The sequence below is a fragment of the Telopea speciosissima genome, chromosome 2 (genome assembly GCF_018873765.1).
Source record: "Telopea speciosissima isolate NSW1024214 ecotype Mountain lineage chromosome 2, Tspe_v1, whole genome shotgun sequence".
NCBI lineage: Eukaryota > Viridiplantae > Streptophyta > Magnoliopsida > Proteales > Proteaceae > Telopea > Telopea speciosissima.
The window spans coordinates 70,771,109-70,998,969 of record NC_057917.1 but is presented as its reverse complement, the minus strand read 5'-3'; the positions used below and the strand labels follow the sequence as shown (position 1 = coordinate 70,998,969).

Sequence of the window (227,861 nt, the reverse complement as noted above, 5' to 3'; positions counted from 1 at the left end):
AGGATAGTACCAATCCGATATTGGAAGTAGCGAAAGGCTATGCGCTGGGTCTAAATTTAACGAATCAACGGATGGGCAACGATTGCATCAACTCTTCCTATGACTGTCAGTTCAGGGATTGGGACGGGGCAGCTGGCCGGTGGTGTTGACGGAGTAATTTAGGGTTTTAAAGTACAAGTAAGGGTGTTAATCCGTGGATTCCGGCGGTTTTGGTTTGGGTTGAGTTCTCTGTGGGAAGGGAGAATCCGAAACAAAACCAATAAAGAAAGTTTGATTTTGATTCAATTTAACACCATGGAGGATTGGATTAATTGCTTGAACAATATGACACAGCTGGATCGTAAAGATAAAAATTGGGCATCAAATCTATGTAATTCTGTGGCCTGGAGTTTATGAAAAGCAAGAAACGACTTGACTTTTGGGAAACACAATTGGTCTGTTAAAGACATCATTCTCTCGGCAACAAAGGCTTAAGTAGAATTTTTGCAGGCTCAACACTCTCGCCCCCGGGAATTTGTGGCTAAAGTTCACTGCATACAAAGATCAGTTAATAATGCTTGGAGACCCCCTGTGACCCCCTACCTCAAGCTCAATTGCGACGCGTCAAAAGCCATTGGAGACTCTTTCGTCGGGATGGATATCTGCATTCGAGGCCACAAAGGAATGCCGCTTCTTGCAAAATCAGACTTTGCTCAGGCCTTGGACATTAGTGAAGGGGAGGCTTTGGCGATTAGAAATGGCCTCTTGGAAGCTCTTGCAATAGGAATTGATTTTATTGAGGTGGAGTCAGACAGTATGGAGAATATTGAGTTCATACTAGAATCAGTGTGTATGGGGCCTCTACAATCCCAATCTCAATCAGTGATATCGAACATCTGCTATATTGCTGAGTTTTTTCTTAGGCTCTCTCTGGTATCATGATTTTTGCCTATTTAACATAAATCATTAACGAAAATCATTGTTGATCAAAACATAAAAAAGGTTTGGTAATCAATAGACATAAAATGGTTTTTTTTTTTAAAGAAATAGATTTGATATCCCTATTTACAAAATGGCTTTTTGAAAAAAGGGGTTAAGAGATGTTCCCTTCACCTGCCTTCTTTATAACTCTCTCAGCATCCCATGCCCTTTGAGTTAAATTGCAAAGCATAAAAATCGTATCAATGGATGAATGGATCAGAGATGGATTTGTACAGTGGAACATTGATAATGGTAATAAAGGAATTGGGGGGGGGGGGGGAAGTAATAGATCTGAAATGGCCGCAAGCACAAGGGGAAGCGAAATGGAATGGAAGAGGAAAAGTGAAAGGGGGTCACAAAGAAGGAGAAGAAGAAGATCCACTGCTCATCTTCTTCTCCTTAAAGAACCCGGCGTTCAGTTAACATGTCCAAATCCGGCGAGGGACGACACTTTGGACGACGATGCGGCTGCTGGCCTCCGTTTTCTCTGCAACCCAGGAACGAAGGAGGAGAATTGAAAGGGGACAGGAAGAAGAAGATGGGAGATTTGGGGGGGGGGGGGGGTGATACGATGCTGCCTAGTGCCACGACAGTTGAGGAGGTGGCTTCCATTATTCCAAAGTCTCCATCACCAACAACCATGCCTCCACGTCGCTCCACCAGAAAAGTGAAAAGGCCTGCAGCCCTTGAGGATTTTGTATAGTGGCATATCCATTATGTTAGGTTTTGATTCCTTTGGTTCCCTCTCTAATTAGTTAATGGTGATTGTGTGATTGTGACAGAGAATTCCATTATGCTATATATATTGTACTCGGAGGATGAATGAATTTGAAAGAATTAATCTCTTTTCCTTATCTTTGTTCTAGGAGGAGCTACTCTCGAAGATAGCATTCCACTAACCCCCTTATCATTGGTGCTTTCATTGAGAGATTATTATCACCACTACCATGGCTAAAGGAACTCGCCTCCGACAACTAGACGAGTCTGTGAAACACTTGGAAGAAACCATTGCTGCCCATGAAGAGATTTTAGAATCGTTATGCATGAATACCACGGAACAACAACAGCTGACTACTGAGTTAGCTTTGCGTTTCACCGCCATTGAAGGCCGATTGGAACAACTTCTGTGTGTCGCAGCTCCACCGATGGGACTGAATCCCGGTATCATATTACCTGCTCCAACGTTACAACCTGGTTCGTCGAATATTTTTGCAACATCCGGTACTGCCAATCACGTAACTCATTCCGTCCAGGGGGTTTGCAGGGGTTGAGGCAGGAGAGGAAGATAGGAGATTTGTGGGGGGAGGGAGCATGAAAGGGGGCGGGGTTGTAGGGGAAGGGGTGGGGAGCCGATGAGTAGGGAATAGATGCACGGAAGAGAGTGAGAAGAAGAGGAGAAGGGGAGTGAGGCTTGCCTTTCTAATAATAAAATCAAATGACATTTTTACCCTCATTTTTGTCAAGTATATGTTCATTAACATTGAACACACAAATAGAACAAAAATAGCTTTTGGCCAAAACACACAAATTGGACCAGAGTTGTTTTTGGTTTTTGGTTTTTTTTTTCAATATTTTTTAAATGAAAACGAGCTCTATAAACGATACCAAATACAACCAAAAACGTTTTTTAAGGTAAAAATAAAAAATAAAAACTATACCAAACACGCCCTTAATTGTAAGTTTTCTTTTATTTCTAGAGAGTCAAACTTTGTTGCTAAATAATTAGCTCGGAAAAAATAAAAAACAAACAAGACCTGCCCTTGGATTCCTTTTCCACTCATTTAGTCTAAGATGTGAGCTGAGCTAGCAAGACGCAATCGTTTTTTCGTTGGGTTACTAAGGCTACGTTTGGTAAATGTCTGAACAAAGAACGGGCGTTCTTGACTAAGAACGTTCTTTTGCGTTCTTTGTTTAGAACGGCGTTCTGAGACCAAAAATGACTGTTTGGTAACGGTCTCAAGAACGCTGTTCAGAACGAAAATGGTGTTTGGTAAAACCTGTTCTTCCCTATTTGATGTTAATTACAAAATTGCCATTTCCTTCTAAATTACACCAATAAATACTTGTAAAATTCTTTTCTCTCTTACCTACCTTGGCATAAAATTAAAATATCTCATTAACATAACCAAAGTAATTATAAAAATATACCAAATTTAGAAAATGCCATTAAAATTGGGTTCTTATGTGGATTAGTGTCATAACTGACAATGCTATGAACAGTTGAATAAAAATTGGGCCTTGGTGGATTCGAACCACCATCCCCTTGGAACATGGTCATGTTCCAAGTGCTCTACCAATTTGAGCTAAAGACCCATCAAGTACTCATTGATTAGGGGACACAGGATAAAGTATTGTTAATTAATTTACTGTGTTCTTCCCAGAGTACTTCCCAGCTATTTTTTTTGTGGTAAGGTGGTACTTCCTACCTAGGACCACCACTATACATGCAAAAACATACAATCTGGTCGGCTTGTAAACAATGGATCCATCACAACCCTATAATTCAGAAATCACTAATGATGGTGGCACCGCTGTCTAATGTAATGGATCCATCACAGCCCTATAATTCAAAAATCATCTATTAGGCAAGGAAGGAAAGATAATAAGGATTTCATACTAGTATAGTAATGAGATGAGCTTATAGCATTTTATTATACTGAATTTTATGAAGCAGACCAACATAAACCCATGCACAGTAAGTTTACTTTTCATATCCAACAGAGTTCAGTCAAAACAAGCAAGGAAAGATAATACAATGTAATATCCAACTGAAACTCCATGAATTCCACTGAACAACAGAGACCCACAATCTCAACTTACAACATAATCAAGAGATCATCTGCTCAAAAAAATTTAAATGTTCTTTTTTTTTTTTTTTGAAGAAATAAAAAAGCAAATAGAGAAGAACACTGACTCTGCATTACCATAGAAGGATAAAATCATAAGGAAGAAAATCAGATACAAAATTTATTCAAAATTTATTCAAAATCAAGAATACAAAGCAATTTCTATTCAGGTAAATAGAGAAAACAAAAAAAAAAACCCAACTAAATCGAGTAAACAGCCATTACAAAGAGAGAGCAGAGAGCTACAGATCTGCTACCTTACAGAGAGAGTGGGAGAGAGAGAGTCACCTTCACACTGCAGTTGCAGACAGGGTCGTGGTAGAGAGGATCACGCAGAATCCTTCAAGTTGTTGCTCCAAATCCTGAGACAAAAAAACTGAAGTGAGGGAAAGAACGAGACAGAGAGATAATAAAATCATCACAGAGAAGGAAAGAAGAAAGGCGCAAAAGCAAGAATCGGAATGACTCAAAGATAATAAAATCCCCAAAATCCATTATACCCATAACATCCATACCTAAAAACAAACCAGAAAATTCACATTATGTATGAATAAAATCCCCAAAATCCCTAACATCCATTCCTAAAAATCCAGACCTAAAAATCAATTTTCTCAACAAATCCATAATCATACCTTTCGGCTGAATCCTTCAAATTTTAGGGAATTCAGACCTGGTCAGATCATCACAAAATAACGATCGAGAGAGAGAGGGGCAGAGAGAGACAGAGAGATAGCGAGATAGAGAGTGAGAGAGGGAGAGAGAGCGAGACACAGAGAGAGTGAGAGAGAGAGCGAGATAAAGGGTGAGAGAGGAAGCGATAGAGAGAATGGAAGAGAGAGCGTGAGGGAGAGAGCGAGAGAGAGATAGAGGGCATGGTACCTGCAGGTTCTCTTATGGGGTGGTCTCCTTCGTTTCCCCTTCTCTTCCCCTCCTCTTCGCAAGTTTCTTTCTCAAGCATCTGACGATTCACGGGTTTTGCTCGATATTTGCTCAAGCTTTCGTTCTTTGTTCTTTGCAGACCGTCTCCAAGACGGTCTGTAAAGAACGTTCTTTTGGCAAAAAATCCACCGGTTCGTTCTACAAAGAACAAAAAAACGACCCGGCAAGCCAAACATAAAATGGCGTTTTTTTGTTCTTTTTGAACAAAAGAACTGTTCAGAACACTGTTCTGAACGTTACCAAATGCACTCTAAGTACTTGATTGTGAACACCCCTTTCTTGTCGAGGATGTGGGGGGTGGAAAGGAAATGCATTAATAACCAAACAAATTACAAAGCATGAGAATGTCAATAAACGAATTGAAGATGACTAAAACCATCAAAAAATATAGGAATGGATTACTGCATATAACGGGTGAAGTTCCTATTAGATCCAAATATACCCAGTTCCAGATCCAAAATAACACTATTAAAACAGATCTGATTTAGATGGTGGATCCATATCTAACATCAGCCAAAAATCAGATCGACGAAGAACCATAACCATGTAACCAAACCTTTCTAACCATGGTTTTAGTGCATGGTGTTAGAATGAGTATCTGTCTACTCCAAAATCGATATGGTATTAGATCGGTATCAGCAGGATTGGTCGTATCAGACAAATTTGCCCCTGATGCACCTTTCAATTTGATCGATTTACCCCTTGTCTGTACCGTGTCACTGAAACGGTATCAAAAAAAACCTACTCTCATTGGAAAGGACAAAAAATTATTTAATATATATTTATTTTATCTTTTTGAATTTTGAATGATTATTTTTTGAAAAAACATAAATAATTTCATCAATGTGGGAATGAGAATATGAGTCTGGCTCTCTTTGGTATAGTTTAAAATTATGTTTATCTGACACATAAACATAAATAGATGTGTTTGGTATGATTTATGACTCCTATTTTTCATTGAAATAAATTAATATACATAAATTCATAAGAGTTGTTTATGATTTATCCTAATAAACTATTAAAATTTGTTTTTGCGGGTACCATTAATGAACATGTGCAGAATTGTTATTTAAGTGCAGGTAAATTGATAAATTATCAAAAATTTGAACAAAACATCTTTTTTGCCTCTCTCCCTTTCTCCCGTCCCCACCCGCCCCTACTATTATATATAATATATTCTTTACTTAAGCATACCAAACATATTTTGCATTATATAATCTATTATGTGTAATAGTAACCAAACATTTTTTTTGGTTAAAGTAGTAATCAAACATTATTGCTTATAGCCCATAACCTATCATAATTGATTATCCATAAATATGTCAGAAAATATAAATATAAACTATGCCAAAGAGAACCGATTCTGAAAATTATCATTTATATAATATATAAATCAAAATGTAATTAGTTTAAATAGCTTAAAATTTTAATCAGTTTAAACTTTAAATAGCTTCATTTTTAAACTAAAACTGAACTATTAACTAAACAGTCTCATTTTTTAAGCCAAAATCGAACCATCAATTAAACAATTTTATAATTTCAACGTAAACATTCACGGTTCGATTTTGACCAAAGATTTCGATTTGATTTTGACACCATTAATTTCATTTTGTTGTTTTGGTTTCTACAAATAAACACATGGGGACTTGCCTTTTTTATTTCTCCTTCGTCTGGCCATACCCACTCTTCAATCAATCATGAGAAATGTCTTCTTTTCTTTTTTGTCTTATATTTCCCTTTCTTCCTCTTCCCCCGGATCAGGATCGTCTCCAAGGAGGCGTGTGCCCAGGGTGCTGTCAGGGGGCATCCAGTGGCTAAGTTGTATTGCACACATTTCGGCGCACACCAAGGGATGTGTGCGGCACAGCTCAACGGCTGGCAGCACCCTGGGCGTGCTGGACTCCCTGGAGACGAGTTAAATTCTCCTCCCCCACCTAGTGAAACCCACCTAATGAAGCTTGCAATGTTGGTTGTTTGTCTTGTTATGGAATATTATCCACCCATCACCCAATTTCAAATAAATATGAACGCAAACTCACTTGTCAGGAACAAAATAAATAAAAAATATTCAGGGTAATAAAGAAACAATATAATTCATTGATAAATCATGAAGGGGGAGCGCAGGGGCCATGCACGGGCAGCAGCCAATAAGAGCGCATGTGCTACCATCTTTGGGGAATTTTTGCCTTTCGTCAGGGGCCAGGCGGTCATTTCGCCCCCCCCCACTATGTCTGGGCATAGCCCCGGCTTGTGTCCCAAATGGAGAACTTTTCTCCTTAAAGGGTGAGCGCAGGGGCCACACATGCACGACAGCTAATGAGAGTGCACGCACTGACATCTCAGTGGGATTTCTAACTTTCATGAGGGTCAAGACAGTCATTTCACCCCTAACTGTGTCTGAATGTGGCCCTTGTGTCCCCCATAGAAAACTTTTCTCCTTAAATGGGGGAGCACAGTACATTCTCTCTCTTTTAATAAAGAAAAATAATTACTTGTTGCACTATATTTAGCCAATCCCTCTCCTCCTCTTCCATGCCTGTTTTAACTTATCATTAAAATTCAAAAGCAGAACATATAAATAAGGGAATGGAGAGCTGTTTCGCTGGATAAGATTGAAAAAGTTCCAAAGAAAAGAAAACAATAAAGGATAATAGTTAATTAATAGTAAGTGGAAAATGGTAATTCTTATTTACTAATAAATAAATGGAGACACATTGCCGATGTTTGATTCAAAGACCACATCCCAAACATAGTTTCATTGTTTGACATGCTATCACCCAATTGTTTATCAAAAAAAATCACCCAATTCATCTCCACCAGTGACCTTATTCAAAAGAGCATTCTAGTCCTCCCCCACTCCCAACCCCCAACCCCCAACCCCCACGGGAATTCCTCTATAAATATTTTCCACCACTTTTCTGAATGTCGCCTCCTCATGTGGATTCGGTCTCATGTTTGTAATTGGAATTAGTCTTCTCTTAGAGCATTGGATCCTTTAACAATGAATGGAAGTTGATCCAATCACTTCAACGGAAAGTCTTGCATTGACTCTGTTAGGAAGCTTGTTTTTGGTGCATCAATGTATCATATATTGAAGAAAAATTTATGTCTACCATTCCTGAGATTTTAAACAATTACGTCTATCATCTTTAGAATTTTCAAAATTACTTTTGTATACTAAATCCGTTAATTTTGAAATTGCCCTTGTCCTCCTCTTCTTCTTATTCCCTTATTTCTACTCACCACCATCACCATCACCATCACCGTAGCCACCCCCTCCCCTACGACCACCGCCTTTTCCTTTATTTGTTCTTGTTCCTCTCTCTCTCTCTCTCTCTCTCTCTCTCTCTCTCTCTCCATCATGAAGGAGCATGATTAGATTGCTTGGATGTCTAGAGACAGGTAAGAAATAAAAAAAACAATGAACAAAAACTTATCACTGATTCTCTCGGCATAGGCATTAAAATCCTAATCCTAATTTTCACTCAGTGGGAAACTTATTCTCAAAGTGCCTTAAAAATAATATTGTACAGATTGAGTAAAAACGGCAATCTAAAAAAAAGCGTCTTTTCTATTTACTATTCGTCCTCTATGATTACGGTGCCCGCAACCCGTCTCTGTCAGTGACTCCGACGATGCAAATTCTCCTGTCCCACTTATTATATACCTGCAAATATACGGATAACGCATCCCTACATTAGAAGAAGATCATTTTCACCATTATTGACTTGAAATTCCTTCATTTTTACACAATACACAGACAGAGAATGTCTGAAAAAAAAAAAAAAAAAAAAAAACATCAAACTCTGTTTTTATATTTGTGGGGTCTCTCACAAATAAATGGCAACGACCCAGCAAAATCACACCTATGCAAACACAACATCAGATAGTCAAGACTCTCTCGACACAAACGAAATGGTGGCAATACAAGAGAAGCCACATGCTGGCGCTCACATCGAACCGTATGAAAACATGAAGTTCCATCTCAACCCAGACGGCATATAACAGTGAATGCATTAGAAAAAAAAGATTCTAATTACACATGATGTGATTTGTCTAGCATTTGATCAAATTTGTCATAAAATGGAGGTAAATAGGGAAAAGTACCTTCATTAAGGGTATTACGGGTATTTAATTAATATTTGGGTGATGATGTCATTACTTAACTGTTCTCATCTAACAGTAAGGATATGTTTGTAAGAATCTTTCAGGGATAGTAGACATAATTGTTTGAAACCCCAGGGGTAATAAACGTAAATTTTCCTATATTGAAAGAACATAACATCAGACTTTGTATAAGGAACTCCAGAACACATGTTGTATCATAGTCTCTATCGGGCCATGCCTCACCTCTGAGTGAAATTATCATGTTGTATCATTTTGTATCAATTTCAGACTTATCTTTAGATCTTTGCAAGCAAGATCAATCTTCTCTTTGATTTGGGTATGTTCGTGCATGCGCTTCATTATATAAGCTATATCTACAACGAGTTTTCTTAGGATGTAGTTGTTACCCATTCTCTCTTTCGATCGGTCCCACCTATGACATGTATATTAGGACCATATATGTCTCTCACTGATTTCTGAACCCTATCACTTTTAAAACCTTATGTATCACATGTCAACTATCTACGTTATGTTTCTTATTTTCTTTTTTCTGACGTTAGGCACGGATAAATGAAAAACTCTACTTTCTAACAATAAAAAATTGGGGCTAAATGTTGTTTGCACTTGTTAAATATATATCAACTCATCCAAAAATAAATAAATAGTAGGAAACGAAACCCGAAAAATAAAAGAAAAATGGATTTGGGGCTTGAGCGCAATTTGTACTGGTGCACATAGCCCAAATGATGGGTTTAGGTAGATGGTACAATCGGTCACGTGATGTATGTGATAGTTGGTCAGGCCGCATATATTCAATACACGTATCATTACTCATAAAAATAAAAAAAATAAAATTACTGTAATCACATTGACATTAATGATTAAATTGCACACGGTTGGTACAATATTAGTTGAGATTGAGTGGGAAGGCATTTTTATTATTTAATTGTGTTGTCCAATCCATAATTAGCAAAAACGGAGAAGGTAAATAACGGAGTCCTATGGCATAGATTTTAAACGTTAAAAAATTACGAATGGACAGTCAAATAAAACGATCAAAATATAAATAATGGTAAAAAATGAAAAACGGATGATAAATTTTTATATTAAAAAAAAAAATGATACTATTCTCATATAAATTGAAGAATGTCTGTGCATTGACCTTGAATTGAAGGTGATATCATGAAAAATGTAGCCCTTCGAGTCATCTTTATGTCGGTAAAAAAATCAAGCTAATCAGAGTTTGGAAGAGAGAGATATGGTCGATTAAGTAAATCACTGTTTAACAAGTCTAAGGTCTTAAAAAGGCCAAAAAACTAGAAACGTGTTTAAAATGGAAATGTTTGTCGTTTGTCTTTTTTTTCCGTATGTTTTTCATCATACGACTAAAAGTGTTTAAAATGATAAAAATCAAGAACACATTTAAAACAGAGTTTTAAACACGTTTTTGCTAACAGAGGTCCAACCTCCAACCCAATAAAAGAGGAACGTGTGGATTATTCTTCTTCTACTACATGCTCTCTAAGCCAACACTTGGAAAGGGATCTTCAAATGGACACTTGAATTATATGAGGTTGTTCAAATTTTATAAGTTGGTTAACACTAAAGTTTCCTACTCACATGTGATTTCAGCCCAATCACAAATAGTCTAGGAAGCTAAACACTGATTTTAAAAAAATGTAAAACTATTAGAGGAAACTAATAATGTAAGTGTGTTTGGAAAAGTATGGAGATATATACCAATACATAGGAGGGTATTTGGTTAAAAGGTTTTCAAAATTTGACACTTTTATCAAGTTTTAAAATTTGACATGTGACCAATTGATACCACTCGCTTGATACCCAACTTCCAAAATTTTCATATTACTCATTCACATGGCAGATATTCAAGTGCCCACTTGGGAGTAGAACTTTTCCCATTATACTTCTATAATTTTGAGAATCGTATTGGCCTATTGGGTGGGGTTGGGGCTGGGTTATAAGGGAGACGATACGAAGTGGACAGGTACAACAAGGTCAGGTTGGCCTGGGTTTTTGAAAATTCAAGCCCAACCCAAGCCTGGTCCTACCGGTCTCAAGGTGCCTGCGTTTGTTTATGTTCTAAGTGGTTAGCCCAATAATAATTGGCTTTGAAATCTCCATCATCTCTCATTTTTCTCATTTATGGATTCACTCACACTCTTTTCTTCTCTATCTTAAATTTCCAACATGGGACTGAAAATAAGGGAAATTTATCCTCTCAAATGCATGCACTGTCCAATGCACAACACTTAAGAATGCAAATGTAAAAACATGGGCATTGACGTCTTTTTATTCTTTCAAATGTTTTATCCTTGTAAGTATTGAATGGATGGTTGGATTCTTTAGTGTGATGCACTGCCCAGAGCACTGCACTTGAGAAAATGAAAATTCAAAAATAAGTGTATTCTCCCAATCATTTATCTTGTTGGTAAAGCTCTCAGTCCTTTCTCATCCCTTAGAGCAAATAGTTATTTATTTATTTTTTCCCACATTAATAACTAAAGAGAGGGAATAGATAATTTGCTTATAAATAAAACTAGACATACCAAATGACTTGTGCTTTCTTATTTTTGATCTCTTTGTGTTGTTCCTTCTTCTTCTTCCACCTCATTCTTCAACATCAACATAGTTGCAACTACAATGTTTTTGGATGTGCTATGTCGAAAGGAATCAGAAAGTGGAGATGCTTTGATCGGCAGAGGAGTCATTGTTGTTTTGTAAGGAGGAGGAGCGGAGGGATGCAATATGGGGCAAGCAGAGGCGATGGTGCAGAAGAGGAGAGAGGCAAAGGAGGTGGAGGAAAGGGTTGTCATTGGCTAGATAACGGTGATGTTTCTTGTCACTTATTGAGTTATATATATTTGGCCGAATGTTACCTGTGCCGAGGGCGAAGGCTACGCCCAGACACATGGGGCTGGGTGAAATGACCACCCTACCCCTTGAATGGTAGGTCCATGTATCTGGGAGCAACCTGCGCTGCAGCACAGAGAACAACAACGCTATATATTTTTTGGGCAAGAGATCTTTATTTGGTCACAGTCTCTACACAAGTGTTTGAGCCAATGGGTGAGCACGCTTGGGTATCTACCCAAGGGGCAGAGGCATCATCTCACGGTGCCCTGTGAGAGGACATAGAAAACACCACCAAGTAGAGATCTTTTTCCCATATTTTTTTTAATAACTTGAGTGCATTTTTTTGACTATTAATCTTGTTTTTCATGCTCAAACTAAGCATTTTGAACTTGATTTCTTTTTTGCCCTTGAGAAGATGTCTGTGAACAACAAGAATTTCTTCGTTTGCCCCCCCAATAGAGGAAACAATGGGTGGTATAGATTGAGATTCGCTACCTAGAATAGGGTTTAGGTCCCATGAATATGACCCCAATAAGGATTGATCAAATTATGAGAAATGATAAGTGTTACAATCCAGGAAAGGTATTAGGTATCCTAGTTAATTTACCCAATTGAAAATCGGGTTCTTGTTTAATTGGTACTTTGTCTTAAATAATGGATACTATCAAATAAAGAAAGACCATAACCTATAAATATTAATGAAATGGAAAGAAAGATTAAAGGAACTTATCTCCACGCTAAGCGTTGCAAAACAAACTTTAGAAAATAAAAACTATGAGGATTGACATAGAAAATTAAACGTTATAATGACCCATAATGCACATGCACAACCCTAAAACTATATGAATATTGGATAAAAATTATCATGATTGACAAACCTAACCACAACAGCTGCAAAACAACACGATAAAAAAAAATATAAAAAAAAAAAAGAAAACAAAATATGGCAAACAACATGGATAAACATGCAAACTCGACCGTGAAGGATGCAACCTACACATGAAACATAAAAGAAAAAGAATGATGAAAAACGATAAATATACAGTGTTAGGTTTTGGGCCCAATTATTATGACTTGATTTATTGGGTTCATATTAATTCACTTAAAGGGGATTTAATCCAGATCGTCTATTGTAGTGATGGATTAGGTCTGGGGTTTATTTATAGAAACCATGGGTCCCTGCCGTTGCCATCGTATTCTTGTAACCTGACTCACAAAAGTTACAGAGGAAAAAATACTTGGGAGGAGACGGCAAAAGGCTTAGGGCTAAGGAAGAACCCAAGAGGGTAGCTCAGTTGGTTAAAGCTTCGTGGATCTACATCAAACGAGAGAAATAGGTATGTAGATTAGTCTCATCTTATTTATTATTCCATTGATTGTATTCTAGTATGTGTGAAGTGAAGATCTTATTAATAGATTGATAAGTTAACCTGACATAGTATAGCTCTGCTCTCGAGCATCTCTGGACATAGGCATTGAAATAACCCTTTGGCTTCCAACACTAGGTTGGGGTGATGATAATAAATTCACACATACCCTATAGTCTATTATGTGATATTATTCTAACGGGGAATTAAATGTAATTACCTACTTTAATTGGGAGATTTTGGTTATACCTACTTGACTATGCATGTATTGGTAAATATAATATTGAGAATGCGACATTTTGCTGACACATATCATGCTGGGTAGAATCACAATGGGATGCTTACTCCTTGTATTGGTTCAACCCATTTATGTAGTAGTGTCCTTGGGAGGATATTCATCAAATTAGAATCTTGATATGAGATAAGATCTCATTCTCATACCAAGATATTTGATTGATTGATTAACAATATATTTTAGATTATGATTCCAAGCATTATTATGCCATGCCTAATTTGGATTAGATATGATTTTGGTTATTAAGATTGTGATTGGCTCTAATATAGAAAACCAAGTCACAATGGGATCTTAATATTGATTGAGAATCCATAATAGCAAATTTGTAAATCGATAATAGAAGGAAAATAAAATTCCTATCACCATTCAATTCTCTCATTATCTTTCGCTCGGCCTCTCCTAAGAGATTTTTGACAGTGATCTCTCCCACTCCTTTTGTGAGAAAGTGTTAGGGTTTGTAAAACCCTATTTTTGTGGTGGGATGAACAGTCTATAGAAGAGCTAAGATCACATGGAGGGTTTGCATTTGTGAATCTAAAGGTAACCATCGATTCCTTTTCTATATAGTTAAAATTTTTTAAATGGCTGACCCTACAGATGGTGTTTTGTGTGTAGACTCACTCTGAGATCAATTATCTCCCAAGGCGCATTGTGTTGTACATATAGCATTTTGCATTTTCCTTGAGTATTCCTCGATCCTGTTTGGGTTTCCCCAACACTTGTTATCAGAGCCTCTTTTACCGTTGGGTGCCTTTCAATTATGTTATTACTTTTTTACATTTATTTTGATCCTCATATTTTATTATTAAAAAATTCTGTCCAGTACATCAATAGCATACTACACAAGCATCAACTTCATTAAAAAAATATGAAAAAAAAATGAAGACTATCAGCCTATGTGGCACCTGCGCCCAAAGGCTCCAAATACAAGAAGGGCGAAATGACTATCCACTCCACGGATGAAAATTCCTACCCATGTGTGCTTTCATTGGCCTCTATGTTGATGCAAGGGGCCATGCAGTGTGGCAGCAATCTAGAAAATCATCTCTTGCAATTCCTTGCCCGATCCAATTCTCTAGTGTCTGTAATAAGAGGGAGTGGACCCCATCTGGGCAGGGGTAGAATGGTCGTTGCGCAACATCCCCTGTTAGGGGAACTCATGGTTCTAGTGCAAGGTTTTGGATTGGATATCGGTCAACTTGGAAGCTGATACGGTATCGACAGTATCGGATTGGTATCGGTAAAAATGCTGAGTCAACATACCTTTTTGGTATCGGATCAAGTATCTGTCGATATCGGTCAGAAAATTTTTTAAAAATGTAAAGATTTAAAAAATTCGCTTGAATGATAAAAAAAATTTATTAAAAAAAACACTATAAAATCAATGTATGTAATATTAAATAAAATATAACAAATTTTGTAATATGTTTGTAAAAAGAATATAAAAAAATGAGTTAAATTCTAGAAAAAAATGAGTCAATGTAAAAAATAAATAAATATTTATTTTTATTTTAAATATAATGTACGATATCATATCTTGCAACATTAGGGGCAGGAGAAGATCCAAAGATTGCATGCAAAATCGCTACAAAATAGCATTGTTCTATTCTGTTAAGGTTTTTCTTTTTATAATATATATTCTATTAAGGCAAAAGAGGAAAAGGGAAGCCAATTCGCCAATTTTAAGGTAGGTATCTTGGTTTTTAAGTATGTTGGGAATCATGAAATCAAGGAAAAACTTGTTTTTAGGAAAGAATGTGATATATCGATTCATGAAATCATGTATGTATGAGCGAATTTCTAGGTTAGTATCATAAGAATAGATGATAGCATGTTAGAAAACCGATACCCGATCCAATCCGTACAACCACACTAGTATAGGCCAAATATCAAGATTGATAAGATGCAAAACCCATATGGATCACTTGATATGAACGGCCCGATACCAATAGTTAGTACCATGGGGGAACCGGACCGGACAGGAAAAGGTTGGGGATAAAGATCCGAGCAATCCCTTCCCTTAATAACATAAGCATAAAATCTAATCACGTGGCTGCTGATGAAAAGGACAACAAATCTAATCATATGGTCACTTCACCCCACTTAACTTTGGCCTTCACTGTTTGGTGAATGCGCAAGTTGCAATTTGCAATTTGCAATTTGCAATTTGCAACTTGCCGCCAAAATGAACCATTTGAATAGGCCCACTTCATTATAGGACATTTGGACAGAGAGACAGAGTGATAGGGATGGTGATGGTGAGGTTGCGAGGACGACTTTATCTTTTTCCTAAATTGTGAGAACGATTCTTCTGTTGCTTTATTTGAACATATGATTGACGTCAAGTTCGACGTTTACTTATTTTAACGGTTGAACTTCCAACGGCTAAGAGCTTGTGTCATCATATCTGTGCCGTTTATTTCTAGACACGTTAATTTTTATGGGTCCCACAAGGATAACGGGGAACTTTTGGTCCTTGACTTGACAATACCTTTTCGTTTCAGAGGTCTTTCCAAGTTGAAACAGAAGGTGGGGGCATTGAGTGGGACTAGTGGAGTAGAAAATTTAAGAATCGAGAGAAAAAAGAAAAGAATGGGTTGGGTGGGGCCATTTGATCGAGGTATCCTCTTAACGTGTCGACAAAAGACCGGGCATAGAGGATTTCTGCATATCAATCGTATCATACTTACTGTTGGAGCAGGTTAGAGACTAGTGGCAGTGACTCTGTGACATCGGGAATGGACCATTAAAGCCTCCGGCAAAATAGAACTAGAAATATAAAAAAAAAAACAGTAACAAGGAGAATTTTTATCTCCTACAATTCTGACATCTTTCAAGTCCCTTACAATCCCTCACATGGGAGTTGAAATGATCATTTTTTCATTGTCTGGATATATTTCCCAAGGTAGCGGGTAAACTTCCCAAGGCAGTGGGTAAGTAGTCATTTTACTCCCATGTGAGGGATTGTAGGAAATTGGAGGGTGTCAAAATTGTAGATGATAATGGGTGGGGTGTGAATCTAGAGAGGAAACAGGAGCATGAACGCCAAAAGGATGCCAGCGCATTCGCCACAAAATTGCCCTCGCATAATGTTCGTCTATCAAAGCAATACAGATCCTCTACGTGCACTGTCCGTAGTGGCCTATGCGATCAGACACATTGTTGTGTGCAATGTCTACCTTACCTCTACTCGAACAAGGAGTTCGGATAGAGGTAAGATGAACATTGTATGTGATGATGTGTCTAGTCGATGTGTCTAGTCGCTACGGACAGTGTGCAGTAGAAGATCATGATCCCAAAGTCGCAAGTTGTGCACAATCTTGTAGCATATAGTCTTGTAGTATATAGATGCAATGCGCCAAGGGTCTGATAGAACAATAGGTCAAATTGAGGCAGTTTACACATAATGTGTAGAATGTTTGTTGAGAAACTCTAGTTGGTGCTTCCATCGGAAGAGAAAATGGGGCAAATGAGGGCTTCCAGTTAAGAATCCGAAAATCATGCCATGGGTTGATTGATTCCCCATCACCAACTTGGACGAAAAGACCATGCTTGAGAAGGGGGACTGCGCTCATGATTGATTTCCAGGCCCACGATGAAGTTGTTGGAATCGTCGCATGAAGAGTATCAGATCTTGAGAAGTATATTTGCTTCATAATTCGGCCCCACAAGGATACATTGGGTGTTAACATCTCCCAAGAATTTTTTTTTTATTTTGTAAGAAGAGCTTGGTTCATTTGGTTTGAAAGCTTCAAATTTAGGCTCCACTCCATTTGGGTTTACATATGGTTTTCCAACTGACCTTAGGAATGAGGGATGACTCCCCCTTACTCCAGAAAAATTTTCTTCCTAACAAATCTGTTGGGATTTTTTCAATAATTGTGTGGACAGTTTTGGGTCATTCTTTGGTTCAATGTTGGCCTGGTTTTTTGGCTAAGGGACATATAGCTTCAAAGAGACATATCCAAGGGACATGCATCTTCAAAGAGACATATCCATTTGTATAGGTGCATTCATAGCACTTGGATTGAAATTTTTTAATCTAATCCATTGAACCAAGAGACACACCTACACCATGGGGTATCTCCAAGAGACACTTACATATAAGTGCTTGGATTAGAATCTTTTAATCTTATCCACTCATGTCAATGGACACACTCATTCCATGAGTGTCTTGAAGGGATACATCCACCACTATAAATAGAGGTGAAATGGACAGCCCAAATCATTCAATTTTTGTGGTACGATTTTAGTCAGGCAGGCATTAATAAATTCTCAATTCTATGATAGTTTGAAGTGATTATTGTCTCTGCAAATCAGTAATCAGTCTAGCCTGTTTTATCTTAGGAGGCAGATTTGCTGCAACCCAGTGCAGTAACAGGGTGCAAATACTGTCTTAAGGACAGAGCGTTCTCGTTCGACTCAGGCTATCTCTTTGTCCTCTTCTTTTGATATCAGTGTTCTTCTAACAGAATCCAATTCATTGAGGGTTGATGCAGGTAAGAGAAAGCAAGACATGTAATGGAGAGGGGTAGCAGAAAAGGTTGATTGTATGAGAGTGTGTTTCTCTGCTGCACTGAGATGTTTAGCTTTCCAAGATTGTAGTTTCTGGTTAACCCTAATTGTATGAGAGTGTGTTTCCCTGCTGCACTGATATGTTTAGCTTTCCATGATTGTAGTTTCTTGTTGACCCTTTCAATCAACGTGCTCGTAGAGAGTGCTCCTTTTACTGATGCAGAAATACTTGGACTATAGTTTGCTCTAGTTTTTGCAGTGTTCAAGCATTGACAAGAATACCCACAATAAGTGTTGAGAACATTGATGAATTCGTGAGGTTCTGAGGTGGATGCTTGACCAAACAGTATCAAATCACCTGCAAAGGCTAAGTGAGAGAGGATTTCTTAATGAGAAACTTTAACTCCCTTAATTTTCCCTGCACGTTGGGCTTCTTCCGGATGAGAAGATAAAACTTCTGCATAAAGGATAAATAAGTATAGCGAGAGTGGGTCCCCTTGTCTGATTCCCCTGGATAGGGAAAAGTAGTATAGAGGAGCACCATTGAGTAGAACAGCCAGTTGTGTGGATTTTACGCAAAACATCACCCATTTACTCATTTAGTCCATCTGGAATCAAAGCCATAATTCTCAAGGACTTTTTGCATAGACTTCCATTCCAATCTGTCGTACGCCTTACTCATGTCAAGTTTAACTACCATGAGATCATTATTTCCTCTCCTACGCTTTTTTATTTTGTGAAGCATTTCATGGCACAGCATAATATTGTCCTGGATGTGCCTTCCTTTTATAAGGTCATTATGTTTGAAGGAGATTAGCTTATGGAGAAGGGGTTGGAGCCTTGAAAGCATGATCTTTGAATTATTTTGCAGCAGAAGTTGCAAAGGCTTATTGGTCTGAACTCTCCTACAAATGATGGTGATTCTGTCTTAGGATGAAAGATTGGATGGTCGTACAATTACCTCTTGGCCTACAACGTCCCACATTTTTTTGGTAGAACATACCAGAAAAACCATCGGGCGCCCTAGGAGGCTTATCTAGAGCCATACGCATTGAGAGTTCTTATGGTTTCAGATTCAGTGATAAGAGCCATCAATCTTTGATTGTCTGAATCCGGGACCTGATTCCTTATGAAACAAAAGTACTCCTTATCAAGGGTTGGGTTTGAGGATTTGAATATGTTTTGGAAGTGAGAGGAGAAGACCCCAGCCAAGCAACCTTATAGGTATCTTCAAAGCTGGGTTCAATGAGCCAGAAAGCGCTGCTTTATTAATAAATTCGAATGTGGAAAAGCTCTCTAGCCATGTAGAAGAGACTAAACAACGATCTAACCAGGCTTCAAATCTTTTATTTCCCCTCTGTCTGATCCCACCTAAAGAAAGGTCTATGCAAAGGAAGATCCATAAGCGCCACTTGATCAATAAAAAGGGAAAATGCCTGAGTTTACCTTAAAGAAATAGAATTTCCACCACTTTTATCGGCGAGACAAAATAGGAATTCCAATCTCCAATAGTTGCCATTGGGTGCTACGGGTAGATTCAATGGAAATCTTATAAGCAAAAGTAGAAATCCATTTTTTTGGCTTAGAAAGGAGATCGATGGATACATGGAAACACCATTCCGAATACCACAAAGTATGTATCGTTGCTGGACTGGACCCAAACAAAAGCAAACCACCAGCCCCATCTACGGGGACGACGATAAGAAGTGATCAAAACAAAAAAAAAAAGAAAGCGACACAAAAGCGGTAGATTCAATCGTGCCAATTTAACTTCACTAAGAAACAGAAAAGAAGGTCGTTATCTCTAACTTTATTTATTTATTTAGAATTAAACCTAAGTCAAAACTGATCGAAATTTAGGAGTTGTCTAAGACTATGTTTGGTTGTCAAGAAATGGAAAGAACAGAAATCATTATGACACAATGATTGATTTATATGTCTATTTTTCTTTTCTAATTAAATTAATTTTATATTCATTTCCTGCCAGCCAAACACAACCTTAAGAGAAAAACATTTGTGAAGTTCGTATCCGTTGCTTCATTCTGATCACTTCCCACATGGGAGAGAACTTATGCCTTTCTCTACATATGTAAGCACCCCTGACCTCTCAAGTGGCATCCCTCTATGTCCTGCTACATTGCTAGCAACCAAGGAAATGGAATAATTCACTTTCTCTTTGGGTTCATAAATACCCTCATAGGTTTTGGTATTTTTGAAAATACCTTTTAAGATCCCATTTCCTTGGTTATCAGAAGGGTAGCAGCAAAATTTCGTCCCTTTCCCATAGACTCCCTCTGACATCAAGGTTGATAAGGGTACAGTTGAGCTTGTTGGCAATAAAGACGTACGCCATCACCTAGTAATTGATGGCATCGCCAGCACTGCCAGAAGTACTATAAAGCTGGTGTTGGGTTTATCAAATGGTTGCAATGCTCAAGATTGTCCCAAAGCCATCTCGGCTCAAGTGGCTATCAATGACAATGTCAATGGATTGCCAGGCTATGCCATCGTCTGCCAAGAGAATGGTTTGATAAGTTTTAACTTTTAATTGTTGAGCTAATAGATAATTAGATACTAAATAAAAATTACAAAATATAAACAATAAATTGTTAAGCATAACCTAACATAGGGCTAGGCTTAGCCCAAGGCCTCCATCCTGGCCCAACCCAACCTTGACCTAGGACCTGAAAATTTTAACCTTAACCCGCCCTCAGAGTTGAAAAATCCAACCCAAGCCCTATTCAGGCTCAGGGCGGGCTTGGGCCGGCAGGGTTGGCTAGCTTACACCCCTATTACTTCAATTTGGATCCTCTACTGCCTAGCTGCCTGTCAGGACCGTGCTGCCTAGACATGGTGAGGCGTGCAATGACCACCTTACCCCTGTCCGAGCGCCTTGCCCAAGTGAGGATAAGGCGGTTATAGCAAGCCTCACCGTGTCTAGATAGCACGATCCCGCCGGACAGCTCGGCAGTAGAGGATCTGGATCCCTATTACTTTCGTAGTAAAGATAAAGTTTGCTTTCGTTCTCACCAAATAAAATAGACCTACGGTTCGTTACGTTAGTGTGGCAGTCTGCTTCGTTTTACTTGGACCAAAAGAGGAAAAACATGCTTTACTTACCAAAACAAGAAAAAGGTCACACAAGTAGCAAAACTGAGATATCCTTCCTACGTCCGCGAGGGTTAACGGAAATTGTGGACATAGTGGCAAACCTGCAAAATATTTGGATCCTTGCCCCTCTTCGAATAACCAAAGCGTATATATTATTTGTTTAATAATTTTTAAATAAATATAATCTACCCTTTATTTTTCCTTTTTGGTTAAAAAAGGTTGCTTTCAAGTCTTTAAGAATTTAAGAACATTAACCACACAAAGACACGCCTTAGAAACCAAAAAACGCCCCTCGGTCCGTACAGCTATGAGAACTCGACTGTACTAGCTTGTCTAAACCTGGTGGTTCTAAACTGGGACAACAGCGATTGTGAAACGTACAACCAATGAGAATTCGACAACACATTGACTCAAACCATTCTGGTTTCATCAAAACCGCTCTTTTAAGTACATGTATACATATATATATATACTCACAAAACAAAGCAAGCCTCGTTTCAGGTCGTCGGAGTCTCCCAAAACTTCAAGAAATGGAAACAACGAGGAAACCTCAATAAGTTATTCATATTACCTAATCTGTTAATCTCTCTCTTTCTGTTTTTCTTCTTCTCCTCCTTCTCCCGCTTCTTCGGAAGGAAATTCTTTGCTTACCTTTGTTCCTCCAATTCCTTCCTTCCTTCCTTCCTTCCTTCCAAAAATTCTCAAAAAAAAAAAAAAAAAGGAATCTCAATCTCAGAGAAGTGTTCGAGAGAAGTAGTGAGTGATCAGAAGAAGCGATGGGGAGAGGACCTGTTCAGTTGAGACGGATCGATAACAAGATCAATCGGCAAGTGACGTTCTCGAAGCGGAGAGCAGGATTACTGAAGAAAGCTCATGAGATCTCAGTTCTCTGTGATGCTGAAGTTGCTTTGATTGTCTTCAATGCTAAAGGAAAGCTCTTCGAGTACTCCACCGATTCCTGGTACACATATTCCATCCACTTCTTCTCCGCCATTTTTGTTTTGTTTTTTTGCCTATTGGATTCTCTTTCTATACTTACAGTTTATCTATCTGCAACTATTGTGTTCATCAATGCTTGTTTGTTCGCTGCATTTTTCTTCAAAACAATCAATTTTTCTTTGCTGTTCTGTAAGATTCGATTATGAAACTCCGATGTATATATCTCATTCTTCCTTTTTCCGTTCTCTCTTTCTCTCTCTCTCTCTCTCTCTCTCTCTCTCTCTCACTCACTAACACATCTTTTTTTTTTTTTTTTTTTTTTTTTTTTCTTCTTTCTCTTTTTGGTTGTGAAAAATAGTATATATTTGGTACTGGATTTATCGTAAGTGGAACGTTAAATATGATTTCTCTTCAGACTTTAGCGTACCTTTTTTTGCTAACTTTAATTAGAAAAATTCATGCGGTTAGAAAATTTGGTTACAATGGTATTATTTAGTTATATAACTGTTGTTATTTTATTTTATAATTCGTATAGAGTCTCGGGGACCGGACCAACCTGGAACCATCGGACAAACAATTGTGTGTAGGGCTGACTTGGTGCCCAAGAACGACTTGTAAAACAAACGGTGTTCGCAGTTCTCACCTTGTTCAGGTTTTATTCTTCAGTGTCTTTGGTGCAACTAGCAAATCCTTATTTTATGCGAAATCTTCTTCTGTCTTTCGCGCGCGCGCTCAAAGAGTGTTTCTTCGCACACAGAAATTCCAACCGAACCCTAGCTAGCATAGGAAGATCACAAATGAAACCATCATACTTGGCTAACAAAGATTTCACATTTGTGTCACAATCTCAATGGAATTGGACGAAGAAAATCTTTTCTTGTTCTCGAACATCTCTTTTTAGGGTTTTACCCTAGCTAGGAGGAATAAATCCTCCGTCTTCATGCATCGAAATGTGTATAGCTGATTCCTCAGAAATGATGAGCAAGAGGTTAGGGTTTTTGAAAATGGAGTTCCAATGGGTTCTACTGGCTACTCTTGGTTTACGCTAAAGAGAGAGGTTCTTAGATTGTTCAGATTCATTCCCATTCCTACTTGCATTTGCCTCTAGGAAAGAAAATAGCTTTCGCTTCATTATCTATCTAAAGTGGATTAGTCTTCTATAGTTCTCTTTACATGTCTAATCTGGTTAGAATTCTATTCCATTTTGTTCAATGTTAATTGCAGTTTGGTTTGCATCTAGGGAAACACTTAAGAAACTGTTTGGAATCCATTTTAACTGGATTCCATCAATTAATTTATTTTCGTATCATTATCCAATCACACATGATGCTGATATCATGTAATCTTGGTTTCTTAATTCGTTGTTGGGTTAAATAAACAAATAAGGAGTACTAGTGTGACATCCAGATCGAGGTAGTGTGGTGTAGGGATTAGGGTTTCCATGGTACTTATTTATTGTCTTGTTGGGGGAAAACTCTAGTTAGGAGATTAGTGAGGTGAAGAGTACTGTAAACTAATGACTTAGCCTGATGCTTTATTTACAAGAAAAATTAAGTAAATAAAGAAAAATCTAGGCCTCACTATGAATTGACTCATGCTCTGATCAGAACAAGGAAATCCTAACCAGATTATACTGTAGCATGTTGGAAGTTGGAATCGACTGTATATGGATTAGATTCAGCTCAGTTGCAAATCATAATCCAATCACCACTTGACATCAACCTCATTTGATCCAAGTTAAATGAGAAGTTGGGTTGCAGGAAGTCAGGTAGGAGTGGAATCAGTGAGAAGATTTATTGTGTAGCCTACACAGTTTGTCTAGGTCCTCTTTTTCCTTATTTATTTATTTATTGAACCGTTTTAATCCAAAGGGATCTCCAGATAGGTAGTCTGGTTCACTATCCTTTGTTATAAAGATTCTAAATGTTACGCCCCGGACCCGAGAAGGAGTGGGGTTACAATGGTCCCGCGAAAGGGATATCGATGGTCCTAAAATTCTTAATTCGTTGCAACGGAAGTCATGGATTGGGAGACTGATACTAAAGTTCTAGTTTTTAGAAGAAGCCTAATTTTAGGAAGTGGAAATTTGTACAACTCTTCAAGGTTGTGTAGGCAACTCTTCTAGGATGCCTGAGAGATAGAGAAAAGCTTCAACTCTTCAAGGTTGAAGTGAAAACTCTTATAGGTTTTCTAAAGGGAAAAACACCAACTCTTCTAAGCTTTTCTAGGGGAAGAACACATCTTGATTCAAAGGAGAGAACTCATCATGGTTCTAACAAAATGCTCAAAGCAATTTTCATTAATCAAATTCTAATCTTTAAAGTAACAAATATAGGCTAATAACAAAAACCCTAAAAGTTCTTACAACATCTCAACCCTTGATTCAAATGAGGTTCCAATGGCAGAGATTACATCTTGACTTAGGAAAACTCTAGACACTCTTCTCCCCTCTTTTGTTGGTTGCTCCAAACAATAAGTACAATGTATTGATTCTTGTTTCGGTTGTGGTTTTGATGAGTCTTGATGTTATCTTCAAGAGTCTTCATGTTGTCTTCAATTTAGTGGGTGCCACATCATTGTCCACTAAGAAGCTTTCCACATCATCAATCTATTGGGGGTACCTCAAGAGGCATTGTAGAGATTCTCCACTAGCAAGGACTTAGTTAATCTTGGGCTGATTCTTTCTTTTTTGGTCCAGTGGTCTTGAAGTCCAACCTTGCTTGGGTTAGTTTTGTGATAGATGTGAGCTGGGCCTGCATCAATATGGCGTGTAAATTTAGCCACACTAGATTGGTTAATGAAGGAGTGAATATTGCTGAGAAGGAGATCCCACAAACTGACTATTTTAGTATTTGGGCTCAATCGTACATAAAGAAGGTGATATAGAGGATTAAAATAGGATGAATAAAGTGGCGAGATGCATCTGGAGTGTAGTGTGATCGGTATTCCGTTAAAGCTTAAAGGAAAATTTTATAGGACTGTTATACGACCAACTATAATGTAAGGTGCAGAATGTTGGGCAATTAAGATGTGGATGTTGAGGTGGATGTGTGGCAAAACTAGGAAGGATAAAATAAGGAATGATCATATTAGAGTTGATTTGGGAGTTGGCCCGATTCAAGGTAAGCTTTGAGAGAATCGTCTAAGGTGGTATGGTCATGTTCAACAGAGGCCTTCGAATGCTATAGTTCAGAGGAGTGACTTGATTCAGATTGTAGGCAAGAAAAGAGCTAGGACCAGCCTAAAATGAACCTGGGAGAAATGGTGAGGAAAGACATGCTTAGCTTAGGTCTTGCCTCAAGTATGATCTCGAATAGAGCTGATTGGAGGGTAAGGATCCATGTAGCTTATCCATTTAGTTAGAATTAAGTGCTCAACATTAATTTAAGATTGATCAATTTTATCAACTGAGAATATCATCACGAGAATCCTCATTTCTTCTCCCCCTTTTGTCATCAACAAATGGTAGGGACTTTCCCTAAATTTGTGCTGGGGAATAAAACATTGCAAGTAATATCAAAATTAGCTCCCCCTAAGCATATGCATGATTAAAATTCAAATTTTTTTCAATAATAATGATTAAAATTCATTGAACAATCACATTCATAATAGAACAACCTATTTTATTGTTTTCAAAACAAAAGTAGTACATATTAGGAGGCACATGGTCAATACAAAAAGTACAACTTGACAGTTAAGATGGCAAATTGAAATGACTAAAACTATTATAGTCTAAAGTTCTAACTGTCCTATGTTGGGTGATGTGGAGGTGTATCAAATAAAAGGCTGAGGTTTGGGATGTGCTTCAGGGGCTGAGCATTATGCTGCTTAATCTTTTCTAATCTATTGTCTACTTTTTTCCAGTTCACTGTTGGTATGCTGCTCCAACAAGTCTTATCCTCTCCATGGTTCGAGTTTCTAATGCCTCCAAATCTACTCTGGTAATATAAGGACCCTGCCTTAACCTCTGGGCGGTTGTTCTACACTGTTGTGGGGCTGATGTACTACCTCCTCCTTCCATCTCTCTAATCTCATGCTCCTCATCAGGTGCATTAAGTGTCCTTAAGGTGCATCCGTTTGATGGTGGAAGAATTAATATTAAGGGTCTTTGGCTCAAACAGTTCTCCTCGAAGGTCAACTTCAGGCTTGTGGAGAAGCTTTGTAATTAGCCTACCATAGGGAAGGCTGCCCTTGTAAGCTCTACTTCCAGTGTACTCCATGTACTTCATTAGAATAAAAGGTAGACACACGGACTCTACTGTACAGATACAATAAGTAAGATAAGCCTGAAAAGGGATCATATCATCCCTGTGACCACTAAGAGGGAGAATCTAGTACTGAACAATAAGACTAACTAGTCTTGCAAATTCCTTAAGCTCTTTATGCTTGATCCTGTGGGTGTTCCTATACTCAGCCATGATATCACTATAGACATCATCCACGTCCATAAACTCCTTGACATACTCTTCTAATGCCTTGGGTGGAAGGTACATGAGGATTCCTTCCTTACTTATCTCCAACAACTCACTTAATTCTTGAATGCCAAATTCATGGTTACTCTCTTTCTCTCTTCCATATTGCAATAGTAGTGTTGCACAAGCTTAGGGTAGCAATAATAAACAGTTTTGAAAGACAAATTGATTAGTGAGATAGTGTTTACATTCCTACCTTGTTCAATCTTCCTTTTTGAGAATAGATCCCAAGGAAAAGAGGCAATACGAAAGGAGAAGAGACATTGATCATACGTAGGAGAGGATGATGCCAGTTGTTTTTTCCTTTGTTCATACGTTTCTTCCTTGATCTCTTGTGGCCTTGTTGAGAAGATGCCATTGAATGGTTAGAGTTTGGGTTGAGAGAGTGAGTGGATGATGGATTGATAACCCAAACTAGTGAACGATTGGGTTAGGTTGCAAGACCTAGGGTTATTAGGAACAAGGAAGTGAGGGAAATGAATCTTGAATGCCAAAAAGTGAGTTTTGGGTCATCCCGACCCTGTTTATTTCAAGTGGTACCGGTTGATCACTATTCATTTGGTCGATCGGATGCCCACAAATATGAACTCTTTATTTTATTATTACAGAGCCAGTAGTACTGGTTCCAGGGGCACCATTGGTCTTCTAAATTTTATTCAAAAGGATTAAATATCCCCAACTCCCTTCTTAATGAACATAATCTTTCTTCACTAATAGATTTAGTAAATATATTAGCTAATTGTTTCTCAGTTTCAATATGTTCTACTGTAATCTCACCTCATTGGATTGTATTTCTAAGAAAGGGATGTCTGATGTCTATATGTTTGGCTCGAGAATGTAAAACTGGGTATTTTCTTAAATCGCACGTGTACTATCACAGTAGATAGGGGATGAATCCAATTTAAGCCCATACGAGAGTTTGTCTCATCCATAGGACTTGAGCATAGCACTTACCAGCATTGGGTTTTTAGTTTTGGTGGTGGATAGTGCAACAGAATTTTGTTTCTTGCTAAACCAAGAAATTAAACATGAGCTTAGGAAAGGACATGTTCCACTAGTACTTTTTTTATCAACATGACAACCCATAAAGTTGGCGTCTGAGAAACTAATCAAATAGAAACTCTGGTTCATTGGGTAACAAAGTTCTACGTTTGAAGTACCTTTTAGGTGTTTGAAAATTCTTTTTACAGCACCATGGTGTGATTGCCTAGGGTCATCTTGAAATCTTGCACATGCACAAAATTTACTCAATCATTCATACCAAGTTCTAAGAGCTTGCTTAAGTCCACACAAGACTTTGTTAAGCTTGTAGACATGGTTAGGAAGACTTGGCATGCAAGATGTCTAGCCTATTTGTTGTAAGGTATAAGAGTACCCAATCATGCCTCGATAATGAGTGGGATCCATAAGTGTTCCCTCATCGTCATTGGATACTATAAGTGAAGTACTCATATGAGTATTGGTTGATTTTTGTCCCGGAATGTCAATCTTTTTTAATGATTCTCTAATATATTTCGTTTAACTTATCAAGATTCTATTTTCGGTTTGTTTAATTTGTAGTCCTAGGACGAAATTCAATTGTCCCATCATACTCATCTCGAACTCCTTGGTCATGCATTGGCTGAATTCTAAGCACAGGTTTTCATTAGTTGATCCAAAGATAATGTCATCAACATAGATTTGAACTAGAAGAAGGTCTTTACCTTTTTATTTTATAAACAATGTGGTGTCTATTTTACCCGTGTTAAATCCACTTTCAATTAAGAATTTAGTCAATTGTTCATACCAAGGTCCTAGAGCAGTCCATACAAGGCTTTCTTGAGCTTGTAGACATGGTTAGGAAGACTTGGGTGCTCAAAATCAGGGGGTTGAGTTACATAGACTTCTTCCATTATAAAACCATTTAGGAATGCACTCTTAACGTCCATTTGGTATATTTTGAAGTTCTTATGACAAGCAAATGCTAATAACATTTTTATTTATTCTAATCTAGCTAGCGGAGCATATGTCTCATCAAAGTCAATGCCTTCTTGTTGGTTATATCTGATCATGACGTTAATCGGTCAAAAATAAAACCCTAAATTAATCTAGCAAGTAGCAAGTAAGGGGTCGATCTACGGGGAACTGGAAGGCTAAATTACTAAGATGATAAGATGAAAGTGATAAAAATTAAATTGCAATAAATCTGATTTTAAACTACGAACAAAAGAAACAAATCTAAGTTAACAACAATATGTAAATACGGGAGAAGACTATCTTTAGGAGTCGAATCCCCAATGGGTTGCTATTCAATTCAGTTGCGTGCTTCGGTTTATTATAACCACAGGCCTAATAATACCACAGAATGTAGGGTTCCTCCTAGGTATGGACTATCTTGACGAGTACTATCGTCCTTCACTTATAGGGTTTGGCACGCTTAGTTTATTTAGCTATAATCCATCATCGGTACAACCACATAAGAACAAAATAGTATTGCTTGAATGAAAAATAATAAATCACAGAAACAGAATTTTCCAACTTAATATATCTATTAAAATTATCCAAATAGGGATGGGGTCTCAACATCAAGCAATCAAGAATGCAAATCAGAATTTTAAATAGCAAACACCATTAGTTCATCTACACCTAAAGATAGAGGGAACTTAGCCAATCATGGTGCTAAGAGACAAAGGGCAGCAATGGTGACGACGATCTATGGAGATGAAGCTGTTGGAATGGTGATCCTCCTCCCCTTGCGAAACCCAAAATCCAAAACACAAACACAAGAAGAAAGAGGAAAATAGAGAGAAGAAGAAGAGAAAGAGAGCACGGTCTTTTGCTGCTTTTGAATGAATCTGTCCGTGGGTTTTATAGTTGCTGTTTTTAAAAAAAATTAATAATAAAAAAAGAAAAAGAGAACGTGAGAGATGGAAGAGAGGTTAGGAACGTGAGGAGATGGGAGAAAGGGATATGGGCAGCATATGGGAGTTAGAGGAGAGCTAGGAATGTTAGGAGATGGGAGATTAGGTGGGCGATAGAAATATGGGCAGCACATGGGAGAGAAGAGAGGTTTAAGTGGAGAGGAATTAGGAGGATAAGATAGGTTTTAGGAAAGTGGAATCCGTGGAAGAGTTTGAGAGAAGATGGGAGAGAAGTAGAGATTGAGAACGTGTGGGGTTTGAATAAAAAAAATAATAAAAAAAAAAAGGAAAGTGAATGGGAGAAAGAAAAAAAGAAAAAAAAAATATATATATATAAAATATATGGAAGAGAGAAAATAGGAGAGGAAATAAAATAAGAGAATAAAATAGGAGAGAAAATAGATGAGGAAATTCGTCCAACAATGAAGGAGGGGCCCACTTGTATTATGCCAGTCAATCGTCCTTGGTTCTGGGCTCGGGCTTGTATTTCAACTCATTTTCTGTTCCAAAAAGAATAATCGCATGAATAGACTTTGAAACCAATGCCTACTTTTAATGCAACACGTCCATCTTGCTCAGAATTCAGGCCTCTCTGTAACCATAAAAAGAAACTAGACCACTTTATGTGTAAATTAGAAGATATGATGCTTGATAGTCCAGAATAGCATGAAATCACATAAAATACCCCTACACCATGAAAAAGACAGAAAATACCCAAGAAAGCTCCATTCTAAGTAGATAAAAATGCAGAATTAAATGGAATAATTTCACACATAAATGTGCTCATCAAATACCCCCACACTTAGATTTTGCTAGTCCTTGAGCAAAAAGAAAATAAAAAAAACAAAAAAAAAAACCTTACTCACTTTCGTAGGAATCACGGTTGCACTTAGCATGTGCAACAAGCCTTTAAACCCTTAGGTTACCCCTAGTGGACGAGTTTTGTCTCGTGAGTGTTTGCAGGGAATTTACACACAAAATTCGTGATTGCAAGTTTAAATTTTGACAATGGGTAAGAAGCACACACCAAACCCGAAACTAAGATGCCCTACTTAAGATCAAGAAGACAAAGGTACCCCCACACTTGAGCTCTTATTACCCAGTATTGATTCTAGCAACATGTACACATCCTAATTAGGGAATCTCCCCATATCTTCCAAACACCATCTTACTTAAGGTAAGACCACTCATGACGTTAAGGGAACCAAGGACTTTAGGCTTCGGAGCATTTTTTACCATACAATTGTACCAAGGCAATGACATTTCTTCCTTTTTTTTTTTTTCTCAAAACAATGAACTCCATTTGTTATTCCACTTCTGTTCCTCAAATGTCATGCAGGGTCACTACACAAGACACCCAAGCTACTTGGTAGCTTTGTTTCTTACATATATCCACAAGGATAGTGATGCTAGAGTTCTTTTTCAGAGGTTTCACCCCAAGGAGTGTCGATCAAGTCACCTCGCTTCTTGAGGCGGAGTGCCCTGTCTAGCTCCAAGGAATTTAACTCTTTCTTTTATTTATTTCTTTATTTTTTTTCTCCCTTTTTTTTAAATTTTTAATTTTTAATTTTTATTTAAATTTTTATGTCACGCCAAAACTAAACTTGGTCTCAACTCCTAACCAAAAGCTCAAAGAAACACAAGACAGCCAAGTGGTCTGTCCCTTCGACAAGATGGGGCTCTTATTGTCTGAGTCAAAACCCACCTTAAGATACATACTAACTACTGTCCTCTCAACAGGGTTTTCATTACTTCAGATTAGGGTTCCTAAGTCTCTCTCTCCCACGTTTCGCATCAAAGTAACAGAGAGACATGTAAAACTTACCAAAAGCCAAAAAAAATAAGTCTGTCAATCGGTCTCACAACCCCCCACACTTAAAGTATGCAGTGTCATCAATACATGCAGAAGAATAAAAACAGGGATAAGGGAAGGAGTGTACCAGAAATCAGCAATATACGGCAGAACAATGCATCCAACAATCAGTAGCAGCTACCTAAAAAAAACAAAAATAAACAAACACAAAAACAAAAGTACTAAAGAAAAAAAAGTGGGTTGCCTCCCAAGAGCGCTAAGTTTTACGTCTTCAGCCAGACGACAGTAAAGCTCAGGATAGTCCATCAGAAGCAGGATCATAATCCACATCCACTAGGTCTAAAGACTCAATTAATTGGCCATCAGCAAGGCCATCAACATAGGGTTTCAGTCTTTGACCGTTAACCTTAAAAGTGTTCCCATTCTGTGGATTTCTTATCTCAATAGCACCATGAGGTGCAACAGATACAACCACAAAAAGCCCATCCCACCGAGATCTCAATTTCCCTGGGAATAAATGCAATTTAGAATTAAAGAGCCAAACACGGTGATTAGGCTCAAAGGACTTCCGAACTATGTGTTTATCATGAAACGCCTTAGTTCGGTCCTTATAGATGCGTGAGCTCTCATAGGCATCATTGCGCAACTCCTCCAATTTAGATAACTGGAGATGGCAAGTGGAACCAGCCTGAGTCGTATCAAAATTAAATATCTTTATAGCCCAATATGCTCGGTGTTCCAACTCAACCGAAAGATAACGGGCTTTACCGAAAACTAATTGGTATGGAGACATACCTATAGGAGTTTTATATGCAGTTCTGTAAGCCCACAAAGCATCAATCAGCCGTGTAGACCAGTCCTTACTGTTCGGTCTAACTGTCTTCTCCAATATCCGCTTTATCTCTCGGTTAGATACCTCCACCTGACCAGATGTTTGGGGATGATAAGGGGTGGTCACTTTGTGGGTAATAGAGTACTTCAGTAAAGCCTCTAACCTCCAATGTCTAAAAGGATAGTTACCATCACTAATGATGGCCCTAGGAAATCCAAAACGGCTAAAGATGTACTCCAGAATAAAAGACATAACCACCTTGTGGTCATTGGTCTTCATAGCCTTGGCTTCTACCCATTTCAAAACATAATCAACTGCCACAAGAATATACTCAATACCGAATGAGGCAGGAAATGGGCCCATAAAATCTATACCCCAAACATCAAAAATCTCAACTACTATGATAGGGCTCAGGGGCATCCCATCATGTCAGGATAGATTACCAACTTGTTGGCATCTCACACACACCTTGCAGAAGGTGTGTGCATCCTGAAATAATGTGGGCCAATAGAAACCAGACTGCAGTACCTTGGCAACAGTTTTCTTGCCACTATAGTGTCACCCCACAGGCAAGAGTATGGCAAAATGATAATATGCTCCGAAACTCACTCTCAGGGACACAACAACGAACGACCTGGTCCAAATAGTATCGAAACAATTCTGGATCCTCCCAGTAGTAGTATCGCGTAGTAGAGAGGAATTTATCTCGAGCTACTTTATCCCAATCAGGAGGTAATTGTCCAACAGCAAGATAGTTCACTATAAATGCATACCATGGAGTCAATTTTGATGAAACGAAAAACAACTGCTCATCGGGAAAAGTTTCCCGAACCAACTCTGGTGTGGGAGGGGAATCCAGAAGAATCCGGGATAAATGGTCTGCTACAACGTTTTTCGACCCCTTTTTATCCCTGATCTCTAGGTCAAACTCTTGAAGGAGGAGAATCCATCGGATGAGCCTCGGCCTAGCATCACGCTTGGATAGGAGATGCTGAAGAGCTGAGTGATCCAAATAGGCAATCACCTTCGAGCCCAAAAGATATGATCTAAACTTATCAAGGGCAAAAACTATTGCTAGTAACTCCTTCTCAGTAGTGGTGTAATTCATCTAAGCATCAGAGAGGGTTTTACTAGCATAGTAAATCACAACAAGCTTCCCATCAACCCTTTAGCCTAAAACAGCACCAACAACATAGTCGGACGCGTCACATATGATCTCACAGGAGAGAGACCAATCAGGTGACCTCATAATGGGTGCTTTAGCCAATGAATCACGAAGGGTGTGGAAAGCATAAAGGCATTTATCATCAAAGATAAAAGGGGCATCCTTTGCAAGCAGACTGCACAGGGGCCTAGAAATCAAGCTAAAGTCTTTGATGAAACGCCTATAGAAGCCGGTATGGCCTAAGAAAGAATGAACCTACCAAACGAAAGTGGGAGGGGGTAACTTAGCAATCAAATCAACCTTGGCTGGGTCAACCTCAATGCCTCGTGCAGAAACAATGTGGCCGAGGACAATACCCTTTTGAACATGAAATAGCTCTTCTCCCAACTAAGAATGAGGTTTGTCTCCACACACCGTTTAAGAACCTGAGATAAACGGTGGAGACACTCATTGAAAGATGACCCAAAGACAGAGAAGTCATCCATGAAAACCTCTAAAGATTGGCCAACCATGTCAGAAAAGATGGCCATCATGCACCTTTGAAAGGTGGTCGAAGAATTGCACAACCCAAATGGCATGCGTCTGAATGCAAATGTACCAAAAGGGCAAGTGAATGTTGTTTTCTCTTAATCACTGGGACATATAGGAACTTGATTGTATCCCAAATAACCATCAAGAAAACAGAAGTAGCTCTGCCCAGCCAATTTCTCTAAACTCTGATCAATGAAAGGCAAAGGAAAATGGTCTTTGTGGGTGACCTTGTTCAGCTTCCGATAATCAATACAAACACGCCAACCTACGAATTGGGACAAGGTCACGTTGGTCGTTGGAAACAACCGTGATGTCAAACTTCTTAGGGACAACCTAAGTGGGGCTGACCCATTGACTATCCAAGATGGGGTATTTGATGCCAACATCAAGCCACTTTACTACTTCGTTCTTCACTACTTCCCTCATATTAGGGTTCAAACGACGTCGTGGGTTCCTAAAGGGTTTTGCTTCCTCCTCACAATAGATCATGTGCATATAGACTGAAGGGTCAATACCCTTAAGATCAGCCAATGACCAACCAATGGCAGCCTTGTACTCAGAAAGAACTTCCAAAAGTTGAGCTTCTTGCCTGGATGAAAGATCGGATGAGATAATAACAGGCAAGGTCTCTCCTTCCCCTAAAAATGCATACTTAAGGGTGGAAGGAAGAGGTTTAAGCTCTAACTTTGGAGGGGATATTAGAGAAGAAGGTTGGGGAGCTGTAGCCAAAGGGGGAAGAGGCTCAAACCTAACTGTCCAAGGTGGCCGTTCTGAAGAGAGTGAGGAATCCAGCAAAGTATGTACCTCTTCAGTGTATGCCTCAGACTCATCTCCAAGCATCACATAGTGTTGCAAAGGGTCATCAATGAGCATGTGAGAAGTGTGATCAGCCACAACTTCATCTAATAAATCCAATGCAAAACACTCTTCCTCTTGAATGGAATCTGAGGATGCATTGAAGATGTTAAGCCTAAGCTTCTTATTCCCAAAAGAGATGTCCATGGCACCCGATCTACAATTTATGCAAGCATTTGCAGTAGCTAAGAAGGGGCGCCCTAAAATGATAGGGGGAAGCTTGGCTGTGGTGGCTATATCCTTATCCAGGACAAGGAAGTCCACAGGAAAGTACAATTCTTCCACCTTCACTAAAACATCCTCTAACAAACCACGAGGTGCCTTGACTGAACGATTGCCAACTAAAGGATGACCTCAGTGGATTTCAAATCTCCTAAACCAAATCTGTCATAGACTGAACTAGGCAAGATATTCACACTAGCCCCTAAATCAAGTAGTGCCCCACTTATGGAGAGATCTCCAATGATGCAGGAAATAAGAGGAGCACCTGGATCCTTAAGCTTAGGGGGTAGGTGACTGAAAATTACAGAGCTAACCTGTTCAATCAAATGGACAGTCTTAGGGATTTGAGTTCTCAACTTACGCTTTTGGGTGCAGAGGTCTTTTAAAAATTTAGCATAAGCAGGAACTTACTTGATAGCATTCAAAAGGGGAAGATTGATGCGAACTTATTGGAAAAAGTCTGTCATCTCTTGCATCTTTGTACCCTTTTTATCCAAATAGTCTGGGGCTGTTGTCTGAAGGGCATAGGAAAAAGGAACCTTCGGAATGTAAGAGTCAAGTGATGGTCCCTCCACAATGGGAATGTGCAGCCCCTTCCTTGGGAACTGATGAGTGATTTCCACAGGTGGTGTTTCAGTAATGGACTCATGTGTTTCTACACCACCACCAGAATTCTCTAGGGTTGACTCAGCCTCTCCCTGGCTTTGAGACTTAGTAGGCAACGTCTCATTAGTAGCTAAGGGTGTATCAGGTTTTTCCACCTTTTTACCACTCCTTAGGACTGTGACCGGTTGGACCTGTTCTTTCCCTAAACCCATTTGATAGTTTGGGTTACCTATTGGCTGACTTGGCAATTGGCCAGCCTCCCTCCTGCTTATAGTATTAGCTAGTTGACCTAGTTGGTTCTCTAGCTTATTAATGGACTGAGTATGTGAGTGTAGCAGCTATGTGTTCTGCTCGAGTCCACTTAATGCTTTTAGCACCTTTTCCTCAAAGGATTGACTCTATTGGGGTTGAGGATATATGGTGGTTGTCCACCCCTACAGGCATCAGATTGAACATTAAATGGTGGCCTATATGGTGGGTTTGGAGGATTATTAGGTACTGAGTTTCTCCATGAAATATTTGGGTGGTTTCGCCATCCCGAGTTATAAGTATTGGAAAAAGGATTATTACCTAATTTAGGAAAACCTTGAGCCACTTGTACCTGTTCCTGAACAAATTCAGGGTATTGTGCAGCCGAAGGACAGTCCGTCACATAATGACTAGGGCTAGCACATAAGGCACAGGCATCAGTCTGATTAGGGAAACTCATTGGGAAAGGGGACATAAAATGTTGTCCTACAGACATCAGATAGTCCAATTTCTTGGACAGCATGTCAATCTTAGCAGCCATCTCTATAGTTGGGTTGATCTCATTAAGACCACCTTTCTTTGGTTATCCTGTGTGTGGAATCTCAGTCCGAGAGGCCGAAGCATGATGTTGGGAATTCTCACTAAGGGTTTCAAAAAGATCCCATGCTTCCGTCTCATTCTTGTGCATAAATGTTCCACCACAAGAGGAGTCTACCATCTGCCTATATCGATCATGGAGGCCATCATAAAAGCATTGGACTAACTGCCATTTCGGGACAGCGTGGTAGGGGCACTTCCTAAATAATTCCTTGAGTCTCTCCCACGCTTCATGAAATTGTTTGCCCTCTAATTGGGAGAAACTAGTAATGGCTCTTCTAAGGCTATTAGTCCGGCCAATAGGGAAGAATTTTTTCAAAAATTCTTGCTGCATTCCCGCCCATGTAGAAATCCTAACCGAATCCAAGGAATGGAGCCAGTGTTTGGCTTTGTCCTTTAGGGAAAATGGGAATAGGAGTAACTTTAGGGCATCTTCAGGGAGGTTTTGGAATTTGACTGTAGTGTACACCTCTAAAAACTCATCAAGATGCTTGGGCTCCTCATTAGCAAGTCCATAATAGGATGGTAACATCTGTATGATGTTGGACTTGATCTCATATTAAGTAGCCTGAATGGCGGGCAACTGAATACAAGATGCAGGGGTATAGGCAGTTGGAGTGAAGTGCTCACTCAACGGTCTTCCTGGCTGGTTTTCGTCACCCATTTTATTACTATTATCCTTATCCTTAAGTCTAGCCACAGATCGTTCTATTTCTAGGTCAAGGGAAGTCAGGTTGGGGTGCAAAGAATGCCAACCATGCATAAAACACAACACAGGTTGAACGTGCTAATTAAACAGAAATTAAAACTAAAAATTAAAATGTGATCTAAATAAAAAAACTCAATAAAAAATAAAAATCAGAACTAAAAAGTAAAACAATTAACTAATTTAAAACTAATGAAAATACTTACCTGTTGTTGGCGGTTGTGCAATTCCACGTGCTGCCCCCGATGAACGGTTACACATGATCTTAAGGGGCTGGGGGAATGAAAATTAAACCTAAACACCTAATCTAATGCTGGAATAAAAAAAAATTACATAAAATAACCCTTATTACATAAAGTCTAGGAATTAAAAGTAAACCAAACGGATAGCTTGTCCTACTCGATCTACTCGGCTTCCTGCACAAATAAAGAGAATGTTAGGTATACTAAAATTAACCTAATAAAGAGATTAAAAATAAAAATAAAAATTATGAAATTATAAAATTAAAACTAAAACAAAGTAACACAAAACATCTCAATCAATCTTAGCAACCGTGCTTCGATTCTCCGGCAATGGTGCCAAAATTTGATCGTGTCGTTAACCGGTCAAAAATAAAACCCTAAATTAATCTAGCAAGTAGCAAGTAAGGGGTCGATCTACGGGGAACTAGAAGGCTAAATTACTAAGATGATAAGATGAAAGTGATGAAAATTAAATTACAATAAATCTGATTTTAAACTACGAATAAAAGAAACAAATCTAAGTTAACAACAATATGTAAATACGGGAGAAGACTATCTTTAGGGTTCGAATCCCCAATGGGTTGCTATTCAATTCGGTTGCATGCTTCGGTTTATTATAACCATAGGCCTATTAATACCATAGAATGTAGGGTTCCTCCTAGGTATGGACTATCTTGACGAGTACTATCGTCCTTCACTTATAGGGTTTGACACGCTTAGTTCATTTAGCTATAATCCATCATCGGTACAACCACATAAGAACAAAATAGCATTGCTTGAATGAAAAATAATGAATCACAGAAACAGAATTTTCCAACTTAATATATCTATTAAAATTATCCAAATAGGGATGGGGTCTCAACATCAAGCAATCAAGAATGCAAACCAGAATTTTAAATAGCAAACACCATTAGTTCATCTACACCTAAAGATAGAGGAAACTTAGCCAATCATGGTGCTAAGAGACAAAGGGCAGCAATGGTAACAATGATCTATAGAGATGAAACTGCTGGAACAGTGATCCTTCTCCCCTTGTGGAACCCAAAATCCAAAACACAAACACAAGAAGAAAGAGGAAAATAGAGAGAAGAAGAAGAGAAAGAGAGCACGGTCTTTTGTTGCTTTTGAATGAATCTGTCTGTGGGTTTTATAGTTGCTGTTTTTAAAAAGAAATTAATAATAAAAAAAGAAAAAGAGAACGTGAGAGATGGAAGAGAGGTAGAGATAGAGAATCCGTGAGGGAGATGGAAGAGAGGTTAGGAACGTGAGGAGATGGGAGAAAGGGATACGGGCAGCATATGGGAGTTAGAGGAGAGATAGGAATGTTAGGAGATGGGAGATTAGGTGGGAGATAGAAATATGGGCAGCACATGGGAGAGAAGAGAGCTTTAAGTGGAGAGGAATTAGGAAGATAAAATAGGTTTTAGGAAAGTGGAATCTGTGGAAGAGTTTGAGAGAAGATGGGAGAGAAGTAGAGATTTTGAACGTGTGGGGTTTGAATAAAATAAAATAATAATACAAAAAAGGAAAGTGAATGGGAGAAAGAAAAAAAGAAAAATAAATAAAATATATGGAAGAGAGAAAATAGGAGAGGAAATAAAATAAGAGAATAAAATAGAGGAAATTCGTCCAACAATGAAGGAGGGGCCCACTTGTATTATGCCAGTCAATCTTCCTTGGTTCTGGGCTCGGGTTTGCATTTCAACTTATTTTCTGGCCCAAAAAAATTAATCGCATGAATGGACTTCGAAACCGATGCGTACTTTTACTGCAACACGTCCATCTTGCTCAGAATTCAGCCCTCTTTGTAACCATGAAAAAAACTGGACCACTTTACGTGTAAATTAGAAGATATGATGCCTGATAGTCCAGAATAGCATGAAATCGCATAAAATACCCCTGTACCCTGGAAAAGACAGAAAATACCCAAGGTAGCTCCATTCTAACCTGATAAAAATGCAGAATTAAATGGAATAATTTCACACATAAATGTGCTCATCAATATCCTTTGGCAACTAATCTCGCTTTGTTTCTAGTTATGTTACCATCTTCATCTAACTTGTTCTTTTACACCCACTTGGTTCCAATTACAGTATGATCCTTGGGCTTTGGAACTAATTCATATACATTGTTTCTCTCAAATTGGTGTAGCTCTTCTTGCATGGTTACAATCCAATTCTCCAATGTATTAGTATTAATAGTGTATTTTTTAATATTTTTTGCTAAGGATCAGCAAGAATATAATAAAAAAGGGAAAAAAGAATACAAGAATTTAACGTCCAGGCATACCCAAACAGATACAGAAACACCACGCTAAGACCAAAAATCGACAGCGAAAATAGAACACAGAACCAAGCTAAGGCCAAAAGTCGATACCCAAAAAAGAACACAAAACCACACTAGTCAAATCTGAATCTAGGCCTACCCATAGCATCATCAAACAAAAGGCTCCAGGCCGAGGAAAGGAAATCCGACACCCAAGTAGAAGACACACCACTGTTCGCTTAGCTAGGAAATCTGTTATAGGGTTGGCTTCACTGAAGCAATGGGAGATCTTCTAAGAGATAGATAGAAGAAAGGGTTGCAAGCTAATCCATTGCTGCATTCCTTAATATCTATAGGTTGAATCTTTGATATAAAGGCTACATTGCTACATAAGTTTTGAACTTTGGATCTAGTTTGTACTCCCTTATCTAGATCTCCTATGACTTGTTCAAGTGGGCGACTTTTCCAAGGTCTGATTTCTTTGCGTAGATCCTTAGCTTATTCTTCGGGTTCCTCTAGGGAAATATCTTCTACCCTTTTCTTGATTTCTTCGATAACCTCATCGTCATCATCCACTAAGGGTTTATCTCTATCATTGGGTAATGATTCATCAAATTTTACATTCATCAATTCTTCTACTACTAGAGTTCTTTTGTTAAACAGTCTATATGCTCAGCTTGTGGTGGAATATCCTAGAAACATGTCGTCATCTAATTTGGTATCAAACTTTCCTCACCCTAGTTAAAGTTTGCATAACCCCATCAAACATGTGAATCTGTATAATCCCAATCCTGGCAACCTTTATTTTCGCATTATTTGCCATTTTGACAGTACCAGTCTCACATGCATGATATGTAGCAAAAAAAAAAAAAAAAATTTGATGGAATGATATGTAGCAAATTGATCTCTGACTAAACACATATAAAATGAACAACCAGAATCTAAAATCCAATCTAAAGTATCCATACCTGATGATGTAGTGAGAACGATATCTCCATTATCACTCTAAGACCCTTCCACAATACCAATAGTGGATGATTTACCTTTCTTCTCCTCCCCCTTCTCTTTGTTGTCCTCCTTACGCCTTGGATAATTCTTCTATATATGACCCTCCTCCATGCAATAATAGCATATTATTTTGCAACCTTTAGACTTTGAGCAACCTTTGTACTTGTTGAATTCCTCTAGTCTCTCATTTTATCTGCCTTTACCCTGACCAGCACCTGTAACCAAGGCATTACCCTCCTTTGACGTTCCCTCGCCGTTATTTTTCTATCATGTCTCATTCATCAGCAAAGCAACAATAACCTCGTCAAGTTTGAGAGTATCCTTATCAAACAGTAGTGTAATCACAATGTGATCAAATGAAGGAGGTAGTGATGCCAATAGGAGAAGTGTCTTGTCCTCCTCTGCGATCTCCATATCAAGAGTCGACAACTCTGTCAATATCCTATTTAGCTCATTCAAGTTCTCCTCAAACTTCACTCCCTCTAACACTGAAGGCCATATAATTGTTTCTTAAAAAGCAAGTGATTTGTCAACGATCTGAACTTATACTTGCTCTCTAGCTTTGCCCTGACTTCCTCTGGATCTGCCAACCCGTTGACCTCACGAAGAATGTTATCTGCAAGATACAACTGAATCATACTATTTGCCCTGACTTCCTCTTCGATCTTCGATTTTTTTGATTTCTTCTTGAGAGCCTTGACTATCCCCTCCCATGTAAGAATATTATACACATGTTGTTACCATAAGGTGAAAGCATTATGGCCATCGAAGCGTTCAATGGAGGAACTTGAACTTTTCACCACCATCCTATTTACCTAACTTGTGCCCTCCGTGCTCATCATCAACTTGAACAAATAATATTATCATTGATCTTGTATGGATATATACGATCTATGATAATGGAGTGGAATTTGTCAAATCCGTCACTCACAATTAATCTGAAATGCCGAAAAATCTTAAGAATATCTAACTTCAATACCACATATTTGTACAAAACAAAACCTGTATGGTATCGGCTTCAGTCCAATTTTTATTTATTTATTTTTTTCTGTTCACCTAGTAGACCTTTCTCCGTTTCTCCAACGTTTCCCTGTCAGATATTTTTTAATCCATTATGATTACTTTGTAGAAGTATTCATTACACTTTTTGCTTTCTTTTACAATCTTTCGTACAAACAATCCTTTGTACGAATCTGTTCCTTTTTGTGTTATCAAAGCAGAACAAAAAGATAGATACAGAAACCCGAGACTCTTTTTAGTACAAGAACTTATGGAAAGTCCAAGTACTACCCCCATTGGAAAACTGGCACTTTTTACTCGTAATTTAAATCAATGTCTACAAAGAGTCAACAACCTGCTTACATACAGTGTCCAACCCTAATTTTCAAACGACTGAAACAAGACCAGAGTAAAAAAGTTTGAGCTGAGATATCATGTTTTTAAGAGTAGGTTAGGGTTGAAAATTTCTGACTTTAAATCAGGATCAGGCAGGGCCATGGTTAAGGCGTCAGGCTAAGTCTGGCCTGGCCCAGTCCAACCCCGTTAAAAGTTATATTGTAAAATACATGTTGTTATAAATTATATCGTAAACTTTAAACATAACACACATTTGTTATATAATATATTATATATAAAGATAATAAGTAATATAATAATTTAAGAAAAATTATGCCTATCACCCCTGAGATTTCAAATAATTAGATCTACACCCTTAGAATTTTAAAATTACTTCCCTACCCCTAAGTACTAACTCTGTTAGTTTTGGAATGAAATGATAATTTTCCCTTGTCCTCTTCTTCTTCTTCTTCTTCCCTTGTTTCTACTCTTGAACCCTAACAGAACCCCCATCTCCCTTCAGTACCTCTTCTCCGGTAAGCCACCATCAAGCCTGAGAAAGTCCCTCAAGAGAGCAGTAAGTTAAACAGCTGACTCTCGAGTCCTCACTGCAGGACAGAAGACCCAATCTGGAGTTTGGATAAGAAATTTCTAATGATAGTGATGGGGGTAGGATAATTATCCGGACGAGAGGAGAAAGGAACGCAATCCACCCAAATTGCATAACCTCAATTTGCAAACAAACCCATCAACTAGAAGAGGAAAATGAAAATACCAACCGTTATATTAAGGGTAGCTTGAAAAATGCAAGAAATGCGCAGTCCGTCGACTGTCCCTTTCCTGGTCTGTCTTTTTTTTTTTTTTTCTATTCTTTTTCTCTGCTACTAAATAACACTCTTCAGTCTTCACAGAAATATTGGTGCTACTAGTGACCACTAGAGGATCTTAATTTTAAAAAAGCCTTTAGAAGGAGAGAAAAGTGGAATCATATTTGTTTGTGATCATCATGCAGATATTGAAAAACTATTACCTATGGACCACAACAGAACCATTTATGAGAGTTGAGTACTCTCCCTCCTTTTAAAAAAAAAAAATGAATTTTTGACAAATGCACCCCTGAAAATGTCTATTTGTCCAAATGCCTCCTTACAATTTTTCTAATTGCAAATTTCCCTCTACTTTCAAAATAGTATAATACTTTGGTCCAATCCATTAGTCTGGGACGTTAAAGGTTAGTTTCAGGGAATCTAATGACCAAAATACCCTTGTGACAAAAATCTACTAAAATTAAAGACTAAAGTGATCCAATTGCCCTCATCTTCTCCAAATCGTTTAGGGTTTGAAACTGAAAATCAAAAGAAATGTTCACAAGTACCTCTTGCCCTGCTTTGTTTTGTAGTAATCTACCAATTTAAGTTTTCCTTTTCCAGGGATCACTCATTTGTGACTGTTCTCAAACCAAAGATGCAAGGAGCAGGCCCCCAACGTTCTTAATCTTATTCCATAAACCCATATCATTGATTTCAAAACGGAACAATATTAATAAACATTTTAGAATTCATAAAATATCCCAACCTCAAACAAGTACTGGTGCTACTAATACAGACCTTGAGATTAGAGCCTCAAAACTTAACTAACTAAAAGCATCATTTGGTAAAACAACATATCATGGTCTTGATATCCATTACTACTCTAAATCCCAAAAGTTAAATAGATCTGTTAATCAAGATTCTTATATCAGATTCCAAAAATATACACTGACATATAAACAAAATGATACAATCATCCCAAATGATAGATGTCAAAAGAATTGCTACATAGCCATCAAAAGCCGAATCTCCTTCGAGTCCAAACACGCTTCACTTATCATTTGTGGGTGAAAAATTCTGATCATTATTCGGTCTTGTTCTTTAGGATTGGACTACTAACAATAACAAAACAACAAACTCAGTCTTATCCCAACTTAATGGGGTCGGCTTACATGGATCCAATCAAACAAAGTAGAAAAAACTGAGGTCTAAACAAAAAAAGGGGGAAAGAGGCACAGCCCAGTAAGTCGTCTGCTACATGAATCCTTGCCCTCCAATAGACTCTACTGGAGGTCATACTTGGTACAAGTCCTAAACTATGTATGTCCTTCCTCACAACTTCTCCTATGGTCATTTTAGGCTTGCCCCTAGCTCTTTTAGCTCCTTCAATCTGGATCATATCACTCCTCCTTACTGGGGCGTCCCTATGCCTCCGTTGAACATGACCATACCACCTCAAACGACTCTTTTGGAGCTTGTAATTGATCCGGACAACTCTCAAGTCAGCTCTAATATGCTCATTCCTTACTTTGTCCTCTCTAGTTTTTCCACACATCCATCTTAACATCCTCATCTCTGCTACACATAGCTTCTCAATATGACACTTTTTAACTGGCCAACATTCTGCCCCATACATCATAGTCGATCGTACAATAGTCGTATAGAAATTTCCTTTAAGCTTTAAAGGAATATGTTGGTCACACAGCACTTCGGATGCACCTCTCCACTTCATCCATCCCACTTTAATACTCTGTGAAACAACATTCTCTATGTCACCTTTTTTATTTATGATTGACCCCATATATCTAAAAAAGACACTTTGCAGTGTCTCTCTTTCCCCAATTCGCACCACATCAGAATCCATCATAGGATTGAACTACTAACATGTACACAAAAAGTGTGAGGCCATTGCATCATTTTGACCAGCTAGCCACCCACCCAATCCACGTTGTCACCCGTGGTCATACTTGTCATCAAACTAGCCATCGCACTGGGTACAATGCATCTTCTAACCTTTGGGAAGGAACAGTCGTGTCCCATCATCAAACAAGACATTTGCTGGCAAAGGCGGGCAATTGCGTCTTGTCCCTGAAGGAACCAAGCCGCCCTATTGGTGAACATGGGGAGTCGTGTCTCATCCCCGAAGGAACCAAGCCCTCCCACTGGTCATACAGGGCATCCTCAAGAGGAGGGAAAAGTCACATATAAGCCCTTGTTGGCTAGGGTTGTAGTTCAATCTAGGTTAACCTTCCATTTCATTTCCATTCATCTGTGTCCATTACTAAACAAGACAGTCCATTTAGGTCTATTGAAGTCCATTTAAGTTCATTGAAGTCCATTTAAGTTCATTGAAGATAAAACAGTTCATTTAAGTGTAAAACAGTCTCACTTCAAAATAGATAACAGTCCAATAGAGCATAAAGTAGTCCACTTCAATTCATTATAGACAAAACAGTTCATCAAAGTATATAACAGTCCATTTCCATAACCATTTTCTTTTCATTCATAAACCATTGGCCAACATTAAGATAAGAATCATAAAACATGCTTTAAAACATTCTTGAAACATCGTTTATAAAAGTAGCAAGTAAACTTAGTCATTTAAACATAACACCATCCAACATTACAAGAAAACGTATGTGATTATAGAATAGAGTAATCATGCCATATCCTACTTACCTCAACAGTCCCTCCATATGTGTTTAATCCAAAATTCTCTCATCTTATATCGATCCATTGTCCTATTACCTCACTCCAAAGTTCTTTCTCATACTTCACATCATTCCATAGCCATTTAAGTTAACATACCCAATATCAGTCCAGAGTCCAAATATGTAGTACAGAAATTCTGGACACGTATTGTGCACAGCCCTAAAGTTTATAACAGAATTCCTATTTCCCCATTTCCGTTTGCTTTCAAACAGTAAAAGTTAAAGCTAAGCATAACAGTGAGAAACCATGCTAAAATAAAATTCAAAATCACCTTCTAACATAGGTTTTTAACTCACCAAAATTACTTAAAATTATGTTTTAAATGGAACATAAACTGGGTCAAGAATGCCCAAACCAAACCATCTCTCTCTTTCTCTCTCTCTCACACACATCCCCTTCTTCTATTTTCACATAAATAATACAGCAAAATAAAAATTAAAACTAAAGAAAACATGAACCTACCTCTTTCTCTTCTCCTCCTTTTTTCTTCTTGGTTCCCTTTCTTCATTTTTTTTCTCCAAATTCTCTTTTCTTTTCTGATTTCACTTTCTTCTTCCTTTCTTTTCTCTGCAAATTTCAGCAACTCAGATCTCTCACTCTTTTATTTCCCTCATTCTTTCTCTTCTCTGATTTTTCCCTTCCTTTCCTCTCCATTCTTTCTCTCTTCATTCTTCAAGTTTCTGTAGCAATAAAAGAACAACACACCCAAAATCGTGGGCTGTTTCCTTCTCTATTCTTTCTTTCGTTATTTCATTTTGCAATTCGAAGACACATATCCAACCATGCCTCCAAAATTACAAGTGTTTCATTAAACAACACACAAGTCTTCCACACAAGAATGCTGAACCACTTGGTCCACCTAAGCCAAGCCATGCTCCTCCATTCCCCTTTGCTTAGCCAAGTGTGTCTCTCCTCTTTATGTACATTTGCCACTCTAGGTAACAGCCATGCCCTAAGTCTCTTTGGTGGGCCTACTCATCATTCACTTCCACCAACCTCCACTAACTACTAGCACCAATAGTGGTCTAGTTGAATGCCTAAATCAAACCTTAGTGGACTGAACCAAAACCACTTGGGTTGACCAACCCAACCGAAACAGTCAACCCGGTTCAACCAAAGAACATCACAATAAATCCTTAATTAATGCACTATAATTATCTAAGTTATCCTTTAATTAATCTTAAATCATTCATAATTTCAAATTAACTCCTTAGTCAATCAAAAATTATAATTAACACAACAAAATTACTATGGAATTCCAATTAAATTTTTAAAGAGCACAAACCATTCCCAAATCATCATTAACAATAAATTACTCATAAATCCCAAAAGTACATGAATTTCAAATAAGTCTTTGAATTTCCCAATTAGCAATAACCAACGTCTATTAATTAACATGAGATTCTATTAAATAAAAAGAGAACTGGACATGAAGCAAGTGATGTCACCAAGTTGAATGGTCTTAGAAATTGAGCTAAATATTCCAAATGTTTTGTACATTTCTAGCAGACAGATCGACCTATTACCATCAAGACCACAACTTCCCACACAATTGGAACATCTGACCATCACAACCATCTCAGATGATCAGACCTACCCAACCAAACATCCCACAGGAATCCAGTGCAATATGGAGAGGGAGAGAGAGAGAAGTATTCTGCAATTACTGCTATGGCATGGGAGCAATATGTAGTCTTTTGAGTAGCAAGATGTTCTGCTAGGTAGAGCGCATGACATAAGAGCATAGTTCAAAATTTCGTCTCATTTTGGTGTCTTCATCAAGTTGAGACAACCAAAATCTGAGCGAAATAGTGTTTTTTTGTTTGGTTTGATGTTTTGGTTGACAAATGATCATAGTTGGCTCTGAAACTTTAGGGGAAGCTTGTTTTAGGTTTAACAAACATATTTAAATCTTCATATTGTTATAAATAAATAAACACTCAATTTGGTGTTATGGATTTACACCCTTGATTGGCAGTAAAGGTCGAACGCTTATTAATATTGCCTACTCTACTTGTTATTTTAGTGCTATGAAACATAATTGACAAATAAAGAAGTAAATTTATGCAATAGTGGATGAAGAGGAGAGTTAGAAAGAATGTGAAGTGGAAAAGGTGAGATGTAGAGAAACACTCAAATCAATTCACTAACTTGAATTTAAACTTGGCTTGCACAAAATAGCTAGAGGAGACCCCTTTTTTATAGGACTCCAATGAAACTTCTAACTATGAGATATTTCTACATCATTCGAAGATATTTCTAAGATATTCTACACTCCTGTCGAAGATATTTCTATACTATCCTTTGATATTTTCTACACATTGTTTCAAGATATTTTTTCACATTTGTACTGGACTCTCCGAGATGTTGGAATTCTTTACAACTTTTCTAGAAAATTACAATGGTTTATAAATTACAAACTAAATGTAATAGTTTTTAGAAATTGCACTTTGACCCAAAATTCAAGTTTACAATTTCAACATCCCCTACTTTAATTCTTATAACTCCAAGAACTTAAACTATTTAATCTTGGGTCCTCACATACTTTAATTGCACTTCTTCTTTGAGGATGATTCTCTTATAAAGTAGTGATACCTTGTGTCAATATGGTTGCTAGGATCATGAAATCCTGGACCATTCGCCAATTCAATTGCTGATTTATTGTCCACAAAGAGTTCCGTTGCTTCTTGTTGTGGCATTTGGAGTTTCTCTAATAAGCTAGCTTCTAAGCCAAATTGCACGACAAACACATGAAGTGGTAGCTATATACTCGGCTTCACATGTGGAAAGTGTCACCATGCCTCTTAGAAGCCCATGAGAATGATGCATCTCCCATGAAGACCCTATTGTGCTTCTTTTTTTTTTGGGTTAAATGCACATACCCCCTAAAATGTACTCAATATTCTTCATGCACCCTTAAGGTTCTGATAATTCCACATGCACCCTTTGAAAATTCTACGTACATCTCATACTTTTCAACCTAAAGCTATTTAAGTCCACATCGTTAATTTTAGGCATTAGACATTAAATTTTTTTTTATTGGCCAAACTATCCTTTCTTCTAACCACCCCTGTAATTTGAAATGACCTTTTTGCCCAACCCTTATCTTTCCCAATTGGTTTAACATGCAACTCATCTTCCCCAGACTTGCAAATCCACTCCATCTAAGGGTTTAACCCTAACCCCTGCCCTCTTCTTCTTCTCCATTTTTAATCGATTGCAGTGGCCGCCGGTAAGTCTCTATCTAAGGGTATTTAGGTATATGAGTTTTGAGAGAAGTTTCAAAAATGGAAAATGGATTTTGGGGAAGATGAAGGCATTTTGGTAATTATGCCCTAACAAGGGTATAACTGTACATTATATTCTTCAATTTCAAATCCATTAGCATTTAACACCTAAAATTAACGGGGTGGACTTAAATGGCTTTAGATTGAAAAGTAGAGAGTGTATGTGGAATTTTCAAGAGGTGCGTGTGAAATTGTCAGAACCCTACGGGTGCATGAGGAATATTGAGTACATTTTAGGGGATATGTGTATTTAACCCTAATTTTTTTTAATCATCTGAATGAATCTCCAATAAAATCGTCATCACTCGCTATCATTGTATCCAACCATCTCTAGCCTGTTTTCCTTTCGGAAGATTTGCTAGCTCTCCTCTGATGAAGGTGAAAAGTAACAATGAGTGACTAATGATAGGTGATGGTAGTGACTTAGTCTTCCAATTCCATGTTGTTTTTTCATCAAAGTCAACATCTCTCTACTTATGATGATTTTACCATTACTTGGATTATCTAGCTTATAATTAACCTTTGGAACATGAATCATAGCCACTGAAAATAAACTTTTCACTTTTAAAATTAAATTACTCCTTTGATTTTTTTATAAAAAGACTACGATCTTTCATGTGGATATCATAGCCTTTTTTTTTTTTTAAGTTGTCCCAAACTAAGGCTGTGTTTGGTATGCATTCTTGGAATGCATTCAATTGTCGGTTTTGCATTCTCAGATGATAAAAGCACTGATTTATCGTCTGAGAATGCAAAATCAGTATTTTTATCGTTCGAGAATGCGCAATCAATCTTTAAATGCATTCCAAGAATGCATACCTTATTGTTCAGGTTGGGCACATAATAGGCATCACAAATAAATTGATGCCTTCCATTTCTTAAACAAATCAAGATTTTACCTTTTCCTTTTGACAAGAATTTTGGAAACATCTCCAAAAGGAACATTATCACTGACCGATTCATCAAGCTCCACAAACATGCTCTTGTTTCCACACATGTGATTGCTTGCCCCCGGAGTTTATCATGTATTGTCTTCTTTATTTCATCTCGTTTGTACACCAACAACTAGGTCAGATTTTCATCTTCTTTCCTTTGAACATTGTTAGATTTCTCTTCAAAATTGTTACTAGCATTTCTTTTTTTTTTTTTGGTTGAAACTTACTAGCATTTCTACATTCTGAAGAATATTAGTCAAAATTCTAGCATTTTGGCTTGAGTAATTTCCTCTTCCACGACCTGTACGATGGAAATTTTGATGTATTTCTCAACACAGATCTTCTACAGTGCGCTGCCCTGTCCTACCTGTGCTGCGCAAACACAGGGCTGCACGCAATGGCCGCCTTACTCCTGCTTGGGCAAGACGTTCGGGCAGGGGTAAGGCGGTCAATGAACACCACCTTGTGTCTGTGCAGCACGGCAGGACCGGCAGCCCGTGCCGTAGAAGATCTGGATCCCGTATTTCTTCATTATTGTATGAACTATTCCTACCTTTTTCACATGTTACTTGAAAATTGCCACGTTTGTCCCCTTTGGCTACTTTCATTGCGATGCCTTTCTTTTCTTTCTTTCAAATCGAGTTTGATTTGAAACGCTCGCTCCAGTAGCTCTTGTTTCTTCCCATTGAGATTTTCTTCATGGGCTTGTAATGATCTCATGAGTTGAACAATAATCATAGAAACTAGATCTTTTGATTCTTCAATAGCTAAAACAATATAGTTAAACTTTGCATCCAAAGATCAATGGATTTTTTTCAATTACTTGAGTGTCATTAAAATGCATTTGGCTACCTTGATGGATCTCTACCTTGTCCCTCCGATCCCGTGGCTGCTGCTGTCTGGCGTCAACAAGACATCCTTATCAGAAGCCTTCTTATTGCATCACTTTTGGAGGAAGTTTTCCCTCTCATAATAGGAAGCCTTCTTATTCCTCAAAAAAAGTTATGTAATCCTCAAAAAATGTCATGACCACACCTCTTGTAGTAGGTGAAAATTTGAGGAAAGACGATGGTGAAAAGAAAGCAAATACTTCCATGTATAGAAGCTTGATTGGTAATCTCTTGTATGATGCCGCTCAAAGTGAAATTGCCAAATGAGGTAAAAAATTGAGAGAATACTATTACAAAATGAGGAACCAAGTACAAGATAATAAGGGTAAAAAAGAACCACTTAATCTGAGGTCTCCTAGGGATTCACTTACCCAAACGTTGGGTTTCCTCACCATTAGAGGACTTCAAACTCACAATGGAACTTACAATAGCACGCCCAAAGATAAGAACTACAATTCAATCATTAACTCATTTTCCTAAATTACGAATATATAAGGGAGGAGGGAGAGAGAGTGAAAAGTTGGAGGAGAGGAGCCGTTGGAGAAGGATACATTGGAGATGAGAGTCATGAGACGCCTAGGGAAGAAAACTATTTCAAAGGGAACCTAATGCAGAAGTCGACCTCGAACCAGGGAAACCAACGAGAGATCAATTACAGTCAATATCAACACAATAAAGATTAACAAATTGAATAACTGAAACTTTTATTGCTTCTTTTTTTCTATTTACATATGAAAGAAGAATATAGAAAATTATAGGAAGAATAAGAGGATATAGAGAAGAGAAGATAGAAGAAGAAGCTAGTAGGGGAATGGCTTTCTCAGCCTAGGTCTCTCACCCGTAGCTATCCCATTTGTTGAACAGGAGTTTTAATCCCATAATCGAGTGCAAGAATGCCTCAAAACTTCATTCACTAATTATATTATTCAATTCTGATTCAAGTACAACTGATGGGACCTATTTATAGTTTGGCCTAAGCTTCACAAAATAGAAAGTTGAAAATTAGAAAGTAACAAAAATGAAAATTTCTATAAGCCTCTTACAAAAGAATATTGAACCTTGTACACCAAGTAATCTAAGGCTTGACTAAGTAAGACTTAACTAAGTAAACTAAAATAAATTAGAAAGTAAACAAAAATATAAACTTAAGTAAATAGTAACTAACTAAATCAACACTAAGGAACCTTGAAGGTGTTGGTTGAGAGTGATAACTAGGGTTTGATTTCTTTTCTGAAATCTGCTATTGTCCTTCCTCCGTTATCTGTTCAACCAATTGTGGAGGATATTCGTCACTTATCCACTTATCTAGATGAATGTAACTTTGTTTATATTTCAAATGCCGCGAATGGTATTGCGGACTCCCTTGCCAGGAGGGCACAGTCCATTACGGAAAGGACAGTTTGGCCCAATTCTGATCCCTATGTAGCTGTTGAACTTGTTCTAGACCACGGGAGTGTTTTCCGTTCCTATCAATAAATTGATTTTCTACCAAAAAAAAAAAACTAAATCAACACTAAAATCTGCCTTATCTTGCTATCTTCAGTGGGGCCCGTAGAATCTCAAATATTTGCTTGGATTTCTTTTTCCATACAAGGCTTATGGACCCACAACACTGTTCACGTGAATAGTACCACGTGAACAATAACTCGGGTATTGTTCACGTGAATAGTAATGCGTTATATATATATATATATATATATATAATATATTTTTTTTTAATTTTAATTTTAATTTTAATTTTTGTCTTGGTCCCTTCTCTTCTTCATGCTTCTCTCTGAGCTAGGCTGCCTTAGGTGTAGGCATTTAAACAGATCGGATTCTACTCGGATCCGGATATTCCTTGGCCAAATACGGATACGTCTAAACGAATTTGGATGGATTTGGATGCGGATCGAATTCGGATGTTCGACCATCCATTTACATCTTTGCCTTGTGTAACCCGGACCTTCCTCCACTTGCGGATAGAATTCACTGTCAATCCATATCTCTTAGATCATGATTCTATTTTCCTCATATTTTAGAATCTGTTGAATCTTCAAAAGCTCTCAAGGTCATTATTTACTTAATTTTTTTATTATTAAGTATTCGGATTTTTTTTTCGGACAGATTTTTTATCAGAGTTTTGAATTTTTTTCTGGATATCTCTGAACGAATACAGCAGTCCCTAAACGGATATGGATGCGGATAGAATTCGGATTTTAGGTTATGCATTTACAACCTTACTTAGGTGATGCTCCATCGAACCAACAAAAACTTGCCACATCATCAGACCAAGCTGCCTCTATAGTCGACTCCCACAACCTTGTTGGGCTGGTTTTGGGGCTTGTTCCTGCGGGTACATATGGACTTGTGATCTACAACAAAACCAAAAGAGAGGCATTAGGAGAAAACATCCTTAGAAAGATAGCTCAAAAGAGACTTTGATAGTGGGTGCCTTGAGATACATGTACGTGAGGTTAGAGCCGAAGAGGATTCCTACAGAAAAAAATAGAAGGGATGGTCATTAACAACATTATAGGTGGTATAGGATGTATATGCATTTCATTGTATCTGGTCGTTAAACTTTTTTATATTTTTCCTCCTTTAATTTATATCTTGCTGACCTGTAGCAAAAAAAAAAAAGGATGTATATGCCTTATACAACTGAAAGGTACAACTCAAATCGTGATCTCTTGTTGCTGCATCTGATGCAACCCCCCACCCTTCCCCCCAAAAAAAAGGAGTTTGCCAAACCCGGTTCGGGAGAAGATAAAACAAGCTTAAAAAAATGCACATTTCGGGATATAGAAATTTCCAGAAATGCGTGACCTCAGTAAAATGAGGATAACTTACTGAATATATATTGGATTGGGGTGATTCCATAGCCAAAAGTTCGAGGACTGATGGATCTACAACTTTGCTGACAAACATTCCTTCTGAAAACCAGTGTAGAATCTCCAAAAAAATTGCTTGAAGTAGAGGCATATGCATTGGAAAGATTCTGAAATTGCAAAGAGATGAATATGGATAGATATGAGACTGAAATGCAATTCTTCTTGGATGATTGCAGTTCCAACAAGGTCTTGCAGCTCTTCTAGGATGCAAGTGAAGTAGAAAGTTCCAACTCTTATAGAATGGAATGAAACTTTTTCAAGGTTTCAAGGAGAACTCGTCTAGATTCAAAGGAAACTCACAATTGGAGAATCACAATTTGATTGATCAAAATTCACTGCTAGTACATGAGAATTGGCCACTATTTATAGGCCTAACAAAAGTTGCAAAAATGACTTAGCTACCCTCCCCTATAAGTCCTTATGTTGATTATACAATCTAAAGCAAATGTATCAAGTTCAATGGTCAAGTGATGACATGGATCAATTACAAAAGGACTTGGTAGAGAAGACAACATAAATTTCTTCTTCCAAAGCTAGGCTAAAATCATCCTTCCATAATAAGATTCTTTTAGACAGCAAGGAGAGACTCTTGGAAAAAACAAAAATTGAGTTGTCTAAGAAGACTTGTTGAAGCAAGGGACTCGTCAAAAGTAGATGCCACATCATCTTCCATTATGAGAGGTAGAGGTTCTCTAAGAGAAGCATACTATTAAATGGACCAGTAAATTGATGATAGCAATGCAATAACTGGTGTTGAATCTCCCTCCACTTTTAAATGGGCCAGTAAATTAATATCGACTGATGAAGGACAACCTCAACATGGATGGCAACTTAAGCTTGGTTATAGTCTAGTTTCCAATAGGGCCCAAATTTTTTAGAACAATAGATCCAACATGATCTCTAAGAGCCCCAAGAATTGTTGCCAAAAGCATGTCTCCCAAGCTACAATTGTCAAACTTAAGCTTTAGGGCTTGAGAGTGTCTAGGGGTTTGTACATTGGAGAGAGGATGATAAAGGAAAAACCTGCACAACCTAATCCCAGTTCCACAACATCCACCCCAAGGAATCAAATATATACTGCCATTGAAGAGTCTATTTTTAACTGTTAGAAAAAGTAATGTGTTTGTCGAGAATATTGAGAATGTCTATGTACAATTCATCTAGAAAGTTGAAATAAATTTCTATTTCTCCATTTTTGCAGAGAAGAAATCCCAAAAGCAACAAACAATATTATGAGGTAAAATGATCATAGTAAGTGGTGAGCAATAATATTTGAACTAGTAGTGTCCAAGTAAGGATGAAGTAATAGCATTAGCCAATCCGAAGAAAAAATCCACATCAAAACAGAGAAGGTAGGAGATTGAGACCAAAACCTGGAGGCCAAGAATGTCATCAAATGCCAACAAGCATTATAAAAGGAAATCAAGTTTTTTTGTGGTTTGTATACAGACAATCAGATTCAAGCAGCTAAGTGGTAGTAACATGAAGTGGTAAAAGGCTTGCAGACAACAAGAGACCTGATAAAATTGATCAAGTTCCACTAACAGTAGAGCTGTAATTTGTGATCCACCATAACTCAAGAAAACATAATCGACAAATTACGGACCAAGTTTAGCATGATCTCACAGGGGACTAAATACAAAATGGGATGCTGTTCTCTGTGCCGCAGCACAGTCTGTGCCCAGGCACATGGGGGTGGGCGCAATGACCACCCTGCCCCTCTGAGTGGCAGGCCCATGTGCCTGGGCGCAGCCTGCGCTGCGACACAGAGAACATTCTCCCATACAAAATATAGGAAGATTGTATTTAAACGACCAGATTTTTTCAAACAGGGATGGAAATGAGATCGTCTGAAGCTTTACAAGAAACTACTGGCTCTATTTCTTTAAAATTTGGTGTGGAGCTAAACATGATCATTCTGTGTGTGTGTGTGTGTGTGCAGGACATGCATTTAGCATCATTTAGTTCATTTTACCATCAAAACTAAACCTTTGTCAGTGAATCATAAAGGTTTCTTTGGTTTTGAATTTCTTGGTAGATTCTAATTAAGATTTTAACTTATGACAGCATGGAAAGGATCCTTGAAAGATACGAGCAATATTCTTATGCTGAGCGACAGCTTGTGGCATCTGACCCTGAATCACAGGTATGTCGTGAATCTGTACCCTAAAAAATGCCTTAATTAATTATTACTTTTTTTAGACAATATCACTAATAATCAAATTGTTCTTGAGAAAAATTTGTTCTCAAATCTAAAATTAACTTACTAATCTAGTCCATACATGATGGATGTGGTACTGTTTTAATTCTTTAATTTCCTGATGTACACAACTATATTTCGTAGGGAAACTTGTCTTTAGAACAGGCCAAACTTATGGCTAAGATTGAGATTTTACAGAAGAATCAAAGGTAAGTGATCCAGTACTACACAAACAAGTGCATATATATAGAAAGAGAGAGAGGAAACCAAACAAATTAATGTAATTGACTACGATTGCAGGCACTACATGGGACAAGATCTTGAGTCTTTGAGTATCAAAGAACTCCAAAGTTTAGAGCAACAGCTTGATACTGCTCTCAAACATATTCGGACAAGAAAGGTAAATTTACTTGTCAGATTAATTTATTAGATAAGTAAGAACTGCGAAAGTTTGTTCAATTTTATGATGAATCAAGTAAGTGAAATAGTCCATCTTATGGAAATTTATTTCAGGATTTTATGATTCAATGATAATCCCTCCTGACTACTACTTAATTTAGATTGTATTGCATTCACCAAATGAATATTAAACAGGTGCATATGCATTAGGTTGCGAAAGATTCAGGTTTGGCTAGTTTGAGGGAGTCCCTCTTTCTTTTGGTGTGGTTAGGGTCTATTGCCCTTTCTCTTATTCTCTGTATTTGTCTGGGTATGCTGGACTTTAAATTCTTGTATTCTCTTTTTCTTATTAATCCATTCTTTGGTGATCTTTAGAGCAAAAAAAAAAAAACAGGCGCATATGCATTTACAGGAGTTTTTTTTAAGTAGTATTTCCTTTTTTTTTTTTCAATGCAGAATCAGCTCATGTATGATTCCATGTCGGAGCTCCAGAAAAAGGTAAGACCTTTGACGCACTGAACTGTCAATAGCAAGTAAATCAGAAAGAAGAAAATCATAATCATGAAAGAATTAGGTTAAGGAGGAGAAGAAGAAAAAAAAAAAACACTTCTTGACATAAAAGTGTAGATTTCATTTGTTGGGCCAAATTAAATATTAGTTCTATTTGGGGTGTTAAAGTATTGATAGCCCATCTTTACTATTTTTTTGTATCTTATTACTGTTTTTCATTCAATTTGTTTACGTTATCCCCTATCGTGTCCAAGGTTTTAGTAATCTTGGCTGATACTGATACCGATCCAGACTGGTGCTATATATGACCAATGAGGATAATCCACATGAAATATTAAGGTTTTAAAAAAATGATAAAAAGACCAATCCGAAATCGATTACTAAAACCATGATCCGGGCAGGATTCAACTAGAGGGTTGGAGTCAGTCAGGTTGTGAGTGAAGACTAGGGTAGTAGTGTTTTGTGTATGCATTCTAGGTCGATTTTGCATTCTCATTATTTTTATTGCCCTAGAATGCGAAATCGACCTAGAATTCATACCAAACATTCCCTAGGTTAGCCAAAACCGTTACTGCAAATTATTCTAAAAGCATTAAAATTATCTCACATACATGCATGGGTCTGTGACAGGAGAAGGCGTTACAGGAGCAAAATAACCAGCTTATGAAGAAGGTGTGACCTGATTGGTTATTTGCATGGGAGATATTCCATTCCAGTTTTACGTTTCCACTAATTTGACATTTGATACTAAATTCTATTAAAAAAAAATTCCGGCATTTATATGTTTGATTGATTTGAAACAGCTCAAGGAGCAGGAGGAAGCACTTTCTGCCCAACAAAGTCATTTGGAGCAGCAGAACGAAGACCAAAACTCACCTCCATTCCTGCTTTCCCAGCCACTTTCTTACCTGAACATTGGGTACTGACTCGCTCTCTCTCTCTCTCTCTCTCTCTCTCTCTCTCTCTCTGTCTCTCTATTCATAAAGGTGGTTTAATTTAGAAATTAAACTGAGCATATATAGTATGTGATGATACAGTGGCAGTTACCAGGCGAGAGGAATAGGATGCGGGAAGGAAGGGTCTCGTGGTCAAGGTCCGACCAACACTCACATCCCGGCTTGGATGCTTCGTCACGCGGATGAAATCAATGAATAAAATAGATCGAAGAGGATGAAGATATGATGCAGCAGAGTACCCTTCTCCAAACCATCACCAACTACTATTAACGTGTTCACGTTCATCATGAGACTACTAAGTAAGAGTAAGTGGAAATGCTATATAGCTAGATATATATATCACTTCAATATATCTATCTATCTATCTATCTATCTAATTCTCGATCAGTTATGTGGAATCTCTACTGTCATTATATACTTTGAATCAAAAGTGGAAGTTTGGATGTATCTGGGGATTTCCATTCTGAGTCTTTCTGAATTTATGCCCCAGATTTATATATATCTCTCTGCCTGAAAGATATATGGAGAATGTCTATGACGAACTTTGGTCCCTAGCTAGACTCTTACTCTTTGTTTTCAGTGAATGGTACTTTATATGTATATAAAGACACTTGTTTTCGTTAATATTTTTAAAAAAAAAAAAAAAACAAACCTCTCTCTCTCTCTCATCCGTATATGTCAACATATATCTTTTTTTTGGGGGAATTGGAGAGCTTTAATGGGAAGAGGGAGGGAGGGGGGGGAGAATAGGGGATGGAGATAGGCTCCAAGGTGGTTTGAACTCATGACCTCTTATTTGAAAGAGTTGGTCTTTTGCCAACTGAGCTGACCCCTTGGGATAACATATACCTTTTTTTATTCAATCGTATAAAAGTGTAAACTTGTAATTTCTATTTATGGTATTTTCAATATGTTTAATTTGTAGATAATATAAATTTTAATTTAGAAATTACATAATTTAGGATATTTATGATTAAGTATGAAAATAAGAGCAGGAGTGCGAGTGAGAGGGAAGAGTAAGAGGATTAGGCTCCTCTCCTTAGAGAGCATTGCCCAATGAGTGCCTAACGAGGCATCCAACAGTTGGGCTGTGCCGCACACATCCCGATGGCATTGAATGAATTCCTCCTTCACGTTTGAGGATAACTTGGTTTTTTGCCAATCCCAAAAGATGGAATGACAAGGTATGCACAACACACACCACACTCACACATTTGATGTGGGACAACCCACACACCTAGCATTCTTGTGCTAATGGTTTTTTTGTAATCACACAAACCACTCCCCAATCCCAAAAAAGTAACCGACTTTTGAGACCACTGAATGACAGACATACACAACACACCTGATGTGGGACTAAACCCACGACATTGGGACGGTTTTATTGAGCGACATTGTGTATTGCAACAGTTTTTGTCCCGTTTCTACCATATAAAGACTATGAACCACCTTCTGCTACCAAAAAAAAAAAAATAATAGCTTCAGATTGTTTTGCCTCCCAAGGTCCAAAAATAAATAAATAGAATGTACCTTTGCTTGCCTTCTCAACGACACAGACGATTCCCACAAAATGCATGGCCGAAGATACGTAGAAGGAATCACGAGAGAGAACTATTGCAATACTTATTTCTCCTAAACACGAAAACAGTGTGAAAGAAACACATTCCCTCACTTTTTTTATTCACACTTGCCCTTCTAGGTTTAAAAAACAGAAATTGTGACCGAAAATGTTGAAAGCAAATTCTGTTACATATAAAACCATCTGTTCAGTGAAATGACAGCTAACTGGCACCATGTTGAACTGTTCAGCGAGAAGGCTTAACAGTTCGACTTGAAGAAGAAATACAAGCACGTCAAATTCCACTTAATTGCTTTCTTAACTAAATGTTCATCAAACTATATAACAGTCCAACTTTAGTGTGACCCAAATCAAGATCACATATAATGATGAATTGATAGGGTATTTTTTTAATGCACACAGATAATACAACTCAAATCTTCAATATTTCGTCTTTCACAGTTCCTCATCAACCTCTTCCTCTTCACACTGACTATCACCCAAACCAAGCAAATGTTCCCTGTAAAACACAAAATAACAGATGTGATTTTTCGCTGATGATAATAAAGCCAAAATCGTAAAATGAAATTATCACTATCCAATGTTGATTATTACATTTGCAATGTCCTCATCATCCAATGTTGACTGCACTTACAATCTCCCCAACACTAATTTTAAGTATACTAAAACAATTTAAGACACGGAATATAATTACCCAGACGGCTTACAGGACAGTAACTATTATTTTACCTCATGATTGAAAAGTTCAAGTGCTGATTCAATCATTCAATGATCCATAAGATCCTCAGCCAGTCTTAGGGGTCACATATTTAGTTAATTAGTTTTCTTTGGCCAAAAAAATTTTGGGGACTTCTCAAGAAGCCAAGTTATACAATTCAAGTGTGTTCAGCCCTCTACATACTGGCAGAACTTCTGATTTGATATATCCAATAGACAGCACTTCTTAGTGTATCAATAGTTTGAATTTGAACTCTCCTAATACCCAAATTAATATATTGACAGAATTGTTTTGGATGGTAAAAATAATGGTCAAAAGGTGGGATAAAGAAGGGTTTTGTCTAATTGGATAGCTAGAGCCATTCAATCAATATGCTTCTTTCTTTTGACTGACAGAAAGATGTACTATCCGATACACATTCATATCCATTTAAGCTCCAACCAATTAATAACCATAGGATGAGACCCCATCACGATGATTGAATGTCACCAAATTGTACAAAATACCACATTCTATTTTGCGTGTAAACAGCTGGATGAGTAACTATCAAAGGAATCTACAAGATTGAAGAATCATCCACAACTTGCTCAGTAAGCAGGCCCAAAAGGATCTTTGTCGACCACTAAGTCTTGATGTGATAAATTCCAGCCGCGAAGAAACACACATCATGGAAATACAAAACCATTTTTTCTGGCCATTTTGTAATTGATAGCTGATATTACAAGGCGAAAATTCCACTACATGGGTGGCCACATAGTTGAGGTGGATGAGAATGAGATGTAGGACGAGAGGCGAAGCTTGATGTCGTCCAAGCTAAACGAAGAAGAAACAAGAGTTGTTTCTATCGTGACCAAAATAGAGAGAAATTCTTTATTCAATTCTGCCTTTCTGGTTACATGAATGCCTTATTTAATAGATGCTAGTGCAACTAATAATGGCAAAGGAATCAATCATGGCTGGATTATCTTAATGGATCCAATCATGAATCAATCATGACTAGGTTACCATAATGAAGATGAGGAGAATAGGAAGGAAATCCCGTGGATGGGTAATGGATATGGACGCCACCTAAGGAATGGGTACAGCTTAGCATGGCTGGTCTTGGGAGGCTCCAAGTGTGCTCCGCATCATTCCCCCACACTAGAATAAGTCTCATCCTCGAGACGGTATCTGGGTACAATGGATCATCGGGGTGATAGTCATATAGATCAGCGACGTTGAATGTAGGAGATATCGTCCAGTCCTTCGGAAGGTCCACCACATAGGCATTGTTGTTGATTTTTCATACTATCTGAAAGGGACCGTATTTCTTCTGCTTCAGCTTGTGGTATGTTCCAACAGGGATGCGTTCCTTACGCAAGAACACCATCACTTGATCGCCCACCTTAAACACCTTGTGTCGTCGATGTTTGTTTGCAACGGCTTTATATTTGGCATTTGTCGCTTCTAATCGCTGCTTGACTTTTGATTGGATGGTCTTCACTTGATCAGCCAAACGCTCAGCGGCTTGACTTGTAGTTGACAGCTTTGGTGAGGTGACTATATCCAACGCATGCTTGGGAACAGCTTGATACACTACTAAGAACGGGGATTGCCCAGTTGATCTATGTACGGCACTATTGTAGGCAAACTCAGCCTGTGCCAGTGCTGTATCCCATTGTTTAGGTTTATCATCACAGAAGCTACGAATAATATTTCCCAAGGTACGATTAACAACCTCCGTTTGCCCATCAGATTGCGAGTGAGCCGTGCTGCTATAGTTGAGACTGGTATCGAATCGCTTCCACAGAGTCGCCCAAAAGTGAGCTAGGAATTTGGAGTCATGATCAGAAGTAATCGACTTGGGTACCCCATGAAGGCGCACAATCTCTTGGAAAAATAGTCGAGCCACGTGAGAGGCGTCTGAAGTCTTCCTACATGGCACAAAATGCGCCATCTTGGAAAATCGGTCCACGACCACCATCACTGAATCTTGTCCTCGTTGAGTTCGTAATAATCCGAGCACGAAGTCCATCGACAAGTCCTCCCAAATAGTGTTAGGCACGGGAAGTGGCATGTAACGCCCTGTATTTTGAACTTGCCCCTTCGCTACTTGACAAACCGCACATTTGTGAACCATGTTACCTACGTCCCGTTTCAGTCATGGCCAATAGTAGCGCTCCTCCATGCTAGCAATGGTTTTGTCTCGTCCCAAATGGCCGCAAAGCCCACCCCCATGCAAGTCTCGAATGAGTTGTTCCCGTAAGGAACTTCGAGGAATACATAAGCGATTCCCTTTGAACAAAAATCCTTTATGGATATGAAAGTCGGGCATGGGTTGTCTTGCGATACATTTCTCCCAAATCAGACCAAAATCTTCATCATCCTCGTAGAGTTCCTTGAGACAATCAAAACCAACCACTTTGCTTTGCATGGTTGTGAGTAAATTTGCACGTCGGCTTAGAGCGTCGGCCACACTGTTTTGTGTTCCTGATTTATGCTTGATTGTATACATAAACCGTTCCAGAAATGTAGACCACCGAGCGTGCATCTTATTCAAATGCTTCGGAGTCCGAAAATATTTTAGGCTTTCATGGTCGGTGTAGATGACAAATTCTTTGGGTAATAAATAGTGTTCCCAAGTCTGAAATGATCGAACGATCGCAAGCAGCTCCTGTTCATAGGTCGACCATTTTTGCCTGGCCTCATTGAGTTTTTCACTGAAAAATGCTATTGGTCGTCCCTCTTGAGATAGTACACCGCCATTCGCTCACGGTGTGGACCTTATCGATATCTACGTGGATTCCTTCGCTGCTCACCACAAAGCCCAAAAACAACAGCCGATCTTCAAAGAAAGTGCATTTTTTGGGATTTGCAAATAATTGATTTTCGCGTAAGACAGTCAACACTTCCCTCAGATGTTTCATGTGCTCGGCAGTGCTACGACTATAAATTAAGATGTCATCGAAATAAACCACCACAATTTTGCCCATAAATGGTTTGAGTACCTGATTCATAAGCCGCATGAATGTACATGGGGCGTTTGACAAACCGAACGGCATTACTAACCATTCATATAATCCCTCCTTGGTTTTGAAGGCCGTTTTCCATTCATCACCCAGATGAATTCGAATTTGGTGATAGCCGCTACGTAGGTCAAATTTGGAAAATACTTGGGCGCCTTCTAATTGATCCAGCATATCATCGATCCTAGGAATAGGAAATCGATATCGAACAGTAATTTTGTTGATGGCGCGGCTGTCGACACACATGCGCCAACTCCCATCTTTTTTTGGCACCAGGAGAGCGGGAACAGAGCATGAACTCATGTTTTCTCGGATGTATCCCGCCGTGAGTAGTTCCTCCACCTTTTCCTGCAGGACCCCTGCTTCCCGTGGATTCAGACAATAATGAGGGAGATTCGGCAAGCTCGCTCCAGGAACTAAATCGATGTGGTGTTGAATATCTCGAAGTGGGGGCAGCTGAATTGGTGGTTCTTCCGAGAAGAGCTCTCCAAATTCCTTCATCAATATTTGCATGAGCTCGGGTGTCTTGCCTTTGTGATGAGTGTCACCCTTTACAATTAACGCATAGCACTCCTTGGCCTCCTTGATTTCTCTATGAAAGTCTGATTCAGCAAGCACTAACAAGGCAGATCCTTCTTGGTGAGGAGTGGTGATCCGAGTCTTGAGAGGTTCTTTGGGGTGTAATGCAATTTTGTGACCTTGCCATTTGAATATATATATGTTTTCCTTTCCCAAGTGCTTGGATTCCACGTCAAATTGCCAAGGCCTACCCAACAGTATATGGCATGCATCCATTTCAACGACATCACATAGAACCTCATCTTTGAACGTCTTGCCGAATAAGAGAGGGACTCTGCAGATCTTCGAGACTGGAATAGCTGGTCCACTCTTGATCCACCCGATTTTATAGGGTGCAGGATGCGGTTCAGTCCTTAGTTTCAGATGGTCTATTAATGTCGTTGACACAATGTTCTTGCTACTGCCGCTGTCGATGATTGCGTTACAGACTTTCGCATTCACAGAATAGTGGGTAAGGAAGATTTGGTGGCGTTGGGAGGATCCTTGTCGCTTGGGCGTGAGCAGCAGACGACGCATGATGCAAGTTACACCTTCGCCTTCTTCAGCAATTTCGGCATCATCGTCGTCGGATTCTTGTTCATCACTCGGATCACCTGCAACCACGTTCACAGATTTTCTTTGGGGGCAGTTATTGGACCGATGCCCAGGTTCACCACACCGATAACATTTAATGGGTTCAGCTCGTCCAGAAGGATTCTTCACTGTGGTTGAGTTGGAGGGCACCGTATCTGGTTTGGTAATCGACCGACTTCCTTGTCCAATATTGTTTGTGGATCGAGTTAAAGGTGTTGAAGGTTTGCTTGGGTCGGTTGAGACTTGCAACCCCTTGTCAAGATCAGATCGGTTTCTCAAAGTTGCTGATTGTCTGGAGAGAGTCCTCTCGACACAAAGAGCCATGTTTTGTGCTTCTGCCATATTCCATACTGGTTGCAATGCCATACGATCTTGGATGGAATATTTGAGTCCATTCACATAGCGAGCCACCTGCTGATCATCACTCTCCGCCAAGTTGCAACGGGATTGGAGTCTTAAGAACTCATTGATGTACTCCGTTATGGCCCGACTTCCTTGTGTGCAATTCTGGAATTGTTGATACAGGAACTGCCGATGATCAGGAGGAAGGAATCTTGCTCAAAGAAGTAGTCAAATGCGAGGCCATGTTTGAACTGGAGCTTTCCCTTGGCCTCGCCGCAAGTTTTGTACTTGCGTCCACCATGCTGCAGCACCTCCGTTTAATTTATACGCTACTAGTTTGACTTGTCGATCTTCAGCCACGTCCATAAGGTTGAAGAACTGCTCAACCTCATATTCCCAGTCATAGTATCCTTCAATGTCGACGCTCCCGTGGAAGTTGGGAACGTCGGCCTTGATGAGATAATTCTCATTACGGACTGGAAAAGGAGCATTGTATTGACGGTAATTCGGCTGTCGGCGGAAGCGACGATTCCTAGGATTCCAGTCATCGTCGTGGCCAAGAAGATCATCGTCTGAGCTAGAGTTGTCTTCCTCATACCCTTCGTCGAAGACAGAGTTTCTTCCAAGGTTTGCTGGGCCATGTAGAGGTGGTTGTTGGCGTTGCAATGGACGATGGGGGTTGTCGTACGCTGCATGAGTCCAGCCTTCCGGCGTGGTCTCAGTGATGAGTGTTCGCATTTCTCCTATTAGGGAGGTCCGAAACTCTCTTAGTGTGCGCAAGAATTCACCTTTCAATAACGGCTGTTGGAGACCTTCACGATCACCGCCCTGAGGTATGCCATCTTCATTCTCACTAGCCATACGAGGAGCGTTGATCTGCGCTCTGATACCAGCTGATGTAGGACGAGAGGCGAAGCTTGATGTCGTCCAAGCTAAACGAAGAAGAAACAAGAGTTGTTTCTATCGTGACCAAAATAGAGAGAAATTCTTTATTCAATTCTGCCTTTCTGGTTACATGAATGCCTTATTTAATAGATGCTAGTGCAACTAATAATGGCAAAGGAATCAATCATGGCTGGATTATCTTAATGGATCCAATCATGAATCAATCATGACTAGGTAACCATAATGGAGATGAGGAGAATAGGAAGGAAATCCCGTGGATGGGTAATGGATATGGACGCCACCTAAGGAATGGGTACAGCTTAGCATGGCTGGTCTTGGGTGGCTCCGAGTGTGCTCCGCATCAGAATGACTTATCCAAAGGATCCCTCGAAGAGCAAGTCCATAGAAGTAACCTCATCTATGTGACTGAGAATAATGAGGTGACCTACATAAAAAATCTAGGTGAGCCATTAGTATCAGAAAACCAAAAAGGAACAAACTGATTGAATCATCACAAAAATTAAGGCTTTAACTTTATTGAACAATCTTGCGGTTCAAGATATGAGTAGATCTGTCGAATAGGAAAACCATAACAAAAAGTAAGTGCTATCTATACCTTGAAAGAAATTGACAAACATAAAGGAGCATATAAGAGTCAACTTTACATTTTAAGTAATTGAAAAGGGAGGATGGGCCCATAGTATGGGAATTTAAGGGCAGATTGTGGGATTCCTTTATGGTGTCAGTCTCCTCAAAGGGAGAGAGGATACCCTCTGCTCATGCCCTTCTCCTACTCATGTATTGCTTATGGCCTGACAAAAAAATGGAACATGTGCAGAAGGCTATTAACACTAAATCACATGAACTTACAAAACTACCCATGCTTTTTCAGGCCTTTTAAAGGCATAGGCAAAACATAAGCAGGAATGGACTTGAGTGGAGGATCCTTTTCCCTTCAAAGGGATCTATAGTATGGACATCGGAGGCACACTCACTCTAAAATTGGGAATTCCATTGAGTGCAGGAAATTGACCCACTGTTCCCAGGGAACAGATAAGGGTACTAGGGTTAATAACTTGGTTGACATAGAAAAGACCCAAATGTCGTAACAAAGTGACTGACATGAAATCATCCATCGAAGAGCAGAATCAGCAAACAGAAGTCATACCTCAATCTTTCGCAAAGACGTGCTAATGCATCTGATCCTGTTCTTGATGCAACATCCTCAATCTTGGATGCATTTTCTAGATTAACATCGTCTGCAAGCCTGAATTCACATAATTCTTTCAAGGAGCATGCATCAGTCAACACAGCTGAATGGCCACCACCAGCTGCCAGTTTCCTCATTTCTCCAACACACCTGCATAGGCATGCTTCCATTGATGAAAAGCTATAATCCAACTGTGGTAAGGAATTCAATTAGCAATACTGACGTCAACACGTTAGTACATTACCAATCAACAGGTGATGGATACCAAGCATAGGTAGATCTCTCATTAGCAGCCTGACCGTAGCTATTATAACCCCAGCCATGGATCCTTCCATCTCTCATTGAGACAAGTGTGTGGGAATGTCCACATGCAACAAGTTGGACACCTTCTGGAACAACCAACACAGGAATATTACGGAGGAACATATCAGAACCATTGGGAGAGCATGAGAAGTATCCAGTCTGGGGTCCCAGCCCTAACTGCCCTGCCTGCCCAGCACCCCAAGCATAAAGAGTCCCCTTTATGGTCACAGCACATGTATGGACACCACCACATGCAATATCCTTGACCATTATCCCTTCAAGAGCAACCACTCGCCTGGGCAACAGCTCTTTATCTCCAGATTGAAGGGAACAATGGCCAAGTTGACCCATATTTCCTAAACCCCATGTATACCTGCAAGAATGAAAGAAAAACATTTACATGACTTGAGCGTTTAGATGGCATGAACAATCCGTCTGATCAGATAATTATTCAAGACGCTAAAAACTAAGGACTCAACAAATTGTTAAAGATTAGCTTATAAATAGAGAAAAGCAAGTCCCGATCCAAAGTAGAAGTAATTTCTAAAGAACCAAAAGTCCAGCATCGGTAAATTTATACGGGAATGAACTTGAGGTAATTTGAGCCCACAATTTATTTGCATGAATGTGGAAATAATGTGTAAAAACCATCCAAGAAAACAAAAAATAAATAAATATTTCCCCAGGGTTTGAGGATCCAACACCGTTACTTCAGGTAGAATGACTGATCCAGGTATTGCAAGCTGCTAAAAGATATAATCAAGAAGGGGCTCATCAATATGAAATGTAAGTTGAATGGGAAAAAGCTGGTGGATCAAAAGAGTCACATATTTAATCAAAAAGACATGATAAACTGAAAGTTAATAAAATAATAAACACATTTATCAATAAGAAATTCATGGGAATGAACGACTATAATGGGTTATTGTGACTGGACTAAGTTTATGTTGACTACCAAGTTGATAGGAAAGAGATCAACTAATCAAATTTCCTTGGCATCCTCCAATCTTCCAGCTAAACATGAAGTTCCTATTAGAACAGCTTTCTAGACCTTCAAAGCCTTTTCAGTTGTGTCATGGGGAAATCCACATTTGTCATGTGTAATAGAAGAACTTTATCTCCAGCAATGAAGGTCCTTCAGATCACTTACACATCACCAATTTCTGAAATAGCTGCTGTGTGGTACTCCCCGCATGACACTCGAATAATCTTCACAAGCTCAGGGGCTTCATCAAGGAATTTCGCATAAGCATTTAAAACACGAGCCCCCTGGAGCCCTTCACAGGTAAAACCTCTGCCAAGTTGACCATACTCATTGTAGCCTGGTTTATCAGAACAGTAACACAGCTCTCATTAATACACTGTAGAAATCCATGTGAGAAGACTTAGTTTTTTTCTTCCATATCATTCATTTTATGTAACTAAAGCCAATGTATGGAAAGCATAGAATACATCAGCTTAAAACATAATACAACCATGCTCATGCTTCAAATCTTTCAGCGACAGAAGCATCTTCCCTCAAAATATCACGAAAGTGCAAAGTTAAACTACCAATAGAGAATTACAGAAGCAGTTAACAGGGTTTTAAACAGAAGAATTTATCATAGTATAAAGGTGATGGATTTATCCAAATATTACCCCATGCCTGAAGTAAGCCATTCTCGGATAGAGCCACCACGTGAACTGTCCCACAAGATACTTGGCGGATGATCTGTGAAAATGCAACGTATTACAGGGACTAGACAACGATGACGAAGATGATGGGTGATGGTGGCAGAAGAAGAAAAATTATGCAAATAAAGGAATTAAAGTAGTATGAGTAAGACTTAAATCTGATTTTGTATGTGAATTATAGGCAAGACTGCCCCCCCCCCCTCCAACCCAAAAAAAAAAAGAGAGAAAAATTAATCCTACAAGTATAAAGAGAGCAAATCCTGCAGTTGGTATTGCATATATATAATATCAATTTTTCCCACATATATGATAAACTACTTTGATTCACATCTGCAGTCCTTTTTCCTTCTAAATTTTGATTTCAGATTTGATTGCTCCATCATTGATTGATTGGTTTCTTTTTTATCGGCTTAAGAGTGTACCACAAATGAGTCGTACCTACTTGATGGGGGGATAATTGACACCCAGGGTTCCAAAACTGAAATTAGGTTGCTTAGGGCCCATCCCAAACTAATAAAATCCAAATTAATTGCAGAAGGGTTTGAATCTTCTAGGAAATGAAGACAGAATATAGGTTGATTATGTAAATTACTTTAGAGAACAGGCCTTTCTGAAATTTGAAAATCAAAATAGGGTTAGATCAGGAAGAGATTCAGAAGGGAGGGCTTTTAAACATATAACGCAGGAATCTGACCTTATTTGGAATTTTGGATATATGAGAAGTTATCTTTCTTCAATCTCTCGGCAGGTCAAGACAGAGTAACTCAATGCGCAGTTCGAACGCTTATGGGCCTACCCAAGCGTTAAACAACTCAAATGATATGATTGGTGGCAGTTCTGTAATTAACCAGAATTTGAAAGGCCTACTTAGGAAAGTAAGGGGACAAGGATGAGAAAGGAATTAGAATTAAAAAGCAAGGACAAACTTCGAATGAAACTAACTAATGGGTAGAAGCTGAATTAGAAACAAAGAGGGGGAGATATTGGAAAGAATAAAACAAGACTTTAAGAAGCAACCCATGATTTGAGGTTTGGCTTCAACCTCTTGACAGTAACCAGAGTGGAAAAACCAGAATTGTGACAAGTCGATAGTACTCCCTCATATGGCCACGAATCAACCTGGGATTTTAGATAAATGGATCACAACTCTTTGTTCTCTAAATCCATAATAATAATTTTTATCAAACCAGCAGTTGAAGAACCCAAGAGATCTCACTGAAATAGGGCCTGCGGGTAAAGGGAGAATCAGGTATGCATTTCACTTCACAACTCCTATTTCAGTAGGGTGTTGGGGCTGAGAATGTACAGGTAAAGTTTGGCCCTAAGTAGTGGTTGATCTCCCAACGTTGTACAAGGAAAAGAAAGAGAAGAGACTAAGGGAAATCAAAGGTCAGTTTTGTCCGACTCTGGGAATCGCTGGAACAGGCAAAATAGGGAACCGATGACAATATAGCAAGAAGAAGAAAGGGAGGATGGGAGAGGGAAAGAAAGGAGGAAGAGAAGTAGCAGGAGGAACTAACTGGTGAGAAGAACTCAGATCTGAGCCACGAAGAATAAGACAGAGAAGAGAGCATAGTATTCTAATTCAACAAGTATGATTCCCTTGAGGAATGAAAATTAGCAGAAAATCCTAAATAATAGGGAGTAGGGACAGGACTGCCAATTTTCCAGCCCCATCATCAATTCATCATTCTCACAAATAGATCTATAAGTATTCTAATTCAACAAGTATGATTCCATTGAGAGAAGAAAATTTAACAAAACAAAACACGGTCATATAAGTTATTTTTCTCAGCAACCGAACATTCTATCAGTAAATCAATATATTAACATGTAGGAAAGTCGAATTGAACTAGAATTTAACCCATGATCAAGTAATAACACTAAAATACATCAATTTTGTTTGAGCACTAACTCACCAGCTATTTGGTAAATATTATCATACCTGATGCTATATACCTTTAAGAAAATTAGGGGAAAATAAAACTTATCATTTAAAAAATTGGCCCATGTCTTAGCTTGGGGGTTTAGCAGTCATCATGGATTAGGGGCACCACCTAAACAGACATGTATGTATATATGCAACAGGAACTGAAAGTGAGGGAGGGAACCTACGTAAAATGAATACATATTAATATTTTTCTACAAGTTACTATGTGCCTATGTTGTTTCCAAACCATGCGTGGGGGAGCAAGGGCCATGGCCCAGCTCAACGGCTGATCTTACTTAAATAAAATTGGGTTTCATTTTCTTTACAATAAGATCGGGTATTGTTTAATAAGGGAGACAACATCCAACTGTCTTGAGAGATTGCATAGTCCCTCCATCCAACACCAACAGTCTTGTGATCCCAAGAACCCATGGTGGTGATTCCAAGGTTGGGTTACTGGTGGTAATTCCAGCCCTGCAGATCTGGTGGTGATTCCTGATCATATTTTTTATACTTTTTCTTTCTCACATTTGCATGTCAGTTTCAAACTTTCAATTCTTGTTTAACAGGCATAAAATTTCTACCATCGGATTCTCCGGTTTTCTAGGTTTTAAGAACCCTAGCCTCCAAAGGATTCTCTCATTACCTCAAATCTGTCTGTCAGATTCAGATCATATTTTATAGACTCGATCTACTGCTTGTATTGTTCATTCGACTGGAATTTCAGGCTGGTCAGAATTGTTCAAGTTGATTTATCTGGTTTTCTCAAAAACACAGGATCTATCCCTATCCCTACAGTCCTATCGCAAGCTGACCTCCTATTGAATTCCACTGGTTCAGGATTAGCACTGCATTATGATATCTTCCAAATCTAGATTGATCACCCTCTAATCATTCTCAAGCTATTCATGCTAGGACTAGTATCTTATGCATACAAAAGGAAAACTGTCATAAAGCTGAAATCACTTATGGCTGTGAATCATGCATATATGGGATGTCTCCCACATTGCTCCATAGATGAGTCAAAGCAATGCTTAAGAATATAAGATTATGACGAAAAAATATTAAAAAGAAGTATCATATACTGTACCGTGTTTGGAGTAAAGGCTCCCCAATATAAACGTGGATAATTTGAGCCCTGAAAAGAGAAAAAGGTGAAAGCTTAATGATAGGTTAAATCATTAGAAGGTAGAATAAGCTGAAAAGGTATATAGAAATACCTGATTTTGCCCCCAAACCCAAAGTCTACTGGTTGAGATAGTCCCATCATTTTCACGAGGTTCTGCAATAACAGCTGTACAATGCGCTCCACAAGATACAGATTTCACAAATTCTGACTGCAATAATTTTACCTTTTGTGGATGTTTCCTACCTTCTTCAGTTCCATCCCCCAGCTGACCAAAGTCATTTGCCCCTAAGTGCAATGAAATAGAACGTAAATGATCAGCTCCAGTGTATAAGGCTTAAAAAACTACATACGACGAAAAGGAAATGTAAAAATCCACTGAAGAGGATGGTAATATCACAATTATCAACCCCTAACAAATTTTGTTTAAGTACCTTCATCGGTAGAAAAAGGTTTGTCTAAAACATAGTTAATTGTGAATCAAATGCCAAAAGAAAAAAAAAATCAAAAGAAAAACTTCCCTTTTCTGCCTTAAGTTGAAAAATTCATTAGAATTTGTAAGTTTTAATACATAAGAGAGTATTCTATAAAAATATACATATTAAGTAAAGGATCCATTTGTTTGTAACCAAGCAGGTTATAAACAGAATTTGTAACGTTACTTTGTTCGCCCCTAGCATTACTTGTGTTGAGGGGCACATGAGGTGATTTCACAATAAGTAATCCAACTTTTTTTTTCCTTTTTCTCTTCCTCCCTTCACTGATTCCATCACCGGCGCAAGAGAAGGTGTAGAGGATGGCGATGGAGCCCTCCAACACAAAGGAGTTGTTCTCCAAGGAGTTCGCTCATCACTACAGGCGTATTGAATATCACCTTCTACAGTCTGAATCTGTTATAGAAGAACATCTTCACCACAATCGGGTGGATCCCTCCAGCAAAGGCAATGGAGGAAACAGAGGAAGACATGGCTGTATTCTCCCTCCAGCAAAGACAATGAAGGAAATAAAAGAAGACATGGCTGTATTTTCATGTATTTCGGTGATAAATCTGCATCAACGCACTTGTCTTGCAGCATCAGGTTCATCTAAATAAAAGCACATTGATCTAGTGTCCACCATCAAAATTCATTATGGCTCCATCTAACTGCATATGACTTGTTGTAAAGTACTATTATGTTGAAACAAGTACAAAATAGAAACTTTTCAACTAAACTAATTTGATTGTTGTGGATAAGTATAACATAAGAAATATTGTACTTGCTAAGATCTTTGTGGATGTGTATACCATAGGTAATGTTTTACTTCACTGTTCAACTTCTATATGAAAAGTCATTATTTTCTGTTATGTTCTTCATTCTTTGTACTTAAAATATTTAAACAAAATTTTAAAACATTTTGCATCCAACCAGATGTAACCTACGCAACACGGATCAAATCATCATTTGTAATACTCTTGACCTTACTTCCCCACAATGCTATGCTACTTTCACCTTTCTTATTGTTATAAGGAAGATGATTGATAGGGAGGAACAAAGAAGCTTCCTCGCAAAAGGAGGGGAAAAATGCCTATCACCTGTCAGAAGCAGAACTACATGAAAATGTTTACTCAATCTGATCATATTTCCCTAGACATTCAAATTCATTACAAAAAGAAGCCCGAAATTTACTAGCTCCCAAGCTTTCAAGGCCACCTATATACTGGCAGGGAGCAGTTCTCAAAAGCCCTTCTATCCCAAGCAAGCTTAATTGTACCATTATTTTCATGTGAATGGATGAAGCAACAGCATGTAACATGATATCAAACAAAGAGGAGAATACACAAATGAATAAATTAGAAGCCTCTTAAATCTTTTCTTCCAAAACAGATAAATAATTAAGCAGCAACTCCTTCACAATCCACCTGGAATATACAAGAATTTCAACTTATTCTCCAGCGAACGGAAAGTCAAGAAATATACAATGAAAATAACAGTTAGAATAGGAGAGGAGGAGAAGGAAAAAAAGAAAGGTAATTTTTCCAGAGTGAAGAGAGTACCCCAAGAAATATACAATGAAAATAACAGTTGGAATAGGAGAGGAGGAGAAGGAAAAAAAGAAAGGTAATTTTTCCAGAGTGAAGAGAGTACCCCAAGTGAAAAGTGAACCGTCTGAGGCCACAGCCGCAGTATGCTCACGACCACAGGCAATATCCAACCAGCGAGTATTGAATCCTGCAGGGCACCCAAAAAGCTCGGGAGGCAAACACTTTGGGATCCTCAACTGGGATTCTTTACCCTTTCTACCCGTTTGCCCACATTGGTTATAACCCCAAACATATATCGCACTCTTGGTCGCAAGTTGTAAAGATCGTGAATCGCCCAAAACATCATGAATCTCCATTTTCCACTACAAGCTTTACTAATAACAAATAAATAAACAGCCAATTAATTTGAAAAAGTGTAAAGATAGTAAATCATAAACCAAATTGTCCGTGCCATATAACAGGCCTCTGCTCGTTATTTCTGGTTGACTCATAAGAAAAAACAGTACCAGAAAGCAAGATGAAAAAATCGAAGCAAAAATTAGAGTTACAAAACCCTAGAAAGGATCAACCGGAACTGGAACTGGAACATCAGGAGTCACAAGGAGATTCAGAAGAAAAATACTGGAAATGTATTAACCAGAAAATGAATGGATAATCTATGTTAGTAGGGCAAGGAACAATCAATCAAGGAATTGAAAGAGGTTTTCTCAGAAGACAGGGAAAATGTTAGAGGGAGAAGATGAAATTACATTAAAAGCGTTGAATCAAGAAGACGTAACATACCTGAAACTGAAATGCGAAATTGAAGGCAGAGACGTACAAGAATCGTTGAATTTGGGAGGAAATATCTGAAACTGATTTTGGATAATTTGATAGCCGAGAAAAAAGGTCGTTATGTCTGATTTTCCAAAAACTTGGCTAGGATATGGTATGCTATTATTTGGCAAACAGTTTTCCTACGCCGTAGGGTAAGGGAGCTGCTAAGCTGGGGAGGGAAGAATCCAGCCACTTTTTGAGAGATTCATCGTACAAGGCTGACGTTCTCTGTCCCGCAGCGTGATTTGCGTCCAGACACATAGGCCTGTCATTCAAAAGACAAGATGGTTATTTTGCCCACCCCTATATGTCTGGGTGCAGTCTACGCCACCAACATAGAAAACATTCTCCCTTAAATCAAAACCATTCAATAAGAACCCATGTGTTTTATTTTATTTCATTTTTTTTTTTTTGGGCTAATTTAAAAAAAACTTCATTAAGATTATGAATTAGTGAATTACATTGAGGGATGCTCTCTCATTCACAGAAAGAGAGCCTAGATTCCTAGCTATAGTGTCATAGTTATAAGATATGGCTAATCGATTCCTATCTACTTTAGTAATTACAAAAACTTTAATAATTACAAAAGAAGTAAAAGAACTTGACATGTTTTTGAGGCTTGAAATTAAAACCAAAAACTACTAAGGTCATTCTGAAGAACATTCAAAGGACAGTCAATCTGTTAATTGTTGTGGGTCCTTCAATATTTCTAAATATTCGAAGCTCTATTCCAGTGCAGTATTGACACCATCTTTTTTGCTTTGACCTCTGTTTCAACTACTGAACCTGAAGGTCCATAATCACAACTGATGTTTTTTTTAATGAGAACAACTTATGTCAAGTTGATCATCATTGAGAAATAGACAAGAAGCCCAACCCACCTCTTTGGCGGACTGAAGCAAATTGTCATCAATGATGAGAAGAGTATTAACCATCATTACAATTAATTGGCTTGAGAATGTGGGTGGAGAATCAGAATAAGTGTTATCATGATTGAGGGTATTAGTACAAGCAAACCACCAAGAGATTAAAAATAACAAATGATGTAGGTTTTGCTTCTTTTTATTGAAAATAACCGAATTCCTTTCAGATCGAATGAAAAACATCACTATAGAACCAAGAGTTAAGAAAGACATAAGGTATGATTTTGAGAACTCATAGAGGTGGAAAAGCTTCATAATTAGATCCTGAAAGGATGTACCGACCAAGAATTCCAGTCTCAATCCCAAACTGCTTGCAGCCCAAATTCTTTTAGAGTAGGGGCAACTAAAGTGCCAAAATGTTTTATAGTGTGAATAACAGAGAAGGCAAGTAGGATCAATATGAGGAATGAAATGATGAATAATGTCTTTGGTTAGAAGTCTATTATTTAATCATTTCCATGGGAATACCTTGAATTTGGAGTGATGCTTGAGTATCTAGATGAAAGCCCATGGAAACCGATGGGTTAGCGGTGTTTGGGCTGCAATTCCAGCGGTGATATGCAGTGCAACCGATTTAGTGGTTAGAATACCCGATTTGAATAAAAGTAATGATCCTGGAATTCAAATACTAGTAATCTACTGTAGAGAATGTTTTGCACAATGTGGGATGGAAAGAGACATTGCAAGAGTCGTAGATTCCAGGAGTGGGAGGAATCAATCAGTTCAGATAAGAGAGTAAAGGATGGATTTATAATGACAGAAGGAGGGATCTTGTAATCTGGAGTGTTATCAGAACCCACGCTCCAACATACCATCCTACAAAAATTTGATAGAATATTGAGAATGCCTCTCCAAAAGAAAGAAAATGTTCTTCTCCTAGGAGCATTGAGAAAGGAAGAATGGCAAAAGTATTTTGCTTGAAGTAATTTTACCCAAGTAGAAGATCGATGTCAATATCCTCCAAAAATGTTTTAGAAGAAGAGTTTTGTTATGGACCTCAACTTTTCTAATACCTAATTCCCCAATATTTTTAGGGCGACAAAGGTTACTCCAAGAAATGGGGTAAAACTTCTGTTTATCCCGTGAGTGACCCCACTAATTTTACCCATGTAGAAGACGTCAATATCCTCCAAAAATGTTTTAGAACTAGAGCTTTGATATAATATCATCTATATCAGACGAAATAACCTTCGCGCCCCGGGGAAATTCTGTCTTACCTTTGTCACGCCCAAGTGCAGGGTCATGTGAGGCCTGCTGCTACCCATGATGCTTGCCCAGATGCACCAACCCAGGTGCCACCACTCATGCTGCCCAATTGCTACGGCCATTTGGCTTGCCATCGTGATTGCTACCATTGCAGCTTCATGTCACCTCACCTGCCACGTTACTCTTCATGTAGGGTCCACATCCATTCAAACTCTTTGCCATAAACTCCATGCTCACGAGGCACGACCATGGATTTAAGAATCGGGAATCGGATCGGTGAATCGGCCATGCATGACCGATCCCAATTCCGACCAATCCAATACGGCTAATTCACATCTAAAACCCTAAAATTCTTTGTTTTTTTATGTGAAGATCGATTCTACGGTCTTCGAGGATCAATTCCATAATTTAAAACCTTGGTCACGACTCCCCACTAGATAAGAAAAAGTATTACAAAACAAGTAGGTTTGACCAAGGATGTCAATGGATATTCGAAAATCCGTATTCGATCCACATTCGTATCCGTTTAGAAGAATCTAAATCCATCCGAAAACTAATCGGATACGAATATGATAATCCCCCCATATCCGATTGATTACTATCCGATTCGTTTAGCAATCTAACAGTAATAAAATGCCGGACTTTTGTGTTCGCCTCTCCGATTAAGTTCCTTGTTGTTTTCTTATTTTTATAATTTTATAAGTTAAGATAATGTGATTCTTTTTTAAGATTTTCTATTAGTTTATATATCTATTAAAACAAATACAACTTAAAATAAAAATAAAAAATGTAAGAAAATCAAAGACTAAGAAGAGTAGAAGAAAGAATAGTTGTTGAACTCTCAAGTCTCAACCCAATCCCTCATCAAGAAAACAGATAGGATATTATTCGAATCCATTCGTCAAAATATAATCGAATATGAATATCAAAATGCCACTATCCAACTGAATTCGATCAGTTTACATCCTTAGCTTTGACTTTGTTTTATACTTACTTTTCTAGTAAACCTATTTGTTTTATAATAATTTTTGTCTTATCTAGTAGATCTAAGAAATTGTCCTATTTTTTAAGAGAAAAATAACTCTGTCCTGGAGTGTGGCGTAAGGCAGTACTCCCATGAGTCTCTCGTCCCCATATGAAAAAGACATCTATGCCCCCCCTTTTTTTATGACACGAAAAATCCTACCTAATGTTTAACCGTTGCAAGTCCGTAAATTTGGAATAGCCAATGTCTAATTCCCCGAGCCAAAGCCCCAGGGATCAAGATCATCTCCATGGAGCCCAGTGCCCAGGGCATGCCCGGGGGGATCCAACAGTTGAGTTGTGCTGCACAGATCTCGATGCATACCTAGGGATGTGTGCAGCACAGCCCATCGACTGGATGCATCCTGGGCGTGCTGGGCTCCCTAGAGACGAGCTAAATTCAAGCCGCAGTGCCCCCAGCCTTGGGGCTTGGGCCATGGCTGGAGTATTGAACATGAAGATGGTCCAGGAGAAAGTGCACTGCGGAAGGGATAAATTACTGCATCAACATTTGATCTAACCGTCAAAACTGAATCTGGGGTATGTGTCATTCTCTCCTTCATTTAACCGGAGATCACCGTCAAAGCATTAAAGGGCAAGTATAGGAGAGGATGCAACCAAAAAAAATTAGTATAGGAGGGGAGCCGAACTCGCTACAGACTTCCCTTCCAAGGTCCAGCTGCTTTAAAGAAAGCAACAGTTAAGAGCATATCCTTTTCTCAGCTTCCATGATTACATTTGAAAGTCTCAAGAAGACCAAGGGAAGTAGGGGTCTGTACTAAACCAAATTCCATTTCATTTCTCTTACCTGAAAATGGCGCATGGGTCAACAATTAAGGATCTCTCAGAGAAGCTCAAAGACTATTTTCCTTTCTTGGAGAATTTACAGAGGCTCCTGTCAAGTAAAATAAACGAAACACTAGACCTAGTTGGCTTCACTGCAGCAAGATTGAAGGACTCCCATCCTATAGTGAAGAAATTCGTTGGTTTCACGGAGAAAAGGGTGACTGAAGCCCTCCCTCATGTGAAGAGCTTTCTGGGTTTCTCGGCAGAAAAGATCAAAGAACATCCTTACGTATTCGGGCTAGTGGTTTTGATTGTTTTGTGGAATGCTCCTCCCATTCCGAGGAAGATGATGAAGGCCCCCGGAAGCGATTACTTGATGGCCAGGGATGATTTCGAATTGAGCCCTAGATCTTACTTTCTGGATCTGAGGGGGAAGAAGAGACGCAGAAGATGTCTTACAGGGAGGGTTTATAAGAATATCAAAAGACATCCTTACTTGCTTGGATTAGCTGTTATGATCGTATGGTGGATCGCCGCCCGGAAAGATTTGGAAAGCCCCGAGAAGAGACTGCCCATGTTAAGGAACGATTTTGATTTCTGAGTCTATAGGTTGTGTATCTGTTTTTGTTCTCTCTCACAGTCACAGGAGCAAATTTACCATTCAAAAACTCTTTTTTTTCTTCCCCTTTTTTGATAAACTCTCATTGTCTAGTTGCCAGACTTGTGTATCGGTCGATCTTTTGTTTTGTAGAATCCCTCCTCTTACTTTCCTGTTTTGGTTTTCCTATCAATGTTTTGAGTTATGACTGCTGAATGCACACAGAGAGAGAGAGGTTTTGTATAATACAGCAAACTCTATTCAATCAATCAATACAGTATACAGAACACAGAACCCAAACAAAAATATTTCTCTAGATTTAATCAGCTTAAAAGGCAACATTATTAACAAGAAACCAACACTATATCCCAAAACCGCATCACACACACTATGCTATGGTACAAAATAGGAATGACTTCTCTCAATATCATACAGTGGAGAGGCAAAGAAGAAAGAATGAGGTTAGCTAGCCACTACATTGAACTAATGGAGACCCCAATCCTTTTGACCCAATTCATTGAGCCTTACCTCAGTCTGCAACAGTGAAGGCAAACACACGTGTAACTAAAGAAACGCCTTTGATGAAAGATTTAACCACGGACATCACACAGTTCATCAGAATGATGCTCTATCACCATGCGGCAGAGGCACATGTCCCCACGTGTATCATGCGCTTGCCAGATTGCTTCAAACAAGACTCCCAGGAACATAATCTTCCAACTTGGCATGGAAATGGACAAAGCACATGGCTAGGAGTACCAAAGCTTACAGTCATAAGAGCTCCTTATCATAAAAGGCCATCTGAAGTTGCTTAACACGATTGAGCCAAGCAGACACATTTTGCCCATCAACAGTTACCCAGTCAATGACGGTAGCAGCTGGTTGCTCCCACCACTCATCTACCTGCACAAATCCTCACAGAAAAAAAAAGTTGGAAATTATACATTCATTTAGGATTTGACTTCAATTTTTGGAAATTGAACGAAGGGAAAGAGAGGGTTTATGAGATACTATACAAGTAATGTTCATGATTTTATTTAAAAAAAATCAGAAAAATGGTTGACAGAATTTATTGGATGGTAGTGATCCAATGTCTGTTTTCCAGGAAAAATAATGAACAATACTAATTAAATGTTTGTTTTTCCAGAAGCAGTTTTACTTACCAGACCCCTCACGCGTTTGCAGTCTTCTAGACATGTCTGAGCATTTACAACAGCTGTCTTAAGTTCAGGCAACCATTTCTCCATTATGGTATTTTCTTGCTCAGCAGCCAAATTCAGACAGTAAGTTGTCGTCCTGCATGGTGTCATCAGACCATTTTGTCAGTAAACCAAGAACTGCTCTCTCTAATACATGAGTCACCTAGACTATGTTTGGATGCCAAGAAAATAAAATAAAATTCAAGAAAAATTATATCCCTTGACAGTCCAAATGGGGCTGCCCAATTATCTTGTACTCAGAAAATCTGAGCCCAAAACCACTTGGTTATGTAGCAGTATTAAGTCCCTCTTCCTAGTTCGAAGTTATCAGGTGATCAAGGAATCATTCCCTTGGCAGTCCAATTGGGTTGCCTACTGCATCTTGACCAGTGAAAAAGGGTAAGAAAACTAAAACAAAACCCTCTAAAGGCCAATATTACAATGGAAAATTCCAACAAGTTTGGCCATATAGCTAAGTCAGTTGGTGAAACTTAACATGTCGTGAATATAGAGGATTCCTCATCAAACAAGGAATACAGATTTGACCACACCTTCCCTCAATATGGCAGAAATTGACGAGATCTCCTAGTGAAAATACCAGGGTGAACCAATTGGGAAACCCAGACTGTGTTTAAGTGGAAACTCCTTTGCCTCATTCATGAACACATAGCTATAGTTGCTACCATTGGTAAACTCAAAAGAACACGAGTTTCTTCTTTGCAATTGGGAATTTGCAGAGTCATCAACCACAGCATCAGTTCAGGACTAACACCAAGGGAAAGATTTATTTTACCTTTCATATTCTTGTTGTGCTCTACTTGCATGGTTTAACAATGTATGGCCACTGTCAACAAGATCCCTGCGTCTTTGTACCAAATTAATTGCCTTGGACAATTCGTCAAGCACACTGGCCTCAGAACCCCGGAGCTTCAAACAGAATTCTAAGGACTCCAAAACTGAAGCTAATCCAGCATCGGAACCTTCCAAACCTAATTATTACATCAACAGTATTAATAAACTAAATAGAAGTGCATTAAAATTTAAAAGAAAAGATAAAAGTTCATAAAAGAGAATTTTTTAAAATAATTCGGTTACTCCTCAACAAATTGAAGTAAATGTAAAGCTCTTGTAGGAGAATTCATAGATCTCAACAGGTCAGAAAGATTTCTCAGATTTGAGATACAGATGGGTGCCACAACATTTACACACATATAAACACAAAATAATTCTTGTTATAGATTTATTTAATTTTATAGCAGACATGTTATTTAACTTAATACCTCACCCTTAGCCCACGTAATTAGGGCCCTGGACTTGGGACAATATTCATTTTAGTATTAATAAATAAATATAAATAGCGTGGAAGACTGATAATATAGAGATATAAGAACATTATATATATTAGGGAAAATTACACTGCCACCCCCTGAGGTTTGTATTAAATACAGAGCGACCCCCTGTGTTTCTAAATTATACAGCCACACCCCCTGAGTGGACGGTGAGTGGACGGTGTTAAATAATACATTTTAAATACCAACTTTGCCCTCTTCTAATATCCTGTTAATACTCAGTGGGAAATTCCAACTTTGCCCTCTTCTAAGATTATAAACCAAAATCGACAAACCCTTTTTACCGTTGTCTTCTTCCTCAAATTTGAAGTTGCCTCCATCGGTGACCTGCAACTCCACCGCACATGTATTCATTTATACATCTATTTCTTCTCTCCCTCGTCTCTTCTCCCTCTATTCTCTCTCAGATTTTTTTCCCTGCTCTCATTCATTCGCTATTAACCCTAAAAAATCTGCAAACCCAAACTTTGAATCTCGACCTAACATGGTCTTCGTCGAGTTCTCCGCAAAGCTTGCAGCAAGAATTACAGCATCAGACCTTGCTTGCAATGGATCAAAAACCCAGAATCCCAAGCACATGCCATTGTCTTCCTCGCCAAGTTTTATGGCCGTGCTGGGCTCATGAATCTCATTAATGCCGGACCTGAACACCTTCGTCCTGGTAACTACCCCCTCTCTGTTTTTCTCTCAAAATTAGATTTTTATTTTTATTTTTATTTTTATTTTTCTTTGCTAAACTGTTTTGTCATTGATTAATTGCAGCGATATTCAGGTCTTGTGAAATTTGTTTGATATGGGCAAACGAGAGCTTTATCGGTTGCTGAAATAATGGAGAAATGGGTCTTGAAGGGGAAGGACTGAAGGAGAGGAGAACAAGAAGAAGATTAAGTTGCAGACTTTCTTCAACTAAGGCTACAGGAGCAGGGTTTATTTAACAGCCTTATAACCTGGGAATAAAATCTGCAAAATCCATCCATTTATGTGATGGAAAGAAAAGAAAGAACAAAAAGAGAAAGTAAAGAGATGGAATCAAATAAAAAAGAAGTGGAGAAAGAAAAGTTAACCGAGAAAAAAGGGGAAAAAGAAGAACTTCATCAGGATTCAGGACTTGAAGGGGTGGAGAACGATAGATGCTGGAGTTGCATAGTATGACAGCTAACTCTAGAAGAAGAAGATGGGAAAATGAAGAAGCATCAAGGAGAACGGTAGATGCCGGAGCTGCAGAGTACGGCAGAAATGGAGACTTCCTCCTCTGCTTCAGGATTTCCGTCGGATTGCCCCAAATTTCACCCCCAAAGCCCTCTCAACCTGCATCTACTTGCAACAGAAGATCATTTTTGAACACCTAAAACGCTTGCAGTCTCTCTTTCAGTAATCCTTCTAAGCCCATAGCTCTTCGTCTCCTCTATCATGAGATGAATCTCGAGACTTCTCAGACTGTCTTCGTGGGTATTTATTTCAGTGCCAAAGCTCAGGTGGGTTTCAATAGGGATTACAGTCTATTCAATGCGGGGTTGAAGAAACTACCGATCGATCTCCCTAGATTTCGGTTCTACAAGGCGAGATTCCCGTCAAGAGGCTTTGTGAAACCCTAGCTATTCGTGCACGTCAGAGCAAAGCGAAGATAATGAAGGGAAAAGAACCCTCCTGTTTGGTTGTTTTCTAGATGCAAGAGACAGTGAAGGAGATCAATGCAGAGGCGGAATCCGGTGAAAAAGCACCGTTTTTCAATGACATCGTCTCTGTTATGGGCTGCACACTTTTGGATTTACACCGCCAACTACAATACTAGGGGTATATTAGTCATTTTAAGTCATGAATTATCAACACCGTACAACTTAACAGAGATGATATAACGGAGTGGGGCTGACTGTAACAACAAACCAAACCTCAGGGGGTGTGGCTGTATAATTTAGAAACACAGGGGGTGGCTCTGTATTTAATACAAACCTCAGGGGGTGACAGTGTAATTTTCCCTATATATTAATATAAATAATAACATACACTCCCTCTGTTCCACAAAGATAGTATACCCCTTCCCATTTTTTGACTCCCCAAAAATTTTGTCCATCTCACAAATTAAATAATGATTTCTTATTAACTATTTTGCCCCCCTGAATTATTTACCACGTTCTTTTATCACCCAGCTAGAACAAAGTTTAGATAATATACAATAGAAAGGCATGTTGAAAAATGAATTTTTAATGCTTTAACTACTCCTCTTTAAACGTTGGGATTTTTCAAAGGCGACGGTCATAATGGGACAGGGAGTGCTGAACAACATTCTGTTATTATAACATATAATGATGAACTAATACTGCAATAAATAATAAAACAAAACAATGAATAATTTCAAGTTATCCACCATATTTTTCTTTTCAATTTTTCGAATTCAAGTGCCCATAAATAGAAAAGAAGAATTCTGAAATTTTAATTTTACACTTGCAGAAAAAAGAAAAATAGACACAATATTGATAGCTTATTCTTTCCTAAAATGGCCTACATTTGTTAATAGGTTATATCTCCAATGCACAAGTTTAGATTTGAGAAGGATGTTCTACATGTATATGGACACCTGATAGACTCTGCACTCAAGGTACACATCTAAGTAACACTGCTATTGATCATCCCAAGGGATTTAGATGAAGTAGGCATTCTTATGAAACTATCACTGCAGAGAGTTTAAAGCTCTTTGTCCTGCCCCCATCAGAGACATGTGTGAGTTTCAGCCTCAAGCTGATATAACTTCAAGAAACCTAAAGAAATTTAGTCTTTTCATAGAGCCTGTGCTTTAAAACTGACATCTTGAATGAGTTCCATTCAACATTCTCATACTTGCAGTACAGACACAATACATGAAAAGTTCCTCCAACATAAAGGCAATGGATATTTTTCTCCTTAAAATGAGGTAAGCAATCCGCCGTAAATTTATAAAAATTACATTAAAATGCAGCAAGATATTCCCACATCAAAATACAGTTCATCAATAATAGGCAACTCCTAAAGTAATGCAGAAACTCACCTGCATAATGTTGAAGGGCAGCTGCAATGCGGCAGATAGAGGGAATTGCTGATGGATCACCCACTCCAACTCTAGCAGTCAATAATGAGGCATTTTTTTCTGCAATGGCAACTGCTTCAGGTGCTGTAGATCCACTAGCACCCATGGACTCCAAAAGGGCCTGATTAAGAAGAATATAACCGATAAGTGCATCAATGGCATACAACAACTATTAAAAAAAAAAACTATTAGGTGTCCCGTTTATCAATTTAACAATCAATCCCAATGCAGACTGGAGGAGGGCCGGTGAGAGAAACGGAAAGCTGTCTGAGATGGAAGTCAGAGTTACAGGGGAAAGAGGGAATCACAGACTCACGTTGAGCAACCCAAACACTTTTCTTATTTTCAAATCTGCCTCTTTCGATTTGCCTATTCTGTTAGGTTATTAGTTCTCAGATTTGCATCATAATACAATGATTTGTTTGTGTATATATTTATGCTGTTTGACGCTTAATTGTTGTGAAATTACTGATATACCCTTCTCTTAGTACTAGTAGGATTGACTCATAACTCTTGGATCCAACCTATGGATTGAGTTTAAAATTTAAGCAAGTGTTCTACCCCTTGATTGCTGAACTCGACTTGAGTTTCAGTCTCATCCGACGATCTGATTTGATCTATGTGATTTCTCCTTAATCTGGTTTTATATTCTCTGGGATTCGATTCTGTTTGGTACTGTTTTGAATATTCAATTACAGTATTACATCAAGAATTTAGAAGAGAATCAAATAAGAAACACAAGGGCAGAATAGGGAGAACATAAATATCTCCAGATCAGCAGGTTGGATCTGAGAGAAATTCTGGTCAAGATCTTCCTTAAGCGTTTAGAACAACTCCTTAAAATTTGAGGATGATCCAATGTTAAGATTCCCTCAATTGAAATTCGTGTAAAAAAACCTTGCATACGAATTTCAAATCAGACTACGAATTGCAGGAAATTTGAGAAGAACACTTACTTGCTTTAATGGAGAAGAAGACGGAGGAAGAAGAATAATACGAAGAAAAACGCCAAGGCTTCTCAGCGCAAGGTGGTTGGAAGGATCAAACACCAACCAGTCTTGATCAAACACAAGGTTCCTTGATCAAACATAAGGGGTTTCTTCACGCAAGGAAGAGAAGAGCAGCAAAAGCTTTTCATTAATCAAAGTTCGTGTAAAATATTGAACGCCTTTACAAACTTATATAGAAAACTCAAAAACAGACTCTGACACGCAAAAGGAAAGGCTTAACCCAATCCCTAACTAATAAGGTAACCTAAACTAACTAGGAAACTAAATCAAAATAAGACTGGGCTGGATTGTAAAAAAAAAAAGGACTGGACTTATAGAATCCTAATCCATCCTAACTAAAACACCTAATAACAATTAAAATAAAGAAATAAAGACAATAACTTAACTAATTCCATATGCCTAACCTCTACCTATATTATAGGTGTTGAGAAATAGAATGGTTTAATGCTTAAGTGAATCAATATGATTCCCTAAGCCCTGTATTTATACTAATAAAAGAGAATTACATAGACACTTATGCCCCTATAGCTGACATAAGTATAAACAAAGGAAAGAGAATAAATAACATAAGAAGAAAAATAAAAAGGAGGAAAGGACCAGAATACCCCTACGGTATTCTGGCCTATATCTCTAACACTCCCCCTCAAGTTGGTGCAAAAAGGTCACACATGCCCAACTTGGCTAGAAAAGGATGAAACACTTTGCCAGTCAGCCCCTTTGTGAACACATCAGCCAGCTGATCAATAGACTTCACATAGAGAACACAGATAAGTCCAGCTTCAAGTTTCTCCTTGATGAAATGTCTGTCCACCTCCACATGCTTAGTACTGTCATATTGGACAGGATTATGAGCGATGCTTATGGCAGCCTTATTGTCACAATATAACATCATTGGAAGTTGGACAGCAACTCCAATATCTTGCAACCAGCCCCTTAAGCCACAACAATTCACAGATACCATGAGCCATCGCACGAAATTCAGCCTCAGCACTGGACCTGGCCACCACATTCTGTTTTTTACTACGCCAGGTGACAAGGTTCCCACCAACAAAAGAGCAATATCCAGAGATGGACTTCCTATCACTGGAACCAGCCCAATCCGCATCAGTGTATGCTTCAACCTTCAGATGATCATTGGGAGATAAGAGTATCCCTTGTCCTGGAGCAGACTTCAAGTATCCTAAGATGCGAAGGACGACCTCCATATGAGAAGAATAAGGGTCATGCATAAACTGGCTGACCATACTCACTGCAATGGCAATGTCTGGCCAAGTGTGAGATAGGTAGATAAGTTTGCCCACCAACCGTTGATAACGACCTTTGTCAACAGGTGAGCCTTCTTTCTCCTTGAGTCTTGTCGTAGCTTCTATAGGAGTTGCCGAAGGATGACACCCTAGCAGCCCAGTTTCAGATAGTAGATCCAGGACATACTTTCTTTGAGACAGAAATATACCCTTTAAAGAACGAGCAACCTCTATTCCGAGAAAATATTTCAGAGTCCCTAGATCCTTAATTTTAAACTTACGGCCAAGGAATAGCTTCAACCTGTTGATCTCATCACCATCATTACTAGTCACTACAATATCATCAACGTAGACTATGAGGAGAGTAACCTTAGCACCCACACGTTTGATGAACAAGGTATGATCAGCATTGCTTTGCTATTAGCCCACGGACAACATAGCCTTGTGAAATCTACCGAACCAAGCTCTAGGTGACTGTTTCAAGCCATAGAGTGCACGCTTCAGTTGACACACCTTCCCCTTGGTAGCAGGACTTGAAAAACCTGGAGGAATGTCCATATATACATCTTCCTTTAGTTCACCATGGAGGAAGACATTCTTCACATCCAACTCGCTGAAGATCCCATCCAAGATTCATCATGACAGGATAGCAATACCCGTCAGCATTGAGTTTTGCTACGGTGCGAAAGTCTCCTGGTAGTCAATGCCATACGTCTGAGTGAAGCCTTTAGCAACCAAACGTGCCTTGTACCGATCCACTGTACCATCTGCCTTCTGCTTGACCACAAACATCCATTTACAACCCACTGGTCTTTTTCCTGGAGGAAGAACTACAAGATCCCACGTATTGTTTTTGTTCAATGCTCTCATTTCTTCCAACATTGCTGCCTTCCACTTCCCATCTGTAGATGCTTCCTGCCAATTTTTAGAAAGGGAGGAAACAAATGTACAAAAAGAGGGAGAAAGAGAACTATAAGACACAAAACGGGAAATAGGATGTAAAGTGCAGGTCCTGGTACCTTTGCGATGAGCAATGGGTAGAACAGAAGAGGAGGGCTCACCAGGAGAAGGAGGATCTGGATCCTGAGGCGGCAACTGGATGGGTATCGGTGCTGCAGTGGTCTGATTCTGCCCTCTGTTAGAACATCTCCGGTTATAAGTGAGAATGGTGGAATTGTTAATGGTCCTCTGAAAGTTACGAATGGTCCTCTGTACTGGAGTCAGCTCCCCCTGAATAGGAACATTACCACCATCTGTTTCCATGATCTCGCCCTGTATTAGATTCCCCTCAAGTGAAGGGACAGCAGCCTCGGGAGGCTGGACAGCAGCCACTCGAGGCTGGACAGCAGCCGGGGAGTGTTGGTCGGTGGCTATAGGTGATGGGGGGAGGGGAAACCCAAGAGTATGCACCACATCTTCACTAGAACGCTCCCCCTGAAGAGGTGGGGAGGAATAATATGAAAGGGTTTCATGGAAAACCACATCCATACTGACCATAGTACGGCGGGTAGGAGGGTGGTAACACTTGTATCCTTTCTGGGTTGGAGAATAACCCAAAAAAATACACCGTAACCCACGAGGTTCAAGTTTGCCAGGGGAATGAGTATCCCTAGCATAACAGACACAGCCAAAGATTTTGGGAGCTACCACAAAGGAGGAATCACCAAGTAAAACGTCAGATGGGCTACGGGAATCCAAAACCCGGGAAGGTAACCTATTAATAAGGTAAGCGGAAGTGAGAACCGCATCACCCCAATATTGGGATGGAAGATGTCGAGCAAACATTAATGCTCTTGCCACTTCCAATAAGTGGCGATTCTTTCTTTCGGCCACACCGTTTTGGGCCAGGGTATCAACACAACTAGTCTGATGTATAATCCCATGATCAGCAAGATACTTTTGAAATTGGGATTCCTTATATTCAGTGCCATTATCACTCCGTAAAACCTTAAGAGTAGCATGGAATTGGGTCTAGATCATTTTATGAAAATGTTGAAAACAAGAAAAAACTTGGTTTTTAGACTGAAGAAGATAAATCCAAGTATTTCGAGAATGACAATCAATAAATGAGACAAACCAACGATGGCCAGAGATAGAGGTCTTACGACTAGGTCCCCAAACATCCGAATGCACCAAATGAAAACCAGAAAAACTCCTTTTATTAGACAAAGAAAAAGTTGCACGTGTCTGTTTGGCCAGAACACAAGCCTCACAAAAAAAATTATCCTTATTACATTTGGTGACCAAAGATGGAAATAAATGCGCTAAAATTCCTAATGGAGGGTGACCTAATCTAGAGTGCCATTGGTAAAGTTCAGAAGAGACCAAGGAGTTCTGATAGAGTGGAGAAGGTAGCGGTGAAGGAACATGACCATCATCAAGCAGATACAGCCCACCGTGAACTTTACCCAATCCAATCGTCTTCCCAGACGCCAGATCCTGAAAAACACAATGGGAAGGATAAAAGGTTACCTTGCAGTTAAGATCACGAGTAATACTACTAATGGAAAGGAGGTTAGTAGTAAAATTAGGTATATGTAAAACAGAAAACAAAGGTAGGTTAGAAGTACAGTTGATGATTCCTTTTCCAGAGATGTAAGAAAGGGAACCATCAACCACCTTGACCTTGTCTTTCTCAGAAGCGGGAGAATATCTATAAAATAAGCTAGAAGTACCAGTCATGTGATCTGTAGCCTCGGAATCAATGATCCAGGGATGTGAAGCTACAGAAGCACAATGACCACCAAAAGGGATACCTGACCGGGCAAAATATGAACCTAAAGGAGCTGAGGAATTGGCAGTGGCAGCGGAAGTAGTAGAGGCAGCAGCAACGGAAGACCTTAGTATACGCAGGAAAGCCTGTAAATCATCCTGGGATAGACCAATGTCTGTAGCCGGGGCTGTATCAACAGATTCAGATTGATTTGCCTTGCTTTTAGGCTTTTTCTTGGCAGCCCGCTTGGCTTCAAAGTCAGCCAGTTTCCCATGAAGCTTCCAACACCTGTCCTTGGTATGATAAGGCTTATGACAGTGGTCACAGGTAATAAGACCTGAAGGAGAACTACCAACAGATAAAGTCCCAATAGGGGCAGCAGTAGCTTGGGCAGCAGTCTGGAGAGCCGATCTGTCCGAAACAGGAGGATGTAACATAGCAGCCCTGCGGTTTTCTTCTGAAGAGACCAGGGCATAGGATTGTTCAAGTGTGGGAAAAGGAGAATGGCCCAACACTTGAACACGAATCTGGTCATATTCAACATTCAACCCGGCCAAAAAGTCATACACCCTAATCTTGTCAACATGCTTCTTATAGGCAGCGATGTTGGTAGCTATATCAGGGTGATAATCTGAAAAATGGTCCAATTGCTGCCAAAGGCTGCGGAGAGTGGCATAATATTTAGACACCGTGAAGTCCCCTTGAGTAGTATGAAGGACCTTTGGCGAAGCTCATACACCTGAGCATCATTACCAAGCTGCCCATATGTCTCTTTACATGCTGCCCAAATCTGAGAAGCGGTATCAAGTAGAAGATATCCCTGGGCTAGATCTGAATTCATAGAACCAACAAAATATGACATAAGAAGACCATTGTTGGCTAGCCATCGAGTCTTGGCAGTACCAGGGGCAGTCGGCATAGGGATAGCCCCATCAATATAACCAGTGAGGCCACGTCCAGCAATAGCAAAAGAGGCTGATCAAAACCATAGAAGATAATTGCTACCGTCTAACTTGATAGGGTTAGGGTGGAGATCACGGAAATCAGATTTGTCATGGCTAACCTGATCAGATGTAGCAATCGAAATATCAATGGAGTCACCCATAGTGAAGAGAAGATCTGTCCAGCAGCAAAATAGGAGCCCTCCCCAATATCGAGTGTGAGGGTTATGGAAGAAAACCCAAAAACAGAGATCGATGGGGCAGGGAAATCCCAAAAAAAAATTGTTGAAGAAGGCTTACCCACGCTGTCCAATATACTGTAGAGAATGCCCTGGATGAAGAATAAATAAATCCAAAAGAAGCAGGAGCCGCAAGCAGTCCAATTCAAAAACTGAGAATATGCAGGGCTTTTTTGAAGAAAAAAACCTGAAAGTAGGTCTCGATTGGGAGAGATGGTCTTCAGTTTCTGTTGTAATCTCGATAGTAGCAGTCCAATGTCGCAAGAGGGTCTCCAATAGAAGGAGAAGCAGGCCTAATAAATCGAGGACTGATCTTCCCAAAAAAAAAAGGAAACTCTAATTAGCACAATATGGAACCAGCAGCCATCGAGAGAAAAGGTCATGAAAAAAAGGAATAAAAGAGGTGGGAAGGGGCAGCAACTAGATCATGTGATTACCTCTGCAGTGCTGCCCTTAGAGAAGGAGAAGAAGCAAGGAGAAGGGGGAGAAAAAAAAATCGAGAGAGAAGGGAAAGGGAAGAGAACACGATGGGAGGGAGGGGTTTTGAAAAAAAAATCAGAAGTGTCATTGCTCTGATGCCATGTTGAGAAATAGAATGGTTTAATGCTTAAGTGAATCAATATGATTCCCTAAGCCCTGTATTTATACTTATAAAAGCGAATTACATAGACACTTATGCCCCTATATAGCTGACATAAGTATAAACAAAGGAAAGAGAATAAATAACATAAGAAGAAAAACAAAAAGGAGGAAAGGACCAGAATACCCCTACGGTATTCTGGCCTATATCTCTAACAATAGGCCTATTAAAGTGACCCATTAGAATGAAAATGAAATAATACCAAGGCCAGAACAACCAGTGACAGAGGTAAAAAGAAGAGAAGAAGATGGAGGAGATCAAGAGGGCTGAACACACAAGGATAGAATAACCTATCATGAGCAGCACCCATTATTTATAGTAAGAAAACAGACTCTTGGTAGGCAGTCTACTAAGAGTCAAAGCCCATTACAATTAAAGTAAATTAGAAATAAAACACTTAACTAAGCCTAACAAGTCTAATACAATATGAAAGATAAATAATAGCTAAGTAAGATACTTATTAGACAAGACCCCATGGTACAGAGGTCCATGAATATCCATGGACTTCCAAACTGAGACACTTTAACACTCCCCCTTAAGTTCATAGTTGTCATGGCGTCGCCATGGACGCCATACCACGATATATGGGCATATCGGTCGATATTAGTGGATAAAATTTAGGTTTTAATTTATTTTTTTTTAAAACCATTTAAAAGCTTAAATGCTTTTTCCTTGATTTGTATTGGTCACATTAACACAAAAAATTAAAACCATTAAAGATTAAACAGTACACTATAGTTCTATACCCTAAATCCCTAATTGGAATTGGAAATTGGGAGATTTTAGAAATCGTAAAGTGAAAGGTCGAGACAGAGGAGAGACTTCGTGAGACAGAGACACGGAGACTGAAGGAGTCAAGAAGACGAAGAAGTGAGAAGAAGAAGAAGAAGAAGAACTGAAGCTTCAGTTCCTGCAACTCTCGGCAACTTCGAACCCCTCCGGCAACCTCCAGGCAAGTGATTTTTTATTTATTTTTTATTTGGTTGTTCTTCTTCTTCTCCAATCTCCTCCCAGTCCTCCGGCGACTCGATCCTTCTTCTTCAGTTCTTCTTATTCTTCTTCTTCTTCTCCTTCTCACTTCTTCGTCTTCTTCACTTCCGGCAACTCTCTCCTTCAGTTCTTCTTCTTCTTCTTACTTCTTCGTCTTCTTAACTTCTTCTTCTTGCCTTGCAGTTGCAGGCTTGCACACAGTGACAGACCTCTCAGTTTTTTTTTCTTTTTTCTTTTTTCTTCTTCTTGCCTTGCAGTTGCAGGCTTGCTTACAGTCGCAGACCTCTCAGTTTTTTTTTTTCCTTTTTTCTTCTTGCCTTGCAGTTGCAGGCTTGCACACAATCATAGACCTCTCGGTTTTTTGTTTCTTCTTCTTGCCTTGCAGTTGCAGGCCTGCACGTAGACAGAGAAGGTGTTTTTTTTTTTCTTCTTCTTGCCTTGCACACAGCCACACATACACACACAGAGACAGGGAGAGAGTCGAGAGACAGAAGGGGGGGGGGGAGGGATTTATTACAGCCAGTAGTTCTCTCTGTTTTTTTTTTTCTCTTCTTGCCTTGCAGTTGCAGGCTTGCACAGTCACAGAGAAGGTGTTTTTTTTTTTATTTTTTCTTCTTCTTACCTTGCACACAGCCACACATACACACACAGAGACTATTGCTTTCAATTATTTGATAGGCTAATCTATGTTTTCATACTTTCATACACACTAATGGATATTACACTTTCATGAATTAAACCATAGTATATTAGTAGTACACTTTCAAGTTGATTTTTGATGTTATAGGATATATATTATAGCATACTAAATGACATTAAAAATAGAGAAAATAAAAAATAAAACATGGTCGACATGATCGCCATGGCGGGCGACATGTCGATATATCGATGTGACACCCCTCCACCAATTTGGATCGCCGTGACGCCGTGACAACTATGCTTAAGTTGGAGTATATATATCTCCCATACCCAACTTGGAACAACCACTAAGAAACGCAAGCCAGAATAACGCCTTTGTGAACATATCACCAACTTGATTGCCAGAGAAGACAAGCGGAGTTGAAACAAACTTTGCATAACTGCATTTCTCACGAAGTGATAATCGACCTCAATATGCTTAGTCCTCTCATGAAAACCCGGATTACTGGCAATATAAATCGCAGTTTGATTATCACAATACATCTTCATAGGCTTAGTAATTGAGAACCCCAATTCTTGTATGAGGGACTTCAACCATATTTACTCCGCTGCAATATCAGCCATAACTCTATACTTAGCCTCTGTACACGACTGAACCACAATAGTCAGCTTCTTACTCCTCCAGGACACAAGATTATCAACAACAAATGTGCAATATCTAGTAGTTGATCTACGATCGTTGGCAGCACCAGCCCAATCGGCATTAGAATAACTCACAATATCCATGTGAGCATGACAATGATAAGCAAGACCTTTGCCAGAAGCACCTTTATGGTATCTTAGAATGCGACAAGTAGCATCCTAGTGAGCATGTTTAGGATTCACCATAAATTAACCAATAACTACAATGGCAAAGGAAATATCAGGTTGAGTAACAATCAAATAAGTTTCCCAACCAATCTTTTGTACTGATGTTTATCAACAAACTCTTTGTCATCACACACACCCCAAGTTTCAGATTAGGATCTGTAGGGTTATCAAAAGGCTTACAATCCAACATACCAGCCTCAGATAGAAGATCTAGAACATATTTCCTCTGAGACAAACCGACACCCTTCTTGCAACGAATGACTTCAATTGCCAAAAAGTACTTGAGCACCTCTAAGTCCTTTATCTGAAAATGCCAGTGGAGATATGCCTTGATATTTTCAATGTCAGAAGAATCATTACCGGAAAGTCGGAAACTATAATATAATCAGCATACACAACAAGAAAACCCAACTAGCAAAGGAACTTATCAAACCAAGCATGGGATGTACTGAGTGAACTCAAAAGTGATCAAAGATGTACGACAAACAAACACAAAGTGATCAAAGATGTACTAAGTGAACTCATAACCACCAATGACTTTACTAAACTCATCAAACCAAGCACGGGAAAACTGTTACAACCCATAAATAGCCTTTTGAAGATGACATACCTTGGACGCATCCTCCTCTTAAGCAACATATCCTAGAGGTTGCTCCATATATACCTTGGTGGAGGACTGGTTAGAGGAGAGCGAAATCTGAGAAGAAAATAGAGTTCCAGGGGAGAAAAGAAATCGCATAAGAAAAAAGATGGGGGGGGGGGGGGAATTGCACAATCACTTTGGCTACGCAGACACTCACAAATACTTCACTATTTCATTCTTCAAATCTGAAATTTCATCCTAATACAAACTATTTAAAAGAAGAAAGCCCAACTAGCCAAGGAAACCTATTAAATTAGGAAACAAACTTTATCAAGGAAACTAAGAGCAACTTAGCAACCAAATATACTATGCACCTAAACTTCCAAAGTTAATAGATTGCATATTTCCTAAAGAAAATAAATATCTAATTAACCTACTAAACTAAAAATCCAGCTTTGGACCCGGTTCTAAGTCTGGGTTCTCAAACGGGTTCAGTTCAGTCTAAGACTCTCAGGTAGTACACCTGCATCAATTCCCCCGGTGTTGAGAAAAACTCGACCGCGAGTTTTGTAGAACGGTAGAAATAAAAGCACACGAACAAGGGTTATTTGCTCATATACTACAACTTGAAAAAAAATCCAAAATATGAAGCTTTAGGGTCATAGTTGTCAAGGCGTCGACAAGGTGTCTCCCAGGCGGATTTCTAGGTGCCTAAGTGGTTGCTGCCTTATTGTAGGGTGCCTTGCATTGGTTTAATTGGTATCAAGTCAGGTTCTGGCACTTATATGCCCAATATCATTTAAGTAAACTTAACATATTATTCATAAATAAGCAAATACCTCCCCATTTGAATCCAATAAATATGTTAAAAAAATCAAATTTCAAAAGGATAAAAAGTGAACCCCCCCAATTCAAGAACAAAAACTAGATTTTTGGCGGTAGGTGAAATTTTCAACTTTCTAATGCTGGGGTTTTTCTCAAATCTAAAAATTCCATAAATCTGAATATGGTAAAACATTGCTAAAAACCAAAAGAGCGGTAAAATATTCATTTGTTTTGATATTTTTTTTTTTTTTTAAAATCATTCAGAGCGATTTTGACAACATTCGCACACACCAAATAAGGTTTGATCGGAACTTAACTCCTTCAATATAAATCAGATTTAAGCAATCTTGGATTTGTTGGAAAGCTGGTTTTGTGCTCTACCTAATACAAAAAGTCGCATGTAAAAATAAAATCATTTGATCATGTAAACACCGGATCAAACTGAGAGGGGGGTGAATCAGCTTCCTTTTTTTTTTATGTTTTCTGTAAACAACACGGTTGCTTACAGTCTCACCTCGTACCACCAGAATGTGGCCAAGTCTACCAAGACTGTAAACCCACTCTGCAAAACAGGGATTAGTCTCCAACAAAAAACAGCAGGCAACGAGACAAGATATACGTGGTTCACCTCACAGTATGTGAAGGCTACGTCCACGGAGCAATACCCCTCGGGGTTTCCTATATGCCCAATACTCAACTCAAATACAATAAGCCGCACCTACGGCCAGGATACCCCTTACCCTGCTTCAACCTCTCACCTCAGTGAGGGCAAGGAATTCAATCCCAATACAATAATGGCCTCAGCCTTACAATCAATCAACCCAAATAAACAGATTCAATCACAAACCCCACCCACAACAAATCACACTCTAGGTTCTACCCAATACATTCAAAAACAAGAACTAAACCTAGAACAGAGAAGTAATGGTCTGTGATCACGTTTACCTCCTCAAAGGCAAACCTCCAACTCCAAGCAAATGCTCTGAGATCTTCAATAGAACGAATCAAACACTCGAATCCATCGCCAACACCAAATCAAGGTTTTCAGATGATCTCCTTCGCGCCTCTGCTCTCGAACCACACTAGAATGATGGAATACGACTTCTCCACGATTTCCTTCTTCTCTAGGGCTCAAAAAGTGTGTTTTCGGTCATTCTTAGTGAATATATATACTTTCCAATAAATGCCCTTTGGACCGAAAGTAAGAAAACGCAAGCCCAACCATATGCTGATGACCACTGCTGTCAAACCTTGTTGCCAACAATGACAACACTGCCACGAACACTAACTAATCAATCAAATTTCTTAGAGAACGAGAACATTTCCTCTAAATTGAGAGCAAGTTTACTTATTGATAAGATCATATTTTCTAAGAACAGTATAAACCAAATGTGAGACTAGGTATACCTAAAAATGACCAATTCCAATAACATATAAACCAAATTTATGTTTTGATTGTTTCAAACTTCTAATAGCTTGCTTCTTCAGTTCTGTTGTCTTCTATTTCTAGGGTGATTTTTGATGACTTGATGTGGCTTAATATTGATTTTTGTTGACTTGATGTGACTTAATGTTGATTTTTTATGACGATGTGGCTTAATGCTGATTTTTTATGATAGAAGTTACATATTGTAGCATACAAAATAATGCTAGAAAAGTGAGGAAATAAAAAAAAAATAACATCTGGGCGCTTTGTCGCTTAAGAGCTTAGACACCACTACACCGCCTTGGGTCTCCTTGCCGCCTTAACAACTATGTTAGAAGTTGCATCCATGGCTGGAAAATCATGGGGAAGAATGAACTCAAAGTGAACACTTGTCGCTGCAAGAGAGTCTGTTGTATCGTCACCCATAATAACCATCTCATCTTCCTTGACCCGTATTTGTTGTACCACATCCGAGTGGTCTACCTCTTTTGTTGATCCATTCGGCTCATCCTGTGGTTGCACTATCAGTATCACTTTCTTTGACTTCGAGCATATTTTGTCAACCAATCCTTGAAGAAAGAATGTCTAGCACATGTGAAAAGGTTGTAGGATGCACACATTTCTATCACGATCAACAATGCCTTTTCATCCTTCCAACCACTTTCGACCCAATTTAATAATGTTAAGAAGATTCAAACACTTCACAATAAACACCATCACAATACTGAGAAATGGAGAATTCGACAAATACATAATCCCTGTATTCAATAATGATCTGGTTCACTTTACCTTTCATCAATAAACAAATTAGCAAGCTTTCTGTTGGGCAATGGAACTTTAAACCTAAACACAAAGGAATCCATGGCCAGGTTTGTATTCGGAATCGCAATGGGTCCACACAAATAAGAGGATACTCAAATAGGAGTTAGTGGCAAATCCCATAAATAAAGTGAAGTTTATGATAACAATGGCAGAATTGTAAATAAAGAAACCTTAAATGACTCTTGGAGACAAGCGGGCGGGGAACATAAAGGAAGACAAATCCTAAAGATGTACTAACATAAGTGACATAGAGGGTAAACTTGGAAGCTTAAAAAAATGGCAAACTAGAATAAGAACAGGAGGGAGGGGTAATTTTGGAAACAAAGAAGGGAAAAATGATAAAGCAATATAGAGAAAAAGGGAAGTATTAGATCAATCGAACAAAAGAAAGAAAGCGGAGGGGGTAATATACCGAGATACCGAGGGTGGAAGTCTTCCACCTCTTGAACTAGTGAGAAAGCCGACAAAGGATGCGCTGTGAGTCGCAGGAAAGCCGACTGCTGTGGAGGATGTGGAGTTGACTCGTGGCGGGAGGGCGGACAAACCAGAAAAACCCAGGTATCTTCTTGTCTCCTCCAGCCAGCAGCTGACGAGGTAGCAGTAGGTACTCTTCTAAGGACCAAATAAGTATCTCAGCAGCAGCAGGGACCCTTCGATTGGATCTCTGATGGGAAGAAAATCTCAGAACAGTAACTAGAACAGGGTATCAATTGGGAGATAATAAAAGAAGATAGAAAAGGTAGGATAGAATTGGATTGAGCCTCTCACCCTCTCATAGCATCGGTATCTCACACCTCAACTGTATCCCACAGCCATCGTTGGTTTTTCAAAACCTAAGCTCAGTTTTTTTTTTTTTTTGACTTCTCAAATTGTTGGCTGCTGAAAACCAGCAGCCATCCTTCATTTATAACAATCAATCGTTTACATCCTAAGCCAAAACTTCTAGCCACACTTCAAAATAAAATCCCAATAATAATGGAAACTAAACCTAGGTTGCCTTCCAATTACATAACTGAATAAATCCTAAATAGAAACAAAAATTAATTGAAATCTATCAAATAAAAAGCTAACTTATAGCAGCTGTAAGAGTCCTCCACGCAACAGCAACTGGTCTTCACACTAGCCAGCATACAGCTGGCCATCGGGGCCCATGAGATCTGGAAAATATCTCCTCTAAACAAAGCTGGTCGATATCTCCTTTATAGCACAGAAATCGATATGGCTGATATGGCTGAATGTGTTCCAAATCATGGCCAGGTACATTCTGAAACCGATGGGCTTGAATAACCAATAATATGGGCCAGGTTTTGGCCTATCTTGCAGCTCCATCGATTGACCAAATCTACATCAGGTGGAGCCTTGGTTTTTTAAGTTGGTGAATCATCCACCAGATCAGAGCAAAAGGGGGTCATTGACCATTTAGATTTGGTTCCTGTTGAGGAAAGTAATGTAATCCCTTACTGACCAATGACAGTCATCCCAATCGAGAAGGAGAGGGTGTTGGTAGCTGTATTTCAGCCAAAATTGATGAGGATGATGAACAGGGTAATCAAGAAGTTGTAATCAACACTCTTTAAAGGTAAGTTCACATTTCAAGTTTAGATTTTGTGAGGAGTCTAACCACACTCTGGCAAATCAATACAAGTAGCCTAAACAGTGATCATCCGACATCTCTGGCCGAACGGTTAGGCAAAACTACAACACCTGGATAAAAAATTCTGTATATCCCGATTATATGCCGGAAGGTGTTCACCCAAATGGAACAAAGAGATAGGGGTCAAGCAGTAAATCCAGGAAAGGTTAATAGTGTTGTAGCCAGCAGCAGAAGAACTAGAGAGGTGGTGAAGTTATTGCAGTGGAACATATCAGAGAGGAGGGCAAGAGAAGAGATCCCAGGTCTAGATCAAAGACGGAAGAGGCATATGTAGGGTCTAATCTCTATATGGCTGCATGTTAGAGCAGGAGCACGGGTGCAGCAGGGTACAGTGTAATATAGGGATTTTGAATTACCAGGGGAGAAAAAGAGGTGAAAGTTCAGTTTTCTGGGGGAATCAAAAAAAGTTTGGGGTAGGAAAATTCAAGTAATATAGGCCAGGTATAGGAGAGTGATAGAAATTTCCCCTGAATTTTTCTATCTGCTTCATTCCGGCGATAATAGCTGCAACCAAGGATTGGACAATGGTTTTGTTTCCACTTGAACCCCACCACAACAAAGGGGTAGAGAAACATTCTTAGTCAACAGCATTCTTACAACAAAATGTGTTTGGTGATCTAAACTACACTTTTCTACCCAAAAAAAAAAAATCTAAACTAGACTTTCACAGCAATGAAGAGGCAACAGGTTCCCATGTCTGGACATTGGGTTGAATGCTATTACCTAATCACTTTTACAGAGTTACAAGTTTACCCTTCAACAATCATGAAACTTGGTTTTGGGTGCGGAGATTAACTTTCGGAAGATATTATTCACCCCTGCTTTTGAACTCCGCATCCCAATGACATGAGGGAAAAAAATAACTTTGGAACCTGACACTGTTCACTTACTTCTGTGAGCATTATCAGCACCCACCATCCACCACCCACCCATCCCCCCCCCCCCCCAAAAAACAAGAATTATCTATATATATTTCTATGGACTGGCCAATGGGCTAGCCAAAATGGCTACCTAGTTGTATCCCTAGGTTATCTAGGCCTCTGTCACCTAGCCCTATGGAATGCCTATGCCTAGTGATCTAGACAATACCTGGTCACCTTGACAACTCTAAGCAGACAATGTATAGTCTTCCCAAGAACCATTGAATGGTTATCAGTATCTGTTCAGCAAAAATAATGTGTAAAATAAATTTCCTCTCAAATTAGAAAATACAATAACCATCTGGAAATATACAAAGACCAGCCTAGCTAGGTCAATTATAAACGTAATTATACAATAGTCATACCATTACCAACCTGTGGAGTTGATGGCAGCATGTAAAGGCTATTGTCCAGACCTTGATAGAAAGCAGACACTTCTTTTTCAATAAGATCCTTTGCACTGTTTGCTATCTCTACAACAACTGAGCAAGCTGGTATAATGGTGCTCGATGCATACTCCCGTGCAGCTAATGATTGCTGATTCCAGAAGGCAGCAGCATCCTACAGGGGTACAATGAGATCAAAATAAGAATTTCTTTAATTCCAAAAGAATCCTGTGACACTGCATTTTCATTGACAGTAAAAGAATGTAAAAGCATGGTACAAAGTTTCACCAAAATTTTGCGGAACTGTGCAAAATATTTCGGTTTTGCAAGGGCTCGAAACAAAACCCTATGTGATACACAAAAAGGTAAAGATTTTGACCGAAATTTTTTAGACTTATTTTTTGTTTTGCTGGATTTCGGACAAAACAATACAGTGCTTTTACTTTTATAATAAAAGCATGGTTTCATTTGAAATGGGTGGGGTAGAATTTCAACCCATTTCGTGCATTTCATCTGATTTTGCCACAATGGGATTTTTACCTGGTTTTTGAGATTTCTTGGGCAAATCACTGCTGTAAAAGGTTGGAACAACTACTTGGGCAGTTGAGGAACACAGTGGAAGCAACGAGTTGCTTTGTTGTTGGGAAGATTTGTGCAAGATTCAACGTTGGAGATATATCACTTTTCCCAAAAACTAATTTTTGCAACAAAAAAAAAAAGGATAAATACTTGGGGGTTGGCATTCTATTTTTTGTATGATACACATTGTAGCCCAATCGATGACTTCATGGAGCCAGAATTCACCATAAAATATCATGTAGTGCCACCCATTAATAGTAATGGAACTTTGCACAAAGTTCCCTCCCGTGATATGAGTTACCACCCCTTGATCACTTATGCTAACCCAAACATCCGACTGCATGTTCCAACTGAAATGGAATATTACTATTGAAACTACATCGTACATCCAAAATAGACCTAAGAAGACTTGGCACTCTTCTCTTCTCCAATATGCCAAGTTAGCTCTCTAGGGACTCTGTTGTAGGCTTTTTCTAGGTCAATAAAGACCATATGGAGATCCTTCTTGCCCTCTCTAAACCTTTCCATGAGTCTCCTAAGTATATAGCTTCCATCGTGGCTCTTCCTGGCACAAAGCCAAATTGGCTCTCTGATATAGTAGTTTCCTTTCTCAGGTGGGCCTCAATAATCTTCTCCCATACCTTCATCACATGACTCATAAGTTTAAGCCTCTATAGTTATTGTTGTCCTGAATATCCCCTTTATTTTTGTAAATCAGGACCACAATGCTTCTCCTCCATTCATCTGGCATTTTCTTTGTGTTCAATATCTTGTTAAACAGCTTGGTTAGCCAGGTTAGACCACATAACCCTAGGCTCTTCCACACTTCTATTGGGACTCCATCTGGGCCTGGTGTCTTGCCTACTTTCATCTTTCTTAAAGCTTCTTTTACTTCAAACACCCTAATTTTGCATATATATCTGCAATATGTGGTGTCTAGGTAAGTAATGCAGCCATCAAAGGAATATTACTCGAGAAGTCTCCATTTAGTAGGCTGTAGAAATACCTTCTCCATCTCTCCGTAATGTCCTCATTCCTTATTAGTACTCTACCATCTTCAAATTTAATACATCTAACATGGTCGAAACCTCTACTCTTCCTTTCCCTTACTTTAGCTATCTTATAAATAATTTTTTCCCCTTCCTTTGTGTTCAAATTGTTATAAAGATCCTCATATTTCCTCGCCCTTGCTTTCCCCATACAATCTTCTTAGCTTCATTCAAGCAAAACTATACCTTTTAAGATCCTCGCCCTCTTTAGTCATTTGCCATGTCTTGAAACCAGCTTTGTTAGTCTTAATGTCTGCTTGGACCTCTTCATCCCACCACCAGGTCTCCCTAAGGGCATGGCATGTACCTTTCGATTCCCCTAGAACCTCCTTAGCAACTTTCTTAATACAAACTGCCATCTCGTTCCACATTGTATTAGTGTCGCCTTCAAAGTCCCACTTTATCAATAAATGAGTTCAATGAGTCTATTTTTAAACTCCACCACCTTATCTTAGGGCAAATAGGCTCCCCTCTCTTACGATTCTGTGTAATGAGGCACATGTCTAAGACCACCAATCTATGTTGAGTGGTTAGGCTCTCCCTAGGAATAACCTTACATTCCGTACAAAACAATCAATCAGACCTTCTTGTTAGGAAGAAATTTATTTGGCTACTATAGTGCCCACTTTTGTAGGTAACTAAATGTTCCTATCTCTTTTCAAAAAAAGTGTTTATGGATAAATCATAAGCTACTGCAAAATCCAAAACTGAGAACCCCTATTCATCCCTCTCTCCAACTCCATAGCCTCCATGCATGCCTTCATAGCCTCTACGATCTCTTCCAACATGTCCATTCAAGTCACCCCCTATAATGATATTTTCTCCTTGACTAAAACCTTGTACTAATCCATCCATTTGTTCCCAAAAATGTAACTACTTTCATCCAATCCCACTTGGGGTGCATAAGCACTAATTATATTAACAACCTCTTTCTCCAATACAAGCTTGATGGATATAATCCTATCCCCAAATCTTTTAACATCCACCATGTCATTTTTAAGCTCTTTATCCACCACTATGCCCACTCCACCTCTATTATTTTGATCTCCTGTATGACAAAGTTTAAAGTCATCCAACACCTTAGCTTTCTTACCCTTCCATCTAGTTTCTTGAGTATAGGTAATATTGATCATTTTTCTCCTCATAACATCTATCAACTCTAGACTCTTACCCATTAAGGAACCAAAGTTCCAAGATGCTAATCTTATCCAACGCTTTTGGACTAGTTTCTTTACTTGCACTTGTCCATTGTATGAGAACCCTTGCCTACTTGTCACCGTATCCGGGCGTCGCTTATAGGGGACGCCCTAACAGACGGTCAATAGGACATGAAACTTAAAAAATAAATTAATTAAAATACCCATAGAAATAGGATCCATGCAAAAGTGATTGGCTGAGTGTATTACGGTGCCGGCTGCCTACCTGACGCACCCCCAGCAAAATGACAATATGAAACTGAAAGAATAAATAAACATGAACAGGTATCTCCCTATAATATCAACCAAGGAGGAAAAAAGAATACTTATTAATACAAACAGACGGCAAGATTGAGATGATGATTTATGAGAAAGTCTGGGCATCTTGAGAACCATGGTTCTAGCTTCTACCCAGCATCAGGTACAGAAGCTTCCCGATTCAGATAGAAAAAATAACAAATTTGTTTGATCCTCTTTGATGTGGTTCAGGATTCTAAAAAGTATTTTAGAAGCACTCGAGTGCAGGAACCACACTAACAGTCCAGGATCTATTAGAGATTGATATGGACAGGGTAGAAATAAAGCAAAGGATCGGACAAATTGTAATTATTGATTCAGAACCAAATATAGAAGTTACTATATTCAGAAGAGCAAATCTGGAAATAAAAAATTAATTGAGGAAAACACATAAAACAAGCAATATTAAGGTCAACTAGTCAGATGGCTTCCAAGATCTGGTTGAGAGTGCCTATCAATCCACTCTATCAATCCCCAGAATATCCCAGATAATTCCTACACGGCGGGGGTTAAGACTTGAAATATATGGAGAATTTAATCTCAGGCCTGAAACCAGCAATCAAGCGACAATGAAGTCAGAAACTCAACTACCAAATTTGGGTGAAAACTAAGCAGTGTAAAGAGAGACATAAAATAAAGTAGATGAATGAAGAAAACAGGGTATCCGCCTAGGTCTAGAAACAAGGGAAAAGAAGAATATAGGAGAAAGGGTATGGAAAGAAAACAACTTGAAGAAAAGAAAGAAGTAGAAGATCTTGGCTGATTCAGTCACCAGTCACACGGGCACAGAACAGACTGCCATTAAGAAAAACTCGAAATATATTCAATAACTCAGCTGAATCAATAAACTCTTAAGACAGAATATGATATTCTAAGTAAGGTTCCTAATCTCAAAATGGAACTCTAATCTAGCTATTGGAGTGTTCAAAACTAACTCAAACTCTTCTGACTTGTAACCTAAGACACAACTACTACTATTAATCTTGTGTACAGACTTAAGATTGCAAATATGGGCTTACAAATTAGACCCCTTACAATGTTACCCATGAAAATAAAAGGCCTAACCTATGATGTAACTAGCGCACAACTTATTTCAGCCATTCTACTGCTGGACCGTCGCCAACCCCTAGTGGGCCATCCATACTTGCAACTAGGCCTCTATAGTCGATCATATTGATCCAACCAGCTCAAAATTTCAGCTACTGCATCACCCATTGACTTTGTTATGCAGCCCTCTGACTAGAATATTAGATTAGTAAGAATTAATAACTGATTAGTAGAGAATTACTTTTCCCTTGAAACCTAAGGAGCCAAATTGAACATAATAGTGGTCAACAAACGTGTAAGGACCTCAAAGGAGAGACCCACATCATGGATTGACATATGCATGATAACTCTACTGAACAGAATCACCAAATTAACACTGCATGACATGAAATTAGGTGATAGCTTAATTTTCAAAGGTTTTGATTAACAAAATATAGTTGTCACAGGCTCACAGCATCTAGACAACCCAAGACGTTGGAAGGGGCCTGGATACAAGGCGTCCAAGGTGCCCGCCTAGGTGACCAACGCGTCCTAGACAACTATAAAAAAAAAAAATTAAACTGACAATTTTAGCTATGCTTCAGGTTCCTCCCCCAGGTGAATTATAATAGATACAGTCTAACCATGAGATTTCAACAAATAGGGGGGAAGCACACAAGCACCACCTATAGAAAAATAGGTTGCCAAGTACCAGGATTCACCAGATGACAGGTTGCTTTACAAATTTAGCAATTCATATCAGAAAGTCATTGAGGAGAAATCCAAATGCCCATGATGGTCAGCCCGGTTAGTTGACTTTTGGAATAGGAAAAAGCAAGAGTCCCACAGCTGGAACTACCAGATTGATATAGGTGGCCTTGACTTACTTAGGCCCATACAATTACCATGACAATACAGGGAACAGCCAACGTGTCACAGTCATTGGCTATCAGTTTAAAGAAAGACATCAAAATCAGGCCATTTTACCATGTTAGCCCTCAGTAGAGCAGTATAGATGGATTCTAGCTCTGATCGGCGTGCATCAAACTCATCAATTTTTTTCCACTTCTTCCTCAACGAATCTTCAGCCTCATTCCATTCTGCGCACAATTTATTCAAGCGTAGTACTTCAGATGTCAGAGTATTTAAACTAGCCCTCAATCCAGCTGCCTCCCTCTCCTTGGCCCAAACCTCCAACTGCAAGAGGAAGTTGAGGATCACTGAGTCTATGACTAAAATTATTAATCTTTTTTTTGTAAATCATCGCGTAAGAAATTTAAATGTTCACAAAACCTACAAAGGAAGAAAAATGAAGAACAGGAAGACATCTTCATGAACTTTAAAATAATTTATTTATAAGCTCTATTCCTTCATTTGCATATTAATATTCATTTCAATAGTACAACAACAACAACAACCACTCAGCCTTATCTAATATTAATTTAATATAAATAAAATTTCATTTCTATCTGTTAAAGATAGTATATGAGTGATTGGGCAAGGGTTAATCTAAATAAAATATTAATACTGGTAACAGAGCCTGTGATTTGGTGAATCCCTTCCTCTTATGCTTCGTCATTCAATTATAGTATTCGAAAATAAACAAAAATTAAAGAGAAAATGACAATTCTTGGGCACTGGGTCTGTCCAATAGGGTACCCAACTCACCCAACCAATGGACATTCCCATTCGTCAGTATGGAGGTAGATATTAAATAAGAACTTAAGTACAAAATGAGAACATATAATCCAGCCAAAAATTCTATAGAACTACAAAATGAAAACATATAACCCAGCCCCAAAATTCAATAGAATTCAAGTACCATAGAGACAGGCACATAAGTCAGTCTAAAGAGATGCAGTTATGGGCAAGGGACTTTAAAAAACCCAAAATAAATGAACACATACAGTTAATATAGTAAGCAATATAATCAGATTCATATCCAATTCAGAAACTAATTAAATTCATATGGCAGAAATCTATACAAATGATTCAACACAGATGTGTACATGCATTACATACCAGTGACATGAAGTGTCAGATATAACAAACCCAAATTACAGGAACACACAAAGTTAATTTTATATATTATGAGATTAAAATGGTCACGTTACTGTTCAAGTTACAGAGCAAGTAAGCTGATGTACATAAAATAACACACACATAATAACTTACTTTTTACAAGATAGAAAAATCATTATGTTTCTCACATGTAAGGATACCAGATTCCAGGATAAATGAACTTCTCAGTGCAACCAGGCCATAATGAGATGAAATGAAAGAAAAACTACATTAAGCAAATTGTCACCATTGTGAAATGCATACCTCAAACTGCCTGGGACTTGCCACACTTTGTGATGTCCCTCGAGCAGCAAGTGCATGTGTTAAAGCTGCATCATTGCTTCCATGCAAACATTTTATGAACTTTTGACATAAGTTCCGAGCCTCTGCAGCTTTGTTGAGTGCATCTTCAGTAGCCACAAACTGTTGGACATGTGCTTTCTGCAAGAAAGAAGCAGTACCACATATTATTCAAGACCCTCACACCAAGATAAACAACATGGGAAACAAAAGGCAATTTGATCCCCTATGTGAGCAAGAAGACCTTAATTCTCCAAAAAAAATAAAGGAAAGAAAGCAAACAAGAAAATATATGCCAAAATAGAATCCACAAAGCAACTACCTAAACTAACTGAATATCAAAAAGGCCATACCCAGTGCACAAGGCTCCCACGTTTAGCAGGGTCTGGAGAGGGTCAAATGTACGCAGCCTTACCCCTGTTTCCAGAGAGGCTGTTTCCAGGACTTGAACCCATGACCAAGCATTCAGCAAGTGAGCAATTGACCAACGTGCCAAGCACGACCTTCAAAACTAACTGAATATCACTCACTTATATTAAGGAAAATCTCCACTTGATGGCCTAGTCAAGATAAGCTTACCTTGACAGCCCAAAATTTTGAGCCACACGGAAGCTATTATTGGCAAACAAACTGTTGGTGGGTTCTACACAGTATACCCCATTGATTAGCTGTGTTAAATTTGATTCCCATCCCACCTCAGAGTCCCAACATGTACTGGGATTTCACCCTTGTCTTTTCACTGCGTAGCTGACACTGCTAAAATTGAGTTTTCAACCAGATGCATGTAACAACCAGCTTTCAAAAACTTTATATCTCAATGCGGGGAAATCAACTAAGGGCGAAACTTACCAGGTCAACAGATAATGATGTGGACAGTATCCATAAAATTTGTGCAGCAAAAACTGGTTGAGTACATTATGACCCTCCCCAGACCCCACAGTGGCGGGAGCTTCGTGCACTGGGTACACCCTTTTAAAAACTACCCCACGACAGATATTTGGACAGTCAATACATGCTTCTCTTGACAGGATGTCAAGGATGTCGTCTTTATATATTATTAAAAATTGTACAAAGGTTCAAAAACAAATCATAGTTGTCGAGGCGTCGCCTAGGCATCCAGGCGCCTTGGTCGCCTTGATTTTGGACCCTCTCCAGAGACTTGGGTCGCCTAGACGCCATGTCAACTATGAAACAAATACAAAAGAATGACAGATAACTATCAAATGGAAAAGGTGTAGAGATTGGCCCACAAGAGGAAATATACAAAGAACACATATATCTTACAAACTTAAAAGCATATATATAGACATACATGGATGTGTCACACACACTAATAGCAACCACAAAAATCATTTCATGAGAACCTTACATACACATACGGATATACCCCCCCCCACACACACACACTTAGCTAACTACGACACAACACACCACTCGAACATTTGCCACACTTCACAACACAACCGTACAAAGGTGATGGAGATAAATAGCAAAAGTGGGCTTATTTTAGCGGAATTGGAAACAAGCCTTGCGTTGGGTTCTATATATGTTGGGCCTTTGGTCCTATGGTTTCCATTGTAATGGGCCTAGATATGGGTAGTAGGTAGGAATACAGGATTTACTTTATTAATTTAGTTTGAGTGTTTTATTTCATTAAATAATTATTGTTATTTCCTTGGTTGTTAAGAATAAGATAGCCTTGTATGAATATAACTCTTATTCCTACATTGGATAGAGTTTTAATCATGTGGGACACCTATTGATGCAGTTTTAATCATGCTGAGGTCCATGTAAGTCAGGTTCAGTTTCAGTCTATTGCCTGTGAGTATATTATCTTGGATTTGAAGCCTCAATAAAGAAATGGAGATGAAGAAGACGGCATGGTGGCGATAGGCTCGACCGCCAATGGAGATGAAGAAGCTGCACCAACCTATTCAACACCGGTGTTGGATTCATTTCAACAGTCAACACGGGTCTCTTTCTCTCACTTTGTGAAATTACCTACTTAGATTTTTTTATATTTCCAAATCATTGTAATAAAGGGTTAAAAAGTCCAGTTACAAATTCTGTTTGTAACCTGCTTCGTTACAAACAGACGCACCCTTCTTTAAATATGGATTTTTTTTTTAGTCTGGATTTTATTCCGTCATTGCAATTCTGGTTGTTTTCTTTTCAAAGCATTCTAAATTCCTAAGCTCTAGGTTATTTAGAACACCATCAGAAGGGGTCACCACCCTGATGCAAATTCATCATCGAAATGGGCTTATTTCTTTGGAAATAAGTCTAGGATTGGGATATATATATATATATATATGTTGGGCCTTTGATCCCATGGGTTTTCTATGTAATAGGCCACTTTAATGGGCCTAAAATATGGGTACATAGATTGCATACGGGATTAGCCCTATACTTAGTTTATTTTCATGTTTTTAATGTTTTAAATTGAACTGGTCCAAAGCTGGTTTGAACCAGTGGTTTAATTTAAGTGATTTTAGTAGTTTGTCTTTTAATTGTTTAGTTGGGATGGATTAGGACTCTATTTTGAGTCTATTTCAGTTTCCTAATCAGTTTAAGTTACCTAATAGATTAGGGATTGGGTAAGACCTTTCCTTTTTAGTGTAGGAGTCTAATTTTGAGTCTTTTATATAATATTGTGAGGGGGGGCAAACATTGAACACGAATTTGATTAATAAAATAACTTTTGTTTGCTGCCATTGATACTGCCTTGCTCTATTGAGTGTTCCCTTGTGAGTAATATCAAGGTAAAGGGAATGGTGGATCTCCAGTTGACTCCTTGTGACATGTAGACCGGGAGGATCTGTTATAGGGGATTGCTGGATCTCCAATCGACTCCTTGCATCTTGTAGATCGGGAGGACCTGCTACTAGTTTTCAAGCTGTTGCCATTGAAGACTGCCTTACCAAGTAAGTTGTTACTGTTATTAGTCATCCCTTTCTTCTCCTAATCCTCTAAACCCACCCCCATCGATCCCCATTGTCAATACTCAATCCTTACTACCTTCCTCATCCACCATTAATACCAAAGATCCATTAGAACCCTAAAACCTGCAACTATTCTTCTTCCCTTCTAGAAGCTCACATGCAAGGTGATTTTTGCGAGAATTCTGCCCAGCCAAATCTAACCGTTAGAACCTGCTAAAATTTGATCGAATCTTCCTCAAACCCTAAGAGAGACTCGATCCAAATTTCAGTACCATCCACCCAGCCGATTGTCTGAAATTACACTTTTACCCCTCTCTCCTATCTCTACTAGGAAACCTCCATAACTCCAGATTTAACCATCTGATTTGATTTAGCTGAAACTTTCAGCATATATTCCCCTCCACCCTACCCACACTCAACCTAAATATTAAGCCCATTCAACCACCTAATTTCCTACTCTAGATTCCATCATCTTCTACCTTTCAAAACCCTAACCCTAGTTGCTGCGTAAATCCATCTAACTTATTTCTACCCATCCAAAACCCATAAAACCTAGTTCTTAAGACTCTCCTACACCTACCTAGCTTTACCATATAAGACACACTTCCATTACCGTAACCCTAAAATTGACCTAAAACCTCAATTCTGCCCCCACCGAACCAGCAGCTCAACAGGTCCTGGTTGCCTGGCTCCTAGTAGGTCTCCTACCTATCTAGGACTACATTACACCCCCTTTATATAGGCTGCCTTAACCGTACTCGGGGGTGATTTGGTTTCTTCTAATCAAGCCACATGGGTGGCCAGGTGTTATTAACATGCAAAGTTACTTTGTTTAGTTATTGACACAAAACATATACATGGATAGGGACTAGAGCTATGCGACATGGTCTTAAACTCTTAATGACTCAAAACTAGAGTCAGTGTTGACTCTAACACTTCTTAGAACCAAGATGGACTCTATAGATCTACATGTTCAAGTTCGAGATATACATATACACACACACACATCTGTAGGGGCCATGGTTTAAAGTATCGACCAATACAATACGATACATACCGATACTTACGATACGTACGTCAAATGTTCTGTGAGAGTACCAATACAGTCGATACCAACCGATACACGTTGATACGGCCATTAAAGGCCCATGTGATTATCAAAATATGATTTTGTTTTGTAGATCAGAGATTTCACAGAAAAAAGTAGGTTTTAGAAAAACTTGATCTTTGTGTTTAAATCATGGTTTTTAATCCTATTTTTTTGCTATAAATCAATAAATTTAGATAAAACTAAGTTTGTTGATACATCAAACTTGATCATTGCAAGGATTTGTACTCAAATCAATGAAAGTCTCTTGTCGCGTTAGACGTTGTTCTCCATTTTAGTGTTTATTCATTATAAATGTTATATATTGCTTATTTATATTGTTTTTGCCTCCAAAAGTTTATTTCCATGTGTATCTTGACCATTTCCATGCGTATCTGTTGCATACGATACGTATCCCCAATACGGTACGATACGATACGTCTCTTAAAATCACCCTTCTGATACGATACCTGACACCGATACTTTAAACGTTGGTAGGGCCCACTTGTTGATCTCTACAAAAGTTTCAGCTAGAAAAGAGGAATGCTAGAATGTCCAAAAGCTCCAAAATTGTCAAGAATATGAAACCTGTCTTTCAAGAAGCTGACTATGAGTCCCTTTGGTGGAGATGTCACTTCCCATCTTCCCATGATCATACAATTGGTATTGTAGAGGTAAATTAGCATCAGGAGAAGAAGCATCTGTCACTCTATTGTTCTCAAACTTATATCTGGAACATAAGATGAATAATCCTGATTAATTGATAATCCATTAAAAAACATACTGACAACAAGTACAACAAAAAAAAGATGAAAAAAATATAGCCAACAAACCAACCCATGATAAAAAGTGCAGCATGAGTATATTTCAGTGTGTGCATGTGTTTGCAATGGGGATTTGTTGGTTTTGCTATGGTTGTTTTGTATATGCGGTGTGGGTGGGACTGCGTGGGTGTGTGAGAGAGAGTATAAATTGATAGTGTCATCCAAGAGAACTTTAGAAACAAAATTATGGTTAGATCAGGCTTACATTAGTAAAAAACCTTTTCTTTTTCTTTTTTTACAGGGGAAGCCGGGAGTTTGGTAGGTTAAGTATATTGTCAATAAAAAATTACAACCTCAAATGCAAATAAATCGGAAAGGAACAAGGACTTCATGAGATGGATGGTTAAATGCAGAGAATATGAAACCCCCTATCTTTTTTTTCTTTTGGGGGGGTAGGGGATGTTGGGGTGTGGTAGATTAAGTATGTTGTCTAGAGAAAATCATAAGATTATGTGTAAATAAAATGGAAAACAAAACAAGGAATTCATGAGTGCAACTTTGATTATGAAATCCAATGATGCAACAAGGTTAATATTTGCTGAGAAGCAATCTGAGAAAAAATTGAGAAATCTCGCAGAACCCATTATGAATGAACAGAAGGTTCCAACTAGGACAGAAAATAGAGATCACAGGAATAAAAAAGGATCAAGATTATAGGATCCTTTCCATTTATCTACAACATATCTCTAATTTGTTCCAGCTGCATGTAAAGGATGCCTGGTCAAAAAAAATCAGGGAATGAAGAAATTATCCTCTACATGAATCAAAGTGCCACCGAATTGACCTTAAGCTGACCTAGTCTACCAAGGCTGTTTCTTTAACAGGCCTGAAGACATAACTGGTACAGCAACAATCAATCAAACTGGACAGAAGAAATATCCTATATATTATCATTCTACTGAATAAGATTAAGAAAAATTGAAACCAGGGGAAGGCCGGAAGAAGGCGCCGCAGAAATCCCAGAAATGAATATCACAAGTAATTTCATATATTTCACAAAAAAAAAAAGGTCATAACTCATAATAAGAAAAGCAGAAGCCATAAACGTATTAACTTGTTATTTCTAGTGTGGACAATGTGAAGGGCAACACAATCACTCGGTGAAACCAACAAATAATAATAGAGAAGTATGTTACCTTAAGAGTTCGGCATCAGCTCTGATGTCAATCTTCTCTGTTTCTCTACTAACCAGCGTTTTCAGATGTAAAGTGTAAGTAGTAATTGCCTGAAGCAGTTGAGGAGGATTCTTGAGGCAATTTAAAACAACAGCCTTAACATCATCAGGGATTTCCCCATCAAAATCTATGCTTAACTTGGCAACTTCCAACTGAGGGTTCAAATGAATGCCACTCCCTTCATAAGCTGGGAAAGCACTGCATATTTTTTCAATCATATGAGCTGCAAGAGATTCACACGCCTTCCGGACATCCCTTTCCCAAGTTGTTTCAATAAAGACATCATCCAACGATTTATTTCCCTTAACGGTTGAGTACACGGCCTCTTTGTCGCCATTCAAATGGAGATCATCAACTGCATCAGCAGCTGAGTTAACACTAGACCTCTGAGCATCTCTTGCTTGATTAATGTAGTATTGAAGACGTTTCTGATACTCTGCAAAAATTCTAGTAGCTTCATCACACTGTTGATCATAAGCCTCCAACATTACTTGTTTGTGCCTGCCAACCATGAAATCATGTACAACAAAAATGAATTTGAATACCACGGGAAGCTTTAAACAATCCTGGTATATAAGCATGAAGTATACTAGGATTGTTTAAAGGTTAAACAAAGTGTTCAGTTTCAGGATGAAACAATGTTTTCCATAAACAAAAACGAGTAATAACCAACATTTTTATTAAAAAGAAAATAATAGTAATTAATTGAGGATTTTGAGGGAGCTAACCTGCAATTTGACCTCTCATCAAGCATCCTCTTGCGCTCAGCTTCCTCCCTAGAGAGATCCAGCATCCGTGCCCTCAACTCCTTCCGCTGCCTCCGAACAATATGCCTCAATCTCTCTACCTCCTTCTCTGCCAATTCCCTCTCTCTCAGGGCAATCTCCCTACTCTCTGAAGAACTATCCGAACCCAACCCTCTATCAAGCCCTAATTTCACCTTCTCCTTCTCCTTCCTCCTCCCCTTACTCTTCCCCTCTTCATTGAGCTTCGCCGAATCCACCAAACCACCATCACTGCTGCTGCCGTGAACAAGTATGTTCCGCCGAATCTTCTCCACTGTCTTCTCCGATTTAACTCTCTGCAACAAGAAACTCCACACGGGAACCATATTGCCACGGTAAATCTTCCGGACAGTATCAACTGAGAGTATCATTGCCTTGTTGGACGAGTAGTATGGACCTTGAGGGCGATACCCCATTTCCTTCTGAAGCCACTCCAAGATGGCTTCAGGTTGCGCACCAGAACTACTGGCGCTTTGCATTTCTGTAACAGTGTCTGAATTTGGTATTGTGAAATCAAAGGGTTCAAATTATTAGAATGTGTAGAAGCCCTAGATTGGAGAACTGAAGTGTGCGAATGGATAAAACGATCATCTCCGAGTGGAAGAATCGAAGTTCAGAAACAAATCAGGGAGAGAAACGTTGTTTTCTTGTGGTAGGGAGAGATAGAGAGAAGGATAGTTGGAGGGTGATTTGCTGGTTTTCATATACACACAAAAACGACTACTTTTTTCCCTCGCTTACCGTTTGTACGTGCAGTGGAGTTTTTTGGTTTGTTTAGTAGAATGCCTGCGTGGGGTTGGCGCTGGCATTAAAGATTCAAATCCAATGTACCGCTGCTCCCGCCTTTTTGTCATTTATAACTGCGAAAATAAATAAAAGAGATGAACCAGCTTAATAAGTAATCGGTCATGGAAACAATCGGTCAGGTACCAATCTATAATCGGTTTTGTATTAAACAGATTAAAAGTGTATGTATACGGGTTCATATTAAACGAGTTACAATCGGACTATGCAAATTTGGTCCATATAGCTTCTAATAAGATTCAATTCTTTGTGATAAAACAAAAATGTATCTTATTGGGCTAATGGACATCCTTAAATGGATCTCAAATTTATCTGGAGTTCTATAGCCCGCAATCTCAATGGACATACATATAATGATATTTCGAACAATATAAGTGGCCTTGATTATGTGCTCCGTTTATTTTTGGACATCAACTTTATAGTGCAAAAATATACAGTTATCAATTCTATGTTGTTACTTGGCCCATATTCTTTTATTTATAGGTTAGATAATGCAAGATGATAAATTTATCAAGGAGATTAAGAATGGTATATTCGAGATAAAATAGAAAATTTATGTGGTAATTAGGATAAAACAAATTGTTCCCATTACATTATTACTTTTGAAAACACAACTAAGGATGTGACATTTTTTTTAAAAGTGGATACAACAAAAGAAAAATTTTGCAACTATTTTCCTGTCTCATTTTTACAATTTCCATTACATTAAAAAAGGAAAGTTATCCGAGTCTGGATCATGTCCTTGTACAAGAACAGCAACTATTGTCCTAGTACATTGGTTATCCGAGACATGGTGAACCACTCACTCACAACCTCTTATGATTTTCTAAATTTCTTATTCAACCCCTCCTGCACCTCCCATTCATATTCTCTTTTTATTTATTTATTTATTTCCATATTGATTTTTATTTAACCTTTCTATAATTTTTTTTTAGAAAAAAGAACATTACCTAATCGCATACGCCAAGACACAAAACCACCCTGCCCCTATGAGAAGTATCACCTTGCCCCATGAAAAGACAAAAATCCTATCCAAGTCAATGCTTGTATGCACATTTCCATTGGCCAGCGTACATGTACGCGCTCTAAAGGCCCAAGCAACGTTCTCTTGCTCTAATTTTTTATTCAACCCACCTTCTATTTTTTCCTTCTTTTTCATGTTCTTCGCAGAAACCAAACTCTCCGCCCCTACGATATCACCCCCACCCCCTCCCCTTTGCGAACCATCCCCCTGAAATATGATCATCCTCCTCCTCCTCCTCGTCCTTTTACCTTTTCCCTTTATCTTTCCCACCCTCACACTCACCAAAGGTCTAAATTGTTATGAAGCCTCAACCACCTTCCCAACCTCCAAATGGTTTCTCTTTTGAATGGCCAAGATCCTGTCAATTGAATATCGTTTAGCCTCAATTCACTGAACTATTTAAAGGTCTTTTTGGTATGATTTGTATCTGTATTTATTATCTATTTTTGAGAAATCATTTGTGATAATATATTATGCTCTACAAATTATAATCATTTGGTTACAATTTGTACAATATATTATATAATAAAAAACAGGTTTGGTAATTCCTATTTATATAATATATTCTCTAAATCTATAACGTATACTATTGTACGCCATGGGATTCCTTCATTCTGACATTTATTCAAACACTCTCGGCTCTATGTATCTTCCCACATTAGCCATATGCTTCTTTCCATTTTGGTGTAGGATGAAAATTTGGCTATTACCTCATTACCAAAAGAACCATGTTAAGGCATCGTATCCCGACCTGGTACGATAAAGCTGATAACAATGTCTGGAACGGAAGATTCATCCGAGTGACCAGAACTCATGAATTTGGAAAGAAGATCGTCTGATTTCAGTGAAGATTGTTTCTTTTGTCTGACGAGATTTGTTGCGTACTCATTAACTGTTGAAATTGCTTCTCGTAGCCGTTTCTTTGACTCAATATTAAGTGCCCCAGTTTGATCTTCCACTGGTGGGAATATGGAATTAAACCTCCCATTGCTTAACCGAGTTGCATCTTCAAATGCATCAGCAAATTCTGATACGGTTTGTGGGAATGAAGGTGATAGGCATTCTGGGTCAAGCCCAAAAGCAATTTTGCAAATGTTATCAAATGCAAATATTTGAAGGATGTCTTGCAGATCAAATATTCTGTTTTTTATGGCAGCTTTAGAGAGCAAAGGAGACGGTTAGAGAGCGCATCTTCCACAACTATCTTGACGAATTTTCAGAGAGATTTGGTGTTGAATTCATGACTTTACATCTGTCTCTGAAACTTCTAGGTTGATATTCTGTATTTCAACTTTAAATTGCACAAGATATGTACTGAGTATAATAGATTCCATTGGATGGGTGCCTCTGATCTTGTGGTCTTGGTGACGAGACATAGAACGAAGCTCATGAGACCATTTGAGTACAGACAAAACCATAACAAAAGTGCTGGTCTTGCTGCCAGCTCAGTCCTTGAAGGACCTGGTGCGAGATCCTTTGCTGCTATCGTATCCGATCTATGTGAGATAGAGACACGAAAATGAGGAAGAAGAGGCTTTCAATGTGTACTTTTATAAAATATATTAAAATGACAATATTACCCCTAAATATGATTTGTTATCAGCACGTGCTCATTAGAGGTTTCCGACGTTGCGCATAAATAACAAAACATAGTTTTTAACAATAAATCACAAATAGCCGAAGAGTTATTTGTGATTTTTAATTTATTACAAATAGAAATAAGATTTATAAATTATATCAAACACTTGTAAAAATAAAAATATATCAGATAAATACAAATAAAAATCATACCAAAGAAAACCTAAGCCTTGAAACTTGGAAGATATTGAACAGTTGAAGTGGTTCCTGTCCAGACGAACAACGTAGGTTCTGCAACCGGCCAAGTGACTCAGGGATGGGTCCTGCAAACCCATCTCAAAAGGAATCAGGATCATCAGATCACTTCAACCAGTCAAATGCGCCACTAGGAATTGATGCATTAACTGTTGGGTCCGAAACCCAACCCCACCCTTGAGAATCAAAGCTTGGAGAGAATTTAAACCACGGAAGGAAAAAGATAGCAATGGACGCCATAGCCAGTTGTAGCTAAGGTCCGTAAGGATCAAGCGGCCATTGACGGAGTTGGATAATCTTACCGGACAGTTGGTTTCAATCTAAATCCATCTTTATGAGGGAAGGACAGTCTCCAAGGCTAGAAGGAATCGAGCCCACCCCCACCCCCACCCCCTTGAGCATTGAGGAGGTTCTAGCTGAGGTCCAACACAATGAAGATAGGAGAGCTTAGAGCCTTGGACCTGGAATCAATCCCATCAAATTTAAGGACCTTAAGAGCAGTGAGGTACCCAAGCAAAGCTGCCACTGCGATATCCCTGGCCACATTTAAGGACCTGGAGCATTGAGGCGTCCAAGCAAAGTTGGCACTGTGATATCCCCAATCCCTCTCCAGTCTTTGAACAGATAAAACAGCTGAGATAACTTTTTACAATCTTCTAACGAGATGATAGACGCAGTCAAACAAATTTAAGCTCCCTCCCAACTGCAATGTGGCAATTGTAGCCCCAACTGCAGTGCATATGTGCTTGCAGGCTAATATGTGGGCAAGCAATCGCACCTTTTTCTTATAATCATTATATCAATTTCAAATTCTTAAATCACTAGATGAATGATCCAGCTGATTACCGATTAACAGCCTGCCCTACCACCACACAAAGGAGTCGTTGCCACAGAGAGGGGAGTCATGCTTATTCTGCACACAAACACCAGGATCACCAAATACAGTTCATGATGCATTTACATTCATAACCAATAGAAACAATTTCATTTTGAAACATCAACTTCAGATTCTGAAGAAAAATAAATTAGGGTTACAAATACAATGAGCTCAAAATAAATGATATCATTCTAAGCTGCAACCAAATACAGACCAAGAGTTGTTCCCTGAATTTTCAAGCGTCATGTGATACAAAAACAAAAGCCAACAATTTAGAAAAACTATCAGCTTTTCAGGTAACTTCCATTAAAACAAAGCTTTCTCCCCTGTGCCTGATCTATCACCCGAGTGAAACTCAATAAAAAGGCACCTTAAACTTCAGCTTCTTCGTTGGACATGACATGTTATTGGGGTAATTGTTCACCTCCAAGTATATATCAATATATCATGGAACCTCTGCCGATGAAAAGAGTTATGCCAAAAAATGGAGTCGCCCAGCCTTTGAGCACCCCACCTTGCCACTTGATCTCATGAAGATGAGGGCAGTACTTGGAAGTGATGAGAAATAATGAACTGGGACAGATGCAATAATTTAATTATCAAAAACATAAGATTGTGAAACGAGGAAAATCACAAATAGTTCCAGCAATTACTATAGAAACTAAATTCTTTTATGTTTGACACAGCATGGTTGATTATTTTATTACTGGCTGATAAATTCAATACCATTCTTCTGCTTATAAGGATGGCATTTGACCATTTCCCCCTAAAACGACAGAAAAACAGTCAGGAAACATGCCTTTTCAGACCTCCCCCCCCCCCCCCACACACATCATTGTCACACACATACCGACACACAAAGGGAAACATGCATTTTCAGACCTCCCCCCCCCCCCCCTCTCTCTCTCTCTCTCACACATCATTGTCACACGGAAATAGTGCACCAAACAAGCTAAGCATCATTGTTCAACTCAAAAGCCCTGGTTTCCGAATAAGAATTGTATGCCTATAATACATTCACCATTAGGCATATCCTTGTACAATTACAACATCAATTCTCTGGGTGGGGTGGGTGGCGGCATGGTTTTAGGTATGGGAATTGGTCTGTATTGGCCATATCGGATGGTTTTTCCCTTTAAAGATACTGATACTGTACACCATATTTTGACAATTTTACCCTCTGTCCATATCATATCACTGATCTGGTATCGTCTAGGTATCGGTATCACTGTTGGACAATACTGATACCAATACCTAAAATCTGGGTGGCAGGGAGGGGGATAAATATAACCCCAGTATGATCAAACATTATTCTGATTCTAGATATTAACCAAAAAAAATTATTCTGATTTTAGAGCTATTATGGGTAAATCCAGCATCAAGTACAGCTCCACCCACATCTGATAAAAATGTTACCATGGGGGACGATAATGCTGTTAAGACAAATGCAAATGTGAAAGATAACAAGGATGACATGTTATATAATCTTTTCAAGGGTAGACACAAATTACAACACTTCATAATCCAAGATTCTTTCTAGTCCAAAATCTTCCCAAGACAATTAAATATCACAACCATCCAGAGACCATTTCAATTTGTAAAATGGAGATATTAGATCATTTCAGAAAAGAGGATACAGTGTGCCCATCTGAACACTGTTTACTATGATTGAAAAAATAAGAATAAAAATAAAAATATGATGATGATGTTGATGTTGAAATAGGGATACAATTGCAACAACAAATAGGAAAGATAAGCCCACAATGCATGAAAGCGTTACATTAAGCCTGACAGCAGAAGAATAAAGGGCCTACTGAAGAAAAGGTTTCCCACCCCCCAACTTTCTTTGATTTCTAGGGAAAATGGTTCATACACACCCGTGGGTAGGACCCAGTTCCCACACGCCCAATATTCTTTTGCCATGTGGATTGGTGATATGGCTATTCTGACCGTTGGATAGAGTAGTCTGGATTAATCACATGCCAAATTTCATACTCAAATTCAATCAAATACCTTCCCATGTATGCCCATGCACGCCTACACTACACCAACCACCACTGTGCACTCTCCCACAACATTAGATTTTCAAAGCTCTGTTTTGCCACATGGCACACTCTGATAGGACTGAAACTTTACATGTGATCGAGGGGCCTAGGGATCTACCTGTTCATAAAATTTGGGCTCTATGTGATCTGCCACATGGCAGTTATTGCATTTGAAGTAGCATCTGAGAAAGGGTTCCTAACACCTACTACCAGTGTGGAACCGGGCTCCCTATCCTTTATTTCTTCCCCTCCCCCCCCCCCCCAAACCAACCACTGCAGTAGGTAAGGGATTGTTCACAAAGGACAAGTTACCTCCAAAGAAGTCATGGCAAGACCTAAAAACATCATTTTCTTTTCCTGCCTCTTCCCAACTGTCCAGATTTGAAAGCATGCTCTTGTTCTTCGAGGAAAAATTTGGCCTTCTTGTATTTCTCGACTCTTTCCTCTTCTTGCAATGCATTATCCTTCTGCTTCACCTCATATATGAAATAATTATCCTTCCGTAGTTCACGGGCAGCCCCTTTAGCTTCCCGTTTCAGAAGTTTCTTCAACTTCTTCTTCTCAGCCCTCTCACGGTCTGGATCATAATCTCTACCCTTCACATAGCTGCACAAAAGAAGAAAAAAAATACCAAACTCAGCAACTCCTTTATTAAAAAATTTGGGAGGAACCATATCTTAAAAAGAGGGGGGGGGGGATAACCACTCCTAAGATCTACTATCAGTTGAGATAAAGATTAGAAGGCAGAGAACAGTAAATTACTTCTCCTCAAATTTCGGAACTAGTTGTTTTATTGGCACTGGCTTTTGCTTCCGCATTTGAAGCGGTTGCCGCAGCATGTGATGCTCACGAACTTTATTCTCTATCAACTGAGCAACATCTCTAATATTATTTTGTAATGTATCTGGCATGTTCTCTTGTTTAGCCACTTTGTGTAATAAAGAGGATATAGGCAAGAATATTTCAGGGAAGGAGTTGAATCCTTCATAGATGGTAGCAAATCCCCGTAACATTTCAATGGCAGAAACAAGAACACTGGCCCTGCAGTTTAACAAGGATAGCAAGCATGAGTTTTTTTTTTTAAACTAAAAATTAAACATTGAGATGCCATAAATCAGGATCATAACAATGAGCACATCATCATTGGTAACAACAGAAAATTCTTTTTTCCGTTGAATCTTTTATTTTCCTGCCCCTCAGGCCCAGATTCATTATCCAGAAGAAAAACAGAGGGGTTTTGTGGTTGGCAGCCCACAGGCAAAATCGGTGGGTAGGCGCCTAGATCAACCATGTGGCAGTTAAGTTAGGACTGAAATTTATGCTCAGGTAAACCCCAAGGTCCCCTGCTCACATGTCAAATTTCAGCCCTATCAGAATTGGCCATATGGCAAAACAAATCATAGAAGAATCCAGGACTACCAAGAGGTGCCCAAGACTGCCAAGGGGATTCATGAACATACACGCAGGGTATGCCATTTAATGGAAGAGTTAATGATTGATTATGAGGCTGAAATTTGACATGTTGATGCAGTAGCAGTTGACTGGTTGGACCAGCATGACCAGATTTTGAAAGCCAAACCCAGATGGAACAGGTCCAACCTGACTTTTTGGCCTAATAAGGGTAGGAAGTAGTTTAGCAGTCTTTATGTCTTTTATTCATGTTTTGAGTTGGATACTTACGAATAGGAGATAGAGTTGGATTGCAAGTTAGTCTTAGAGTCTAGTTAAGAGTCTTGTTTGTTTCTGTTTATATAATTGCATGTACCCAACATTGGAACACATAATTGAATAGAAAAGTTGATTGGGTTGCTCCACATGAGTGTATTATTCCCTCTTTCCCCTGCAACTCTTAGATCCCATCTCAGATTTCTCCCATTCTCTAACCGGTCCTCCACCAATATGGTGTCAGATCAAAGGGTAGGGGCATATTAGTGCTCAGTGTCAAAACCATTTGGTAGCTTGTATTGATAAGGATTCTTTTATACCTTACATTCCAAAAGAGCACACCTTGGTTTTGAGACAGTTAATTTGGAGGCAGAGCGTGAGCCGGGTGAAGTCAACGGCAATGACAGTGATGAGGAGAAATACCCTTGTTGTGTTCTTCGTCCTGTTTCGATCACTCATAAGGTTACTGAGGATGAAGATTGGCGTTGTAGCAGTATCTTCCAAACCCACGTGAAGTGCACAACAACAACAACTCAGACTTTTATCCCAACTAAACGGGGTCGGCTACATGGATCCTTACCCTCCAATCAGCTCTATTCGAAGTCATACTTAATACAAGACCTAATGATGCAGACAAAGCACCGAAATGGGCTTATTATATTGAAAATAAGCCTTGGGTTGGGTTCTATACATGTTGGGCATTTGATCCCATGGATTTACTTTGTAATTGACCAATTTAATGAGCCTAAAATATGGGTAGAAAGTAGGAAAACGGGATTTACTTCATTAATTTACTTAAAGTCCTGTTTTGAGTCAATTTCTTTCATTATTTTAGTTTCCTAGTCAATTTATGTTACCTTATTAGTTAAGGATTGGGTTAGGACTTTCCTTTCCAATGTTTGAGTATGTTTTGAGTCTTCTATATGAGTTTGTAAGGGGCTACAGCCTTGTACACGACTTTGATTAATGAAATTTTGGCTTGAGCCTTTTCTTTATTCTGTGGAACTCAGATGGCTGAGAGATGCGGTACTTTGTGGTGGAATACCATTAATGCTGGTGGGATTCCAGTCGAGGCTATGGGGGATGCTTAGTCATATCTTCTTCTTCTCATTTAATACTCAAGTAAGTAATCCTTTGTTTTCTGCCATTCTTTCTGCCTGTGATTTGTCAGTCTTATCACTAATTCACTACTAGGATTGCGGAGTTGGAAAGTGAATCTCTACTCTGATACTTGTTCTGATTACTGATTTTTGGTTTGTGAGATACTTAAAATCTCTCTTTTCTTAACAGGTCATGATTTCAAATCTCCTTGGGGCCTACCTATCAAAAAAAAAAAAAAAAAAAACCTCTCTTTTTCTTAGTTTTCTCTATTTCAGACTTGGGTTTTCAAAATTACTTTTAATCCAGCCTTTGGTTTGTATTGGAACCTTAATGCTTTTATTTAAACTATTGAACTTGAAGTCTGTTCTGAATTTCAGACCAATCCGTTGGGTGGATTGAATTTAATTTGAGTTTTACAGTTTCTGAGATCGTTGTTACCCAAATTATTCCCAAACCGTTTCATCGAATCATTCCCATCTTTTGAAGGGTTCTTATCCTTCTTATTAACTACCGTCTCCTATAGTTTTGTGTTATTCTGAGAGGTTTGAGTTTTCAATCAATTTTCGAGTTTCTATCTGAGTGGGTTTTTTACTTGGGATCCTATCCGGGAGGGTTTAGAGTTCTTCCTACCTACCTCCCCCCAACCACCACTAAGCTATGTATGTCTTTCCACACCACTGCTCCTTAGGTCATTTTAGATCTGCCTCTGGCTCTTTTAGTTCCTTCAATCTGAATCAAATCACTCCTCCGCATTGGACCATTCAAAAGCCTCCGTTGAACATTGCCATGCCACCTCAAACGATTTTATAATAGCTTATTATGTATCGGAGCTACTCCGAAATCAGCTTACCATATACTCCATCTCCGTTCTACTTATCTTAAAACCTTTTGATTCCAAGGTTGATCTCCATAACTCCAACTTGGCGTTAATCCCTGCTTTAGTCTCATCCACCAAAACAATATCATCAGCAAAAAACATACACCAAGGACCCTCATCTTGAATGTCTCTAGTTAAATCACCCATGGTAATTGCAAACAAATAAGGGCTTAAAACTGATCATTGAAGTACAATGACCAACTATGTAGCATGGTGAACGATGAAGGTAGTTGCACTAATGTCTCTAAAGACGTTTGTAAGCTAGGATTGCAAACAGAGCAACACCCAACTCCCTACAAAGTTGCATGTGTTAACAACACTAATCTCAAGAATACTGATAGGTGTCTACTCACCTACTCTATTGGTGGATTCGTGGATATAGTACAATGTAACATCCTCCCTTTGAAGGTGTGTCATAATCTTCTTGGTCGATCATGGCCATTTGATAAGAAGGCACAACATTGTGGGCATGTGAATGCCTACTATTCAAGTACGCCAACAAAGAAATGAAGTTTCTTGTCACTAAAGATCTCCCCAACATTAAGCTCAAGAAGGTAGCGGGATCATTCCCCCTTCAGTGTGTTGACTCAAATGGGCTTATTGGTCCTTTTCCAAACTTGACAAAGTTGAGTTCTTTTCAGAGGAGGAGAATTGATGTAGCAGTAGTTGCCTGGTTGGACCAGCATGACCGGCTTTGGAAACCAAACCCAGACGGACTGGTCCAACCCGGCCTTTTGGTCTAAGAAGGGATGGAAGTAGTTTAGTAGTCTTTGTCTTTTATTCATGTTTTGAGTTGGATACGTAGGAATAGGAGAAAGAGTTGGATTGCAAGTTAGTCTTAGAGTCTAGTTAGGAGTCTTGTTTGTTTCTCTTTATATAATTGCATGTACCCAACATTGTAACACAGAATTGAATATAAAAGTCGATTGGGTTGCTCTATGTGAGTGCATGATTCCCTATTTCCCCCTGCAACTCTGAGATCCCATCTCAGAGTTCTCCCTTGATCTAACCGGCCCTCCACCAGATGTAACCAATTTAGACCATTCCTAGATATCCAACGGTTAGAATTTCCACATCACTCATCCACATGGCAGAATAGATGCACCCACCCACAGATTTGCTGACCATAAACCTTTCACCTAAAAATAGTTTATCCAAGAAAAAAAAAAACCCTATGCACTAAACTATGTATTCTTATCAGTCAACATTTGGTCAAATCATGTTTTAAACAATAAGGCATCACGCAGGGCATTCTGCTTGCCAAAAAGATGAGGTGTAACCTTAGGATGTGGAGGTAAGCCTCAGGTGCATTATTGAGTCATCATGTTATGCAAATATGTTTTTGTCAGCGTAGGTGGGAGAATGATCATCTATGTTTTCTTTTGTTGCCTATCTTCTCTTGGGTCTTGTCTATATTCATCCGATTATTTTGCATCGGAGGTCTCAGATGTACTAATATAAAATATAACCTTCAAAAGAGGAAAGTAATCTCTTAGAACCTCGACTCTTGAGGTTTGCGCCTATTGACATAATACACCTCACCGTGCTTTCATCGCTTTTCCACAAGGCATCACCCCCAGGCTGATGCCACCAATGAAAAGTGAAAGCTCTGGTCATAAACGAGTCATTACTGATCCCATCGGCTGCTCAATACAACCACCATGTAATAACGTCTTACCAAGCTCCACACTCACCTCCAATAAGACATCGCCAAACACACAAATCCAAAGAGAAGAAACGGTCAAATCCAGTTGTATGTGTATGTGTGTGTGTGTGGCTACGAGCTGTTTATATTGTCTAGAGCAATACAATTTTCTGGATGTGGTCAATCCAATAAAGTGTTCCACTAATTAAATAGTCTACAGATGGACAAAGAAATCAAACTAAGTTGGTGTGCATGTATGCATGTGTATGGTCTGCTTATTTAATATTGTCCAGAAAAATGCAATTTTCTGGATGTGCCCAATCCAATTTAAGGAATCCATTTAAGTGTTTCACTTACTAGTGGTATACAGATCAACACATATCAAACAAGTTGGTTATGAAGGCCCCACAATATTCCCATGCCACACAACCATTGACATGAGCAGGCAGCTTAAAAGGGACACAGATCCTAGCAAAACCTTACCGGAAATTGTCAGAGCCAAAAATAGGAGAGTCCTCTGGCAAGTTCATCACTGAAAGAAAATCTAGAGCTTCAATATCTGATACATGATTCTGTAATCGCAGCCAGGGCTTGAGTGTTTTGAGTTCCATAAGATTATAAAACTGTTTCACAATATAAACAAATAAATACCAAATAGAAAAAAAAAGGCACTCTCCCCCATCAAAAGCACATAAACAGAAGTTGTACCTACCTGGGAATGCTGGTATGAACCCAGTTCTGTATCAAAAGCTGACATGAGAAGAGTCTGAAGAAATATTATAGCCTCCGGGCAGAACTTGCGAGATTGTTTAGTGACCTATTAGCTCAAACAATACATTACTGATGCCTATGGAAACATTTTCTGCTAAATAGAAGACTTGCAATAACAGTAATAATGCTAAAAATAAGATTTAATCAAAAATATTTTTCCAAGAGTTCATGTGCAATTTAAGAGAGAGAAGTCCAATTCATTTTCCAGCAGGAAAACTTCCATCTAAATACAAAGCATGCATAGAACCCTTTTGTTTCATGCAGCAATGAAAAATAATAAGACGCCTAATAAATTTATATTTTGCACCCCAAAAAAAAACATAATTTCTATACAACAGTTTAATACTGTTTACTTATCAATTCAGATAATGTTAACAGAATAACTACTAACCATTGCACACAGTGGATATAAGTATACCGGCTGTTATTCTATTATTTTTTATTACTAACAATTTTTGGGTATTTTATTATTTATTTCATGCCAAATAATAAAATATTTATAAGAAATTGAGATGACCATTATATTCGTTAAATGTCAAAGATTATCACCATTATTGCAGTTAAAATTGTTATTCCAAGAATTTACAAGCAGGATATAGATCAGAATACTGATATGAATGGAGGGTAAGAAGACGATACTATTGATGTGCATTTGGGCCAACTTGCCCTTATTCTGCCACAGGCTTTACACAGAACTACCAGCAATTTGAAGCATTACATACTTCAAGATGAAAAGCAGTAAATGTGTCAATTAACGCTGCCCAAAGCATGAAATATTATATATTTGAAGAAAGAACCCCACTTCTTTTATCGTCTTAATTGAAGGGGGCAGGGGGAAAGGTGAAAAAAAAAAATGTGATAAGTAAGCAAAGCTGATAGGGAAAGAAGTAAAGTCCCATTTCAAACAGATAATGGCATGATGTTCCAAGAAGACTTAACAACCTTGAGGACAAAGTAGAACAAGTTACAAGTCTGACATGAAGGATTTTGGATTGGCATGAGATCTTTAAAGTCATATTATGCATTCTCTTAGATGAAAATAATGCTGCTGATAATCTTTTAGAAGATGAGCGCCCAGTACTTCTATTTACTGAAACCTATTTTATGTTTTCAATGAACAAAAGCATCTTCCATATCATAATCTGCGTTAAGGATATTCGACATTATTTTTTAAAAAACAAATCTGCAAATAGAATTTATACTTTTTAGACAATAAAAGAGATAACAATGTGATGAGACCTTCCAACACAGAAAATCAAGTCAGGATTCAGTAATAACAAGGGCAAACATAATGAATGACATAAGCATGAAATTTTGACATTTTTTCTGCTATGCCTTCTCTATATAATAGGGTGTCTAGTTGAAGTTACTTTTTAGGAAACTATTTCACCAAAGGGAGGGGGGGGAGGGAGGGATGCAGAATTTGGTGCAATGCACCTCAGTGTCCCTAACAATACTTCTAGTCACCACGCATAAGTTGAATGCATAATTAATAGAGGAAAAAACAGCACTTACTGCAAGCTATATGGCATCTTATTTCAATGTCGTTCACTCAGAATGAAAACTACGACAACTTCTGAAAAGGACACTTACGGAGAGAACCATGGAGCATAAGAAAGATCCGATGGCAATGTCCCGACCAGATTTTACAGGACAACGCATCAAATATTCACACATTAACAAGATCGCTGGTGTCATGACAACGTGACGGAAATCGGAGCATGGAAATATCATTGACCATAGCCTCAATAGAAACAATGTCTTCAGAGAAGGACAACAGCTTTTATCTGCAAAGAATGGAAGAAGTCCACACCATAGGAAAAAGTGAAAAACAGCATGGTAGGTCTCAGTAAATTGAAGTAAGAACTACCTTTAAAACTTTACAGGGGCATACCAGGGTTCTTGATAGCCACACAAAATTGGGATCGAATCCGAAGTAGGCGTTGACGAGCACAGATAGCTGCAAAGTATGGGGTATCAACACTCATCTCCATCAATGGCTTGACCAGTAAGTTCAATAGCTTGAAATTCAATGGTTTTTCATTTGCTAATACAGAAAAATACTGTAAGAGGACACCATAAAACACCTGCAAAAGGGAAACTTACAAGTTTAGCAATACCGCCAAAATATATGTCAATCAATTTACAATTTATTTTTACTTGGGAAGGCTTGACTCTGAACTCACCCAAGGACCTAGTCAACTCAGCAGTTTCAAACAAATAAGCAAGTTAAAACTTTAAAGACAGCTATAACCTCCCCCCCCCCCCCCAAAAAAAAAAACCCAAAGGGAAAAAAAAAACCTGAAAGAAAAACCCACTTTTTCACAATACCAAGTTAGACAGCTGCAAAGAGATTCGCTCTTGGCAATGGTGACGGGGTATCTTTTTTTAATAGTTAGCTAGACTGGAGGGTGGTGTAGAGAGTGAGAGAGAGGAAGAAGAAGAAGAAGAAAAAAATTCCATTGGTGGGTGATAAAAATTTGATGGATATTACATCAACAAGAGTTATAACACAAGAAAGGTACCACAAAAAGTAAGAGAAATAAGACCGTAAATATCACAGGAACAAACAAGAAAGGTTACTACAGTTTGAAATATATTATGTTTCTATTTTACTGACTCTAGTTATAATCACCAGATTTTTATTCGTTTGCATTAACTTCTGTTAGTGTAAGGTAACTACAGCTGATATACTGCAAGTAAAAATTTGATGTACTGATTCAAAATTAAGCAGATTTTGATGTCTGATTTTGTCAGTATTATAAACAATTTCATATCCAAGTTCCTCATAAATCATAATCAGTTAAAGAAAACACAAATGCATAGAGCTATATTGCAAGAGAAAAGGCCTGCTTTTGGGAAACCAATCTGGAATGCAAATTTAATACATTAAGAGGAAATTAAGAAAAGTTACAGAAGACAGAAGAACCATACTTGCATTTTCTTCCGATTTTCTGCAGCAAGCCTGATTGCATTGCATGCACGAATCCTATTGATAGCCTCTACTATTTCAGCATCAGACCTATTATTCACTAAAGAGCAGAACTCTGCAAAGGTACTTGGAGCTTCAATTACAAACGGAAGGGCTTCCTTCCGGGCTGGATGTTCCTCACTAGGTTTCATTCTCTCCACATTTAAAAGATCTCCCTTTCTATTCCCAACTTCTATTGTGGTCTTGTCTTTCATCTTAACCAGGCCATCTACTCCTTGTTTTCCCTGCTCCTCCTCTTCTTCTTCTTCTTCTTCTTCTTCTTCTTCTTCTTCTTCTTCTTCAAGATCTGTGCTGAGATTGTCATCATCACTCTGTTCCCAGCCCTTCAAGGACAAAGTATCCCCAGATTCATGAATATTTTCATCACTTCCATTGTCCTGATCACTATCATATTCATCACTTTCTGAATCCTCTGAAGATGCTTCACTTCCAAGATTTTCTGCATCCTTTCTTTCAAGGACCTCATCAACCCAACCCTTTTTACTGCCTGGTTCTTCATTGAAAAAGGAATCACCAAGATCATCCCCAGAAATCGCTCTTAACTTCTGATCAGATAATTTATCAACACCTTGATGATCAGCACTGCCTTCATCACCGGAGTCATCAGCAGCAAACATCCTTTTCTGGCGTTCTTCCTGAACAAATGGTTAAAACATATGGTTAAGACTATATGCATTTCAGTTGCCAATCTACAATATTGAAAATTTTCACCAAAAAATATGATGCAGTTATGCGTAGGGATAACAAGGGATTTTTTTGGTTCTTCTCATTGGAGTTGTTTTTGTTAATTTGTATTGCTTATTTTATTTTTGTTTAGTAGCAGTAGGAGTCCAAGTTAGTTGAACTCTATCTGTAGTTTGGTTTCAGGATACGAATAGAATTGTTTTGAGTTTTTCTATACTATCATGTAACCATCATAGTTCAGTTTTTTTTTTTTTTTTTAAGTGTATTGAAAAAAATTGAGGTCTACAGGTTGCAGCTGTGGTGCTGTACAAATTCTCTCGTCCCTCTCGTTCTTCCTGATTATTTTTCCCAGGTTAAGTTTCTTCATTACCCTTGCTTATTCCATCTTCTTCCTCTTATTCTCTTCAATTATTCAGAGTGTTTGGTTATCTCGATATTTATCTGTTACTACAGGAACCACTGGGTTGCAGAAAAATCATCATAGCTTAATGGGAAAATTACATACCCCTCCCCTGTACTTTGGCCTAATTACACCTTCCTCCCCTGCATTTTCCTCGATTATACACCCCTCCCCTCTACTTTGAAAAACATTACTATTACACCCCTTCCGTTAGCATCCGTCTGTAAAATGCTGATGTGGCATAGTAAGTTTTTTTATAATCCCCAAACCAACCCTGGGTCCTTGTGAGATGACCCATTAACCTTTTTGATTTAATCCCAAACTAACACTAGGTCCATGTAAATAGACCCTTTTACCCTTCTTCCTCCTCCTCCTACAACCCCTTTCTTGCAACTATTACCCAAAAAAAAACCCTTTCCTGCAACTCTGCCCCAGGCCCCCAACCCCGCTCCTTCAACCCCGGTGAACCAAATGAAGAACATTGCCGTCTGTGACACCATAGTCCCAACCAAACCGGCTAAAGGGATCTCAAATCCTTCAAGAACAAAAACTATGGCATAACAAAGGAAATCAACTCCCGGATGAAAACCATCCAAAACGTCCACAGCAAAGGGGGCTGTGGTTGCTCCCTGAACCAGTGTCAAATTTGAAAGCTATGAACACTGAAGTAGAACCGAGATGGATCAATTTATGAAAACAAGGGTTTTTTCTAACAAAAGCATGGATTGTATTGGAGATGATGGTTCGACAGAGATGGAAAATATGGTTCCATGTGGGCTTCTTTGAACAAAACAAAGGGAAAGAAAAAAGAAAGCAAAGGGATTCTCACCTAGGAGGAAAGAACCAAGAATGAAGACAGGAGAGACTGCAACTTTAATCCAAATAGAAACGAGAAGATAAGATTAACTGACGAGGAATTGGGAGATCTCTGTAGCTATCGTCTCTCCATTTTTCCCAAAAAAAAGGTCTGATTTCAGGCTAAGAAGGAAGAAGATGGAGTGTTCTCTCCATTTCTCCCAAAAAAAAAGTCTGATTTCCAGGTTAATAAGGAAGAAGATGGAGTTCAAGGTAACTTCCCATCTCTTTCGCTTGTTCTTGCAATGCAATCCATGGCTCCATGGCGAGTTTCAGGTACCTCAGAACAAGGAAAATCGTCTCGCCCAGAGAAGGAAATCGAGAAATGCCACTACCAAGAGGTCTGGACCTTGTCTTCTGGTAACCCAATGGGTATGACTGCCCACAACCCTCCTCCGAACAAACACCACAGCAACAAACAATAAAACAAACTATTCCAATCGATCACCTTTCTCCTCTGATCTCTTCTTATTAGTTCTTTGCGGCAATGGCAGCGGCAGTGGTGGCAGTGCTGCTACTGACGGTGGAGGAGAAAAGAAATGGATGTTTTAGGTTGAAGATGATGCAAAAGAGTATCATTGTAATTCTATTTGTGGTCTTTTAGAACAAGGGTAAAATAGTCTTTTCAAACCATTAACTAACAGCACCCTAACACCGTCAGCCATAAGGGGTCAAAATGTAAGGTGGGAAAACCAAGGGGAGGAACGTATAATTAGGGCAAAGTACAGGGGAGGGGTACGTAATTTTCTCTAGCTTAATTGAGACCTCACGGATTGGATTGAGATTTGAGGGTGTTCTTTCCCACCCTAAGGCGACTCAGGTTGCACAGACTGAAGTCGGAATACTGCTTGAACTGCGAGATTCAACCCATTGAAATCAGATCTGGTTCTATCTTCCACCAGATATGACTTCAGTAACTTAAACTTGATTCTTTGGCTCATCTTACAGGTGATAATCTTATGGGTGAGTTCTATCAACCAAATTTATCGCAGGTTTACTGATATCCTGAGGTAGGGGATGACCGACTTCCATGAATTACAAATAAGGACAGAATTGTCCTTAATCACGTGAAAAGTCCATATTTGCAAAAATGATTCTGCTGTCATCCCATTCCCACTTATAATTCCAGATAAGCCCTATTTCTTCAATTGTAATTACGTTTCCATCCCAAGGTCTGTTTGCCTTTGAAAGGGGTCCCAAATTATGATATTGCCACTGCACCTTTGTAATTGGATTTTTTTTCCTCCTTGGGGTGGGTCCATAGCAAACCCAAACAGGGTTTTCAAACCCCAGAATCGCAGAGCAATAAAATAATTAAACAATATTGAAAATGAAAGTTAAAATATCTGAAACTCAGAAAAATTTTTATTTGCTAATAAAGTGCAAAGATGCAGAGAGGTAGCCTTTGGAGATTCAAAAATACCTCTAAACGCTCAAGTCGTTCTCGCTCTTCCTGGGCTATCTCTTCAGGAGACTTTGTTCTGTCTGATGGCCGAGCACGCATATCGAGCACCATCTCTCCAACAAGTTTGTCATAGGCATCAGGTTGTTCCTGAAAGAGTATAGACTGTTAAGTATAACTACTCAAGAACATCATAGTGCGCCATCTGTGTGAAGCAAAATTACCACGGCATATATTAAAGCTTGTGGTAGGGATGCCAAGTGACATCTTCAGCACAAGTCCTTGAGCCACAATGGATGAGACATAATCCAGAACAAACTTATGAAATCAGAGGAGGATGTAGGTAGAAAACAACCAAAGTTTCAGAATCCCATTAAGTAGGCTTTGATAGTAGTTAGGGAGATCCACAATCTGATTAAAACTATACCTGTTTCAAAGACCCTTTGCTAGGTGTACCACATAATTCACTCTTCATCATAGGCTCATTTGAATTGCTCTTGTTCAAACGGGCTTTCAATGCATTAATTTTGCTTGGTTGAGTCAAGGATGACAACACCTCAGACTGTAGTAAGGCTGTGAAATCTTTATCCAACTGTTCCATAAACTGTTCATCCTCTTCCTTTTGCACTGCTTTTTCAGCCTGGCGTAAGAATACCAAGTGAGCTAAATTGACCTCCAATATAGTCAAACATTATTAATACATAACGAATCAGATACCTTGTAATGTTTGCTCTTTGAGATAATCTCCTCCATTACCTCCTTTTTGCTTTTGTGCTTCTGCAATATGAGACGTGTTATATGGCATCAGGAATTACAATTACCATTTAAATACCATCATAAACAAAATGGACAAGTTTGCCCCAAGGTTAAATACTAAAGAGACATCAAACTAGTTCCAAGTTCACCAAATAATGTCCTCCAGAATGCCACAAACATAGTTCAGCAATTGCCAACTCCTAAGGCAGATACCATACCAAATTCAAGAAATACGATAAACTATCCGAAGATCACTAACATACAATTTAGAGGAGGATTGAAGGTAAAAAAGCAACAGTTAAATTTTACATCCAATGTAACACAGGTAAACTTCTAACAGACTAACAAAGCATCATTCCACTGCTACAAATTAGTTTTCTAATTTAATTCCATCAAGGTTGATAAACTAAGGTACTTAAAACTATAAAACAAGCAGAACCAACCAAGGTTTGGATACACATTTATAAAAACGTCCAATGGAAATTGCAGACCAAGCTACAAAGTTACAAGAGTGGGGGAAAAACAAAAGCAGTTCCTGACAGTTTAAGATAGAGCCAAGTTGAACTTTGTTGGTCTACAAAAGGAAAATGGACCAAAACTACTTTTAAATACAGTAAAAAAGAATCTGCTTTGGCATGGAATGTTTCAAACTGGTGGATAAAATCATAACCTACATGAAAGCCGTGGTTATCACATTAAAGCAAACATTTTGAGAAAGCAATCAGATCATTGACACCCTGATGCGGTTGCCTTAGCCTGGCTGGACCAGAACGACCCTCTTTGTAGGCCTAGACTGAGACGTAACCAGGCCAACAAGGTTTTCTGGTTTAAAGGGAGCTGGTCGTTAATATCATGAAACTAAATCTCAAATTTCAACCAAGACGTCTCGGTATCACAGCTGACCAAGACGAAACTTTAGGGGAGTTTAAAAAATACCAAGTTTCGATTAGTTTCGACCAGTTTCAACCCTGTTCCGACCATATTTCGGTAATTTCACAAGTTTTTAGCTGAACACCTATTTAAATTCACTTATCCCCATTGAAACTTGAGGAAACCTGGCTTGAAACCAGGACAGACACTCATTTATGCCAAATATCATTTAAGCAAATGTTTTTATATTTGTTATAAAAACATTTACTTAAGATATTACCATAAATAAGCAAATACCCCCCCTTTTTGAATCCAATAAAAATAGTTAAAAAAATAAATTCTAAAAGGATAACAAGTCAACCCCTCCCCTCCCATTCAAGAACAAAAATTGGATTTTCAGCTGTAGGAGTAATTTTAAACTTTTAAATGCTGAGGTTTTTCTCAAACCTAAAAATTCCATAAATCTTAATATACTCTCCTTTGATCCATCCTCGCTTTGTCCATTCCCTTCTGACTCGCTCTCGTCTGTTTCGTCGCTTTTTATGATAAAACATTGCTAAAAAACAAAAAAGCGGTAAAATATTCATTTGTTTTGATGTTTAAAAATTTATTTCCATTCCAAGCAGTCTTAAACAACATCCGCGCACACCAAATTAAGTTATACCGGAACATAACTCCTTCAATATAAATCAGATTTAAGCAATCTTGGATCAAACTTGGGTCAAAACCACAAGTTTTAAATTGAGTATTCTCTATGTGAAACTAATGTATGGATTGGGTTCAAAATGTCAAAAATAGGCAGCACAACAAGACTCGGTGCAAAAAAAAAAACCCTTTTGGGCCTTGAAACCAAGGTTCGAGATAGCCTGAAGAAAGTACCAGGTTTCGATCGAGATATGGTCAAAACCGAGACAATCTCGGTTTTTGGCTGGTCGAAACCAGTGTCAACTCCAAGGTCTCGACCCTTGGTTAGTATAAGAAGTAATCTTTTAGTTTATTTCATTTTTATGTGGGTGGGTAGATTACGTAGGAGTTCTTTTGGAAGTTTCTTTATTGAGACATTGCCTAGTTTGAATTATTTCCTAGTTTGTTTAGTTTCCATTTTTAGTTGGGTTTTTATTGTTAATATTCTTGTAATACGTTGAAGAATGGAGAATTGAATTGACTGAGTTAGAGATTAGCAGAGTTACTATATCGTGTGAGCTTGCTTTTGGCATACATCCTTCTCCTCCCTTCTCTCTTCTACTTCTTTTTTTTTCCCTGAGTTTCTTCACCCCTATATCCACAGTACCCTGTTCAGCGGTACTGTCAGACCCTCGCGAATCAATTAGAATTCTTTCTTTTCATTCTCAAGCTTGGGGATTATAATTACCTGTCAGGGGAAACTTTAACGCCAAGAGCTCATGTCCTAAGGCCATCGATGATGAGAAATTCAAATCTGGTCCTCCACTGGTATCGTTTTACTGTCAGTCCTGGATATCAGCTCCAACCTATCGATCACGAGCAGATTTTTTGGAGTCAATTTCTCGCTGGATTCGATAGACAATCTTGTATCAGAAATTTCAGGTTGATGGAACTCTTGAAAGGTGATTTCTCTTCCACACAAAGGGCTTAAGTTGACTTGGGGGTGCTGTTATGTCATGGAAAAGAAGGGTACTGTTCATCGTAATGACAAGTATGCCCCTGTCCACTAAGAATGATCCTATTTAACCCCATCATTGAACTAGATTTACGTCATTGCCTCTAGTCCTTTAGGTATTCAGTTTCCCATTTTTATTATTTTTCCAGAATTACCCCTCCTATAAAACTCTGCTGACATCCACGAGTACTGCCTATTTTGTTCCTTTGATTAGCTTGGCTTTCAGTAAATTACAAAACTGCCATACACTTGTAATTTGGGTTATGTAGTATCCGGGTGGGTCCACAGCGAACCCCATAGGCATAGGGTATTTTGAGCCCAGGATTGCATAACACCCTCACCTAGAATTTGAAACTTCATCCAACACAATGTATCAATCTAAAAACAGCTGACAATAAACTATTACATTCCCCAATGCTTTTGGGATAAGACTCAAATATTAGGAGAGTTACAGTGAGCATGAGTGTCTGTCTGGACTAGCTCCCAGATCCATCAGTAGTAAATACCTAGTCTCAGATCCATGTCAGAATACAATAAATGAACAGTGATTCTGACAAAAAAAACAGGATGTGATTATGCTTATTCCATTCATTCTTTAATAATTCATTTAGGGGAAATATGCTATGACTAAAGTTAAATGGACTATGGGGATTCTGAAGCTCAACCTTCAGTTTGTTACATTAATATCTACACGTTTATATCCATTAAAAAATTGGATCATGTATATTCAAATTATCTATTTGAAGGAGATAGCTCATAAGATTTCGTGCAACAGGAGTAACAAAACAAAAGATACATGAGGTTCTCTCAGTATGATACATAGAAATTTCTACAGAAGTATAACAAGGATCTTACCTTTTCCTCTCCTCCCATTGAACTAGTTTCCAATGGATCATGTGGGTTAAGAGCATTGACTTTTTTCATAATGGATGAATTCCCTGAAAGTATAAAAATGCACCATCAATGCCAGTAGAATAGAACAGATAAAAACTTTAATAGGGAGAAACAATAGAGTCCAAACCATTCCAATGCCAATACACAGAAAGTATAGTTTTACAGTAAAAATCACTTGATCTTTTGGGAAAGTTCTTGTTTACATCTACAAGCTCTATATAGCTCTGTATATGCAGTTCATTTCATTCCACCCATCTGTTTTAAATCCAAATTTTGAATTTAACAAAGAAAATAAGAAAAAAAACATAACACCAACCAAAATAAAATAAAAATTTAAGGGAAAAAAGTGGGGCAATTAACAACCACTGAAGAGGCACAGCTTCATTAATTATCAGTGCTATCTGCTTATAAGTTTATTTCACAAAATAATGTAATTAACCAGTACAACAAAGAAACCACACCACTAACAATGAGATACACACACTCTCTCTCTCTCTCTCCAACCAGGTTGGGAATAAGTTTTCCTCCTGATTTATGGCAATGATATTTGATGAATTTGAACCTTCAAGCTACCCTCCAATAACATTTTGTTTTCTCATGTCCATACAGTTGTTAGTTCACTTCTATTCTGGTTCAAGCTGGATAAGATTCCTTTTTTTAGCATTTTTATGAGGTCACTTTCTAGCAACCTTCGAGACCAAAAGGCATTAAATGACCTTGAAAGAGCATCAGAACAAATTACTGAACACTGCTCACCTCCCCCCCCCCCCCACAAAAATAAAATTATATTGAGGCAATAGACGTAAAAATTTGGATAATAATGTTTAAGTTATTAATAGTGATGCCATTCAATGGCATTAAAACATCCTTCCTTGAAAATTTTGCCCCTTAATTTTTCTATTTGTGTATTTCTTTTATTCAACTTGCCAAAGAGCTTGTTTCCCATTCTATTTTTATTTTTATTAACATCAATTCTCTTTTAATAATAAATACAGATACAGAAAAGAAGTTTCTGGAAGGCTAAAAAGAATAACATGTAACCATTTATATTCATGACATCATGTTTGCAAATTTATCAAAAGTGTAACTTTCAGCACTACTATCACATTCTATTTCACATAGTCAAACTCAAGAATTACAAAATTAAAATAAAAGTAAGTAATCATACCATTCAAATTTGGTTACTACTATGGTTTTTGATAATCACAGCTACTTTATTGAAATACATAAATATATCCCACTATATGGGAAGTGCATACGTACTCTTTGTCTCAGCTGCATAGCCATCATCATCTGACAACATTTCATCATCAAAATCATCCCTTGCTGAAAATGAACCACCACCTTCCATTGCAGAATCATCCTCCTCTCCATCAGATAGATTAAATTTGTTTTTCTTGCTTTTCAAATTTAACTGGAAACCAAATAAAAACATAACAGAAAATCAAGGCAGAACTCGACAAGAGCTCAACTTCTCATTTTGAATCTTGAAATCTAGAGAACCCTTGAACCCTTCAATAACACTCAACTTACCTGTCGCTCGCGTTGGAAACGTAAGATAGCCTTATCAAATTCCCCAAGAGCATCATTTTGTTCACCAACACGCTTATCCATAAATACAGAAGATTTGTTGCTTTGTTCATATTCCTTCAATAAAGTACTTTTTCTCTGTTTTCAAACAAAATGGCATCAGCAGATATAGATGGTAGGAAATGGGAGTTCCATTAATAATAGAATTTGACAAGTGAACAGGCAGATAAAAATATGGAGATTAACCCAGATTTTTTTATTTTAAAAGCAGTGAGATGACCGTTTTATCATGCTCTGTGTTTCTCTTGTATCTTCTTCATGTTCATTTTACAATCAAGCTGAAACCAGAAATCACACAAGAGAGAGAGAGACCCCAAGTTCTTCAAAAGCAGCAACTTCTACCAGAGGCAGTTTGACCTGGCTCCAATAAGCCATAAAAACAAGCACCTTACTACCATACACACACTAAACCGAGAAAAGACACCAAGGAACGCCATGAATTCATTCAAAACAGTCACTTTTACCAACATATACATGAAAAAATTGTGATTCACTATAACATGATAATAGATTCATAAATAAATTAATTGTGTAAAGAACCAGCCGCTGTGTTTAAATACAGAACGAACGAGAGAGAGAAACTTGCCTTTTCAATACCGCGAGAACGAGCCAAACCGACTCGTTTCTCCTCACCTTTCCGTTTCTTGCCGAGTATATCAAATTTCCTGCGGGACCAGAGAGTTTCAAAAGGGTTTAGCTTCACAGGTTTCGCAATCATGGCCTTGGCGTTTGGGGCTGAGAGCAACTTCTTGGTCGAGCTCTTCTTCTTCTTCTTATTGGCATTACTGTTATTAGCGTTTGTTTTTGCCATTACGTTTTGAGGGGAAAACGATTGAGGCAGAGAAGATTGAGAAGACTTGGGGCTTAGGGTTTTGCAGGAAGCGTATTGAGAACCCTTCTGCAGCCCCTGGGGAGTTTGGGGGCAATAAAACAAGGGTGAGTGTGGCAAACCAAGTTATTGAAGTGGACGGTGGACCACGTTAGTGAAGTGGTTTCGATAAATACTGGGGAGCTGCTTGGGAGTTGGGTCTCTGTGATTACCTAGTTTTGTTACCATCTTATTTCTTAGAAGAGTACTGGTCTCTTCTGTTAAGGCTCCCCCCTCACCACCCCCCCCCCCCGCGAAAGCCCAAAGCCGCCCAGGCCCAACCTAGGTTTAAAGTATCGGTATCAGGTATTGTATCGGTCAGGTGATATTAAGAGACGTATCATATTATATTGGAGATACATATTAAACAATACAGATATGCATAAAAATGGTCAAGATATATATGGAAATACACTTTTGGAACAAAAAATAATAATATAAATAAGTAATATATCACAAGTGTCATGCTTAAACACTAAAATGAGGAATAATATATAACCAAACAAGTGCATTAAATTGAAATTGTTATAAAGGTTTCTTGCATGTTGTAACCGTCTATAGCTATGAAGAGTATTGGATGATGCAAAGGATGATGTTGTAGCACTCCTTGAGTCATTTTCAGTTTAACAGTGTAAAAAACCAAGATTAGATGCAAGATTTTAGACTCTTGGTTGAGAGTTTTCTTTCATTTTTTTCGTTAGATTAGGAGCTCTATCGAGTCTGTGAGTGAAAATGGCTTTTTTTATGGAATGTATCGATATATCGGTATGTATCGGCATGTATCAAACCGTATCGATCGATATGTATTAAATCACCCACAAAACTCTTTACTAGATGTATCAATACGTATCGGTCATATCGTATTGTATCGGACAATATATTTCGATACAATTCAAGACAGTCCATTTTTTAAATAAAAAAAAAGAGACATATCGGTATGTATCGCATTGTATTGGATCGATGCAGATACGTATCGGTTCGTATCGTATCGTATCGATAGATACTTTAAACCATGGGCCCAACTTTCAAGAATTGGAGCCCACCCGCTGCTAGTCTCTTCAAGGCAAACAACGATGCTTCCTTCCTTTCAGATTCGAACCAGGGAAGCCTTAATTTTATAATCCGAAATCATCTGGGTCAATGCTGAATCGCGGTTTCTTCTCCAGCTCAGTTCTCTTCCATCCTAGTTGGTGAATCTGTTATACCCGCACCCCGGGAGTATAATTAATTATTAATTCTTCCCCGTGACGTGTAGTTATCACTACCACGTATGCCGGTGAGTTGTTCTCACTGGTGGTCAAACCCAGCTATATTGACCATAGTACGAGGTTGCCTGTGGAAACTAGTCGGGACCATGGAGGTTGCCCCTTGACGTGTCAGGGGTAAGTAGTTGACCAAATTTTATTGTGTGCTTACTACCCTCTCAAAGCCCTCGAAGTGTGGTCCAAAGGCCCTGACCTCTTATGGTGGGAACCACCTTCCTACTCGCATCGGATGCAAGGTTACTGGCTGCCTCCGACCCTGCATCCAATGCTGCTGACAAGGACTCTTGTGGGTGAGACCCTATGGCTAAGGTGCTATGGGTGTCCTGCCATGTTTGACCCTACCCAAATAGACCCTAGGTTACACTTATGAGGCCTTATCCAAACAGGCCATTAAAAGTGATCTTCTATATGAGAGAGAGGGGTAAGACTATTCCTTAGTCTTTCTTTTTCTTTTCTTTCCTAACCTAATCGTGAAAAGGAGGAGAGCTTTGAAGAGAGGAGGCGGCAAGGAGGAGAAGAAGGAGAAGGAAGGGAAGAAGAAGAAGGAAATGGCTGCTGGGTTTGGAGCTTTAAAGAGGGCACATCTTGTGTATCTCAGACCAGGTAAGCCAAGTGCCCCTTTTTCCCCCCTTTTTCTCTCTTTCCCCCTTGCTCGTTTGAGCTTGGGTGGTTCTTTGGTTGCAGCCCCAAGATGGGGATTTCTTTTTGGAAACCCAAAGGGTTAGCTCGAGCCATGTGTAGTTTCCCCTTGTAGGATGCTATCCCATTTTCATTACAATCCTATAAAGACCTCTATTTGACCTCTTGCTGCATCTATTTGATTCTAAAGCTTCAACCACCAAAGAAAACCCCAAATCTGGATTTTTGAGCTTTTGATCCTTTAAACCCCCTTAAATCTTTGAATGTTGGGTGTTTCTAAGACCCAAATAGACTCCAAGACACCCCTCCCTTGTCCCTTGAGGCTTAGAGAACCAAATGGGACAACCCTGGGCTTTTAAAGACCTTGAAATCACACTTGGGTTGCATCGGAGGCAAGACTGCGTGAGTCCGATGTTTGCCTCCGATGTGTCCCGAGCTCCAGGGAAGGTCGGAGGCAAGATCTGCGTGAGTCCGATGTTTGCCTCCGATGTGTCCGAGCTGCAGGGAAGGTCGGAGGCAAGACTACGTGAGTTCGATGTTTGCCTCCGACGTGGCCTAAGCTCGGCAGAAGGTCGGAGGCAAGGTCGGAGGCAAGCCTGCCGAGTCCGACGTTGCCTCCGATTCGCTTTTAAGGCTTATAACTTATGTAAACTGTGGGGTTTCTCTATGAGGCCTCCCCTACACTCTCTCACACTCTTATTCACTTCCATAGGCGCCAACATATGTGCAATGGAGTGATTTTGAGCGGGAATCGTTGCGCTTATACAAATTCCATTTGAAGTAATTGGTGAGTGGGTTTGGGTGACTGTTTGAGCTTGTTTACTATTGCTTATTCATGCATTTATGAATTATATTGTGACATTATCATTCAAGCATGATTGCATATTTGCATTTATTCTTATTCGATGATGATGATTTGGATGATATGGATTTATGTTGGGTTACGGTCTGGGAATCGCACCGGAACCCCGTATTACGTGGAATTGTATATTGCATCTCATTCTTGCCTGTATGCGCCATGTTGTGCTGGTACTCGGGTGTTAGATGGAATGGGACGTTGACACACCCGGATGTACCTCTCAACACGATAGGATTCATGTAGTATATCTGTGGTTAGGCTCAGTTCCCTATGCTACGACCCTTACCAACAGGGGTTTAGGTGTTGGGTAGCGAGCACTCTGCTGTGGAGAGTTAGAGAGGCCAGGCCAGGGGTAGTAATGGTTATCGGGATCCGCCTGGGGTGGTGATGACTACGACCGCGCGGGCTCCATAGTAATAATTGAGGTTGCATTGTGGTGAGAATGGAAGGATCCACAATGTCTTCCCGAGTTATTGCGATAGCATATACCCATTGACTTAGCATTGTGTGTTAGGTGGTAAATGAATTAATAATAGCATGCACCATGGACTATTTGTGATTGTGTGATTGTGCATCCCCTTTTCTCTCTCGAGCTCGGTGGAGCTAACCCCGTGTGCACATTCTTTTTAGATTTGGATGCGATGATTACGTGGAGCCGTAGACCGTGGATCGAGGATCATGGCGATGGTTGCCCATGATGATTGTGCCTACGGGTTGTCTGCTACTTGGGATCGTTCTGTTTTTATTATTATTTTAGAGCATTGTGCTTTGTATAAACTTTTATGTTTTACCTTTTTGGTAGCTACTTGATGGTCATAGGAATTTTGTAACTATGTTACTTATTATCATTAGCCAATGAACATCTTATAATCATTTCATTTACGCTTTCGCAAACTCGACTTGTCTTGGAATGTAATATTCCTTTGTCTTTCGTACTCGATATTATTGTATTTTAATATTGGTTTATGACTGTGAGTTGGCCACTGCATCGAGATCCTGGCGGTGAGGTGGGATGACGCGTGTCACCCCAATCATACCCTGATATTGTATTCTATCCCTTGTCGGGATAGGGGTGTGACCGAATCTCTTGCCATCAGATCCACCCTCCTTCATGCTCTTGGGGACTACATCGATAGGATCCTTATTGAATCTGACTGCATGCAAGCAGGGGTGTAAATGAATAGCCAAAATCCGTTTCCGTATTCGTGTCTGTATCCGTTTAGCACTATCTGAATCAGTCCGAAAGCTAAACGGATGCGGATATGGATAGGCTATAGCTATCCGAAAAGCTATATTTACATGTAAACGGATAAAATATCTGATCCGTATCCATTTAGCACTATCCGAATCCGTCTGATAGCTAATCGGATGCAGATGCGGATATAGCACTATCCGAGCCGAATCCGATCCGTTTACAGCCCTACATGCAGTTGGTGGACCTGATCAGAAACTGGGATAAGTCCCTCCCCCCCCCCCCCTGGAGATTGCCCCCATCTTGCATGATATCTTGTATTTTCTTACCAAAAAAAAAAGATATCTTGTATTTGGTTTCTTTCTTTGTTGAATGTAACTTCAATTCAACCATATTTCTAGGGAGATTAATAGCATCGCTAATTCCTTAGCTTGGAGGGCCCTGTCAATTACATGAGGGATAGTCTGACCCATCTATCAACATTCGTTGTTGCATAAAAGGGTAAATTTGGGCATATAGTGATAAAATTGACCTATTCTAGATATTTTGGCTAATTCTAACATGCCACCAAATTCTTTCCAGGGGTAAAATGGTCTTTTTCAACATACGGACTTAAGAGCGGTGACAGTCTTTTTATTTATAAAGTGAGAGTCCTTCAGGAAGCAATATTTTTAGTGTCTATAATGGAGCAAGAGAACTTTTGGCAATGCTCGCATGGAAATTTGTTGAGTTAAAGATGCCTTCAAGTCTATCCAATCTAACCCCCAACCGTGGCTGTTTAGGTGATCAAGAAACTGAGCTTAGTAAGAGACTTGGGACCCTAATAGTAGATGGCCTTCTAGGGTGATATTTTCATGCTCACTAGATTGTTGTGGTACATGATCTGATTAGGGTTATACAAAGGTTTTTCTCTAATGGTTGTATGCTTAGGGATTTCAACAAAATTACAATTATTTTAATCATAAGCAGAACCATCTAAAAGAGATGAGTTAGTTTAGGCCTATCAACCTTTGTTCAGTAATCTACAAAGTTATAACTAATTAAGTGTGTGGTTATGCTTAAGCCCCTTATTATTCCTTTCCAAAGTTCTTTTGTCCTATCTTGATATCTAAATGTGGCATACTAAAAGGAAATGGGGGATGACTCTAAAATTGGATTTGAGCACGACATATATATTATAAAATTGAGTGGGTCTACTTTGAGAAACTCCTAATTTAGATTATAAAATGGATTGTTTATACACAAGTAACCATGAAGGTGGTCTAGGGTTTAGAGATTTTAAATGTTTTAACACTGCACCTTTGGATAGACGGTGTTGGAGGATTTTAATTAGTAATTCTGAATGTCTTGTGAGTGAGAATTTTAAAGGGTAAGTATTTTCCTATTTTGAACTTTTTAGATGCCCTTTTATAAGAATTTTTGTTCTTGGACAGGGCATAATAATTCTTAGGGATAGGGATCTTCTTATGAAAGGCCTTCCTAGGAAGGTTGGAACTGGCACTACGAGTCTATAAGGACGCTTGGGTTCCCACTCTTCAAACTGGGAGAGTTTCGAGTCCTAGGGTGGGGTGTGGTTAAAGTGTTTGATTTAAGGGAAGCAGTTTTCTGTACAGGAGTGTGGCCTACACCAATATTCCCATGTATCTATCTCTCTCCTTTTTAAAACAAGGGGGCAGAGGTATCTTTTCACATAGGAAAGAGAGAGTTAGACTCATAGAAATGTTGGCGTAGACTACACTCCCGGATAGAGATCTTTTTCCTTAATTAATTGAAGTGTGTTTGGAATGTGCCACTAGTAACTTCTTATCTTTTTTTGGTTTGGAGGCTCAACCCACACTTATCACTTAGGATTAGGGATGTAAACGGATCGGATTCGGATCGGATACGGATCGGATGTGATCGGAGCCGGATATTCCCTGGCCGAATACGGATACCTCTAAACGGATTCGGATGCGGATCGGATTCGGATTTTCGACCATCAATCCATATCTCTTAGATCATGATTCTCTTTTCATCATATTCTAGAACTTGTTTAATCTTCAAAAATCCTAAAAATCATTATTTACTTAATTTTTTATTATTAAGTATTCGGATTTTTTTGACGATTTTAATCAAGTATTCGGATTATTTTCCGGATATCTCTAAACGAATACGTGCCCCTAAACGAATACGGATGCGAATTTGGATTCGATTTCATTATCCATTTACATCCGTCTTAGGATCCCTCTCACTCTCTTGTCAACCGACTCTTGGATTTGGGACCTTCTAAGGATGGGTTTTTTTCAGTATAAACCTGCTTATCACTTTGCTTTCAAAGACTCCACTACCCCCCCCTCCCACAAGAGTTCTCAACATTGGGGATCCTTTTTGACGCAAACTAAAACACTTACTATGGAGATGTTGTGTAGATGCTTTAGCGGTTAAGTTAGCTCTTGTTAGTTAAAAGGAATATATCCCATGATACATTGTGGCCTTTGTGCTGAAAATCTGAGAAATTCACTACGCATGCTTTGTTCTATTGTGAGTTTACTTCCTATTGTTGGTTAGCTTTTTCTTTTAGGCATAATACAAAGAGTATTTAAGGTTATACAGTTGTGGAAGTTCTCTCTCATTTTTTGCTTCAATCTCATGCCTTCTCGGAGAAAATGATGCCATGCATCATCCTGTTATTGGTGAAGTCTCATTTCAGTCCAGAAAGTGTTGTGGTGATTCTTTGGCAGACAGTTTCGCCTTTGAAACGCGTCAGAATGACCTAAAAGTGCATACATTCATGCCGTGGGCTTGGACCCTTATAGAGCTCGTCAAGATCTTCGAATTAATATGTATTTCGATATATGTTGGGTTCAGATCCGATCCAGACCAGGTGGGTCTTTTGGGTCTCTAAGGGCAGTTCTGTACTTTCTGGGTTATGATTTCCTTATAAAGTATTTTTATCTCTTTGAGAGGTGGTGAGATTTGAAGGTTTATAATTTTTGCTTCAGAAAAGTAATGAAACCGTTCTATTGCCACTGTGGATATAGCCTACCTACTTGGGGGTGAATCTACAAAATGTTTTTTTGTAATTTTATCCCTTCTCTCCTTGGTATAGAGACAGTCCTTAGTTTTTTTTTCTTGAACTCTTCCTCTAACCGAGTCTTTAGTTTTCTCTCATGTTGATTTGTTGCATGTTCCTTGTTCTCTTAATAGGGATGCTCACATTTTAGCTAAAGAGGCATCTATGTTGCATATCTTTTCTACTGTTTGGTGGCTTAAACCACCTCCATTATTGTAAATCCTGATTCTCTTCAAATAGTAATATACTGTTTCTCTATTGACCAAAAATATAAAGTTCCATTTTTAACCCTAGCAGGACTAATTGGTGTCAATAAGAACCCACCCTCGGCCGACAAACCACAACATGTCTCAACAACCACGTCATGTGGGTATTGCCTTTTGTTTTATTACGCATTCCTTCTTTTTCTCTTTTTCTTTGGTCCATGCTTCTGGTAGAACCACTTGAAAGAAAGAGTCAAAGGGACCCCAGTGCCCCTCCTTTAATCATGATACCTAATGACCCTACATAATGACCATTTTCACTTTAATTAATTCAACTCAAGTATGCTTAATTTTAATTACAAACATTAATTACAACAACAGACCATAAATATCCCTCCCTCATTACACTAATTAAGATCACGTACAGCCTCATGGTCACAATCATTAATATGTTAATCAAGCCAAGAGCCAAAAATCTTTATGACGCTTGGTGGTAATTAGATATCCTCCAAGCTTTCTGCTTTTTCTTCTCACAGCTATTGCCATGCAATGAGAGTTCTGAATGCAGTACTCTACAACCCCCCCTCTAATAACCTTGTGGCCTGTCCACATCATCAGCTGCCGCCATGTCATCGAACACCGCTTTCTCTGCCCTAGAACCAATAGTGACACCCCTTGTTTCTTTGCCTCTTGTACTATGACTATCCCTTTGTCCTTCCCTTCCACCGATGCAACCTCCACTTGTACCTATAAGCATAAATCAATCTTAACTAATTAGATTAGGGAAAAAGGTTGTGCACATCGCTGGTGTACTATAAGCGCACCCATTGTATCTATCTCTCTTCCCTCCTTCATTTAAAATGACCATTGTCCCTCGTTTATGATACCACATTTTGTGCCCCTATTGGTGCCACATACCCACTAGTTTAACGCACACAGGTATTTGCCTATCTCTCTCCCTATATATAAAATAAGGAATTTTCTTATTAAGACTTGTGATGCCAAATAATTCATAAACTTATTTTTTTGCCGTTTTAATTTTTAATAAATAAATTTTTTCTAATGAGGGTAACGGTGTCATTTCATATGTATATTAAAAAAATGTTAATGACAATAACACCTTTATTCTCTTAATTTAAAGGGGTTTTGGGAATAAGAAAAAGGACAATTAAAAGAAGGGGTCAAGTTCCAAATACGCCTACAAAAGTGTCATTCAGACACACCCATTCATTAAAGAACTAATCAATATTGGGAGATTTAGTCTCACATTGGCTACTAACAAGACTACAGTCCCCCTTGTACACCTAAGAGTCCTTCAACTTAACAGTTCAAACTTTTGGGATGAAAACTTTACATAGTATCAGAGCGGGTTTTCACCGTATCTATGTGTTCATAGCATAGACTGCTACATGTGCGGGGGAGTATTGGGAGATTAGTCTCACATTGGTTACTAATAAGCCTACAATCCTACAATCCCGCTTATACACATGGGAGTCCCTCCACCTAACATAACAGTTCAAACAGCTTTGAGGGTAGGACAGCATCAATGTATACATCAACAATCAGAATATATCATTAATTAATGAACAAGGGGAACTGTGATCACTGGAATGATTATTAATAAGGAGAGGAGCTAGTTCAGGATATGATGTTTGGAATATTGTTACTTACCTCAGGTCTGTTCATGTGACACATATTCTTCATTGAGAAAAGAAGTTCATAAACCCCTGGACTTACTGCCCTATTACACTCCTCATCACCTGTAATCAAAGCAAGAAAGAACAAACTATATATATGATTTCATGTACAACCCATTCTCAGCTCCCAATCCATTAAAGAAACAAAATAAGGCCATACCTACTAGCATAGAAGAAGGTCTGGTCACATGAAGAAGCACAATAGTGTCTTGGCTCTGGACAGTATGGGTGAGAGCCCATTGTACAGCAGCCTTAGCTTCAACACTTGAATCAACCACTATCATGATCTTTCTACCTGGTAATGGCTTCCCTGCAGCATCACCCACAACCTTATTCTCCCCATTGCTTGAAAAAGCAGGAAGATTCATATTAGCATTAATGGAATTAGAGAAGATGGTTCTGGTATGATGAATCGGCTGCGGTGGTGATCTAACTAGGACATGAGTCGTGACCCGATGTAAGCAGAAACTTGCTAACCTTATTCCAGTTCGACCCATCTCTTGAAATGGCCGGCCGGTGGTGTTAGGGGTGAGAGACACCGACAGCTTTTAAAGATGGGAAAGACAAGGTAATGAGACAATAGTAACTAAGTAGGCATTTAGGCATATGGCATTGCCTGTTGCTGAGACAACCTCTTCTTCTTCTATGAGTTCGTCTTGGCGGGAGGTCGTTATCCTAGCTTTTCTCTTTCTCTTCCTTTGTCGCTTAAATCATTTTTTGTAGCTTCTTTGCTTCTTTTGTTATCTGGATTGTGGGTCTCCTTGAACGTGGTTACAATGAAGTTGTGGGACCATTCCCTGGATGCCAATGTCTTCTTCTTTTTACCATTTTTCACCTTCTTTAAAGACAAGATTAATGGGACCAGTAAATAAAGGGAGAAGAGATCGAACATTTGGGAATACTATGTCACAAAAGCATGGATCACATGGGTATTTACTTCTAGTTTATTTAAAATTCACCTTCAAGAACTGTTGACTGCAATTCTATAGCTGATCACCCTCTATCCTAACAAGTTAGAGGGTGAGGGTGAGCACAAGTTGACAAAAGAAAAATTACTTAATCCCTTATTAACCAAAGTATTATTTTAATCAAAATCACCATAATAAGCTTTCCACATTATTGTTAAACTAACTAAAACAAAAGTTGTTAATCTTGATATAAACCCTTGAGTTAGGATTGCAAACCATATTCCGAATTATAAAATCAATGGTAGGAAATTTTTGTAATCATTACCCAACATGATTGTATAGATTACTTAAATTTCTTACCATATTTAGTAATGATTCCTTTTAGATGTAAATTTTATTTTACTTTTCAAATCAAAGGGATTTAATGGTAAATTAAAGTGAAATTTAGGCTCTGAATGGTAACGTTCTTTTTCAGTGTTTTTCTGATTTTTTGGAACACGAACAGGCTAAAAACTGTATGGTATGTCCGGTTTGATCTTTTATTTTTTTTAAACGAACCATGCACTTGGCACACTTTTAGCACACATTTGAGAAACATAGCTTTAATCTGCATGTGAGAAATGCTTCTGGAAAAATGTCGGAGAAACATAGCTTTAACTTAAGTGAGTGAGGGCATTTGTGTCTTTTGGTAATCAAACATAACAAAACCACATTCTCTATCGATTCTCCATAATTTGGAGAACGAAGGTGAGAAGGCAGAAGAGCCATTGTCCTCTACAATCTATACAAAGAGAAGGAGGACGATCTGCTGCAAATCTCGACGAGGATTGCAACTCTCAACAACTTCTCCTGCCCTAAAAACTCTTGAGTCCGGATTTTTGCGTTCTTGGAGATTTCAAGGATTGGGGATTTCACTTTCCTTCTTCGATTGATGAAGAGGAGGTTCTAGTTCCACCTCCACCTAATCGATCTTTCGTGCGGTGGTCGATGGCTTCATCTATCACTGCTAAAAGATAAATCGAATTTGACGACAAGACAGAGAATTTAGACTCGAAGGTACCACCATTCCTCTCTTATTTGTTCTCTCCTATCTATAAATCTATCAATGGATATCAGAGGGATGTGATCATGATTTTAGGAACAAAAATGAAGGGGTTGCAAGGTTGAAAAGATAAAATATATTTATATAAATAAACGTAAATCTATCAATGGATATCGAGAGGATGTGATCATGATTTTAGGGAACAAAAATGAAGGGGTTGCAAGGTTGAAAAGATAAAATATATTTATATAAATAAACGCTAGAAGGAGGGCTTGAACCTCCGACCTTGTGGTTAACAGCCACACGCTCTAACCAACTGAGCTATTCCAGCTATGAATAATGAAAGTTGTATTTTATAATTATAAAATTACGGTCTCTAAAAAAATACTAACTAATACCACTAAAAATCAAAAGCTACGATACATTTAACTGTGGAATTAGAAATTGTAGTGGCAATATTTCTCTTGAAGAGAAGGATAAATAGTAATGGCAACTCATGACGTGGGTTTTTTTTTTAGGATACCATCAAGAAGCCATGGTAAAATATTCAGGCCAAACTCATCCCTCCTAGGAGTCTAGGAATCAACATAGGCAATTAGGCATTAAGGCGGGACCAGCACTGGGTACTTTTTAATGACCCAAATCAAGAGACGATCCATGGATGTACGTCCGCCTAGCAACAGGCATTGTCTGCTGGCATTGGCAAACAGACGTGATCAGTGACCCACTTATACCAACTTATTCCCAAAATCAAATCCATGCCATGATTTTCTTTAAAAAATAAAAAGGATTTCTAAATTTTAAATTGTAGACCACTGTTATAATCTGTCCCCGGCCATTATTACCCTGTCTCAGGAAGCAAAGAAGAACCATTGAATAATTTTAAAGAGACGAAGGTTCATAAATTAGTTTCACTTGACGTTTAAAATTCAAATAGGGAAATTATCATCCCTCTCCCCTCTAAGTATTTATAATATTAATTCAATCCTCAAGTTTTGAATGATGATAAAGCCCTCCCCAATTTTTTTAAGATTCTATCAACCGTATCCTAATCGTTAAAAAATGCTATTAAGTGATGATGTGGTATGTAAAAAATTTCTAAAACCCTAAAATGCCCTTAACCCAACTCAACCCATCCCTAACCTAACATTCTCTCTCCTCTCTCACTGCTCCCCATCCCTCGTTTCTCTTCCTTTCTTCTCCAGTGAACACCACCACCGTCACACCTTCAACTCTTCTTCTCCGGCGAAGCCTCAAGTCGTAGAATGGTTTGGTGCAAGAGATAAAAAGAAGTAAGGGAACCAACTCAGTACTCTCTCAAGCCTCCCCTCTGGCTTCCGTCTTTCAACTCATCTCCATAACCCTCGGTATTCCAGGCGACGGTATCCTTCTCACGCCTCCCTCTCTCACTGCCGGCGCACCCTCACCTCCCCTCTCCTCTCTCACCAGACCTTCCCAAATCGATTCAAAGCAACTCTTCTCTCTCTTCCGCGATGAAATGCAACCACAGCGGCACCAATAGATGAATCCACGCTCTGAATCCTCTAAAGCTGCTCCATTCAATCTTCCTCATTATTATTATTCTTCTAACTAAAATTCTGCCACAGTTGGAGACGATCAAGAGAAAACAAAAAAACCAGAGAAATTTCCTCTCTCTCTTTCTCTCTCTCTCCGTTTCTCTGCTGTGTGGTGATTGGAACTTGGAAGACAGGAAAGTGTAGTTATTGGTTTAACGACAATGAAAGTGTGGGGACAATACACAATATACACGCGATTAAAGTAGGATAAAGTTTCTGTTGGGTGGAATTGGGAGGAAAGAGGGGGAATTTCCAAAAATATTTTTAGTGGATTCGTGATTCCTTCCCGCTTTTGACTCCAATTTTTAACTCTGGAGTCTCAGCATCACTGCAACTGAAGCGACCCAAAGCTATATCTTCTCTCCCTTCTCAGTTCGTCTCTCTACTGCTCCTTGACTGGATTTTAAGTTCTCTGTTGCAACTCTAATGACACATATTATTACTTCTAAGGAATCCCTACAAATTTTATGAGCGATTCTTTGAATTGGAAGCACTCAAATTCTATTCGTTTTAGAACAAAGAGAGCATATCAGAGGGGAAGAAAGAAAGAGAAACAAGGGACGGGGAGGAGTGAGAGAGGAGAGAGAATGTTAGGTTAGGTTAGGTTAGGATTGGGTTTGGTTGGGTTAAGGGTATTTTGGGGTTTTAGAAATTTTGTACATGCCACATCATTATTTACGGGCGTTTTTTAATGGTTAGGGTCCGATTGATAAAATCTTGAAAAAATAGGAGAGGACATAATCATTATTCAAAATTTGGGAACGATTGATATTATGAATACTTATAGCATAGGGAGATGATATTTCCTCAATTTTTTTATTTATGGGCATCAGTACGAATGACCATTATTAACTAACGATTTTCTAAGAGTGTTGAGGATGCTTTGTTTACAGTGGGGCTTACTTACACTAGTGGATGCTAGCTTTCTCTCACCCTCTTATTGGTTGATACAGAGGTGGTGTATATAGAGGCTCATACATGGGACCCTAATTGAGACTTCAGCAATGTACCCGACATATATGGCTTTATGTAGGTGTTACGTGCCTAATTGGACCACTCTATATAATATATGGACGTTAGATTGGACCAGTCTAGTATGGGATAGGTTAAAAGATTTGATTTAATATATTTCATCAACTTTGGAGCTTTTGACGTATCCATCAAGTAAATACCTAACAATAGACAACTATTGATCTTGAAAATAAGAAAATAGCATCACAGAAGTCGGCACTAAAGTCCAAACTAGATCACGGAATCCTAATTTTTAGTGATGGGTTGTTGTCTATTGTGCTCCTTCCAAAACATCAACTCTCTCTCTCTCTCTCTCTCTCTTTTGTTGGAGGTTATGCTACAAGATTTATTCTATGGTCGTACTCATAATACCTTAAGAAGATTTTAGCCATACTATTTCAGAAATTAAAGGCAATTCTGTTTGTGAATGTTTTGAGAACACCATACAATTGATAAAGTAAGGAAAATCCCTCAAATACAACTAAAATTTTATCCAAAAATTTGTCTATCCATCAAGTGGTCTGAGTGATCAAATCATCAATCCGTATGGCATCATAATAAGGCTTTGCATATTGAATCAACAAAGAAAAAAAAAAGACAACACACCGGTCGTCCTGAGGATCCACCTTTAGCAATGCCATCAGCACAAACCATAAGACAATCAAATTAATATAAGGGATTGATTACAAAACTATACCATTTTAAGAGAAGGGTTACTAATGCTCATTCCCATTTACATACAATTTACAGCAGTGAAGGAATGAGGGAGGGATAGGCGTTACTAATACTCTCATTCCCATTTGCTTCGAATTTGATGGGCATGTCTAAACTCATAAGCTAATAACAAACTTCCATCCATTCTCTTAAACACAAACCTCTCTACTAATACATAACGAACAACCATATTTCTTCCACCCATTGTTTCCTCCTTGAAACTCTTCTACCCTTTCAACTCTCGGTACTTGTTTTTCATTATTCGATCCCACCTTCCCATCCCACTCTTTCTTGCTCCCATCTCATCCTCTCCACAACTGCTGAATTCAATCCCACCTTTGATTCTCCTCCTCCACCTCCTCCATTTACACTACTGAACCAGATCACACCTTCAATCACTTGTGTATAAGCTTCATTGCCGAAGAGCAATGCTACCTCTCTTTGAACAGAAACATCCACAGCCACCAAAATTATAGTCGTTGACATTGTTCTCACATTCATAAATCTGTTTCCACTCTTGCTCGAGTGTGATCTAGTAATACATCGATCTCTTCATTTGATCTTTCAACTTTCCTTCTTCTTTCACCCAACATCTGAATCATTGTTAATGCTATTTTTATTTTATAACTATGTGTCTCTTTGGTCTGCAACAGGAAAGTTCAAAGGCGTAGAGCATCGATTCATCAGAGACATCAGGATTGGTTGCAATTTGTGCTCTTATTGAACTCTATATCAGTAACGGAATTTGTTCTTCCATTCCTAACAACGATGACTCTACTACTGAGGTTGAGGAAAGCTTAGACAACTATTAGTAGATTTACCCCTTCACCTCAGGCCCTCTGCTTGGAAATTCCTCAGTATTTCCTTTTCGATTTTGCCATGGCCTTTGACAGGGACCAAATGTTGCCCAAAAAAAGAAAAAACAAAAACAGGGACGACCCCAAGCAATAAAGTGAGGGTTCTTCAGAACCTTGTCCTGTTCCACAAGGGGATTGATAACATGGGTGTCGGCTCTGATTCATGGATGTGGGCTACACGCTGTGTCGCGCTAAATAGGAACCCCATTTAAAGAGCGCAATTGACGAAAAAGATTCTGAGGAAAGTGATAAATCCCACATAGGGAAGTGTGGAGAAGGTCCCATCTCACGACTTTAAAACACCTCGGACCTCGTGTTAAGTCAAAAATTCCTGGTATTTGTTTAAAGTTAATTAACTAAGATAGTTTGACGTTTTAATTAGTTTTTCTTAATCCTAACTACCTCATTCTTTGTTTTAATGTATTCATTACGGTGTTAGTCTCGGACTCTCAGTAGCTCTCCCCTCTTCTAAGAATGTAAATGGATATTCGTAAATCCGTATTTGATCCGCGTTCGTATCCGTTTAAGAGAATTCAAATCCATCTGAAACTAATCGGATACGAATATGATAATCCCCCTATCTGACTGATTATTATCTGAAATATAACTCTGTGTTTGTCTATCCTTTTAAGCTACCTTATTAGATTTTGTTATCTTATTTTTATAAATTTATAAGTTAAGATAATGTGATTCTTTTTCTAGATTTGCTATTAGTTTATATATATTGTTTTATGCAATATGATACATGGAATTACATATCTATTAAAAAATCAAAAATAAAAAATGTAAGAGAATAAAAGACTAAGAAGAATAGAAGAAAGGGTAATTACTGAACTCTCAAATCTCAACCCTAACCTTCATCATAAAAACGGTAAATATGTCAACAGGTAATTGAAAAATCGTATTCGATCCGTATTCATATTCATTTAAGAGAACTTGTATTCAAAAAATCACTATCCGAAAAATATCCGAATCCGTTTGAAAACCGATAGGATATTATTCGAATCTGTCCGAATATAATCGGATACGAATATGATAATGCTACTATCCGACCGAATTCAATCCGTTTTCATCCCTACGGCCTCTTCTCCCTCATCTCTTCTTCGTCCCTCTTCTTCACATTTTCTGATGGATGACTATAATAACGGTCATTGTGTTTAGCTGTCGATGTGGGATGTGCATTAGAGGTTAGGAGATTTTTATCCTCTCTAAGTGTGGTGCACAGCCCAGTGCACTGCACTTACATTTGATAATCCAATCATCCACCCAACACTTGAGTGTGGTGCGACACATTTTGAGAGGATAAAAATGTAGAGGTTACGTGTCTGGCCCTCCTACAACTTAGGAGCAGTTTACCAACAATTGCCTAGTGCAGTTGGTGAGCTGTGATGCGCTTCATGTCCATGCTCACTAGGAAGTCTCGAGTTCGAGTCTCCTGGCTGGTATCTTCCCCCCTTAAAAAAGTAAGATATATATAAAAGTTCCCAATTCCAAAAAAAATAAAATTAACAACAGCTTCATTCCTTCTTTTCCTATTTATTTTTATTCCACATTGTATAACAATAATCGCTACCACCTAATTTTGCCGATCAACCCTAGCCCAAAGCCCAAAATTTGAGGTCTATAATATGTTATAGGAAAAATGTTCTCTGCACCAGGCATAGCCTGCTGCCCCGTGCACTGCGGTGCTACCGCAGTGCACATCACTCCTTTGTTATATGTTCAGTCCTTAGAATTTGGATCCTGCTCCTCTCCAGCGCACCACTAGCTGGACAACTTCCAGTGCAGCAGCAGATGCCGACACCTGTGCAAATGCAGCATGGAACGAGGGTCCGGAGTTATGATTATATGTGGGTTTGGGCCGATCCACTTTTAATCTTTGTTCTTCTTGATCGGTCAGGGCCTCAGGTGTTTGGTTTAGGCTTGATTATATCATGCCATAGGACTAGGTGTGAACTCTAGGCTGGGCTTTGGGTCCTACCCACGGTAGTGGGTTGAGCTGCCTGTTGTATTTGGACCCAAGTTCTGGGTTGGTGGGCATAGTGTTGAATTTTGATTCGGGTTCTGCCCAAGGATGGCTAATCAGAAGTACCTGAGATTCCAGATTTTGGGATTTATTTTATGGGTTGGCGTTCTCTGCAGGGAAAGTGTGGCCTTGCGTGCAGGTGGGGGTATTATGGGATGGGATTTTAGCCTTTTGGGGGGTGGGTGGTCATTTTACCCCCTTAGTTGGTATCTGGCGTGGGCGGTACATTCTCCCCACACAGAACTTTTCTCCTTCAATTGCTACTTGCTAGCCTGTTGTAAGCATTGAGAAGAACCGTGTGAATTCGAAGAGAGGATATATTGGGCCCATTGCTGGGCCATTGAGTGATCAAATTCTTTAATAAGTCAGGCTGGTTACGCATTATAATTTATATCGATTGGGCCCTCAATGGTCTCGTTCCATTAATATTTAACCTAAATAACTACTTCAAATTGACAAGTCCATTTCAATCCAATCCGATCCAATCCAAATGGTCAATCAGATTTGGATTTTGCAAGCCTATCATCCAGTCCATGAGACTATATCAATTGTAGTTTTTAATAATGTTTTTGTTTTAATTAGATATTTTGTCATGTTCAAAGTAGTATAATTTACATGTTTAGCTTAGTTAAGCTTACATTTTATAAACATGTTTAGTGCAATTTTTTTGGGGTAGGTGGTGGCGAACTGGATCTCAAAGGGGCCTTTGCTTTGGACAGGTGATTGAGTGGGTGTCTTGATACCTAAGAAAGACGAAAGTGTGGTTCTAACTCATGGGAAATGAATGTGTTTGTTGTGAACCCAGAAAACAACGGTGTAACGGATTGATTCACTTAAAGGGCAATGGACATAAGGACTTTGGGGCCGAACACCCCTCTTGAGTTGCATCTTTCGATCCATAATTATTTCATTGTATGTAATTAATCTATTGTATAGAATCTATGGTACTGTCGATCCAGGGCTTGCCCTGGTGGTTCGCTACTCCCTTGGGAGAACTGCGTTAGGCGTTTGATCGGTGGTTCAAGTCTCCTTAGCGACACCTAGTCCACATTTAATTGCTTTCCAAGAAGTGGAGCCTTTGGGTACCATATTTGACCCCTTGTGGGTCCCCTCATTGCGTCCTTGTGGGGTTCCTGCTGAGGTTGATGGCCGGTGGGCCCTTTAATTGCAACAACAACCAAAAAAAAAAAAGAAAAAAGAATCTATGATACTTATTTCATGTTGAAAGTCTGATGAATTATATATATATATATAAGCTAGATATGAATATGATGATATTTTCCTATGACCATATGTTATATTTTTTTTCAAATTTTTTTTCTTTGATAAATGCAATCTTAAAAATTGTACAAAGTCCATTGTTGTCTTTAGTTTATTGAATTAAAATGCGAGGTTATGAATTCAATATATGATAAACCATATAATAAGTAATAAATAAATAAATATTCATTTGATAGTTCAATTTTTAAGAATAAATTCTATATATTTCTTTGGAAGGGTAATCGTGGCAACAGGTAGTGGCGTTAGCGACAATAGTGGTGGTGGTGGTGGTGAGACCATTACAAAAAAAAGAAGGGTGATGTTTTATTTTTATTATGAAATTATTATGTCGCCCATCAAATTAACCATGTGTTTATTAAAGAGTAATAATGAAATCAAATGAAATAGAAATTTTGAAATAGTTCAAAGTAGTAAAATAAAACTTTGAAAATTTTAAGAAGATGGATGAATAAACATAGACAATTTAATATAGAGATGCATAATCTAGATATTTGATTGAATTTGTGTCTGAACTTTGATATATGGCTAATGCTAATCTATTAAGTATATACAACTAATCTAATAATTGGCCAAAACCAATCATCAATAATTCAAAATGGTAGACCCATGCTATGAAATTGAAACTTTGCCTTAGAATTAGAATACGACAATCTTTAATGTTGACCCCATAATTGATGTGTCAACGGACCAGAGACGAATAGGAAAAAGGAAAGTGATCGGAAAAGAAAGGGATATATGATTGAACTTGACCCTAAAGTTCGACAATGGTCATTCTAAATCATACTTTATCTAGCCAATGGTTGAAAATTGTTCCATAACCTTGCCACGTGCCAAAAGAAGGTTGAAATTGACTCATCATCCTATCATATGACAAAGAGGGGTTTTGGAGGAAGAGTTTCCTTGGGTGCATATAAAGGATCTTTTGCTTTTAAGATTTACGAGGACAAGAGTTCTCCGTAGGAGAGCGTGGCCATTGCGCACAAGAGTCAATGGGAGCGCATGATGACATCATCAGTATGATTATTAGCGCCTTTCATGGTGGGCAAGAAGGTTATTCGTTCCCCCATGTATCTGGGTCATGGCTCCAGGGTGTACACTTCCTTACAGAGAACATTTCTTTAATTTATAAATTTATGAAAACTTTTTGTAGTTGTTAACTTGTCAAATAATATTAGATGAGTTTTTAAGATATTTATAACAATAATAGTGTTTGTTGGTGATGCATCACTGCATTGTAGTGCACGCTTTGATGATCTATTGATAGAATCATATAGTAGTAGGACCCATTATTTACTATAATTGGGAGATTTTCGTTACACATACTTAGTTGTATATGTGTTGGTAAATATGGTATGGTTAACTCTCTCTCTCTCTCTTGTAGAGAACATCCCCATTGATTCTAGCTCTCCTATTATGTGCTTAATAATAGGGTTCAATGTAGTGTATGGGCACTAGGTTGGGTTAACTTAGTGTGAGATAGGTTAAGAAGCCATCAATTCTAAAAACTTTTGACATATCGATCAAGTACCTAACATCTTCCCTCTTCCTTTCTCTTTTGTTTGATTAAAGTTTCCCCAAAACCCACTCACACAAAAAACTATAAAAGCCCCGTCTCCTTCTTTAGTGGCCGCTTTGGGCTCTCTTATCTTCACCCGCCCAGACCTCAGCCTTTTCTTTTTACTTAATCGGATTTTAAATTCATTAAATTATTGCACAGAAGCTTATCTTAGAGCTGGTCAAGTCTTTTTGAATGCTATCTTTCTACTCTCCAATCTACCTTTGCATTCCATGGGTAGTTGTGGATCCGATTCTTGAACCTGTGCAAGAATTTTTATGTAAAATCGAATTATTTAATAAACGGTTTCAATTTTTAATGGTTTTAAACGATTTTATTAGGTTTTTCAATTTTTCATTCAAACTATTTTCTTTCTCTTTTATTTTTTATTGAAATATATTAAAACTTATTATTGAATTGAATTGGTTATTGTTATATATTTTCTTTTAGTAATTGTAGAGTAATAGTTGTTTATATGTTTTGATTTTTTATTGAAAAGATTTGAATGTCTCTTAATATTTTAGTAGGATTTGTTTATTCTTATTATAATTTTTATACTAACCATGAATGACTTATTGCACTATGTATACAATTTTTTGGTTTTAATGGTTTACCGTCGATTTAAACCGTTTAACTAAACAATGTCAATTATGAAACCAAAACCGAACCATTTATATTAAAACTTATTATTGAATTGAATTGGTTATTGTTATATATTTTCTTTTAGTAATTGTAGAGTAATAGTTGTTTATATATTTTGATTTTTTATTGAAAAGATTTGAATGTCTCTTAATATCTTAGTGGGATTTGTTTATTCTTATTATAATTGTTTATACTAATCATGAATGACTTATTGCACTATGTATATATATTTTTGGTTTTAATGGTTTACCGTCGGTTTAAACCGTTTAATTAAACAATGTCAATTATGAAACCAAAACCAAACCATTTATTAATAAATGGTTTCGATTGCAAACAATTCTGTTCAATTTCAATAAACGGTTTCAGTTTGGTTTTGACACTCTTATTGAACTTCTTGTTCAGATAGTCATATCACACCATGTGTTCAATGGAATGATGATTCCCAAGACACAAGTGTATGCATATGCATATGAGAATCTTGCACGTGTCACTGCTAGTTGATTGCAAACAAGAGTCAATTAAAAAATTTGATTGATCAATTTATTCGAGAGGTCCTTGTCATTGCGGTTACGCAACTGTAAGTACCGCGGTTCTCGGGGGCGAGGTTCCACCCGGCCTTAAGGTGACAAGTAGTTCGGTCCAATTATTGGTGACAACTTATCGTGGGGATGAGAGTCATGCTTCATAGGGATGAAGTCACCACCTAGGATTAGGGCCTAGGACCCGATGGGGTAGCCCTATCCCGCGGGAGTGGACATGGGCTACGAGATTCCATATGGTCTGGTTAGAGATTAGGTAAGGGGTCAGGTTACAAGTATGGGAAAGTGTTAGACACCCATCTTGTCCGATTAAATCGGTCTTTCTATTCTAGATGCTGAATGTCGAATATTTTCTCCTCATAAAGTATGTTTAAAATGATTGTACTGGATGCATTCTATTTATAATATATACAACTAAAACAGGAAAACACAAAAGACTACTTGTAACGATGCAAATATAATGATTATATCTTCACGCGAGAATTCCTAGAGTATTAGAGGTCCCTTAGTTCAGGTGGAGACGGATGGGCGTGTTGTCGCCGGTTCTTCGGAAAAAGTCCTGACTTGATGAGGATGTCCTTTGTGATCCGTATACTAACAGAATAACGGCTATGAAAATGGATTCTTGTTACCCATATGCGGACGGAGTAACGACTAGGTTAGGAAGGGAACACTCATTGTTCAAGTGGGATAATCGAATGATCTATTTATTTTGTTGGGAGAAACTGTTCATAATGACTCAAACTAGCCCAAAAGAGGGAAAATGGGCTGGACAATCGATTTGGGGGGGGTCTCCCTTGCCTACTTCTCCATGAAAATAGAGGTAGGGGGGCCCTCCTATTTATAAGGGTGCCCCACAAATCATGGCGCCGGGTGAATAACCACGGCGCTGTGGATGACTTCACCTTGGTGACGTTTGTCCTTTTTTACGGTGCTGTGGTAAATCACCACGGCGCCGTGCTCCATGGGCCTTCCTAGGGTGGTTTGGACTTCTTTTGGGCTTCTTAGGGGGTATGGACATGATATTTTTCATCCGTATCCTGTTGTCATCATTGCCAAGGACGGTGACAAAATTTTAGTGTCTATAGCATCATAGATTTTAGTGCACTAATGGTTGATCAGTGTACTGGTTTCTTGGTATTTGATTTTTTTGGTAGGAGGTTTCTTGGTATTTGATTGTGAACGAAAGAATCGCACAACAGAGAATCCACTCCCTATTGGGAAATATCAAGGAGAGATATTGTCTATAGATGATTCAATTCAAATCCATATCCTATAATAGATTTTTGTAAACAATTTACAAATTGTTTTCTAAAACTAATATCATTTATACTATTATTTTATTAAATATTTTCTTTCAAACATTGACATAAAATCTCTCCATTGACATATTCAATGGATTGGGGTTTTGACAGCATTTGAATTATGTCTTATATTCCATTATGTGATATCATTTTAGTGGAGGGACTCATATACAATTAATTTGATTAAATTACGAATGTAGTTTTCCTTAGGGAGATAATGGTTTAATTTTTCTATTAATATATTTATAACATTGTTAATGAGATTAATTGATATTATGAGATGTTTGAATTAGGTAAGATGTCCAATGAGATTCTACATCTTTTCCGTTCCAAAAAACAAAATACTAGGCTTTGAAATTCATAATCCCAAGCGCTCTCCAATTGTATTGTTCATTCAAAGTGGGCAACTCATATACCTATATTATAAAATATAATATTAATAGGCAAAATAAGAAATATAAAAAAATATCTCAAACATAACATTTAGGAAACGTGAGATACGCCAAGAGGTGCCTTCGATGTAGTTTATCTAAATGTTAAATATTTCAAATCTAATTTATCTTCTTTCTTTAAATAATAATGTTTGGAGCTTTGGTTATGGGTTTTGATACAATATATATAGAATATATTCGATTATTGTAAGCGTAAGATGATCATCAAGCAGAACATCATCTTTGATAATCTACGTTTCAGATCCCATCACTAAAAAGGGCCCCAAATTAGTGTTTTATAGTAAAAAACTACAGCCTTGGCTGTCGACACATATAACCATTAACCAGTGTGTCCTAAGTGAATTCACGCCACTCTGACCGTTAGATTGGTGTTCGTGGTAAATGATGCCAATCTAATGTAGCGGAGGTTGTGTAGTTGATTCCAATCTAACGTTCGGTAGGTTGTAGAGATGTAACAATTTTTTATTCCAAAGAAGGAACCGAGTTTTTTTTATATAAGAAGGAATAAGACTTGTGCTACACGAACTCTGAATTTCTAATTTTCTATTCTACCCACTCTGGGTCGCTTTAATTCCGCGCTTTCTTAGCTTTTCTGCGAAAAATCCAACTTCAAGAAAGAATCGGTACTCTCGGACCCATACCGGAATATTTTTGGTTTCTATTCTCCACCGAGCGTGGTCGGTCATCTCTGACTCTCTCTCTTTCTCTCTGTCGAGGTATGCTGTCTAAGTTTGTATTTTCGGGAGGGGGTGTTTTAGAAGGTTCTGATGATCATTAAACCTGCCAATCTAAAATGGGTCTTCATTATCTTGTTCGAAAAGGGTGTTTGATTATTGGGTTTTGAATTTTGTTCTGATCGAGCTGGTTTTCCTGGGTTTTGTGTTACTTGCATATTCTATTGAAGGGAACCAATCATTTTGATCGATAGATTATTATTTGTTGAATGTTTGCTTTTTTTTTTTTTTTTTTTTTTTTTTTTTTCCAGTTCTGAATTTTGGAGAACACAATCGTTAAAAAGGTATCTGCTGAAACATATAATCCTGAGCAAGGAGGTAAAATTTTGTGGAAATCTTTCAGAATTTCTTTTTTATATTTATATTTCTAAATTGTGATTGGCATTGTGGAGAGTTTTGTACTCAAGATTCAATTTTTATGTGTGTTTGATAAAGGACCATTGCAAATTACGCTTGGTAGCTTTTGATTGCCGCCCCTCGTTTTGCACAGATTGTTTGTTTAACTAGTGACGTTGATTGCTTTTCCTTATGTTTATTGTTGTTTTAGAAAATTTTAAATGGGTTTGATATGATAAAGGTAGCTTATTTCTATGAATTACTCTTCCAGTTGAGTTGAGGAGGATAAAATTCTCTCTTCCTGATATTCATTCTTCTTGTGTTTCCCTTGCTTGACAGGTGAAGACAAATATTTTGTTCATCCTGTTTGGTGCAAAGAGGTCCTGACTCTCCTAACGATTTTGGTTAACTTTGTAATCAAAGAAGAGAGAGGGTACTGACTCGTGGAGAAACTATAATATCTGCGAGCCTAGGGACCTCTCTCATACTACATTAATCTTCATCTTCTTTCTGCTAAGAAAGTTTTCTTTAGTAGCTATGCATAATATATTGAATCCTTGTGGATGAGACTGGAAAAACACTTTACGGGCTTCAAGTTTAATAAGAAATTGAAGCTGCATTATGGGTGCTGTTTGTTGCTGTCTGCAAGTTGAGGATTTTGAAGAATATGTAAATCCTAACAGCTCGGTTTACAGAAATTGTATCTGCCTCAGATGCTTTGTTCAGAACTTCATAAATGCGGTACGTTTGGACTTCTAGTTTCTGTTTATTTATTAATTTTATTTTTTTGTTCTAAAATCAGCTTGGTCAATTATCTAAGTCCAGTGCATCAACTGTTTTTTTCCTTGCACATTTAGTGGTAATTCATTGTGTGCGATGTTCTCAGAATTCCGACCCAACATAATGTACTCATTTGGGAACTCAAATGTTGATCACCCCCCCCCTGTCACTTGTATATTTCTATTATTTTTTCCTCTCTTCTCCCATAATTTGACCTAGTAACCTATTAGGGGTCTTCAGTAACAATTATGTTGCCTGAGGAGCTTGTAGTTTTTGCTGCTTATCTTTTAACTCTTAATTCTCATGGAATGGAGAGCTTCTAAATTGTGTTATACTCTTCTAGATGTAGTTGGAGAATTTGAGACATTGCTAGTCTTTGTTCTGGTTGTAACTGATCCATTTGCACGTACACAGTGTGATTAATCGGAGTCTGGTGCAATGAGAGCGGGAGAGGGAGGGAATGATGGAAGGAAAGTGGTACAGGTTTTAGTCATTGGATTATAATTTTCTCAAAAGGGGAAAAAGGGTGACAAATTTTGTAATCAATGTAAAAATTGTCTTAACCCCTCCCCTAAAAGAATTGTTATAGATTACAGAGAATGCAGAAACTTGTATAATTGATCAGGAGTGAGTCTCTAGTTGATGTGAATGTGGAACTTTTCAGGTTTTCAATTTCTACACCTGTTATTAAAGTATCTAGGAAAGGAGAACATATGAAATGCCTCCTCCCTTTCTTTTTTTGTTTTTGTTTTTGTTTTGGTAATCATTTATTTAATTGATTGGGGTCTGTATGATGATTCCTATTTGTGGGTTTATACAAGTCATCTTATTCACTAAATTCGTGAAAGCTAGACCTCCAAAATTTGAAGCTTCAATTGAAATTATGATGGACCTTGGACCACATGTGCTAGAGAGCCTGGTATCAGGATGTTATTGTGCTGCTGCAAATTATGTTTCCTCTATAACCCAATTGGTCTCTTTTTTCTTGTTCAAAAGATATTTTGAGAGGGGAGGTGCGAGGGGTTTGTTATGGTGGGGGGTAGGAATGCCCTTCTATAATAGAACAGTTTATATTCTTGCTTAAAGAAACCAGAATCCTGTTGCTGGAGTTTGGAGAACCTTTCAGAATTTTACTGTTTCATTGTATTTCATAATCTGGCAGCTCTGGTTAAAGCATTTTCGTTTGGTTTAGGTAGCCAAGCGTTGATCGATCTCATTTTGTAGTTGAGATATGTATCAATTCTAATCAAGGTTGTTTTTTATTATCAAATTTATTTGTTATTGCACAGCTATGATATTTGAATTTCAGAGAGAGTAGTTTGACTTATCTATTCTTTCCTACTTTTCACAGTACACAGTGTTATTCCGAAGAGGGGAAGTGCATGCCATCTCTTCATCAATTCAGGGGGCTACTTTGACTTCAACAGCATCAATTGACAATTCTCTGTCCGACATGTACCGTTCTCCTCCAAGGCCTCTGCCTTATGATGCTGATCCCAGACGTTTCCGTTTGCAGCGGGATGGTCTGGTCTCAAGGCGTGAAAAGGGTTCAAGTCATTTACATGAGGAATCTGAACCACTTAGAGCAAGTGACACAGATGCAGATCAAGAATCTTTAAGTGCAGGAGACAAGTGGAACGAATCAGATTGTGAAGGGGGATCCAAAGAACGTCGATCTGAGTCCTCACTGAAGCACCCATTGGCAAAGGTGATGGGTGGAGTCGGATATGTTTATTCTTCTGCAGAAGATGAAGAAGTCTGCCCTACATGTCTTGATGGTATAGTTTCTGACTCTTATTTTTGTGATATAGTTATTTTGGTCATGCTTAATGTCTGTGCTTCAGATGGGATGAGGGAGGGTGCCATTTAATAAAATATGTCTGTACATATTGTGGGCCACTTGGTTTAACTTTGGAAACTGTTAATACCCCTCTTTGTTGTTATCAACTATTTGTATAATACTAGAAAGGTTTGTATCATACCTTTTGTATTCTTAATTCTTTCTGATGAGAAAACTCCATGTTCATGTAACTAATACTGTGAAATGTTGTTAATTCGTCATTGTGATTTTATTTGCAGAATATACTCCAGAAAACCCCATGATAGTGACAAAATGCTCTCACCATTTCCACCTTGGTTGTATATATGAATGGATGGAGAGAAGTGACAGCTGTCCAGTCTGTGGAAAGGTAATGTATCTCATCTTCATGTTTGGTGAACTTATTTGTTCATTCTGCAAAATGCCTTTATGAATCGGTAAGGTAGCTGGTTTTCTAGTGTAAGACACATTGCCAAAGCACAGTTATATGCACGGTCCAAATCGTAGTCAAGTCACTTGACCAACTTAAACCAGTCTTCGACAGTTTCAAAGTAGTAGTTGTTTCTGTTCAACTGCAGTGTGTTTAATGTGAGTATGTCCAGGTTGGTTTATGTTAGCTCCGAATGTATTTGAGCTCACAGGTTCATAAAGTAAGAAACAATTATTATTCGGGTGGTTCAATAGTTGTGCTACCCCACTTGAACTCTGTTATTGTGATTCCAAACCTTGGGTAAGTGGGATCTGAACTATTTAAGTGGGAGCCTGTAGTGTGAGTATTTTTAATACACCTTAGTTCATGTTTTTATGCGTTCAACTAATCTGACCTCGAAGAAACCCAAATTGTTCAGAATAACAAAGTTGCATTTGTGCGTGTACAGAAGTGTACATAAGGTAAAATCTGATTGAAGTTTGGCAATCATTATTGGCTATTCTGGAATTAGAAAATCTTTGGGTTAATCATGTGCACAGGTTTTTTAAATAATTATAGTGATTTGTTTATATAATGATGTTATCTTCTTTTTCTGCACAGAGCAGCACTATTTAATGTGTTAATTAAAAGCTCTTAATGTTACTTTATGTCAGTTAGAAGTTCTTTAACCAATGTTTTTCAAACTAAAACTTAATGGCCAAATTATAATATGAGAGTCTGGAATCTATCAACACTATTATCCAGAAGTAAACAATTATGGATGAATTGTCCATGTTCTTTTTTTTGGGGGGGGGGGGGTGGGATGGGGTTGGGGATTATCTAATCTAAGAATGATTTTGTTCCATTAAAAAAAACTCACAATAATTTTGGATTTCAAATTATTTTGCTGAAAAATGTGTTTCACACAATTCTGGTTACCCTTTACTTTCTTACTTGGGAGAAGGTGGGGGTGGGGGTGGGGGAGGGTGGGATGGTCCTACTGGGGTTTAACAAAGGTGTTGCTAAATTTGGCTGATCCACATGACCAATTCTATCCTGCCTGGTCAAGGAATATAGTCTGATATCTGGATTAGACTAGGACAATTTGTATTAATTGACAACTGGATCAATTCCAGGTTGGGCAATTCTGACAACTTGACTCAGTTGTCCATATTTGAGATAATTAGATATATTAGTTTAATTGTGAGAAGTTATTTATTTGACCATTAAATTGTGAGTTCAAATATTGTAAATAGTATTTTTGGGATTTATTTTTCTTTCATGTGAGGGTGTACCTTGGTGGCTGGTGCAACGGTGAGGTTGCTCCATTGTGACCAAGTGGTCTTGGGTTCGAGTCTCTGGAAACAGCCTCTCCGCGAAGCGGGGGTAAGGCTGCGTAGATTATGCCTCCCCAAACCCTGCAGTGGTGGGAGCTGCGTGCACTGGGTATGCCCTTTTTATTTTTCTCTCATGTATCTTTGACAATAATACCTTGTGGAAATTAAATATGATAATATTAGACAAGCCGGGGTCAGACACAAACAGCACAGATTAAAAATGGATCAGACATGAACATATGTTTTTGTCCGAAATCCAGACCAGAATGGGTGAGTTGGACAAATGACCATGAACATGATGCAGTGTCCAACCTTGAGCTCATGTTCGGATTTTGGCCCACCACTAATAATAACTCAACCTGGGCCAATCTGGAGGTGCTTCTTGCTTGTCCCAACCCAGATTGACTGCATAAAAGAGCTATGGTTGGCATTTGAGTTCACTGGTTGGAAGAGTCTGTGTGTGTGTGTTTTACATAAATACATACATACCTGCGCAACCTGAACTTGGGTCAGGTTGTCATCTCTAGTTAAAGCCACAAACTGAAGTGGCTTACTAACAACAACCTGCAATACCCCAAGGGGGTAGCTCAGTGGTAAAGACCAACACCTCATAATTAAGAGGTCATTAGTTCTGTTACAGAGTATAGATGAAGAAAACCAGAACCGAGAATGGAGGAAGAAGAGAGAAAGAGAAGAAGATGAGGAAGAGGAGTGAACTGTTAAATTAATCAGTTTCCCTCATAATGCTTGTATTTATAATCTCAAATTACAATAGAAAGGGGAACTCCTAATCAGATTAGGAATTCCTAATCATGATAGGATTCCAAGTTACAATAGGAAAAGAACTAGAACTAACAACTCAAACTGAAACTAAGACTAACAACTCACAGTAGAATTAGGACTTGACATAATTAGAAACTAGGACTCCAACCAGGACTAGGAAAATAGAAGATACACATATCAACCAAATCACTGTTCACGTGAGAGTTCACGTGAACAGTATCACGTGAACAGTACTTCAACAAGTTCAAACCTCCTTGGGGCCTACCTAAAAAAAAACTGCAAGTCATGTTGAGTCGGTTTTGGGTTAACCCTGTCCCAAGTAGCATGAACATGACATCGGTGAAGGATCTTCACGGTTCAAATTATAGTAGCTCCTATGTACAGTCCTTTGTTTTGGATTAAAATTGATTTTTCTTTTTTGACTGTGAACCATGGTACAAGATCTTGCCGAGATCTCGAAATTATCTTGGTTTCGCCAGGTCTCGAGACGAGACTAGTGGCAATACAGAAAAATGACAAAATCTCAGTCGAGACCTCAGCACTTATCTCAGTCTCAATTTGATTCGAGACCAAAACCTCTCGGTGAGATTTCGACCTCAACTCAAAATCTCGCCTCTCTCACTTTGCTGTGAAGGAAAAACACTTGGAGGTGAGGGTTTTGGTCCTTTTTTTTTTGGCAAATCCCACCTCAACTGAAGATTAAAGCTTAGAGATTCAAGATTGAAGCTTCGACATCAGGAGAGGGAGCTGCATTGCATCTCAATAGCAGTTTTAAGTACACTTGTATTTGTTTAATCTGTTTCTTTCCAAGTTTTAACAATTATTAACAAACTGTTAGACCATCACCATGTATGATTATGAATATGATGCCTAATGCTTAAATGGTTTATGGTTTGATGTTTTTTAATTCCTAATGCTTATTTAAGTTGAGGCAGAAAAAATGCATGATCTCGATTTCGTGGCCTGGCGAAACCAAGACCTAAAACCTTGCTGTGAACTGGAAGGGGTTGTAGAGGTTTTTCCTTTTCTAATCATCTACGATTTACACAGAAACTATAGTGTTCTTACAAGATGTTAAATATTTTCATGCAAGAAGATTCACTTGAGGTGCTTAGTTTGAGAGTTCAGACGGTGAAAGCAAGCCACTTGACATGGTTATATGTTGTTGAGAATCTGCGGGGGAAATTTATTAACAAAGTTTCCTTCATGTAAGGACCTTGTTTCTGGCATGTTAGTGTCTCAATTCAGGTTAATACCGACAGCCACCAATTGGGAGAAAACCCAGAGCATTCAGTATAGGGATCTACCTAAATGTTGAAATTAGATGGGAGGAATTATTTCTTTTTTTCTTGGAGAAGAAAGTAACCAAGTGGGTGTTCCGTGGTTCGTCTAAATCTCAAAGTCTGTAGCTACTTTTGTGAGTACTTGGTTGGTGGAACTCATGTGAGTAACCTTACTTAGACATGGCTCCCAGAAGTTGCATGAGTATGATGTACAGTTTCTTATCTAGAATAACCCAGGAATTGCTTTATGGAATACATGGAAAATATTGAAGTATCAGTTATTGTACGCTTGTGCATCCACTATATGGAGATATACTCTTACGAGAGCACATGGGCGTGAAACATAGAACATCCATTCTTGTGGTTAATATTCACATGGATAAATGCTTACTTTTGATTTTGCCTTTTAGTTAATGTACTTTATTCTGAATTATCTTTCACTTGTTTTCTTGTCTAGGTAATGGTCTTCGATGAAACTCCTTGATTTCCCTTGAAAGTTTCAATTCAGAGATGAAGCCTGCAGACAAACAAGAAGTTTTAAAAAAAAAAAACAAAAAAAAAACTGTAAAGTCTTTGTGAATACCCCAGTTGAAAGAAGTCTTCATCAAGAAAATAGATGTTGAAGCATTAACTTATTTCCCGAATAGATGTTGAGAGGTTCTGTATACCCTATTGTAAGTACATGTTTTAAGCTCATGTCTTCTCATCCTCTCTAACATGGATACATTGAATGCCCCTATCTGAATATGATTTCTTTAATAGATTTATTTACAAGGTAAATGAAACTTGATGGACTGAAGAGGAAACTTAGAAAACATGATATGGAGATGATATGCTTATTTGCCCCCTTGGATGGTTGTAGGCTGGGTTATCAGAAATTCTACCTCAATATACAGAAACAGTGTTGATTGAATTGGATATTTCATGATGAAGCTTTATTGATTATTACATGAGAAATTTTCTCTCATTTATTTATATTTATGGAGATATTGCATATTTTTTGATGATGCATTGTGTCTATGGTATCACTTGAAACATGGCACTTGAAAAATTTTCAGTAATATTTTGATGGAGAGCTGCACCAGGGAAAAGAAATAGAAGAAGCATTGCATCTTAGCAGACACTGGAGAGAATTCCCTAATCACTTCATCACTCCAAAACTTTAGCACCTGTATCAATAGGACTCACTTAAATTATTAATAGCGCTCTGCAACGCGCTCTAAAACAGCGAACGAAGGAAGAGTGCATGGAGAGTAAAATCGCAGAACAAAGGTAAACAACATAGCAATTAGCAAGCAGTTGCACGAAGGAAGGATTTTGTTACACGCGGGGGAAGCACCCACTTCTCTGGTTACGTAGATCTGGTCCCTAACAAAAAAAATCAACGATTTGTGTCTTCAATGTTGTTGTGTGTGGCTTAGTTTTCGAGGGGTGGTCCTAGTTGACCCAGTTGTAGCACTGGCTAGGCTGAATTCATCACGGGAAGCTGGAAAATTTCACTAATATTTTGACGGAGAGTGTTTCCTATCCGTGGGTGTAGTCTACCTGTAGGAAACACCCAATGAATGCCCTAAAGAATCATTCCAGGGACAGAGATATCATTTTTCCGAGGTAGACACAGGTTTGGACTTTTAAGCGTTAGCGTAGCGTCGGGTTGGAAGTGAATTAAATTAGTGTAAGCGAATGCTTTCAGGCTGGTCAGCATATGCTAGCCTCTTCCTGTATCTATCTCTCTATCTCTTTCCTCCCTCCTTTGACTTGAGTATTTACCTTCTATTATGGGAGATAGATATGAAATGACATCTCTCTCCTCCTAGCCAGATAGAAACTCAATCCCCATTATTAATATTACAATGGAAAGTTTTGTATTACTCAACGTTAAGGGCTTCCTTTTATTGCAAGTGAAACTTAATAGGGATTGGAAGTAAAAATTTTCAAACCTAAATAAAAATTGTTATAATGATTATCAAACATTATTGTATGGGAAAGAGATTGTCTGGGCCTCTAGAGCCTGCACACGCGCATTGACTAATGAGAGCACATGCGCAAGCATCGCCCTAGGCAGGATTTTTGCCTTTCCATGTGGGTAGTGCGGTATTTTCACACGCTTCTATGTCTAAGAGTAGGAGCCTTTGGGCCACGTGACCAGGTAGTGTTCTTTTCCCCTCATTATATAATTTACTTAAATTTATTACCATTTAAGTAGTGATATTTTTAAAATTATTTTTATGAAAAAAAAAAACAATGCCTAGTTGCATGGATCCCGCGCCTAGACAAAGGAGCACATGAAATTATTATGCTGCCCCCAAAATAAAAAATCTCATCCATGTTGACGCCTCTTGTGTGTGATCTCATTGCCCATTTGGCCCCTGCATTGGTGCAAGGACCACATGACCAAGTAGCGATCTCTTGACCTTATTTTTATTTTACTTATCAAATCCAAAAGATTTGAATGCAAAGTGAAATAAAATTTAATAACCAAATATGGAGTGATTTGGAATTATCGTCATAATCATGTTGGGCAATACAAAAATTTCTTTTTTAGGTTTGAAAAATTTTCACTTACCTTCTCTTTATTATTGTATTTTTTTTTTTAATAATGTTATTGTAGAGAATTCCTACCCTATTTTCCACATCGGCAATGCACCTCCATTGATAGAGTATATCTCTCTCGCAATTTCTTCCTTTTGGTCTTATATTTCTTTATTTATATAGTCATCATCATTCTGCTCTCCAAACAGGTTTTGAAGGTTTCCCTATAGAATTTTGCATGTGAGAGAGATCCCAATTCCATGTATCCAATGTTGCAAGCCTTGTTGCTTGCTTCCACCCAGCAAACTCCGTAGCAAAGAAAAATGAAACTCCATGAGCAAACAAGCAAATAGATAAGCACCAACAATCAAACCAAAACTCTGTTAGGTGATTGTAAATCAGCTCGACCACTGGAGCAAAGTGGTCATAGATCAATAAGAAAACGTTGGTTGTAGATTTAAAACCTTAAAAAGAAACTTCTGTAAATCAGTACCCCACATGATTATATTACTGAACCCATATCATTCGCATCCAAATCTCTTGGGTTCTTACCCCCAAAAAAAAAAAAAATCTCTTGGGTTTGAAATGTAAAATAAAAATTATATCAATAGTTTAATTACTAAATATGCTAAAAAATTTAAGTAGTTTATACAATCATGTTGAATAATGATAATAAAATTTTCCCTTCCTTTCCCTTCAATTTCTTTACAACCAAAGGGACCTCCCTTCCCTTTAGTTTTCCTTACAACCAAAATGGAGCTCCAAAAATTAAAAGGAAAGAAGTGAAATTTTCAAACCTTAATGAAAAACATTTTCTAATCATTACCTCGTATGATTACATCACTAACTTCAAATCATTCCATATTTAATTATAAAAGTTCATTTTTCTTTGCTGCCACTTTCAAATCCCTTGGATTTGAAAAGTAAAATAAAATTTACATCTAAAAAGTATCATACTAAAGGAGAGGGTTTCCTCCAATGCCCACATGCAATTTTGGACAAAGGAGGGGGTATATCGGCATTATCGGGAATTTCCATGGGGAGGAGGAATAGTAATATGGTAAGAAATTCAAGTATTCTATACAATTTTGACTTTCCTTCCCTCCCTTATTTTTTTTTTAAGGCAAATTATACATGAAACAAGGCCCAGCTGGGCCCAAGACTGGATACAACCTTACTCAATTGGAACAGAACCAATGCACCGGTTTGAATAGATGAGTTAGTCTATGCTGCGCTGCGGTGTATCCTTGTCTACGAAGAGTCATTTGAAGCAACCGTGAGAAAATGGAGCGCAAAGATCAGCAATCCCCACAAGGTTTGAGCTTTTGATCATCGAACTTCATTCTGTGATTCTGTTCTTCCTGATTAAATTCGAAATCAGTAACCTTGAATCCCTTTCAACACAGGGGAGACATCTCGGATTCTTGTGGAATTATTGGAAGTCGCCATCAATTCGATTGTTTTCCTCAAAGGGGTTTATCCTTCCGGTGCCAATCTCTTATTACTGACCCGGCTAATATCAGCTTTCTCAATCTATTCTATCTTTCAATTGAGGCGCTAGTTTTTGAATTTTCAGCATCGTCGTTGCAGGTGCTTTCGAGAGGCGGCGTTATATGAGTGCTGTTGTTCACAGGGCTCGGCACCCTCAACTTAGAGATTACATCCATTCTGCAGTCAGTGGACTTCTCCCTTTTATCGAAAAGGTTTGCCGCATTTCCTACTTTAAAATCTGTGACGTTCAAGGCCTGAATGAAGGGGACTCTATGTGTAAAACATTTTGGTTACCCAGTTAAGATTTGCTCCAATTTCTTTCTGAACTAAATTCCTTATGAACCAGACGGAAATTTGAAAGATAGGTTGCAGAGGCCATCACGACTAGTCTCCGTTTCAACTTAGAGGGTGTGGCAGAGAAGACCATAGTTCTACCAACTGTTCACTAGAATGTCTGATCCATCCTTTCTGTTGCGACCCTCTTACACTAATTCACAACACCATCAGAGATTTTTTGTTTTTGTTTTGGGGGGGGGGGTGGGTTTGAAGTCATGGTTGGACTTAGAACTAGGGAGAGGATTTCTATGAGACCCTATCAACTAACCTTTGATCTAAACGTATTTCCCATTTTCCCCATTCCCAACCCCACCCCCAAAAAAAAAAAAAAAAAAAAAAAGGTGCAACTATGAGTCGGCCTTTTTTTTTGTTTTTTTGTCATTTCAGTAAAGCTTCATTTAAATGTTTGCACCACTACTAAGAGCCCTGAGGATAGGTCACATCTACTTGTGAATCTTCATTACACTCTTCGGTCTTCGCATTCAGAAAAACATGAAACTCAAGTCATGTGGGTCTAATCCCAATTACTTTAGGTAGCCTACACTAATATTTTCCATCCTGAGTATACTGATATTCTGTTGTGTTAACTAAATTTAGAGCAGCCTGAAATTTTCAGCAAAGATTCCCCTCTCTGAAAGGAGAACTCAAATAGGGTTTTCACCTGATCTGATTATCTGATTTGCTTCTGCAAGTTTTCTCCTATTGCTGGAATTTTGTTCTCTGTTTTTTATTCTGTTTTGGCACTGCTTTATTCCTTTAAATGACTATTACATTAGATCAATCCCCGAGTCCAAGCCCTAATATTATTCTGTTTATGTGCTGTTCTTCATGGATGAAGCCTACGTCCTCCAGCTTCTAGACTTCCTTCTCGATCTTCTTCATGATCGTCAACTTCTTTTCTTCAACCTTCTGGTGTTTTGTCCTCAGTTCTAGGTGTTGGCTTATTAGCGGAATAAACTGTCTTAACAGAATAGTAAGATGGGTAACCTAGATTCTCCTTAGTCCAATTGCAATGTTCATGGAATAGCTAGATCCGTCCACATAGACAATGTGTTATCTAGTGCTATGCGTGTTCATAATACTAAAATGGGAATGCAAATGGTGCAACCATGCAGTATCTTTGTGGTTTGTCTTACTCTGGTGTGAACCCTCAAAGCATTACTAAGGAAGACTCTATTATCTTTTGTTCAAGCAGGGATTGGTGGACAGGGTAGCAGTTGTATTCTACAACAGTGACAGTATCCTAATTGAGAGATTTTTGTTCAAACTTATGGTGAATCAGTCTTACAGGTTCAGGGTGGAAGCGGCTGACCTGGAGTTCTCTCTTAGGTCATTTTTAATGAAGCTCTCAGTGTCTGAATCCCTCACTAAGGTTCTCCCCAGGGGTATGTGCACTAGATTGAAGATTTTTGTGGCATAGTTACATTGTTTTAGTTTGCATTCCAGTTTTTTACTCTGATTTATATTGCAATTTAGCATGATTATTGTTGAAGTGAACAGGGTGGTCAGTTTAGATCCTGAATGTACTCCTTTTTCATTTTAATCAAATAGAGGTTAAAGATGTAGGCAACCGTGTTTTGGGTTTTTTTCAAAATTTTTTTTAAGAGGAACTATCTATGCATTTGCATCCACAAGCATCATCATATACAAATGGTATACTTAGCAGTAATAATGGGGTTGGGGTTTGTTAGCGCTATTTCTACATTTTGATTTCCTAGCTTCAGTATAATGAACCTCTTTTAACAGGCTGCAATTGGGAGATAACAGCTTATTTCCGCTCTCTCCCTGAGACTGGAACAAGCAAGGAGGAGTTGTGGGTTCCGACAGACACAAAGCAGTGGCAACAGCCTCCTCTAATAACCCCAATCAAGTCTATGAGCAGTGAATCTCTGAGTTTGCAATTGTATTTAGAACATCCAAGTGTGTCTGAACCAAAACCACAGTGAGATCTGAGCACCAGCTTGCGAGGAACCAAAGAACACCCCCCACTCCTTTGGGGGATAAGAAGAGCTTGTAAATATGGAGTCACAATTACATTTTCAGAAGTGATAAGGGTATATTCCTGTTCTTTCCAGTAGCCAGGACTAACCTCAAAATTGTTTTTTCCTCTCTTTATAAAGGCTTAGTGTCAGGTTGCAAAATGCAACCAGCTTGTAAGGGTCCATTGTGTGAAGAAGTTAAAACACACTCTCCAGGTTAAACAACACACTACATGAATCCTTCTTGTTGATCTTACACAAATTCAAAAAAATGCCCTTGAAACATCGGTGGTGTGATGGAGGTTGGATCAATGTAGTATATTTATCCATTCAATGGTCAATGGTTTAAAGAGTGTTTAGCTCGTTAAAGATGTTGGGGGAAAAAGTCTGGTAAATGGGTAGGTCACATAGTCGAGAATTGAGATGGATCATGAAAATTAACCCATTATAAAGACGTACAAGAATCTAACAAAAAAATTAACCAAGATCATTGAAAATCTAAGCCAATGACAGCATCCTTAGTCTAAATTTGAGCAGCTAGGGAGGGGGGGGATTTTGCAAGTAGTATGGGGTGGCGTAGGTTTTCAAAAACCCACGAACACAACCTGAGTTTATCTATCCTCGGCCCAAACTCAGCATCTGACCATGCCCACAAAGCCCAACACAGAGGTGTTTAAATGTAAATAGACAGGATAAATGAAGGGAGGATGCCACACCAAATGCGATATTCTATAGCCATACACCTTAGTTCTAGCAGAATGAATAATCAATCCCTAATAACATGCATTTGGGCTGTGCTGGAAGCCTGGAACTAAGCCTAACAATTTTTGTTAAATTTATGTATAATTGATCAATGATGGGGTCAACCTGCCAGAAAAAATAATCTAAATTTAGGCTTATATAAGTGTGGAGTCATCTATTAAATAAAATAAGAATAAAAAGAAGGCTGCCAGGCTGCATAGCACTTATGTCCAGAACACTGTTAGCAATAATGTGTTTAAAATTCCGTTCCTATTTATTGACGTTCTAAATATGTTTTGCCGTATGCCTGTCAAACCAAGGGAAAAAAGCACATACTTTTTTGTCTTTTGTTATAATGGTTTTGAACATTAGATTTAGGTATTCAAGTAATAATTCATCCATTTATGAGTATACTGCAAATTTTTTTATCCCTCCCTCCCCCCCCCCCCCCGCCCATGAAAAGTCTCACCCTACTGAATGCCCCCTACATGCACTCACTGCCCCCGTGCTGGTGCAGGGGCCACGCAACAGCCTGCCAGTGATCCCCCAACCAAGGATTGTACTTGTTTAGGGAACCTTATAAGGCAGCAATTACAACCCAAGAAGTTTAGGGAACCTTATAAGGTAGCATAATGCATTCTGAATTTTATTATTACAAGCGTCGTTTTATAAGTTCCAAGAAGTCAAAATTGCACACAACACATGATATGATGAAATCAATCAATAAATAAAAAGGTATGTCAAGCCATTTTAATTTTCCAGGGTTCAGAAGATGAGTTGCACCTCTCACAGAGAACCATCACAATTGAAACTATGGTCTCAAATTATTCTCAATTTGTGGCCGCTTGAAAATATCTCAGGAATGCCTCAGGTGGTTGGGCACCGCTTAGCTTGAGTTTGTCATTAATCTGTCAAAAAAAAATTCTTTGATATATCTCCATAAAAGCAAAGTAGCAGATGAAAACTTTGTCCAAAAAAAATACAGCAGGAAGCACAAAAACAACAATTTGGATCCTCTGCTGCTGCCTGCCTGTGCCGCCGGTGTGCAGTCTCACACAGGCAGGGCATGGACCTCACCCGGGTAGGGTGCTCGGGCAGTGGGTATGACTGCCATTTCACCCTCCCTGTGTGAGGCTGTACACCGGCCACATGAGCAGACAGCAGCAAAGGATCCCGATCCCAAAAACAATCACCCACCACAAAGTGCGGGACTGCTGAAATGTTTGATGAATATTTCTCCAGTTGTTCATAAACCTAAAATAATAAACCATTAATGGGATCAGTTCGGTTGAATAAGAATGCAATATAAAATATACAAAAAGCAAAATTTAACACAAGGAACCTAGAGTAAATAAAATTGCGAGAACTAAGTAACCTCCTTGACTCCATTGTTAGTGTCTTCAAGGAACTCTGCTGCTCCTTCTACTCCAGCCTTTCTAGCAGCCTCTGCTAGAAATTCCCTGTAATTGTAACAACTATTGTCTTTAAACCAGCACAATTCCGTGAGCACTCAAGCCAAACGAGAGCAATAACCTTAATCTTCCATAATCTTGGATTACTAACTGTTTGCTATATTTGGTCTTTAATCATCATCAGAAAAACTTTTAACAGTTGCAGAAAAAAACATAATGGTGATCCAACTAGGACTTGGGCTCCATTTACTTGACTGTTATAAACAAAGGTATTCTTGGCTCTTTTTCTAGTGTAACGCACAAAAGAAAGCAATTATGTTATTGAAACTGACTATTAACTGGATTTTACCCAACAATTTAATTGTTGCCCATTCAGGTCAAGAATTCTTTCACATGGCCAGATCATTTTTGTCCAGCTCCCATGCCTGTTTGGACAAAGTATTCCCAAGTTGTGCGAAATGGGAAGCTAACTGTCACAAAAACATCTATTAAAGAGCTCTTTTCAAAGGGCCACAAGTCATACCTTTAGATGTTCATACAGGTATCTAAAATCAAGGATCAAGATCTTGGTTTCGGGCCTGGTTTTGGTCAGACTCGAAACTGTGTTGGATCTTGTTTCAAGGCTTCGACACTGGGTTTCGACTCTGGGCCTCCCTAGGTTGAAATCCAGCATCGAAACTTGGATTTTGGCCTTGGATTTTATTTCGGCCAGACCCAAAATTGAGATAACTTGGAGATTTCGGTCAGTTCAATCGATATTTAGTTCCATGTCTAAAATTGTTGGGAATTGTTGGGACTGGAGAGACATAATTTTGTTTTTCAGTTCTAACCAAATGCAGACATAATTTAGATGAAGTGAACTACATAAAAGCATAGCAGAGAGAACACTTACGGATCAGCAATGAACCTGCCCTTTGTAAAGTATCCTAGGCACAACTCCTCCATAAGAGCATGTTGCTTATCATAGCCCTGATGGCCTGCAAATGTCAAGAGTCTGTGGCCGTCCAGGGTAGGCCCTCTGCATATATGGGTTATGTTTAGTGGGTATTTCACATATGTACCCAAATAACTATATTAATTGATCTATTAGAACTAGAACTAAACTATGGTCCAAGCTTACATGAGCCCAGACGTGTCATAGTCATATCCAAGACCTCGAAATACCTGCAACACTTAAAAAGCTTTCAAAATGGTTCCTCACACCAATCACACCCAGCAACAGATACCATCTCCCTAGTTGATCTAATTAGAATGGGGAAATTAAGAAGGAAAAAAAATAAAACCTGAGCTGTCCGAGCTTCCATTTGTTCAGACGAAGGTCCATACTTTCTCATGTAGAAGTCTTTCTTAATCATGCCATCTTTTGGAGCATCAGGATTAAGGAAAAATGGATGCCATCTAATCTGTGAAATTTGGTAGTTAGGCCATAAATAAAAGTATAAAGAAGAGAAATAAGTGAATTGAACAGGGAAATAGAGATGGGAAACAGAGAATGGACCTCGAAATCGTATTGATCCTTTGATAAACCCATTGCTTTGTCAAGATTTTTCTTGCCCACAAAACAATACGGACACACCGGGTCTGAACTCACGTCGATTCGAATAAGCTTCTTTCCAGTGTTGCTACCCACTGATTGAGCCATGAACTTTGTGTTTCTGCCAATATAAAAAAAGAAGGAAATTACAACGTTCTGGTTTAACTTCAAAATAAGACTGTTTTTCTTCTTATTGGACTTACTATAATGGAGCAACTTAAGAATTTCATATCCTTCTGATGATGAACTAATAACAGATATAACGGAACTCCTTTATCAATTTTTCTTTCTACAGGTGAGGAAATCCCAAATTCCCATCTCGGTGTAAAGTACGAAGGAGTCAAAGGACTGAACCTCCTGATGGGATACACATTGGCATCTGATCTTTGAGATTTGGTAAAGCAGTAATAAATTATATGAATCGCACCTCGACGACCTGATCTAGGTGTATAATCTACTCAGTACTCACGCGGTGGTTTTCCAAAGAACTTGTTTGGCTAAAAAAGCCGACCAAATTCCAGCGATACAGATGATGAACACTAAAACGCGGCCTAATTCGGTGCTTTGATCAGTCATTCCTGACCAAACCTTTCTGCCAATACGGATGTCGCACTGGATTAGAAGAACACAGAGACAATCTCTAGCCTTCTTATTTTTACCTTCCAAAGCAGATAAGGAACACAGATTGTGGAAGAATGAAGAAGCTGAGATGGCCATGGCCTAGTGCAGTGTTTCTCGGAGTGTGTGTGTGAAAGAGAGAGAGAGAGAGAGATGGTGTGTACCTGGAAACGGCGACGTTGGAAAGGGAGAGAGGGAGTGAGAACAAGCGCATTAAACGAAAGCGGAAGATTTAGCATGAGAACGAGGGCGGATTTTCAAATTTTGATGAATAAATAGGGTTATATGGAAGATAGATGAAGAAAGGGACACGAGGACAACGTGGTCATCCGTTATATTGGTGTCGTGATTCTCGTGAGCGAGGGAAGTACAACGAGTTCCCTATGTGTCAAAATCAAACCGATCCGAATCGATTATCGGGCAATCGATCCCTCCATAGCGGGGTTGGGCACAACCCTCTCCTTGATAAGGGGCATTCGGTATGGGCTCATGCGGGCTCAGTAAGGGCTCTAACCCACTCCAACGTGCTTCATGGATGAGCGTATTACTTTTTGTTTGATGGTCAGAATGTTTTAACATCTACAAGTTTTATTAGTTTGATCGACAAAATGCAGGTTGAGTTTTTTAAAATCTTGCAAGAGTTGAAACACGTTTTGAAGGATAAAATCCACCTCAAAGAAATTTAGATAAATAACTATGATTTATAGGTTTTGTTGACTCTCTGCGGAAATATGTATATCCCCTAGAACCTCCTCTCCTCCTATTTCGAACTGGCTGAATTATCCTCAAACTTCTCAAATGTAATTTTTAGTTATAAAAACAATCTCTAGTTTAGATACCTACGTTCTTTGGCCGTCTTTTCAATCACTAATAGATAATCCATTCTCCTTTTTTGGTGTGATATACGGACTTGCTGTTCAATTTAAGCAATATATTTTCTGTTCCATCAAAAAAAAAAAAAAACCACATGCTTCATGGCATGATAAAGGCTTAACGTGGGAATCGGTATGGTGCTTCATGCGTGATCAACCCTCTCCGTGGACGGATGAGGAACCCTGATGAGAAGCCATTGATTTCAGAAGCACCCGCTCCCATTGAACCTGAGATGGTGGCTAAAGCTAGTGTGAAACGAGCAAAAGAAGATCCTAAAATCTTTCCTCAAAATGATAGCATTCCCGTTCAGAAGGTTCAAAAGGAAGACAAAAATAAATTAAGGGAGTTGGAAAGCACTACAAAGGGTGCTGACCTTGAGGACAAGGAGAAAATCCCTGCGGTTGAATAGTCTCAGGTGCCTTCGGCAGCCAATGTGATTGACGAGGCAAAGTTGAAGGAAATGAAGAGAGACGAGGAGATAGCGAAATCATCCGTTATATCGGTATCGTGATTCTCGTGAGCATAGGAAATACAACGAGTTTCTTAGGTGTCAAAACCAAATCGAATCGAATCGATTAAATAAAATGTGTCATTTCTAAAATCATAATCGGACCATTTAACAAATGATCTGTCGATTTTGGTTTAAACGATTCGATTTGGTTTAGATTGTTTAATTCAACAGTTTCAAACCACATAATCCAATTAAAATTGATTATAACTAGACCTTCTAATCGTTTAAAAATCTAACAAATTTTTTTTTTTTTTGAAGATAAACAAAACGTTAAAACTTAGCAAATAACAACTATTAACTTAATAACTAATAACTAGTATTAGTAAATTGAATAGTAAATGTAAATGGTACACAATTTTCTACTTGAAAAAGAAAAAGAAAAAGAAAAATGGATAAAAAATAAACCTAACGGCCTAACTTCTTATGGAGAACAAGAGAGGAGAGGAAATTAATGTAAATTATATAAACCATTTAGTAACCGTCTAACCGAAACTGTTTACCAAATGGTCCAGGTTTTTGATTATGAGACCGTTTAGTTAAACGATCTGGTTACGGTTTATACCCTCCAACAGCCAAAATCGAATCAAACCGAACCGCTTAACCAAAATCGAATTGTTTAACACCCTTACTTTCTCACTTAAGATCACTCCCACATCAATCCATTAACTGTGTAACTCGGTGACAATGAGTGGGACAGGGCATAGCAGGAAAACAAGTGATCTATTGCTCGTATCAAACTTGTATAAAATAATGGTCAGATTTAACAATGCATCACCCATCAAAAGAGGTCATAAAAGACTGGTGACAATGCATTATATAGCTTGCACTCCCCCAGAGAGAACGCTCTTCCTATATATAAACATTTCGCTAAATGTACCAAACCCTATTTAGCTGAGATTTTCCTGACATGCTGGGTTGTGATTATTTCCTCTTATTTTAATCTTTCATATTTCATTTTTCCTTTTATTTTCTTTCTTTCATTTGTCATTTTTCTTTTCTCATCTAATTTTCCATCCCTGTCGATCAAGGGCTTGCCCTGTTGGTTCGCTGCTGCTTTGGAGAAACAGCGTCAGGAGCTTGATCGGTGGTTCAAATCTCCTTTGCAACACCTAGTCCACATTTAATTGCTTTCCAAGAAGTGGAGCCTGTTGGTACCATATTTGACCCCCCTTGTGGATCCCCTCTTTGCCTCCTTGTGGGGTCATGATGGCCATTCGGCCCTTGAATTGCACCAAAAAATAAAAAAATAAAAAATTTCCATCCCTCTTTTCCCCATCTTTTCCTACATTGTTTTGATTGGATCCATGTAACCAGTCCCATTAAGTTGGGAGAAGGCTGAGTGTGTTGTTTGTTGTTGTTGTTGTTGTTTTGTATATATATATATATATATATATATGTATATCATAAGTCCCTCATTTACATATGGCAAAAGGTTTCAAGCATGGTTGCGCATCATGTACAATCAAGGACTGATCATGGGATGGGATATAATATGGGATTGAAGAGACCAAGCCCCCTATTTAATCCATCGTCACCAGTTCCTCTATGCTTTATTTTTTTGATAGAACAATCCCCTTATACAGCCGTGCATGAAACCACTCCCTTTACGTACCAACTATGGAGTTTGCCAAGTGGCTAAAGTACACCGAAGTGCATAATGTATATAGGATGATATGATATTTTGATGAAAGGTTAAATATTTAAATTTAAGAATAAAATTTCACATGTGGCAAGCTAGGAGGTTTCTTATAAGTATTTGATAGTATCTAGTGCTCAGATTTGCCAAATAATTCTTCTAGGCAACAGAAATAGGTCATAGTTACAAGAAAAAAAATTATGTATAAATTTCTAAAAGTGCATTGCCATGCAATTCGGGGTGGAGAGGTTGACATTTGGCTGACGTAACATCCAATGGTGCCAAGTTCAAGAAGGAACAAAGGAAAATTGACAGTGCACCATGGGGAATTGAAAAGGATTTAGAATTTAAAAAATTATGGGCAAACTCCTCTTAAAAATAATTCTGAATTATTTTTTAATCCTTGTGTCTCGGCGCAGGGGCCACGCTCCCTCCCCAAGAGATCTTTTTCTCTTTTCTTTCACCCCGAAAAGGTATAGATTTCGTCTGGCGTGCCGCAGACTCACGTTATCAAATTTTTCATTCCGTTCCTTCTTCATAATTTTCCAGCTTCATTACTGAGTTCTCCGAGAGTAGCTCAGCTTCATTAACAAGGTGTGCTGACAGCTCAGAACTTTAGAAGAGAAGCTCTTGCAAGAAATCCGAAGGAGCTCGGATATTGAGGAGACCCAATCACCCAATTCAGTGCTTTATACATCCGTGCTGGGTCGTTCTGAATTCTTGATTTGGCTGTGAATCGTGGAAGGGACCTGCAAACGATGCGTCGACGGGCGGCCGAGTATCGGCGCCCTGTCCGAAGGAAGCTTTCTTACTGGATCTGGGGACTCTTTGGGTTTTTCTCGCTCGCGGCTTTGGCACTGTTTGTTGTGCATCATAATCACCATGAATACCGATTCGAAAATCCGATACAGGTAAGCCTAGATAGTAACTGATTGTGATTTCGTATTGCCCTATTCCTTTCGAGCTGTAATGGTGTTTTGAAATTGTAGAGATGTTTAAATTTCACAAATTTGAGCTTTTCCTGATAGTTGGAACGGGTCAGCTTATGTGTCTTCAGGATATTCTGATTTGAGCTAATATGGGTTTCGGAAGAAGCTCTGATTTGTGATTTCCGTAGTATGCTTACAATCCTTAGTTCATGGTTTGACTAGATGCGGTACGATGTGGAACTAGGAAGAGTTTTTAAGATTGCTCTATCAATTCAAATTCTATTGTTAGAAACTCGTGAGCTTTATTCGAAGAACTGATTTCTTCCATTTCAATTCTTACGCTGGCCTCCCTCTTAGGAATCGAGGATTTTAACTTTAGATGTTGACTTACTTGTCGTGTGCTCCTTATAGTTCACGCTTAAATTTTGGTAATATCTAATGTCAATCTATACCTAGATAAGAGACATGTCACCTTTTTGACCTTTCTTTCTTAATATCCTTTTTGAAAAAATAAAATAAAAAATAAAAACTCATAATGTTTAGGCCCTTACGGGCCTCTCTTTCTCTCTTTGTGTCGGTTAGATCAACCTGACTTGCCCCAGGAGTCCAGGGAAACTGGTTTCAATGGTGGTATGTAATATGGATCTGTATTTGGATGACTAAGCTTCCTCTCAAAGTTTAGGTGGTTCTCTTGGATGGACTTGATTTGGAATGATTAGTGGTGTTAATTACAAGGATGTAAATGTCTCTGTTTCCCAGCTACTAAGGTTCCGTTCGGTCCTCTTCCCCATGGGGGTGGTATATGAACGTGAGAGCAGAGCAGGAAGTTATAGCATAAGAAATCCTTCTATTCCAATAGGCCGAGTGAACTGCATGTGTCCTGCCTCCAGGGAATCACGCCTATCAAATGAATGATTGAAGAAAGAAATGCACTTTGTCCAGAGTTTGTTTTTTGACACGCCTTATAGTGGAGCAAAAAAATAGCCATTTTGCTTCTTTGGATTCTTTTTTTAAGGCACACACGAGAAAGAGAGGGCATGCCTATTTCATACTTTAGATATGCCTTACCATTGAACCATTGAAAGTGCACGCCCACTTCTGTTTCCTTGCAATGAGCTTCCTCGAGGGGGCATTCTCCATACACTGAGTGTTTTCAGAGATTGATTTTGTCCCCTGTTCCAGGAACCCAGGTGGTGATTGAATTAGATTCAATGTTTTAATCATTCCCATCCACCCGGCCGGAAAAGAAAGGTTTCTCCCATTTTCTGAGATTTTATATTCTCTTTCATTCTTCGAAAGGTTTTTCTCTAGCATTGCCATAAAGTTCTGCCCATGGTTTCCAATTTAAATGTGTATTGAGTGTTTTGCTCCCCAGCCACCAAGACCTTCTTCTCACCCCATGCAGTTAATGTATTGCTTATGAATTGGATGTGTCTTTTCCGTATCATCAGCTTCCCTACTTCCTACTTCTGTAGGACAGGATGAATAGCAAAAAATCGGATACCCTAAATCTTGTTGAGCATTATAACATTGTTAAGTTTGAACTTCCCTTTGCTTTTCCCTGCTTGTAAACAAATAGGTTATTAATGTAGAACGGGTTCAAGAACCACTCTACAGTAGGATCGATGATAGGTTGCAGCAGAACATCAAAATAGCACCAATCAGAATTAGAAAGTGGACAGAATCTCGATATTCAGCCAACACATGAACAAAGGCCACACAACTAAACACTTTGTGAGGTAAGCAGAATAAAGTATGTGAAGGTTTAACGAGTTGTAAAGGGTATTTCCTGCAAGGATAAGAGTAGGCATTTGGTTTATCATGTAAGCAGCTGTTAGGACAGCATCCCCCCCCCCCAAAATATCTCTTAGGAACGTCCATCCCCAAAAGTAAAGATTGAGTAACTTCATTCTGTTCTTTCTCTCAGATACACCATTCTGTTGATGTGTATCAGTACAAGAAAACTGACTTTCTATCCCATGCTCTTCAAAGAAACGACTAAGGCTGTCTTTTTTATATTCTCCTAGCTGATCGGCATGAAACACTTAGATTTTCACCCCAAACCGAGTTTCCACCATTTTGTAAAAGGTTTGAACAATAGAAGGAACCTCATCACGACTTTTCATTAGGTACAACCATGTGGTGCAGGAAAAATCATCAACAAATAAAATCAACGATACTCAAAAAGAGAAGTAATCGGGGAAGGTATCCAGACATCAGAATGCACTAATTGAAAGATAAAATCAGTTTTATTCATGCTTAAAGGATAACTGGTTTTACAATGTTTGGACAACTGATACGTATCATAAGACAATTGAGAAACTTTTACAAACTCAAACAACTTATGGGAATAGCAAACAAAGAGAACGAACAAACATATGACCCATACGTCTGTGCCATAACAAAAGCTAAGTATCAAGTTGAGGATCCCCTTACTTAAGCAAGCAGCGGAAAAGTGTTCTTCCAGGATGTGAAGGGGCCACCATACGTAGGACCATTACCAATCCTCTTCCCCGTCATCAGGTCCTGAAAGATACAATAAGATGGGAAAAAGGTTAAAACTACAGTAATGTAGATGGGGTTCAACCAAGAACCACTCTACAGTAGGATCGATGATAGGTTGCAGCAGAACATCAAATCAGAAACAAAATCAGAATTAGTACCTTAGTAAATAAGAATCAAACCAGCCAGCAGAAGGTCACCAAACTTAGGTCTAGTGGAGGTGATGTTGAACAGGTTCTATGCTCCAAAATTCAGCCAGTTCTAATGGCTGAAGGCTGAGAATGAAGGGGACTCAAAAATCGTAACTTAGCCCTCAAAATAAAAGGTTGTACAGTATCTCACAAAGCAACAACAATCTGGGCTCCAAACAGGCTCTCAAAATCTCAGCCAATTCTGATCGAGGGTTGCTGAGATATGTCCTTCACAAGTTACAGCAGAAAAATCAGATTGCAGGGAGCAGCAACTGCCTTCAATCGATGATTTGCAGCTACAGCAGCCTTCGGAGTTGATTGGGAATGGATTCTGATCTTCAGGGTGTGTTCTCACAGAGATTTGTTGCAGTCACAAGCAACTGCAGCAATGGAGATCGAGTAGAGGTAGGAGAAGAAAAAAGGGGTAGGGAGATGGGCTTTCTCAGCCCTGGGTCTCTAACTGACAGGTATCCCAGCTGTTGAACAGGGGTTTTACTCCCATAATCGAGTGCAAGAATGCCTCAAAACTTCATTCATTAATTCTGTGTCAATCAATTACAATAGCTGCCTCTATATAGACCGAGGCTGAGCTACAAAAATAAAAAGTAAAACTTAGCAACTTGGAAAATAGAAACTAATGAAAATAGTAACTAATGAAAATAGAAACTAAATGAAATTAGAAATGTTTAAATGCTTTATAACTTAGCCTTCTAAAAATGCGAAGATAACCAAATTAGAAACTACCTAATATAAACTGAGATAGAAACTACACTATGGCAGCATTAGGATATAATCTTCCTCCACTTGATGGGCCCACAAAATCTTCTTAAAATCAATCTCAAACAAGGCAAAATTTGGCTGACACTGTTCACATGAGTGACGTGAACAATATTTTAGTCTTCAATTTGGGTCTTCTAGAAGAACTCCCATCAAGACAATATGGGCCGTGACACTGTTCATGAGAACAGTAATTTCTGACTCTTCTCTTCTTCATGCGTCGATTTACATCATACAGTTATACTGTTTGGTAACAGATAGACAGAGAATAGATGGAACATGAATAGCAGATGGAAGAGACAACTAATAGGATAAATGATAAGTGCCCTTCCAAGTAACCTGAGAAATGGGTCCATCAGAAAGTTTAAACCCCCCCCCCTCCAGAAACAGGAATTAATGAAGAAAATCCCTCACGCCTACCTGTCATATGATTAGTGGCTCCTGAGTCTATAATCCAAGAGCTAGAAGGAATAGATTAGGAATGGTTAGCCGATGCATGGGCTGTAATACCTGAGATGGTGCTACTATTCTGTTTCTCCGGAGAGGCTTTCAATGAAGACAGCTTATCAGACAACTCATGGATCACCATCACTTGGAACAGACGCTCTCTCAGTAGAAACCAGATTAGCACTTCTTTCCTGAAATTTGGCTGGTTTTAGGTGTGGATGAAGAATCCAACAATGATCTTTGATGTGCCTTGGTTTTCCAGAGTAGCTGCACTTCAAGCGGTTCTTTTCTTCCTTGGTGAGGTGACAAACTGACAATGCTGAACTCTGTTCTGAGAAGTGACTGGTTTTATACCCTTATAACCAGCACAGTTAAGGCAGACTTGTCTTCTCCATCCTGTTTGGACATAGAGGCCTGAGAAGCGTCCCCTCTAATATAATTATAGACACTCTCAAGTGTCAGAAGATTGTCCTTAGCAAGGACTTGAATACGCTGTAACTCAACGGCAGGGGGAAGACCAGAAAGGAATTCGAACACATGTTGACATTGCTGCTCCTTTCTGTTTTTGAGTACCTCTAGATTTGTGGTGAGAGGTTGATAGTGATCCAACTCCTCCCACTTCTGTGTGAGACGGTTGAAATAGTCTTCAATAGACCTCCTCCCTGGATCCATAACCACCTGTTCTTGTTGAAGGTGATAAATCCGAGCATTGTCATGCCTCAAGGAAATAGTTTTCTGAACCGACTCCCTAATTTCCTTCTCTGTTCTCATTAACAAATAGTTTCAGTTAATAGTGCTATCCATGGAAGGAAGTAACCATCTCATCACTGTGAGATTAAGACTCTCCCACTCAGCATAGGAAGAATCCCAATCTTTTAGCTCATTCACTTTGCCATTGACATAGCCCATTAACCTTCTACTCCCAATAAACATCTTGGCAGACTGAGCCCACTCAAGATAATTCATCCCATTGAGTTTCATTGTGGTGATAATCATCACAGGATTGAAACTTCTAGAGTTTACTGTATTCTGACCTTGATTCTCAACCCGACTACCATCCATTGTTGTAGATTCAGCCTCCATTCTTCAGCTTCAAGGCTTCAATCACAGACCATCACAGATCTGTTCGTAGTCTTCAGAAGAAAATTGTAGGCATGGTAAAAAGGGAGACTGCTGGCTTCAACTGGTGCTGCGATCAACAGCTAGGTCAAGCCCGCTCTGATACCATGATGAAAGAACGAGAGAGGGAGACTCTCAAACCTGTAAGAGAAGAGAGACCATATGGTTCAATTTTAATTGGGAATTCACTATCTTGACCCCCACAGTTCTTATGCTAGTCACCACCCCATCATACATATCTTTAACTATGTCCACATATCTACTTGAAACCCTTTTCTTCTCTAATATATGCTGGATTAAATCTCTAGGGACCCTGTCATAGGTTTTTTCTAGGTCAATAAAAACCATATGGAGATCCTTCTTGCCCTCTTTACATCTTTCCATAAGCCTCCTAAGTAAGAAAATAGCATCCATCATAATTATCAAGACGTCGCCAAGGCGACACCGCCATGGCATCCAGGCTCCTTGGTCGCCTTGATTTTTGACTCTCTAAAATGCCATGGTCGCCCTCCCGCCTTGATAACTATGGCATCCATCATGGATCTCCCTGGCATAAAACGAAATTTGGTTCTCCGAAATAGTAGTTTCTTTTCTTAGGTGGGTTTCAATAATCTTCTCCCATAACTTCATAGTATGGCTAATTAGTTTTATGTATCTATAGTTCTTGCAGCTCTGTATATTACTTTATTTTTGTAAATCGGTACCACAATGCTTCTCCTCCATTGATCTGGCATTTTCTTTGCGAGTGTGGGGATTAAAAGTGTTGGATAAAAAATAAATAGTTTCCCACTTGACTAAAAAACCTTGACAGCTGGCTAATAGATAATGAATGGAAGAAATTGCAAGTAAACACCTAGAATTTTATAAGAATTACAAATATATATCAACTATTACAAGAAAGCCCCCAACTTAAAAACTACCTTTTAATTACCACCGAGGGGTCTTGGACTTGGCTGACGGGTTGTAATGCTTGGGGTTTGGCTTTCAAAGTAGTTATATTATTCAACCAATCCTAGGCTACTACATCAGAATGTGTTGCAGAGGATTATCCATCATCTGGGTTTTCTCTGTTACAGTCAGTAATATTAGTTACACTCTGCTAATAAGAAATCAGCATCTGGTCTGTTTCCACAGAGTTATTCTTAAATCTGTTCTGATATTAATATTCTCTGACTTCAGATCTAAAACCTATCTCCAGTCTTAGTTTCTATTACATTACTCAGATCTGTTTCTGACCCATAGCTTACTATTCAGTTTCTCTGATCTGACATATTATCTAAATCTGTGTTCTGATTCCTAAACCACAAAGACTTATTATCTATTTCTATGTTCTGATTCCTTAACCAGAAAGACCTATTATCTATTTCTGTGTTCAGATTCCTAAACCAAAATTTCATGGTCTGCTTACTTATCTGAGCCTGTTTTATCATTATTAAGTTCTGTTAGTAGCCATTGCATAAGACAATGCATCCTTGGGCCTCTTTGCATCTGAAATCTATATATTTTTGGATATCAGATTGCATGAATGTCCCTCATTTCCTGGAAAGATCTTTGTTAAGGGTTTTTCTAGTGTATTTAAAGTGATAGTTTAAAAAACTGGACCGGATCTCAAACCAAAGGGAGGTCCAGTTCTGTTTTTGGTTTGCCCTCCAGTTTTCACCAGAAATGAGGAATCATAGGTTGCTCTCTCCAGTTTAACCTGGTTTGACTGGCTAGTCTGGTTGAATTTTTAAAATTAGAGTAAAAGCAACATGATGTTGGATCAGGGATCAGATTCGCATTTGATAGACGAGATAGGTGGAAGATTGAGGTCTTGTTGTTTGAAGAGACAGACAGCACTGAAGATTTTTCCAGACTACTCGTTGAAGGGCACGTATCAATCACATGCAAGCCAAACCCTGAGATTCCTTGCATGGGTTTCAACGGTTAATGGTGCAGAAAACTGCTCCTGTGCCTGCAGTTATCTCTGTGAGGTTGCAGCTTAGTTGATGTATTTCAAACTAATTGGACTTTGTCGCATGTTAAATAAAGGTTCAAGAACAATGAAAACCACAACTAATGAGTTTTGCAAATGGTAGAACGATTAAAACTTCTTATTTTTTAATCCAAATCTGCTTTAAATGGATGCGGTTGGAGCCACTTCAGATCTGACCTCATCCATTTCATGTCCTAGGGGAAAGTTTAGACTTGTTTTGGCACAGAAGATATGTGGGTGATGTGGCAAATGGACCCTTTTTGGGAAATGAAAACTCAAATTTATATCATTTTAATATTGAGAATTGCCACCATTAGTAGAAGGTGCAATTAGGTGAGAGTTAAAAAAGAAAAAATAACTTCCCAAGTTGCACCAAAAGGTGATGGGTTAAGTTGAAAATGGTCATCCCTACTAAGAATGTGAAGGATAAATAGAAGACAAAATTATATGAGGGTAAAGAAGGAAAAAGGAAAACCAAGTTACACCAGAAGATGAGAATGATAGGTAGAAATTAAAATCCAAAACAGGAATAAGGAAATCTGAAGTTACACCAAGCAGCTTCTCTTTTTACCTAGATAAATAGAATTAATAGTTTGGTTTTTTAGGCGATCAGTTGAAGGTATGAATGGAGGTTTATGGAGCTTTAGGATTATTTATGGATGTGGTTAAAATTTCTTGGTGTGAATAATTGAAAAATTGTGAAAAAAAAATTAAAAAGAAAAGAAAAGAGAGAAATACGTAAGAGACCAAGAGGTTGATATTTTCAATTGGAATCAGACAAATAGACCTTTAAGCATAACCTGAAGAGGGCCTAGGTTTTTTTTTTTTGGGGGGGGGGGGGGTAGGGGTGGGGGAGGGAAGGTTGCTTATACCATACATTTTGGAACAGCTTATACATTGTGTCATGGCCTATTGGTGATATACTAAAAACCACCTTCTCCTTCTCCTCTTGCACTGTAATTCATGTCCATCATTTTACAAAGGTATGCCCAGAAAAAATTTATACCAAAGATAATGCATTACCAAGGGTTGTGAACCATGTTTAAGGTCCTGAACATTTTCAAGGATTTTACTTTGCAAATAATTGACTGTTATTGCAGAATGAATTAATTGAAATAAAAATTCAGCCAAGTGTTTACTTGTCTAGTTCTTAAAAGCAATCTATTTTTTTACTATCACTGATATTTGGATGTGTCCCTTTCTCAGGAGAAGAATGAACGGATTGGACTTGATCAACGTGAAAGCTTAAATTATACTGAAGAAATATTAAATGTTAAGTCATTTGTGAGGCAATTAGGCGAACAAATGATTCTCGCCAAGGCTTATGTGATTATTGCTAAAGAACACAATAACCTTCACCTTGCTTGGGAGCTCAGCTCAAAAATCAAGCATTGCCAGCTCCTGCTCTCAAAAGCTGCCATGAGAGGGACACCCATCACATTGGAAGAAGCACAACCAATAGTTAAAGGCCTATCTGCACTAATCTACAAGGCACAAGATGCACATTATGACATTGCTACCACAATCATGACAATGAAGTCCCACATTCAAGCCCTTGAAGAGCGCTCAAATGCAGTGACAGTGCAGAGCACAGTTTTCGGGCAATTAGTAGCAGAGTCTCTGCCCAAGAGCCTCCACTGCCTGCATGTCAGACTGACAGCTGATTGGCTTGAAAATTCTGCACTACGGGAACTTGCAGATGAGAAGAGTAACTCCCCTCGGCTTGAGGATAACAACCTCTACCACTTCTGCATATTCTCTGATAATGTTCTGGCTACCTCTGTAGTGGTTAACTCCACTGTCTCCAATGCCAACCATCCTAAGGAGCTCGTCTTCCACATTGTCACAGATAAGATCAGCTATGGAGCAATGCAGGCATGGTTCCTTGGGACCGACTTCAAAGGCTCTACCATAGAAGTACGGAACATTGAAGAGTTCTCTTGGTTGAATGTCTCTTACTCTCCCATTTTTAGGCAGCTCCTTGATGCAGAGGTAAGGGCTTACTACTTTGGGGACCCTCAAGACTCAAAAGATGAACCAAAGTTCCGGAATCCAAAGTATATATCTTTGTTGAATCATCTGCGCTTTTACATCCCAGAAATATATCCCTCACTGGAAAAGGTGGTTTTTCTGGACGATGATGTTGTTGTCCAGAAGGATCTGGCCCCACTTTTCTCATTGGATTTGCATGGAAATGTGAATGGAGCAGTAGAGACCTGTCTCGAAGCATTTCATCGTTATTACAAATACCTCAATTTCTCCAATACAATCATCAGTTCAAAGTTTGACCCACAGGCCTGTGGATGGGCATTTGGGATGAATGTTTTTGCTCTGACAGTGTGGAAGAAAATGAATGTGACTGCCAGGTATCACTACTGGCAAGAACAGAATGCTGATCAGACTCTCTGGAAGCTAGGAACCCTTCCCCCTGGCCTTCTGACATTTTATGGACTGACTGAGCCACTCGATCGGAGATGGCATGTGTTAGGCTTGGGTTATGACTTCAACATTGACAATCGTCTAATTGAGAGTGCAGCTGTTATTCACTTCAACGGGAACATGAAGCCATGGCTAAAGCTGGCTGTTGGAAGGTACAAGTTTCTATGGGAACGGTATGTAAATCATACACACCCATTTCTCCAAGATTGTGTCACAAGTTAAAGTTGAGTTGGCTACTTTCTGGATCAATTTGATCCAATCTTCGCCTCTTCGGTACAAACAGCTTAAGTCAATTTCAATACGCTCAGCCTCTCAATCAATTGTTACATTTTTTGTAGAGTCAAAGTGAAAGTCTAGCTCTTTTAGAAGCATTTCCTTATTATCATTTTTTTTTGGGTTTCAAAAGGAAAACAAAAATGAAAATTTATTGAAATTAGAAGGAAAGAATGTATTAGGTCCGGGGTGTTGGGGAGGATTCATTTTTGTCTGATGGGTTTCAATTCTACAAGGTTTTAGGACTATTTGTTGTGTAGCAAATCCTGTAATAATCTCCCTGCTCGATAGATAACAATGTATTTGGATCAGAAATTTTGTAATTTAGCAAGATTATTGGGTGAGAATTGTTGAACAAATTCTGCAAGGTCCCGCTTTGGAGTACTATCTAAAGATAGTCTGGAGTTTTGCGTAAGCTCAGCTGGTTGTAATCCATGCTTATGATTCTGGTGGGAAGGAGGAATCCTTACACCCAATTTCCATTGACTTGTTTGTCTCCACTGCAGCAGCAACACTAGCATTCAAATGACGCAGTTCAACTTCCTGGTTTAGTTCACAATCCCAACACAACACCTGGATGGCTGGGAATCTAGATTTACTATAGGTTGCTGAGTGCACAGGTAAATTGTGCTAGCAGCCTATCATCCAGTTCATGGTTTGACTACTTTCTGCATCAATGTGAGCCTGAAGCATCCAGTTCATTGTTTGAGTACTTGCTTCATTAATGTAAGCTAAATGTATATTTATGAGTTAAATTGTTCTGAGAACTCGAGACTAGGAAGCATAGAAGAAATGGTTTTTAGGATGTGATTATCTTTCATATTAAACTGAAACATTTAGGAACACTATCAATCACTTCTTTGGACTTAAGCTCCTCAGTCCTCCTAGTCTGATGACTTCACAAATCAAATGTCAACTCCAGAGCATCAAATATTCAATTTTTTAAGTCAAAATTTGGACCTTTCCCCTCCCTACACTGCAAATAAAGTGTCAAGTCAAAAAGGGAGATTAAATTGAAAACATATTTCTTCCTAATTCATGATAGCCACCTCTCTAGAAATGGGTTTGAAAGAGAGAAATAACCCATTGAAAATCTATCTGTTTCCCATGTATGTCACTTGTGATTACTTAGTTGAAGCTTCCTTATCTTCAACAGAACATAAAAACCAGTTACCATCCCATATAATGCTGTGCTCATAGCTATTTTGTGAAATTTTAATGAGATAGAATCCTTGCTGAGCACACTTTTTTTTGGGGTGGTACCAAAGAGGCCCAGAACCAGACGTATATGTTTCTGCAGCTATGTGACAAGGATACATGTTAGTGTCTGACATGACAATCCGGAAAAATCATCCTGCAAATATGTCTCTGTAAAATAGTTGTGATCTTTCTTGATGGAATCACTTAGGTGCAGCTATGATTGTGTTTCTTCTTCATTCCTACTACACTACGTACCATATATTTCTTAATGTAGTCTCTCTCTCTCTCTCTCCCTTCATTCTTTTCTTTACATTTCCCTTGTTAAGAGACCGTGGGGGAAGGCATGTAGTTTCCATTAGTGTTGTCGACACATATGGAACATAGTTGTGTCCTTGTTATGTAGCTGTGCTCTGTTCAGTGAAGTTATATAGATGTCATGGAAATAGTGAAGCAGTTCCACAATTTACTGATAAGAGGTGCATTCTGATGTGGCTTTGATCAATACCATGGCAGCAATGTATGCTTACAACTTCCAATAGAAGCAATGGAGATTGTTTGTAGTTCTTCAGAGAGGTGCAACTCAAGGATCATAGTCTAACCCAGAGTTTGCAGTCAAAACCATTAAGCATTGTACAATTAAGTGTGGGTGGTGGGCATACAGGTTGGCAGGATGACTAGCAGAGTTGGCCTACCAGCAGAAAGGAACAAAGACAAAAATGTCTTGTCTGATTAAAATTAGTTTCATCCAATTTGTATGCAGTAAGCATTGTAGTTGATGCTAGTTGTTGGGACCTGGTCTTAAGAGGGAGCTATTTGATGCTATCAGTAGCTTTAGATATGTATGAGGAAAGTGTGGTTACTTGGACCGCCTTATTTTGAGGAATGGGTTGCTTATTAATTGCACATCTTTTGTTTAATTAATTAGATGGTGGAGACATGAAGCCAATATGTATTACCATTGTTTTTTCTGCATTATTTGGAAGTACTTCAACTGTATGACACAAATGTATGAAGTAATTCTCATGTTAGAATGTTGAATTGGTTGGTGAAAACATATCCATGGCCAAGCTAAATTGTTGGAGGAAGCAGTTAGGTTTATAAAGATGGGTATCTCTAGGGTGCAAATTAGTTGCAGTGTTAGAAGTAGCTGGATTTCAATTAGCTTCTTGTCTACATAGGTAAACTGGAGGAGAATGGAATACACACACAAGACGGGTGATCCAGCCGATTAGTTGAGTGACCACTCTAGTTTTTCATGCTCAATGAATCCCTGTTTTGAAGACTGCCGCACATCCATCCATACATAGTGATGAACCATATAGAGAATGAGTTTCATTGCTGGTCAAATCCAGTCAGCTGAATCAAGAATTTGAACCCATGTTCAGTTCTTCCATTTATTTATTTATTTATTTATTTATAGGATAAAGAATGCTAACTGGTCATGCGGTGCGGCAGGTACCAGCGGCCAGACACAGCCGTATGTAAAATGATCACCGCACCCCTTGGATTCTTGGTGTATCTAATAAGAATTGGGAATTGGAGACACAGAAGAGAACACCGTTTCGTTTCTAGTCGGCCTACTACATCCATAAAAGCACAAAATGACAGAGGATGTCATGCAATTATTTTCAAATGCTTCCAAACCTCTCTGGTTCATGGACGTCATGTGATCGATCCCTCTCACTCCTGTAACACCCGTGACAAGATAACCTCGTTAATGTGTGATCGATATCCCAAATGCATAATCTATGGGACCAAAACTACTTCATTTTGAAATAATCCCACACCATTGTATTTGTATCCATCTACTGAAACTTTAAAAACAAATGAAACCAGTTCTGTTTATTTATTCTTATTTTTTTTTTTTTTCTCTTTTATATGAGAATTATTTTTTCATATTTAAGTGATATAGATTGGAAATGAGCCCACTTCGGGTGAATATCATATGCTTTGAGATGATAAAATAATGGTTTCAAGATTCAGGAATCGATCGATTTGGATCGGAATCGGCAAAGCCCCCGATTTCATGCATCCCTGATTCTATGTTTTAAAAACCTTGATTAGGATTAGGATCAACCCAAATCAGACCAGACCATTCACCACCAATGAAGAAACATTCATTCATGGGAGAATAAAGGATACGTACGAGTGACCATGGGTCACTATTTGTATGGCAATTCTTAAAACACAGAGATGGGAGTATTAATCTGTCAATTTCATGGAGACTAAGAATGTGAGTGATGTACATGTTTACCCCCAAAAATAAAAAGAGAATTTATAAGATAGTACATAAACCAAAAGTTTAAAAGAAATAGAAAAATTAAGAGAACACCATAATTGCTGACCTCAGAAGTTAGAACAATTTACTAATAATAATAAGGGGAGATCTTAAGAACCAACCAAATTCTAGTGTGTGGATATGGATTCTTCGAATTTGGGTGGCATGCTAACTGGCCATCGAACTCGTGACTAACCAGTTTGTCTATCTCGTGAACCCAAATGGGGAGGTGGACCCAAAACTGATCTTTTTGTCCTTCTCCATTCCTCTATCCGACACTGACAATCAAAACAAAATCAACCGCCCAAGGAAAAGGGCCTTTTTTGTCCCCTTCTCACTCTGGGTTATGGTTCATCGGTATCGGATCGCCCGTATCAGATGATCAGTACTAGTTTTGCATCTTGCCAATCTCGATACTGTGCCAATACTATATCGGTGACACAGTACGGACAATGGATAAAATGATTAAAAAAAAAATTAATTTAAAGGATGATTAGGATCAAATTTGTCTGATACGGTCGATCCTTGCCGATATCGATCTAATACTGAATCAATTTTCGAGTTGACTGATACCCGACCGACCGTTTAACCCGATTAAAGACTGGCATCCGACCGACCATTTACAAATAGGACCATGCCTAGACTATGAGAACCGATTACCTAAACAGGTCAATCACGGTGTAGGATCCTAAAGTGGGGACCGGGGACTAACTAGGCCCAACCAAAACCGATCCGGACCAACCGCTTGACACCCTTAGGACTCTAATCAATTGGCCCAACTGATCTATTTTTACAGGTTGCCATCGTCCATATGTATGGATTGATTGTGTTCTGATAAGTGTGTTTCTCAACTTCTATCTCACCGAGTGTTTACAGTTTGTTTGTAACCACAAAACCACACACATTCACTGCTTCTAGTTTGCAGTTGACTGGTTTTTGCATGAATATCATAAAGAATCTTGGTGGGTCATGTTCTTCTATGCAAGAAAAGTTTCTACTACATTTAATTTCTCCACTCCTTTACACAGCACTACTTGTATCATTGAAAAAATAATATATGTATACATATATATATATATATACGGATGACAAACTAAATAAAAAGTATACAAAAACTCATTTAACTGAACTCACATAATATGACACACCCATAGTGTACAGAGAGAGTCAGAGAGTTCCAGAGTAAGGGATTTGCAGCAGCAGCAGCATCAGCATCAGAAGAATGTCTTGGTTGCTGATTTTCATGATTCTCATCTGCTTCCTCTTCAATAATCTCTCAGAGGCTAAAAATGAGAAGAAGCTTCTTCCATCTGCAGTTGTAGTGGGCACTGTTTACTGTGACACTTGTTTCCAGCAAGACTTCTCTAAAAGCAGCTACTTCATATCAGGTTCAATTAATGTCATTCAATTTTTGGAAAATTTCCTTGTTTTGTATATATATGTATATGTATAGTTTTCTCTCAGCCCACCTGAATCTGAATATCCGATGTAGTAAGTAGTTTTCTCCATTGGCTTTTGGCAGATGCTTCGGTTGCAGTTCAATGTGGAGATGGAAGCTCAAAACCCAGTTTTAGCAAGGAAGTGAAGACTAATAAACAAGGAGAGTTCAGAGTTGATCTACCTTTCACTGTTAGTAAACATGTCAAAAGAATCAAGAAATGCTCAGTGAAATTAATTAGTAGCAGTGAGCCTTTCTGTTCAGTGGCCTCTAGAGCTACTTCCTCATCACTCCATCTAAAATCAAGGAAACAAGGAGTTCACATTTTCTCCGCTGGGTTTTTCACCTTCAAGCCATTGCGAGAGCCAGAGATGTGTAGCCAGAGACCAAGACTTGAAACCTCTAAGGAACAACAACTCGTTCCCCAAAACTCATTCCTTCCCAGTCCTGGCATAATCCCAACATTCCCACCTGTAACTCAGGATCCAACCATACCAAATGTACCCTCTCTCACACCCACAACTCCATATTTATCTCCTCTTCCTATACTCCCCAATCTTCCACCATTGCCACCATTACCAGTTCTCCCTCCCCTGCCACCATTAATGTCAGGACAACCAATTTTACCACCTCTGCACAATGCTAAAATGCTTTCAGGCAAAACTGTATCAACTCATCAAACTATAAGCCACCCAACTTTCTTGTTTCCCCCTTTGGTTCCGCCAATATTCCCAACACCACCGCCATTTGGTATTCCAAATCCATTTCAACCTCCACCACTTCTGCCCCCACTCCCATTTCAGCCACCACCACCACCATTTTTCAACCTTCCACCAGTTCCAGGGCTATCTCCACCACCATCACCACCACCTTTCAATCTTCCACCAGTTCCAGGCCTATCTCCACCACCATCATCACCACCTCCATTTTTCAACCTTCCACCAATTCCAGGGCTATCTCCACCACCATCACCACCCCCACCACCAAGACTACCCTTTCCTTTCCCTCCATTTCCGTTCCCACCTCCAGGGGGCTTCCCAGGCATTCCTCCAGCTCCTCCACGTTTGAAGGAACCCTCTCCTTGAGGTTTTCGAGTGAAACGCAATCTGCATTAATGCTTTAATGTATTATTGTTCAATAAATAAAGCTGCTTTCTTCTTCTGTTTTTTTTCCATGTTTTGGGTTTGCTGTAATATCACCGTATCAGTTACAAGATGGGCATATATTTATAGCACCAAAGTTAGCGTGTAAATTCATTAAACATTTAAACCTTCTAATAAGGCTTCAATTCATGAACATTGTTAGCTTATTTCATTTTATTTCTTCTTTGCTGAGCAATAAAAATTTCAGATGAAGCAGCTTTTACTTCAGGAACAAGTGTAACAAAATGGATGTGCTAAAGAGATGACAAAGGCTAAGATTATAAAGAAAATGGAAAAAAATAAAAAGACGCAGTTAAAGAGAACAACAAAAAGCTAATTTTATCTTTCATTCTGATAAAGGGGGCAACTTGTCAATACTGAAATGTTTAAAGGGTACTCCCCTCGTAAAGAAAAAATTGGCCAAGAAAATTACCCCACCTATTCCTTCTACAAGGTACCCCAAAAAAATTTGTTTCCCTCCTATCTATAATAGTTACAGATTTCCATCTCAGAATGTTGGCAGAAATTTCTCCTTCAAGCGGGATATAAGCTTGAATTTCTCCTCTGCTTCAACCTGCTGCCGGATATCAGTTCTTGATGCTCTATCAGGATGGAATTTTAGCAAGGCTCGTCTATAAGCCGCATTTACCTGCATTAATATATGGACACGGTATATTAGTATGCGAACAATTAAAAGAAATAGTAAAAAAGCAACCAGAGATAACTACACCATCCAAATTAGCACTCCATCTAACAAAAGGTAACTAGGATTTCTCTCTATTAAAATGATTATTCAAAGTAGTCCAAATACAGTGCCTACCACCACCACATTCAAATAAGATGTTTGATGTTACTACTACTACAGATGATGGCTTGCACTCGTTTAACCAAGGAGGTCATCACCATGACTGCCCATAAAAAGATGCAGATAATGAAATATACATTCCTGAAACTTTCTACAACTGAATACTAAAAAAAGGGAAAAAGAAAATTCTAAAACAAATCAACATATAAATGTTGGCAACCCCTGCTCAAATCCTGTTGGTTTCATTTGCTTACAGCTATTGCCGCCACCAACTCAAAAGTATTCATATATCTGAATATCTGCTCACCACTTTAACCAGATAATCACTGTCCTCCTCATCCCTCTACTTGTCCTTTTCACAAACTTTTTCTCATATTGTGCAAAGCTTCAGACCAATCACTGGAATAAGATCTAAGAATCTGTAACTGACACTAAATAACGGCAATGGAGATGGAAATAGAGCACAAAACATGATGCGATCCCGGGGTTTGGAAACCCTGTTGGATTCGCTTATGGGCCCACACAAGTAATAGGAGGCTCAATCATGGGCTTAATGGCACAAACAGTAAATAAGTGAAGATTATAAAAGCAATGACAGAATTGTAATTTATTGAAACTTCAACTTAGAGGAAACAAGTAAACGACGTGTACCATAGTGAAAGGGCTAAACTAGGAATTAAGATAAATTAATGGACAAGGCAGAATTATCATAAGAGGGAGGGGTAAAGTTGGGAAGATCAAAGAGGGAAAAAAAAAAGGAATTAAACAAACTCACGCATGAGGTTGCCTTCATTGCCTTCAACCTCATGACAGCCCAGGCCAGTGGAACCCTCTTTCGATTCAACTGATAAAACTCAATATAGAGGATTTTTTGTCTTATTATGTTTTTTCTTTTCTTTTCTTGGCTTCCAAAGATGGCCTGAGGGATGGGCAATAGCAATACCAGAAATCAAGTTTTATTTAAAGGAGATATGACTGAAAATACTTCTGGCAGTAGGCTTAGATTCAGATTTGAAAGTGGTTCTGAAACTTAATAGTCCAGCCAGCTTTGGATCTCAGGTTCAGCAGGATGGGTCGCCCTAAGTAAGGCCTCAACCCCAAAAACTGAGGAGAAAAGAAGAAGGATCAAGGGAGATTGATCCAACTTTGCGGGACTGTCGGCGTTACCCAGAAAACAGAGTAACAGTGTAGGTTTAATAGAAACAGAAATAAAGAAGAGGAAAGGGAAGAAGAAGAATAGGAGAAGAAAGATGTTACCTGGGTTGGTAGAGAGAATATCAGAGCGGAGATACAGGGATGCGCACACAGCTCTTGGCAGCCAACAATGAACTCAAATTTTCATTCAACAATAATTCTCCCCTCCATTGTGGGGTACATGATATTTTATAGAATTAAATATAAAGGCCTAATCCTACCTTAGAACTGAAAGCAAAAGCTAACTCTAACATGGACTCAATAACTGGAACAAACTCTAACAAGATAAAGATAAGAATCAAATTACATTATTAATCCAACGTCTATCTGCATCAAATCAAGGGCGACAATCTGTTTATCTTACAAATCACTGCTTTATCCATCAAACCAAAAGATATGAGACCATCTTTTAGACCATACCATAAAATTTCATTGCTGAAAATCACACTAAATTTGTATGGAGACATTGCCTTATTTATGAAAACTATTTTAACTCTCTAGAATTCCTAAACCTACTAAACAAATGCTCCTTTGAGTTAAATAGACCCTCATTGGAAACTTAGTACAAAAGTCGAACTAACTGAAACACCAGATGAATCGCAATAATTAAAAATCCTAACAGAAAAAAAAATTAATCACTCCTTCCTGAACTAATTAATTGGGCATTATATTTCCATTTGTTACAACAAAAACCATAAAATAGAAAGCCCTACCCATACAAGACCAAAACCAAGACTTGTATAACCATAATATAACACCTTTATTTGTTTGGCCTGCATCACCATCTCAACTAGAAAAACTTCTATTACATTGACTCTAAGAAATGAGGGCTGATGAATGAATAATTTGTGGAAAAAACCACCAGAGAGACCAACCATCATTAGCCATAAATCTTGATGGAACCCTTTTGAAGCTGGTAGCAGTTGCTCAAGAAAATCAATTCTTTACCCTCTAACATAGGTAGATAACTACATAAGCTTTCAGACAAGTATGACACCAGTAAAACCTTGTGCGGAATGATACCTCCAGGATAGACTTGATGTCAAAATACAAATGGTGGATCACAAATTATGAAAATTCTTAATGAATAGCATAATGCTCAACAGGCTACGTGCTTCCAGTCCTGGAATAAGGTTGTATTGAACATTTTGATACTAGCAGTTCTTGTTAAGTCAATGAGATATTCAAAATGGCTTAAGGAGGCTTCTGGCAGGCATTTATTTGTGATATAAATCGTGAAACTTGGAGTCAAAAGCAAAAACATGGAACACTCGCAACTCACCTCATAGGGCATCGAACCACCTACATGGATACCCAAGGCACGAAGTAGAGAAGCCATATCATTGTGCATACGCTCCAATCTATCAAGTTCCCTTCTTATCTCAACACGAAGCTGCTCTTTCAAGTTTATAGTTTCCTCATCCTGAATTAGAATCATATAAGGGAAGAAAGTCACAACCTCAAGAGGGAGGGAGGTAAAGAATATGTATAGCTGCTTTGCTAACTCCCTACCGTAACTGCATAGATCAGAAACGCAAGGGGGGGGGGAACAAAATATAGATGAAGAAAGAGCTACAGAATCATACCTTCTTTTGTGATTCCCGCATTTCTTCCACACGTTGTTTTTGTCTTCTCTCCATGTCTAACAGACGCATACTTTCAGCCTTCTTTCTCTTCTTTAACCTCTTTGCTTCTTCAGCCTGCAAGGGACCAAGAACAATAGATCAGATGGAACGTTTAGCAGCTTCAGGGCATTCACATCTTTTTTTCTCATTCCAATTTTGCAAGTCAATATGCCTGAATTGTAGACGAATATAGTTTTAGGATAAATTAAGATTTCCTCTCTTCCCCTCCCTTCCCTATCAAAAAGGGCGTACCCAGTGCACTAGGCTCCCGCCACTGCAGGATCTGGGGAGGGTCATAATGTACACAGCCTTACCCTTGCTTTTGCAAAGAGGCTGTTTCCAAACTCGAACCCGTGACCACTTGGTCACAATGGAGCAACCTTACTATTGCACCAAGGCTCGCCCTCTCCCTCCCTTCCCTATCAAATTGCAATTTTTTAAAAATAAATAAATAACACTTTATTAGATAGAGCATAAAATAGAAACCACCCATAAAGGCTCGCACTCTTTGGTACATTTCAACCCTCCCAATTCCTGCCTTCATTAGTTCATTGTTAAGGTCATAACAGGACCTTGGTTACCACTTGGATCAGATTTCTGATGCGGAACAAAACAGTTTCCAAACTGTCCTACGAGTTACAGCAGGTTTTACTCGAGCAGTAGATCCACATGGCCCACATAGGGTATCTCTAGTGTTGGAATTTTTGTCATTAGATAAACAAACAAGAAAAAACCAAACAACTCTAGCTTATACCAACTAAATGGGGTCGGCCACATGGATCCTTTTTCTCCAATCAGCTCTATTCAAAGCCATACAAGATTCTCGTCCAAAGCTATACATATCTTTCCTCACAACTTCTCCTATGGTTATTTTAAGCCTACCTCTAGCTCTTCTAGCACCTTCAATATGAAAGAAATCACTTGTCCATACTGGAGCATTTAAAGGCCTCCATTGCATGTGTCCATGCCACCTTAGATGAGTTTCTCGCAACATATAATGAATAGGGGCAACTCCCAGGTTTGCTCTAATTTGTTAATTCTTTTTTTTATCTTTCTTGTTTTACAACTCATCCACCGCAACATCCTCATTTCAGCCACATTAAGTTTGTTTCAATGTATTTTCTTTATTGCCCAACACTCAGGCTCATACATTTGCTGATCATATGGCTGTTCTATAAAAATTTCCCTTGAGTTTTAAAGGAATAAGCCTATCACAAAGTACTCAGGATGCACTCCTCGATTTCATCCACCCTATTCTGATTCTCTGTATAATATCATCAACTATTTTTCCTTCTTTACTCATGATTGAACCTAGGTTTCTAAAGTTAATTACTTTGTGGTAACTCCCTATCGTCAATTTTCACCACCCCACTCTCATTCCTATTATTAGTAAAGCTACACGTCATATACTATGCTTTGTTCTGCTTATCTTAAAACCTTATGATTCCAGTGTTGATATCCATAAATCCAACTTTTCAATTTCCCAGCATTTGTTTCATACACCATAACAATATCATCTGCAAAAAGCATACACCAAGGGATCTGATTTTGAAAGTCTCTAGTCAACTCATCCATGATTAGTGCAAACAAATATGGGTTTCTGAACCTTGGTGTAATTCAACTGTTATTGGGAATTCACTGCCCTGTACCCTCACAGTTCTTACACTAGTCACTACATCATTATACATATCTTTAATTATGTCCACGTAATTAATCGAAACATTTTTCTTCTCTAAAATTTGCCGAATTAACTCTCTAGGAACTTTATCATAAGCTTTTTCAAAATTAATAAAAGACCATATGAAGATCTTTCCCACAACAACTGAACCTTATCCCAACTAGCCGTCAAATTGAAATCTCCTCTATTCCATCGTTGGGACCATTACTTGCAGGCCAATCAGAACCATCAGATCTGATTGGATCTGCATCAATAGCGTAACTACCCAAAAGTCAATTTCAGCCCATAGGACTGCCAGTCTGCCACCAGCACCTCATGGGCCTCCCATGCTTGCGCAAAGGCCTCGATATGGGATTAATGTCGAATGCAACTGCATCACTTCCATTCAGTAGGTCATGACTTGGGAAAAGAAGCCTCAGCTGTCATAGCACGTGGGTTGCTCAGCAACTACGGTAGACCCTCCAGTAACTAATTATCATGGACGAGAGAAATTTTATTTCTGATAGGGAATTTTATTGTTGGCAAAAGTTCTTCAGTCCAGCAAGACTAGAGAGCATCTCTAGACTGAAACCATGTTTTGTCACGTGGAAGGGTGATATGGCAATCTTGACTGTATGAATATCTAGAAAATGGTCAAGATTGGACACGTGTCAAATTTCAAACTTAGATTCAACCATATAACTCCCATGTATCGGCTTATTTTCTTGTACTTTCAGCCATCCATTTCTCTATAGAAAGGTTTCATTTTTCCACTGGATTTTCAAAACCTCATTTTTCCATTTGGCCAACTCTGTTTTAGCTGAAACTTCACAAGTGACCAGGGGATCTTTGGGCCACCTGTCCACAAAATTTCAGCTCTATCTAATCTGCCATGTGGCAGATATTTGTCGAGAAACACTCTAGAACTGCTAGACTAGAAAAACTACAACCATAATTGTTATAAACTACAACGAACTAGGCTCCTCAAAATATTACAGTATTAGCTGTGATTGATTATCAGTTCATGAAATATTGATAATAAGAGGACGTACTGTATTATGTATTCATACCCACACATATTTCAGAATGAACGATTTTTTCCATCAAGCTTTCTGCAGTTGCTGTGTGGATTCCAGGCCCTCTTTGAAAATATATTCTTTAAACTGCACATAGATTCCTAGGTGCTAGCTAACTCCTGATGCGGAACTCGGGTCACAAAACCCAATTTGGGTTTGCTATGGGCCCACCCGATTCAACATAAGTCCAAGCACTAGAAGGGAATGGCAGAATTGTAAGAAACCAGAATGTTTAAGGGCAAGGCAATAGGGGAAATGGACAAGAGAGGAATAGTATTTATTGATCAAGGACAGACTAGGCAATAATAAAAAATAAAAGGCAAGACAAAATTAAGAATAAAGGTAACGGTAATAATGGAAATAAGGAATAAAAGGGGAGGGGAGTGTTATGTCGTTGAGGTTGTCTTCAACATCACAACAAAAGCAATCAGCGGTAAATGGAATTCGATTCCAGGTGGATTTCTCACCCGAATGGAATCCATTTGGGTGGTGATTAGGAACTCGATGGCCTGTCATATCAGCTTCATCAACACTCAAATAATCAGCAGAAAAAATCAATTTTGGTTTCTGAAATTCAATCTGGAGGAACCAGTAAAACCAGGACCAAAGTTTAATGGAAATAAAATTCCAAGGGGGTGGGTCGCCTACAAATAGCTCACACCCAAGGTATGAGGAAAGAAAGGAGGATTGGTTAGGGAGATTGAGTTCACATGGTTGGGAATTGTTAGATCACCCAAAACAGAGTATGGTAACACTGACAGGGAAGAGGAGAAGAAGAGAGAGATCGCAGGGAGAAAAGGGGAGAAGGAGAAGAAAATGAGAGCCAAGCTGCCCTACGCCACGCAGGTTACTTCCAAATAACTCAATATTCCACTCATCAAATCTACCCAATGAATTGGGTTACAAGCATATATATATATATATATATATATATATATATATATATATATATATAAATGAAATTGAAAGTTTCCTAATTGTAATCTAATGCTGAAATACTAGTAAAATCTAACTCATATCTCCTAATTATCTAACCCAATCTAAATCTATAATGGAATCAAACTCTAAAACTAAAAATGGAACAGAACTCTAGCCTAAGTAAGAGATTACAAGATAAATCCAAATAAATAAATAAGCTACTAATATCCTGCTAGATGCAAATCCCAATTCACACCCGGTTCTCTATCAGAACTCTCAAACAAGTTCGGCCCGGTCCAAAGAACTGCTCCTGCATGAATTCCCCCAATATTGAGAAAAACTCGCCCACTAGTTTTGTAGAAGGGCAGGAATAAAAGTCTTGAATGGGGCTAGCTGCTCCTTGCCTGTAACTCGAATAAAATAAATAATATGAAGCTTTGGGGTTGCATCCACGTCTGGAAAATTATGGGGAAGAATGAACTCATGGTGGTAACTGGCTTTCACTTCACTAGCTTCCGTCGTTAATTGATCCACAATCTTTGGCTTTACGGAGTGATGATCCAGCACATCTCACGATCAGCCGCTGCAATCCCCTGACGATCATTGGCAAACAATATCTCTCCAATTGGAATCCGATCGTTGGGTTTCACATCTGCAATGGGACCGTTGATCAATTCCTCAGCTTCAATCTTTATCGAACCATTTACTTCAGCTTATCGTCACTTTCATTGTCCACCTTTTCTACCACCTCTTATCCATCTTCTGAAGCTTCTATCATGCTCGATATCTTTCTTGGTATGGATTTCATCAATAATCAACGGCATGAATCGTCTACCTCCATGATGTAGCCTCAAGTTCGTCTCCGATACAAATTTGATGTGGAACCTGGGTCACTAAAGCCTATTTGGGTCCGCTATGGGCCTACCTGATTCAACGTAAGTTCAAGCACTAGAGGGGAATGGCAGACTTGTAATAAACCAGAGTGGCAGACTTGTAATAAACCAGAGTGGTTAAGAGCAGACTAGGCAATAGAGGACATAGTATTTATTGCTCAAGGGCAGACTAGGGAAGAACAAAAAATAAAAAGGGGAAGGCAGAATTAAGAATAAGGCAAGAGTAATAATGGAAAGAAGGAATAAAAGGGGAGGGGATTGTGATGTCGTTGAGGTTGTCTTCAACCTCACGACACAAGCAACCAGTGATAGATGGAATTAGATTTCAGGTCGATTTCTCACCCGAATGGACTCCTATGAGTCTGAAAATTTGGGTGATGATTAGGAACTCGATAGCCTACCACATCCACTTGATCAACACTCAAATAATCAGCAGAAAAAATCAATTTTGGTTGCTGAAATTTAATCTGGTGGAACCAGTAAAAACAGGACTGTTTGCTGGTTTCAACTTCACAATAGAAAGGTTCAATGGAAATAAAATTCCAACAGGTTGGGTCGCCTAAGATAGAAGAGCTCATGACCAAGGTATGAGGAAGAAAGGAGGATGGGTTAGGGAGATTGAGTTAAGTGGTGGGGAACTGTCAGATCACCCAAACAGAGTATGGTAACACTGACAGAGAAGAAGAGAGAGAGAGAGATCGCAGGGAGAAAGGGGGAGGGGAGGAGAAGAAAACGACAGCCAAGCTGCCCTATGCCACACAGGCAAACAGGCTACTACCAAACAACTCAATATTCCATTATCAAATCTATCCAATGAATTGGGTTATGAGCATATTTATATAAAAGAAATTGAAAATTTCCTAATAGTAGTCTAATGCTGAAATAGAAGTAAAATCTAACTTATCTCATTATTTTATACAATCTAAATCTATAATGGAATCAACCTCTAGAACTAAAACTGGAATGGAACTCTAGCCTAAGTAAAAGATTACCAGATAAATCCAAATAAATAAACTACTAAGATCCTGCTACACCCAAATCCCAATTCGGACCCGGTCCAAAGAACTGCTCCTGCATCATCTCATAAGATTAATGCACCTACTTGGCTACTCATAGTCAGTGACTCAGTATACCTTCCTCCACTGTCAAAGGTATCTGTTTGGAACTATGTCAACATATTCTCTATGTTCTGTACCCAGAAGCCATTCCAGTCCCTGAAAACTATCATTCAACTTATTCAGAATTCAGAAAGTTCTACTTTCATCCGTACCTATTCTTTCCATTGCCCTTCAACCTATCAAGATTCAAGAATCCAACCCTAGTAACACCATAAAAACCTGGAACTAAAACTCCTATTCTGGCACAAAGAGCCTATCCAAGGTCAGGAGAGCGAAGTCCCAAGGCCCCTTGTCTAGTGAAGTCTGTATAGCAATTGCAAATCTGCTTCCATGAACATTGAATTTAAGCCTAAATGATCATCAACCGCTAACCCAAAGGCCAAAGCTCTTAACTTCTATTCAAATTGAATTCAATTGGGCCAAAGAAAACAATCACTAAGTTTGCATTGCATTTTCTAACAAATCCACCTAGGCCTGCAGGACCTGCTTTCTCCCCTTGAACTGCCATTAAAGTTAAGCTAGAAGGATTGAGGTAAACTTATGTCGAATCTGTTGTGTTCTGGGTCTAATGATAGTCATCCCCCAAAATTCCAAGGACTGCTTCAGCACCAAACAATATTCAAATCTGAAAGGCATTACACTTGTTTTGAGTAAATTAAGGGATCTGAATTCTCATTATCTAAACAACATTACATTACAGGATGAAAAAGTGTTAACTTTCCAATTCAATCTTTAGTATTACCTCCCTTTTTTTTTCTAATATTGAGCCACAAATGGATCAAAATACGCATATAATAGAAGTAGAATTACTGAACCAAAATAGAGTCTGTATCCTTTGAAAGATGACGAGTGTAGCTTGGCAATGTCAAAAAATATTTGAGGTTTTGATTGGGGGGAATGATAGCAAAGTAATCATCATTACATAAACTTCCCCTCAAAATGCTAATCACATATTGCATGAATCTGCAATCAGATTAAAAGGCATAACCCCAAAATAAATAATAAATAAATAAGCAAGCAGATTTAAAGGTCTCTGGGGACCATTCAAACACACAGACTAAACTTATCTATTAAACAGTTTACCACCTGTACTATTAGCTTTAAAAAGTAGCATCTTTATCATGAAATGGATCATTTTATTAAATATCACCTGCATGCAACAAAAGTTGTAAGAAATTTAGAAGGATTCAAAGATAGATTTCATCCCTCAGCTCTAAAGAGTATTTATGCTCTTGGGCAGCATTTGGCTGCATATTTAAGAGATAATTTCCATGGATGGAGATATTTTTTTATCCAATGTGATCATGCATATTTCTCACAAAATCCTGACAAAAGGCGACTGTTAGTATATTTCTTTTCTCATTCCTTGTTTCCCCATAATCCGTAAAGGGGGATTGACTCTTATTCAGGAAGGCTTTGTGTCTCAATGTGGTCTTTGATTAACTTCAACAAGACGGTAACACATACTACAAGGAAAATAAAATCAGATACAAAATTCAAGAAACACTCCAGATAACCAATCGATAAGTCAAAGCAAATTATATATGCCAAACCTGAATTTGTAATTCCTGTTGCCTGGATGCCCATTCTTCTTCTACCGCACGCTTGTACTCATCAGTCTCCTTGATCTTTTCTCTTTCACTAATTATATCATTCTGATCATCAGGCGTACAATTCCCATCTTGAGTATGTAACAGTTGATTCTTCTCGCCCTGCAGTCGACCTTTGGAAATATATTCAGGATCATGTTCAGCACCATCTCTAAAACATCTCCCACTCTCAACTTGTGTTCCATCTTGTTGAGTGTTGCATAACGATTCATCAGAAACAGATTTTGCTCTGTCCTGACAACTGAATGTACCAAGATTGATGTCAGGGTCATCCCATGATTGAGCATTGGAAAAAGACTCCCCAGTGATTTGTCCCTTTTTGTCTTCAGGGCCACGATTGAGGTGTTTTCTGAAGCATGGTTGAGTATCACAAAAAGATGGATCTCCAGAAACTAGTTTCTCCTTGTCCTGAAAACTAGCTCTTTCAAATTTGGTGTCATTTGGAGGCTGTGTGTTGCAACTAGAATGTTCTCGATGAATCCCTTCATTTTTGCCCAAATATACTTCTCTATCCTGACCCACTTGCGTTTGAACTGATTGATGGGTGTTGCAGGAAGAATCCTCTTTGTCCTGGAAATTAGCCTTTCCATGATTGGACTGTGAATCATAGCCTGGTTGATTTTTGAACCAAAAAGTTTCTGCAGCAGCATTCTCCTCTTTGTCATTAAAGAAGGTGCTTTCACAATTTAACTGTTCATCAGTTTGTTCTTGAGAGGAGAAAAAAGGTTTTCTCCACGAATGATCATACTTTCTTTCAGAAAAATGTGTTTCCTGTGTTTCATTCCATGAACGGCTTTCTTGCCCAAGAGCTGTTGGATCCAAATTCTCGACGGGGTTGTTCTCCTCAGGGTTGAGAGAAGAGTCTTCCACAAGTATTGATTCAGAGGCTGTACAGGAAGATATATTCTCTTTTCTGTTGTTGGAGTTACTTGAATCAGAATGAACAGGGGTTTCTTTCTCTTGTTCAGACTCATTTTCTACTTCAACATTCTTTTGATTATCAGAATGGGATCCAGAGCCACTACCCTGCTCCTCTACAACAGATTGGGGGTTATAGATATACTCCGATGTTTTTTTCCTTGTAGAGGCTTTTTCCCACTGATCACGAATTTTTCCATAAGAACCCTCCATAAGCTCACAGTCAGAACCGTCACTTTCTGATGACCCACCCTCAGAGAGAGGATTAAAAGTAAAAATACTTCTTGGGATTGTTTTCCCAGAGTAAGTCCTTTTACACTTCGATAATTTCACAGGGAAACTTCTTTCCTGAATGAACTGACAGTCTTCACCATCGGACTCTTCAGAGCTCTGTGATTGGTGGGGTTCACATCGAGATACCCTGCTTGAGGCGGTATCACTGTCCAGATCACCACCTCTTTCACCATCATTTGCAGGACTGCCATCATCATCATCATCAATGCTAATAATACTCCCAGACGGAATGTTTTTGTCATTTCTGGATACATTGGAACCATGTTGTCTTCTTTGCTGAGAGGACCCCGGAGCATCAATAACAACAACATCAGATAGATCATCAGGGTCAACATCAATGTAAACAATAGAATCATTTTTTTCTTTCTCAGTGCACCTTCCAAGAGTTCTGCTTGCAGTAGATGTTCTTGGTTGAGATTGACCCCGGGACATTCTTTGTTCCAAGTCGATGCTTCTTGAAGAGAACAACATATATAAGGGATAAGATTATTATTATTATCAAGAGCTGTCATCAGCAGAAGAAAGCTTTTGCTTCAGTTCCACTATCTCCCATGATCACATTTTAAATTATCTGAAATGAATTTGCCCAAAAGATTCCCACACTTGGCTGTAAGTTTTATCCTCTCCACTTGAACCCAACCTTCAGGAGAGATTAAATAACTCGATCTAAAAATGGTTAAATCACCTGCAAAGTACAATGAAACAGAGAGAACAATCATTAACATGAGTCGGAAGACGAACATTAAACAGAAATTGAATGGGCAAGCCTAAGTAAGCAGAGCATGGAGTGGAAGTGTGGAGCAGGTATGGAGCATCGGATAGCCAAATTTGAAAAGCTCCAAACACAAGTGTATTGGGATCTTGGTGAAAGTAGCTTAACAAATATAAGTAAAATGGATGAAATATTTTAGTAATTTATGGAAAAGGAAATGAATAGGGGTATCACTATTTCTTCGTTTATATATTATTCATCATTTAAATAGTATGAGGGATGAAATATTGAAATATTTTAGTAATATATGGAAAAGGAAATGAATAGGGGTATCACTATTTCTTAGTTTATATGTTATTCATCATTTAAATAAGATGAAGGGAAGGCATTTCAGTATCAACCAAAAGAGATGAAGTATTGAATAGTGTCTTTATTATTAAAAGCCATTGGCCAAAAAGGAAGGACATTTGGAGTTTGAAAAGTAGAAAATATTCCGAGCAAAAGCTTATAGAAGGGTATTAAGTCTATAGAGGAGGTAAAAAGCATGAACTCAACCTAGGAGATCAGATTTAAATCGGAAATAAATATGTTTAGCAAAACTAAAGAAGATATAGAACGAGAACTCAAGGTTCGTTGATTTGAATTGAAGTTAGGCAGTGAAAGAAGGCTTACTTGAAAAATAAGAGAAAAGGAGTATGAGGAAGAAATGAAATGAATTCATGGAAAAGTAATCTAGTTATGTAGGAATGTTGAAGCATGACGTAACACTTGTGGTGACCCTCTTACCCAAACTTTTAGGAGTATGGTTCATAAATGAATCTGCTCCAAATTGCTTGGACCACATTTTATACACAGAGCAGCACCCTCACCCACTCTTAATGGTTTCATATGATCAATGAACACAATGCAATGAAAAACGGATAGGAATAAGTATAAGGAAAAGATATTATAAGGAAATGTAGAAAAACTAGTTCATTAAGTTCCATGGTCTGTAGTATATATTAGTTTCAAACAATTACATAATGTCCATCCTAAAGCAAAGACGCACCAAAAAATTACACTTAGAGAAACAGACTAAAGGGAATTTCCAGAAAATAGACTTGGCTTGTCATTGCTGTTCACAAAGAGGAACAAATCGAGCAGATGACTTGTAAGTAGGAATCAGTGGCAACAAAAGGCTTGTCATTTTTATCTATGGATAACTTTCTATTACCTTCACTCGAGCTATTTAAAAAATTGATTCCAGAATCCACTTTTTATACAACATATTAAACCAACCGCAGAAGTGTACAAATCAAAGTATGCAGTTCAAGTAGAATAATAAACGAAAACAAAATTACCCATGTGAAGAGAACAGCAATTACCAAAGAGAAATTTTATTATCTCGAATAGATTTCCTTTCGTAGAAAACCATAAAGATAAGCAACTGTCAGGAACTACAGAGAATCCTAACCAGAAACCGTCAACGGTCATATAAATGAAAACCCCAAGAATTAACCAAATAAATCGAATAAGAATGAAAAGAGATTGGAAGAGAGAGGGCGAAGAGATAAAAAGAGAGGGAAATCCCTACATAATCAAATTCGAAAGAATTCAAGGTCAGGTGAGCCGTGAAAGAGGATCGAAAGGGTGCAATCGAAGTTCGAAACCTCAAATACATAAAAATTCCAAAAAGAAGAAACAAGTTCAAACGCATGAAAGGGGTTTTACTCACTCTTTACCTGCACAGAATGAAAAATCCACCCTCTTCGTTTCGCCTCGGGGAAGACTCAAAAGAACGGAAGAACGAACGAGCGAGAATGAAATCTACAAAGAATCCCGCATAAACACAGTTGTACGGAGAGTGACCGGGACCCCCGATGGACTGCGTAGTACGCACTCATGGGTGTACGTTTGGGACAAAAATGGAAAATTTGAAGAAGCATGGGGACCCAATGGGTTCATCATAAGTCATACACTCTCATGGGCGGAGCCACTAAAGACAAAGATCATGATTCCAATTGATACCTTATACCAATCGTACCCCCATGTGAGGAGTTTAGAGTTTAGACTAGTACGGTGCGGTTTAAAATATTTTTTTTTTGGGGGTAAATTTCACGGACACCCCCTGTAAGTATTCAATATGTCACTGACATACCATACTGGGTCAAAATATCAATCTTCCCCCTGATGTTAAGCAGGGTTACCACCCAAGATTAAAATGTCCATTTTACCCTCTTAGTATTTTTTTTAAAATCTCCATTTTACCCGTTATCTTCTCCGATGATCGGAGTGAAAGAAAAAAGAGAGCAAGGTAGGGGCGAGTGAGCGGTTGAGGGAGAGGTTGGTTCAGGTTCGTCGGAGAAGTGGGAGACATGGGATGGTAGGGGTGTAGGCCAAACTACGGTCCAGGGATAAAACCATGGTTCCCTAGGGAAACCAATTATAAACCAATTAGGGTATTGCACCCTAGGTTAGCCCATGGTGTCCCCGCCCCATTTTAATTTTTAGGATTTTCCATGGTTGCCCATGGGAACCCTGGTGCAACCCTGTTAGGGTTTTTCCTTCCCTCATGTGTCCCACGCAATTATAGAGCATATTAGGGACAGAGAAACAACATCTCTAATCCATCACATGGCAAGAGGGATCCATCCCATACTCGAATGCGCAGCGAAAATAAATCGATTCGAGTTTCTTTCGCATCCCATAAATATTAATAATTAATAACCGAATGAATTAAACAAGAATTGCTAACCTGGTAAGCCTCAAGTGTTGCTCCTCCAATAGACAATGGTTCTTCCTCCAGTGAGCGCTCCAAGTAAACAGATCTGAACCTCCAATGGTGCTACCAAGGTTCTTCAAGCCAATTCCCGATGCTCTCAAATTCTTCAGCACAGATCTAGGGTTTCACAAACCCTAACTCTCAAACACAGATGAGAGAAACTAAAAGAAGAAGAAGAGATCTCAAAGAGGGAGAGAGAGACCAAAACGCAGAAGAGGGGGGCCAGGCAAAAACGTGGAGCACTGCCTCCTCCTGCATTTTCTGGTCTTTTTATAAATCTAGGGTTTTAATTAAACACTGGATGGATTACTTTAATCCCAGTGAGAGTCAGTCTCTCTCTCTCTCAGTCTGGCAGTTCTGTTTAAACTCAAAGTGCTCCAAAAAAAAGGAAGAAGCAGAATCTAATAGGGAAAGTATTAATTAGCTACTTTATTTAATTATTAATGAATAATTACAATTAGCATCAATTTCATTAATTAAATAAAAAGCCAATTAAATTAGCAAATTCTACATAACTCCCTATATGATAACAATTTATCACATACAACCCCCCACTAATCAACACCATCATTATGGAATCTAGGGCATGTACACATGTACTGCCAAACCCCAATCCATAGTATGTGTCCATATAAAAGCATCTGTGCATCTGATCGGGTCCCGCAAAACTCGATAAAAATACTTTGTTCAAATAATTATAAATAATGTATCATTTTATGTAAAATAGATTTTTGCAAAATCATTTCCAAAACGGCACTAGATCCAGATTCTGATCCGACCATGCACAGACAGTCTCTATCTTGGTGTTCCCCAATCGGGCAGTGGTGACCATGTTGGATAACTCCTTCACTCACAAAGTGTTTACGTATTCCCAGAACACCGGCTTTGACTCGCTTGAGTCTCAGTCATTGATGAATCAAAGAATGCGATCACACTTTGCAGTGACAGGGTTCCCTCAGGTACAGGGTGTCGGTGACACATGTCTATCCCTTCCTACATCTGACAGTAATACATGAGGGAATCGACAAAGTAGATTCTTCGTCAATGCACACATCAAACATGTGAGCACTCGCATTCGTACCCTGACATCACATGTCTAGGCATTCCCAATGCGATGACCATATGATAAGGGTGCCCAGCCCAAACCCTAGTCGCGACTACCATTTTAAGTATAACTTACGGACACATAATGCTCAAAAAGTTTATATCGCATGTGACAATATTAAACAAGAATGTATAAATGTTCAATATAAAGGTGAACCGGGTTGAACCGGATCGAACCGAGTTTGATGGACACACACTTGTCCAACAAGGGGAGGGGTGGGGCAGTGATGGGGGAGATGGGTGAGGGCGGGGTCGATCTGAGAAGAAGACGAAGAAGCAGAGGCTCCACGACCAGATCCACTGTGGTTCTGCAAGGACCCCCAAACCAGAGAGGGAGAGGGAGTGGATGTCGCAGGTTGGCTTTGCACAAGCGGTGAGACCAACTTCTTGGGTTCAAAGCTGATTCTGTCTCCTCTTATCTCCGCCATGAATTCTACAAGAGTCTGTAATTTTAAAACAATATCAGTGTGGATGAAAATTAAGAACTTATTGATCAAAATTACACATAAGATATTAGTGTTTCCCAGACATGTGATCCAACTGAGAGACCCCCTAATTAAAGCTAAAGCTTGCTTCGAATAAAAAGAAGTAACTTTTAATCTGTCAAATTAAATCTTTACCCAATCTTTGATCTTCTTATAGATTCCTCCTCTAACATTGCTGTAGTATAAACCATCCCTTCTCACCTAATAAAAATACTCCGCCGGATGAACAAATTGGGGCACGGTCAAGTCATCAAAGACTGGGTAACTGCCATATAATTGAGCGGATTCACACAATTAAAGTCGCACCAGAACTGCGTTGTTTCCCAGAAGTTTTTATGGAAATCCTAGGAGTACTATTGGCCGCCATACCCAAGTTTATGCAGCCCAAGATTGTTTTCTTTCGATCTGCACTAGATGTCTAAACCATTTCTTGGACCGGGACCCAAATCGTTGGTGATGTAAACTTGGAGTTTGCCATTAAAAGTGAATTTACCTTCAGACAATAAGGGCAATGCGATGACCGTAAGCTGGGGGATGAGAAATAGAAGAGTGTTCTTCGAGTTCCTCATCCTCATTGTTTTAATTTGCAAATGGTGGTGATCGATCACTGATAACTAGAGGTTCTTAAATAATGCCCATTTCCCTAATTTAAGAGAGGTATTAAGGTAAACATCGATCATCAGGTTACAACAACCTACCTGAACGGTATCCCGAGAGGGAGGGCATGATGGTGGTGATAACAGGGGAGGTGGTGGCAGATTGATGGAGGAAAACATATCGGTGTGGATGTTCTTCCTTCTTTGCTTCTTCCTCCTTCCGCCCAGCAAAAACGATGAAGAGAGAATGGTGTTTGTATTTGGGGTTTTACCTTTAAGGGTATTATGGTAAATTCATTTTTTTTTAAGGGTAAGTTGGTCATTATAAAAAAACTAACAACAATTTAGCTGCACAAGCCTAACGGAGTGGACTAAGTTGAAATATAATCATAAAATAAGGGTTGTCTATGATATTTTTTTTCAAAGTTTGGGGTGTCCATGATATATTGTATACTTACAGGGGGTGTCCGTGAAATTTTCCTTTTTTTTTTTTTGGTAAGAATGCGGTTTCAACGACGTTTCAAGAAATCACCCCATATAGGTACCTATTCGTTAAATTGTAAAGAATATGATTTTTTTTTGAATTTATTCAAAAGAGAACCGTTTACAAACCTGGATCTTTATCCCCTGCAATTCCCTACCCGGTACAGTTCCTGTGCTTCCCTAACAAGGGAGGTGCAATGACCATTCCACCCTTGACCGAACATTTTGTTCAGGTGGGATCCATCCCCCTCTTATTAGACTAATTAGAGACACTAAGGGAACTGTACCAGTCAAGGAATCGCAGGAGATATTTTTCCCATAAATCGTAGTTTCTTCTAAACAAGATTGTAGGAGGCAAAAAGTGGAGTGGGACCGTATTGTCCTGCATGGATTGGACAGGGATTTCCTAACCAGAGAGTTAGCAATGTTGTTAACACTTTTGAAAATATGAGCAAAGGAAACTTCAATAGGACTAGCACAGATATATATACCTGATGTTTGGAAGGATACAAATGTGGGCTTCAGTGTCGATGGAAGATAGTAATTCCATCAATTCCTGATTATCCGATTACACTTTCAACCGAAACAAACAATCCTTAATTGCACTGAAAATTCCAGCTCAAACTGCCTCAGCTTCACTAACAAGGACAAATGAAAATTTCCTAGGCTCAAAGATAGCCAGCAATAGAACTCTGCAATGGTCCTGAATGATAAATCCTTGATAATGAGCATCCATACCATCCATTCTGGCAAAAGGGCAATGTAGGAAAATATGCTTGATTAATTCATTTGGATCTCCACATCGCTGGTAGATTGTGTCAACTGGAACTTATCGGATACTTAAGCTCTCTGCTGAGGCAATACCATTAGCACACATTCGCCATAAAAAGAGTGCGAATTTTTAGTAATGATCTGTTGTTCCAAATAAATTTCCAAATGTGATCTAAGGACATGAGAGATAAAACTACATAGAAGATCTCTCACGACATTCTAACTAATTAAAAATAAGCATATTTCACCGTGAACGAGCCATTCTAGGTACCACCCCAAACCTGGTAATCATCATGGGAAGTATGCTCAGCTTAATTTTTCTAATCTCTAAAATAATTGTTGGGGCAAAGAATATGATTTACATGAGATAGAATCAACATTATTAGGTATTCTGGTTTTATTTTTTTTTATTTTTTTAACAAGTTTCTCTGAGGCATAGGAAGCACATCAATGAGATGCGACAAAATAGTATAATACATACGAGGGCAGCAAAGTCATTTCATGTGAGGAAGAAAGAGATACATCATGCATATCATCCTTGGCCATGGGACTTTTCATTACTTTATATCATATCTAATATTCTACAAAGCTTTTAAAGTACGTTTTGATTGTAAAAAAGGATAGGACTGTAATTGGCATAGCCCATTTTAAGCAGATAGAGCTAGGACTAGTAACTGAAGTAAGTCTTTTGATGATAATTTTGTACACATGTTGTTCTTTTTAAGTTTTAATCTATATGTTTTTTTCTTACAAAAAAAAAATCTATTTGTTTTTCAAAAAAAAAAAAAAAAAAAAAAAAAACACATTAGGTCGTCTTCTTCGTACTATATGGGACACAAATGATGATATAGAAGTTCTATACCATGTTACATTTCATACTTATCCCTTATCATATATGGTCCACATCAAATGGTGATAGGCTCAGTGTAACTTTACACGATTACTAAAAAAAATATCTCTTTTATTATTTTCTATTTTTCTTGTGTCTTAAAAGAAGGGGTGAATTAGAAATGCTGGAATAAAATGATCAATTAAAACCTTAACTCTACTTAATCGATAAACATTTGGGGGCTAAGAAAATCATAAGAGCACAAAGTAGAGAAAGGGGAGAAACAATACTACAAATTCATACACAGGATTAGAGTAGTTCGGCACATTTGCTATTATATCTACTGCCAAGGGTACTCTCTCGGATTTTTATTAACCCAGCCAACATATATTAGTTTCAAATAAGAAATGTCTAGGAGCATGGCCTATGCCCGAGCTCCCTATGTTTATCTCTCTCCTCCTCTAAACAAGGGGTATGAAATGTCTTTTCATACAGGGAGAAGAGAGAAAAACACATGGAAGCACTGGCATAAGCCACATTCCCAAATAGAATTCTTTGTCCCTTCAAAAAATTACATAATTTTTGTTAGAAAGGCTTGCAAAGAAATAAAAAATCGAACTTGAAACAATAAATTAAGTAAAATTAAATGCAACTATTAGCAATTATGATGTTCGCATAGATTCGAACTCAGAAGCATTGAAGTAGTTTCTTGAAAAAATACTTTTATCACACCATTTTGGGTGAAAGGTTCGTACGGTGTTTCACTTTTCTCTCTGTCCTTTTCTATTTTATTTTATTTTTTTTAAAGTTTTTGCCATTGGTTAGTGGTCTAACCATTAAAATGGAATAAGATAAGAATCTCCGGTTTTGAAAAAGTCTCTCCATGTATACAAAACGATCCTTCGTCTAACTAGACATCCAAGATCAAGGAATTCGGTGACTTAGTTGAACGTGAGAAAAAAATTGAGATATCCTGTCTAAAGCTGAGAACTTCTCTCGCTCCATTGAGGAAAGTGCTAGTCTCCCCTTGCCGCCAATTTCGAAGGATTGTGGTGTCAGAGTCCCTAACCCAGTAGGCTAGGGCACGCCACCTAACTTACTACTGCCAAATGACCATTGTCTTGTAATATTTTTTTGGTAAACAATCTTTTATTTATTCTTGGTGCAATGGTAAAGATTATTCCATTGTGATTAAATGGTCACGGGTTCGAGTATGGAAACAGTCTCTTTGCGAAAGTAAGAGTAAGACTGTGTACATACATGCCCTTTTTTATTCTCTTATATGTTCTCCCTACTCATACTCACAGGACAACACTAAATTATTTGGAAGATTTGCATTCATTTTCTGGAACCCAAAAACAAAAAAAAGAAACAAAATATTTTCTTCACCTTTAAGAAAATAGTTCTGATGAGAAATAAGCTTGTTTTTAATTCCAAATTGATTTCTTACTAAGGTCCAAAACTTAAAAACCCATCTGATCTATATTTCCAAAATTCAATCAACTTAAAAATAATTTGAGATGACTCCAACAACAGGAAACCAGGCCCCAATCCTAGGCCGAACTTGGGCCTGGAATTCTCATTGCAGGCCCATGAACTCCAAATTTTTAGCTCTATTCTTCAATAAACCTGGAATTATACCGAAGCATACACTATACTACATTTTTACAATCGTTGCTTAATTCACTAATGGCTATGTCTATTTCGATGTAAAATAGTAAAAATAAAATTTATCTTAAAATTTAAATTTCTATTGTTTATTTTGTAATTTGGAAAATTTCGCGCTTGACACATTTGGGCTCTCAGAACTTGTAGGATCTTAGGAATCAGTATCAAATCATCCATATGGGCCGACCCATATCAGTATCAGCCGTGATCGATATCGATACTTGACCAATATAAATCGGTCGAAAACAATACGTTAATGAATAGGAGCAAGTTCTCTGTTCCGGACCGCGCTTGTGCCCAGTCACATGGGGCAGGACAAGGATGGGGTTTGGGTCATTCAGGGGTCGGGCTGAATCTTTTTGTTTCAATTTGTTTTGGGACGAATTGTAGCTGATTAGATCTTGTACTAGACATGGCCGGTGATATTAGAACTTTTGTGTCTTCAAAATCAATAATGACACTTCACCCACCATGTTGATGGATTTGAATTCGAAAACCATACCAGTTTGCCAACTACAAGTGTTTAACTAGGAGTTTTGAGACAAAATGCTGCATAAGCCTGTATTAAAAAAACACCAAAAAACACGAAGAAACAAAATACAGCAAAGATGACACAGAGATTTAACGTGATTCACACACCAATATGATGTGCTAAGTCCAAGGGCGAAGCTGAAGATAATTCACTATGTATAGAAGAAAGAACAATGGAGATCTCCATTAATGGAATAAAATACAATGAAGATCTCTCAAGAATATCCAAAGGTCGACAAGAACTCTCTTCAGAAACCCTAACATAAAAAACCCCAAACCTTACTTCTGACTCTTACTTACACAACAAGACAGTAAGATAAATAAATACTCCTCCAAGTTGGGTCGATCCATTGGGTGGACAGTAACTTCTTATCAGCCCAAGCTCTATGCTACCATCACAAAGCTAAGAAAAAATCTCATTCGGATTGCCACCAAAAATGTCAGAGTGGGCCAATATTTGAAACGGGTACAAGAATTCGAGACACACATAACAGCCTGTTAGAGTGTTAGGCAATTTGGTAATATGAAGTTTCTACAATAAAAAAAAAAGAAAAGGGACGAGGCTTAAGCTCTATGTATTGTGTTCTTCAGGGCTATCTTTGGATCCTATACAGATTGTTGGCTCTTCCAGTCTATTAGCTGATTGTCTGATGTTAAGAAATAACATGCAGGCTTATACCTGAAGCTGGCAATGCTATTTGGGAAGGATTATTAGATGCAAGAGACAGATCGTAATATCGTGCACCATCAATTATATCATGAACTTTGCACCAAAATGTCAAAGGTTAGGTGCGAATCCAAACTCAACTCTCCCAAGACCCTGCAAAGGCGTGATCAGCACTGGGTAATGGTTATTGTATAATACAGTTTTCAACCTTTCACGCTTTGTAATTCATTGTAGGATTTAGTTTTCAAAGAGAGTAACTAATATATATGGTACTGTAGAGCAGCTAAATAGGCTCTTAGATGTCACAACTGTTGGATAAACTCTTGGTTTTTTCTTACCTACAGTGGGTGTAACTGTTCCTACCTCTAGTGATTGCAATTTCTAGAAATTTTTTATTTTTTTTGTTCGAAAGTGAGATTGTGTTCTCCTTTCTCCCTCTCTCTCCCTGTGACCTTGCGTCTCTTTTCTCTCATATGCAATCTGAAATCCCTTCTTTCTATCCCCCCCTCTCTCACTTAAAAGGTTTTGATCACTGCTTTTGATCTAATCCCACCCCCCCCCCCCCCACACACACACACAGCAGACCCATATATTTGATCTGCATCAGTTACTTTTGTGGGTTTGAATTCTCTATTTTGCCTCTTAACCTCTTTTTGTTCTTGTGTTTATGCTCTCTGATGATGGCAACCCTACATGATTGATCTCTTATTCATATAATTTGAAATTTTGAATTTTATTGTAAGGTTGTGATCTACATCCCCATAACATTTTTTTGTCATTGCTCTAATCAGATTGCTCTGTAGTCAACCATGAATTGGGGCAGGAAATTCTGGTTTTTTTATTTATAGGAGGCAGACCATGATTTTGCTAAGCTAACATAAGCTCACTGTGAGCTGCAGTTATGTTTTAGATGTGGGTATGCAAGGCAAAAAGGTAGTCTGTTCTCATAAAGCACAAAATGCAATGTGATGAGCACCTTCAAGTTGTTAACTGAGTTGTGAAGAGGTCGTCTGAGTCTTTGGTGTTCTACATATAAATATTAAAGTGTTCCTTTGAATGAAGGCTCTCTTTAGAGATTCGCAATGAAAGTAAGTTTTGTAATTTCTACTTTCATTGGGTTCGTTTAGATAGCTTGTAGTTAAAGATTTGCTTCCTATTTTAAAAATTCAATTCTGGTGGTGAACATGTATATGTGCTGCTTAATTGTACCATTTATGATGCGACTCTCTGCATTGCCATAAATTGTTTTTAATAATTTGTAGGCTTGCCAACAGAAGTCATTTAAATGCGGGTGGTGCTTGAAGCCCTTAAGAGTTGCTGAAAGGTATTTTTGATTGTTCTTTGATCAGACTAGGATTTTCTACTCTTGGATATTTAATCAAGCAAAGGCTAATTAATGACAAACCAAACATTGAAACTTCTTATGATGCAATTCTACATCATATTTTACCTTTTGAAAATAAACATTAGAAAAATTTTCAACAAGTAAAATTTTACATCGGAGCTAAGGGACAGAATGTGATCATGATCACATGTTATCTTAATTTATCCAAAAAAAGAAGCTATTCTCAATACTATTAATGGTGAGATCATAGTTCTGGTCATGAGGAGATTCATTTAAATGCATATTATGTTTTGTGAACTGGGTAGCTAGACAGTTGAACCCTTGCACCATTTGTTACTTTGTTCTTAATAACAATGATGGAAAAATGGATTTGGAATTCTGGATGAACAAGATGGTGAGTGAGGACTAGTGTGTCTGCACACAAAAAAATTAGGGGATGATGACAGTCCAATGAGTTGGGCAAAAGTGACCGTCACGTTAGCAAAACCCGATCAGGCAAGAAAGAATCAGAATCAGTAATCAGAGTATAGATAGTGTGAGATCCATATATGGCTGTGTAAGATTGGGGATAGAAGGAAATGGTGTGCTATCAGATCTGCAGGGGAACAGGCATGGAAGCATGAAACAAAGAATGCATAAGGCATAACCTTCCTTGGATCAAAAGGGATGGACATTGGCAATATCTGAAATTCTGAAGGGAAGTTTAAAATCTAAATCTAAGTATTAAATGGAGAACCATGAAATGAAAGACATATGAGCATATGGAACAAAAGACACTGTACCATGTGCTGGAGACTTTCATGAATAATTGTATAGAGTCTTCAAAATTATACTTGGAAATACTCATCACAGAATTACACAACATCTGATCCTGCTTGGGACAGTCTAAACAATTATAAAACTTCGAAGAAGTACAAAAACCATTACATAAATTTTATATCTTCTCCCCATGAACTATACTTCCTCTCTCCACAACACACAAATAACAACAGAGGCAATAGGGAACCTTGGATTTTGCTATTCTCTGCAACATGGAGAGCCTTGAGATCTCAAGATCCAGTGAAATTAGGCTGAACTGCCCTTGTGATTATAAGATGAATCAGGGACTATTACAAGGGGCGAAAGCAAAGGGATCGGAGTTTTATCGTGATAGAATGGAGATGAAAACGAAGAAGAAGATGATGATGACAAGGATGACGACGAACGATCCAAATTGCACCCCATTTTGTTTGTCACACACTCTACTGATACAACTGACTTTAGCTGAAGAGGAGTAGGAGCATGGCTCTGTAACCGGCGATGAGGCTTCCTTAAGAGAAACTCATCCTGGGGGATAAAAGTTGGGAAGCCAGGGAATTCAGGAGGGGAGTTCTCCATGATCTGTTCCCTGTATCTGCTCATCTCTCCATTCATCCCTTAAGTACTTCTATATCTTAAGGGTGCACAAAGCAAGAGTACCAAGGGAAAACCCATGTCTAGAGAGAGAGAGAGAGATGATAAAGAAAATGTTAGTGCCTGTGGGATTCATGTGTAGTAAGAGAGTGGTCCAAATTAACAAGTGTTTATGGGTTTGGTGTTAATAAGATAATATGGTTTCCTCTTTGTGAGATTTCTTTTCAAGTCATTCCATGTGAATTGAACAAGTATTGCCAAAAAAGAAGTGGTTGTGTTTAGGAGCTTAGGATCTGTGGATTCCTTCTCGTGAGATGGGGAGAGGCAATGCCCATAAAATAACTTAATTGGTTTGGAAGTTTTGAAGAAGTCTAAGAAGTTGCACATGATTACATATCACACCAAATCTTTAATCAGTTTCATGTCTACCACCAAAACGAGGCAGTACATGATCAGTAATGATCAGAGATCATTGACTTGACCGGTCCAAGCAAACCTGTAAGGGGCTTGATGAGGTGCATCAGTCTTAATGGACCTGGATCAAGAAGTGAAGAACTTTATGAACAAAAAAGAAGAATTAGATTATAGATTAGATTGGAAGAACCCTTGCAATTGGGGATGGGTTTCCTAATTGCTTTGCCAGATCCAACATGTGGGTTACACATGCCACTTCTAATAATAATCATATAAATTAAGTCACTAAACCCAATGGCAAATATTCGATTTATGGTTTTTCCGTTTTACTAGTTGAATGCTATCTCCTTAAGTAGTAGTAAACTCTATGTTTTGACCATAAATTTAGGGAGATAGGGCCGTTAAGAGGTCCAGAGGAGTCGACCCACCTTTTGCATTAATTTACTGTACTGGCAGAGCCTCGACGTAATAGTGGGGTTCAGGGTCAGTACCCTCCCCCTCCCAAGAAATCTTTTTAAGGATTATATGGGTATTTTAGTAAAACTCTTATATAGGATTTCACTATAAATTTGTAGTGAGGGTTCTTTTTTTGTAAGACAATCTGAGAGAAATGTGAGGATGAACGGCTGTCATCTCATTGTGGACATAGGCAATCTTGCCGAACCACATAAATCTTTGTGTGTACTGTGTAATTGTTTGTTTGCGATTTCCATTCTTTTCTACATCGTTATAGGCTTCTTTTTCTATAGGTGTAGCTCATGAATTGTGTTTTTTTTCATATGATATGATTAGGGGTGCAAGTTTGGCCCCGTCGGTGTGTCAAGGTTGAGAATTTCTGGCCTGAGTTCGGGCCGGGTCAGGGTTGAGGCTTCTAGCTGAGCCCAGCCCGGCCCAACCCAACTCTGTCTTCTTCTTCCTGTTCTCTCTAGCTTCTTCTTTTTCTTTTTTTTGTTCTTCTTCTTCTTCTTCTTCTTCTTCCCAGCTTGGACAGCACATGCATCTCCCTCCCGTCCCCCCCCCCCCCATCGTCAAAGCCAATCATGTTCAGCCCAGCTCGACCCTGAGGGGTGGGTCAGGGTTGGATTTTTTTGGCCCTGAGTCAAGCCTGTGCCTAGCTAAGGGGACTCAGGGTTGGGCTGGGGTTTTAAAAGGCCTGGCCCAACCCGACCCTATTGCAGCCCTAGATATGATGTTAGCTGGGTTGTTATTTCTTGTTTGTTATCCATCTTTCTTCTTCTTCTTTGACCTGCCTCATTGCTATCCTACATCCTCCATTAACCGCAAACTTAAATTAATATTATTGAGTTTGTTGTCCGGCTGCATAGTATACATTAGCGTCTTCCTGATTTTTTTAAAGGAAAAGACTGAAAGATCAAAGGTCTCCCCGATCTCCCTCTGAAACAAAAAGACTGAAAAGTAGGAGCTCTCGGTGCCCCTACGTTGGTTCCCCTAAAAAGTACTATATGAAAGAAGGGCATGCATGCAGTAGTATACATGTGACAGAGAATCCTTTGGTTGTGATTTATATGATCTTATTTGATTATAAGGGAGAGCAGTTGTTGGGTCAACTTGGGGGTTGGGCTGCCTTGATTGACTCTTTTGATCATCTATTGTTAAGATTTGTTAATTATGAGTTTTTTACGGCTGGACAATCGGATCGGAGCAGTCATTTCTGGACCACCTTATTCTGACCACATTTGCCTTCAGGAATAGGATTAATTAGGGCAACACTTTCAATACCTTATAGCTGCCAAAGAAGTAGTACTGCTTTGCTTTGATTTTATATATAAATGAAGCATATATCTCCCATCTATTGATGTTCATCTTCTTGGTAGCCTAAGCATTCTCATTCATCTTTTTGGTTGACGTGGCTTTTTGAAAGCTAATTTTGACATTTGGCCAACTCCTCCAATTGTGTTGAAACTTAACAAATGAATAAAGTTCAAAGAAACATATCAGTTTTTTTTTTTGGTCAAACAAAGAAACATATCAGTCAAATCTGCCTCTTCAGACCTATATAGCACAGATTTGTGGAGTGTGCATGGATACCCTATTGACAGCTCCATGCATAAAACCTGGATACCTTATTTGTTGGACCCATTTTATCCTCCCCTATACCGATACCACGATACGATACCGATACTTTGAACTGTTCATGGTGCCTAAAATTGTCCTAAACCGACTGAAAAAATTGGACTGGACCAAATCGATCCTTACCAGATTAGTTTTGTATTGGGGTATAACGGGCCCATGTGAAAACCTGATCGCACCGAGCCGATCG

General features: G+C 38.5%; 12 protein-coding genes, 1 long non-coding RNA gene and 1 other non-coding gene across 18 annotated transcripts; 6 read left to right on the top strand and 8 right to left on the bottom strand.

Annotated features, from left to right (window-relative positions):
* Positions 1–21,752: 21,752 nt before the first annotated feature.
* On the top strand, positions 21,753–57,538 carry LOC122650057 (truncated transcription factor CAULIFLOWER A-like). The gene is made up of 8 exons (XM_043843353.1): positions 21,753–21,975; positions 55,325–55,403; positions 55,602–55,666; positions 55,758–55,857; positions 56,313–56,354; positions 56,997–57,038; positions 57,170–57,285; positions 57,404–57,538. Exons 1-8 carry the CDS (start codon positions 21,791–21,793, stop codon positions 57,519–57,521), a joined length of 747 nt encoding a protein of 248 aa, XP_043699288.1. The 5' UTR covers positions 21,753–21,790; the 3' UTR covers positions 57,522–57,538.
* Positions 57,539–59,046: 1,508 nt separating this feature from the next.
* Positions 59,047–74,166, bottom strand: LOC122652711 (RCC1 and BTB domain-containing protein 1). Of its 2 annotated transcripts, none has more exons than XM_043846531.1 (9): positions 74,053–74,166; positions 73,373–73,643; positions 71,341–71,534; positions 71,211–71,258; positions 68,155–68,227; positions 67,667–67,838; positions 66,458–66,889; positions 66,172–66,363; positions 59,047–59,400 (listed from the first exon to the last, which is right to left on the bottom strand). In XM_043846531.1, exons 2-9 carry the CDS (start codon positions 73,623–73,625, stop codon positions 59,337–59,339), a joined length of 1,428 nt encoding a protein of 475 aa, XP_043702466.1. In that variant the 5' UTR covers positions 73,626–73,643; positions 74,053–74,166; the 3' UTR covers positions 59,047–59,336. The 2 variants fall into 2 exon arrangements, with proteins under 2 accessions (XP_043702466.1, XP_043702467.1); XM_043846532.1 differs by having other exon boundaries at positions 73,373–73,638.
* A 3,838-nt stretch (positions 74,167–78,004) lies between these two features.
* Positions 78,005–78,828, top strand: LOC122649812. The gene is made up of 2 exons (XM_043843054.1): positions 78,005–78,652; positions 78,729–78,828. Exon 1 carries the CDS (start codon positions 78,052–78,054, stop codon positions 78,622–78,624), a length of 573 nt encoding a protein of 190 aa, XP_043698989.1. The 5' UTR covers positions 78,005–78,051; the 3' UTR covers positions 78,625–78,652; positions 78,729–78,828.
* An 83-nt stretch (positions 78,829–78,911) lies between these two features.
* On the bottom strand, positions 78,912–114,116 carry LOC122649810 (AUGMIN subunit 5-like). Its single transcript, XM_043843052.1, has 10 exons — positions 113,397–114,116; positions 112,630–113,169; positions 111,258–111,399; positions 106,605–106,781; positions 105,267–105,476; positions 100,122–100,307; positions 84,192–84,351; positions 80,614–80,809; positions 79,785–79,917; positions 78,912–79,524 (listed from the first exon to the last, which is right to left on the bottom strand). Exons 1-10 carry the CDS (start codon positions 113,930–113,932, stop codon positions 79,393–79,395), a joined length of 2,412 nt encoding a protein of 803 aa, XP_043698987.1. The 5' UTR covers positions 113,933–114,116; the 3' UTR covers positions 78,912–79,392.
* Positions 114,117–118,157: 4,041 nt separating this feature from the next.
* LOC122649809 (nucleolar protein 14) lies at positions 118,158–139,077 on the bottom strand. 2 transcript variants are annotated; one of them, XM_043843050.1, is made up of 15 exons: positions 138,764–139,077; positions 138,121–138,255; positions 137,851–138,001; positions 136,549–136,631; positions 133,146–133,205; positions 132,856–133,068; positions 132,450–132,578; positions 129,030–129,722; positions 127,990–128,182; positions 127,689–127,882; positions 126,037–126,141; positions 125,808–125,947; positions 120,799–121,077; positions 120,349–120,642; positions 118,158–118,564 (listed from the first exon to the last, which is right to left on the bottom strand). In XM_043843050.1, exons 1-14 carry the CDS (start codon positions 138,986–138,988, stop codon positions 120,381–120,383), a joined length of 2,862 nt encoding a protein of 953 aa, XP_043698985.1. In that variant the 5' UTR covers positions 138,989–139,077; the 3' UTR covers positions 118,158–118,564; positions 120,349–120,380. The 2 variants fall into 2 exon arrangements, with proteins under 2 accessions (XP_043698985.1, XP_043698986.1); XM_043843051.1 differs by lacking the exon at positions 118,158–118,564 and adding an exon at positions 119,449–119,653.
* Positions 139,078–146,637: 7,560 nt separating this feature from the next.
* On the bottom strand, positions 146,638–148,526 carry LOC122649811 (universal stress protein PHOS32-like). Its single transcript, XM_043843053.1, has 3 exons — positions 148,112–148,526; positions 147,927–148,011; positions 146,638–147,002 (listed from the first exon to the last, which is right to left on the bottom strand). Exons 1-3 carry the CDS (start codon positions 148,447–148,449, stop codon positions 146,712–146,714), a joined length of 714 nt encoding a protein of 237 aa, XP_043698988.1. The 5' UTR covers positions 148,450–148,526; the 3' UTR covers positions 146,638–146,711.
* A 1,633-nt stretch (positions 148,527–150,159) lies between these two features.
* Positions 150,160–150,233, bottom strand: TRNAN-GUU. The gene has a single exon. It is a non-coding gene; the product is annotated as a tRNA-Asn (tRNA).
* A 12,165-nt stretch (positions 150,234–162,398) lies between these two features.
* Positions 162,399–170,290, top strand: LOC122652382 (E3 ubiquitin-protein ligase At3g02290-like). 2 transcript variants are annotated; one of them, XM_043846100.1, is made up of 6 exons: positions 162,399–162,576; positions 162,846–162,912; positions 163,270–163,671; positions 165,062–165,488; positions 165,790–165,899; positions 169,799–170,290. In XM_043846100.1, exons 3-6 carry the CDS (start codon positions 163,552–163,554, stop codon positions 169,823–169,825), a joined length of 684 nt encoding a protein of 227 aa, XP_043702035.1. In that variant the 5' UTR covers positions 162,399–162,576; positions 162,846–162,912; positions 163,270–163,551; the 3' UTR covers positions 169,826–170,290. The 2 variants fall into 2 exon arrangements, with proteins under 2 accessions (XP_043702035.1, XP_043702036.1); XM_043846101.1 differs by lacking the exon at positions 162,846–162,912.
* Positions 168,356–169,507, bottom strand: LOC122652384. The gene is made up of 2 exons (XR_006331591.1): positions 169,045–169,507; positions 168,356–168,471 (listed from the first exon to the last, which is right to left on the bottom strand). It is a non-coding gene; the product is annotated as an uncharacterized LOC122652384 (long non-coding RNA).
* A 2,794-nt stretch (positions 170,291–173,084) lies between the features above and the next one.
* Positions 173,085–175,772, top strand: LOC122652383 (DNA polymerase zeta processivity subunit). The gene is made up of 5 exons (XM_043846104.1): positions 173,085–173,188; positions 173,280–173,360; positions 173,464–173,576; positions 174,896–175,085; positions 175,447–175,772. Exons 1-5 carry the CDS (start codon positions 173,158–173,160, stop codon positions 175,644–175,646), a joined length of 615 nt encoding a protein of 204 aa, XP_043702039.1. The 5' UTR covers positions 173,085–173,157; the 3' UTR covers positions 175,647–175,772.
* Positions 175,773–177,179: 1,407 nt separating this feature from the next.
* LOC122652381 (uncharacterized protein YwbO-like) lies at positions 177,180–180,242 on the bottom strand. Its single transcript, XM_043846099.1, has 8 exons — positions 180,149–180,242; positions 179,331–179,487; positions 179,116–179,235; positions 178,953–178,996; positions 178,725–178,850; positions 177,796–177,880; positions 177,618–177,674; positions 177,180–177,328 (listed from the first exon to the last, which is right to left on the bottom strand). The coding sequence occupies exons 1-8, from the start codon at positions 180,196–180,198 to the stop codon at positions 177,251–177,253; spliced, it is 717 nt and encodes a 238-aa protein (XP_043702034.1). The 5' UTR covers positions 180,199–180,242; the 3' UTR covers positions 177,180–177,250.
* A 3,318-nt stretch (positions 180,243–183,560) lies between these two features.
* On the top strand, positions 183,561–193,987 carry LOC122652375 (hexosyltransferase GAUT11-like). The gene is made up of 2 exons (XM_043846092.1): positions 183,561–183,915; positions 192,151–193,987. The coding sequence occupies exons 1-2, from the start codon at positions 183,763–183,765 to the stop codon at positions 193,603–193,605; spliced, it is 1,608 nt and encodes a 535-aa protein (XP_043702027.1). The 5' UTR covers positions 183,561–183,762; the 3' UTR covers positions 193,606–193,987.
* Positions 193,988–198,216: 4,229 nt separating this feature from the next.
* LOC122652377 (leucine-rich repeat extensin-like protein 3) lies at positions 198,217–199,897 on the top strand. The gene is made up of 2 exons (XM_043846096.1): positions 198,217–198,522; positions 198,657–199,897. The coding sequence occupies exons 1-2, from the start codon at positions 198,357–198,359 to the stop codon at positions 199,655–199,657; spliced, it is 1,167 nt and encodes a 388-aa protein (XP_043702031.1). The 5' UTR covers positions 198,217–198,356; the 3' UTR covers positions 199,658–199,897.
* A 144-nt stretch (positions 199,898–200,041) lies between these two features.
* On the bottom strand, positions 200,042–212,507 carry LOC122652374. 2 transcript variants are annotated; one of them, XM_043846091.1, is made up of 5 exons: positions 210,946–212,507; positions 210,554–210,915; positions 203,300–203,413; positions 202,996–203,136; positions 200,042–200,363 (listed from the first exon to the last, which is right to left on the bottom strand). In XM_043846091.1, exons 1-5 carry the CDS (start codon positions 212,291–212,293, stop codon positions 200,223–200,225), a joined length of 2,106 nt encoding a protein of 701 aa, XP_043702026.1. In that variant the 5' UTR covers positions 212,294–212,507; the 3' UTR covers positions 200,042–200,222. The 2 variants fall into 2 exon arrangements, with proteins under 2 accessions (XP_043702026.1, XP_043702025.1); XM_043846090.1 differs by having other exon boundaries at positions 210,554–212,507.
* Between the last annotated feature and the right edge of the window lie 15,354 nt (positions 212,508–227,861).

Coding starts and splice junctions, on each gene's coding strand:
- LOC122650057 (XM_043843353.1), top strand. CDS start 21,791: ATGGGGAGAGGACCTGTTCAGTTGAGACGGATCGATAACAAGATCAAT. Junction 55,404..55,601: donor CATCTGACCCTGAATCACAG/GTATGTCGTGAA, acceptor TATATTTCGTAG/GGAAACTTGTCTTTAGAACA. Junction 55,858..56,312: donor AACATATTCGGACAAGAAAG/GTAAATTTACTT, acceptor TTTTCAATGCAG/AATCAGCTCATGTATGATTC.
- LOC122652711 (XM_043846531.1), bottom strand. CDS start 73,625: ATGGAGATTCATGATGTTTTGGGCGATTCACGATCTTTACAACTTGCG. Junction 71,259..71,340: donor GGGTTTGGGGGCAAAATCAG/GTATTTCTATAT, acceptor TTCTCTTTTCAG/GGCTCAAATTATCCACGTTT. Junction 68,228..71,210: donor GAGCCTTTACTCCAAACACG/GTACAGTATATG, acceptor GCATTTTCACAG/ATCATCCGCCAAGTATCTTG.
- LOC122649812 (XM_043843054.1), top strand. CDS start 78,052: ATGGCGCATGGGTCAACAATTAAGGATCTCTCAGAGAAGCTCAAAGAC.
- LOC122649810 (XM_043843052.1), bottom strand. CDS start 113,932: ATGCAAAGCGCCAGTAGTTCTGGTGCGCAACCTGAAGCCATCTTGGAG. Junction 106,782..111,257: donor GTCAGCTTCTTGAAAGACAG/GTTTCATATTCT, acceptor TCTTTCTTGCAG/AAAGCACATGTCCAACAGTT. Junction 79,918..80,613: donor GCACAACAAGAATATGAAAG/GTAAAATAAATC, acceptor GACACCATGCAG/GACGACAACTTACTGTCTGA.
- LOC122649809 (XM_043843050.1), bottom strand. CDS start 138,988: ATGGCAAAAACAAACGCTAATAACAGTAATGCCAATAAGAAGAAGAAG. Junction 136,632..137,850: donor CTATGCAGCTGAGACAAAGA/GTACGTATGCAC, acceptor TTATACTTTCAG/GGAATTCATCCATTATGAAA. Junction 129,723..132,449: donor AACGACTTGAGCGTTTAGAG/GTATTTTTGAAT, acceptor CCATTTGTTCAG/GAAGAACGCCAGAAAAGGAT.
- LOC122649811 (XM_043843053.1), bottom strand. CDS start 148,449: ATGGGTCGAACTGGAATAAGGTTAGCAAGTTTCTGCTTACATCGGGTC. Junction 148,012..148,111: donor CCTTCTTCTATGCTAGTAGG/TATGGCCTTATT, acceptor GATTACAGGTGA/TGAGGAGTGTAATAGGGCAG. Junction 147,003..147,926: donor GTCACATGAACAGACCTGAG/GTAAGTAACAAT, acceptor TTATGCTTATAG/GTACAAGTGGAGGTTGCATC.
- LOC122652382 (XM_043846101.1), top strand. CDS start 163,552: ATGGGTGCTGTTTGTTGCTGTCTGCAAGTTGAGGATTTTGAAGAATAT. Junction 163,672..165,061: donor TTCAGAACTTCATAAATGCG/GTACGTTTGGAC, acceptor TACTTTTCACAG/TACACAGTGTTATTCCGAAG. Junction 165,900..169,798: donor GCTGTCCAGTCTGTGGAAAG/GTAATGTATCTC, acceptor TTTCTTGTCTAG/GTAATGGTCTTCGATGAAAC.
- LOC122652383 (XM_043846104.1), top strand. CDS start 173,158: ATGGAGCGCAAAGATCAGCAATCCCCACAAG. Junction 173,361..173,463: donor CAAAGGGGTTTATCCTTCCG/GTGCCAATCTCT, acceptor TCGTCGTTGCAG/GTGCTTTCGAGAGGCGGCGT. Junction 173,577..174,895: donor TTCTCCCTTTTATCGAAAAG/GTTTGCCGCATT, acceptor TTGTTCAAGCAG/GGATTGGTGGACAGGGTAGC.
- LOC122652381 (XM_043846099.1), bottom strand. CDS start 180,198: ATGCGCTTGTTCTCACTCCCTCTCTCCCTTTCCAACGTCGCCGTTTCC. Junction 179,488..180,148: donor TCCAACGTCGCCGTTTCCAG/GTACACACCATC, acceptor TTATATTGGCAG/AAACACAAAGTTCATGGCTC. Junction 179,236..179,330: donor AGGATCAATACGATTTCGAG/GTCCATTCTCTG, acceptor CAAATTTCACAG/ATTAGATGGCATCCATTTTT.
- LOC122652375 (XM_043846092.1), top strand. CDS start 183,763: ATGCGTCGACGGGCGGCCGAGTATCGGCGCCCTGTCCGAAGGAAGCTT. Junction 183,916..192,150: donor GATTCGAAAATCCGATACAG/GTAAGCCTAGAT, acceptor TCCCTTTCTCAG/GAGAAGAATGAACGGATTGG.
- LOC122652377 (XM_043846096.1), top strand. CDS start 198,357: ATGTCTTGGTTGCTGATTTTCATGATTCTCATCTGCTTCCTCTTCAAT. Junction 198,523..198,656: donor AAGCAGCTACTTCATATCAG/GTTCAATTAATG, acceptor GGCTTTTGGCAG/ATGCTTCGGTTGCAGTTCAA.
- LOC122652374 (XM_043846090.1), bottom strand. CDS start 212,293: ATGTTGTTCTCTTCAAGAAGCATCGACTTGGAACAAAGAATGTCCCGG. Junction 203,137..203,299: donor TGCGGGAATCACAAAAGAAG/GTATGATTCTGT, acceptor ATTCTAATTCAG/GATGAGGAAACTATAAACTT. Junction 200,364..202,995: donor GTGGTTCGATGCCCTATGAG/GTGAGTTGCGAG, acceptor ATATTAATGCAG/GTAAATGCGGCTTATAGACG.